Source organism: Homo sapiens, chromosome X (genome assembly GCF_000001405.40).
Source record: "Homo sapiens chromosome X, GRCh38.p14 Primary Assembly".
Classification (NCBI taxonomy): Eukaryota; Metazoa; Chordata; class Mammalia; order Primates; family Hominidae; genus Homo; species Homo sapiens.
In genome coordinates, this window is record NC_000023.11 from 15,622,243 (window position 1) to 15,908,337 (window position 286,095).

The following is a 286,095-nucleotide window of genomic DNA, read 5'->3' on the forward strand; positions in this document are numbered from 1 at the left end:
TATGGAAAAATTACATCTAGAGACACAATTGTCATTTTTTTATTGGCCAAACTCTCCCCTACTGGCCTGTACCACTATAAAGACTTGCACAAACTACTTGCATCCCCCTACTGCCCCTACTGTGTTATAATAATTTTTTAAAGATGAATGTCGTGTATTATAAATTGGCTCTTATTCTGTGCTCAGAATAAAAGTCCTTTTAGAACAATGTTATGAAAATAAAGAGCAGAATGACTCAGTAAATGACACCTAAAAATTATTCATTCATTCAAGCCAAAATTTTTTTTAAATAATGATATTCTTAGTAATTAACTTAATTTTATCATAATTAATGAATGGGTCCCTTATAGGACATTCTTTCTCTATATTATCTGAATCTAGCATGGTGTCTTCAATAAAGTAGTGGGACATTCAACACATTTTTAAGGAAGAGAAGAAGAAAGGAAAGAAAATGTGCATTTACTTATGTAACTAAACTTGAGAATATTTTATACAGGAAAATAAGATGTAAAATGGGAAACAAAATATTATGCTAAGGGGCCCCATGAATTGAAATAAGGACTGAGAATTTGGGCTCTGGGTTTCTTTTTGCTTTTTGGTTTTTAATCTGTGTCCTCTCCTATTCCCTATTTCTCATCCAGGAATGATGATAAATGTGCATAATCTGTGTAGTGATACTCGTATCTGGAGTCTGATCATTATCATTCTATATGCAATAACTTGCTTAATTCTTTTATATTATATTTTCTAATGGTTAGTTCTTGTGAAAAACATAGATGATGAAACTACACCAAAAAAAAAAGTTATCTGCATTTACATTTCTTCTGTGAAGCAAATCCAGATATCACCATCCCAGTGCATTTTCTTTCCGTAGTGAATTGATTTTCTGTCCTTCCAGTTTCATCAAGCAGTTTTTGCCAGGAACTTGGAAACTGGAATGACAGCTTTATTTCCACTTCCTTTACAACATTTTGTTTCCAGTACATATCACCTCACAATATGTTCCCTCATGGCACATTACTGGATCATTAAATTAAAAGTGAGAGGTGTGGTTGATGATTGACTGCTCTCTAATTACCCAGAGTGTTTGTCAAAGGCAGTAGGCAGGAGATATAAGCTCTATTTTGCTGTTACATTGATTGTCAAGGTTACAGAACATCTCTGCTAGCACAGAAAACTTTTCCAATAAGGATATTTAGTGGAACAGACCTTCCCCCAGTGGAATACATTCCCTCCGCAGCAGAATAAATAGTGAAGAAAATGGTCTCGTTATCAAAACAGGTTTGTCTCATGCCTTCAAAATAAGAAACATCTAGAATCAGTGTTTCTCAATCTTCTTTTCGTTATTGTGGCCTTTTAGACCTTTTTCTTAATAGTTATCCCATGAAATTTTAATATCTTAGATATAGTTTATCTGCTTACATACTGTGATCATTTGGAGGACTACTGATATCATCTGGACCTGTGTCCTCATCAAATCTCATATTGAATTGTAGTCTCCAATGTTGGAGGTGGAGCCTGGTGGGAGGTGGTTGGAACATCAGGGTGGATATCTCATGAATCATTTAGCACCATCCTCTTGGTCCTGTTCTCATGAGAGTGAGTGAGTTATCATGAGATCTGGTTGTTTAAAAGTGTGCAACACCTCCCCGCTTGGTTTCTCTTTCTCCTGCTCCTGCCATGTGAGACACCTGGCTCCCCCTTTCCCTTCCACCATGATTGGAAGCTTCCTGAGGCCTCCCCAAAAGCAGAAGTGGCTATGCTTCCTTTATAGCCTGCACAGCTGTGAGCCAATTAAGCCTCTTTTCTTTATAAATTACCCAGTCTCAGGTATTTCTTCACAGCAGTGAGAGAATGGACTAATACAACTACAAACCACTGTAATATCTCGAATTTTTTCTCCCCGCCAAGAACAATTTACACCCTGTTGAGAATGCGTATCTTGGATTATGCTTCCTAGCACACACTGATTGAATTCAGCTGATGTTTCACCAGTTAAAGACTTCTCTATGCAAAGTCAAACTACTCTCCTGAAGTACACCACTCGAAAGAGCGTAAGATAGAGAATAATTATTTAGTAAGTCACGTCTTGTCAACCAACAGGTCAAATCTCATTCCTTTTCTAAAAATAAGGAAGCCTACTAATATTAAATACCATATGGTTCCCAAGTCAAAATGGTGTTCAAGTCAAAAATCTTCTACCCACATATTCAAACTCTTCCACTTACAGAGAGAGGGGCAGGCTTTGCTCCCAGAAGGGATAAAACTATGAGCTTGCAACAGCTACCACTTCATGTGCTGGTTTATTAGCACACATTTATTGAGCTCTGACTACATAGACTTTCAGCTTCACGAGGGCATGGATTGTGTTTGGATTGTGTTTGGTTTTGCTCAACATTGTAGGATAAAGGAAAGAAAGAAGGGTCCAACAATGATAGACTGGATTAAGAAAATGTGGCACATATACACCATGGAATACTATGCAGCCATAAAAAATGATGAATTCATGTCCTTTGTAGGGACATGGATGAAGCTGGAAACCATCATTCTCAGCAAACTATCGCAAGGATAAAAAACCAAACACCGCATGTTCTCACTCATAGGTGGGAATTGAACAATTAGAGCACATGGACACAGGAAGGGGAATATCACACACCGGGGAATGTTGTGGGGTGGGGGAGGGGGGAGGGATAGCATTAGGAGATATACCTAACGCTAAATGACGAGTTAATGGGTGCAGCACACCAACATGGCACATGTATACATATGTAACAAACCTGCACGTTGTGCATATGTACCCTAAAACTTAAAGTATAATAATAATTTAAAAAAAAAGAAAGAAGGGAGAAAATAAGGAAACGGAGAGAAGGCACTCTACTAAGTGACTTGAACACTACCTCTAAGAGTATTATATTTAGTGTGAAGATACAAACATATAAACAAGTATAAAAAATGAAGCGTTACAATCATTATAAATAAAAATGTGTAGACATAATCAAATTACAAAGCAATAGTTAATTCTAACTAGTTGGAGGTCAAGGGCAAAGTGAAGTGCGTTACAAAAATGTTATGAAGACAAGACTGCATTAGGACTTTTGTGGGCCCTAAAACACTCTTGCCTTTGTGGTCCCCTTCCTCTATAGAAAATATATTGAAAAATAATAATTACAGTACAATGAGATGAGTATAATTATCTGGCTGTTCTAGCAGCCCATATCCCGGATGTCTGGCAAAGACTTCCTGAGATCAAAATGTTTATGTGAGAAAGACCCTAAGAACAAGGTACAAGAGTGGCTGAGAGGTAGGGTAGAGAAAACAGCCTGTTCAAAAGCTGGGAAGTGAGAGATCTATGTATGACTGGATGGAAAAGAGAGAGAACTTGTGAGAGATGAAGATAGGGAGGGAGGTGGAGATGGAGGGGGTGTCAAACTTTAGCAGGCCCTGTGTTAAGGGGTCTGGCTTTAGCCTAAGGATAATGATAAGCCATTTAAAAGTGTCTGTGTTAGGAACTAACAGGACCAGGTTTACATTTGGGGCATTCATTCAGGCTGTATCACAGACAATGGACCAGTAGATATTCTAAGGGGACTTCTGGGCTCCCTCTTCTAGGCCAATACACCCATCCCTAGCAGCTAAGAATATTGGCTATTGAAGGCTCACAGCTGAGTCCTTCAATGGGAATTGCATCCAGCCACAGTGAACTGCCTTTTTCAAGGATAGACCCTCTCCCAGAAGGCACCCACAGGCATGCCTGGCCAATGTGGAAATACAAAGGCCCTGCTCCCTTAACTCAATCAGGAATAGCCCCAGCTCCTGAGCTTCCTGAAAGATTGGCTGAGGCTTCTGTTGTAACCGTGTTTCTGGTTGTTTCTCCCTCTGCCTAATCCTACTCTATTTGTTACCTGTTGCTGCCACAAACTTAAAAGCTTAAAAAAATACACATTTATCATCTCACAGTGTCCATGGTCAAGAGTCTGGGCACAGCCTAACTGGTTCTTCTGCTCAGGCTGCAAAGTGTAGGTCAGACTGCATTCTCATCTGGAGATTTGAATGGGGAAAAATCTGCTTCCAAGCTTCCTCCAGTTGTTGTCAGAATTCATTTCCTTGTAAGACTGAGGATCCCAGCTTCTTGATAGCTGTTGGTTGGAGGCTGTCCTTGGTACCTAGAGGTCACCAGCAATTCCTAGAGCAAGCTTGTCTAACCTGTGGCCTGTGGGCCGCTTGCAGCCCAGGGCAGCTTTGAATGTGGCCCAACACAGATTCGTAAACATTTTTGGCGAATTTTGTTTAGCTCATCAGGTATTGTTAGTGTTACTGTATTTTGTGTGACCCAAGACAATTCTTCTTCAAATTTGGCCCAGAGAAGCCAAAAGATTGGACACCTCTGTCCTAGAAGCTGACCACAGTTTCTTTCACATGGGCTTTCCCAACATGGCCACTTACCGAATCAAGACAGCAAGAAGATCTCAAAAACAAATCTGCTAGCAAGACAGACTCAGATATAATATAAAGTAATTGCAGGAGTGTGACATCTCATCACCTTTATTGTATTCTATTCATTAGAAGCAAGCCACAGGTACCATACTCACTGAAGGGGAGGGGATTCTATGAAGGCATGAACACCAAGAGATGGGAATGATGCGGGCCACCTTAACAGCTGTCCGCCACACTTTGCCTTCCTCACTTCTTAAAGGTGTATCTCCTGAGCGCATGCCCCAATAAACCTGCTGTATGCAGCTACCTATCTTAGAGTTTGTATGCAAGGAGGCACACTGGAGGCAGGGAAGTGAGTTAGAGACTACTGCTGTAACTTTAACTATGAGTGATAGCAGTGGGAAATTGAGTAGCAAATTTTATTTTCATTAATAAATGTATAATCATTGTTCCTAGAATTTAGAATTATTCATGGCCTATCTGGAAATAGAATCAACCTAAAAACTACAAGGTGTCTTCAAACAAGGATACACACAACAAAAATAATTCATTTCTATGGTTGTAGAGCAGATTAAAGATAACTAATAAAAACAAGACTATGTTCCACAGTGTGAAAATAAATTCCAGACCACAATCAGTCACACAATCAAAAAGAGATGATTATTACTTTATTAAGTTAGCACAGATTGGACTTTTACAAATTGTAGAAATGGTCAACAAATAGAATTGTCCTATTAGGGGCTGATATTCAGAAAATATATAATCAACTGTTGGTGTGATAACAGGATAAAATTCCACCCTGTATATGAGTAATTCCATTTTTATCCATCCATTTACAATAATTACTTCTCACTTTTGTTTACTTAGTCATATACAGAGTGATATAAGTGATCGTCAAAAAGGATCCATTTTCAATGATTTCTACACCATATTATATGTATTCTCCACTGGAAAATTTATTTTTCCTTAGGTCTTTGAAGTGTGAAAATATATACATATGCCTGATCTTATTTCTAAAAATGCTTAAATCAATAACTACAAATACCACATGACCACATTTATACACTATACTGTCAGAAAAATATTTTAGAATATTTTGAGTCGTGAATAGCTTATGATTTCAGTGGTGTTGGTGGGTATAATTGATTGCTTTTCACTTTCAAGCACATTCAAAATTTATTACAAAAGAAGAATGGTGAAACAAAATATATGATCTGCTCTTGGTATTTCAGGATGCTCAGCAGTCACACAGAAACAAATGTTTAATTTCTTGAGGAAGCAGAACAACAGCCCTTCAGAGAGGGGTGAGCCTCTCATCCTCTGTCATGAAGGCATCATTAATATGCCCTCCCTTCATGTCCAGGGGATCAGAGGGGATGCCATTTTCAATTGTGATCATGTTTTCACACTTATCTTCAGCGTCATCCACTTCAGATGGTTCTTTGTTCTTTCTAAAAGCACATAAAAAAGAGTGATTGGCATCTAGAAGGACCATAACCATGGTTGCATATGGTCTTCTGAACGAACATGGAGAACAGGAAGGGGAATAGGAACCTTAGAACAATGAAATAATTTAATGATATTGTGTAATTTTCAAACGAATTTCAAAGACCATAAAGAGTTGGTGAGGTGAAAAGATACTATCAAGATGAGAAGTCTGTATAGATGACATATACATAGTGATCAACACAAGTGGTCTTATTCAGAATACTAAAATCAATATAGATGAATATGTATATGAATATGAGTGTATATGCACATATATACACATAGACACTCACACACACAAATTGCATGAAGTAATGTGAAGAAAATGCATAGTAAATTCGCAAGTTTAAAATCCATCTCTAGGAGAACTTAATAACAATTGAATTGCTAAAAGTAATAAATTCCTCTCATGGGATTTGACAAATTAATGGTCTGAAAATGTTGAGTGAAAATCAAATAGAAATGAGCTATCAGAAAGAAAATTAACATTACTTTGTAGAAAGTAAGTGCTATAAACTTCAAATATTGCTGCTTGGCTCTACTCATTACAAAATAATTGTGTTAATTTGCAAGTCACGATTTTGGAACTCAGAATACATTTTCCCTAATTACTTTACAACTTGTAGTTATAATTCCAGGTCACTCCAAAAATTCCATATGACAGGATAAATTCTTGAGTTTCTCATAGTTTCACCCTTTGTAGACCTTGCTGACCCCAACCGAAGTAATATGCAGATCTGTAATATTTCTTTGGAGTGTGGAAAACAGTAGACTCAAATTCAAAGGTTTTTCCTGTCTTTTGTGAAAGACTAAAACAATGAGACAATTATGCTTGATATCATGCAGTAAAAGAAAAAAGAGAGGTGGGTGCCTCTAGGCAACCAGAAGAAGGAGGGGTTTCCCTAAGGCTTATCACAGGTTGGATGTTGGAGCACCACTCCATGGTGACACCACGGAGGCATGATGTTAGGCATGAGGCTCCTGGACTTGCAAAGGATTCTCTTGTCCCACGAATTTGTGGAAATGCCAAATAGCAGAAAAGAATAGATCATCTGGCTGAGATGTTGGGCACTGCAGTGGTGACCAGGTAGAGTCCCACCACTATGAGAGTCCCTTAGAACCTTGGTGAGTCTCTGACAGGTGAGGAGATGGTGAAGGTGCCCCAATGATGACCGAGATGGAATTCCTATTAGTCCTGCGTGAGAATGTGCTTTAAAGGATATGGTGCACATGTACCCTAGAACTTAAAGTATAATAAAAAAAAATTTTTTTTAAATCATCTTTCCCACCCACATGATTTTCCTGACTCCATTCCTGTCCTCTGTATCATTTTCCCCTATCAGTTTTATTGAGGTATAATTGACAAATAAAAATTGTATATATTTCAAAAAAAGAATATGGTGGAAGAAAGTGAAGAAAAGAGAAAGCTCTTTTTTTATAGAAGAATGCCAACGAATATAGAAAGAGTAATAGGAACAGAAAATCACCATATAATAATAATTGATTCTGATGAGGATTATCAATGGATACTAAACCATTATGTGAGAGACGGTTGGAGAACAGGATATTCACATGGTTTCAAGATATCACCCCCATAAGCAAAATATTAATTATAAAAGGACACTTGTATTTTGCTAAAAGAGAAATCTAGTGAAAATTTCCAACAATGAAAGAAACTGACAAGTCTCTCCTGATGTGATACACTGAGTAGATCACATATATGTTTTTCCTGTGTTCCAGCCCCGCCCCCTCCAATTTGTTTTGACCTGAATCTCATAATAAGGAGCCTAATCAGAAAAATCCAAATTTAAAAATGTTTTGCAAAACAGCTGACCTGGACTCAGCACAGAGTAGGCATTCAACTGTATGGGTAGATGAATCAATGAATGTAGATTAATGGCTGACTGGCTGGATAATAAATACATGGATGGACAGAAGATGGGTGGGTGGCTGAACAAATGATGAAAGGTGGATGGACAGATGGATAAAATAATCAATGAATGTAGTTCAATTGCTGGTTGGCTAGATGATATATTAATGGCTGGCTGGCTGAATGGATGGATGGATGGATGGATAGATGGACAGAAGATAGATGGTAGATTGAACAATTAGATGTATGTATGTATGGACTAATGTTGTAGGTAAAGTTACTCAGGCAGTAGCCCTAGGTAGACCTTGAACGGGCTTTACCACAAGAAAGAAGGAAGGAAGGAAGGAAGGAAGGAAGGAAGGAAGGAAGGAAGGAAGGAAGGGAATTTTACACACAAGAAATTTCTTGTATCTCTTGTATTTTAGGCTTTGCTGATGGTTTATTAAATAATTTCAAATAGTTGTTCATTTAAAACAAAGGTAAAGTAGCATTCCAATTCTGTAGATCCCAATGTCATCATTTGAAAGTATTTTACCATTGCATATGCCACCATCAAATATCACAATTAAACACAATAGGCAATCACTGAATTGCAGATGCCACATTTTAAACATTTATTAATAAAACTTCTGGCCCAATGCTGGGTTGAAAGTCAGGAGTTGTGGTCCTAGAGACCTAGGGAAAGATAGGCTGCTATATTTTTCCATCCTTGGAGTGAAGACACCACACTGGTCATGGCAAGCATCAGCAATCAGCAATCAGCATGGGTTGGGGTGGACATAGATTTTAATGTGATGAGAGGATCCTTCCAGGTGAAATTACCCACCAGAGGATTAGAACACTTTGGTTCCTCTTCCTATAGATAGGTGTATTGTTCACTTTCCACGTCCTCCAGAAAGCAAAGGAAATCAACATTCTATAACCATCAATCACATCACTTCCATTCATAGTATCCAACATTCACTAACAGCTACATTTTGAGCGTCTACTATGTGTATGGAAGAGATACAGTCCTTGTCCTAAAATGAACTCAATGAAAGGGAAAAATGCCATATATACTCATCCTCCCTCTCCCCATTTTAATGCTTTATAAGAGAGAGGAATGTTTCTTCTAAAGATGAAGCTGTAAGTAGCAAATGTCTATTTATAAATCATCATTTAAAATGGCTATCTCATGTAAATTCCCCCAAAATCACTCCTCACTGGGCTTGGAGTGAATGATAATTTTCCACAACAATAAATAGATTGTGGACAGCCAAATTTTACCCTGATATTTGTATATGTTAAGTATGAAACCTGTATTACAAACATTTTAGTAAAGGAAGCATTCTGAAGTAGGTGGCAATGCAATAGCAGTCTTAGAAATAATAATTGCCAGGGCCTATTTTCCAGTTTCTTCAGTTAATAAAAAAAGTATTTATGGAGTTAGAAGAAAAATAACAAAGAGCTAGACGTATGTGATGATCATTACAAGGAATCTCGCTTCCCCCTTCCCAGCAACAAGGAAAAATGATTCATCAGGCATCACGAAAGAATGGGGAAAAACTAAAAAGGAAGATGTAAACAAATGAGGACAAGTTTTTCTTCTTTAGAATAAGAATAATATCTCAACCAAAAAGATTCCAAGGGGAATTGCTGTAGAAATTTATCAAACTGAGCTGTGTCAGTGGCAAATTAGGTGCATATTGTTCTTTTACAACCATAGATCCAGTTGCAGAGTCCTGGCATTGCTGGGCTTCACCAATTGCAGTGTCAGGAACTTGCTGCTTGGTGGACATGATAAGCAGCTCAAAGGCTATCTAACAGTAATATATCACTTTGTCACATTTCATAGTGTTTGCTGTAATAAATTGATTCACTACCTGTGCATTGCTTTTACTAAGAATAATAAAACTTAACTATCTTTCTGGATCATTCTGATTTGATGTTCTGCTAAAAACATGAGTTCTTTTTCCTGAAAACTAAAATCAAGTGTTAATTACTTCTGCTATTCCTGCAATGTCAGGGGGTTCAGGAAGAGGATGAAAAAACTGATTAAAATTCCTGGAACGAGCTCCTAGAAGCCTTGAGAGTGAATATCTCTCATATACCTCATAAATATAGAGAGAAGAGGGGCAAAAGAGGGGAGGAAAGAAGTATCAGGTGTGGCCCTCAGAGCTAGGGGATGTTGAGGAACGGGGTTTGCTCTGTTCTAAGATAAAGTAATGGTGCCAAAAGCAGGAAGAGCATTTCTGTCCCCCTTCAAACAAAATAGAGCTGACTGCCGGGCGTGGTGGCTCACGCCTGTAATCCCAGCACTTTGGAAGGCTGAGACGGGCGGATCACCTGAGGTCAGGAGTTCGAGGCCAGGCTGGCCAATATGGTGAAACCCCATCTCTACTAAAAATATAAAAATTAGCCGGGCGTGGTGGCGCATGCCTGTAGTCCCAGCTACTCGGGAGGCTGAGGCAACAGAATTGCTTGAACCCGGGAGGTGGAGGTTGCAGTGAGCAGAGTTCGCACCAATGCACTCCAGCCTTGGCAACGGAGTGAGACTCCGTCTCAAAATAAATAAATAAATAAATAGAGCTAAAGAGGCTGGGTGTGGTGGCTCGCGCCTGTAATCCCAGCACTTTGGGAGGCTGAGGTGGGCAGATCACAAGGTCAGGAGATCAAGACCACCCTGGCTGACATGATGAAACTATTAAAAATACAAAAAAATTAGCCGGGTGTGGTGGCGGGCGCCTGTAGTCCCAGCTACTCGGGAGGCCGAGGCAGGAGAATGGTGTGAACCCGGGAGGCGGAGCTTGCAGTGAGCCAAGATCTTGCCACTGCACTCCAGCCTGGGTGACAGAGCAAGACTCTGTCTCAAAAAAAAAAAAAAAAAAAAAAATAGAGCTAAAGAGCCAAGACCCAAGAATAGCCAGAAAGACAATAAAAGACAGACAAATATGATTTTCAAACAGTACAGAATCAATTATCGGGGAATTGAGACCATCCTCAGAATTGCTCTGGATGATTCTGGGGGTAAATAGGGTTACTGGAATGATTTGAGTGGGCACTGTAGCACAGTGAGATTGATGGACTTTGAAATCAAACCTACCTGGTTTTAAATCCTGTTACTATTACTTTCTAACCATGTGACTGTAGGCAAGTTGCTTTACATGTGCCATATAATAGCAATGATAATGCTAATGATAATATTAAGTATTTATTACATGGTAGAAATCAGACTAGATGTTTTGTATGCATCATCTCACTTAATTCTTACTGCAATATTATGCATATTTTATTATCACTGTTTTTCAAATCCATCGTTTTAACCACTCAGCCACGACTACGTGCCTCATCTCTGTTTTTCAGATGAAGGAATTGACACTCAAATACGTAGAGTAACTTGTCTTTCAGAATGAAACAAGACTGGTGAAAGGAGTTGACCTAGAACTCTATTTACTCTCCCCAGGCTTTACTCAACACACTTACATTAGATTTTTATCAGGTATGTATATTTAAGAACAGCAAAGAAAAACATTTGTTATATTCGCTATGACATTACTCATTTTATTTACACCTCTATTTTTAAGACTATTCATTTAATTAAGACTTTATAAGAATGTGGTTTCAGGATATAAAAGTGTTGACTGAGCCACATCCGCTTGTGTGAAAAACAAGATCTGTGGAAATCCAAATGCATTTTTATTTACTATTGACCTTATGGGAATATAAGTATAACTAGAAACAAACCAAGCAAATTTACTAATGACTCTACTCAGCTGGGAGCATTAGCTAGGGTTCTATGTCCTAAGTCTTTGACCTGGCTTTGTTACTATAAGATTACAATCTCCTTTTAGGCAAGGACCATCCATGTTATTTATGTTTGTCTCATCCACAATACATACTATAGCTCCTATCACAGAATGGATGGTCAATAAAACAATAAAATATTCTTACTTATCTGGGCTTTGGTTTCTGGAGGGTTGGATTTGGATCATTGTTAAGGTCCCTTCCTAAGACCCAGTTGTGATCTTAGATACAACTAAGGTCTAACATTATAACAGTCTATTTATATACTGGATTCAACATCAATTCTAGTATATACATGTAAATCTGAAATTGTGCTGTGTCCATGACTGTCCTTGTAAACTACAAAGTTCCAGGTTATATAAAATTAGCACTTTATAACTGCTTTTTATGGTCATGCTAGTAACTTAAATTGATATAGCACTTTCTAGCATGTAAACCACTAGATATATTCTCTGATTTTGTCTTCTCATCATTACACTATTTAAGAAAATATTATCATCATTTTCCTTATGTGACCTGCTCAAGGACACAGCTAACAAATGCCAGAGCCTGAGACTGGAACCCAAAACAAAGAGTCTTAGTTTAGGGCTCTTTCTATTAAAACACACATCACATTATCAACTTCATCACCATCACCATCACCATCATCACCATCACCATCACTATCACCATCATCATTATCACTACCATCATAAAATTGACCATACAACTAACACACCTACTTCTAGCCTGTGGCTAGACACTAAATCTAGTAGAGACATTATTGTGAAGTATATGCAGTTCATCCTGGTTGCCTTCCCACTTGTTCTGCTCCCTAATTGTTGCCCCAAATTTTCAAAATCATTCTCAGTAAACTATCGCAAGAACAAAAAATCAAACACCGCATATTCTCACTCATAGGTGGGAACTGAACAATGAGATCACATGGACACAGGAAGGGGAATATCACACTCTGGGGACTGTTGTGGGGTGGGGGGAGGGGGGAGGGATAGCATTGGGAGATATACCTAATGCTAGATGACGAGTTAGTGGGTGCAGCGCACCAGCATGGCACATGTATACATATGTAACTAACCTGCACAATGTGCACATGTACCCTAAAACTTAAATTATAATAATAATAAAAAATAAATAAATAAATAAATAAATAAAAGAAAAAAAATCGCTTTTCCAACTTCTTTCCTTCAACAAATCTCTCATTTTCACAAACTGCTATTCTCATCTAGAGGGCAATAGAGAAGCAACCTCTTCTAGGTATTTCACAAAGAGGTGGCAGCTGTAATGGTGTGCTAGATCTGGCTGGTACAGGTTTTCAAGGGCTGATTGCTAAATATTCAGAATTTTTCAGCCTTGATGGGAAATTGGCAAATGCTACAAATTAGGGTATTTATTCAGAATTTTTCAGCCTTGATGGGAAACTGGCAAATGCTACAAATCAGGGTATTTATTCAGAATTTTTCAGCCTTGATGGGAAACTGGCAAATGCTACAAATCAGGGTATTTTTTAGAGAGCTGGTTAACCAATTCACCACTATTGTGGTGACCAGTAGACCTCATAGAATTATTTGCATTTTTAAAAAGTGTTTATTCAGCATGGTAGTGGCATCAAAACAGACACATAGACAAATGGAACAGAATAGCAAGGACAGAAATAAATCCATGCACTTATGGTCAACAGATCTTCAACAAAGATGGCAAGAACACACAATGAGGAAAGAACAATCTCTTCAATAAAAGGTGTTAGGAAAACTGGATATCTCGATGCAAAAGAATGAAACTGGATTGTTGTCTCACACCAAATACAAAAATCAACTCAAAATAGATTAAAGACTTAAACCTAAGACCTGAAACTATAAAACTACTAGAAGAAAACATAGGAGAAAAGCTCCATGACATTGGTCTGGGCAATGACCCCAAAAGCACAAAAACAAATTCAAAAATAGACAAATGGGATTTACATCAAAATGAAACGTTTCTGCACAGCAAAGGAGTTAATATCCAAAAATATATAAGAAACTCAAACAACTCAATAACAAGAAAACAAATAACCCAATTTTAAAATGGGGAAAGGATGTCAATAGAAAATTTTCAAAAGAAGACATACAAATGCCCAACGGGTACATGAAAGAATGCTCAACTTCACTAATCATCAGGGAAATGCAAATCAAAACCACAATGAGATACCACCTCACGCCTATTAGAATACCTATTATCAAAAAGACGAAACATAGCAAGTGTTGGTGAGGATGTGGAGAAAAGGGAACCCTGGTACACTACTGCAGGAAATGTAAATTAGTACAGCCATTATGGAAAACAGTATGGAAGTTCCTCAAAAAATAAAAAATAAACTTCCATATGATCCAGCAATCCCACTCTGGGTATATACCCAAAAGAATTGAAACCATTATGTCAAAGAGATTTCTGCACTTTTATGTTCAACCCAGCACTACTCACAACAGCCAAGGTATGGAATCAACCTAAGTGTCCATCAATGAATGAATGGATAAAGAAAATGTGGTACAATGAAATACTATTCAGCCTTTAAAAAGAAGGAAATCCTGACATTTGTGACAATAAGGATCAACCTGAAGAACAGTATGCTAAATGAAATAAGCCAGGCACAGAAAGACAAATGCCACATAAATAAGTTGAATTTATATGTTAATTATTTGATTTAGCCATTTCATAATATATACATATATCAAAACATCACCTTATATGCCATAAATATATACAACTTTTATTTGTTAACAACACCTTAATAAAATAAAACAAGCATTTAATAAAATCCCAAGCAATGAGTTGGTGAATTGGAGAAGTTTCTACAGTATGATGGAAAATACCAAGATATTTTCCACAATATCTTGGTGGAAAAGAGATCCTTTCCCAGCACCTCTTAATCATAGCAATGGCTTAAGCCGATCTTGGATAATCATAATTACTGTTTATTTAGTGCACACTATATCCTAGGTACTTTATACACATTTATGTCAGTCAATCCTCATGAAAGCCCTGTGAAACATCATCTCCCTGTTGCAGATGGAGAAACTGAGATCCCTGGAAATCAGGTGACTCAACTAAGATTATACAGGTAAAGGGCACAGCTGGTATTTGAGTTTACCTAGTTTGGGCTCCATTGGTTGCATACTTGCCACTCACTGTCCCTGAATAATTAATATAATGGTGTTATTGGCAAAGATAACAGAATTGTTAAAGCTTTGCTGAGAAATTTCCTCAATAGTAAGTTTAAATATATATATGTGTGTTAGATGACTCTGGCACTCTTCTCCATAGAAGCAGAATGGTGACTTAGATAATCCCATGGTCCCTCCAGGTCTTCTAAGTTTAAGATTCTGTACCACAAAAACTATGTTCATTATTATCTAATGTATGGATTAGATTGTTGAACATTCCTTTGACTGTCTTCCTCGAAACTAAAGGTTTTGGGGGCAACTCCTATCTTTTCCATGATTAGAAAGGGCTTTCATTGCAATTTTCAGGGCTCTCCCCACTTCAAACTGCACCCTCTCCTCACATTTGACGCAACATTTTGTCCAGGAGAAACCCATCACAAATTGTGTCAAACTTAAAACACAACAAACAATTTATCTTCAGAAGGTTGTCATAATTTTCCTGACTATATTTGCTAATTATTGATGCTCTCCCGGTTTACACAAGAGATGTGTCCATCTGCTTTCCCAGTTTGAACATGAAATAAATTTGTAAAGGCAAGGTGGTGACAACAGCTTCACTTCTCCCAGGCAACAAATTATGATGCTACACACCCAATTATTATATTACTGCAGAATCTGCTCAGAAGGAAAGAGATAGCTGATCCCAATACAAACTAGCTGAAAGGCCAGCAAATGGCAAGATCATAAAATAATAGTAACAGCTAACACTTATTGAGCACTCACTGTGTGCCAGATACCACTCTAAGCACTCTATGTATTAACTCTTTTTATCCCACCAAGTTAATTATTTCCAGTACACCTCACTGTCACTCTAGAAAAGTTATCTATTCACAAACAGTAAAGATAAACTTAACCAGCTTGAGTCTAGCACCACAAATTATATTCTCCTAAGCTCAGTTTCCCTGACTCACTGTGCTTCCTGATATCCATACAGTTAATGGATTATATACAAGGGCAGAATCTAAGAGATAAATATGTTGAGTCTAAGCAATCTATCTCCAGAGTCCATTCTTCTAACTCCTACACTATACTGTACTAGTGAGGAAATTAGAAACCAAGTAGATGGAGTGAATTCACTAATGTTACAGTTGTTAGAACACAGAATCAAAGCATCTCAAGATTAATACAAAACAAAAGTATTAAACACAGGTATTCAAGCATTGCATGAGAATATTTCTCAATATTTTCAAAAGAAAAACCAAAATGCACATCTTGTACCAAGTCTCTTTGCATTACATGCCATGCCAAGATCATCAAAAAAATCAGGTAAGTGTAACTTGATCCTAAATCTTTGAATTTAATTTGAGGACTAGACATAAACCATATTTATTTCATAGCATTTTACTTATCATTTGTGAATAAAATTACAAAGCCCAAGATTTAAAATTATTACCTTCTGTTAGTTACTAGGGTGAAACATATGGAAAGTAGTAAACTTCAAGAGGAGCATTTAGTCAACACATACTTACTTAGCCAAACACATCCCACATGTCCCATGTAAGAACCAACACTTTTAAAAACCATGTCCCTGTTATTTTCAAATGCATGTCACTGTAATTACCACTTACCAGAATTATTCTTCCTTAGTATCAGAAAGGAAGGTTTACAAGCATTAAAGTCTAGTGAAAAGCTGAGGATTTTTCCATCTTCCCCCCTGCATTAGAGGTACTGGTTAACAAAATCATGCTGAGAAATCCTGTCTCCTCTTCTTCTCCACTACCTCAGTAACTTCCCCACAGGTCTTAAATTCCCTCTTGAAGCAGTATCAATAACTTAGACATCGAAGTTTGCAAATGCCTCCAGAATCTAGGTAAACGAACTCAAGAAGTGAAACTCTACCTATAAATTGTTAAATTGAAAGCTCTCAAACTCAATGAATAAGGATGACCTGAGTATTCATTAAAATGCATCCCTTCAGAGATTCTAATTTAGTGGGTCTGCAATAGGGCCAAAGAACCTACATGTTAAACAAGTGTTCCAGGTGATGTCTGATGCTGAGAGTTGATTTAAAGGCCACAAGCAACACAGCTCTATTCAATATCATAGGCACACAAGGGATGAGTGTCCATCAAAGGGAAGGAAGTATAAAACAGTACAAAGGCATCTGGGACAAGATGGTAGCCTGCATGCACTGGACTAAGAAGAGGTAAGCCAAAGTAGGGAGGCATGCAACTATGAACCTGCTGGCATTTGGATGTGGATGACTACCAAAGATTAACTCTGCCTACCCAAAAAGTCTGTTTAGCTCCTTACATCTAGCTTACAAAATCACAACACAGATATTAAAATCAAGCCTGGATATGAAACATTTATGTGGTACAGAATAGAGGGAAAGGTAGTCGTGGAAGGAGCCTAGTTAAGTAAGGGACGCTGGACTCTAAAATATATCTAAAGAAAAGAGCATAAGTGATATTTTTGAAAATCACCAATTTTTTCAAAGTTTCAAATTTAAGGCATTATCTTCAGCCAGAGGAAAATCCTCTCCTGATTTGTCCAAGTCATGAGGAAATAAGAAAATGCTCTTTCAATCACTCCTTTTAAATATCTTACCTTCTACGTTGCCAGATCCCTGATAAAATCAGTAGTGCAATTGCAACTATGATGATGCAAAATATCACACCAAATATAATAATCCAGATGGGCACAGATGGGTCCATGGGTGGTGCAAGTGTGGAAGGGATTTTTAAAAATTCCAGAGTTTGGTCATTTAGAAAGAAGGCATTGTTGATCCGGTTCTTGTTCATTCTAAAATGCAATGATAATTAAAAATAAACAAAATAAGACAGAAAAAAAACTATTAAGACAAAGTACAAACCTGTTTCTCCATGATTATAAATATCTCTATAAACAAAGCATCCTCCTGGCAGGAGACTTCAAGTTGACTAAAAAGTTTGCTGAGGGCAATCATGCCATAGTTTCTCTTAAGTTACAACACTAGCTGCCAGAGGGATACCCATGTATCCACTGCTGCCCCCATTGTTGTGAATGTCCAGAAGTCCTGAGCTTTGAGCTCTGTCCACCATGTTTTATTTCCTGAGAGGTAGTAAGGTAGACGGAGGGACTCGTCTCTGGAGGCAGGGCTCTAACCCTGGACCAAACTGAGGACTAACTAAAACAGAGCTAGGGGGTGGCGGGGAAGCAGCTTTCCATCAGACATGCCCACCAGTGTGCCATGTCAGTTTACCATTGCCATGGCAACACCTGGGAGTTACCACCCCTTTCCATAGCAATGATGTGATGACCCCAAAGTTATTACCCTTCCCTAGAAATTTCTGCATAAACTGCTCCTTAATCTACATGTAATTAAAAGTGGGTATAAATATGACTGCAAAACTGCCCTGAGCTGCTAGTCTCTGCCTACAGGGTAGTCCTGCTCTGCAGGAGCAGTCACAGAGCAGTAACATCACAGGAGCTATAATACTGCCTCTTCAGTAAAGTTGTTTTCTTCTACTTCTGGCTCTCTCTTGAATTTTTTTCCTGGGCAAAGCCCAGAATCCTCATGGGCTAAGCCTCAATTTGGGTTTCACCTGTCCTGTGTGAGTAGCATCTAGATTAGAATGACAAAGCTCTATTTAAGGTGGCTTACATAAATATCACAGCCCCCAAAAGTAAAATTACATGTAAAATATGGGTGATGAATAGGAGAAGTAAAGAAAACCAGAAGCAAAAATGAAAACATGAACCAGGAGTGGCTTCAAATTCACCAACTTGATCTTGATATTTTTTTCATTAATTCAACAAACATTTGCCAAAAACTTATTAAATATCAAATACTGTGCTAGATGCTGGAGATACAACGTGAAATTAAAGTACCAAGGAGCTTACGGTCTAGAAGGGTGACAGATCAGTAGATCCACAACCACAGTGTGGTACAAAATGTTCTGTGAAAGAGGCAAATATGGGCACAGTGTGAGCAGAGGGAAGGGCCAAGTACACCATTGTGAGAAGTCAGAGCTGCTTTGCTGTGGAGGCCATTTTTGAGCTCTGTTTTGAGGGACAAGTAGGAGTTTTTAGACCAAAGTATGTGGTGAGCACAGGAATGGAAACAAGGTAAAGTAAGACTTGTTCAGCAAATTGCAAGTAGTTCCATAGGACTAAAGACATTAATGATTTAGGAGTTCAAAAGCTTAGAAAAATGTTACTTTTCCTAGGAAATATCTGCATTTTTAGTGGTGGTGGCAGTTAAGGAGAGGTTGGTAGCAAAGACTTATTTAATTGAAACCAAATAAGTGAATTTCTAACTGTAAACTGGAGAGTCCTTGGAGATATTTTATGACCTTTACTGAATTCATATTATGCAAGCTGCCTTTGTCTACCTCTAGAGCAGCCCTGGAAAACAGAAATATAATGTGAGCTTCGTGTGACTTAAAATTTTCTAGTAGCTGCACTAAAATAAACAGATGAAACTAATTTTAATAATGTATTTTTTGTCCAATATATCCAAGAAAATGTAATTTCAACATGTAAACAGTATCAAGTTGACTTTGCATGTTTGTTTGTTTGTTTGTTTTTTGAGACAGGAACGATCATGGTTCATTGCAGCCTCAAACTCCTGGGCTCAAGCAATCCTCCTGCATCAACCTCCCAAGTAGCTAGGACCACAGGTGTGTGCCACCACACCTGGCTGTGTGTGTGTGTGTGTGTGTGTGTGTGTGTGTGTGTGTGTAAACAGGGTCTTGCTATATTGCCCAGGCTGGGGCTCCACATTTTATTTTGTACAATGTCTTTGAAATTTGGCTTATGTTTTACACTGTGAGCACACCTGACTTTGAACTAGCCACATTTCAGGTGCTTAATAACCACATTTGGCTGGTGGCTACGGTACCGGACAGTCCAAGTCTACAGCCTGATAGTATGGCTTGAGAATCTCTGCAGGCCAGCACCAGGCTATCAGGAAAGACCCCCTTTAGTAAATAAATAACTATGCTGTGGCATGATTATTCATGGATGTGAAAGTGAACTCTAGCCAGATAATCTACAACAAGGGATTTTTATCCAACAATGGAATATTTTATTTTGTCATAACCTAATATTGAACATCTGAGAGCACAAACTTTTCCACAAAATAATGAAACCCACTGCTAAGATATAACTCAGAGAAAAATGAGAAGTTGCTCTGCATTCTCATTCTATCTTCCTAGTTGGTTAACCCTTTGTTACTTGCTCACTCTAGGCTTGGAATGTATTCTATCATCTCACAGACTGACTGGAAGTTCTAGCTCAGGTACATATTAAATCTGCTCCACCACTGGAATCACCAATTGGCATCAAGCATCATGTATGTCTTTCAGCCAAGAGTGGTATTGAATTAGGCCACGCCCTCACAAAAGAACTAAAACAGACATCTTGGAATTAGTTGGTCACTCCTTTACCTCATACTATGTATACTCTGTATTGGTAAAAAGTCCAGTACTCTTTTTTGCCCATTTCAATTATTTTACTTGAAATGAGAATTTTGTAATTCTCATTCTGTTGGCTATCCCCACTTCCTAAATAGTTTATCCTGCTAGGACCTTTGAAATAGACATTTTGTGAACAAATTCACGTGCTTCCTGGACCTTCACCCTAAGCACTTTGTGTAAAGGAATGACCAACCAATTCTAAGATGTCTGTTTCAGTTCTTTGTGTACTCTGGTAAACAGGAAAAATCACTGGATATGGTGGCAGGATGCCTAGGTTCAAGTCCTCACTTTCTCTTTCTAGCATGGTGGCCTTAACAAATCAATTAATCTCCCTGAGCCTCAGTTTCTTCATTTATAAAGGAGAGATAATAGTAATTACTGAAAAATTATTGGTGTTGGCTGGGTGCAATGGCTCATGCCTGTAATCCCAGCACTTTGGGAGTCTGAGGCAGGAGGATCGCCTGAGGCCAGTTCAAGGGCAGCCTGGGCAACATAGTAAGACCCTGTCTCTACAAAAAAAAAAAAAAATTTAAATTAGCCAGGCATAGTGGCACATCCCTGTAGTCCCAGCTACTCAGGAGGCTGAGACAAGAGGATCACTTGAACCCCAGGAGTTCAAGGCTGCAATGAGCTATTATCATGCTACTGTACTATAGCCTGGGCAACAAAGCCAGACTCTGCCTCTTAAAAAGAAAACAAAAAAAAACTGTTGGTGTCATTATTAAATGCCACAGATGCATAAGAACATTCCTTGTGAACCAAAAAGTGGTATGCAAATATTAGGTGGAACTAGTATTATTTTGCCCAATCACTTAGATTCTTCAGCCTTGAAATTCCTATTATTTGCTCTCTAAACACCATCTCCTTTTTTTCACTCTATCCTTCCTTTGTTGTATAGTTTCCTTTATTTTCATCCAATCCTGATGTGCCCTACTAATTCCCTGACATAAATTCTCATTCTATTGGCTATCCCCACTTCCTAAATAGATTCTCCTGCTAGGACCCTTGAAAAAGACATTTTGTTGTGAACATATTCATGTATTAATACTTCCCAGACCTTCACCCTAAGCACTCACTCTTCCTCCTCCTATCAACTGAAGGACTGGTTTAACCCAGTGCCTTCATTTTCCCTGTAGCCCTCACAGATCACAAGACATGAATAAAATCTTTTTTCACATGAAATATGATATTTATAATTCTTACTCCCTAAGTGGTGAGAGTCTTAACAGTATTCTTAGTGGCCACAGTGAAGAAGCAATTTAGTTCAAACTTTCTTGTTAGGGCAGATTCAACCATTTCCAATCAGTATAAATCCTCAGTGCCTTTGCTTCAGCAAAAGAAATAGATGATGTTCACAAAAACCTTTGACATTTGATTATATACTCATTATCTTAAGTGTTAACATTTTACAGAGAGCTAATGAGTTATTCCAGTAGGTATTTATCCTTGGTAAAAAGAATAATATGTATTTCAGTAACTTGTAAATCTTGTGTGGGGAGAGCTACTTTGCTTTGTTCTAGTTTATTTCCTGAGCTCATTTTTTGAGTATATCTTTGCCCAACATCAATCACATGTGGTATTTGAAGTTTTGACACATACCAAAGGCACAGTAATTGAAAGAAATACAAGTTGCATCCTCCTAATTCTTGAAAGTCTCGAATTCGTTTCACTTTTGAGTTTCTTACGATCATAAGGAGGGGAGGAGTACAACTGTCGGGAAGTCGGGAAAAATTGTAAAATACTTGAAATGGGCAAAACAGAGTACTGGACTTTTTCCTGATTGTCCTGCTGAGAGCACCTTTCTAGGCAATTTCCATCTCTTACGGTCTTTGAGCTACTTTGCAAATCCCTAAGTTCTTGAAAACTAACATAATGTAAATGATTCTTGTCCATAGAAAATCAAATGAACTGTGTCTAGTGGAACATAATTGGTTACTGCCCGAAAAATAGACTGATGCATCCTTCTGTAAATGCATTTTGCCATTCCTCACTTTCTATATATGGGTGGTTCCTTGAAGTCTCCTTGAAAAAGAATTTAACATCTTACTAGTGCCCTCATTAACTAATGAGATAAAATTTTTGATAGTAATAATGATTAGTTTGCATGAGAGTCATGATTTTACCTTTTTTTAAAAAAAATTATCTTTTTAAAGTAAAGACTATATATTGACTGAAAAAGGTAAGCTATTGGGTCCCTAACTTCTGCTTACTCAATGCTGGTGGTACCACCACCCCCTCCAGCTGTGACAATAAAAATGTCTCCAGACATTGCGAAATGTCTCCAGATATTGCCAAATGTCTCCTTGAAGGTAAAATTGCCCCTGGATGAGAACTACTGATCTATACTCATCTCTAACAGAAACTAACAAAATGAAATCTTTGTCATTTTAATAAATAATTCATGTATGAAACAGATAAAACTCTTCAATATCTATTTTTAAAAACAGTTGAATTAATCAGCAAGTTGATTGACTAATAGAAGGCATATTTAAGGGTGATTACCTTATGGCTGATTGCACCTCAACAGCAGGAAGGGTGTGATTTTTTGAAGGGTCTGTAACCACAAACCAGAATGATACCCTCTGGGTTACATTGCAAAGTAGGACATGGGAAATTCTGCAGACAGTGGAAAGAAAAAATACATGAGAAGAATATCATACCAAATGGCATTAAACCGTTCACTCTGATGCTACTACTATCTTAAGAGACATCTTAGCTATGTTTAAAAAGTCATTTCTACCATTATGAAGAATGAGCTCAGTAAGAAGAAAATTATATAGGAAATTCCCATTGTTTCAAAATCATATACTTGGGGATCATTCCTTATAGGGAATAACAGGGAATCTGCCAAAAAATAATAATAGTCAGTGGAGAGCATTAGGGATCTCATTCTCCATCACCGGTTGGTGACAGCCCCCGTTTCCCCAATGCTTGGCCCTCTCTGAACCACAGAAACCTTTGGTATTTTCTCATTCAACTCTTTTTAGTGCCCTGCCCATTCAGTCTTCCACCTCTCAGATCCAGAGAGGATCTGCTGCCCCCTCATGATTCAATACTTGCTCTGTCTGCATCTACTGTCTCTCTTCCACCCCAGCATCAGGGCCAAGACAAAAGGCACCTTCTGTGTGTACTTTTGAAGAAAAAGTTCTCAAAAACAAGTTTCTTTTACATCGCCTTGAACAAACCTCCAACTTAAACACTATAATCAATTCACCAGCAGTCTTTGAACTCTTTGTTTTGCAGTTACAGACTTTTCAACTGCAAATTGGAAATGTGACTCACTCTCCTCTGTATTACAAGTGAAAGGGGAGAAATGAAAATAGTGTTCAGAGAGAGACAATCTATACATGGATGTACTCAGGATGGAAATTATAGGAAAGTCCACATAAAATCAACATTGCCAATGCTAAAACAAAACCTGATGGCTTTCCCAGTTTACTTAAGAGCAAAATTGCAAAAAGCAACATTAACATCCATCCTAGAAGAATCTGATATGAGTAAAGGATTTGTTTAGAGCATCCAAGTGTATTGTGATCATTTTCACACTGATCAAAGAGAGCACCCTTCTGTCAACAGGTATCTGCAGTTTTCAGGACCTGGCAGAAATTCTTCTATGTTCTGTTTTTAAAGGTCAGGTACAAAAGTAGAGGCAGCTGCCAGGCCCCTCTGCCCAGAGCTGAGTGTCTGGGACCATGAGTGGGAAGGACTGAGGCTTGAGCCTCCTTGGTCCGCCAGACAGCATGGGGCGCCACTTGCCCCTTCTGCAGCTGCGCGCCGCAAAGCTCTGGCCTGGCCGTGGCCTCCTGCCCCATGCAACACTTGGTGGCCAGACCGTACCCGGCACATGGCGCCTCGTGCACTTTCTGACATTTTGATACCAAAGGTCGCTGGTCACTGAGCCCGGACACTATCTCTGGCCCTGACCGCAGATTTCGGAAACTTCTGGCAGCCCAGTGTCTACTGGAAGGCCCAACCCACTGCCCTGCTCTCATGGGCAGCTACCTGAGCGGCTTCCTGGGCTGGCTCTGGGCCAGAAAACCGCGCACCCACCCCCCCGCCCGACCCCCGCGCCAGAAGCACTGGGCCCTACTGTCCAGGCCCTTCCTCAGCTCCCAGGTCCAGGAGAACTGCAAGGTCACCTACTTCCACGGGAAGCGCTGGGTCTGCATCCAGCCCCTCCCCACCGCTCCTCCCAGCTGGGACTACGCCCGCATCCGCATCCGGAGAGAGATGGTGCCCGCCCGCATCCGCGTCCTGAGAGAGATGGTTCCCGAGGCCTGGAGGTGCTTTCCCAACAGGCTGCCGCTGCTGAGCAACATCAGGCCTGATTTCTCTGAGGCTCGCCTGGCCTACATGAAGCGGTGGCTTTGGACCGCCGCCACCCCCCCACCAGCCTGTCCGCAGCCTGGTAACCATGAAAATCGCCCCGCCCGAGCGCAGAGGGAGCCCGATGCCCAGGCCATCTGCCTTCGGGTCTGTGATGAGAAACGGAGTGGCCCATTCCTTTCTGCCCGGGTCTAGGCCGCTGAGCAGAGCCCCTACTCCCGGGCAGCGTTGTCTCAATCCTTCCTGGCGGCCGCCTGCCCTGCTGAGGATATGTGGCCGCCAGGCGCCCGGTCGCCGCAGGAGCGCTAGGCCTGCGGGTAGCACTGCCCTGACGCCTCAGGCTTGCCTGCACCTGGAAGGAGCTTCGCCAGGTGGGCCATGAGCCTCTGAGCACACCCAGCCTGCTGCCCGGCTCCAAGAGTCAGGCCCCTGCCACCACCTCCTGAGCCTCCAGCCCTCAGCACCTTCACCCTACTGACCGCGGTTCTACCCCCACACCAGCCACCGGCCCCACCGGGGCACTTCCCACTGCTCCAGCCGACCACTCAGCGAGCCCCAGGCCCACCTCTCCTCTCCCTTAAAGCCCTTCCCTTGCCCTTGCCCATTCGCTCCTGCCTTCTCCCTGGGGACAGGAGGCATGCTTCTCCCCAGTTTCCGCAATAAAATATTTGTTGTTAATAATAATAGGTGTCTTTATTATCATAGAGATTGTCATATTCTTTCTTTCAAAGACGACACCATGGTTTCTCCAGCTTGGCACTACTACTTGGGCCAGATGGTTCTTTCTTGGTGGGGGGGGGAGGGGGGAGGGGAAGGGGGAGGGAGGAGCGGGAAGCTGTCTTGTGCATTGCAGGGCCTTAGCAACATCCCTGGCCTCTCACTTCTAGGTGCCAGCAGCACACTCACAGTCCTATCAAAAATGGCTCCAGGCGTTGCCAAATACTCCCTGGGAGGGTAGAGAGGTCAAAAGTCATACTGGTGGAGAACCACTGAGGAACAGTGACCTCTACTGGCAGAAACAGGCAAGCCTAGTCCCCCAAAATGTGCGGTTTTCTAATACATATCAAAGACGTAGGGACAAACCAAATGAAGTGGCGCATGCTGGACAGAAAACATTTTCACCAGTTTTCTAGAATGCTTGGGGTGTGAATGATTCCTGTGGTCTGGTCTTACTAGCAATCAGGAAATGCAAAATTGTTACAAATGAGCTACTATTTTAAACGTTTCAAATTGGCAACAATTTAAAAGTTAAATAATACCAAGGGCTGGTAAAGACGCATGGAATTGGAATCCCAGGTGACGCTGTGGAAGCAAGGAGTCCAGCCACTCTGGAATGGCATTTGGAAGTGATTCCCAGAACAGAAAACGCAGCTACCAGAAACCCTGTGGCACACATACACAGACACTGGTGAGGATGTTCTTTGCGGCACTCGTCACCATAGCAGAGAATTGGAACAACCCAAATGTCAATCAGTACGGGACTAAAGTAAATATAGTATATGCTGTCGAGGGAATACTGTTCCACAGATTAAAGGAAAGAAATAGCCCAGGGTTTCTCAACATCAGTACGATCAGGCCAGATAATTTTATGTTGTGAGGATACCATGTGCTTTCCAGGTTGTTTAGCAGCAAATCTGAGCTCTATCTACCAGGTATCAGGACTACCTCCAGTTGTGACAATCAAAAATGGCTACAGGTGTTCCCAAATATCCCCTGAAGGACAAAATCACCCCCCTGGTGGCAACCATTGAGCTAGAGCTATATAATTTTTTAAATAAAAGAATAAATCTTGGCCTGGCACGGTAGCTCACGCCTGTAATCCCAGCACTTTGGGAGGCTGAGGGGGGCAGATCACGAGGTCAGGAGTTTGAGACCAGTCTGGCCAGCATGGTGAAACCCCATCTCTACGAAAAATACAAAAATTAGCTAGGCATGGTGACGCACACGTGTAATCCCAGCTACTCAGGAGGCTGAGGCAGGAGAATCGCTTGAACCCGGGAGGTGGAGGTTGCAGTGAGCTGAGATCGCGCCACTGCACTGCAGCCTGGGCAACAAACAAGACTCCGTCTCAAAAAAAAAAAGAATAAATCTCAAAAATACACCATCAAGTGAAAAAGATAAGAGGTAAAATATTATGCGTAGTACATAACATTTATATAAATTAAACAAATACCAAATAGAATTTCAGGCATAAAAGGCCAGAAATCATGTAAAGAGTCATTTAGTTACTTTGCCTGTATTATTTTTTCCATATAAAGCCTCTTTAAATACTGTTCAAACATGAATTTCATGGTATTCCCCATTACAGAGCCATAGAATACAGCTGTAAACAAAGCAAAATCCTTTATCTCATGGAGCTTGCTAAGGAGGTGGAGACAAAAGATAAACAAGTAAATAAATGCATACACTGTGGAGGTGTGAAGTAAGTACTATAAAGAAAAAAAAATAAAAGGAAGGGCATACAACTCCATCAACACAACTATGGCCCCAAATACTTTCCTCTGTCCCCATCACTATGGAACTATACCATGAATTCAAGTTCTTTAAATTTATTCAAGTTTCCAATGGGTGGCAACTCATACTTTAACACATTACCTCAGCAAATAAAATGAAAATATTTTATCTACTTAGAAATAAAGATTTCCAAAAGATTAAAATTTTTGCTGAAAATAGTAAACCTTACATTTTCAATAGAGACAGTTATTGTTAGATAGAAAAAGTTCCTGGACTGAAACTCTAAAAACAAAGTTTTTATTTTGAAATTTACTACCTGCCAAATGGTGGTCTTGAGACAAGTCATTTCGCTGTCTATGAGTTACTAGGAAGGGCTTGAGCTCTTAGTGTGTCAATGGGGGTGTGCTGTTGGCATTTTGGGTGGGAATGTTATGGGTAACTGTCTTGAGCCATTCACCACACTGATTATCTCTCTTCCCCACCCTTTAAATGCCACAGCACTCTACAGTCATAGATATAACCCCCATACAGATCCCATTTCCTTATACTCCATGGGCAGGGGGCGGTCAGTACCAAGTAAGAAACACTTCTAAATCCCTTCAAAAGTTTCAAGGTCATGAAAACAAAGGAAGACAGAGAAAGTGTCATAGAGTGGATCAGACTAAGGAGAAATAGATTCTTAAACAGAAAAAGGACATTAGTAGAAAAAGTGAACCAACGTGAATTTCTTTGTTTGGATAAGTCTACCGTGGTTATTTAACATGATATCATAAGGGAATTGGGGTTAGAGCAGGGTTTCTCAATAGCACCATTAACATTTTAGCCTGGATAATTCTAGGTTGTCGGGGACTGTCTATGTTTTGTATGATATATAGCAGCATCCCTAGCCTCTACATACTAGATGCCAGTAGCACATCCAATTGTGAAAACCAAAATGTCTCCAGAAATTGCCAGATATCCTTGGGAGCAATTGCAGGGAACCCCCCCACCAAGTGTTGAGAACCACTGGTACGTAGGGACTCTCTATATTAACTTTGTAACTCTTTTGTAAATCTTTTTAATTAAATACACAGACATATACATACATATAAGAGCAAAGCAGTTATTTAAAAAGTTGCCTGGGCACAGTAAAAGTATCTACACGAAAAATAAAAACTAGGCAACGTTTTAATGCTTTTGACTAGCTTCATTGATAAGGAGATAACAGATTTAAAAAATTTGTTTGAAATTAAGAAAGCTGTATTCAAATGCAAGATACTGGTACCCACCAGCATAAGGATGGTATTAATAGTTACCTGAATTTTTTAAAAATTCTTTGTTATACATTCAGATGTAAAATTATTTATTATGATGACTTCCATCGTACTAGTTTCTTAAGCATCATTTCTCTAAGATTGATATAAAGAGAAGAGGTAAATAGTTTTGGCTGTTTGTGGTCTTCTTCAACAGGACAATGTTGTGTCCTTCCTACATGATGTTTCTGCCCAAATATGTAACTCGTCTCAAGATTCTAAGCAAACAAAAAGGTAACCTAATGTTCAACAAATGTCACCAACAGATATATAACTCTACAGACGTGTTTATATTTTGTTCACATACAGGCAGTTGAACTAAGAATTAATAAGCCCACTTCCCACAGTAGCAATGTTGTGGGAAGGGGGCCAGGGGAAAGCCTAGCCCTGCTCTGAAGGCAGCAAAGGCTGTATATGAAGATGGAGACACACTCTGGGCTGATACTTCCTACTTGCTTGGATGATGCTTTCAGAAACTAACTGATGTCTTGGCCTCCCCAAGAGTAAGAAACCGAGGTCCAACAAGAGCTAATACCCAGGCAACAGGGAACTGCTTCTACTCTGGCCATTGTGTGCCAAATCCACCATGGGAGCATCCTCCTGTGGGACTGAGGTGAAAAAGAGAAAGAAATTGGGGGGATGGGGGGACATGGTTTTCTTGTGTCCACTGCACCTCAATAGACAGGCCTCTGGTTTAAGAGCCAGGATGTTAAACATGCTTCATTCACTCACAACTATTTACTAAGAGCTAACCTTGATTAGCCAGTATGGTTAGGGATATGGTTAGGAAAAGAGTTCCTACTACAGCGGCCTTCAGATTCCGTGCCCCATCCCATGCAGGAATTTAGTGATGCTAAGACTCTTGAAAACCAAGACCAGAGTCTTGAGTCCACCAGAGCATTAAATACCAAAGTGGAAGCCAGTAACCCCCACGGTGGCAGAATTTGCACATAGTTCCATGCCCTATGTGAGAATAGACCCAGGACATGGGGAGGACAAAGATCTTCTAGATTTCACATGGCTTGTCTGCATTCTTTGTCAGGAGGGTCTCTAATCCCTGCCCTGATTTGAACTTCATGATCTCCAAGCAAAGAGCACCTGTTTTAATTTGATCAGTTGCAGGGTCACTAGGGAGATTATCAAATATTTTGTCCATTTGCAGCAGATTTCTCTTGTGCCCTGGGACATGAGGACATGAGTCCCAAGTCTGTCCTGTGCTGTAAGCCCCCATATTCCTGAAGCTTGGCCCACGTGGATTCAGCAAGTGATTGGGGGGAAAAATGGATGGATGAAAGAAGGTTAACATCTCAGTGCTTCTGACATTATTCCCAGAGAGACAAACTGAGGAAGTAAATTGGTCCAGGGCTGTAATAACAGAAAAGAGAGGCAGGGAGGGAAGGAGATTACTTTCCCGAAACTTTATCTACTCACCTACAAATACTCAGACAACAAAACAAAACACAGAACTCTCTGGCAAAAGAAGAATCCTGAATATACTGTAGATGAAAGTAGCCAAGAAGAACTGTAAATGTGAAGGCAGAAAGTTGGTGCTAAAAAGGAAGTAACATGAAGAATGACTGCACATAGTTCTGTAATTTATGTATTAAGGAACCAAAGGATACAAATTTCTTCCAGTTATAGATTATGTGCAACTAATGTGACTTCTCCATGGCCTTTCTTCCAAATGTGACTACATTGAATGTCCTCCAAGATTTGTACAGAATGAAAAATTGATCAACAAGCATTTCTTGAGCTAAACATGTCTTTTTAAAGCACGTTTTGATGTCATAAAGAAACTGAAATGCCATTAGCACAACTAAATAAAAATCCTACATTTTCAAGATTTTAAATATGAATGAGTCCAATGGAATTATTTTTTGTTGTTGTTAGAGCAACTCAGCGAAACAAAATTCTAATTTATTGTTCATCATATTGTTTCACACATATGTCAAAGAGGCCAAAAAAATAAACAGCAACTTTACAGACAAAAAAAAAAAAAAGGCAGGGAGGGGAGTGAGAAACCTTTTATCTTTGGCCTTTTTAACCATCTCATACAAACTTATAGTACCGCTAAGTTCATATACAAAAAAGACACTGGAACACTCGGAATAAGATTTTGTTGTTGTTGTTGTTGTTTTTGCTTTTCTTCAAGGTTTGTTTTTTCTTTGAACTGTATCATGAACATGGTCACACCACAAGTAAAGTCAGAAGTAAGACAGAGAAAGCTCTGAAGGCTGGTTTGATCATTTGAAATCATTAAAAATGGCTGACCCCTAACAATATGTACAAAAATATACAATGAAAATAAAAAATATTGCCAGGTACAGTGGCTCACGCCTGTAATCCCAGGACTCTCGAGGCTGAGGCGGGCAGATCACCTGAGGTCAGGAGTTCGAGACAGCCTGGCCAACATGGTGAAACCCCGTCTCTACTAAAAATACAAAAATTAGCCAGGCGTTGTGGCAGGCACCTGTAATCCTTGCTACTCGGGAAACTGAGGCAGGAGAATTGCGTTAACCGAGGAGATGGAAGTTGCAGTGAGCCAAGATGGCGCCACTGCACTCCACCCTGGGTGACAGAGCGAGACTCCATCTCAAAAAAAAACAAATAAATAAACAATGTAAATAAAAAATATGAACAAATTTTTTTCTTGAAGTACTTTTAAGGAAAAAAGCTGAGCTTTGGAAGTTTGGGGTTTTTTTTCCTCCCCTGTTGCAAATTCTTGTGGTTTGGGTTGGGTGTTGAAGAGTGCTTGCCCGGCAGGCCTCTCTACTTCAAGATGACTACACTTAGATTCTGAAACAGGGTGAAGAGTGAATGGATCACGGTGGCCTTTTCTCTTTTTTTCTTTTTTTTAATTTAACTTTTCCTTTTTTGCTGTCTAGTCAACCTCATCAGTCTTCTGCTTCTTGGTATCAACGTTGTCATCCTCAGCATCTTCAACTGCCCATTTGCCCATAGCATCCTCAGCTGCCACATCTTCATCTTCATCCTCTTCCTCACCATCACCTTCTTCCTCCTCTTTTTCCTCCCCATATTCTTCCTATTCTTCTTCTACCTCATTGTCAGCCTCCTGTTTCCCATTTTCCTCATTAGCGTTCCCATTACCAGGACCATCTCTTCCCTTCTCTGCCTCCTCCACAACTTCTTTCTTCTCCTTTAAGACTTTGGTGATGATCTTGGAGCTGGTGTCCACAGTTGCATCTGACATGGTGGGGCACACCAGTGACCAATGCAGTGGACTAAAAAGAAACCGAGAGTTTGGGGACTGGCAATAATGCAGAGTCCGAGAAGGGCAGGTGTAGCTGCAGCAAGCTGGAAGCCAAACCCAAAAACAATGCAAATATGGCTTTTCAGAGCAGCCAGTGGGCTGGTGGAATTATTTGAATTCACTTTAATAATCATTTTGACCAATTGTTTTTACCAAGAAATTATATTAATTCATACATAAGTAACTTCTTTCAGCAAATCATGAAAGAGAGGTAAAAATGTTTACTCCTTTTCCTCAAGTGTGGAAAGCCCTGGTCTGAAGGTTTCTCTAAGAATTGGATCCACTGCCATTTTTCATCAATGGCGCCAGACAGGGCCAACTGCCTCCAAAGAGTGGTAAGAATCTGGCTCTTGTTTCTGGAAATCAAAAGGACTAAATAGGCGCTGGGCTGCTGTTTTACAAGCACAAGACCGTTAATCCCCTTACCGTGGATACAACAGCACGTTGTTCCTTTTTAGATCACAAGACTTATCCTTGAATAATTAGGCAGAGGCAGAAATCCATTATATATTCTACACCATTTAACTCAGAAAGAGAAAGCCTTGCCTGAGTTAGACTTTATCTTTCTTGCTAAAAATGATAAATTATCTAAAAGTTGATGTTTGAGTAAACTAGGCATATTAAGTTTCCAGTTGACCTGGGAATTAGACTAAACTTTGGATTAGATTATAGCTTCCTTAGAAATTCCTTTCAACATTTTAAAATTCCTGTGAAACTGTTTTAGTAAATCTGGCCTAAATCATATTTTAAACAGTTGAAAACACTTGGTTGCCATCTTCAATCCAAGTTCCAGGAAAACCTCAAGTAACCTCAACTAATGAAACCAGAGCTTTCCCTTAACTTCATTTTTCCATCTATCTCCCATTCTGCTCCTAAAAAAATACAGCAATAGCAAAAAAAGCATTTAATATCAGAAATTGTGAATGATGATTTTGAAAGAGTTGTCTTGTTGCTGTCACATTTGATCTATCTTTCTACAATGTCTACCAGGGCTAGGTTCCTGGGTGTGGACCTGGTGCAGTGTGGGACCTGGTCTTAGTCCTCATTCGAATCTCAGTGCTCAGCACGTAGCAGGCTTTCAGTAGAGGTCACTTAATCCTGTGGCTCCAGCCACAGCAGTGTAGTTCCACGGGCTGGCCTCATGGACAGCAGTGAAGGAAGAGGTTGATGTTGCTCACACTGTTCCCTTTGGGCACTCTGTCAGCTCCTTCTTCCTCGCCTCTTGACAGCATCTGGGGCAGATGGTGTGGCTTTCCTGTCACTTCCGGCTGCTAAGGCATCCAGGCCAGTCTAACCAAAACTGCCTTCCTGCCTCTCACCTACAGCTGCTCTCCTTCCAGCAGTTCTGGCCAGAGCAGGGACCTGAGTGGTGGGCTCCAGCCATTTCCTCCGGGCTCCACTCCCTACTCCCTCCCTGCCTGTGCTCCCCTCCACCATGCTTCATTCTCCTCGCTTAGGGACAGGAAAGCAAGATGATGGGGGCGTGAGATAGATAAGGAAAGGCCAAATTATTCTTCCTGGACCTGGGTCCTTGTGGTTCCCCCGCTTTGAGAGGTCTTCTGTGGTAGTGGACGTCCAGATGCTCTCCACTCAGAATGCTCCTGTGGGGCCTTCAAGGGCCCCTCCAGGGACCTCTGCACTGCATCTTCCCCTGACATGGGTGACACGCTGACTGATTTCCTCCACCTCGCCTCGGCTCTGCCTCCGGGGTGTACACCTCCAGCCTCACTCTGCTGCCTTGCCTTGCTCTGTCTCACTTAGGGACATGGGCCCAATAGGCAGTAACTCTATCCTGTTCCCTTCCAAAGCCTCTGCTTGGCCCCAGGAATATATTCAAGTGCAGACTGCTCAAAAAACTGCTCTCTCTCTCCCCAGTCACAGGTACTCAAGCCAGCCTTCCACCATGAGACTTCTCTGGCTAAGAAGTAGCCACCAGTTTCTGTTCCAGATACACTCTCAGTGGCTAGGGACACCATCATATTCTCTAGAGCTCCAGCTACTGTTACTCTAGTGGCAACTTGACGGAGTCCTGAGAATGTCTGCAAGTTGGGGAGCATCCCTCCAGAAAATATTATGCCAGTCTCCTTTCTTAAAGACAACTGTATCCTCTATGAGCACTTCTCTACCTGACTTCAGGTAGGTAGGGATGCAAACAAGAATATCACTCCAACACATCATCACTCGTAAGGAATGGGGACCAACTCATCAGCATGAACTCAGTTGTCAACACCCTAGCTGGCCGCACTGGGGAATCTGCACAGGAACCCATTCCCAGCCCTGTTCAAGTCCTAGGGGAGTGGAAATGCCACAGCCCTCTCTGCAAGCCCACACCCTCAGCCTCTCTGATCCCCTTAGGGAATCCCTGGTTTCTCTTCCACTGCCTGCCTGCGGTGATGGTAACTGGACTAGATCAGCTCTCCAACAAGACATCACTTCCTTTTTCATAGCCATGCAAGCTTCTACTGTAAGTATATGCCAATTGTACGTTTCCAAATAGGAAGAGGCATGCTCAGGAGACAATGAGCTCTGTATCATTGGTGGTGACCAAACTTGATATAAGAGATGTTGTAGATATCACCCTGGGTAAAAGGTGGGATGAAAGTGAGACTATTCATTATTCTGTTAATTACTTGAATATCTTTATTTTTAATTCACGTGATTTGGTTTATTTTTGTGCTTTACAGTTTTCTGCAATATTAGTAGATAAACAATGGTGGGCGGGGGGGAGACAATAAACAGCCAGTCCCAAAACTTGGATCCTGAAGCTATCCTGGAAAGGAATATTTGCCACACTCCTTCAGTCTGCCCACATTGGCACCAAAAGATTTCTGGAAGGCGGCTACTGGTATCTTCCATCCACCTGCCACACTGGAGAGAAGCAGCCTCTCCGCAAAGCTATTTTCAATCCAATCTTGCATTATGTGGTGCCCTTTCCCATAGCTCTTCATGTAGGGGTGCAGCTTCCAATATGGCAGTGCATGTGGAATCCAGGCCAGCAGCTGAATTGCATCTTAAACACATCTCGCTCGCCAATTCATCCCCTTGATAGCAGTATTACCAGGACTCATACTGCCTGACTCTTTACAGAAAAATGTGTACTGACCCTCAGTCCAGTTTTGCAGTTTTGATTTTTACAACTGACACTGGCAACAAAAGCTTCTACTTTTCTTGAAGGTGCCATTACTTGCAATGGCAAAAACCACAATTACTATTTCACCAACCCGACATATATCCTGTGTACCCAATTTTTTTTTTTTTTTGAGACAGAGTCTCACTCTGTCACCCAGGCTGGAGTGCAGTGGCACCATCATAGTTCACTACAGCCTCAAACTCCCAGGCTCAAGTGATCTCAGCCTCCTGAGTAGCTGGGACTATTGGTGTGTGCCACCATGCCCAGCTAATTTTTGCATTTTTTGTAGAAACGAGGTTTTGCCATGTTGTCCATGTTGCCCAGGCTGGTCTCGAACTCCTGGGCTCAAGTGATCTGCCTGCCTCGGCCTCCCAAAGTTTTGGGATTGGAGGCGTGAGCCACTGCACCCAGCCCCAGTGCCCAACTGTAAGTCAAACAACCTTTCAAATAAACCGGATCAGATATTCATAGACTCCTACAATGCTCCAGATTCTGAAGGAAGATATTTTAAAGGTAAACTCCCAAAAATCAATCTGAAATGTTATATACTTAAATTAAAATTTCCTAAGAATGGAAACACTTAATTTAACTTAGTCATGTACTAGGTGAAATGTGATCATTTAAAGGAACTAATAGTGCCATGAACACAGCAATGTATAAAACTTGCTTACAAGAAGGGCTAGAAGAAAATACAAAGAGAATATTTAAGAGGTTACCATTGTGAGATAACCAGTGGCTTTTCTTCTTATTTTTTTTTTCCTGTTCAACTTTTTGTAATGTAATCACCTTATTTTTATTGAAAAAAGTTATTATAAATAGTTGTGAAAGAATGCTGCAGTTTAATGGCATGAAATACAATATATATAATTTTAAGATCTATAAAACAGGAGTAGAACTTAGGGCAAAGTTTTGTTTTATTATATACCTTCTTTTCATTTTTTGAATCACGTTAATATATTATTTTAAAACATATATTTAAAATATACATGTGTGTATACACAAATGTATATGTGTTCATTTTGCTCCCTCAAATTCCACTCTTCTGTTTCATTCTTTATATTCATATCCCATGCATCAGATATTGTGGATGTGAGGGAGACCAATTAATAGTAATCATCTATACTGGGCCTTGAATTATTATAGAATTAAGACAAAAAGATTGTACAGATGGGAGACCAAAATAAAAGGTTAGGTTGGAGGATATGACTTTAATCAGCAGGCAGAATTTCTCCCTAATTTAAAAAAAATCCTGAAATGAAATATATTCACCTCCATTGTCTCAAGTAGAGCATAAGTGAGGCAGGTATTGTCCTGTACTGGAGTAATACACAAGATATTTAACCCTTCATATAAAATGGCACCTACTAAATGCTCCTCAGCTGCAAACAGCAAGTACAACCTTAGGGTGTATGCACCTGTGCATGCAGGGCCTGGTTCTGTACTTAGCTAGAGAGTTGCATGAGAGACGTCTGCTATCATTTGGGGATGGCTACCTCACAAGGAGAAAGGAACCCATGCCCAGGTTCTCCTTCCAGCTCACCAATCACATAAGTCATTTTACCTCTCAAGGGAGGAGTGAAGAAGGGAATAGAGAAAGACCAGGAATGTTACCCTCATCACAAATAGAGAAAGAAAGAAACATCATAGAGAAGATTCCTCCAGAAGAACAGACAAAAAATATAAAACTATTAAAAGTCATATTAAGTGCTTTTAAGAAAATAAACAAGGTACTATGATAAATACCAAGAGTGGAAAGAACTTATACACACTTAGGTTATTTTCAAAATAAGAGTAAAATTCTTTGGTATCTATCTGCAAGAAAATTATATATATATATATATATATATACACACACACACACAATAGAAATGTAGAAAGCTTAGGATATATAGCTGCAATTTTGAGGGATATTTATCTTCATATTATCTATTAAACAAAGAGCATTGTTGGAACATGATATAAACTGTAAGATGAGTTAGATTATAAAAGTTATTTTTAAGTTTAATAAAAGTGTGAATCCCTTTGAAAAATTAGCTTAATAAATTATTTTCAAAATCAAGGTTTGAAATAATGCACTATCTCAAATAATACTGTAAATAATCAGTTAAGATTTCTCATTATTTGCTTACTCTGTTGCTTCTCTGTTGGGAACTTTTCTCATGGAGAAAGCTACCATCGCTTTGAAGAGGTATTCTTCATTGGTATCCCAGGCATACTGAAAAAGAAGGAAAACAAAGTGTATGGGGGAAAATATGGTCCATTGGTTCTACTTGTACCCACAGTGGCTCTCCCTCTCTCTCTCTCTCCACACACACACACACACACACGCACACACACACACGTTTCTCATATATTAGATACTGGAGACCACGATAAATTATATCCCCATGTTTGGGGTAGGGTTTCTTGGACATTCTAAGTTTGGTGTGTCTCCTGTTGCACTATCTTCCTAAGAACCTGCAGCATCAGTACCCAGCCAACAAATAGGGCATTTGGACATTTCATCCTGGCCATATATAGTCCATTTTCATTTCCTTCCTCCCTTTCTCTTTTCCCTCATAAACTCCCTCCCAGTTGCCTTTATTAACATCAGTACAATTTTTAAAAAATTTTCTTAGCCAGAAACTTTAGTGTGTGTGCGTGCATATTATGGGCTGAATTTTTGTCCTCACCAGAAAAATTTCATGTTGAAGTCCTAACTTGCAATACCTCAGAATTTAACTCTATTTGGAGACAGGGTCTTTGCAGTGATGATTAAGTCAAAATGAAGTTGTTGGAGTGGGCCCTAATCCACTATGATTGGTGTCCTTAGAAGAGGAAATCTGGACACAGAGGGAAGATGATATGAAGACACAGGGAGAAGACAGCCATCTACATACAGGCCAAAGAGAGAGGCCTGGAACAGATCCTTCCTTCACAGCCCTCAGAAGGAACCAACCCTATGACATCTTGACTTCCAGAACTGAGAGAAAATAAATTTCCGTTGTGTAAGGCACCCAGTCTGTGTTACTCTGTTATGGCAACCCTAGCAAATTAATATAGTATATTTGACTCACTCTGCTCCTTAATGCAGTAAATGCAAAAAGCCTGAGGCAAAAAGAAACTGAGCTGTTTAAGGACCACCAAGGAGGGTAGCAACTAAAGAGAAGCAGGAAGGGAGAAAGTAGCAAAAGCTGAGCGGAAGAAGTTGGTGAGGGTGGGGGGTTGGTATATCACAAGGACATTGTCAGGATTGGGGTTTCACTCTGGGATGGGGAAACATATTTTACCGTTACTGCCTTTCTCCTCTTTGGTGGCAGGGAGGATAGTAAGTAAAAATAAATGACTCCTAAATAACAACAACAAAAAATGTATTACTCAGTTACCTTCTCTGGGTAAGGTTTATGACTGTGCTGTACTTTTTCCTTTCTCCTAAATATTTTCATAGCATATTCTTTTTTTGGAAGGGAGGAGGGATGGGGTCTTGCTGTGCTGTCCAGGCTGGTCTCAAATGTGTGGCCTTAAGTGATCCTCCTGCCTTGGCCTCTGTAACATAGAACCTTAAACTTTCTTCAGTTGCTTCTTCCACTTCACCATTTTCTCCTTCAGTCCTACCTTATGTAACTCTGCTGTAAGATGTTACCATAAAGAACAGAAAAGGGGGACAGGAGTGGTGGCTCAAGCCTGTAACACTTTGGGAGGCCAAGATGGGTGGATCACTTGAGCCCAGGAGCTCAAGACTAGCCTGGGCAACATAGTGAAACCCCATCTCTACCAAAAAAAAAAAAAAAATCAGCCAGGCGTGGTGGCATGCACCTGTAGTCCCAGCTACCCAGGAGGCTAAGGCAGGAAGATTGCTTGAACCTGGGAAGTGGAGGTTGCCGTGAGCCAAGATCATGCCACTGCACTCCAGCCTGGATGACAGAGTGAGACCCTGTCTCCAACAACAACAACAACAACAACAACAACAACAACAACAAAAGAATGGAAATGGAAAAATCACTTTTCTCATATGCAAATGTTAAATACTGCATTTTAATGTCAACTTTAGATCTTATTTGAAGTGCTCCTTCAATGTTTTGATGTGAACTTTTCATTTGATATTATACTATGAAAGTTTAAAAGTAACTGATTGGTGGCATAGCTCTTTGTTTTTGATAATGCATTTTTTTCCAAAATTAATTTTATTCAGAATAAGAGTAGCTATGATCTAACCTAATAATAAATGAATAAAACATGAAGAAGAAATGGGTCTGATTAAAAATGGTGCAGAAACACTATTAAGACAGGGAAGGCTTATTAACAGAATGCAGACACAAGGAATAAGCCTGCTCAAGAACAAATGAGAATAATAAGCTCAGTGCAGAAAATGAAAATAAAGATGTTAGCCAGCTCTCCCTGGGACATGAATTTCAGTTGCTTTTCAGATCTTGGGGACAACTTGACCTGATCTCCTGTCCTTCCATTTGTTCATCTCAAAAACAAGAGCATAAGCTGGCTGGGTAGGAGTCCAATTTTGGTCACAGAACAAAGGTCCAAGCTACTTAGATCAGAACAGAACTGATGCAGTTCTAGATTGGGTTGGGTATCCTGCCAGTGGAACCAACTTATCTTGGGCAAGTGTGAAAAGGATTGAAAGCTTGTGCATTGGACGTAGTGTATTTCTCCCAGGGCATTCAAACACTTCAAAGAGAGAGCCTCCGCTTATAAAAGGAATTGAGCACATATATTAATGAGAAAATGTACAACTTAAGAGAGGATAAGGTAAGAGTTACTAAAGCTAAACATTTGTATACTTTATGATCCATTAATCTACTCCAGGGTAAATACCCCCAAAAAAGAAGGCATATGAAAAATACACATATAAGAATGTCCATAGCAGCTTAACTACCTGTTGTGCGTATACTTGACACATAATAGGTGCTCAATGTGAAATTGAACACATCTTTATATGCCACGTGTGGCTTCACAGACCAAATGGTACAAATTAATTGCATATATTTATCTATCAGTTTAGATTCCTTGGTTCCTCATTTCAATAACATGTGCCAGGACCTTAAATGCCCCAGCTCACCTTGCTTTTTGCACACATCTAAGAACACTCAAACCATGGCTAACCCCACATTTTAGGTAAGTAACTGGTATAACTAGAGACAATTACAGAACAGGGTTAGTTGGTTTAACTCTAAATTCATGATGACCTACCCCCAAATTGCCTGGGAATCCCTAAGGTTTCACCATCAGTTCTCTTTCTCATGGGTCACATAACTATTTCAAACCTCTCTCTAGAGAGAGAACTGATGGTCAATGCTTTTTTTTTTTAACCATTTTTCCCAATGGTTTCCCTCAAACCTCACTCTCACTAAATGGTTTTGCTTCATAATTTATAGATACATCTCATCAATTTCAACTCTCCCAACCTCCTGACATCAAGATACAACACTTCCTCCATAGACACGTCTTAGCCGCCTCCTCTCCTGAAGTGCCAGACAGAACTATGCCTATCAGAGGCCATTTCCGTCACTTATATTAGGAATGCTTCTCCTCTGCCCTTCTCAGATCTAAACAATATCAGTTCCCCTCCATTCTGTGTATTTAGCTCTGACCGGAGTCTGTTCATTGTCTTTTAACCAAGCTCAAGACTTTCTCATTAAAGCCATAGCAAAGAGCTGTTGTTTTGCAACAGCAAAAACAAATCATTTTACTCAGTCTTCCTTTCTTCTACCTACTGCTATCTCTTTCCTGCCCTTCACAGCCAAAATTCTCCCAGGAGTTGTCCACACATCTGTTTCAACATGTTCACCACTCATTTATTTTTTAACTCCCCACTATCTGTCTTCCAGCTCCTCCACCCCACGAAAAGAGCTCTTTCTAAAATCACCATTGACCTCCATATTGTCCAACACAATGAACATTTTTCAGTCGCCTTCTGGCTTGGCCTCTCAACGGCATTTGATGCTCTTGAACCCTCCCTACATCTCAAAATGAAACTCCCTAACACAGCCCACATATTCCTTGGCCTGCCTGCTCCTCTCTCTTTAAGCTCATCACCTGCCATGTTCCTCCTCACTGCCCCAATTCCAGATATTTCTGCCCTCTTTCTAATCTTTACTCTCACCAAGATCCTTCCTGTGATAAGCCTTTGCACATGCTGTTCCCTCTGCCTTTCCTTCTTTCATTTCCTGTAACACTTCAACTCATGCTTCAGACATCACAGTAAGTGCCAGGTATTGTGGGCCTTGACAAAGCCGAAGTGCCCTTGTACTTCTTCCCGTAATACTTGTCAAGATTGCACATTTGCATTTGGTTTACTGAATATTTAATAGATGACCAATTCTACTACTACTATAAGCTCCACAAGGGTAAGGACAAGCCTTAATCACCATTACATCCCAGCATTCAGCATCGTACCTGCTATTAGAGGATACTGGGATGGCCAACCCTGCACACTAGTAGAGACAGTGTATTCTGCACTCAGACTGCCTGGGCTCAAATCTTACTTCTGCCACTTGCTGACTTGAAATATTGAGCATGTTACTTAATTTCTTTGAACCTCAGTTTTCTCATCCATTCAGTGGGAATACTAATACCTGTACTACTATCTTCCTCAAAGCATTGTTGTGAGGGCTAAATGATTTGATAGGAGTAAGGTGCTTAGAAGAGCCCCAGCTAGAAAGTAAGATAAGTTCTCAATAAATGCTGGCTGTTATAACAATCATTACTCATTGAGTCAATAATAAAATACCAAATTGATGAACTGGCCTGCAAACAGAATACCTCTAAGTTTCTTTAGCACTCTTTTTTCTGTTTCTATGCCTAAGGCATCTTAACGTCACCTTCTATTGGGGAAAAAATTTTGCAGACCACACTAGGAAACTGAAACTAGAATTAGACAATACTGTCTTTTTAATTCAATGATCTTTACCATTCCTATAGCCACATGGGCCCTATGACTATTTTTTAAACTTCTATTTCATAAGCATATATTTCATATGTTACTTTGATAATTGAGAATAATTGAAGAAACTTCAGGTTCAAATTGGAAATTTTTTGTGCTATGAAAGACTTTATGTGGGTAGAACTATCCCTTATTTTCAATGGTAGAAAATCGAGGCTAACAAAATTCAAATGACCACAACGGTGAGGAGTAGACCCAGTCCAGACCTGAACGACTGACTCAGGCCACTTGGCTTCACTATCCCGAGTTGAGATGCTGGTTTTTTAAGTTGTTTTGTGTGGCACAAAACTTCACATGTTGCCTAGCATACACTACTGATTAAATACTTTAGGCAAACCTACTTTATTAAAAATTCATATTATTCTATAATCTATCTTTAAGAAATCAGATTTGAGGTCTTTAGAAATAATTTATTCAAGATTAAGGTAACTATGCAGACAGGCCCATTATTAGAGAAAGCACAGTGTTATTAGCAAACAAAATTTAAAAAGAACACTCAGGTGCTCCACTTACTGCTTTATCTCCCAGAGCTGTTCTGATACTAAGTCTCACTTTAAAAGCATTTTCTGCACCTGCCAGAAAAGAAAAAAGAAAGAGCAGTATATGATGATTAGGATCTGCCAAAACAGAGTCTGAAAAATCCTAATATGTAATGCAACTCAAACTAATGGAACAAAGAACTACAATTAAACAGCCCCAAATACTCCTGGAAGTTTAACCTAAATCATCTTAGATGGTTTAATATTTTCTTTCAAACTCATTAAACACTCACTGCCCCAACTTTCAAGCCACAACATGTCTGCAGATTTAGAAAAATAAAGAGTTCTTTCAGTCGATGACTTGTCAAACATGTAGAAAACTGTTCATCTATTTTTAAATTTCAAGGCTACATACCTGGTTGACAGAGTTCAGCATGAATGGCAGTCACCAGAAAAAAGAGCAGCCACAACATTCTTTCAGGGTGGAAAACACAAGGCAAAGTGAGAAAAAAAAAATCCACGCTGCACTTAAATCTGCCTTAGCCATTCTGTGACCCGGATTAGAATATCAGAGAAACAAGCGAGCCACCACCAAAAAGGTTTAATGATTAACACCCATCATTTGGGTTAATACTTCCATAAAAACAGCCCATCTCCTGTCAGTTATTTATGAAAACCTGTTTGGAAAACAGATTAGTTGTTTTCCCTACTCTGACTCTACCTCAAAAGAATGTCTTCTTTGCTGACTCAAAGTTGGAATCCTCCCCGACCCCTTCTGCGATTCTCTGGTTACGTGTATGATGGGAAGAATTGAGTCCTGTCTAGAGGTTTCCTTGACATGCACTTCCCACCTTTTCGAGGCTGAGATACCTGGTTCTTAGATAGGCTATCTTCATTCAGGAAACAAACGTGACTCCCTTCTCTCTGGTAAACAAAGGGTGCCCTCCGTGAAGGGCCTCACCTGACTCTCACCACAGCGGGTGAACATCCCAGGAGAGCTTCGGAGCTTCCTCTTACCTACTTAAGGTTAGAGGGTGGGAGGAGAGAGAGGATCGAAAAACTACCTATCGAATACTATGCTTATTATCTGGGTGACAAAATAATCTGTACACCAAACTCCAGTGACACACAATTTACCTATACAACAAAACTGCACAGGTGCCTGCACATTCACACATAGGGAATGATTGTGTTCAGCCCTGAGGTCTGGCACTTGAATTAAATCAAAGTTAATGATACAGAGCAGCACTGTCCAAGGGACATTCTGTGGCGATGGGAATGTTCTGTGTCTGTACTATCCAATATGGCAGCTACTACAGGTAGGAGGCCATTGAGCACTGGAAATGGAGCTAGTGTAGCTGAGAAATGGAATTTTTGTTTAATTTAATTTAAGTAGGCACATGTGGCTACTGACTACATTGGTCAGTACAGCAATACAACAGTAATTAAAAGTTACCCACTCTGAAGTACCTTCACTGGGTTATTTCTCTGATCCTCAGACACTTCACAATTGTTATCATCATCTCATACGGGAGGGAACTGAGGCTCCAGCGTTGAAGTCATTGGCAGCAATGGGATGAGTGGGATGGGTGTCACTTTACCAGCTAGGTTGACTTACACTTGAACCCTGTCTCCACCACACCCAACTGCTCTGTGTCTCTGGTCACCATTGGTCAAAATTGGAATTGATCAAATACCACAGTCTCACTGATAAGTGGGAGCTAAACATTGAGTACACATGGACACAAAGAAGGGAACAACAGACACAGGTACCTACTTGAGGATAGTGGGTGGGAGGAGGGAGAGGATCGAAAAACTACCTATCGAATACTATGCTTATTATCTGGGTGACAAAATAATCTGTACACCAAACTCCAGTGACATACAATTTACTTATATAACAAACCTGCACATCCACCCCTAAACCTAAAATAAAAGTTTTAAAAAACCCTGAAGTTGCAACAAAGCCTCAGAGATGCTCTGAGAATTAAGATAATGCGTGTAAAAGAATCTTTCCCCGGTGGGCATTCCACAGATGCCAATCAACGCCCCGCCCAGAGGTTGATGTCAGGACTTTCCTCTCTACCATGCTGCCTCTTCATAAATTCAGTCCCCAAATTCCACCCCATTCCTCAAAAGTCATGAATGGCAGAATTAGATTGGGTGACTCTGGTGTTAAATAGAAACATTGGATTTTCAAAGCAACAACGAGGAAAATATCAACAATGAGACTTCTGCAGCACTTTGAGAAACACATCATTTCTCCCTCCTTGCGAGGGTGGTATTTTATTGTAAAGGACCCACATCCATCAGCTAAATCCAACTGAGAAAGCTTTTTCTCATCTCCTTCACCTTGGTTGCAAGGACACGGAGTCAGGAAAAGCTGTACTAAAAGGAGAGGGAGCCACAACTTAGTCCAGCCATCCTAGCAATGTCACTGTATTAGGTGCAGTGGAAATTTCCAGAAGGAAGAGCTCACCTAGCTAACATCTGAAAAAAATAAAGCCAGACTAGATGAAGTCATCTTGGGAAATGTTAAACTAGATAAAGTCATCATGGGAAGGAAAAGTCAATACACATAGAGATTGTAACAAAGCATTTTACTTACATCAAGGAAGAAAGCTATGCTAAGAACATAGAAATCTGCTTCAGCGGCTGGGCACAGTGCCTCACACCTGTAATCCCAGCACTTTCGGAGGCCGAGGCAGGTGGATCATGAGGTCAGGAGTTCAAGACCAGCCTGGCCAAGATGGTGAAACCCCATCTCTACTAAAAGTACAAATAATTAGCCGGGCGTGGTGGCAGGTGCCTGTAGTCCCAGCTACTCGGGAGGCTGAGGCAGGAGAATTGCTTGAACCCGGGAGGCGGAGCTTGCAGTGAGCCGAGATCGTGCCACTGCACTCCAGCCGGGGCAACAGAGCGAGACTCCATCTCAAAAATAAATAAATAAATAAATAAATAAATAAATAAGAAATCTGCTTCAGCTTTCCTTTAGCCTTACACTTCATAAAAGTATCAAGTGGCTTTCTTTGGCTTTTACTTAGTCATTGATGTAACTCGGGTTGAAGACAATAGAACACTGAGTCTTAGTGTAAGTCATTCATTTGAGAAGACAATCTCTTTTGAATGATGGTTTCTCAATGTTTGTTGTATCATCTTTTCAAAAAGAGCAATAGAAATTCTTTTTAGAAAATACAAAGCAGCACAAGGAGAAAAGTAAAAATCACCTGTAATTCCATCAGCGTCAACGAATGACCAATTGTCAATGTTTTCTAAATATTTGGAACATATCTTTCTGCCTTGTGCTTTCTTTTTTGTGTAAATACATGTACATTTCTTCTTAAAAACAAAACTGGGGTCATGCTATTATGCAGCTTTGTCATCTTTGTTGAACTTAACTGTGTTTTGTTGTTGTTTGTTGTTTTTTTTTAATAGAGACAGGATCTTGCTCTGATGCCCAGGCTGGAGTGCAGTGGCACCATCTTAGCTCAGTGCAGCCTCAACCTCCTGGGCTCAAGCAACCCTCCTGCCTCAGCTCCCAGAGTAGAAACACAGAATTCTTCTTCAGGTTCCTTTAGTCTTGCATTTCTTAAAAGTGACAAATTTCTTCATAAGCTTTTAGTCATCTATGTAACTAGAATTGAAGACAGTAAAATATTGAGTTTCAGTCAGTGTAAGCCATTCATCTGAAAAGGGAAGACAATCTCTTATTTCATTATGATTTCTCAATATTTGTGTTCTCATTTTTAAAATGATTGAAAAAAGCAATAGAAATTCTGTATAGACAATATAGAGAAGCAAAAAAAAGTAGAAAACATCCATAATACTACCAGAATGGATGACCAATGCTAATATATTTTCATAGTTAGAATGCGCCTTCCTTAGCCTTGGATCTCTTTATATGTTCTTGTAGGATGTTGTTTTTTCTCACTGCAGTGGCACTATCAGAACAGAGTAATACAATGATGGGAATAAGACGCACCCTTGTCTTCTTCTTTACTCTAATAGGAATGCCACTACTGCACGGAATCTGGCAAGTGGCTTTAAAAATGATGTGTCATGTGATACGAGCATTATATTTGTAATTACAAAAAATTATTTTCCTCAGTAATTGGTGTTGCATTTTATCAACTGCTTTTCACTATTAAAATTTTTACCATTTGGTGTATTACATTAATACATTTTTCACATTGATTCAATTCTTAGATAAAACATTTTTTTAATTTATTTTTAGTATGCTGCTGGAATCAATTCCTGGTTTTTCCCCTATGATTTTTAAACCTATTTTCTTAAAAGAATATCAGGTAGGTTCCTTTTCAAGTGCTGATTCTTGAAGCGTTTTTTTTCCTAGCCTTTACCATCTTGAAAATGATACAGAAAGATTTCTAACATTGTCTATGTTTAGAAATACATATAATGTACCAGAAATAAAGAGTTCACAGATGAAGAATCTGGACCATGTGCATTTTAGAGGAAGAGTTCTTCAAAATTTTTCATTCCTTACATTATCATTTATTTCAGGTTTTATACCTCTTTCTGAATCCATTTTGGCTGTTTACAATTTCCAAGAAAATATTCTGTTAAGATTTTCTAGTATCCTCATGGACTTTATAGAGTATTTCCCATAAAATATCTACTTTTGTTGTTATGTTCTCTTTATATTTTCTAATACGTGTATTAATTTTCTCATTTTGATTATATTATCTTTGTTGTTTAATCAAAGAAGAAGATCTTGGACATAATTTGCAATTCTTTCTGTTTTTTGATTCATAAATCTTATTTATATTGGTTACATACTGTAACAAATTCATTGTTAAATAGTTTGATGGAGATCTCAGTAAAATAAATGGAAAACAGAACTAGATACTAGGGTTCTTGCCTCTCAGCATATTATATTTTCCTATACTTTTCAAAGTCTTGCACAAATTTAGTGCTTGTCTTGATGTACAAGTTTTAAGTAGTAAGTTTCCAGAGCCTTCATATCTGTATAAATTGCTTCATAAAATGCTCATTTCAGCAATTTCACATATGGGAGCTTCATAACTTATTAGTAACCATGGTAATGATGACAAATAAAGCAGTTCAATCATTCTGAATATGTTACTATTTACTTCCAAACGTTCAGAGTTTAGAGCATGTAGATTTAAAAGTTCAGATTACTGTTGCCATGAGCCACACAAAAGGGCACTGAGTCTCCTGAGATGGGAAAACGAAATTGATTTCTCCGTGTTTTTTATACTCCACAACACTCTTGAAAAGCACTTTCTGGGCACATAACTATGGATCTACTGCTCTGGGGTAAACAGAATATGAGATCACATGAAAAGAAAACACATGTGTCGTTCTTTTGATTCATGCAAGATCCCTTAAGTTCACTAGATTCGTATAAATACGTGGGCGTATGTAGGCTCCATTCACCTCCAATAAAGCAAGAGGTGGAGATGACCAATGTTTCTTTTAAAATTGACCCTGGTTATTTTGTTTCATTATCAAAAACAGAAATTTAGTAAATATATAGCTCCTAAAATTAGTAAACTGTAAAACCATCTCAAATGTGACATTATTCTGTATATTTTTATTGGATTTTCAGAAATGTTATCTGGCTGTGACACATTAAAAGAAATCAATTAAAACTTTTAATAATTGAACATAGAAACTTTGTATAAGATTTTAAAACTTCACACTTTTTGCTGCTGGGCATGGTGGCTCATGCCTGTAATCCCAGCACTTTGGGAGGGCGAGGCAAGCAGATTGCTTGAGTCCAAGAGTTCAAGACAGGCCTGGACAACATGGCGAAACCCCCTCTCTACAAAAAGTACAAAAATTAGCCAGGCTTGGTGGCATGCACCTGTGGTCCCAGCAACTTGGAAGGCTGAGGCAGGAGGATCACCTGAGCCCAGGGAGGTTGAGGCTGCAGTGAGCCATGATTGTGCCACCACACTCCAGTCTGTGTGACAGAGCGAGACTCTGTCTCAAAAAATAAAAAAAACAAAAACCAAAAACAAAACACACACACACACACACACACACACACACACACACACACACAAACCCCTTTGGAAGTTTTAATATCTTAATTAAATGGCTCTACTCAATGATTTCCTAAATGTTGTAGAATTTTAATAAATGACATCCTTCCTTGTTTAAATTGTAATGAAATGGATATACTATATATAATAAACAATATCAAGATGTTTGTATTATTAATAATTTATACAATGTTTTCAGTATAATTAGGCAACAAAAATAATTTTATTCTCTTTAAATTGTCAGTGTTAAGATACATGGAGAGACAAAGTATTTTTGTCTATTGTGTGTAAGTTCTATTTTAACTCAGTGGTTTTCAATTGGGGGTGATTTTGTGCTCCAGAGACACTTGGCAACGTCTGGTGACATTTTTAGTCATCATGAATGGCAGATGAGAGGATTCTACTGGCATCTAGTGGGTAGAGGCCAGGGATGCTGCAAAACACCCCCACAAACTTTAAAAATGTCATTTAGGTAACTCTTTTCTTCTTGTAGTTGAGTTAATGGAAATAACCCACACAAGGAAGAACAGAAGAAAAAAGGGAGACAAGTGTGTGTGTGTGTGTGTGTGTGTGTGTGTGTGTGTGTGTGTGTGTGTGTGTGTGTGTGGTTTCTCTAAGGCTAAGAATGTAAAAATATATACATTGCAATGCATTTCATGGTACTTAATTTCCAGTCACAAGCTTATTAGAACTTCAGTTTATGATTCAAATTAGTCAACTCAGTTTTCTTAAACTATCATATTCATGGGCTACGAGAAATGCAAAAATGAACCAAATATAGTCTCTGCCCTTCAGGAACTTACAATTTTGTAGGACACAAAAGTAAATCACGATGGCAATAGATGCACATACAATTGTGAACAAAATGCTATAGGAACACTGGAGAAAAAGAGGATAAAAAGTTACTGGATTTGACAAGTCAATTATAAAACTGTTAACAAAAGAAAAATAGAAGAAAGGTTTCTCAATGATAATCAAGATAGACCTGGAACAATGGCAAGATGTTTAAAGATAAAACATGAAAGCCCACAGGATACAAGTTAAGGAAATCTGAAAACAAACACAAAGGACAGATACAGGATATGGCCAACAGCAGGGACTTGCTGGTAGAGTGGTTCAGAGGAAGATGGGGGAGAGAGCATCAGTGTAGATGCATCTGAAAAGCCAAGTTGGGTTCTGATCTTAGAGGTCAGAGAGTCTGGATTCTCCAACAATGGTCCTGAGAGGCTAATGAAGATTTCAATGTGGGAATGGGTTCATTGTAAATGACACAGAGAAGGACAATGGGAGATGGGAAGGACATTCCCTGACAGTGAGTTTCCAATGTGCCCTTTATTTACTAATCACAGGCTGTTGGACTGGCAGCCCACTACGTGCCCATGACTACAAAAAACAGGAAATTATTTTTCATTGGCCATCTTAATAAAAAGATAAATGAGCTTATTTTAATAATAATTTTAGAATATAGAACAGATGATGTTACAATCTTTTGGTATGCTTAATTTTATGCGCGCACACACACACACACACACACACACACACACACACACACAATTTCCAGTATCCTTGGTAAGCAAGAAACTCTATAATGTGGAATATTTTTGTCTCCATCACATATATCCCCTTTTTAAGATGAGAAATCATATTAAGCAAGGATATTTGAAAAGCTCATCAAATTTTGTAGGTTAATCAGTAGCCATAATCATTATGAACTTTGTCTTATTCTTCACAAGTTAACATTTTTCTACTTCAGAGAAAGTTAATCACTACCGTTTGGAAATAAAAATTAATTCAGATCAACTGAGTGAGTGTAATTCTGCCAACTTTATGCTCCTAAAGTAGCAATTTAAAGGACAGTTTCTTAAATGGGAAAAAAAAAGTATGTGTGTCTGTGTGTTTCATCTTGTGCATGGAGACCAATGCTTTATAATGGGTCTCATGTAGTTAAAGCAAGACATTTCTTTTACAGGTTTAGCTGGTTCCACTGTTGCTCAGGTGTAAGAGTTTTCTCATGATTTGGCAAGTCAATTTTCTCTTTTTACTAGGCTAACAGTATTGCAGCCATGGTCTATGAAATAGTATTTTCCATCCTTAATCATCAATTTGCCCACCAGTTGGAGGTCACCTAGTCACATTTAGCCCTGACAACAGGTACTTCTTTTGCCAACCTCTATAAAGGGTGTGGGGGCGGGGGCGGGATCAGACCACATAACTTTTAGGTTATATGCTCTCATTAATATTAAAGACATATGAATTAATCAATATCTCAGAATTTCTGATCCTACGTTTCGGCCAGTGATGACCCTGAACCCTCTACTGTCTGAAATTCATCAAAAGTCTTATGAGAAATGTTTTTGTGGACTGCCTAAAAGATGTGCACAAGAGATCCCTATTACTACAAATCAGAGATGACAGGTTGTTTGCAGCCATTTGCTCATCCCACACCCATGACAAACATTTTTTATCTATTTCAGAACTTTTTCCTTCTGTGCATGGACTCAGCCACCCCAACTGAGCTATTCAGTCCACTAATATGAATAAATGGGAGTTGACATGTGAGTTGAAACTTATGTGCCATTATGGGGAAAGATTATCTAAATGCTACCCTGAATTAAACCAGACCATTGTGGGGCTGTGTACTCAGTCGAACAGGAAATTTTGGATGGTTCATGAAATTGATTCAGTGCCCTGTGCTTTGTGATTATGCCAACAGTTTCCATTGAGGGAATGTGGGTGTAACAACTTATGACACTTATTTCCCACGTAGCTCACAGCGTCATCATGATGAGGAACTGGGATTTGCCTTGGGGCTAAAAATTATTTTTAAAAAAACAAACAGTGCTTCTCAAAAGCAAACAAAATCCTGATTGATTGGTTTTTATGAACACCGTAAAACTTTAAAATACTTGTTATCTCCTGTTTTCTATGGAAGCTTAGAGTGAGATCTCTTGCCCACCTTCAAAAACTGTTCTGGATCTGAAAGTGTGCATACTTGAGTGTTAATCTTACCATTGGCTACATTATTTATTCTCCCTCCATGAATTTCCCCTCTGGTTCCTTAAACTATAATACTTACTTTATACAGTGTTGCCTATATTTTGGTACGCGGCCTCAAATCATCTGGGAGAAAATAATGCTATAAAAATCAATGCAGTAATTTACACAGGCTGCACTTGATCCCATTTCCGGTGTGTTTAATTTTTCATGCAAAAAATGATTAGCATTGGCAACATTTTATATAAATGAGATAGAGTTCTCAGAGCCAGGGTGAGCTTAATAAAAAATGTTTTGTTGAAAATTGTCTTTTACTCTGTGCTCCTTGTAGCTCAATATTGTGAAAGTTCCCACTGTCTTCAAAGCAGAAATGGATGGAAGGTGGGAAGAGAAAGGAACTTTTACACTTTATATGTGATCATAAAATCTTGATTACTGGCATATGTAGAAGTGTATATAGTAAATCTCACTGCCATGGAGGGAAAAATTGTAATCCTCTATACAAGTGAAAAGGGAATACTTTAAATGAAGATTGAGAATTTATTGTGAAGGGAGCTGTACTAACTGCTATGTAAGTGGCTTCCTATGTTTGCTGCCCCAAAATACTCCTGCTAATTAGAACAACAAACCAGCACTTATCAAGTCCTTTTCCACCTATCAACTCCTTTATTACACCATCTTTAATTTTCTCAATTCTTGTGCCATCTAAACTTGAGTTGGGGAAGCTCAGTCTGTGATCTCTTTGACTCTTGTCTTATTTCTTACTGGAACATAGTACTTGATAAATCTGTCTTGAATGAATGAATGAATGAATGGCTAATGGAAAGTGTCCATCCTCTAAGAATGTCCGTTCAGAAATTTCTGGACAGAAAAGCTGGTAATAACCTCCTCACTTTTTTCCTGTGAACCCAGAATTGCGAATGGAGGGAGTAAAAAAGCGTAATCTTGGAGCAGGGGGCTGCAAACAGAGGTCTGAATGTGGTGGTGTCTAGACAGGACCTAGAGAGCATTAGGGCACCAAGTGCCTAGGAAAAGTCATCAGGAGGACACATCAGGAAGTAGAGGAGTGTGCTTACTCCATGTATCTCCCTAGCATTTAAAGTCCGCTGACTTTAAATGGGCTGGAAGGAACACGGTTCCAGTTTATCTCCATATCGGGTTAAAGGACATGAAACCTAGCTAGAAGGAACATTGCTCCACCACTGGCCCATCAGTTCTGTTTCCTACTCGGTTTTTGCTTAACGAGTTGTGGTGTTTAGAGTTGGGAGATACATGGAGAAAGTCACTTTTTAGGAGAGGATCAGAGATCCGCAGGCTCATTTCACTCTATAAATGCCGCGGACATCTGGTTCCAGGACCTGGACAGTCCTCTCTGGAGACTGGTGGGCCCCTCCAACACCTCCGTGGCTTCCCGGGATCAAGTATCGCACCTAAAAGGAGCGCAGAGAGCGTGCAACTGGCGGGAGAGGCGTGACCAGAGTGGAACCAAAAGTGGGTGGCCTGGGAACCTAACGCGTGACCAGAAGTGAAGGTAGGTAAGTGCGCATGCGCAGGATGCGAGTGGCCAATGAGGACCACAAGGTTGTAGCGTGTGGCCTGAGAGGACGGCCAGGACTGGCCAGAAAAGAGAGGTGTGGAATGCAGTAAGAAAAGTGACGCGGACCAGAGGGGTCTTGCCTGTTCCGAGAGAATGGAAGGGGTTAGCCACGGTGGGAACGGCCACGGCGGGAACGGCCCCGCCAGTGAGGAGCGCAGGCAGCAAGGCTTAGCGGAAGAGGCGTGACCCAGGCGTACCGCAGGGGCGTGGCCCGAACGAGCTGACTTTAGCCCTTACGTGAAAGGCGTGGCGTAGTCGCAAGGGTGTAAAAAAGAAATTCGAATTCGCGGGACGGTCGGCCTCAGGCGGAGTAGGGACGTGAGCCCAAGGGAGGGAGGTGGGGTAGGCAGACTAGTTGTGACTGGATGATCACTGGGCGAAGGGTGGAAAAGTGGCCACAGATGGAAAGGCGGGCTGCGGAGTAGTGACCGGCAAGGGAGGTGGCGCGAAAAGGGAAGTAGGGACATGACGTAGTTGGAACGCAGAGACGTGCCTCGAACGTGGGGGGCGCGGTCCTTACGTGTGGGCGTGCCTTGTTGCTCTGAGGGGCGTAACAAAGATGGTGGAGCAGGCGGAGGGCAGAGGCGTCGGCAAGTTAGCGTGCAGGCGCGTGGCAGCGACAGGAGATGTGTAGCCAGAGCGCAGAGCAGGTGTGGACTCCGGCGCTGGGGAAGCGTGGCCAGGGCGAGATTTCAGCCTGGGTCGGGGACAGAATGGGGACTGATAGGGGCGTAACCTGGAATGACGAAATGACGTTTGCTGCGTAGGGACGTGGCTAAACGTGAGGGGGCGTGGCCAAGATGGCCGCGTGCGGGATCCTCGGGTACCGGGAGCGAACGAGGAGGTTCTGGCTCAGGTAAGTCGTTCGGGTAAGGGCGGGCGGCAGTAAGGAGCGTGGGCAGCAGCAGGGCGTGGTCTGCTTGAGAGGGCAGGAACTGTGCCACTTGCCGCAAACATGACCGCGTGCCGCTATCGGCCCTGGAGCCAGAGAAGCTTTTGGTGCGGCGAGGTTGGCCGGGGCCCTGGCGGGGCTTCTCTGAGGAATGGGAGTGGGAGGCTGGCGGCGGGGAAATAGCCACTTCCCCACTCTAGCCCTCTTTCTCCGCTATGGGGATCACCAGACATCCTTTTAGGATTCTGTCTATTAAAAAGTAGAACAGCTTTCCCAGAGACATTGCGGGATGAGAGGAGTGTCCAGAAACCAAGGAGCAGCAAGCTGGGACTCCCTCGGGTCTGCATTGTTGATATTCCCACCTGACTATGCTAGGGGCTATGGACAGACACAGCCACCCCAGAGTAGATCAAAAGCACAGTTGTGTCCCTTGGACAAATCTGAGTTTTTCTGTTGTGCCTTGCCCCAGAGCCGGAGGAGAGGAACCTCCAAAATGCAGACATTCTTGGTGGCTGGGATTCTGTGTGATATTCAGCGTTAAATGCTGCTGCTCTGAGGCTGCTGGAAACGCGTTAGTATTAATATCTGTGTACTTCTCTCACATTTACTTTTGCTGGAAAAGCTTGGGAAATGACTTAACGAAGATGCGTAAACCTTAATTTGTTTATATGCTCCTTATTAGCCACTGAATACCACATTGCTTTCTGCTTCCCCTTCTTCTTTACTGATAATCTGACCATTTCCACTATGCACTTTGAAAGTCTTGCTGGAGTATGGAGAATAGTCAGAAATCTCTGGTAAGATGCTGCCCCGCGCATCTCTCAGAGGAGTCACTATTCATAGCCTGCATCAGAGTTCACAATGAACCAAAGTTCACCCCACCTCCCCTGTCTTCAGGGACTTAGTGAAAAGCTGCACTGTTCTTGAATATTTTGGAAATGAAAAACTTTCTGGGCTATTTTAAATCAGTACCTGGGCTGGAATTAACCGAAAGGCGAAACAGCAAGGGCACCATTCTCTGTGCCTATACGTAGCTGCCCTGTGCTTGGAACCAAGCAAAAAGGCTGCCACTGCTCACAGTTGCAATGGAATAAAGGTTGAGTGCCTTGTGATTGCATATGAATATTAAGGAAATCTGATGGAAAGAGGGAAATTCATCATGTCACTGGCCACACTGGGGCAGTTAGTTGCAACACACAAATCAGGTATAATATATTTTGAAACCTTTGGCAACCTCAGATTGGGATCACACTCTCAAGGAAGAAGTGAGTGAGAGGAGGAAGCTAAGCTTTCTTAAGACATAGCAGCGTAATCTCTAATTTAAGTTTCAGGAAATTGCAAAAGGCAGGCTTCCTTTTGAAATCAGGAGTTGAGAAAATGAAGAGTCAATCTGATGCCAATCAAGGAATTTTTCAATATAATTGTAACCTTTTGTTAGTACTTTTCCTGTCTCTTTCGCATAAGTTGCTTAATCAGGCAGAGTTCAAGCTATGAGGCATTTAATAAATACATTACTTATGAATGACATTTAAAGACTTTTAGAATCTTTTCTTTTTTCACACATTTCTAAGGCTGCAAAACAACAGAAAAAGAACATGTTAGTAATATCCAAGGCATACATGAATAATCAGTGACAGCAAAGGATGTGTAGCACAGAAGGCTTAGCTCTCCTAGGCGGTATCCAGCCACACACTGGTAATTGTTGAAATGGAGTATTGGATATATAGATGATTTATTCTCACCATTTTTTTGTACAAGTTTGAAGTTTGCCCTAATAAGGGGAAAACAGATTCTAAATTCAGTTGACCCATGGACTATTGCTGTTTAAACCTGCTAAGTGAATTCAGATAGTGAAGTTATTTAAAAACCAGATGCTCTTACCTGGCTGCAGGAACTATCAAGATAAGATATTGAAAGCTTATTGGCAGTCTGTCTTTTAAATCCTGAGCCAGACTTTTTTACATGGCTTCAACAAGGTGATTTTTCATCTCCTTAGACATTTTGACATACACACTCCCACTAAAAACTGTATTTACACAAACACAGATAAAACTAAACAAAAGTGATTTTAACTTTGGTTTGAGAATTGTCAGCACCTTTTAGGCAACGCAGACATACTTTAGGTGTCACTGGCTGTTACGAGTTCAATTGCACCCTCCCATCTCAAACTCATATACGTTTAAGTCTTAAGCCCCAGTACCTCAGAATGTGACCTCATATGGAGATTGGGTCTGTATAAAGGTAATTATGGTCATTAGGGTGACCACTAGTCCAATATAACTGGTGTCCTTAATTAAAAGGGAAATTTGGACACAGACAAGATGAGAATGGCTTACGAAAATTGGATTTAATGCTGACACAAGCCAAGGAATTACCAGAAGCAAGGTTTATTAGGTGTTCTCCAGAGAAACAAAACCAATTGTGTGTGTGTATGTGTATATATGTGTGTGTGTATGTATGTATGTGTGGGTGTGCCTGTGTGTGTGCTTGTGCGTGTGTGTGTGTGTGTGTGTTTAGAGAGAGATTTATTTTTAAAAATTGGCTCGTGAATGTAGGCTCGTGAAATTTGCAGTGCAGGCCAGCAGACTGGAGACCAGGGAAGAATTGATATTACAGCCTGTCTTACTCAGTTTTGTGCTGTAACAGAATACCTGACACTGGATAATTTATAATGAACAGAAATTTATGTGGCTCATGATTCTGGAGGCTGGGAAGTCCAAGGGCATGGTGCCAGCATCTGCTCAGCATCTAGTGAGGGCTCTCTCTTGCATCATCCCATAGCACAAGGCAGAAGGGCAAGAACATGTGCATGTGAGGGGTGGGAGTGGTTGGGGGTGAAGAAGGAGGGAGGGAGGGAAGGGAAAGAAGCCAAATTTATCCTTATATCAGGAACCCACTACCTCAGAAACTAACCAGCTCCCCCTAATAATGGCATTAATCCATTCATGAGGGGAGGGCCCTCATGATTTAATCACCTCCCAACACTTTTGCGTTGCAGATTAAGTTTCCAAAACGTGAACTTTGGGGACACATTCAGACTGGATTGTGAGCACAAACTGGTGCCATGGCACAGCTCCAGTCCAAAGGCAGTCTGGAGGTAGAATTTCCTCTTCCTCAGGGGACCTGTCTTTTTCAACTTAAGGCTTTCGACGGATTGGGTAGGGCCCACCCACATGAAGGGTAATAATCTTTATTCCAAGTCTACTGATTTAAATGTTAATCTTATCTAAAAAATACATTCACAGTGACATTTAAACTGGTATTTGACCAAACATCTGGGTACCATGACCTACCCAAGTTGGCACATAAAATTAACCATCCAAGTAGAAAGGCCTGGAACAGAGCGCTCATTGCCCTCAGAAGGAACCAACCCTGCAGAGAACTTGGACCTCAGATTTCTAACCTCCAGAACCATGAGACAACAAAAATTTTTAAGCCAACCAGTCTATGGTACTTTCTTACGAGCTAATACATTGGCCTAAAGACCTCCGGTAGGGAGTCAAGCCTAGAGGTAAGGAACCTCCACAGGATTCACTAACTTCCTACCAGTCCCCTTTAATGTAATGGCTGCACATCTCTGGCTCCCTGAGTTCAGCGCACATTAGCAAAGTGATGCATATGCAAAGCAAAGCGCATGGCACTGTGCCAAAAGACTGGCTTCTCATCCTGCTGTGCTTTATTTCACAATGCACATAGAGATGATTCTCGCTCCTTTCACGTAGGTGTAGTCTTCTCTCTAGCTTAGATGGAGCAGGATCAAGGACAGCAGTACAGAGGAGAAGAGCTAGTTCACAGCCAATTACTAGCATGAATGTGCACAAAGAGAGGGGAGGATGAAAGCACGTTTGCCTCCTTTCTCAGCATCACTGAGGACCATGATGTGGGTTTTATATCTTACATTCTTCTTGGAAAGATGGTGTAAAGAAATAAAGTTCAGATTTGTAAGGGAAATGTGTCTTTAGTGCCCCTCAACTTCTACATTTGTGCCTTTTGCCACCCATTCCCACCTACCCCAACCCCCACCACTACCCCACCATGGCCATACTGCTGAGAGCCCCTCTTTTGGCAAGAGAAGGCAGAATCTGAGGTGGCAAAAAACACCCTGCTGCAAACTGGTTTGCTCTGTGTTTCTCTTACCCATACTATGTGCATTTCAGGAGGCTCCTAAGGGAGAAATTACATACCTGGAAGGTACAGTTCAAGTCTTGGTCATCTTTGCATCATAGCACCCACCACTGTGCTTGGAGCAAAAGAAATGACAATACATTTTGAAATGAAAGTGCTAACTGGCAGAATCCCAGCCCTGTGAGACTAGATGAGGTTCATACTCAGGGAGGGTCCTCTTTTTAGATCAGGCAGGATTTGGGGGGTCCTTTGGATCTTTTAGATAGGGGTATGAGACCCTCCTCTCAAAGGAGAAATATTTAAAAGTGTTTTAAAAGTATAGACATCCCTACAAATGGGTGATGACGTTTGAGAAAAGGAAAGACCCCTAGTACTGTCTCAGAGCATGCTGGCAGTCATGGCACAGTTCTTAGTTCTTGAAATGCGGACCAACATCTTTGTCACCAAGGGAGCCTACTCGGGTCAGTTGGCTAGTACTCCCAGCACCCATTTTGAATGAGGCACTGTGTCCCTAAGAGATGCAGCTCTGACCAAGGCAGACACGGTCCCTACCACCATGGGGCTTAGATACTGGAGAGGATGCAGTCATAAAGTACATTCCTGGTGAGGTATTAATTCGACTGTGATAAGCACTGTGACCACAAAGCAGTTCTGGGCTGACCTGGTGAGCTTGTGGTCGGGGGAGCTTAGAGGAAGTGACGCTGGTGTCAGTCACCTGAAGTGGGGGTAGGGATTCACCAGTCACAGATGGAGGGAGAGTCCAGGAAAGGAAGGGCATCTGCACAGGCCAGAGGGAAAGGCAGGAGTTGGAAGAACTAAAGTCCATGTGGCTGGTGGGCGGGCAGAAGCGCAAAGTGAATGTGAGTGAAAGCAAGTGGGTCTGTCATCTTGGGGTGACCAATGAGTTTGAGGAACAAGAGTGGATAATTGACTCCCATTTGCCCTCCCCTTCACCTCAGGGTGCGTATTACGAGTCTGAATATTGTCCTACTTAGAGGTTTTCTCATGATCTTAAGTCTCTATTGTTTACAGCTTTCACTTCTCTGCCCTCTTCCCTCTAGGTTATTGGGTTCCTGCAAGTTATCTGGGAACTGATCAAAGTTTCAGGGTAAGATGGTGGTGATGAACACCCTGAGGGTCACTCGTCCTGTGTCCCCATGCAAATTGCTGTGGAGAAGCTTCCAGATTCCAAGGCCCAGGCCATTCTGCAGCCTCTGTACTTGTACTTACAAAATCCAGAAATAAGCCTGAGAGTACACCATTTCATTAAAGAGAGGAGAAAAGGCTTGTTGGTTTTATAAAAATCACGCGTGTTAAGCGTTTGTAGCTGTGATGTCATGGGCATTCCAGTGTGAGATTATATGCCTTATGGACTGTGAGAATAACTGTTTCTCTATTTGTCCAGTAAAATAAATGTGGAACATTCTTTCTTGACAAATGTTAAAATGTTAAAATGATGTCATGCAGAAACTGGAGAAGGTTTCAGATATTCTGGAACCTGTTCTTTATTATTTCTGGTTAGCAGTTGTCTTTTTACTAAGGTTGATCCACAAACTGCAGATTATTTCTGTGAATCTTAAATTGCTGGAAGCTGCACATGAATGTTTGCAAGCAGTTCAGTGGCTTCATGCTTCAGAATATTCTGTCCAGAGTTAAGAATTGCAGAATTAATTCTAGCTGACTGATTTGCAAGTGTGTACTCTGCTGTAAACACAGAAGATCATGTGACACAGCAAATGTTCTTCCTCAAGCCTTTCTCATCTCGTTCCCCTCCTGGAAATACAAGGTACTATCTGCAGCTGGATGTTGCAGGGATTCTCCACTGTGGCACGATGGACATTGGGGATGGATCATTCTGTGGCGTGGGGGCTGCCCTTTGCTCACTGGATGTTGAGTGGCATCTCTGATCTCTTGCCAGTAGCACTCCCCAAATGATCACATTCAGATACGTTTCAAGACATTGCTAAATGTCCTCTGGGAGGGAGGGCAAAATAACCCTGGGAGAGAACCGCTGAGATGATAGGAGAGATGTCTGTGATGGTGGAGAGTTGTGTTTAATGAATTGGCTAAATATATCTTTTGGGTTTTTTTAATATATTTTCCACTATTCACAATGAATTTACATAGTTTTCAAATACTGGCTTGTTTCAGGATTTGAGGTTTCTCAGATTGTGCTCTTCGGGTTTACCCTTTTTGAACCTCCACGCACATAAGAAAAGGAATTCCGTTAATAATGTTGATTTAGCTGGATCCATTGCCTTGAAAGTGCTTCAGAAGAATTTTTTATTACAAGTTTATTTTGTTTTATCCCAACATTGACTATGTTCTCATTGAAATGAGTTGGTCGGGGTCATAACAAATTTATGATTGCTGGGTGTGCCCATATCCTACCCAGACTGGCTTATTCCGAACCCTGGGACTGCATTCTAAGGCTTAACGTGGAAAAAATTTAGTCATATTTATCTAGTTACTAACGTTTTGTGTGAGTGTGGGGTTTTTGCCTTGATATTTAGTTTGTCTTTATTTGCAGAAAGTTGAAAGTTAAATGCCTAAAGTCCAATCAGTCTATGCCATTAGGATAACTTGCTGCTTTTAGTGCCAACAGAAACCAAATAGTGGTCCCCCGAGGAGATGGGGTTCACTTGACTAATAGCTATATTATATGATGTGTTCTTGTTTCTAAGTTACTAGAAAAACACAGGTGGAAGTCAACATTTGATTTTGTTTGTGGTATGTTTCACTGTTCCAACCTGTTTTCCCCAAGGAGAATATTGTGGTCTTTCTTGCCCTGGGCCTTTGAGCAGGTCCTATTCCTATATTCTGGACCCTCATCTGCTCAATTGTAAACACAGTTCTCATTGTTTCTGACAGCTCAGTACCCCAGCAGAAGGCTAGTGTACGCTTGTAACCAAGAATAACCCCAGATTCTTGAGGGTTAGAAGCTCAGTTATGAGGCCGGGCACGGTGGCTCATCCCAGCACTTTTGGGAGACCGAGGAAGGCGGATCACCTGAGGTCAGGAGTTCAAGACCAGCCTGACCAACATAGTGAAACCTCGTCTCTACTAAAAATACAAAAATTAGCCAGGCGTCGTGGTGCATGCCTGTAGTCTCAGCTACTCAGGAGGCTGAGGCAGGAGAATCACTTGAACCTGGGAGGCGGAGGTTGCAGTGAACCAGGATCTGTACTCTGTCTCAAACAAAAAAAAAAAAAAAGAAAGTTGTGGCAGCTACTTCTAGTACTTTGTTATCATCATCGTAGGCTCAGTGCCTGCCTCAGATGTTTAAGTCTGAACATTTTAAGAGGAGGCAAAGCAGAATAAGGAGTGAATGAAAGTAGGAGGTTGTGGCAAATTCGGTAAGCAGCATTTCAGGTCAGCCCAGTGCTCTGTGCTCATCATATCTTTGCTCCCAAGGCTCTCCACAGATAATCTTTAGCTGTCAACTCAGATTGCTGTTTGCTGTTATCTCAAGTAGCAGACAGTAACTGTTGATAGTCCTAACTTTAGGGACTTGTAATATAACAAGATAAAAATAAAAGCCTACACCTGTTATCCAAGATGAAAATAAAATCAGTTTCACTTAGCGTATCATCTAGTGAAATTTAGCGTGATGATCGCATAAAAAGATTTAGGTGGCCGGGCATGATGGCTCACGCCTGTAACCCCAGCCCTTTGGGAGGCCATGAGGGGCGGATCACGAGGTCAGGAGAACGAGACCATCCTGGCCAACATGGTGAAACCCCGTCTCTACTAAAATACAAAAAATTAGCCAGGCATGGTGGCACACACCTGTGGTCCCAGTTACACGGGAGGCTGTGAGGCAGGGGAATCGCTTGAACCCGGGAGTCGGAGGTTGCAGTGACCCGAGATCGTGCCACTGCTCTCCAACCTGGGTGACAGAGCAGGACTCTGTCTCCAAAAAAAAAAAAGATTTAGGCATGAGATCTTAGGCCATAGGAAAATTAATTTAATAATGTTAATTCTTAATGAAATATAAAGAGTATCAGCTATAATGTAAATAGTACAAATTTAATATTATTCCAGTGATTCTTAATGTTCATGATCTCCCTGCTTTTAGAAAGAAAAGAAACATTTCCTTTTAGGATAACTTGGACTAGAATGGCGCTGTCTAAAATGTAGCCACAATTAAATGTAGCCACTGTGGGTATTTACCTGTAAATTTAAGCACATTAACATTTTATAGCCTCATGTGCCTACAACTTACCATACTGGACATTTTCATCTTTAGAGAAAGTTGTATTTGACAGCACTGATTTATATTATAACTCAACTGTGTTATAAAGTTCTATTATTTTTCCAATTAATTTTGAAGAACCAAAGCCTGGAGAACAATACTTGTTTTTTGGTTTTTGTTTTTTTTTTAACTTTTATTTTAAGTTCAGGGGTATGTGTGCAGGTTTGTTGTATAGGTAAACTTGTCATGGGGGTTTTGTACAGATGAGGACAAGAGTTTTAACAGGCTTGTTTTGCAATGTCTTCCTAAAGACCTCTGATATAGGCTGGGATGCCTCAGACTGTACTGTCTCCATTAACTTTCAAATAATCTTGAGAAACAGTGGGAGGATTAGGAGTCCCATGGAATTGCACTAATGGCTTCAGGGTTGTCTTCAGCTACCTGGGACTGACGATTAGCCCTGGAACTGACCGCCAAGAAATGTGGGCTTTTAGTCTCCTGTGCTGATAACTGCATGTGTATTCTATGGCTAATGGACTCAGCATCCAAGTGCCTTTTAGAGCCCTGATGCTCTAACAAGGCAATTTGTGATCCTGCGATTATCCTCAGCCAAGTCATACAGAGGGTCCCTGTGTATACACCCATCACTGCACTAAGGCCAAGGCCTACACAGATGGTCTTCAGTAACATGAGGAAACAGCACATCCCTCGTAAAAAGGGTGGTACATAGCAAGGGACCAGATAAAAAGCACATGAGGGTATAGGGCAACATTGTCCTATAGACATATAATTGAGCCACATATGTAATTCTCAGTTTTCTAATAGTCACATTAGAAAAGGGGAAAAGAAAACAGGTGAAATTAATTTTAGTAACATTTTATTTAACCCAGTATATCCAGGATATTATCACTTTAACATGTGATCCATATAACAGTTATTACCGAGTTTACATTGTTTACCTTGCACCAAGTCTTCAAAGCCTGTTGGGTGTTTTACATTTACAGCACCACTCATTTAGGATTGACCACGGGGGCAGCATGGAAACACCAGCGTTTGGAAAGAATGAGGAGAATGGTTAGATAAGTGAGGAGGGTTCTACTAGAAAAACACAGGCACTTGGACACAGAAGTTTCCACTTGATGTACTGTCTTTAGCACAGGAGCACCCTGACAAAGCCGGTAATTTGGGAAAACTGAGTGGCTGAACTCAGGGGGTAAAGGGAAGTGAGAAAAGAGGACAAATGACCAAGAGGCTTTGTGTGAAGTCCATGGCGTAGAGTTCAGAACTAGGCTAGTGGTCTGGGCAAGGCGAGGAAGAGCTAAACCTGAACGATTGTTAAAGAAAAATAATGTGATCAGTGGGGGTAATGGGAAATAAAGCAAAAAGAAGCAAACTTCTTCGGTGATATACTTCATCTGATTCATTTGATCCACCGTAGTTGTTGAAAGCCAGCTTGCTTGCAGAGCAGTGGGGGAGGCCGATAACTAAGTGCGTGTGCATATAATTATAACTATACCCATGTAATAATGTTGTGAAGGACAAAACCAGAATGCTGTGATTAAAAATTCAAGGGGATCATGTTATAGGAGGGTAGTCAAAGAGGAGAGGAGGTGACAATTAAGGCAATAACAGGAGCCAGTGCCAAGTGGAATGAGGGGAATGATTCCAGCAGAGGAGAAGAATCAGGAACCGAGGGGCTTGAGGCAGAAATGAGCTTTCTACATTTGAAGAGCCCAGGGACATACAAGGAGGCTAGAGAAATAGGTGGTGCAAGCATAAAATAAATCAAACGCAGGACTAGGCATATAAATAAGAATTAAGACCAAGTGCATCCTCACCATGAAATCTAAAGGAGTTTTCTTGCTCATCAGTGACAGATTATTGACACCTTTTTAATGACAGTGTGCCCTTCACTCATTTAAACTGTGATTGAAATAGTCACAATCTCTTCACTTTCTACATATAAGAAAAACCTGAAAATGAAGCCTCTCAGAATGCTTCGTGGTCACCTTCCTGTTTTGAGGGAAAGTATGAGAACTGCCAAGAAATCATTTCTATCTGTATTTTGTTAAAATGGTAGAAGGGGAGGGAAGAGGAAAAGAAAAGTGTGAATTTATCATTAGCAAAACAAGCCCTTGGCAAAAAGTTGGCTTCAATAGGGGGATAATGACCAAGGACCACCTCTCCCCACAGTGGGTTGGATGGTCTAGCCTAGATGGTCTTTGTTTAAAAAGGAGGAGGTGGGTAGGAGGAAAGAAACCTTCTGGAAGCTGAACTTGTAAACTCAAGGGCATAAACTGATCGTGTCATTATGGTCATTAAAGAGCAATTGAAGGAACAGGCTCAGTTTTCTTGGGCTGGTATTTGCATGAGTCTGAGTGTTGATACTTCCCATTTCATGAATGAGATGGGGAACAATTAAGGATGACCAAGGCATCGTCTTAGGGAGCTGATCGTCACTCCAGTTCTTCCCTAGTCTTCATGGTAGACCCTGATTGAATGGCTTTGAAGAATGTGAATTCTCACATTATCAACCACAGTCTGAGTGTCTGAGGGGAAGGTGCGTAGTCTCTTTGTGTCAGGAATCTTTTAAAATATAATCAGGGCCTTTCAAGGGCTTTCTAGAAGGAATCTGCATTCCAATCAGATTTATAGTATTGAAATATTGTGCCAGTTCAAATGCATTTTTAATTTTTGGCTCCTAAATTTAACAGAAAATTATTGTTCTTTTTCTGTTGTATTTTTTCTGTTTTCTGTTGTAAATCTATTATAAGGAATTCTTTCATACTAAGAAAAATGAAAACATTGGGTTCAACCTGTTGGGTATTATGCTCACTGGCTGGGGTGATAGGACTGTTGGGACCCCAAGCCTCAGTGTCACTCCATATACCAAACCTGCATGTGTACCCTTTATAGTTAAAGTTGAAATTAATTTTTTAAATTAGGTTTAAATCTCTTTAGAGATAAGAGAATACTATGTTATAGGAAGAAATAGGAAAAAAAAAGAAGAATATTCTGAGTTTCTGCAGACTGAGATTCTCACCTGGGCCACTATTGACATTTGGGGCTGGATAACGCTTTGCACTGGTGGCTTCCTCCTGTGCTTCGTAGAATATTTAGCAGCATCCCTGGCATCTATCCACTAGATGGCAGTAGCACCCTCTTCCAGTTGTGACAATGAAAAATGTCTCTAGATATTACCAAATGTCCTCTGGGGCCGTAGTCACTCTCCTTGTTGAGACCACTGGTCTGGATGCTCCCAAGAGAGCTCAGTGTCTATACTGCCAGGACACTTTTGCCTACCACCACACAAAAATAAAGCCAAGGCTAAGATTTTAAACTTCCATCTTTGGGCTGCTACTGAAGCAGGAGAACTGTCGCCCCTGTAAGAGTAAACCAGAAGCAAGTTTCTGGTTTTTATGGAAACAAGAGGATGTCCCTGCCATATTCGGGGGATTTGACTGGGTGGGAGCTGCCTAGTTATTTCTCAAATCCTTCGACCCATTCTTAGTGGTGGGGCAAGATGCAGAGGGTCATTGGTAATGATTTCTCTCAATTCATGTTTCTCCTAGTTTTCCTATTGTCCTTGATTCTACCCATCCATGGTACTTCTAAAGGACAGGGAAATGGACCACCCCAAACTGATATACATTGGTTCTGCTCATCACACATGGGGATCTCAACAGGCCAATCTGTGTTACCAGCAAGTCTACTGATACTTACCAGGGACTTGCTACAGAGACCTGGTGCTTGACTCTGGAAGAAAATCAGCATCAGCAATGTCTTCAGTGCCTATGGAGGATGAATTGTATGTGTACACCTTAATAGATAATCTCCACATCCCTGTGACACACTGCAACCTCCAGGGACCTTAGCAATGCCGATGTTCTACCCAGGTTTTGCAGGATGGCTGCCTGGTCCTCAGAGTTTGCTTACATAGGAGGTGAACTCAACTCAGCACGCACAGTTATGTGGGGCGAGCATCTTATGGGATGCAGGCTACACAAGTCTTTTTTTCTACCAGCCAACCAGTTAAACACTGACAATACTTGATTGAACATTTCCTTTCTCAAAGTTCTTCCATTTCTTTCTTTTTTTTTTAAATGAGTCTGTTATTGAAAATCGAATTAGTTTGTCTTTGTATTTAGAGCTAGTTTGGGGGCTTGGGGCTTGGGAAATTCTCAAAGAAGAAAAGAAACTCATTTATGAATACCTATTTCCACATGGCGCTAATCTCCATGCATTTTACTGTTATCACAGGACTGATTGCACTTGGTTTAGGTGAGCTTAGTAGGCAGACTGAGACGAGTTGGGTTTTCAAGATGGCAGAATGCTGTTTTTCTGCACAGTGCTTTCTGACTTGTCTTTAGCCTTTGCTTTAGTCAGCTGCTTAAGGCCCTGAATGGCTAATTGCTAAAGCTCTTAGTTCCCATTAGCCTTGACAGGGTCTCCAGAAGTGGAATTGCCTCATGTGTGATGCTAGATAGTAGACAGTCTTGATAATAGCCTGACCTGCTTTCTCCTAGTGCATCCACTCTGGGAGAGCGTGGACCTGGTTCCTGGGGGCGATCGCCAGTCACCCATCAACATTCGGTGGAGGGACAGTGTTTATGATCCCGGCTTAAAACCACTGACCATCTCTTATGACCCAGCCACCTGCCTCCACGTCTGGAATAATGGGTACTCTTTCCTCGTGGAATTTGAAGATTCTACAGATAAATCAGGTGAGGGCAAGATCTGGTGGTCTTGTAAGGAGTTAAAGAAACAGTGTCATGTTAACAGAGGACACATCAAACTCTCTCCATGATAGTATTGACCTCTTTGTGAGCAATGGCATGGAACTCATTGGAATTTAAAAAAAAATTGTGGTGAAATACACATAATATGAAATTTATCATCTTAACCATTTTTAAGAATACAGTCAAGTAGTATTATATTAAGTACATTTCCATTAGTGTACAATCATCACCACCATCTATCTCCAGAAATCCTTTCATCTTGCAAAACTGAAACTTTACCCATTAAACAGTAGCACCCCATTCACCCTCCCTCCAGCTTCTCGCAGTCAGTATTTGGCTTGCTTGCTTGCTTGCTTTTCTTTTCTTTTTTTTGGAAACAGATTCTTGCTCTGTCACCCAGGCTGGAGTACAGTGGGGCAGTCTTGGCTCACTGCAACCTCTGCCTCCCAGGTTCAAGCAATTCTCCTGCCTCAGCCTCCCGAGTACCTGGGATTACAGGTGCCCGTCACCACGCCCAGCTAACTTTTGTATTTTTAGTAGAGAGGGGGTTTTACCATGTTGGCCAGGCTGGTCTCGAACTCCTGACCTCAAGTGATCTGCCCGCCTTGGTCTCCCAAAGTGCTGGGATTACAGGCATGAGCCACCATACCCAGCCAGTATTCTGCTTTCTGTCTCTGTGAATCGGACTACTCTAGGCACCTCATATGAGTGGAATCATACAGTATTTGTCTTTTTGTGACTGGCTTATTTCAGTTGGTATAATGTCCTCAGAGTTCATCGATGTTGTAGTATGTGTCAGAATTTCCTTCCCTTTTAAGGCTTAATGATACTCCATTATATGGATAGACCACATTTGTTTATCTATTCCTTACCTTTTGGCTTTTGTGAGTAATGCTGCTATGAACATGGGTGTACAAATATCTCTTTTTGACTCAGTTTTCCGTTCTTTTGGGTATATGCCCTGAATGGGCTTTCTGGATGATCACTGGACTCACTTTTCAGTGTATGGAAAAATTCCCTTCTCTTTTATATGGATGTTTCCTTCTACTAGTATAGGTAATATTTTCTATTAACAAATACATATATCTGTATGTACAGATTTTGTAATTGATATAGAAGAAAGGGCATGAAATGAAATGAAAGATTTGCCAGAAATCTATTTTCTGTGTGTGTATGTGTTGAATATGTACTAGTTTTCCTTGGCTGGCTTACTTTGCAGATAACTTCTATATTAAATAGTAATTATGTTTAATTACATTTTAAAATGTAAGATTGCAATACAGAGCAGAAGGATAATTAGGCAAGAAAAACACATTTTATATTTGGGGTCACCTGATAACGTGTATGTATTTTATCATTTATATATTTATGTTTGTAACATTTTCTGAGTGGCAACTATGTGCAAGGCACTGCACAAAGTACCAGGAGTACTAATTCTCAACCACCCAAAGGGCAAAGTCTAGTGAGGGAAGAATACTCGAAATTAAAATTATAAAGCAAGTGTGATTTGAAAAATGTTTCTGAAAGTGCTATGGGACCACAGAGGAAGGCATGTGATACAGACCACTCAGAGGAGTCTATGATGATTTCACTAAGGAGGAGCCATTTATATTAGGTATTAAAGGATGTATGGAAGTTTGCCAAGAGGATTAGAAGGGCATTCTAGACTGAGGGAAAATCGTGCAAAGGCAGATTTGATAGAATGTTCAGGAAATGACCAAAAAACAAAATGATGTGACCAGAATGTTGAATGTGTGTTGTGGGGAGAGGCAGTGAGAGTGGTGATCATCAAAGCATAATAGGGTAGATGGAGGGCAGGCTCATCAGAAACTAGTTATTTGTAAACAAGAGAGTGGCATAGCTTGATTTCGTTTAATTAGCAGTTTATGTTTTTAGATTAACCCAGGCAACAATGCAGGGCCACAAGTTGCGATTAATCCAAGTGATAGATGGTGAGAGATTAAATGAAGGCAATAGAAATATAGAAAATGAGCAACTTTTAAAAAGCATTTCTGAAATAAAAGCAACAGGACTAGGAGGTGAGATCCTCTTCCAGAGAACAGAAAGCAAAGTTAACCAAGACCTTGAGGTGTCTCACTTAGGAGACTTGGGGGAATGGTGATGCCAGAAAATAAGTTCATGAGTGGTGGACAAGGAATGATTTGTAGAGAAGTTATCTTAATCCATTTGTGTTGCTGCAAAGGAATATCTGAAACTGTGTAATTTATAAAGAAAAGAGGTTTACTTGGCTCATGGTGCTACAGGCTGTACAAGAAACATGGTGCTCACATCTGCATCTGGTGAGGGCCTCAAACTGTTTCCCCTCATGTTGGAAGGCCAAGGGGAGCCAACGTGCAGAGATCACATGGTAAGAGGGAGAGGAGGAGGTACCAGGCTCTTTTCAACAATCAGTTCTGTGGCTGAATGTGATGGCTCACACCTGTAATCCCAGCACTTTGGGAGGCCAATGCGGGAGGATGGCTTGAGGTCAGGAATTGGAGACCAGCCTGGGCAATATAGTGAGACCTTGTCTATACAAAAAAAAATTTTAATTAAAAAAAAAAACAATTGGCCAGGTATGGTGGCCCATGCCTGTAGTCCCAGCTACTTGGGAGGCTGAGGTGGGAGTGTCACTTGAGCCTAGCAGGTCAAGGCTGCAGTGAGTCACAGTTGTGCCACCGTACTCCAGCCTGCGTGACAGAGTGAGACCCTGTCTCAAAAAAAAAAAAACCCAAATCAGTTCTCTTGGGAACTAAGAGTAAGAACTCACTTCCACCCGAATGGCACCAAGCTATTTATAAGGGATCTGCCCGCGTGATCCAAACACCTCCCATGAAGCCCCACCTCCAACATTGGGGAGCAGGTGTCAACATGAGACCTGGCAGGACCAAACAGACCATATCCAAACCATAGCAAAAGTATAGGGAAATCATAAGGAAATATAATTGCTTCTTACAGCTTTTTTGTAATTTAGGTTTTGTTTGTTTGGTTTATTGGTTTTGTTTTTTTTTTTAATAGGCTCTCACTGTGTCACCCACGCTGGTGTGCAGTGGTGCAGTCATAGCTCACTGCAGCCTTGAACTTCTGAGCCCAAGTGATCCTTCCGCCTCAGCTTCCCAAGTAGCAGGGACTACACGATTATGTACCACCACGCCAAACTCATTTTTAAATTTTTTGTAGAGATGAGATCTCACTGTGTTGCCGAGGCTGGGCTTGAACTCCTGGCTTCAGGTGATGCTCTTGCCCCAGCCTCCCAAAGTGCTGATGTGAGCCATCGCACCTGGCAGCAATTTAGTTTTAAATGTTGTATCAACAATAAAAAGAACATTTTAAATGGTCATCTCTCAAAGAAGAAATGTGTCTTCAACTCTTTTTTTTCTTTTTTTTTTTTCTTTGAGACGGAGTCTTTCTCTGTCACCTAAGTGGCGTACGGTGGCGCGATCTTGGCTCACTTCAACCTCCGCCTCCCGGGTTCAAGCGATCCTTCCACCTCAGCCTCCTGAGAAGCTGGGGTTACAGGCATCCACCACCACACCTGCTAATTTTTGTATTTTTTTTTAGTAGAGACGGGGTTTCACCATGTTGGCCGGGCTGATCTCAATCTCTTGACCTCAAATGATCCACCCACCTTGGCCTCCCAAAGTCTTGGCATTACAGATGTGAGCCACCACACCCGGCCAGTCTTCAACTCTTGTCTAATTCCTATAAGGAGAACTTACTTTTCTCAATATAAACATTTTCTCTCCTTTAAATGTAAATGGATTTTGGATGTTAGTATTTCATGCAAAGCAGAATGGGAACGAGCAAATGTTGATCCCTTACTGAAATGCGACTCAGTTTGCTATATGTATTTTATTTTATTTTTCTCCCCGAGTCCTTTTATTCCAAAGAAATATTAATTGCTGTCCTTGCCTAAATTTCTTCCTGATCTTTGTTTCTATCTCATTTTGGATTGTCATATGGTTTTCTTGGTGGCTTTACTTTGGGTGAGGAAACATGTTTAAATGTCATAGGTTGACTGAGGCTGTGGGTTTATTCTGGAGAGATTCTGTATAGTCACGTGTTAACCCTCTTTTCATGGTGTTTCAGCTGCACTTAGTGCATTGGAACGCAGTCAAATTTGAAAACTTTGAGGATGCAGCACTGGAAGAAAATGGTTTGGCTGTGATAGGAGTATTTTTAAAGGTAAAAAATCTCACCAACTTTAAATGACGTGTTGTATTCTAGGATGAAAAGATAGAACAGTATAATATTGTTATTTACTTTAAGAATATTGGGATCCCTACACTGGTAAGATAAATAGTGATTGTTAAGGATATATTTTAAATGGCATGAAACCGTGCCATCCAATAGAGTGGTCACAAGCCACACGTGACAGTTGGGCACTTGAAATGTGGCTGGTGTAACTTAGGAAATGAAGATTTAATTTACTTCTAATTCACTTAAATTTCAATTAAAAAACTGATATTCAATTCAGTTATTGAAAAACTTTTGGGTTGGGCGTGGTGGCTCACGCCTGTAATCCCAGCCCTTTGGGAGGCCGAGGCAGGCAGATCACTTAAGGCCAGGAGTTCGAAGCCAGCCTGGCCAACATGGCGAAACCCTGTCTCTACTAAAAATACAAAAATTGGCCGGGCGTGAAGGCAGGCGCCTGTAATCCCAGCTTCTTGGGAAGCTGAGGCACAAGAATTGCTTGAGCCCACGAGGCAGAGGTTGTAGTAAGCCAGGATCGTGCCACTGCACTCCAGCCTGGGCGACAGAACGAGACTGTCTCAAAAAAAAAAAAAAAAAAAAAAGAAAAACTTTTAAGAATGTTTGGAACCATTTGGATATGTATATATATGTTTTCAAGTATAAATTTTTTGAAATCTAAATATAGATCAAGTATTTTTGATGAAAAAGGTAGCATCCAAATTGAGATGTGCTGAAGTGTAAAATACACAACAGATTTTTAAAACTTAGTATGGAAAAAATATAAACCATCTCATTAATAACTTTTCGTATTGATTACATTTTGAAGTGATAATATATTGAATATATTTGGTAAAATAAAATATTAAAAAGGATTTCATCTATTTTTACTTTTTAAATGTGGTCACTAGAAAATTAATTACCTCTGTGGCTTGTATCATACTTCTGTTTTTAAGCATTGGTATAAAAGGATAAAGGCGAATAAATAAATAATAGTTAAAATGTAAGATTAATGTATTTTAGGCCAGGTGCGATGGCTCACACCTGTTGTCCCAGCACTTTGGGGAGGCCGAGGCGGGCGGATTACTTGAGTCCACGAGTTCGAGACCAGCCTGGCCAACATGGTGAAACCCCGTCTCTACTGAAAATATAAAAATTAGCTGGGTGTGGTGGCGGGCACCTGTAGCCCCAGCTACTCGGGAGGCTGAGGCAAGAGGATCACTTGAACCCGGGAGGCAGGAGCTGCAGTGAGCTGAGATCGCGCCACTGCACTCCAGCCTGGGTGACAGAGTGAGACTCTGTCTCAAAAAATTTAAAAAAAAAGAATACATTTTAAACGGAAGAATGTATTTTAAGCAGAATAGAAAGATAAAGGCAAATAACTAGGAAATCTTGAAGGGAACTAATATTCATGAGTGCTAAGTGACTCCATATTTGCCAAGTGCTTAGTTTATCTTTCTAAGAATTCGGCAATATTATTGTCTCCATTTTTCAGATGAAGAAAGTGAAGCTCAGCGAGGTTAAGTGCTTTCTTGCTAGGTCACACAGCTAGCTAACGGAGGACTGGGGTTAAAAATCCATAGGCCACACTCTCATGGGGCCCCTGAGCTCTTGCAGGTTCAGCAGCTACAGGCTTCCTGCATGCTTCCAACTTTAGTCTGCACTAGAGGCTGAGCGTTTTAAGGGTACCTGGGATTTGTTTTAGTCGGGTACAGTAAGACATGCAGACATGGGAATGACTGTCATGAAGGAAGAAGTTGATCCTGTTTCCAGATCCCTAGAAGCTGGAGGCATGGCACACTGTGCAGAGCCACATGAGGAAGCACCAGGGTTGGTCAAGAGGCAGAGAATGTGAGGGGAAAATGCGGGCAAGAGCTTTTATTGTGGTTTCAGTGGGAAGGAACAGGCGAGGCAGGGTAAGCAGGCTTGGGATTGGCTAGTTTGAATAATTTCAGAGTGTTCTGGGGCCTAGGGGGCTGTCCCCACTTGGCTGATACCTGACCGTGGAGTGATTGGTGCAGGAGAACAGTGGCCCCAGTCTAAGAGCCTGATAAAGGAGATGGTGGGGCTGTAAGCTCTGGATTGCATATGAAAGGTGCTCTTGCAGTTGTCTGTTCTCTCTGGGAATTAGCCAGCCTTGGGAGGGACAGTGCTTGTGGTGTCAACAAGTCCCCAGATATCAAAGCATTAAATACAAAAGCTATTAATAGAAAACGTGCTTTATGTACTGAGTCTCCTGGAACATGCCCTTGAGGACTTAGGGGCCTGCGCCGAAAGCCTGGCCTTCATGTGCTGTAACCTGTTTGAAGAGCTTCAGCCTCCAGGGTCCCTGTGGGCCAAGGCTTAGGAAGGCCCGGGGAGGTGAGTGGAGCAGGAGCACCTTTCCCTGTGGACTGCAGGCACAACGTCAGACAGCCTGCTCATGTGTTCTGTGTCCAGTTTAGTTCGGTGATGTTTATAACATTCTAAATTGCCAGTTTAAGTGGTTTCAGACTGTGATTTGCTTTTAGGTAATCACCAGATGGTCATTTTTAATTCATATTTCATTCCAATTCTACAGTGAGATGTCCGTTGTTTTTAATGTTTTCTCATTTGTTGTTCTTTAGCTAGGCAAACATCATAAAGAGCTATAGAAATTGGTGGATTCCATGCCATCAACTAAGTGTGGGGTAGTATTTTTCCTAAATTGCCTGAAATATATTTTGTGTTTCAATCTCAAGAGTGGAGACATTACCAAGGCACTTTGAATTGGGAAGTTTAAGTAGGTGAACTGTATTCCAGTTCTCTTTCAACACTGCCTTAGAAGGAGACCTGTAATTTATGAATGACCCTGGCCCTGGGTCACATTGCAGGGGACAGAAGTGATCATGTGGGTGGGCCAGTGAGCTTTCTGGTTTTGCTGCAGTGCCGCTGAGGACTTGGGGACTCAGGAACATATTGCTGTCCCCTCCTCTGTTCCTGACACCGGCTCCTTCTAAGTCCTTGTGAACACACCCAGAGCAGCCTTCTGTTCTGTAGCTGCCATCCCACAGGCAGGGAGCAGAGCGCAGTTCTACAGAAACTTGCCTTGTCCAGCTGGAAAGAACAATGACCCACATCCTTCAGGTTGGATGCCTTTGTCCAGCCCCCCAAGATTATTTCTTCTATATTCAGAATCTCAAAGGGCTGTGCTCTGGAGGCCCATATATTGTCTCCTTCTCCCTTTCATCCCCCACTGTATCCTTCTGGTCCCCACCTCTTTCCCCCTGCTTTCCTCTCCATTTCCCTCTTTTTTCCTCTCTCCCCTTTTAGTCCAGGTTTCTGGCTCCTCCTGATCTGCATTTCATTTTTTGTTTGTTTCTATCAACTTTTATTTTAGATACAGGGGGTACCATGTGCAAGTTTGTTACATAAGTATGTTGCATGATGGTGAGGTTTGGGGTACAGATTCCATCACTCAGGTAATGAGCACAGTACCAAATGGGTAGTTTTTTAACCCTCTCCCCCCTCCAGTAACCCCCAGTGTCTATTGTTCCCATCTTTATATCTGTGTGCTCAATGTTTAGTTCTCTCAAGAACATGCAGCATTTGGTTTTCTGTTCCTGCATTAATTCGCTTAGGATGATGGCTTCCAGCTGCATCCATGTTGCTGCAAAGGACATTATTTCATTTTTTATGGCTGTGTAGTATTCCATAGTGTATATATTACATTTTCTTTATCCAGTCCGCCGCTGATGGGCACCTAGGTTGATTCTGTGTCTTTGCTATTGTGAATAGTGTGACAGTGAACATATGAGTGCATGTGTCTTTTTGGCAAAATGATTTATTTTCCTTTGGGTTTATATCCAGTAATGGTATTGCTGCATTAAATGGTAGCTCTGTTTTTAGTTATTTGAGAAATCTACAAACTACTTTCCATAGTGGCTGAACTAATTTACATTCCCACCAACAGTGTATATGCATTCCCTTTTTGCCACAGCCTCACCAACATCTGTTGTTTTTTGACTTTTTAATAATAGCCATTCTGACTGTTTTAAGATGGTATCTCGTTGCGGTTTTGATTTGTACTTTTCTGATGATTACTGATGATGAGCATTTTTCATGTTTGTTGGCTACTTGTATGTCCTGAGAAATGTCTGTTCATGTCCTTTGTCCCTTTTTTAATGGGGTTGTTTTTCTGCATTGCATTTTAAAAGGAAAATTCTCAGTCTCCCTTGAAGAAGTGAAGCCTCCTTCTTTATGCACTGGCCACTGTCTAATACCTCCCAGCAATACTCAGAGGAGACTACCTGCTGGAACCTCACTAGAATTGAGAGATCAAATGGTTTTGGCTGTTTTCCCACTGGAGAATATAAAAAATACACAGTTAATTTTAGAAACAAAGGCTGGGCATGATTCCATCCTAAGCAGCAATTCTTCAGGTAGCTGCCCAGAAGGGCCTGGAGCTCCTCTGGACCACTGCTGATCTCCAGATACTCCCTGAGAACCGTCACCTCGGCGTCCAATTCCTGAGTGGTTTTCACTACTAAATAATGACTCAGTGACCCAGTCTCTTGGCCAGGACGCTGTTATGGAATTTGGGTCGTTTGGCACTTCCTGCCTGGTGCCCACCTGTCTAGATTACTGGACCCAAGTAGGTCCAGTATCTCCCTGGTCCAGCCCTGTCTTGAGTCCATCACCTTTATCATTAAGAAGCAGCCAGTAGAGGTTGATGATGATCAGGTACGTTCTCTCCACAATTTTCATCTAAGGAAATCCTCGTCTCCCCTTTTAAAACAAGGCTGGGCTCAGACTGTGGCATCAGTTTTAACATCTTGTAATGCTTATACATTTTTATTGAAGTGTACCAACGTCTTATCTCAGTTTGGACATGAATTTAGAGATATTTCAAATTAGCTAGAGAGAAGAGTTAAAACATAGAAGAACATAAGCTTTTTACATCTATATTTGACAGTGACATATGTTTTTATTATACATGCATTGTGTAGATTCTCTATGAAAATTAAGACCCTTTTAAATAAAAAAACGAAGGCTGGAAATGGGTGTATTCAAAACCCTTTAAAATCCTTAAGGGAGTTTTGCTATAGAATCTCAGGATAAAGACAGACTCCGACAATATTCATCCAGAAATTTTCATGTAAGTCAGTTGTTTGAAACTTGGGATTTATTTTTCTCTTAGAAACTAAGTCTAAGTGGTGGTTACTACATCAGCACACAAAATCCTGTTTAATTCATAAACTAAACTGTAATAATAACTGCGTTTACTTGTTCATATTGGATTTTTATTGACTAAAAGCTTCCAGCCTCTTTTTCATGCAGCCAGGATAACAGTGATACCAAAACCTATCAAAGATTAGACCATCCTACCCCCAAAATATAACAATAGGCCAATATCTCTAAAAAATATGTAACAACAGAAAAAAAAGCTAAATAAAATAGTAGAAATAGAATCTAGCAGTGCATTAGAAGAAATATATACTTTGTCCAGGTAGGGTTTATTCCAGTAATCCACAGATGGTTCAGTACTAAGAATGATATACTTACAATTAATGGATTTCATCCCATCAACAAATCTATATGATCATTTCCATGGATTTCCTAAAATACGTTAGACAAAACCCACCATCCCTTTAAAAATTTTTTTAATAAAACAGAAATGAAGAATTCCCTAACTGGATGAAGTAGATTTATCTCAGCTCAAAAATAAATAGTATGTTTAATGTGGAAAGGATATCATTAACTCCATGGTTATTAGCATACTAAATATTAAATTTAATTGAATTAACCTCTGGCAGGAGCCAATAAAGTTAGGCCAAAAAACATAAAGAACATTAGAGAAACACTAAAAACTCCTACAAAGATAATTCAGCAATTAGTGGAGTACCATGTCAATTTATAGAAATCAATTCCGTTGGCATATATAACTCACAGTTAGTTAAAAGACATAACAGAAGAAGGAAACCTACTTATAATAGAAACTAAAATAATGTTAATAAACAACATAAAATGTTAAGAAAGCTATAAAACATTTCTGAGGGACACAGAAGACTTGACTTTATAAAATTCATACCCTGTTTTTACATAGGAAGATATTATAAAGACACCTTTGATGTCAGTTCTCCTTAAGTTGATTCCATAAATTTAATATGGTTTTAATAAAAATACCAACAGAATTTTAAAACTAGATATAGTACTTCTAGAGTTCATGTGGAAAAGCAGATAAGCATGAATAGCTGGAAAAATTCTAAAGGAGGAAAATAAGGAATGATTAGACCCATAAGGCTTTAAAGCCACAATAATTAAATAGTATGATACTAGCACATGAATAGGAAGATAAATCAAGGAAGAAAATAGTTCAGAAATATGTCCAAATACATGAGAATTTACTTTATGGTAAAGATAGGATCTCAGCTCAATGCAGGAAAAGATAAATCCAGTAAATGGCATTGGGGGACAACTGAGCAGGCATTTAGGAGAAAAAGTTGGACCCATCGTTCAATCCTGACAAAAATATATTCTGGATGGAACAAAACTTTAAAGGTAAAAAAATGCCATAGAAGTACGAGGATAAGCATAGGAAAATTCTTTCATACATCCAAGTGGAGGAAGCTTTTCTAACTATAAATCAAAACCCAGAAGTAATCAAGAAAACAACTAGCAATTAGACTACATACAAAAATTTTAAAATCCTTTCTGATGAAAATCACCGTAAACAAAAGATAAATGACAAACAGGGAAAACATTTGCAACTCTGTTCCCTCATTCAGCTACTATTTATTCAATGCCTACTATATGCCAGCTACTCTTCTAGGTGTTTGAGACATCATAGTGAACAAAACAGAGAGTTAATTGCCCTAATATACAAAGAGTTTCTAGAAATCAGTTTTTAGATAATCAACAGCAAATGGTATAAACAGACAGCTTACAGTTAAGGAAACAAGAAACCCAATACCATGTGAAAAAATTTTCAGCCTTGCTTATAAAAAGTGACGAAACAAGATGAAACTACACTGAAATACAAATTTTCACATATCAGATTAGCAGAAACCCCAAAATTGTATTGCTCACAGTGCTGGTACAAGTGTGGAGCATGGGCAGCCTCATGTGTTACTGGTAGGTGGTAATGACACATGAATAAAGATATAATAGGCTAAAAAGTATGTTGTTTTACTAATAGTTAATTACAATATCAAAGGAAGATACAATGCTAAGTTGGTACTATTGTAGTAGCTATCAGAGTGCAGTTTACCAAACAGCAATTTATCCTACACATAAACTGCAGACCTAAACAATAATACATATACATAGTTATTCTTTGCACCATTGTTTGCAAACAACCTAAATACCAGTCACCTCTATGGCATTCCTCCTCCAAAATTTGTATTCCCTCATCTAAATCATGAGAAAAGACAAAACCAAACTGAAAAAGGACTTCTACAAAATACATCACCAGCCGTCTTCAAAAGCATCAAGGTCATGAAAAACAAGGCAGAAAAACTCCAGAGTGGAGGAGACCAAGGAGGAGTAGGTTCTGGAGAAGACAAAGGACACTTGGGCAATCTAAAGTCTGGAGTTCACTTAACAGTATCAACCCAATGTTAATTTCTTAGTTTGATGAATGCATCGTGATTATATAACATTAGAGGAAGCTGGATGAAAGGTCTCAACCTCAGCACCACTGACATTGAGGGCAGATCATTCTTGGTTGTGGAGACTGTCCTGTGCATTGCAGGATGTTTAATTGCATCCCTGGCCTCGACTCACTGAGTGCCTATAGTACCACCTCCCCAGGTCATGACAACCAAAAATGTCTCCAGACATTCTCCACTGTCAATTGCAAACTCACCCCTTGTTGAACACCACTGATAGACACTAATCCCTAATATCAACTAACCAATGAAATGCTGTACCTCTTGTTGTATGAGAAGAAGAAACAGACATCTTCTCAAGTCTATGAGAATGGCTTTTAACTAATCAACACCTTGATTAACCAGTAGAAGGCATATTTAGTGATGATTCGCTTATGACTGCCTGTACCTCACCGGGACAAAATTGTGGTTTGTTAGAGAGTCTTTAGCCACAAACAGAATAACAACCACTGGCTTATATTGCAAAAAGGATATGGGAAATTCTATAGATATTGGAAAGAAAAATATATTATAAGAAGTCTAGGCCGGGTGCGGTGGCTCATTCCTGTAACCGCAGCACTTTGGGAGGCTGAGGCAGGCGGATCACCTGATGTCAGGAGTTCAAGACCAGCCTGGCCAACATGGTGAAACCCCGTCTCTACTAAAAATACAAAAAATTAGCTGGGCGTGGTGGTGGGCGCCTGTAATCCCAGCTACTTGGGAGGCTGAGGCAGGAGAATTGCTTGAACCCGGGAGGCGGAGGTTGCAGTGGGCCAAGATCACGCCATTGCACTACAGCCTGGGCAACAAGAGCGAAACTCCATCTCAAAAAAAAAAAAAAAAAAAAAGTCTATACCTACTCTGATGCCATTATCTTGAGATGTCTTAGATATGAATAAAAAGTCATTCCACTCATTATGAGAACTGTCTTTAGAAGAAAATTATACTGAATTATACCATAGGAATATCTCTAGGTTTTGAAAATCATATACCCAGAGATGATTCCATAAATAAGGAATCAGGCAAAAAACCAAAGGAATTCATTGGTGAGAGGAGAGTGTTAGGGATCTCATTCCCCTGCAACTACTGGCTGACCCCAACCCTGCATTGCAAAACACTTGGCCCCCTCTGACCTCAAAAAGCATTTGGTGCTTCCTCATTAAGCTCTATTTATTGTCTTTACTATTCACCCATCTGCCTCAGTCTGGGCCAAATCTATTGCCCAATCTTCAATTGGTTGCGACTTTTTTGTCTCTTCCCGATTCTGGCATTCCAGAGGGTCAATAGGTTCCTTCTCCACGTGCTTTTGAGGGAAATGCCCCCCCCCCAAAAAACTTTTCACACCACCTTGAACAGACTCTAAACTTAGGCACTACAGTTACTAAGCAGCCTTTGGATTCTTTGTTTTTGAAGTTAGATCTTTTCAGCTATTAGTGGAAAATGTGCCTCACTCTACTCCAGGATTACCAATAGAAATGAAAGGACAGAAATGGCATTAGTGTTTAGAGAAGATTATGTATATATGGCTGTATGAACACTGAAAATTATGAGGGTCAACATAAAATCAGCATTACAGGTACTAAAACATAAATCCTGATGGCTTTCACCGTTTTCTTAAGAGCAAAATTGCAAAAAGTGATATTAACAGTCATCCTAGACGAATATGAGCAAATGATTTGTTTTTCCTTAAAAGAGCCTCCAAGTGTATTGTGATCATTTTCACACTGATCAAAGAGAGCACCCTTCTGTCAACAGGTATCTGCAGTTTTCAGGACCTGGCAGAAATTCTTCTATGTTCTGCCTTTAAAGGTCAGGTACAAAAGCAGAGACAGCTGCCAGGCCCCTCTGCCCAGAGCTAAGTGTCTGGGACCATGAGTGGGAAGGACTGAGGCTTGAGCCTCCTTGGTCCTCCAGACAGCATGGGGCGCCACTTGCCCCTTCTGCAGCTGCGCGCGGCAAAGCTGTGGCCTGGCCGTGGCCTCCTGCCCCATGCAACAGTTGGTGGACAGACCGTACCTGGCACACGGCGCCTTGTGCACTTTCCAACATTTTGATGCTAACCGTCGCTAGTCACTGAGCCCTGACATTTGATCTCTGGCCTTGACCGCAGATTTCGGAAACTTCTGGCAGCCCAGTGTCTACTGGAAGGCCCAAGCCGCTTGCCAGAAAGCTGCGCCCCGCCCAAAAGCACTGGGTTCTGCAGTCCAGGCCCTTCCTCAGCTCCCAGGTCCAGGAGAACTGCAAGGTCACCTACTTCCACAGGAAGCACTGGGTCCGCATCCGGCCCCTCCGCACCACTCCTCCCAGCTGGGACTACACCCGCATCTGCATCCAGAGAGAGATGGTCCCCGCCCGCATCCGCGTCCTGAGAGAGATGGTCCCCGAGGCCTGGAGGTGCTTTCCCAACAGGCTGCCGCTGCTGAGCAACATCAGGCCTGATTTCTCCAAGGCTCCCCTGGCCTACGTGAAGCGGTGGCTTTGGACCGCCCGCCACCCCCACAGCCTGTCCGCAGCCTGGTGACCGTGAAAATCGCCCCGCCAGAGAGCAGAGGAAGCCCGACGCCCAGGCCATCTGCCTTCAGGTCTGTGATGAGAAACGGAGTGGCCTGTTCCGTTGTGCCCAGGTCTAGGCCGCTGAGCAGAGCCCTCACTCCCAGGCAGAGTTGTCTGAATCCTTCCTGGCGGCCGCCTGCTGCCCTGACGCCTCAGGCTTGCCTGCACCTGGAAGGAGCTTCGCCAGGTGGGCCATGAGCCTCTGAGCACACCCAGCCTGCTGCCCGGCTCCAAGAGTCAGGCCCCTGCCACCACCTCCTGAGCCTCCAGCCCTCAGCACCTTCACCCTACTGACCGCGGTTCTACCCCCACACCAGCCACCGGCCCCACCGGGGCACTTCCCACTGCTCCAGCCGACCACTCAGCGAGCCCCAGGCCCACCTCTCCTCTCCCTTAAAGCCCTTCCCTTGCCCTTGCCCATTCGCTCCTGCCTTCTCCCTGGGGACAGGAGGCATGCTTCTCCCCAGTTTCCACAATAAAATATTTGTTGTTAATAATAATAGGTGTCTTTATTATCATAGAGATTGTCATATTCTTTCTTTCAAAGACGACACCATGGTTTCTCCAGCTTGGCACTACTACTTGGGCCAGATGGTTCTTTCTTGGTGGGGGGGGGGAGGGGGGAGGGGAAGGGGGAGGGAGGAGCGGGAAGCTGTCTTGTGCATTGCAGGGCCTTAGCAACATCCCTGGCCTCTCACTTCTAGGTGCCAGCAGCACACTCACAGTCCTATCAAAAATGGCTCCAGGCGTTGCCAAATACTCCCTGGGAGGGTAGAGAGGTCAAAAGTCATACTGGTGGAGAACCACTGAGGAACAGTGACCTCTACTGGCAGAAACAGGCAAGCCTAGTCCCCCAAAATGTGCGGTTTTCTAATACATATCAAAGACGTAGGGACAAACCAAATGAAGTGGCGCATGCTGGACAGAAAACATTTTCACCAGTTTTCTAGAATGCTTGGGGTGTGAATGATTCCTGTGGTCTGGTCTTACTAGCAATCAGGAAATGCAAAATTGTTACAAATGAGCTACTATTTTAAACGTTTCAAATTGGCAACAATTTAAAAGTTAAATAATACCAAGGGCTGGTAAAGACGCATGGAATTGGAATCCCAGGTGACGCTGTGGAAGCAAGGAGTCCAGCCACTCTGGAATGGCATTTGGAAGTGATTCCCAGAACAGAAAACGCAGCTACCAGAAACCCTGTGGCACACATACACAGACACTGGTGAGGATGTTCTTTGCGGCACTCGTCACCATAGCAGAGAATTGGAACAACCCAAATGTTTATCAGTACGGGACTAAAGTAAATATAGTATATGCTGTCGAGGGAATACTGTTCCACAGATTAAAGGAAAGAAGCCAGGAGCAGTGGCTCACGACTGTAATCCCAGCCCTTTGGGAAGCTGAGGCAGGCAGGTCACTTTGAGTTTAGAAGTTTGAGACCAGCTTGGACAACATGGCGAAATCCTGTCTCCACAAAAAATACAAAAATTAGCCGGGTCTTGGTGTTGCGCGCCTGTAGTCCCAGCTTCTCAGGAGGCTGAGATAGGAGAATTGCTTGAGTCTCGGCGGCAGAGGTTGCAGTGAGCTGAGATCACGCCACTGTACTCCAGCCTGGGTGGCAGAACAAGACTCAAATAAAAAAAAATATAAAATAAAAAAAAAACAGGAAAGAAATAGCGCAGGGTTTCTCAACATCAGTAGAACCAGGCTAGATAACTCTGTGTGAGAATACTCTGTGTATTGTAGGATGTTTAAGAGCAAACCTGGCATCTGTCTACCAGATACCCTTAGGACTACCAGCAGTTGTGACAATCAAAAATGGCTCCAGGCCTATAATCCCCGCAATTTGTGAGGCCAAGGCAGGTGGATCACTTGAGGCCAGGACTTGGAGACCAGCCTGGGTAACATGGTGAAACCCTGTCTCTACTAAAAATACAAAAATTAGCCGGGTGTGGTGGCACATGCCTGTAATCCCAGCTACTCAAGAGGCTGAGGCACGAAAATCACTTGAACCCGGGAGGCGGAGGTTGCAGTCAGCTGAAATTGTGCCACTGCACTCCAGCCTGGGTGACAGAGTGAGACTCCGTCTCAAGAAAAAAAACAACAACCAAACAAACAAAAACGGCTCCAGGAGTTGCCAAATATCCCCTGAAGGACAAAGTCACCCGCTGATGGCAACCACTGAGCTAAGAGCTACTTTTTTTTTAAAAAAAGGATAAATCTCAAAAGTACTTTCAAATGAAAAAGATTGGAAGTATTTTGTGTAGCACAATGCCATTTATTCAAATAATATATTTTATTACATAATATAGTGCTTATAATTTAATTCATATTTATATTTTATTTATATACTTATATAGCAATTGTTCATTATATATGAATTAAAATATTCATAAAATTGAGGTATTTTGAAATCTTAATATGTAATATATTCTATATTAAGTTTAATATAAAGATTTCATCATATAAATTATATAAAAAATATAAGATTATTTCTGGCATGATAGAGGAGGCCAGAAACCAGGTAGGAGGTAATTTGGATACCTTACCCATATTGTTATTTTTATCTAAAGCCTCTTTAAATACTGTTCAAACATGAATCACATGGTATTCCCCTTTAGAGAGTCATAGAATATAGCCATAAACTAAAGCAAATTCCCTTCTCATGGAGCTTGCTGTCTAAGGGGTTGGAGACAGACGATAAACAAGTAAGTAAATGCATACACTGCATGCTGGTGGAGGGCAGGAAGGCAAGTGCTATAAAGAAAAATAGGGAGGGTTGCATTAAACTCTCAACCCAACTGGGGCCCCACATACTCTCCTTGTCCCAATTACCATGGAATGACACTCTTACTATGTATGCAAGTTCATCAAATATTTCAGTGTTTTCTTTGGTGGCAACTCATACTTTAATAGAGTACCACACAAATAAAATGAAGATACTTTATCTACTTAGAAATAAAGATTCCCATAAGATTTAAATTGTTGCTGAAAATATTAAACCTTACATTTTCAATGGAGACAGTTTTGGTTACACACAAAAAGTCCTGGACTGAAGCTCTAAAAATCTAGCTTTTAGTCTGAAATTTTCCACTCCCCCATCTCTGTGATTGACAAGGCATTGCAATGTGAATGAGGTACAAGAAGGGGCTTGGGTTCTGTGTGCATCAATGGTGACACTTTTGGCATTTTGGGTGGGGTACTCCTTGTTATGTAGGACTGTCCTGAGCCTTAGACAACATTAATTATTTGTCTAAGGCTCAGGACAGTCCCACATAATTAATCCCCACCCTCTAAATACCATAGCACTCTCCAGTCATGGATATAGCTCCAAAACAACCCCTCAACATTTCTGGATGCTGAGGCAAGAAAGACTTCTAAATCTTTGACATTTATTTTCACACTCCACTTGCCTGCTTCTTGCCAAAAATTTTCTAACAACCATCTATAGTTATTCAGCAAGGGCTGGTAATTATTCATTCATTTATTTGGGCTTCATATTACTTTCTTATTTTTTTCATATTACTTTCTTCTTGTGAATTATTTCACTTTTAGAAATTTTATTCTTTGTATAGTTTTAGAGTTTACACAATAATTAGTTCTTTGAAATGCTGTCTTGCTCATTTGACGTAGCTTTTTGTGGGCGTTAACCCCAAAGCTGCTTTCCACAAGACACATCTGAGCTGTCAGTTGTATTAAAATATAATAGTGAGTGTGTGATAACACAAGTCCATAAATTGCTTGACACTCCTCCCTCCAGAAGTGAAGCTTAGGTCTCCTCCCCTAAGTATAAGGGTTTAGAGATTCCCTTCTGACAGTTACAGTTTGGAAAGGGAAACTTGACAGGCACCACGTGATCCAAGGGATCAAGGTGAACTTAACAGTGATGTCATGTGCATATCAGGGACCCTGACACCATATGCTGAGAAGGGCACTTCACCTCATTTTCTTCTCCAATAATCACTGTGTTCTGGCTAAATTATGAGAAAACAGCAGATAATATCCCGTTGAGAACTTTTACAAAATACCCAGTCAACCCTCTTCAGAAGCACCAAGGTCATGAAAAACAAGGAAAGACTGAGAAACACAGAGTTGGGAAGACTAAGGAGAAGGAGATCTAATCGCCTATTGTAATGGATGCATCCTGGTTAGGTATAATAATAGCATTAGGGGAACTGGGTGAAGGGGCCAGAGCAGGCTTTCACAACCTCAACATTTGGGGCCACCTCATTGCTGAGGGAACCATCCTATGCTTTGTAGGAAGTTTACCAGCATCCCTGGCCTGCACATGCCAGCAGTACATCCCTTTCACCATAGCCCCCTACCTGGCCAAATAGTGAACCCAACAGTAAGTACCTCTGTATAGTTCCAAATGTTCTGGGGTGGGGAAAGGGCACAAATTGCCCCAGGTTCAGAACCGTTGTTACACAGGAACTCTATCTCTGCAACTATTTTTTGAATCTAAAGTTATTTTAAATTATGACATATATATGTATATGTATTGATATGGTTTGGCTTTGTGTCCCCACCCAAATCTCATCTCAAATTGTAATCCCCATGTGTCAGGGGAGAGACCTGGGGGGAGGTGATTGGATCAGGGGACAGTTTCCCCCATGCTGTTCTCATAATAGTGAGTTCTCATGAGATCTGATGGTTTTTTGTTTGTTTGTTTGTTTTTGGTTATTGGTTTATTTGGCTGGAGTGCCTTGGTGTGATCTTGGCTCACTGCAACTTCCGTCTCCCAGTTTCAAGCAATTCTTCTGCCACAGCCTCCCAAGTATCTGGGACTACAGGTGCATGCCACCATGTGTGGCTAATTTTTTTATTTTTAGTAGAGACAGGGTTTCACCATGTTGGTCAGGCTTGTCTCGAACTCCTGACCTCAGGTGTTCCACCCTCCTCGGCCTCCCAAAGTGCTAGGGTTACAGGTGTAAGCCAAAATGCCCAGCCAGACCCTATGGTTTTAAAAGGGGCTCTTCCCCCTTCCCTCGCCTGCCACCATGTAAAAACGTGGCTTTGCCTCTCTCTCGCCTTCCACCACAATTGTAAGTTTCCTGAGGCTTCCCCAGCCACGTGGAACTGTGAGTCAATTAAACCTCCTTCCTTTGTAAAATACCCAGTTTCAGGTGGCTCTTTATAGCAGTGTGAGAACGGACTAATGCATGTGTATATCTATAAATTGATATATAGATGTATTTTAGCAAGAGCTAAGCAGTTATTGAAAAAGTTGCCTAGGCACTATAAATTAAACTACAGATAATGACATAAACCACTGGATAAATTACAAGTTCTGATTGGCATCATTGATAATGACATAACAGCTAGAAATATACTTTGAAAATAGTGAGATATATTCAAATGCAAGATATTGGCACCTGCCAGGTGCAGTGGCTCATGCCTGTAATCCCAACACTTTGGGAGGCTGAGGCAGGAGGATTGCTTGAGCCCAGCAGCTTGAGACGAGCCTGGGCAACACAGTGAGACCCTATCTCTACAAAAAAAAATTTTTTTAAACTAGCTGGATGTGATGGCATGCACCCATAGTCCCAGCTACTCGGGAGGCTGAGGCAGGAGGATTGCTCAAATCCAGGAGGTTGAGGCTATAGTGAGCCATGATTGCACCACTGCACTCCAGCCTGGGTGACAGAATAAGACCCTGTCTCAAAAAAAAATGTTTTAAAGACGTTGGCACCCATATGTTGTAAGAATAGTCTTAGTAATTATTCAAAATTTTAAAAACTTGGCTTTTTTCTAGATGTCCAATGCACTGTCCATTGCATGACAGAGCCAAAACTTAGCTTTTTTCTACATTCACATGTTTCATATGTTTGTTATTATGCCATCCACTATACTAATGCCTTAAGTAGCACCATTTCTGTCATTTCTTACAGGATTGGCATTAGGAAAAAAGGTGAATAGTTTTACTTGCTTAGGGTCTTTAATGGAAGAATACTAAACATCCCTCCTACATTATGGTGCTGCCAAGAGTAGTAAAATCTCAGATTTTAAGAAAACAAAAAAGTTACTTTGGGCTCAATAAATAGCAGTCATAAAAATATACCTTTAGAGATGTGTTTATATTTTGTTCACATACATGCAGTTGAACTAGGAATTAATAAGCCCACTTCCCACAGTAGGAATGTTGTGGGAAGGGGGCCAGGGGAAAGCCTAGCCCTGCTCTGAAAGCAGCAAAGGCTGTATATGAAGATGGAGACACACTCTGGGCTGGTGCTTCCTACTTGCTTGGATGATGCTTTCAGAAACTAACTGACGTCTTGGCCTCCCCAAGAGTAAGAAACCGAGGTCCAACAAGAGCTAACACCCAGGCAACAGGGAACTGCTTCTACTCTGGCCATTGTGTGCCAAATCCACCATGGGAGCATCCTCCTATGGGACTGAGGCGAAAAAGAGAAAGAAATTGTGGGCGGGGGTGGGGGTGGGTGGGACACTGTTTTCTTGCATCCACTGCACCTCAATAGACAGGCCTCTGGTTTAAGAGTCAGGATGTTAAACATGCTTCATTCACTCACAACTATTTACTAAGAGCTAACCTTGATTAGCCAGTATGGTTAGGAAAAGAGTTCCTACTACAGCGGCCTTTAGATTCCATGCCCCATCCCATGCAGGAATTTAGTGATGCTAAGACTCTTGAAAACCAAGACCAGAGTCTTGAGCCCACCAGAGCATTAAATACCAAAGTGGAAGCCAGTAACCCCCACGGTGGCAGAATTTGCACATAGTTCCATGCCCTATGTGAGAATAGACCCAGGACATGGGGAGGACAAAGAGCTTCTAGATTTCACATGGCTTGTCTGCATTCTTTGTCAGGAGGGTCTCTAATCCCTGCCCTGATTTGAACTTCATGGCCTCCAAGCAAAGAGCACCTATTTTAATTTGATCAGTTGCAGGGTCACTAGGGAGACTATCAAATACTTTGTCCATCAGCAACAAATAGATTTCTTTGTTCCCTGGGACATGAGAACATGAGACCCAAGTCTTTCCTGTGCAGTGAGCCCCTGTATTCCTGAAGCTTGGCCCATGTGGGTCACTCAGTAAGTGACTGTGAAATGAGTGGATGGATGACAAAAGGTTAACATCTCGCTGTTTCTGGAATTTTTCCCCAAGAGACCCTGTCAAACATTTAGTTGGGTAGGAGCTGCATTAATAAGAGAGGGAAGAAGGAAGAGAGATTACTTCCTTAAAACTTCCCCTACCCGGATACAAATATTCAGAGACACATCATAACAAAAACTATAGTGAAAGGAGAATCCTGAATATACTGTAGATTGAGGTAGCCAAAAGGAATTGTAAACATAAAGCGAGAAAATTTGTGCTAAAAGAGAAGTCACATGAAGAACACAGCTCAGTAGTTAACTTCTTTAGCTATCAAAGGATAGACATTTCTTCTCATTATAAATTTTGTACAACTAGTGACTTCATGGTCTTTCTTCCAAATGTCACTACATTGAATGTCCTCCAAGATTTTCAGAGAATGAAAAATTAACCAACAAGCACTTGTTCAGCTGGACATGTCTTTAATAAACAAACCAAAGTACCATTAGTGTAACTAAATAGAAATCCTGCATTTTCAAGGTGTTAAATATAGATGAGTCTGATGAATTCACTTCAGTAATCATTTTGACCAGTGTTTTTACCAAGAAATTATATTAACTCAGACACAAATGTCTTCTTTAAGCAAGTCGCGAAAAAGAGGTAAAAGTGTTTACTCTCCTTCCTCAAGTGTGGGAAGCCCTGGTCTGAAGGTTTCTCTAAGAATTGGCTCCACTGCCATTTTTCATCAATGGCGCTAGACAGGGCCAACTGCCTCCAAAGAGTAGTAAGAATTGGGCTCTTGTTTTTGGAAATCAAAAGAACTAAATAGGCACTGGGCTGCTGTTTTACAAGCACAAGACTGTTAATCCCCTTACCTTGGATACAGCAGCACATTGTTCCTTTTTAGATCACAAGATTCATCCTTGAATAATTAGGTAGAGGCAGAAATCCATTATATATCCTACACCATTTAGCTCAGAAAAAGAAAGCCATGCCTGAGCTAGACCTCTACCTCTCTTGCTAAAAATGATAAATTATCTAAAAGCCGACATTTGAGTAAACTAAGCAGATGAATTTCCCAGTTGACCTGAGAAATAGTCAGGGGCTGTAGATAAATAAGAGAAGGAAGGAGAGAGAAAATTTCCCAGTTGACCTGGGAAATAGTCAGGGGCTGTAGATAAATAAGGAAGGAGAGAGAAAATTTCCCAGTTGACCTGGGAAATGGAGTAAACGTTATAGCTTCCTTAGAAATTACTTTCAACATTGTAAAATCCTTGTGACATCATTTTAGTAGATCTGGCCTAAATCTTATAATTAGTTGAAACACCCAGTTTTTCAACCAATAACTGCAGAGTTGACATTTCCTATGTAAGTCCCAAGAAAACCTCAAATAGAATAACCTATAGATATTAGAGCATTCTTCTATCAACTAAGTTTTTTCATCTACCATTCTACTTTTTTTTTTTTTTTTTTTTTTTTTTTTTTTTTTTTTTTTGAGATGGAGTCTCACTCTTGTCACCCAGGCTGGAGTGCAGAGGTGTGATCTTGGCTCGCTGGGACCTCAGCCTCCCAGGTTCAGGCGATTCTCCTGCCTCAGCCTCCTGAGTAGCTGGGATTACAGGCACGTGCCACCACGCCCAGCCAATTTATATATTTTTAGTAGAGATGAGGTTTCACTGTGTTGGCCAGGCTGGTCTCAAACTCCTGACCTCAGGTGATCCGCCTGCCTTGGCCTCCCAAAGTGCTGGGATTACAGACAGGAGCCACTGCGCCCGGCCTATCTTCCATTCTGCTTTTAAGGAAAACCAGCAAATAACAAGAAAACCATTTAATGTAAAGATTTGTAAATAATCACTTCAAAAGAAGTGCCTTGTTGCTGTCACATTTAGTCCATCTTCATATAATTCTTATCTGGGCCAGTTTCTTGGGCATGGGACATGTGCAGTTACACAAGCCTGTGCTCTTAAGAGGGTCTTACCCATAGTTTAATGTTCTGCTGTTGTAGTCTTGAAATTCTTAATGATTTAACAAGGGGTCCTCCATTTTCATTTTGCACTGGGCCCTGCAAATTACATAGCCCATCCTGATTTCTACAACTATAGAATAGCACAATGGGAATTCCATATGGATTAATAATATGTGACACTTACGGCTTTTTCTATACGCTTCCAAGTACTTCATATAAATTACTTCATTTCATTCAATGGTAGAATTGGTAGATGCTTAACTTTTAATGAAAGACAAAGTCAGATTCACTCTAAGGATTAAAAAATATATGTAACATTACATTTTAAAGATTTTCAAAAACAATTTGTTGTGGAAATGAATTATTGTCATGAGATATTCCCCACTAGACGGACTTCCTGTAGGGTCAGGGGTCCTGGTCTTCTGTAGGGATGAGCAAGCTTTTCTGAAGGGCCAGGTGCTAAGTGTCTCAGGCTTTGTCTGTTAGGACTACCCAACTCTGCTGTTGTAGCAAGAACACAGCCTGTTAGCAGCAGATACTCAAATGACCAAGCCTCTATTCCAATGACACTTGGTGTGTGGACACTGAAATTGGAATTGCAGATAATTGTTAGGCATCACAAATCTTTTTCATTTTCCAACTGTTTAAAAATGTAAAAATCATTGTTAGCTTGTGAGCTGTATAAAAACAGGTAACAGGCTGGATTTGGCCCACAGGCCATGGTTTGCTGACTGCTGATCTTAGCCCTCATTTGACTCTCAGTGCCCAGCACATAGCAGGCTTTCAGTAGAGGTCACTTAATCCTGTGGCTCCAGCCACAGCAGTGTAGTTCCACGGGCTGGCCTCATGGACAGCAGTGAAGGAAGAGGTTGATGTTGTTCACACTGTTCCCTTTGGGCACTCTGTCAGCTCCTTCTTCCTCGCCTCTTGACAGCATCTGGGGCAGATGGTGTGGCTTTCCTGTCACTTCTGGCTACTAAGGCATCCAGGCCAGCCTAACCAAAACTGCCTTCCTGCCTCTCACCTACAGCTGCTCTCCTTCCAGCAGTTCTGGCCAGAGCAGGGACCTGAGTGGTGGGCTCCAGCCATTTCCTCCGGGCTCCACTCCCTACTCCCTCCCTGCCTGTGCTCCCCTCCACCATGCTTCATTCTCCTCACTTAGGGACAGGAAAGCAAAATGATGGGGGTGTGAGATAGACAAGGAAAGACCAAATTCTTCTTCCTGGACCAGGGCCCTTGTGGTTCTCCCGGCTGTGAGGGGTCCTCTGTGGTGGTGGTCCAGATGCTCTCCACTCAGAATGCTCCTGTGGAGCCTTCAAGGGCCCCTCCAGGGACCTCTGCACTGCATCTTCCCCTGACATGGGTGACATGCTCTCACTGACTTCCTCCACCCCACCTCAGCTCTGCGCCCAGGGGTGTACACCTCCAGCCTCACTCGCTGCCTTGTCCTTGCCCTGTCTCACTTGAGGACATGGGCCTAACAGGCAATGACTCCATCCTGTTCCCTTCCAAAGCCTCTGCTTGGCCCCAGGAATATATCAAGTGCAGACTACTCAGAAAACTGCCCTCTCTCCCCCCAGTCACAGGCGCTCAAGCCAACCTTCCACCATGAAACTTCTCCAGCTACGAGGCAGCCACTAGCTTCAGAGTATCTTCAAGTTTTCTGAAATATTCATGGAATAAGGAATAAGAAAAAAATAAACAGCCAATGTCCAAGACCCCTGAATCCATCTTTGGAAAGGATAATTCTACTGTGTTAGTTTCCTATGGCTGCCATAACAAATACCACAGACTAGATGGCTTAAACAACAGAAGTTAATTTTCTCATAGTCTAGAAGCTGGAAGTCCAAGGGCAAGGTATCAGCAGAGTTGGTTTCTCCTGAAGCCTCTCTTTTTGCCCTGTAATAGCTGTTCTCTCCCTGTCTTCATGTAATGTTTTTGTGTGCACATCTGTGTCCTAACCTCCTCTTCTTTTAAAGACAAAAGTCAGATTGGATTAAGGCTCACCCTCATGACCTCATTTTCCCTTAATTACCTTTTTGAAGATCCTATCTCCAAATACAGTCACATTTTAAGGTACTGGGGTTTGGAACTTCAACATATGAATTTGGGAGGGTAGAGGACAAGATTCAGCTTATAACAGCTACCCTCCAGAATTTTTAATTCACTCAGTCTCACTTTGGAACCAAAAGACCTCTGGAAGGTAGATTTAAAAGCTAACCCATTTGCCAAGCTACTGGTGTTTTCCATCCACCCACCACACTAGAGAGAGGTAGTCTCTTTGCAAAGTTATTTTCAATGCCATCTTGCATTATGTGGTGCCCTTTCCCATAGGAAAAGGCTGTTCATGTAGGAGTGCAGCTTCCTTTATGTCAGTGCATATGGAATCCACCCCAGCACCTGAATTGCATGTTAAACACATCCTGCTTCATTAAGCTGCCCTCATCACTCATCGCCTTGACAGCCAGTATTGCTATAACTCATACTGCCTGGCAGCAAGATCAGCATGTCCCTCCATGCAGGGCACCTGGCCAAGAACCAACTCTTCCTGCCTGGAACATTTTTCCCCTGGCAGGCTCCTTTTTGTTAATCCAGTCCCAGCTTAAATGACACTTCCTCACAAAGGCCTCCTCCTGACCACCCAAGATAAAGAAGTCCCTGCCATCCCACCCCACCATATCATATCATTATCAAGGTAGTTAGTAGTTCTTTTCGTTTGTAACGTGTTTACCATCAATTTCTCCATTGGTCTACAGATGCCATGAAGAGCATTTCCTAAGGACACTCAAGTTGTCACTTGTGTGTTCCAATTTTGGCTTGGGAAATTTTGTGCACCGTGGGCCTAACAGCCATCTTTTATGTCACTGTGACCTATGCAGTTGGCTGCTACTTTTTCATGCAACTACACACAAGTAAAGGTGCAAGTATGTAGACAGTGGTGGCCCCAGGGGATGGTTTGGGGAGAATTTAGCCCATGACAAGTTCCATCAGTACTTCTCTCATAGGCACTCCATATAAATGTGAGATCTCAGTGAAAGGGGAGCTTGCTGCCAAAATGTAGTTTCAACACAAGTCCCGTATAATCTCTCCACCCATCAACAAAGAAAATTTGAAGCCACCACTGTCTGTGAGGGTAGGCTTTCTCATTGACTACTGAAAACTAGAAGGAATGTTTCATATATCATTAATGGCTATTTTGCTCATAGGATGGAATTTTTTTTTTTTTTTTGAGACAGGGTTTTTCTATGTCACCCAGGCTGGAGTGCAGTGATATGATCATAGGTCACTGCTGCCTTGAACTCCTGGACTCAAGTGATTCTTCCTACTCAGCCTCCCAAGTAGGTGGGACAACAGGTACACACCACCGTGCCCAATTAATTTTTTAAAAATGTTTTGTAGAGACGGGGTCTCACTTTGTACTCAGACTGGTATTGAATTCTTGGTTTCAAGTTATCCTTCCACCTCAGCCTCCCAAAGTGTTAGGATTACAGGTGTGAGCCACTGTGCCCAGCCAGGATGGATTTCAAACTAATTTACATTGCAGTGAAACAACTCCCTTGGGCATGAAGGAAGAACTGGCTTTAGATGTTCCCTTGTACTATCTGTAATATAACTTCAGATAGGAAAAGAATAACTTGCTGAAATACAAATAAAATCCAAATCCTCATTTCGGTGAAGAATTTTAGGATTCTCTTTCCTCAAAGTTATTTTCATAAATATAAGGAAAAATAAATTTGAGTTTCACTATCCCCTTGGTGCCTTTCCCTGCTTAAGTAGCAGAAGCACACAAAGACCTCTAATCTACAAACTTGAAAATCAAGAAAGACTATTGTTGATTAAGAGTTGGTACATGCTGTAAAGATAGGGAAGGCTTATTAACACAATGTAGAGATGATGAATGAGCCTGTTCAAGTGTAGATAACAATGATAAGCTCAGAGCAGCAGATAAAAATGAAGATCCTACCTCCCAGGATGGCATCTGGAAGTGGATAGTATTCTGCCAGCTTTGGAAACTGGATGAAAAGCAAATCTGGCAGAGGTACCCATTTCATTCCCAGCTTGCTCAGTAGCTGGTGATTGGAAGAAACTCTGCAACAGTGTTCAATCCCTGGACAGGAAACCCTCCTTCCATGATTCTTCTTTAACATGGGTCTGAGAAAAAGAGAAATACAGTATTTTTTAAAATGAAGATGCTAGCCAACTCTCACCAGAACACATACTTAAATTGTTTTTCAGATCTTGAGGATGATTTAACCTGATCTGTCCTTTCATTGATTCCTCTTAAAACCAAGAGCTTGAGCTGGCTGGGTAGGGGTCCAGTTTTGGTCACAAAAGAAAGCCCCAAGCTATTTAGATCAGAACAGGATTGATGTAGTTCTAGATTGGGTTGGGTATCCTGCCAGTGGAACCAACTTATCCTGGGCAAGTGTGAACAGATTGAAAGCTTGTTCATTGAAATACATAGCATACTTCTCCTAGGGCATTCAAAACATTTCAAAGAAAGAGCCTCCATGCATAAGTGAAATTGAGCATATATACTAATGAGAAGGTGTACAACTCACAAGAGGATAAGGAAAGAGATAATAGCTCTCAACATATGTATACTCTGTGACCCAAATTTCTATTCCTAAGTAAATACCCAAGAAAAAGCATACAGAAAAAACACGTACAAGAAGGTCCATAGCAGTTTAGCCACCTGTTGTGCATGTATCTGACACATAATAGGTGCTCAATAAATGTATATAATTGAACATATCTTTATATCCCACATATGGTTTCACAGGCCAAGTGACACATACTAGTTGTGTCATCAGTTCATACTTCTAGCATGTACTATAAATACTTTAATAAAAACCATTTTATTAACAATTTCCATTTTAGTCTATTATTGCTTTAATAAAACATTGGAATGAGGTCTTTAGGAATGATTTACTCAAGCTTAAGATAACTATGCAGAAGGGCCCAGCAATAAAGAAAGTGTTATTAGAAAGCAATTTTTTCAAAATGAACACTCAGGTACTTCACTTACCGTTTTAGTTGCCAGAGCTGCTCTGTCTCACTCTAAAAGCATTTTCTTGCAAAGGGGTTGGTTTTGATCAACCCAAAAATCTGGCAGCTGTGAAAATCAAAGTTAATGCTATAGAACAGCGTTGTCCAATGGGACATTCTGTGATGATGGGAATGTTCTGTGTCTGTATATGGCAGCCACTACACATAGATGGCTATTGAGCACTCGAAAGAGTGGTAATAATGACAAAATGTGTCAAACAGAGCCCAGTGATTCCTAATATTTTATGCAACTGGAATGAACAAAAAACAGATCTACAACTGAATGGCTCCAAATTATTTACTGAAAGTTTACCCTCTGTCATTTTAGGTGGTTTAATATTTTCTGTTGAAACTCATAAAACAGTCACAGGCTCAAATTTCAAGCCTCAACACATCTGCAAATTTAGAGAAATAACAAGTCCTTTAAATCAAAGATGCACTCAACAGAAAACTGGTTTGTTTTTGTTTATTTTTTTTATTTTTGCTTGGAACAGAGCTGGATGCAAAATTAGGTTGTTTATTGCTGTTTTTTAATATTATTTTTATTGCTGTTTTGACAGTGGTTATTGTCCAGCCTTTTCTCTTACTGGCCCATGTTAATGTATTTTTAAGTTTCAAGGCTAACTACCTGGTTGACAGAGTTCCACCTGAATAGCAATTTCTGGCCAGGCACGGTGACTCATGCCTGTAATCCCAACACTTTGGGAGGTGGATCACTTGAGGTCAGGAGTTCGAGACCAGCCTGCCCAACATGGTGAAACCCTGTCTCCACTAAAAACACAAAAATTAGCCGGGCGTGGTGGCGGGCGCCTGTAATCCCAGCTACTTGGGAGTTTGAGGCTGGAGAATTGCTTGAACACGATCTCATCACTGCACTCCAGCCTGGGCCACAGAGTGAAACTTCATCTCGAAAGAAAGAGAGAGAGAGAGAGAGGGAGGGAGGGAGGGAGGGAGGGAGGGAAGAATAGCAGTTACCAGGAAAAGAGGTCACAACATCCTTTTGGAATAGAAAACAAAAGGCAAACAAAAAAGGAAGAAAAACCCACTCTGCACTTAAAGCTGCCTGAGCCATTCTGTGACCCAGATTAAAATATCAGAAAAAGAACAAAGCCACCACCTAAAAGGTTTAATGATTAACACCCATCATTTGGGTTAATATTTTCATAGAAGTCACCTGTCTCCTGTCAGTTATTTATGGAAATCTACAGATTCGTTGTTTTTTTCCAGACTCTACCTCAAAAGAATGTTTCCTCTGCTGACTCAAAGTTGGAATCCTTCCCTCACCCCTTCTGCGAGTCTCTGGTTACGTGTATGATGGGAAGAATTGAGTCCTATCTAGAGGTTTTTTGGCATGCACCTTCCACCTTTTCGGGGCTAGGATACCTGGTTCATAGACAGACTATCTTCATTCAGGAAACAAACGTGACTCCTTTCTCTCTGGTAAACAAAGGGTGCCCTTCCATGAAGGGCCTCACCTGACTCACCACAGCGGGTGAACATCCCAGGAGAGCTTCAGAGCTTCCTCTTACCTACTTGAGGGTAGAGGGTGGGAGGAGGGAGAGGATCGAAAAACTACCTATCGAATACTGTACTTATTGTCTGGGTGACAAAATAATCTGTACACCAGACTCCCGTGACACACAATTTACCTATATAACACACTTGCACATGTACCCCTGAACCTAAAATAAAAGTTAAAAAAGAACGCTGAAGTTGCAACAAAACCTCAGAGATGCTCTGAGAATTAAGATAATGAGTGTAAAAGAATCTTTCCCCGTGGGCATTCCACAGATGCCAATCGACGCCCCGCCCAGAGGTTGATGTCAGGGCTTTCCTCTCTACCATGCTGCCTCTTCATAAATTCAGTCCCCAAATTCTACCCCATTCCTCGAAAATCATGAATGGCAGAATTAGATTGGGTGACCTTGGTGTTAAATAGAAATATTGGATTTTCAAAGCAACAACGAGGAAAATATCAACAATGAGACTTCTGCAGCACTTTGAGAAACACATCATTTCTTCCTCCTTGCAAGGGTGGTATTTTATTGTAAAGGACCCATGTCCATCAGCTAAATCCAACTGAGGAAGCTTTTTCTCTCTCCTTCATCTTGGTCGCAAGGACACGGAGTCAGGAAAAGCTGTACTAAAAGAAGAGGGAGCCACAACTTAGTCCAGCCATCCTAGCAATGTCACTATATTAAGTGCAATGGAAATTTCCAGAAGGAAGAGCTCACCTAGCTAACCCCTGGAAAAAAAAAAAAAAAAGCCAGACTAGATGAAGTCATCTTGGGAAATGTTAAACTAAGTAAAGTCATGATGGTAAGGAAAAATCAATATACATAGAGATAGAGATTATAACAAAGCATTTTATTTGCATCAAGGAAGAAAGCTATGCTAAGGACATAGAAACCTGCTTCAGCTTTCCTTTAGCCTTACACTTCATAAAAGTATCAAGTGGCTTTCTTTGGCTTTTGCTTAGTCATCTATATAGCTAGGGTTGAAGACAGTAAAACACTGAGTCTTAGTGTAAGTCATTCGTTTGAGAAGACAATCTCTTTTGAATGATGATTTCTCGATGTTTGTTGTATCATCTTTTTAAAAAGAGCAATATAAATTCTTCTTAGAAAATACAAAGAAGCACAAGGAGAAAAGTAAAAATCACCTGTAATTCCACCAGCGTCAAAGAATGACCAATGTTAATGTTTTCTAAATATTTGGAACATACCATTCTAAGCCTTGTGTTTTCTTTTGTGTGTATATACATAAATTCTTAAAAACAAAACGAATCATGCTATTATACAGCTTTGTCATCTTCTTTGCTGAACTTAACTGTGTTCTGTTTTTGTTTTTTTTTGTTTTTTTTTTTTTGTTGTTGTTGTTGTTTTTATAGAGATAGGATCTTACTCTGTTGCCCAGGCTGGAGTGCAGTGGCACCATCATAGCTCAGTGCAGCCTCGACCTCCTGGGTTCAAGCAACCCTCCTGCCTCAGCCGCCCTCCGCCCCCACAATAGCTGGGAGTACAGGCACATGCCACCATACCCAGCTAATTTTAAACTTTTTTTGAATGGATGGGGTCTTGCTTATATTGCCCAGGCTGGTCTCGAATTCCTGAGCTCAAGCAATCTTCCTGTCTCAGCCTTCTTGATTGCTAGAATTACAGACCTGAGCACTGCATCCGATCCACAGTGTTACTTTGAGTGTATTCCCACATCTTTTAATAACTGTCTAATATTTCATTCATTTTATAGATCTGTTGTATGCTTTTAAATTTATTTTTTATTTTTTTAAATTACAGCAAGCAATGCTATAATAAATATTCTGGAAACTGACAAATTTTTATTCACTTCTATTAATATCTTTGGTGTAAATTTAAATTTTGGAGTCAAAAGGTATAGAAACATGTAGGGTTTTAGTATGTGTTAATTTCCTTTCAAAAGGATTATGTCAGTGTACAGATTATTTGCTGTATATGAGTGTCCATTTTCCAGGATCCCGCGCCATATATTATTGGCTCTCAAAACTCTTTTGGCAAAACAAGTGGTATAGCAGTATGTAAATACTGCTTCCATTTGCAATCATTTGTTTCATAGTACAACTGAACATTTTTATATGTTGAATGGTCATTTGTATTTCTTTTTCTGCTTATTTGATCCTTTGCACTTTTTCTGCCAAAATTTTCATTATTCTCAATTTTTTTTTGCATGAATTTGTGTGTGCACAGGCATTCCTTTTTTTTTTTTTTCTTTTTGAGACAGAGTCTTGCTCTGTCAGGCTGGAGTGCAGTGGCTCAATCTCGGCTCACTGCAACCTCCACCTCCCAGGTTCAAGCGATTCTCCTGCCTCAGCCACCTGAGTAGCTGGGATTACAGGCACACCACCATGCCTGCCTAATCTTTGTATTTTTAGTAGAGCTGGGGTTTCACCGTGTTGGCCAGGCTGGTCTCGAACTCCTGACCTCAGGTGATCCACCCACCCCAGCCTCCCAAACTGCTGGGATGACAGGCATGAGCCTCCACACCCTGCTGTACAGACATTCTTTGCCAGTTGTTAGTTCCCCTTTCAATTTGATATATGATTTTTTTGCATTTTCCCAGAAAGCAATCCTATTATTTCATGTCATCTGCATATACTTTAAAGTTTCTCTCCTGCTTTTCAATAGTAATACCTAGTTGTTGATGTTGTTGTTTTGTCTCATTGTAGTGGCACTATCACAACAGAGTGACATAATGGTGGGATAACATGGACACTTGTCTTCTTCCTTACTGTAATGGGACTATTTCTACTCCACATAATCTGGTGAGTCACTGTTAAATATGATTTGTTTTCTGATAAAAGTATCCTTTTATTTCCAGTTTACTAAAAATTATTTTAATCAGTAATCAATTTTGAAATGTAACTATCTTTTCAGTATGTATTATTATGATCATTGGGTTTTTTAATCATTTAGTACTTTTATACTGATAAATTTCTTTACATTGATCTAACCCTTATATAAGTTAATTTTTATTTCAATTTTTCATTATTTGATTTTGACTATTTTAGTTATTTTCAGCAAGCTACTAGACATATTTTGCTAGGTTTTTCCTAAGATTTTTAGCTCTGTTTTCATGAAGAATAGCATATAGGTTTCTTTTCAGGAGCTAATTCTTGAAGATTTTTCCTTTTTATTGCCACCTTGAATATGGTATAGAAATATTTCTAGCATTTTCTGTGTTTTGAAATACTTTAAAAAGCATATGAAATAAACACTTTATGGATAAATAATCTGAATCATGCATATTTGTGGTGAGAAGTTCTCTGAAAACTTCTCATTTCTTCCACGGTCATTTGTATCAGATTTCATGAATCTTTCTAAATCCATTTAGACTCTACAATTTCCAAGACAATCCTTTAATTCATTCAGATTTTTCAGTATTCTCATGAGCATTATAGGATATTTTCTATAAAATATCTGTTTTTGTTGCTATGTTCTCTTTATATTTGCTAGTGAATACATTACTTTTTTCTCAGTTTCCCATTGGACATGCCAGAAGTTTTGCTAGTTTTTTGTTGTTATTTTTTCAAAGAACGTGCTCTTGGATTAATTTTCACTTTTATTCTTTCTGTTTCCTGATTCATTCATCTTAGTTCATTGATTAAGTTATAGTTGTTTTGCTGTTTTGTTTATAACTCTTGAGTTGACTAATAAGCTTGTTTACTTTTGGTCTTAGTTAATAATGAAAACATCTGTGGCTATGGATTTTCCTCCGAGTACTACTCTGGCTATATGACATAAGAAATATAGATGTATAGTAATCTCATTATCATTAATTTTCAGAATAGTCTATAATAACAGTTTTCATTTTTTCCTATAACCCAGTTATTACATTTAAAAGTATTTTCTAAATTTCTAAGTTCTTTTCAGATTTAACTCTAAATATATATGTATCATATTTTAAATATTGTTCTTATTAATCTCAAGCACATGAATACATATTTAATCTTAGAGTTTATGGGAGGAAATCTGTACAGTTTACTTTTAATATCCAAATATATTTTGTAAATAACTTCAAATAAGCATCTGACAATATTCATTTATTATTGTTATTTGCTCTGGCATTCTCCTTTTTTTTTTTTCTTTTTTTAAATTTCAACTTTTATCTTAGATTTTCGGGGGCACATGTACAGGCTTGTTTGTTACAAGGGTATATTGTGTGATCCTGAGGTTTGGGGTATGATTGAACTCATCACCCAGTGAGCATAGTACTCAGTAGGTGATTTTTCAACCCTTGTCCCCCACCCTCCTCCTCTTGTCATCCCAGTGTCTATTGTTGACAATATTCTTTTTAAAGGAATTGTAAGTGAATATTGCACTGTTACATTTCTGTTTTTAAAATAAAAGCATTGTCTTGACTTTCACATTATTTTAAAGCAGATATATCATATTAATATGATTAATACTATTAAAGGGCATGAAGTGGAAACTTTCTTAAGGTAGTAAGATTTTTATATCAGGATAAAGCTAATTCTTGCCCATGGGCTGATGTACTCATATGTTTAGATTTGTTTGACCACAGCAAAAAAAAATTGCTAAATGTGCGGCCCAAAGTGGCAAGATTTCAGTTAATGACTTGTATGGGTCCTATGAGATAAATAAAAAGACAAAAGCTCAAATGACAAATTTGCGACACTGCCAATAACTTGATTTCAAATATGAAGACACCACAGGTGACATGTCACATAGAAGGTACAAAAAACAAATTCATTGTTAAATAGCTTGATGGAGATCTCAGTAAAATAAATAGAAAATGGAACTAGATACTAGGATTCTTGCCTCTCAAGATATTATCTGTATTTTTTTAAACTTTTCAAAATCTTGCACAAATTTAGTGATTGTCTTGATGTGCAAGCTTTTTTTGTTTGTTTGTTTGTTTTTGAGACAGAGTCTTGCTTCGTCACCCAGGCTGGAGTGTAGTGGCACAATCGTGACTCACTGCAGCCTCCGCCTCCTGGGTTCAAGCAATTCTTGTGCTTCAGACTCCCAAGTAGCTGGGACTACAGGTGCACACCACCACGCCCAGCTAATTTTTGTATTTTTTGTAGAGACAGGGTTTCACCATGTTGGCTAGGCTGATCTCGACCTCCTGACCTCAAGTGATCTGCCTGCCTCAGCCTCCCAAAGTGCTAGGATTACAGGCATGAGCCACCATGTACAAGTTTTAAGTAGTAAGTTTTCAGAATCTTTATATCTGTGTAACTTGCTTCATAAACTGCTCATTTCAGCAACTTCACATAAGGGAGCTTAATAACTTATTAGTAACTGTGGTAATGATGACAAATAAAGCAGTTTGAATCATTCTGAATATGTTACTATTTACTTCCAAATGTTCAGAGTTTAGAGCATGTAGATTTAAAAGTTCAGATGACTGTTGCCATGAGCCACACAAAAGGGCACCAAGTCTCCTGAGATGGGAAAAAGAAATTGATTTCTCTGTGTTTTTTATACTCCACAACACTCTTGAAAAGCACTTTCTGGGCACATAACTATTGATCTACTGCTCTGGGGTAAATATGAGATCACATGAAAATGAAACGTGTCATTCTTTTGATTCATGCAAGATGCCTTTTAAAGTTCATCAGAGTCATAAAAGCATGTGGGCATATGTAGGCTCCATTCACCTGCAATAAAACGAGAATTAGGGAGGGCTGATGTTCCTTTTAAATTTGACTCTGAGTATTCTGTTTCATTATCACAGAAATGTAGTAAACATATAATGCCTAAAACTAGTATTATAAATTGTGAAACCATTTCAAATGTGATATTACTCTGTAAATTTTTATTGGGTTTTGGGAAATTTATCTGGCTGTGACACATTAAAAGAAATCAAATAAAACCTTTAATGGCTGAATATGGAAACGTTTTATAAGATTTTAAAATCATGCATTTTTAAAACCAGCATCTAAATTATTTAGCACCATTCAGAAATTTTCTAGAAGTTGTAGATTTTTAATCACATGTGATCCTTCATAGTTTAATGCAATGAAATTGATATGTCTACATAATAAAGCAATTTCAAGAGGTTTATAATAATTAGCCCAATATTTGCTGAATAATTAAGAGGTAACAAAATGGTTCTATTCTCTTTAAGCTATCATTAGGTTAAGATACATATGGAGATTAAAGATTTTTGCCTCATGTGCAAAGCCTATTCTATTTTAACCCAGGGGTTCTCAATCAGGGGCAATTTTGCCCCCCAGAGAACATTTGGCAATGTCTGGAGAGACATTTTTGGTTGTCACAATTGCAGTGGGCAGGGATGGGGGTGCTACTGACATCTAGTGGGTAGAGACCAGGGACACTGCTGAACATCCCGCATTATGTAGGGTAGCTCCACCACAAAGAATTATCTGGGTCCCCAAAGACAATAGTGCTGAGGTGGAGAAACCTTGTTTCAACCTAATGTTGCTACTTTCATTGTATAAATGATTTTGGGGCCAGGTGCGGTGGCTTATGTCTGTAATCCCAGCACTTTGGGATACCAAGGAGGGGAGGATCACTTGAGGTCAGGAGTTCGAGACCAGCCTGACCAACATGGTGAAACCCTTTCTCTATTTTAAAAATACAAAAATTAGCCAGGCATGGTGGCACGTGCCTGTAATCCAAGGTACTTGGGAGGCTGAGGCAGGAGAGTTGCTTGAGCCCAGGAGGCGGAGGTTGCAGTGAGCGGAGATCACACCACTGCACTCCAGCCTGGGCAACAGAGTGAGACTGTCTCAAAAAAAAAAAAAAAAAAAGATGATTTTGGATAATAGATCATGTATGCCTTCCTAGTTTCCCAATATTAGAAATAGTAACTTAGGGTCTAGTGTTTTAGAGACAATTTTGGTGCTGACACCTTAATTGGCATCATTACTTTTATTGTTGACATGTATAAATAAATAAGTCCTATACTGAGGAAACCTCCTAGATGTAGGTGTAGTGAATTTTCTCTATACCTGCTTAGGTAACAATGATTGAGTTCAATCTTGAACTCAGTCTTGACTGCTGCCTAGCAACTTCTTGTCTCAGTACTGCACAGTTTACCTTGAAGAGTTCTGAACTTGGACTTGTTCATCTTAAACTGAGAAGAATGCAAAGAGTTTGCTTATAAACTTTTGCACTGCTTGTACAAAATGAAGTTTTAATTTAACTTCAGTCTTTTCTCTTTTTTTTTTTTTTTTTTTTTGCTGGGATTACAGGCGTGAGCCACTGTGCCCACCCTCTTTTCTCTTTTAAAACTCTGTTTTTCTCTACGGTGAGCACAGCATTTTGATATGTTATTCTTATGAAGGTTCCCCCTATATTATCACTATCAGCCTAACTTATCAATTTGCAAATTTCCTCTGTTTGTCCTTTTATTAACTACCATTTTAAAATTTGAGGTTATTTCCATTAACCCAACTAGTAAGAAGAAAGAAATTAGCAGTTAAAGGCCTAAATAATGTTTCTCTAAAGATTATCATTTAATAAACTTATGGGATACTGCTTAAAATGAAAGATCAGTCAAATATATATACAATATGTGTTATAAGCTTATAATTTATCATTTATTCCATATTCTTTTTTTAAATTTATTACTTTTTTATTTTTTATTATGGGTACATAATAGTTGTATATATAGCATACATGTGATGTTTTGATACAGGCATACAATTTATAATGATCAAATCAGGGTAATTGGGGCACCCATCACCTCAAGAATTTATCATTTCTTTGTGTTAGGAACAGTCCAATTCCCCTCTTTTATATTAAAATATACAATAAATTAGGCCAGGTGCGGTGGCTCATGCCTGTAATCACAGCACTTTGGGAAGCTGAGGCAGGCAGATGACTTGAGGCCAGGAGTTCAACACCAGCCCGGCCAACATGGCGAAACCCTGTCTCTACTAAAAACACAAAAATTTGCCAGGCATGGTGGCATGCACCTGTAACTCCAGCTTCTTGAGAGGCCAAGGCACGAAAATTGCTTGAACCCAGAAGCTGGAGGTTACAGTGAACTGAGATCATGCCACTGCACTCCAGCCTAAGCGACAAAGCAAGACTCTGTCCCCCTGCCTCAAAAAAAAAAAAAAAATATATATATATATATGTGTGTGTGTGTGTGTGTATATATATGTATGCACACACAATAAATTATTGTTAACTATAGTCACCCTATTGTTATGTGTACTTTTATTTTAGGAAATACTGGTAAATAGCTTATTGAAATGTTGTAGCAATATATACTTTCATGAGAATGCATGACTTTGCTAATATCCTCACATTCACCAACACTGGATATTATTACTCTTAATCTTAGCCATCTTATAAGTAAAATTAATTTCTTTTTGTTTAAATTTGAATTATTAGTGAGGTTGGGAATAGTTGTGTATTCTTTTGTTTTAACTTTCAGGTTCAGGGGTACATGTGCAGGTTTGCTATATAGGTACATTGCATGTCCTGGGGGTTTGGTGAACAGATTATTTTGTCACCCAGATAATAAGCATTGTACCTGATAGGTAGTTTTCTGATCCACACCCTCCTCCCACCCTCCACCCTCAAGTAGGCCCCAGTGTCTGTTGTTCCCTTCTTTGTGTCCATATGTACTCAAGGTTTAGCTTCTACTTGTAAGTGAGAACATGCAGTATTTGGTTTTCTGTTCCTGTGTTAGTTTGCTTAGGATAATGGCCTCCAGCTTCATCCATGTTGCTGCAAAGGACATGATCTCATTCTTTTTTATAGCTGCATAGTATTTCATTGTATATATGTACCACATTTTTTAAATCCAGTCTACTGTTGATGGTCGTTTAGGTTGATTCCATGTCTTTGCCATTGTGAATAGTGCTGTGATGAACATACATGTACATCTGTCTTTATGGCAGAATGATTTATATTCCTTTGGGCATATACCCAGTAATGGGATTGCTGGGTCGAATCCAGTCCTAGCTGCCAGCATCGCTATACTATTAACTGATTGTAACCTCAATACTACTTTCTTTGACCCTGCCAGTGGAGGTGACTCTATCTTATATCAACATTTATTCTGATTTTTTGGTCACCCCAAAGTCTATATCCTTATCCTACCAGGTTTCGGAATAATCTCCCATATTGTAACATATTATTCCGGGAGAACTCCAAACTGCTTTCCACATTGACTGAACTAATTTCCCACCAGCAGCATATAAGTGTTCCCTTTTCTCCACACCCCCACCAGAATGTTATTTTTTGACTTTTTAATAATAGCAGTGCTGATAGATGTGAGATGTTCTCTCATTGTGGTTTTGATTTGCATTTCTCTAATGATTAGTGATGTCGAGGTTTTTTTCATATGCCTGTTTGACCATGTGTATGTCTTCTTTTGAAAAGTGTTAGCTCATGTCCTTTGCCCACTTTTTAATGGGGGATTGTTTAGTTTTTGCTTGTAAATTTGTTTAAGTTCCTCACAGGTTCTGGATATTAGACCTTTGTCAGATACATAGTTTGCAAATATCTTTTCCCATTCTGTAGGTTGTCTGTTTACTCCGTTGATAGTTTCTTTTGTGTACAGAAGCTGTTTAGTTTAATTAGGTCCCATTTGTCAATGTTTGGTTTTGTTGCAGTTTCTTTTGGAGACTTCATCATGAAATCTCTGTGAGGTCCTATGTCCAGAATGATATTTCCTAGGTTATCTTCCAGATTTTTATAGTTTTAGCTTTACATTTGGGCCTTTAATCCATCTTGAGTTGATTTTTGTATGTGGTGTAAGGAAGGGGTCCAGTTTCAGTCTTCTGCATATGGCTAGCCAGTTATCCCATCACCTTTTATTGAATAGGGAATACTTTTGCTCTTCTTTTTTTTTTTTTTTTTTTTTTTGTCGATTTTGTTGAAGATCAGATGGTTTTAAGTGTGCCTTATTTCTGGGCTCTCTATTCTGTTCCATTGGTCTATGTGTCTGTTTTTGTACCAATACCATGCTGTTTTGGTTACTGTAGCCCTGTAGTATAGTTTGAAATCAGATTATATGATACCTCCAGCGATGTTCTTTTTGCTTAGAATTGCCTTGGCTATTTAGCCCGTTTTTTGGTTCCATGTGAATTTTAAAATAGTTTTTTCTAGTTCTGTGAAGAGTGTCATTGATAGTTTGATAGGAATAGCATTGAATCTGTAAATAGCTTTGGGCAGTATGGCCATTTTAATGATATTTTAGGTTCAGAGGTATATGAGCAGGTTTATTATATAGTTACATTGTGTGTCGTGGGGGTTTGGTATACAGATTATTTTGTCACCCAGGTAATAAGCAAGTCTCTGCGAGTCAGAGTCACCGTGTCCCACTTCTGTCCTTTATGTTTGTTTTCAGGAGATTGCCTTAACTTGAATCCTGTGGGCTTTCGTTTTTTACCTTTAAACTTCCTGCCATTTTTCCAGGTCTATCCTGATTATCACCTCCTTTGAGAAACCTTTCTTTGCTTTTGCTTTAGTTATAGCTTTATAAGTGACTTGTCACATCTAGTAACTTCATCCTTTCCTTGTCCTGTGCTCCCATAGCATTTTGTTCACATTTGTACATGCATCTATTGCTGACATGATTTACTTTTGTGTCCTGCAAATTGTAAGTTCCTGGAGGACAGGGACTATATTTGGTTCATTTTTGCATTTTTCATAGCCCATGATTATTTGATTGTCGAATATAACTGAATTGACTAGTCTTCATCATAAACTGAAGTTCTAAGAAGCCCAAAACTGTTGGAAATGAAGTGTCTTGAGGTATATTTGATTTTTTTTTCTCATTCCTAGCTTAGGATTAAAAGCGACAACAACAAAGAAAACCAAACAAAAACCCAACTTCCAGAATCGATCATAAACAAAGAATCCTGGAATGTTTTTGTCTTCATCCTGATATTTTATGTCTTTTTTTTTTTTTTTTTTTTGAGACAAGGTCCCACTCTATCACCCAGACTGAGTGCAGCGGCGCCATCTTGGGTCACTGAAACCTCTGCCTCCTGGGCTCAAGCGAGCCTCCCACCTCAGCCTCTTGAGTAGCGGGGACTACAGACATGCGCCACCATGCCTGGCCAATTTTTTTATTATTTGTAGAGATGAGGTTTTGCCACATTGCTCAGGTTGGAATGCCCTATTTTAAGATGAGAAAATCTTATGAAACTAGCATATTCAAAAGGCTCACCAAATTTTGTAGGTTAATTAACAGCCATAACTGTTATGAACTTTGACTTATTTTTCACAGGCTAATTTTTTTTACTTCAGAGAATATTAATTACTACTGTTTGGAAATAAAAATTAACTCAGAGAAACTGAGTGAGTGTCATTTTGCCAACATATTTATAAAGTGGAAATTTAAAGGACAGTTTCTTAAATGGAATGCATGAGCATCTGTCTTTTTGTGTCTCATTCTGTGAATGATTCCCAATAAGGAATAATGAGTCCCATGTAGTCAAAGCAAGACTGTATTGACTCTTCTGATATTTTCTCCTAGATACTCAATTATTTACACTGCTTCTTGGTGTTATATTGAAAGTTTTCCATGGTCTTGGCACATAATGCTTATTTTTCTGGGCTAAAAACTCATGCAGCCATGCATGGAGTTAGGATTTTCAGTCTTTAATCACTTATTTGGCTGCCTGGTTGGAGTTTACCCTAAAGTGTTCAGCCTTGTCCATCCATACTTTACAAAGAGATAGAGGTAGAGGAGGCTGGGTGCGGTGGCTCACATCTGTAATCCCAGCACTTTGGGAGACTGAGGCGGGCAGATTACCTGAGGTCAGGAGTTGGAGACCAGCCTGGCCAACATGGTGAAACCCCATCTCTACTAAAAATACAAAAAATTAGCTGGGCGTGGTGACACACGCCTGAAATCCCAGCTACTTGGAAGGCTGAAGCAGAATTGCTTGAACCCGGGAGGTGGAGGTTGCAGTGAGCTGAGATCGTGCCATTGCACTCCAGCCTGAGTGACAGAGCAAGACTGTCTCAAAAAAACAAAAAAAGAAAGAAAGAACGAGGTAGAGGGGGCATTAGATCACGTGCCACTTTGTTTAGATGCTCTCATTTTCATAACAGAACCTTAAACTAAGTTCCTCCTGGTTGGTATACAAAGCGTATAAATTAATCAACACCTCAACATTTCTGCCCTTAGGTTTTGGCCCGTGAAAATGACCTTGAATTCTCTACCAAGTGATAGTTATCAAGTGTGCTGTAATGAGAAATGTTGTTTTGGTAGGACTGTAAAAGACCTGCATGCAAGGTCTCCATTCCTACAAATCAAATATGTCACATAGGTTGTTGTAGGTAGCCACTCACGCATCTTGTACCCACGATAAACATTGTTAATCAGTCACAGAACATTTTCCTTCTGAGCATGGACTCAGCCACAGAACTTCACAACACAGTTTATTTAGGCAGCTAATATGAATGGATCAGAGTTGACATGCAAATTGAAACCTACTTGCCATGCTGGGGAATAATAACCTAAATGCTACCATGGATTAATCCAGACCATTCCCTGTTGGGGTGATTGGACCCAACACCAGGTCTTGGGGGAGATGAAGTCCGTCGGACTCAAAGGAATGAGAAAAGACAGTTTGAGAGAGAAAGTGGGACCAGGGGGCCATCACTAAGTATGGAGGCTGTGAAGGCCCCGAGCTCTGGAAGCCCAGACTATTTATTGGTGATCAAACAAAGAAACAGGTGGTGAGAATGTGGGGTTGAAAAGGAGCGTTGCATTAAGCACATGATTTACAGCTGTGATGGTTTAGCATATGCTCTGCTACTTGAGATAACGGAGAGCAGGTTCTTTTAACTCAAGATACAATCGCTCCTAGGAGAGCAAGGAGCCAGCAAGTCTAGACACATTCCAGGGCCATGAGGGGTTTTATGCCCTGAGCCCTGGATTCTATCTAAGCAGGAGGGGTTTTATGCCCTAGGCTTAGATTATGGTGCAGCAGGGTAGCCTTCCACCCTTTAGCACAGAGCTTGGTGTTCCAGAGGCCACAAGGGGTTTTAGACCATGGACCCCGGACATGGTCCAAGACTCTTTTACATTATGTCAGACATGCAAGCCCTGCATCAGCTTCTCCCAACACTCAGCTTTTCTCCCAACAATTCCCAACGTGTGTACAGTCTATGGAGTTGAACAGGAAGGTTTGTATAGTCATAGAATTGACTTAATGGACTGTGCTTTGTGATTGTAACAATAGCTTACATTGAAGGAAACTGTGTAATTCTTTAGGACACTTATTTCCCACTTAGCTCACAACCTTATCTTTCTGAGGATTCAGGGTTTCTTTTGGCATTGAAAATCAAGAAAAACTGTAGTTCTCAAAATCAATCAAACAAGCAAACAAAACTCTGGCTTTTAGTTTATGAACACTGGGCTGGGTGCAGTGGCTCACACCTTATAATCCTAGCACTTTGGGAGGCTGAGGTGGATGGATTACCTGAGGTCAGGAGTTCAAGAACTAGCCTGGCCAGCATGGTAAAACCCCATCTCTACTAAAAGAAAAAAAAATTAGCCAGGCATGGTGGCGTGTGCCTGTAGTCCCAGCTACTCAGGTGGCTGAGGCTCGACAATCTCTCGAACCCAGGAGGAGGAGGTTGCAGTGAGCCAAGATGATGCCACTGCACTCCAGCCTGGGCGACAGAGCGAGACTCTGTCTCAATTATATATATTATTAACACTGGAAAACCTTAAAATGATGGTGATTCTCTCTTGCTATGGGCATTCAGAAGCTTAGAGCCAAATCTCTGGCCCACCTTTAGCAAGGACATTTTCCTCTGTGCTAAGAAGGAAAAAGTTCAGGCTTGGTGACTTGTTTATTTTATCATTGGCTGCATTATTCTCTTTCCTTTAAACTTCCCTTTCCGTGGTTCCTTCAGCTATTTCTTTTATCCAATATTGTCTTTAATTTTGAAACTGCCTCAAATCATTTGTGGAAGAAGATGAGCTGTTGCTAACTACATAAAAATGAACACAGTAACTTAATACAAACCATATTTGGTCCCAATTTTTGTTTCTGTTTTCAGGCAAGAAATGTCTTACATTTGAAACATTTTCTATACATGAGGCAGAATTCTCAGGGTCAGGGTGAACTTAATAAAAATGTTTTGTTGAAAAATTGTTCTTTTCTCTGTGCTCCTTCTAGCTCAACTTTGTGAATGTTCCCACTGTCTTCAAGGCAGAAATAGAACAGAAGGTGGGAAAAGAAGGGAACTAATATGTGATTCTAAAATCTTTACTGTTTAAAAAAATAAAAGTGAAATATTTATTGCTGGTAGATGAAGAATTATGTGTAGCAAATCTTGCTGCTATGAGAGGGAAAAAGTGTAGCTCTATACACAAGTAAAAAGGGCATACAAACAGTGAAGATTTATTGTGTAAAAGACTGTAGTAAGTACTATAAATGTGGCTTCCTGTGTTTGCTGCCCAGAAATATCCTACTAATCAGATCAAGAAAGCCTGGCTATGAAAAAATATGGCATCCTGGCCAGGTGCGGTGGCTCATGTCTGTAATTCCAGCACTTTGGGAGGCCCAGGTGGGTGGATCACCTGAGGTCAGCTGTTCAAGACCAGCCTGACCAACATGGTGAAACCCCGTCTCTACTAAAAATACAAAAAATTAGCTGGGCATGGTGTTGCATGCCTGTAATCCCAGCTACTCAGGAGGCTGAGGCAGGAGAATCACTTGAACCTGGGAGGTGGAGGTTGCAGTGAGCCGAGATCAGCCATTGCATACCAGCCTGGGCAACAAGAGTGAAACTCTGTCTCAAAAAAAAAAAAAAAAAGAAAAAAGAAAAAATATGACATCCTAAATAACCACTGTGTTTAATGACATATCAGATTTTACATTCTAGTTCAAGCTTATCTCAGCTTGAACCAGAGTACCTAGCAGTTCATAGGCTAGCACTTGAGTAGCACTGCCTTCTATCATTTATAGTTTAGTTCCTGGCATATAACTAAGCAGTCACTGAACAGATAAAGGAATTAATGAATCATAAAATTATTCATTTAGCAATATTTAAAGGGTATTTGCTGATGCCCCAGGTACTGTGTTAACTGCCAGGAGTACAAAGTTGGGCAAATTGGTCAGAGTCCCTGCTCTTAGGGAATTTACATTATAGTAAACAACCAACCAACAAATAATCAAATAATTTCAAATACTGAGAAACACTATGAAGAAAATAAAATAGGTAATAGAGATGGAGAGGTGAAGCTGTTACTCAAAGTGTCTTTTTGTTTTGTTTTGTTTTGTTTTGTTTTGAGACGAAGTCTCGCTCTCACCCAGGCTGGAGTGCAATGGCGTGATCTCGGCTCACTGCAACCTCCGCCTCCTGGGTTCAAGTGATTCTCCTGCCTCATCTTCCTGAGTAGCTGAGATTACAGGTGCCCACCACCGCGCCTAGCTAATTTTTGTATTTTTAGTAGAGACAGTGTTTCGCCATGTTGGCCAGGCCAGTCTCGAACTCCTGACCTCAGGTGATCTGCCTGCCTCGGTCTCCCAAAGTGCTGGGATTATAGGCATGAGCCACCGTGCCAGCCTCAGAGTGTCTTATAGAACCTCAGGATTGCATCTCCTGGCAGCATGCTTGAAATCTAGAATCTCAAGTCACATCGCGGAACCACTGCATCAGAGTCTGCATTGTAACATGATCTTCGGGTGATCTCTGGGCACAGTGCAGATTGAGAGGCTCTGGATACAACTTCAGATATGGTTGTCAGGAAAAACATATCTAAAGAGGTGACATTTTAGCTAAGTACTGAATAATGAGAAAACTCCAGCCATGTAAAGATCCGAGTAAAGAGTGGTCCAAACAATGGGAACAACAAAAGAAAATGTTCAGAGACAGGAATGAACATGGGAAGACCAGTATAGGTGGATCAGAGTGAGAAAGGGACCTGGAACTCTCTACACTCTGGTATTTATCAAAAACCCTGTGGTGAGAAATTATTTATTTATTTATTTATTTTTGAGACGGAGTTTCGCTGTTGTTGCCCAGCCGGGAGTGCAATGGTGCAATCTCGGCTCACTGCAACCTCTGCCTCCCAGGTTCAAGCAATTCTCCTGCCTCAGCCTCCCTAGTAGCTGGGATTACAGGCATGTGCCACCATGCCTGGATAATCTTCTATTTTTCGTAGAGATGGGGTTTCTCCAGGTTGGTCAGGCTGGTCTCAAACTCCTGACCTCAGGTGATCTGCCCGCCTCAGCCTCCCAAAGTGCTGGGATTACAGGCATGAGCTGCTGCGCCTGGCCACGAGAATTGTTGATTTTGAGTGACTGCACAAAGTTCTGCATGCAAGACCTCTATTTCTACAAAGCAGAGGTACCAGGTAGGTTATTGCATGCAGCCACTTACCTATCCTGCACCCACAGCATTGTTAACTGAGTACAGAACTTTTTCTTTCTGAGCCTGGACAAAGCCCCCAAACTTCTCAACATAGTTATTCAGGCAGCTACTACAAATAGTTCAGAGTTAACATGTGAGTTGAAACCTATTTGCCATCCTGGGGAAAGATGATCTAAATGCTACCCTGGATTAAGCCAGACCATTGAGGGCTTGTGTATTCAAGTGAACAGAAATATGTTGATGGTTCATGGAATTTTTTTTTTTTTTGATACAGGGTCTCAGTCTGTTGCCCAGGCTGTAATGCCGTGGTGTGATCACGGCTCACTGCAGCCTCAGCCTCCCTAGGCTCAGATGATCCTCTCACTTCAGCCTCCCAAGTAGCTGGGACTACAAGCATACATCACCACACTCAGCTAATTTTGTAGAGATGGGGCTTCACCATGTTGTCCAGGCCGGTCTCTAACTCGTGGGCTCATGCAATCCTCCTGCCTCAGCCTCCCAAACTACTGGGATTACAGGCCTGAGCCACTATGCCTGGCCAATTCATAGAATTGATTTAATGCACTGTGCTTTGTGATTGTGCCAACAGTTTCCATTGAGGGGATTTGGGTGTCACTCCTTATGACACATAGTTCCCACTAGGCTCACTACATCATCTTTATGAGGAAACTGTATTTCTCTCAGGACTAAAATTCAAGAAAAACTGCTTCTATAAAAACAAAACAGCCGGGCACGGTGGCTCCCGCCTGTAATCCCAGCACTTTGGGAGGCTGAGGCAAGTGGATCACCTGAGGCCAGGAGTTCGAGACCAGCCTGGCCAGCATGGTGAAACCCCGTCTCTACTAAAAATACAAAAATTAGCTGGGCATGGTGGCGGGCGCCTGTAATCCCAGCTATTTGGGAGGCTGAGGCAGGAGAATCACTTGAACCCGGGAGGCAGAGGTTGCAGTGAGCCGAGATCATGCCATTGCACTCCAGCCTGGGCAACAAGAGTGAAATTCCATTAAAAAAAAAAAAAAAAAAAAAAAGGCCGGGTGCAGTGGCTCACACCTGTAATCCCAGCACTTTGGGAGGCCGAGGCGGGTGGATCACCTGAGGTCGGGAGTTCAAGACCAGCCTGACCAACATGGAGAAACCCCATCTCTACTAAAAATACAAAATTAGCCGGGCATGATGGTGCATGCCTGTAATTCCAGCTACTCAGGAGGCTGAGGCAGGAGAATCGCTTGAACCTGAGGGCCGAAGGTTGCAGTGAGCTGAGATCGCGCCATTGCACTCCAGCCTGGGCAACAAGTGCAAAACTCTGTCTCAAAAAAAAAAAAAAAAAAAAGGGAAAAGAAAAAAAGCCAGTTTTTATCTTATGAACAGTAAAAACCTAAAAATGATTGCTATTTCCTCTTTTCTATGGCTATTCAACAGCTTAGTTAGGGTCAAATTTCTGGCCTACTTCTGACAACTGTTCTGGATCTGATGGAGTGCAAACTTAAATGTTAATCTTATCATTGGCCACATCATTCTCCTTCCATTAAGCTCTCCTTTCACTGGTTCCTTCCCCTATTTTTAAATCTACTAATGTCTATATTTTAGGACGCTGCCTCAAATCATTTGTGGAAGAAGGTGAAGTAGAACTACTTGTATAAAAATAAACTCAGTAATTTATATAGACTGTATTTGGACCAATTTCTGTGAATTCATTTTTCAGGCAAAAAATGACTGACAGTTGAAACATTTTATAAATGAGGCAGAGTTCTCAGGGTCAGGGCGAGCATAATGAAAGTGTTCTGTTGAAAGTTGTTCTTTTCTCTGTGTTCCTTCTAGCCCAACATTTTGAATATTCTCACTGTCTTCAAGCCAGAAATGCAAGGGAGGAGAAGAAAAAAGAACTGTGTGATAGTAAAATCTTTATTGTTGGCATATGAAGCAATATAAGTAGCAAATTTTACTTCTACAAAGGGGGGAAATTATATATTTCTATACATGTGGAAGAGTAGATATTCAGTGAAGATTTTTTGATAATTTATTGTGTAAAGAAATGTACTAAATACTATAAAAGTGGCTTCCTATGTTTACTACCCCCAAATATTCCTACTAATGACCTGAGATTACCAACTCCTTTTCCACCTATTAACCTTTTGCCACATCTTCCCCAATTTTCTCATCCAAACCCAAGTTGGGGCAACTTCAGACTGTAAGCTTCTTGAGGCTTGTCTTGTTTGTCAGGGGAGCATGTACTCAATAAATGAAATTTGCATGAATGAGTCAGAGATTTATGTACACAGGGGAAGAAAGCTGGTTATAGCTTCTTCATATTTTTCACGTGGACCCAGAGTTGTAAATTGAGGGAAGAAGGATAGCAGAGTAATCTCAAAGCACAAAGTGGGGGTGATGTCTTCACACGCCCTCAGCAGCAACGGGGCACTGGGTGCTTAGGAAAGCCCATCTGAAGGAGACATCAGGAAGTAGAGGAATTCTGTTTTTTCCACTCATCTGCCTAGTATTTAAGGTCGGCTAAGAGGCTAGAAGGAACACATCCACAGTTCTGCTTTAGAGGATATGAAAATTGGGCTGGAAGGAACACGGGTCCACAGTTCGAGTTCAGAGGACATAAAAACTGGCTCAAAGAAACTCGGGTAAATTGGACATGAAAACTAGCGGGAAAGGACACGTTCAGTGTTTGTTTCCCTACTGAGTCACCTGTTCCCAGCACATAAAGTCGTGGTGTTTGGAGATGGGAGGAACCGAGGGAAAGTCACTTTTTAGATAAGGCTCTGAAGCCCCAGGTCTAGTTTCAATCCACTAATGCGGCCAGCGGCGAGCAGGAGGAGGGAGGATTGGTCCGGCGGGGGCGGGGCCAGAGCAGGGCTCAGAGGCGTGGCCCAGGCTAGAGGGAAGAGCCCAGGGGGAGCGCAGAGGCGGGGCTAGGAGGGAGCAGGGGTGAATGGGGGCGTGGCCCGGGCGAGAGGGGCGTGGCTGTAGCTAAAGGGGTGTGGCCAGGGTGGAGGGCAGAGACTGGCACAGTTTGGTTGGGCGTGACCGGGGCAATAAGTACGGACGTAGTGGGGCGTGGATCTGCCAGGTGGGGGCGTGGCCTCCATTGAGGGGCGTGGCCCTGGTATGTGGGGCGTAACAGGGCACGAGGGGGCGTAGCTTCGATGGCCGGACGTGCAGGCTGCGGATCCCCGTAGGCGAGCGAGCGGCTAGGTTCGTGATCTGGAGAGACGCTCAGGTAAGGACGGGTGGCCGAGAGGAGTGGGGGGCGACCAGGGACAGGCCGATCCAGACAGGGCCGTGATTCTTCCCACGACTCTCCGCTCTGGCGCACCGGGTTCCGGAGCTAGGAGAGCTGTTGATCCTGCGAGTATTGTCTGGGTCCCGGCAGGGCGCCCGGGAGTACTGAGTGGGGCCTAATGGGGTGTCGAACTCCCCCACCCCAGCCCTCTTCCTCCACTATGGGAGTTACCAAACGGCTGTCATCCTTTAAGGTTCTTTGCACAGGACGCGATAACAGCTGTTCCAGAGAAAAGGGGGTGGGGGCGCGGGAGAGCAGTTCCTTGGTAGGTAGGGTTGCCAAGGTTGGTTGAATCCAAATAACTCCAGAAAGTCCAGCCTTCTGTGAAATAGCTAGAGACGGGGGTAAGGGCGACAAATCTGAGGTTGCGGTTCCAGAAACCGAGGCTCAGTAAACTGGAACTCCCTCAGATCTGCATTGTATCCGCACCACCCACTATGCTAGGGGCTGTGGAGAGACTCACAGCCACTCACCCCCAAGACAGGGTATCAGCATCACAACTGTGCCATGCGGGCAAATCTGAGCTTTCTTCACCCTGCAGTTCTTTCTTCTGGCCTTTTTGTTTTGTGCTCAGCCCTAAAGCTGAAGGAGAGGAACCTCCAAATACAAACCTTGTTGGTTTTCGTGATTCTTGTGGCATTCAATGTTAAATGCTTCTGCCCCGAGGCTTGTGGCAATTGGTTAATATTGATGTCAGTGCCCTTCCCTCCTGTGTATTTTCGCTGGGAAAGTTTGAGAGATAAGGGGAGTTGATGTGTACAACTTAGTTTGAAAAGAACTTGTTCTCTCCTAGCCACTGAAAACCGCGTTGCTTTCTGCTTCCCATTCTTCCTTTACTGATAATCTGGCCATCACTCTGCTGTTTAAAAGTCTTGCTAGAGTATGGAGACAAGTAGTGCTATTTCTGTGGTGAGAGAAGCTGCCCCAGAGCATACCCTTGAATTGTCCCTGCACATCTCTCAGGAGTGGCCACTCTTCTTGGGTATGTTGGAAGTGGAAAACCGTAAAGCTTTCTAGGAATATTTTTTACTGAGGTTTTTTTTTTTTTTTAACCTCAGCATCAGGGTTGGAATTCACTGAAATGCCAAAAGCAGCAAGGGCACCGTTCTCTGTGCCTGTACACACCTGCCCTCTTCTCCCTGGAGCCAGGCAAAAAGCTGCAACCACTCACAATTGGAACGCAGTAAAGGTTGAGTGAATTGTGAGTGAATGAATGAATATGAATATTTGGGAAATTTGACGGAAAGGGGAAAATGCATTTCATCTGATTGGTGGCACTGGGCAATTAATTGCAGCACAAAGAGCAGTTATTAGAAACATATTCTGAAACCTTTGGCTACCACACATTGGGATCATGCTCCCAGGGAAGAAGTGGGTGAGAGGGGGAAGCTGAGCTTTCTCAGTCAAGATATCGCAGCATAATCTCTAATTTAGATTTCAGGGAATTGCAAAAAGGCTTGTTGCCTTTTGAAATCAGGTGGTGATCAAAGGAAGGGTCCATCTGTTGAAAATGAAGGAATTTTTTTCCAATGTAATTGTAACCTTTAGTCAGAGTACATTCTTTTTTTTCTGTCTGTTTTGCCTACATATGAATGGCTTAATCAGGCAGAGTTCAAGCTGCTTGTCATTTAATAAATACAAGATTTATGAATGACTCATTGAGGGCTTTCAAAATCTTTGTTTCCACGCATTTCTAAGTCTGGAAAACAGCTAAGGGGCAGGTTAGCAAAATCCAAGGATATACATAAATCATCAGTGATGGCAAAGAGTATATAACACAGAAAGCTCCCCTGTAGTCCATCGAGCCCAGGGACCCATCTTTATGGACAAACTTATGTACGGACAGATTCTCCCTGAAATACAGTAATGTATGGTATTAGTTGATATGTGCTGTGTTTGCTGGTTAAACATTATTTTTGGTTTCACAAACTTGGGTTTTATGAATGCAGTGAGTAAGTTTAAATAACCAACTCTTAAAAAACTATAACTTCTAATTTAACAGAGAGGATAGACCTTAGGCCTGAACAAAAATAACCTCATGTATTGTTATAGGTATTGCAATCAAGCATTAGCTAAATTGAATTTCTGTTTACTTGGATTTTCCTGGAACCTCCTCACCTGGATCTTCCAAGCTCTGCGCCTTCCTTGATTGCCTTTGACCGTTCTCAGTCTCAGCATCCTTCATGGCTCCTTTTTGTGAGTCTCCCTTGATATACCTGTAACTGCTGGGAGGAGGGGATTCTCTTTCTATCTGTAGCTTCCTGACTGCTCCTGAGCACCAGAGCTGTGTTGCCAACTCTCTCCTAGACCTTTCCTCTCAGCTATCCCATTGACACCTTAAATCCAATATGATTAGAGGGCTGGGCGCCATGGCTCACGCCTGTACGCCTGTAATCCCAGCACTTTGGGAGGCTGAGGCGGGTGGATCGTTTGAGGCCAGGAGTTCGAGACCAGCCTGGACAACATGGCGAAACCCCGTCTCTACCAAAAATACAAAAATTAGCTGGACGTGGTGGTACGCCTGTGGTCCCAGCTACTTGGGAGGCTGAGGTGGGATAATCACTTGAGCGTGGGAGGCGGAGGGTACAGTGAGCCAAGATCGTGCCACTGCACTCCAGCGTGGGTGACAGAGACCCCATCTCGTTCTGTTTTTCTTTTTCTTTTTTTTTTGAGACGGAGTCTCGCCCTGTCACCTAGGCTGGAGTGCAGCGGCACAATCTCGGCTCACTGCAACCTCCGCCTCCTGGGTTCAAGTGATTCTCCTGCCTCAGCCTCCCGAGTAGCTGGGCTTATAGGCTTGCACCACCATGCACGGCTAATTTTTGTACTTTTAGTGGAGATGGGGTTTTGCTATGTTGGCCAGGCTGGTCTGGGACTCCTGCCATCAAGTGATCCACCCTCCTCGGCCTCCTAAAGTGCTGGGATTACAGGCGTGAGCCTCTGCACCTGACCCGGAGACCCTGTCTCAAAAAAAAAAAAAAAAAAAAATCCCATTTGATTAGAGGTATGACCTGCCATCATCTTTCCCTTCCCTGTTTCTCATGACAGGTTTGTGGGGGATTTTGTTTGTTTGTTTTTTTTTGAGACAGTGTCTTGCTGTGTCGCCCAGGCTGGAGTGCAGTGGCACGATCTCAGCTCACTGCAACCTCTGCCTCCTGGGTTCAAGCAATTCTCTGCCTCAGCCTCCCGAGTACAGGCGCCCGCCACCACGCCTGGCTCATTTTTGTATTTTTAGACAAAAATCTCTAGACGAGGTTTCACCATCTTGGCCAGGCTGGTCTGGAACTCCTGACCTCTTGATCCACCCGCCTCGGCCTCCCAAAGTGCTGGGATTACAGATGTGAGCCACTGTGCCCGGCCTAACAAATTCTATTTTTCTGTACAGGGATTCATCCTCGTCTTACTGCTAGCATCACTCCAGCCATTAAATGAGATCTTCCTCCACTTCTTCCTTTTATTCTCCTTTAACTGAGTGACAGACCCTACATTTTAAAAATCACAATGGCTATCTTTGAATACCAAGTACCCTGTCCAACTATACTGTCACTGCCCAGTTCAGTGCTTCATATTCTCTTACTCAGATTATTGGAGTTTCACTTCAAACTCCACATGCTTAAACCTGAGCTACTTATTTCCCACCCAAAACCTGTTTCTCCCACTGTCTCCCCTATCTCAGTTTGTGGTAACTTTATCTTTCCAGTTGTGTAGACCAAGAATCTTCCAGTAATCCTTAACTCCTTTCTTTCACATCTTATGGGCTGTATATTCAAGATATATCAAAATTCAACCACTTCTTACCACCTCCACTGTGACATCTCTGGATTAGTTCAAGCCTTGGATTATCCCTAAAGGGTTTTCCTACTTCTTTCCTACTTCCTGCTTCTTTCCTGTTCCTCCCTGTTTCTACTCCCCAAGGCAATTTTCAACAGGACATGCTGTGATGTTTTTCTGTTTTTTTGGGTTTTTTTTGAGACGGAGTCTCGCTCTGTCACTCTGATGCCAGGCTGGAGTGCGGTGGCGCAATCTCAGCTCACTACAACCTCCACCTCCTGGGTTCAAGCAATTCTCCTGCCTCAGCCTCCCGAGTAGCTGGGATTACAGACGTGCATCACCATACCTGGCTAATTTTTGTATTTTTAGTAGAGTCGTGGTTTCACCATGTTGGCCAGACTGGTCACGAACTCCTGACCTCCAGTGATCCTCTCCTCCCGCCTCGGCCTCCCGAAGTGCTGGAATTACACGCATGAGGCAACACGCCCAGCCTGAGTGATCTTTTAAAAATGTAAATTACTGTATGTAAATGTAAAATGTTACTGCTCTGCTCGGAAACCTCCACTGTCTCCCCTTTTTACTTAGAGCAGTGATTTTCAACCTGTGGTAACCCTATTCCCCTCCCGCAGGGGACATCTGGCAATATCTGTAGATATTTTTTGTTGTAACAACTCTGGTATAGGGTGGAACTGGCATCTATTGGATGCTAGCCAGTACCGATGCTCCTAAACACCCTACAATGCACACAGCATTCCCCCACAACCAAGAGTCATCTGATCAAAAATGTCAACAGTGCCAAGACTGAGAAACCCTAACTTAGAGAAAGAACCCTTGCAGTAGCCCAGAAGTCTTGATCTGTCATCCATTACCTGTGAACCTCATCTCCTACTGCCTTCCTCCTGGTTCACTCTACTCCTGCCATATTGGCCTCCTTACTATCCCTTGAATATGCCAGACATACGCCCACTTCAGGATCTTTGCCCAGGCAGTTCCCCACGCCTGAAATGTCCTTCCTTTAGATAGCCATGTAACTAATTCCCTACCTCCTCCAATCCTTTGCTCAAATTTTATCTTCTCAGCGAGGCCTCCTGTGAACAATATATTTAAAAATATAATACCCTCTCTCAAGTGGCACTCCAAATTCATCTTACCCTGCTCCACTTTTTACTAGACATATTCAAATTGTCTCTACAACTGACTTGTTTATTACATTTGTTGTTTATTACCTGTATCCCCTACTAAAATGTGAGCTCCATAAGGGTAAGGGCTTTGTTCTGTTCCCCAATGAACCTAGAACCATGTTTCATACTTAATAGATGTTCAATTGATATCTTAATGACAAAAAGAATAAAAGAGTGATAGACTGAATGAAGGTTGGTTAAAGGAATCACCTCCTCACTGACTTTCCTGGCTCCACTCACTCCCATCCATCCCGTACTCCATTGTCAGAGTCATCAGAAACCATCACTGCTTTCTCCTGTACCCATGGAATAATATCCAAAAGGCTTCCAGTCTCTTGGAAGTTCATATTCCCCAAATTAATCTCAAATCCTCATCTAGCCCCACCTCCTGCTGCATCCCCTGGGCATCTGCTTGGCCAGTGCATTGACAAATATTAATAGCAGACTTGGAATGATGGGAAGTTCAGAAATACTCTTGGCTTTCTTTCAGAAAAACAGGTTTGAGGTTTGTGGGGTTTTGTTTTTGTTTTGTCTAAAGGAGAAAAAGAAAATCTTCAGAGTCAGGGTCCCCTACAGTGAGATCAGCACCATTCTGGGGCACAGATAGAGGTCCAGACTTTTGGACCACTACAAGCAATCTACCACTGAGTGTGGAGGAGAATGACTGAGAGGGTGAAGGTGAGGATGAAGTCAGGCCCTCTGGAGCCCTCCTGCCCCCTAGCCCTAGAGAGTCAGTCTGGATGTACAGGAGAAACTTCCTCTAGGCCAGGCGTCATTGGCCTCCAGCCTTGGTGTCATGCAGACAGTGTGATTGCAGAATGGAGGGCAGTCCTCAAGGCATGACCATGGCCCTGGCCGTCAGCCCCAGCCTGCCATGCCTCAGTGCTTTCCGGATGGCTCTCTGTGGAGCAGAGTCAAGGGTCATTTCCCAGATGTCTCTGAATGCCATGCTAACAGGCCTCAGACCCACCCCCGACCAACAGCCTCTTGTGCAGGGCCCTGTGCCTTGGCCTCATGTGTGTTCACTCATCTGTTTGTACAGCTCTCCTGGCTGGCGGCCATGCCCTTGGCCTTGTCTTATCACAAGCTTCCCTTTGAAGGCAGAGCCCACACATCCTTTCTGTTGACTTTGCATTGTACTTGCCATCATCTTCCCAAAAATTACTATGTCTCATTCTAACTCGATTGTGAGCAAGAAAGGAGGCCTTTTCCACTTGTTTGCCCACATCCCCCTGATACTGGAATTGTTTATTGAGTAAACCTAAAGTTCTTCCCATTTTGACTCCAATTGTTCTCTTCAGCATTGGGGCCTCATCATCCCCTGCCACCTCCTCATCATCGCGGAAGGTTCCCCTGTCCATCCCTCTGCCTTTGCCTCCCTGTTAAATTGTCTCTCTCCTACAATACATTTTTCAGATGCCACCCTTTCCTGAAACTTAGAGCCCCTGCGCCACATATTCCCATTGCACTAAATCAAGGCCGTCATTGTGTCCAGCTTTGATTAAGAAATTTCTGTTTATGGCCAGGCACGGTGGCTCATGCCTGTAATCCCAGCACTTTAGGGGCCAAGGTGGGCAGATCACCTGAGGTCAGGAGTTCGAGACCAGCCTGGCCAACATGGTGAAACCCCGTCTCTACTAAAAATACAGAAATTAGCCGGGCATGGTGGTGGGTGCCTGTATTCCCAGCTACTCTGGAGGCTGAGGCAGGAGAATTGCTTGAAGCTGGGAGGCGGAGGTTGCAGTGAGCCGAGATCGCACCACTGCACTCCAGCCTGGGTGACAGAGCGTGACTCTGTCTCAAAAAAAAAAAAAAAAAAAGAAAAGAAAAGAAAAGAAAAGAAAAATCTGTTTAATTATACTAAGTAAAATAAGCCAGTCACAGAAGGACAAATACCGTACGATCCCACTTACGTGGGGTATCTAGAATAGGCAAATAAATACACAGAGACAAAGTAAAAGCGAGATTGCCAGGGGCTAAGGGATAGAGGAGGAGTTATTGTTTAGTGAGTACATAGTTTATGTTGGGGATGATGAAATAGTTTTGGGTGCAGATGGTGGTGATGGTTGCACAACATTATGAATGTATTTAATGCCACTGAATTTGTACATTTACAGCTGGTTAAAATGATAACTATTATATATGTTTTATCACAATTTTTAAAAGGTAACAAAAAAAGAAGTATTTGTTTAAATAGTTTTTCTTTGTAGATTGCAAGCTTGTGGGAGTGGGGAAAGAGCATGATCTTTTCATCTTTACACAGCACAGTGCTCGACATGAGATAATCACTCACTGTTCCTTCAGTTCAGGACTGGAAATCAATGGAAAGGAAGAACAGTTAAGGCAAGCTTTCCCCATATCTTTTAGAAGGTTTTGAAATTTCATTTTAATGTCAAATCAGTTTTATCAGAGGGAATCCTGATTAGTTGCAGTTGTTTGTTTGGGGATATTTATTGACTTTAAAAGAAAACAAAAAAATGATACTAAAAGTCGTCCAAAATGACTATTTTCATAGCTTTTTGCATTTATATGATGGGTAGCATTTTAACAAAATCAATTTGAGTAATAATAACTTGTATTTATATAACACTTAGCAGCTTTTTCAAAGAGCTTTCATAGCTTGCACCATTTGAAGCCACAGAAAGCGTCAACTTCTTTTTTTTTTTTTTTTTTTTTTTTTGAGACGGAGTCTCGCTCTGTCACTCTGTCACTCAGGCTGGAGTGCAGTGGTGCAGTGGCATGATCTCGGCTCACTGCAACCTACACCTCCCGGGTTCAAGCGATTCTCTTGCCTCAGCCTCCTGAGTAGCTGGGACTACAGGTGCACGCCACCACGCCCGGCTAATTTTTTGTATTTTTAGTAGAGATGGGGTTTCGCCATGTTGGCCAGGATGGTCTCGATCTCCTGACCTCATGATCCACCAGCCTCAGCTTCCCAAAGTGCTGGGGTTACAGGCGTGAGCCACTGCACCTGGCCAAACTTCTTGTATAGTGTAACTGAGCAACTATTTTTCCTGCTCCTTGGGTTCTAGATTCTTGCATAAATTTAAGGGTGTACTTTAAGCATTAATCTTAACCATTTCAGTTCATATTATTGTAACCACTCAAGGGATTCTTCCTGCCTGCTGCACAAAGAAAGACCACGGGGCATTGTAACCGCCCAGTGGGTTCACATTGCCCGCTGCCTGGACAGAATCGATTTACCAAGACAGGGGAATTGCAATGGAGAAAGAGTAATTCACATAGAGCCAACTGTGTGGGAGACCAGAGTTTTATTATTAAATCAGTCTCCCCGAGCATCCAGGGATCAGTTTTTAAAGATAATTTCGCGGGTAAGGGCTTGAGAAGTGGGGAGTGCTGATTGCTCAGGTTGGAGATGGAATCATAGGGGGTTGAAGTGAGGTTTTCTTGCTGTCTTTTGTTCCTGGGTAGGATGGCAGAACTGGTTGAGCCAGATTACGGGTCTGGGTGGTGTCAGCTGATCCATCAAGTGCAGGGTCTGCAAAATATCTCAAGCGCTGATCTTAGGTTTTACAATAGTGATGTTATCCCAAGGAGCAATTTGGGGAGGTTCAGACTCTGAGCCAGAGGCTGCACAACCCCTAAACTATAATTTCTAACCACTAGCTAAGTTGTTAGTCCTGCAGAGGCAGACTCGTCCCCAGGCAAGAAGGGGGTCTTTTTGGGAAAGGGCTGCTATCAATTTTGTTTCAGAGTCACACCATGAACTGAATTCTTTCCCAAAGTTAGTTCAGCCTATGTCCAGGAATGAACAAAGACAGCCTAAAGGTTAGAAGCAAGATGGAGTTGATTAGGTCTGATTTTATTCACTGTCATAATTTCCTCAGTTATAATTTTGCAAAGGCGGTTTCAGCATTGTAGTAAAGAAAGAGTTTAAGTAGACACGAGGCTGGCCACACCATGTGGGAGATGGAATTAGTACTGAAATAATCTCCTCCAAAGCTCATAGGTTACGGGTTTTTCAAAGGCAGTTTAGGGGAATGGGTGGAGGTGGCTAGGCTTGCTGCTGATTGTTTGAGGAGGAGATGAGATCAAAGTGTCCTTTGATTTCAAAAATACAATGAGGGATAAGTTGATAGGATGTCTGGGAATTTGCTTCAAAATAAGCTGGGGAGGAAAAATGGCAGGAGGGGGGGTAGAAGATGTATAAATAAAACTTGATTGGCCATGAACAGACAATTGTTGAAATGGAATATTGGGTACATGGGTGGTTTTATTATAGTGTTCTCACTATACTTGTATAAAATTTAAGTTTTCCATAATAAAGTTTTTCTTTGTTAAGAAAAACAAAGCAGAGTGAGATTCTAAATTGAAGTTGCCAATGGCCTATTGTTCTTTAAGTCTGCTCAGTTAATTCAGTTAAGGAAGTTATTTGAAAACAGGGTGCTAATGACGCGGCTTTGTTTTCTGGGGTAAATACCCTGGGTTCGGTGTCTCACACGGAGAAGATTAACGACAGGGACACACACGTGGAGTTCAGGAGAGGAAAGTTTAATAGGCAGAAGAAAGGAGAGAGGAGAGCAGCTCTTTCTCTTGCGAGAGGAGAGCAGCTCTCTCTCTTGCAAGAGAGGCGTCCAAAAATGGGACAAGTGGCGGACTGCAGCAGATTTTATAGGCAGGCTTGAGGAGGCGGTGTCTGATTTACATAGGGGCCACAGATTGGTTCGACCAGGTGTGACATTTACATAGCACGCAGGAAGGCTGGTCGCCCCACCCTAATCTTATTTTGCAAAGGGGCTTTCTACTTGGCCAGTGCCATCTTGTCTGCTCCTTACTGTACACTTAGCTGGCAAAGGGAAGATGAAGCCGCCATTTGGAACATGCCTAGTCCTATGTAGTATTTTTCTATTGGCACAACTGCCAGCATTCACCTGTGCAAGCTTCCAGCTTGCTTGTCTATGTCTGCAGCTCAATTTTACAGGCTGCTCTTTGTTAGGAAAGAAAATGATTTGGGGGCTGCTTTTTATTAAAAGGAAAACCTTACTGAGGACTCCCATATCCTCACTATCTGCCTAAGTAATTTCTTCTTAACTCCTATATCACTATTATTTAGCTCAAGGCACCATCAAGATAATCCCTTGAAAGTTGATTACCAGTCCATGTTTGATATCCTGAGTCAAACATTTGCATCTCTTAAATAAGGTGCATTTTGACATACATGCTCCGTTCAAAAATGTATATACACAAACACACACATAAAACTATAAGCAGGCCAGATGCAGTGGCTCACACCTGTTATCCCAGCACTTTGCGAGGCCATTAAGCAGGAGGATTGCTTGAGTCCAGGAGTTTGAGACCAGCCCAGGTAATATAGTGAGAACCCCCCCCCCCGCCCCCGCCAACCCCCATCTCTAAAAAAAATAAAGTTAGCCAGGGATGGTCGGGCACAGTGGCTCACACCTGTAATCCCAGCACTTTGGGAGGCTTGAGGTGGGAGGATCACTTGAGATCAGGGATTCAAGAACAGCCTGGCCAACATGGTAAAACCCTATCTCTATGAAAAATACAAAAAAGAGCCTCTGCACAGGTCGGAGGGAAAGAAAGGAGTTGGAAGATCTGAAGCCCACGTAGCTGGTGGGCAGGCAGGAGTGCAAATGGATGTGAGGCCGAGATCTTAGCAGGCCCAGAGCACATGGCCTTGCAGCCACACCACAGTCATGGTTGCACAAAGGATGTCCTGAACATCTGTTTGAATGTGTCTCAAGTACTCAGACTAAACACTTCTAAATCTGTAGTGGAATGAATGTGTAACCAAGAAGAATTGATTTTTTTTTTTTCAAAATTTCAGAATGGAATAGGGATAGTTTTCAGGGAAAATGGATGAAGCAGTATTGTGGTGGGGAAAGTGTTCAAAGTTAATATTACCATAACTTCAGAACACCATAGTGAATACCTTGGAAAGCATCATCTTCATCTTCTGAGACTTTGACTGTGACCATGTGAAAGGTAGAGAGAGAATTCAGGATTAACTTTGTCTGTTTTCCCATGTTCAAGGGCCATTGTGTTACACCTAAAATTGGCAAAGAGTCATAGATTATATTTAAGCTCAGATTTCAAAACTGTCCATGACTATTTTGGCAGGATGTATCTTGGGTTTTTTGTTTTGTTTTTGTTTTTGTTTTTTTGTTGTTGTTGTTTTGTATGCAATCTAGATGCAGATGTTTGTTTTTAGTCAGCCTGGAGGGAGCTTTAATGTTGGGGTTCTTCGTACATGTAAATACCATGCTGGATAATTAATTGGGATTTCCTGGAGCAATTTTTTTTTTTTTAAGAAACTGTACTGTAAACAGTTTTTCATTCTTGTGGATAAAGAGAAGCTTTTCTCTGGATTTCTAATATTCGCCAACCCTGAGGGAAAGGCAAAGCATGTGAGTCAGTCCTCAGGACCCTCCCTGCCCTCCACTGAGGGGACCAATGAGTTTGAGGAACAAGAGTGGATAAACCGTTGACTCTCATCTGCCCTCCCTCCCTCCACCTCAGGGTGTGTACTGCTAGTCTGAATATTGTCCTGCTTAGAGGTTTCTCCATCATCTTAAGTTTCTGTTGTTTACAGCTTTCCCTCCTCTGCCCTCATCCCTCTAGATTATTAAGTTCCTGCAACTTAACTGGGAACTGATCAAGATTTCAAGCTAAAGATGGTGGTGATGAACAGCCTGAGGGTCATTCTTCAAGCCTCTCCAGGCAAATTGCTGTGGAGAAAGTTCCAGATTCCGAGATTCATGCCAGCGAGGCCCTGCAGCCTCTATACTTGTACTTACAAAACCCGGAACCGAGCCTGTGAGTACACCACTTCCTTAAAGAGAACAAAAAGGGCTCCAGCCTGAGTGACAGAGTGAAATCTCATCTCTTAGAAAAAAAGAGAAAAGAAAAGAGGGAGCAAGTGTGCAAGAGCAAAAATACTCATCTTTATAATAATCACACATGTTAAACATTTGTAGCTATGCTGTCTTTGGCTTTCCAGTGTAGGATTATATGCCTTATGAACTGTGAGAATAACTGTTTCTCTGTTGATTCATGAAAGTAAATGTAGAATGTTCTTTCTTGACTAATTTTAGCATGTTAAAATGATGTCATGCAGAAACTGGACAAGAGACAGATCCCGGTTTTTAATATTTTGGAACCTGTTGTTTATTATTTCTTGGTAGCAATTGTCTTTTTTTTTTTCTTTTAAACAAAGGTTGATCCACAAACCACAAATTATTTCTGGGAACCTTAAGTTTCTGGAAGTTGCATGTAAATGTTTGTAAACAGTTTACTAGCTTCAACGTTCTGGAATATTCTGTCCTGAGTTAGGAATTACTGAATTAATTCTAGCTGATCAGTTTGCAAGTGTGTGCTCTGCTGTAAGGATGGAAGATTGAGTGAGGCAGGAAATGGTCTTCCTCACACCTCTCTCATCTCGTTCCCCTCCTGGAAATACAAGGCATTGCCCATGTCCGGATGTGGCAGGGATTCTCCACTGCGGCATGATGGACATTGAGGATGGATCATTGTGTGTTGTAGGGGGTTGTCCTGTGCCCTGGAGGGTCTTTAGCAGCATTCCTGGCCTCTGCCTACTAGTTGCTAGTAGCACCCTCATGAAGCTATAACAACCAAAACTGTCTGCAGACATTGCCAAACATGCTCTGCGTGACTGCCCTAGAGAGGGCAGTTGAGAGAATGGGAAAGGATAATGTGTGTATTTGTGAACAGATAACTTTGAGTTAATGAAGAGATGAAATGGCTAAGTATTATCATTAAGGAGGAATTTTTCATGTTTTCCATTATTTAAAAAACATTGGCACAGAGTTTTCAAATGTTGGACTGCACTGAGGTCTAGGTTTCTCCCCTTTAGTGTTTATTTTCTTTGACCCCATATGCACATAATAAAAAGACTGAGTAAGAATGGAATGCTTGTAAATTAGTAATGCTAATCTAGCTACATCCAAGGGCTTGAAACTGCTCTACAAATATATTTTCACTGTAAGTTTATTTTGTTTCCTTCAACATTGACTGTGTTCTTTTTCAAATAAACGGACCAGAGGCATAATAAATTTCTGGTTGCTAGGTGTGGTTTCCTACAAACATGCCACATCCTACTGAGACTGGCTTATTCTGAACACTGGCACTTTGTGGTCTATGGTTTATATTGGAAAGTATTAATAGTTTTGCTTTTTTTTTTTTTGACAGTTGAAATTAAACATCCAAATCCGGTATACGTATGTAGTTAGGATAGTTTGCTGCTTTTAGTGCTGACAAAAAAAAACAAACAGTAGTGGCTTCGGGAGGGGCAGTTTTACTTAGTGAATTTCCCACAACAGATGACATGTTCTTGTTTCTAAGTTACTAGGAAAAACAGGGGACAGTCACCATTTGATTTTGTTTGTAGCATATTATACTGTTCCAACCTGTTTGCCCCAAGAATAATATTGTGGTCTTTGCTGCTCTGGGCCTTCGAGCCGGTCCTGTTTCTATGTTCTGGACCCTCGTCTGCTCAATTGTAAAGACAATTCTCATTGTTTCTGACAGCTCAATACCCCAACAGAAGGCCAATGTACACTTGTGACCAAGAATGACCCCAGATTCTTGAGGGTTTGAAAAGATAACGTGTTAATGAAAAAAGCCAAATTCTAAAATATTTGAAGAGGTTCATTCTGAGCCAAATATGAGTGACTGTGGCCCATGATACAGCCTCAAGAGGTCCTGAGAACACATGCCCAAGGTGGTTGGGTTACAGCATGGTTTAGGGAGACAGAAGTTACACGCAAGACATAAATCAATACATGTAAGGTATACATTGTGAGGACGAAACTCTGATTTTTTTTTTATCTTGCCCAAATTCCTATCTAAGGGGTCTGGGGAGTCATGCCCCACAAATCATAAATTCTCACCAGATGGGTTTTATTCAACCCTATATATCGTGATTTACTTTCCAAGCTGACTTTGGCATAACATTACAAGACAAAGAAGAAAATCAAAATATTTTACCCCAAAACATGTTTCTTTGCCATGTTTTGAAATAGCCCTGCAAAGCTGTTCTGCATGGGGGAAAATTTGTATCTGTAAAGAATCTCTGGGCCAGGCGCGATGGCTTACGCCTGTAATCTCAGCACTTTGCGAGGCCGAGGCGGGCGGATCACAAGGTCAGGAGATCAAGACTATCCTGGCTAACACGGTGAAACCCCGTCTCTACTAAAAATACAGAAAATTAGCCAGGCGTGGTGGTGGGCGCCTGCAGTCCCAGCTACTAAGGATGCTGAGGCATGAGAATGGCGTGAACCCGGGAGGCGGAGCTTGCAGTGAGCCGAGATCGCGCCACTGCACTCCAGCCTGGGCGACAGAGCGAGACTCTGTCTCAAAAAAAAAAAAAATCTCTGTTAACATAGCTAGATCTTTTTTTTCCAGACCCTCCCAATCCTAAAGAGATTAACTAAGATCTGAATAGGAAATATTTCTCATCTATTGTCTCTAAGGGCAGCTACTATAAGACTTCAAAGGAACTTTGATCTCCACAATCTTTATCTTAACCTGAACATTCCCTTTCTACCAATCCCAGGTCTTTAGACAAACTCAACCAATTGTCAACCAGAAAATGTTTAAATTTACCTATAGCGTAGAAGCCCCCCCAACCCCCACCCCAGCTTTGAGCTGTCCCGCCTTTCTGGACCAAACCAATGCATTTCTTAAATGTATTTGATTGATGTCTCGTGCCTCTCTAAAATGTATAAAAACAAGCTGTACCCTGAGCACCATGAGCACATGTTCTCAGGTCCTCCTGTGGGCTGTGTCACAGGCCACAGTCACCCATATTTGGCTCAGAATAAATCTCTTCAAATATTTTACAGAGTTCGACTCTTTTCGACAACACTTGGTTTGGCCTAGAAAGGTAGGACATCTCTAAGCAGGGGCTTACAGGTCATAAGTAAGTGGATTCAAAGATTTTCTGTTTGGCAGTTGGTTGAAAAAGTTAAGCTTTGCCTAAAGAGTTGAAGTCAACTGAAAGAAATGCTTGAGTTAAGATAAGGGGGATTGTAGAAGCCAAGGTTCTTGTTATGTAGATGAAGCCTCCCAGTAGCAGGCTTCAGAGAGATTAGATGGTAAACCTCTCTTATGGGACCTTAAAAGGTGTCAGATCTCTCCTGGATCAGGAAAAGACCTGGAAAGGGACAGGGGCTCTCTACAGAATGGACATTTCTCCCACAAGGGATGGCTTTGCAGGGCCATTTCAAAATATGTCAAAGAAATATATTTTGGGGTAAGGCTGGGTACAGTGACTCATGCCTGTAATCCCAGCACTTTGGGAGGCCAAGGCAGGTGGATCACCTGAGGTCAGGAGTTCGAGATCAGCCTGGCCAACATGGTGAAACCCCATCTCTACTAAAAATACAAAAATTAGCCAGGTGTGGTGGTATGCACCTGTAATCCCAGCTACTCAGGAGGCTGAGGCAAAAGAATCACTTGAACCCAGGAGGCAGAGGTTCCAGGTGAGCTGAGATCGTGCCATTGCACTCCAGCCTGGGCGACAAGAGCGAAATTCTCTCCCAAAAAATAAATAAATGAATTTCGGGGTAAAATACTTTGATTTCTTTCAGAGCCTGCTGTCTGTCATGTGATGCTCTACCAGGGTCAGGTTGGAGGTAGGTATTGTATTGCTACAAAGATTCTGTTATGTCAGTCTTATGATCTCTATTTGAGTGTTAAAGCTGGTCAGTTGTGCCTAAACTCTAAAGGGAGGGTATATAATGAGGCATGCCCAACCTCTCTTCCCCTCATGGCCTGAACTAGTTCTTCAGGTTTCTTTGGGATCCCCCTGGCCAGGGTAGGGGGGATCCATTCAGTCCGTTGGGTAGCTTACAATTTCATTTCTGGTTCACATGTGCAAAGTCCTTAGCTAGTGATGTCACGCAGTGAGGACTCAGTGTTGGCAGCTACTTCTAGTACTACAGTTGTTATCATCATCATAGGCTCAGTGCCTGCCTCAGATGTTTAAATCTGACCATTTTAAGAGGAGGCAAAGCAAAATAAGGAGTGAATGAAAGTAGGAGGTTGTGGCAAATTCGGAAAGCAGCATTTCAGGTCAGCCCTGTGCTCTGTGCTCATCATATCTTTGAATCTTTGGCTGTCAACTCAGATTGCTGTTTGGTGTTATCTCAGGTAGCAGACAGTAACTGTTGATAGTCCTAACTTTGGAGACTTGTAATATAATAAGATAAAGATAAAAGCCTATACCTATTATCCAATGTGGAAATAAAATCAGTTTCCCTTAGGTATCATCTGGTGAAATTTAGTCTAATGGTCACATAAGAAGATTTAGGCATGAGATCTTAGACCATAGGAAAGTGCATTTAATAATTCTTAATTGAATGAAATATAAAGAATATCAGGTAAAATGGAAATGATACTGATTTGTTATTCCAATGATTCTTAATGTTGATGATCTCCGTACTTGTAGAAGAAAGATAAACATGTTAGGATAATAGGGACTAAAGAAGCCAGCAGTGTATAAAATGCAGCCACTAACCCCATGTGGGTATTTACATGTAAATTTAAATTCATTAAATTTTTATAGCTACATATGCCTAGATCTTAATATACTGGACATTTCTATCATCAGAGAGGGTTCTATTTGACAGCAGTAATCTATATCATAACTGTACTGTGTTTGAAAGCTTTTCTATTATTTCTCCAATTAATTTTGAAGAATAAAAATAAAGCCTGGAGAGTAAGAAAAAGCTTGTTTTGCAGTGTTTTCACAAAGAATTCTGAAATATAGACTCAGGATGCCCCTAGATTGTCTTTTATTAACATGCAAGTAACCTTGAGAAAAAATGAGCTGATTAAGAGCCACTTAGAATTGCATTAATGGCCTCAGGGTTATCTTCAGCTGCCTGGGACTGACAAATAGCCCTGGAACTGACCATCAGGAAATGTGGGCTGTAGTCTCCTGTGCTGATAACTGCACAGGTATCCTGTGGCTAATGGACTCAGCATCCAAGTTCCTTTTATAGCCCTGATGATGCTCTAACAAGGCAATTTGTGATTCTGCGATCATCCTCAACCAAGTCATATGGAGGGTCCCTGTGTATACACCCATCACTGCATTAAGGCCAAGGCCTACACGGATATCTTCAGTAACATGAGGAAGTAGCACATCCCTCATAAAAAGGGCAGTGCATAGCAAGGGACCAGATAAAAAGCACATGAGGGTATAAGGCAATGCTTTCCGGTAGATAAATAACGTAAGCCACAAATATGAGCCGTATGGGTCATTCTGTATTTTCTAATAGGCCAGGTACAGTGGCTCATGCCTGTAAGCCCAGGACTTTGGGAGGCCAAGGTGGGACGATCGCTTGAGGCCAGGAGTTTGAGACCTGCCTGGGCAGCATAGCAACACCCCATCTCTACAATAAAATAAAATAAAAATATGAGTAATTCTATATTTTGTAATAACCGCATCTTAAAAAGTGCAAGTTAAACAGGTCAAAGTAGTTTGACTAATATACTTTATTTAACCAAATATATCTAAAATATTATCACTTTAACATGAAATGAATATAAGAATTATAAATGAAATTTTAATATTATTTATTTTGTACTGAGCCTTTGAAGTTCCTGGTATTGTACATTTATATAGTACATCTCAATTTAGACTAGCACACAGGGACAGTGCTACCATATTGGGGAGCTCAGGAACAGAGAGAATAGGTGTTGAGGAGTAAGAACAGTTGAAAGATGCTTTATTTAAGGTGGGAGTGTCAGAGAAGGGGCTTGAACTGACCTTGAAAGCCTAGTAGAATTTTAAGGAACAAACGAATAACAGATAGATACGATTAGGTGAACCTAAGAAGTGTTCAGGGTAAACCAGCTTGCCTGGTAGAGAGATGGTGGCTGTGAGGTAATGGGTAGAGAGCCTTGGTATCAATTTGTTTGGTTTTCTGTATCAGTAAAATAAGCATTTAGTACCTCTTCTGTGCCTTGTACCAAGTAAAGCCCTGGAGACTATAGAAAAAGTGGAGGACACAGACCTCATGGGCTTGGAGTTGACACAGGCCCTTTGGGCAGATAAAGCAAACACAGATTACCTGAGGAATGGTTGGATGCTAAATGGTATGAAAGCAAATTCAGTGTGTGTTCAGAAAAAGCAAAGCTCAGGATGGTTGGAGAATATGTCATCAGGGAGATAAGACTTGAACTGGAAAAGATTTCTATAAGTGTTAAGGAAAAGGAAGGGCTTCTAAGCACAAGCCAAAGTGGGGCTAAAGGCCAGGTGTGGGGGCTCATGCCTGTAATCCTAGCACTTTGGAAGGCCAAGACAGGAAGATAGCTTGAGCCCAGGAGTTCAAGACCAGCCTGGGCAACATAGTGAGACCCTATCTCTACAAAAAATTTTATTTAAAAAGTTTTTAGCCAGGCGCAGTGGCTCATGCCTGTAATCCCAGCACTTTGGGAGGCCAAGGCGGGTGGATCACAAGGTCAGGAGATCGAGACCATCCTGGCTAACACCGTGAAACCCCGTCTCTACTAAAAATACAAAAATTTAGCCGGGTGTGGTGGCGGGCACCTGTAAGTCCCAGCTACTCGGGAGGCTGAGGCAGTTGAATGGCAGGAACCGGGGAGGCAGAGCTTGCAGTGAGCCGAGATCGCGCCACTGCTCTCCAGCCTGGGCAACAGAGTGAGACTCCGTCTCAAAAAAAAAAAAAAAAAGTTTTTAAAAACCAAAGTAGATGGCCGGGTGCAGTGGCTCACACCTGTAATCCCAGCACTTTGGGAGGCCAAGGCGGGTGGATCACGAGGTCAGGAGTTCAAGACCAGCCTGGCCAAGATGGTGAAACCCCATCTCTACTAAAAATACCAAAAATTAGGCCAGGTGCGGTGGCTCACGCCTGTAATCCCAGCACTTTGGGAGGCCAAGGCGGGCAGATCACAAGGTCAAGAGATCGAGACCATCCTGGCTACTGAAGACATGGTGAAATCCCGTCTCTACTAAAAAATAGAAAAATTAGCTGGGCATTATGGTGGGTGCCTGTAGTCCCAGCTACGTGGGAGGCTGAGGCAGGAGAATCGCTTGAACCTGGGAGTCAGAGGTTGCAGTGAGCTGAGATCACGCCACTGCACTCCAGCCTAGCGACAGAGCGAGACTCTGTCTCAAAAACAAACAAGCAACAACAACAACAACAAAAACCCACAAAAATTAGCCGGGCATGGTGACAGGCACCTATAATCCCAGCTACTCGGGAGGCTGACGCAGGAAAATTGCTTGAACGCAGGAGGTGGAGGTTGCAGTGAGCCAAGATCGTGCCACTGCACTCTAGCCTGGGTGACAGAGCGAGACTCCATCTCAAAAAAAAAAAAAAAACCCCAAAGTAGACATAAACTTGTGTAGGCAGGCAGTTGTAAGAAGAGTAGCATGCTAAGGGGAACAGCATGACAAGAAAAGTACATAGGAACACCAGAGTTTGGGAAGAATGAGGAAAATGAGATTAGATAAGTGAGATGGGTTCTAATAGGAAAACCTGGGCATTGAACATAGAAGTTACAACTTGATATACTGTTTTTAGCGTAGGAGCAATGTGACAAAGGTGGTTATTTAGGAAAATTGCTGAGTGGCAGAACTCAGGAGTAGAGGAGAGTTAGAAAAGAGGAAAAGCAACCAAGAGGCTTTGTATGAAGTCTGGGGGTTAGGGTTCTGAACTAGGCCGCTGTTCTGGGAAAGGTGAAGAAGAGATAAACCTGAATGATTCTTAAAGAAAAATAATGAAATAAAGCAAAAAGGAGAAGCAAACTGTCTTATTCTGTTTGGGCTGCTATAACAAAGTACCTCAGACTAGATAATTTATACACAACAGAAATTTGTTGCTCACAGTTCTGGAGGCCAGGAAGTCCAAAAAACCAAGGTGCCAGTAGATTCAGTGTCTGATGAGGGTTCTCTTTGCTTCAAAGAATTTGCCTTCTTGCTGCATCCTCACGTGGTGGAAGGAGCTCAGAAGCTTTCTCAAGCCTCTTTTATAAGGGTATTAATCCCGTTCATGAGAGCTCTGCCTTCGTGACTATGTCACCTCCCAGTGGCCTCAGCTCTTAATACCATCACCTTGGGGAAAAGGATTTCAGCGTGTACATTTTTGGGTTTTATTTTTTTATTTTTATTTTTTTATTTTTTGAGACAGGGTCTTGCTCTCTTGCCCAGACTGGAGTGCAGTGGCACAATTTCAGCTCACTGCAACCTCCGCCTCCCGGGTTCAAGAGATTCTCCTGCCTCAGCCTCTCAAGTAGCTGGGACTACAGGTATGAGCCACCACACCCAGCTAATGTTTTGTATTTTTACAAGAAATGGTGTCTCCCCATGTTGGCCAGGCTGGTCTCAAACTACTGACCTCAATTGATCTGCCCACCTTGGCCTGCCAAAGTGTTGGGATTACAGGTGCAAGCCACTGCTGCCTGGCTAAATTTTGAGGAGACGTATACATTCACACCATAGCACAAATCTTCCCAGTGATGCTCCTCATCTTATTCCATCCACAAGTATTAACCGAAAGCCAGCTGGCTTACAGAGCAGTGAGGAAGGCAGATAATTAGACACATACGCATATAATTATAACTGCACCTATGTAATAAATGTCATGAAAGAAAAATCGGAGTGCTATGATTTAAAAATTATAATATGAAGTGATCATATTATAAGAGAGTAGCCAGAGGTCACTTTGTCAAGGAGGTAACAATTAAGCCCAAGACCTAAAGATAATGGGAGCCAGCCCTGAGCCAAATGAGGGGTAGTTGATTTCTGTGGAGGAGGAGCACGAAGAAAGGGACTAAGGCAGGAATGAGCTTTCCGTGTTTCAAGGGCTGAAAGAAGGACAGTGCCAAAGCTGGGGAAATAGGTGGTTGCAGCAAACTGAATGTTCATGACCCCCTAACATTTGTGTGTTGAAATCCTAACCACCAAGGTGATGGTATTAAGAGGTGGGGCTTTGGGGAGGTGATTAGATCGTGAGGGCAGAGTTCTCATGAATAGGATTAGTTCCCAATATAAAAGAGACCCCAGAGAGCTCCCTCGTACCTTGTACCATGTGAAGACAGCAAGGAGGCTGTCTATGAACCAGAAGACAGGACCTTGCCGGACACCCAGTCTGCTGGTGCCTCGATCTTGGACTTCCCAGACTCCAGAACTGTGAGAAATAAATTTCTCTTATTTATAAGCCACCTAGTCTATGACATTCTGTCATAGCAGGCTGAATGGACTAAGACAGTGCTAAAGCACAAAATAAACCAAACCTAGGACTACTCATATAAACAACTAAAATCAAGCACTTCCTCAACATGGAATCCTTTGCAGGGCTTTTGTTGCCCATCAGCTAGAAATTACTGACACCTTTTTTTTTTTTTTTTTTTTTTTTTTTTTTTTGAGTCGGAGTCTTGACCTGTCGCCCTGGCTGGAGTGCAATGACACAATCTATCTCAGCTCACTGCAGCCTCCACCTCCTGGTTTCAAGCAATTCTCCTGCCTCAGCCTCCCGAGTAGCTGGGATTATAGGTGCGCACCACCACGCCCAGCTAATTTTTTGTATCTTTAGTAGAGATGGGGTTTCACCATGTTGGCCAGGCTGGTCTTGAACTCCTGACCTCAGGTGATCTGCCTGCCTCGGCCTCCCAAAGTGCTGAGATTACAGGCATGAGCCACCGCACCCGGCCAACACTTTCTTAATGACAGTATGCCTTTGTTAGCATAAACCACAGTTGATAAAATCATTATCTGTTTATTTCATTTTCCCTATACAAGAAGAACCTGAAAATGAAGCTTCTGTTAGACCACTTAATCATCTTATTTTTGAGGTAAAATATGAGCAACAACCAGGAAATTGTTTCGATCTGATTTTTGCTTAAATAGAGGAAAAGGAAGGGAGTAGGAGAGAACAAAAGTGTCAGTTTATCTTTAGCAAAACAAACCCTTGGCAAAAAATTGGCTTCAGTAAGGGGGCAGTGACCAAGGACCCCCTCCCCACACAGTGAGTTGGATGGTCTAACCTAGATGGTCTAGTTTAGTAAAGGAGGAGGGAGGTGGGTAGGAGGAAAGAAACCTTCTGGAAGCTGAACTTGTAAACTCAAGGGCATAAACTGATCTTGTCATTATGGTCATTAAAGAGCAATTGAAGGAACAGGCTCAGTTTTCTTGGGCTGGTATTTGCATGAGTGTGAGTGTTGATACTTCCCATTTCATGCATGAGATGGGGAAAAATTAAGGATGACCAAGGCGTCGTCTTAGGGACCTAATCACTCCAGTTCTTCCCTAGTTGTCACAGGAGACCCTCATTGAATGGCTTTGAAGAGTGTGTACTCTCAAATTATCAGCCACAGTCTGAGTGTCTCAGAGGGGAAGGTGCATAGTCTCTTTGTGTCAGGAATCTTTACAAACAGAATCAGGGCCTTTCAAGGGCTTTCTAGAAGTTAAAAAATTAACACAATTTGAATCATTTTTCAGATCATTTGAATCCTTTCAAGTCATTTGAATTTGAGCTTTTCCCCCCCAACAATGGCAGTTGGATATGTTACAGGGCATATGTTTATTTTATTTTTTATTTTTGCCTTTAAAAGAGATGTTTATTCATGATGAATATGAATCCAAGTGTTTGGGTGGATATAACAGAACCAAATGTAACAGAAATTTAAGATCATCTTTCCCTCTAAGATGAAAAATACGGTATATTATATGTTATTGGATAAAATTACTAAACATTTTTAGACCCTGAGGTTGTATATTTTATGATGTTGGCTGCTGCGTAGTTGCCATGATTGCTTTTTCAAATTGTTAATTTCTTTCTTTTTTAAAATTTCTATTTTTATTTTACATTCAGGGTTTACATATGCAGATTTGTTACATGGGTATATTGCATGGTGATGAGGTTTGGGCTTCTATTGATCCTGTCATCCAGATAGTGAACATAGTACCTAATAGGATGTTTTCCAGAAGGGCATATGTTTAATAAGATACCACAGGGCAACAAAAAAGGAGGAAGATGTGGCTCCTGCCCACAAGGAATTTGCATTCTAATTAGATTATGACAGTATGGCCCAGATTCCATTTCAGATGTGCCAGTTCATGTGCATTTTCCATTTTAGTTTTCTGAAACAGAAACTTCTTGTTCTTTAAAGTTCTTGTTCTTCACAAGTTGTTTTATACTGAGGAAAGAAAAAAACCCAGAACATTGGGTTCAGACCTCTCCAGAGATGACAGTACTGCATTATATGAAGAAATAGAAAGAAAAGAGTATTATGAGTTTGCATGCACCTTTTATCTTTAGACCAGGGTTTATCAACTTTGGCACTATTGGCTTTTGGGTCAGGATGCTTCTTTGTCTTGTCGGGGGGAGCCCATCCAGGGCATTATAGGATCTTTAGCAGCATCCCTGGCCTCTAACCACTAGATGTCACTAGCACCCTCTCCCAGTTTTGCCATCTGAAAATGTCTCCAGACATTGCCAAATGTTTTTGGGGGACTGAATTGCTTTCTCTGTTGAAAACCACTGATTTAGGCACTCTCAGGAGAGCTCTTTGTCTGTATTGCTGGAGCATTTTTATAAATAAAACAAAACAAAACAAAACACTGAGGTTAAGATACTGACTTACGGTCAGGCGCAGTGGTTTGCGCCTGTAATCCCAGCACTTTGGGAGGCTGAGGTGGGTGGATAACTTGAGGCCAGGAGTTCAAGCCCATCCGGGCCAACACAGCGAAACCCCATCTCTACTAAAAATACACAAAAGTTAGCCGGGTGTGGTGGCATGCGCCTGTAATCCCAGTTACTCAGGAGGCTGAGGCAGGAGAATTGCTTGAACCCAGGAGGCGGAGGTTGCAGTGAGCCAAGATCATGCCACTGCACTCCAGCCTGGGAGACAGAGCAAGACTCCATCTAAAAAAAAAAAAAGGTATTGACTTCCGGCTTTCAGCAATTACCGAAGGAAGAGGATTATCTGCTCTGTCAGAGTAAACCAGAGGCAGGTTTCTGCTTTTCATGGAAATAGGAGATGATGCTGCCATACGTGAGGGATTTGACAGAGTAACAAAACAACTACCTTAGTCTCATCCTTATTCTTTTTTTTTTTGAGACAGAGTCTTACTCTGTCACCCAGGCTGGAGTGCAGTGGCGCAATCTCGGCTCACTACAATCGCCATCTCCCGGGTTCAAGCGATTTTCCTGCCTCAGCCTCCCAAGTAGCTGGGACTACAGGCGTGTGCCACCACACCCGGCTAATTTTTAATAGAGACAGGGTTTCACTGTGTCTCGATCTCCTGACCTCGTGATCCGCCAAAGTGCTGGGATTACAGGCATGAGCCACCATGCCCAGCCAGTGTCATCCTTATTCTTAGTGGTGGGGCGAGATGCAGAGGGTCGTTGGTAATTATTTCCTTCATGTTTCTCCTAGTTTTCCTGTTGTTCTTGATTCTACCCATCCATGGTACTTCTAAAGGACAGGGAAATGGACCACCCCAAACTGATGTACATTGGTTCTGCTCATCACACTTGGGGGTCTCAACAGGCTGATCTGTGTTATCAGCAAGTCTGCTGATACTTATCAGGGACTTGCTACAGAGACCTGGTGCTTGACTCTGGAAGAAAATCAGCATCAGCAATGTCTTCAGTGCCTGTGGAGGATAAATTATATGTGTACACCTTAATAGATAATCTCCACATCCCTGTGACACACTGCAACCTCCAGGGACCTTAGCAATGCCGATGTTCTACCCAGGTTTTGCAGGATGGCTGCCTGGTCCTCAGAGTTTGCTTACATAGGAGGTGAACTCAACTCAGCACGCACAGTTATGTGGGGCGAGCATCTTACAGGATGCAGGCTACGCAAGCCTTTTTTTCTACCAGCCAACCAATTAAACGCTGACAATACTGATTCAATGTTTCCTTTCCCAAAGTTCTCCCATTTCCTTTTTTGAAAATAAATCTGTTATTGAAAATTGAATTAATTTGTCTTTGTATTTAAAGCCACTTTGGGGAGTTGGGGGTTGGGAAATTCTCGATGAAGAAAAGAAACTCATTTATGAATACCCTATTTCCACATGGCACCAAACTCCATGCATTATATTGTGATCACAGCACTGATTGCACTTGGTTTAGGTGAGCTTAGTAAGCAGACTGAGATGTGTTGGTTTTGCAAGATGCCAAAATGCTATTCCTCTGCCAGGTGCTCTCTGACCTATCTTTATCCTCTACTTTTGTGTATCCATTAAACCCCTAAGTGGCTGTATTGGTCAGGGTTCTCCAGAAGCAGAACCAATAAGGTATATAGAGAGATGGATGAGAGGGAATTTATTAGTGGAAATTGCTCACATGATTATAGAGGCTGGGAAGTCCCATGACAGGCCATCTGCAAGCCAGAGACCCTGAGATACTGGTAGTATGGGACAGTCCAAGACACAGGCCTTAGAACCAGGGAAACTGATGGTATAACTCTCAGTCTGAGGCCAAATGCCTGAGAACCCAGAGAGGTGCTGGTGTAAGTTCTGGCGTCCAAAGGCTGGGAAGCCTGTAGCTGTTACCCAAGGACAGGAGCAGAAGAGTGTATCCAAGATTCAGCAGATAGATGGACACATTCAGTTTTTCCATGTTTTTGTTCTCTCTGGCCCCCCAGCAGTTTAGATGATACCTGCCCACATTAAGGGCAGATCTTTCCCACCTAGTCCACTCAGAATTACATGCTAGTCTCCTCTGTAAACACCCCCAGAGAAACACCCCAAAATAATGCTTTACCAGGTTTCTAGGTATCCTTTAATCCAGTCAAGTCAGCAGCTAAAAGTAACCATCATAGTGGCTAATTCCTAAGGCTTTTAGTTTCCATTAGCCCTGACAGGTTCTCTAGAAGTACAGTAGACAGGCTTTTTTTTTTTTCTTTTGAGACATGGTTTGGGTCTGTTGCCCAGGCTGGAGTGCAGTGGTGCTATCATGGCTCACAACAGCCTCGACCTCCCGGGCTCAATCCTCCCACTTTAGCTTCCCCGGTAGCTAGGACTACAGGTGTGTACCACCACGCCTGGATAATTTTTTGCATATTTTGTAGAGACAGGGTTTCGCCGTGTTTCCTAGGCTGGTCTCAAACTTCTGGCCTCAAGTGATCCACCCGCCTTGGCCTCCCCAAGTGCTGGGATTATAGGAGTGAGCCACTGCACTCGGTCCAACAGTCTTGATAATAGGCTGACCTGCTTTCTCCTAGTGCATCCACTCTGGGAGAGCGTGGACCTGGTTCCTGGGGGCGATCGCCAGTCACCCATCAACATTCGGTGGAGGGACAGTGTTTATGATCCCGGCTTAAAACCACTGACCATCTCTTATGACCCAGCCACCTGCCTCCACGTCTGGAATAATGGGTACTCTTTCCTCGTGGAATTTGAAGATTCTACAGATAAATCAGGTGAGGGCAAGATCTGGTGGTCTTGTAAGGAGTTAAAGAAACAGTGTCATGTTAACAGAGGACACATCAAACTCTCTCCATGATAGTATTGACCTCTTTGTGAGCAATGGCATGGAACTCATTGATCTTAACTTTTTGAATGTGTGAAAAAAAATTCCTTCTAGTTTTTATGCATATTTTCTTCAACTAGTATAGGTAGTATTTTTAATTAATAAATATATCTCTATCTCTCTATGTATAGATTTATAATTGGTATAGAGCATAGGTGTGCAATGGAAGTTTTACCAGAAATTTATTTTGTATGTGTATATTGAATATGTACTAATTTTTTTCCTTTGCTTGTTGACTTTATGAGAACTTTTACATTAAATAGTAACATTGTTTAATCAGAGTTAACTTAGCAGATTACAATACACTTGAAATGGGGCCAAAAGGATATTCATGTGTGCATTAGGTTGCAAAGACTAGTCATGTATTAGAGAAATGGAAACTTATGATCTGGTAATTTTGTTAAATAAACAGTGTTACCTACCTAGTTTAAAAGAAACACAATTTAAAAGAGTTTTTAAAATTCAAATATTATATTGATTTTGAATCTTTTTTTTCACCTTCCTGGATGTAAACTAATGTGAATGATTTCAAAGTTTACCTGAAACTTATAGTGTCTATGGAAGACAGAAGGTGGTTAATTTTGTGAAGGTTTATTTTCCCTTTTTTTTTGTTTGCTTGTTTGTTTTACTGCATTTGATGATGTCAAATAGTCCAAATTAGTCTCAAAATAATTATTATTTGGAATAGTTTAAAGTGGTTATCAACCAGTGGTAATTCTGCCAACTTTCCCCCATACCCCTCCATATCCCTCACTCCCCGCTGTAGGATCCGAAGGCGTTTTTCATTGTCACAACTTGGGAAATGAAATTGGCATCTAGTGTGTCAAAGTCAGGGATGCCACTAAAGATCCTGCAGTGCGCCGGATATCCTTAACGAAGAGTTGTCTAGCCTGCAGTATCAATAGAGCTGAAGCGGAGAAATCTTGATCTCAAGGAAACTTGTTTTCTCTCATGAATGTTAGGAAATGAGTCCATAAAAATGATAATGAGGCCAGGAGCGGTGGCTTATGCCTGTAATCTCAGCATTTTGGGAGGCCGAGGTGGGTGGATTGCCTGAGCTTAGGAGTTCGAGATCACCCTGGGCAACATGGTGAAACCCCATCTTTACTAAAATACAAAGCATTAGCCGGGTGTGGTGGCGCATGCCTGTAATCCCAGCTACTCGGGAGGCTGAGGCAGGAGAATTACTTGAACCTGGGAGGCAGAGGTTGCAGTGAGCCGAGATCGCGCCACTGCACTCCAGCCTGGCATCAGAGTGAGACTCTGTCTCAAAAAAAAAAAAAAAAAAAAAAAGTAAATATTCACTCCTGCATTTATCCTGGCTCTGAGTCTCAACTGTGTCTTTGTTTTCTTTGTATTTTCCTAGTGATGCTCTGATACTTAGACATGGCACTCTGGCCTAACTACAAACAGACTGCTCCTCCAGTGGGCTTAATCTCTGTCTGGTTTTCTCCCTTCTGATATGTGTCTCTGCCATGATTCAGAAGGTATTTGAGTCTGTCTAAGAATTTAGGTGTTTCCATGTCCCCAACTTTCCTTTCTCCTCCATGGTATGACGCAGCCCCAAAACCATGAACATCTTACTTTCATATCTCAAAGTAGGAAGTTCTTTTTCCCCCAGATTCATGGGCATCTTTCTTTTCCCCCCTTTTTTTGCGTTGTTATTTATTTAAATTTTATATTTGTGAATTCACAGGTTGATGTGTTTCATTATATTGTTTCTAATTCTCTTAAAGTAACTTACTATACAAGTAAAAGCTTCTTGTACCACATAAAACCATCTCATGTGCCATCCTTTGGGAAACATTGTTTAAGGCCATCTGGGTCTGTTGGTGGAATAGCTAGAGAAGGGAGGAATAAAAAAGATAAGAAAGAAAAATGATACTGATATATGTTCTTTTAAAATATATTTAGTGGGTATAAGTTTAGTTTTGTTTTGTTACATGGATATATTGTGTAGCGGTGAAGTCTGGGCTTTTATTATACCCCTCATCATGCATCTTTCTTAATTTCCCCAAAACTCTAGAGTGTGCCCCCTTCTCAACTGGAAGTCCATAATATTACCTTGTTTATACGGATTCCAGAAATCTTCAAAACAACAAGCTAAATTCCTGTGTTCTGGATGACTGTCTGGCACTCTGGTGAGCTCTACTTGTCCCCCATGGGGCTCTACCATTATCCTTGCCAGACGTAAACTAATGGGCAGACCCAGTCTATAGGATACCAACCCTCATCCATTTACTCTGCATGCATAGTAATCCTTTTGAATTCTCAACCCCATCTAGGGCCCTAGCAGCCTGCTTTCTTCTGGGGATCCTTGGTATTGGTCAGCTTTCTAAAGCCCTTGACAGTATAGGGACTGTCTGTTGCCAATATATCATTGCTTCATTGAGTTGGAAGTCTTAGAAAGTTGCTTAATGAGTTTCTTAACTAAGTGACTTGAGCCCAAGAACTTTCAGGGTAAATAGCTGTTTTATCTTTTAGTCCTCTCTTTTTCTTTTGAACAATAGATTCTAGAATTTTTTTTTTTTTTTGAGACAGAGTCTCGCTCTGTTGTCCAGGCTGGAGTGCAGTGGCATGATTGCAGCTCACTGCAGCCTCAACCTCCTGGACTCAAGCAATCCTCCCACCTCAGCCTCCCGAGTAGCTGGGACCACAGGCATGTGCCACCACGCTCGGCTAATTTTTTTGTTTGTTTGTTTGTTTTTGTTTTTGTTTTTAAGACGGAGTTTTGCTCTTGTTGCCCAGGCTGGAGTGCAATGGCGTGATCTCGGCTCACTGCAACCTCTGCCTCCCGGGCTCAAGTGATTCTCCCACCTCAGCCTCCTGAGTAGCTGGGATTACAGGTGCCTGCCACTACACCCTGCTAATTTTCGGTATTTGTAGTAGAGACAGGGTTTCACCATGTTGGCCAGGCTGGTCTCGAACTCCTGACCTCAGGACCTCAGGTGATCCACCTGCCTCGGCCTCCCAAATTGCTGGGATTACAGGTGTGAGCCACTGCACCTGGCCTTTTTTTTTTTTTTTTTTTGAGATGGTGTCTCACTCTGTCGCCCAGGCTGGAGTGCAGTGGCGTGATCTTGGCTCACTGCAACCTTCACCTCCTGGCTTCAGGCAATTATCCCGCCTCAGCCTCCTGAGTAGCTGGGATTACAGGCACATGCCATCACACCTGGCTAATTTTTGTATTTTAGTAGAGACGGGTTTCACCATGTTGGCCAGGCTGGTCTCAAACTCCTGACCTCAAGTGATCTGCCCACCTTGGCCTCCCAAAGTGCTGAGATTATAGGTGTGAGCCACTGCTCCCAGCTCCGGCAAATTTTTGTATTTTTTGTAGAGATGGGGTTCCTGAGATCAAGTGATCCTCCCACCTCGGCCTCCCAAAGTGCTTGGATTATAGGTATGAGCCACCGAGCCAGGCCTCAAGAATTCTTATCTACCCATTTGCATGAGTAATCTTAGATGGAAAACAAGTCATCAACGTTTTTGTCATAATAGCTTCTTTTTAGATACCTACAAACCCAACTGACTAAATCACCCCTTGAACCTGTCTTCCCTGGGAGTGTCAGTCACACACTTACAAAATATGCAAGAAAACTTGTAGAGAGTTTGCTAATTTTTTTGTTTGGTTAGAAAGAACTAAAACTGATAGCCCTTTTAAATTATGCTTTAATAATTATTTTCTTTAAGATAGCATCAATTTTTAGTAATTACCTAATTTTCTCTCTCTCTCTCTCTCTCTTTTTCCACCTTTCAGTGACTGCCTCTTATTTCCTGTTTATTCTTTGCTGCTATTTCTCCATGTTGTTGCAAAACAATCAATAGCATGCAAAGAGGAAAAAAAGAGTGAATGAACATAAAAAATAAAAAGTGAAAGAAAGCAAGACATTTTAGAAACAAAGGCAAGAAACAATTCTAGAAAAGTAAAAACCTAATAAATATCGATGTCTATAAATTTCAAAGACAAAACCCTAAGAAATGCTGCCACAGTGTGCTTTGTGAGGATTGGAATAAAGTGCAAGGAAAAGGAGCTGGGGAAGGTATGTGACAAAAACATCATACCAGTCCTTTTGGGATGCAGCTAAAGCAGTGCTTAGAGGGAAATGTATAGATGAAAATGCCTACAATAGAGAAGAACTTTCTCAAGTCAGTATCTCAGCTTTCCGCCTTAAGAAACTAGAAAAAGAAGAACAAACTAAACCCAAAAGCAAGTAGAGAGAAGGGCATAATAAAGAACGAGCAGAAATCAATGAAATCAAAAGTTGGTTCTTTGGGAAGATCAACAAAGTTCACAAACTTTTAATTGGGGGAGACCAAGAAAAAAATAAAAGAAGACTCAAATTACTAAACTCTGGAATGAAAGAGAGGACAACATGACCTACCTACCTTGATAGGATTATAAGAGAAGGTATGTGAACATCTCATACCGCAGTCCTCTCCTGGGTGTTGTTTGGTATTTGGTTCCCCTGAGTAGGACACCGTTACTGATTTGAATGAGTGCATATAAGAGAGTCGAAATACTGTGGGGAAGGGCACTAAATTGTCCCTGGATGATCCCTGTCAATTATCATCTCCTCTGGAATTCCTCTTATTGGCACTGTCAACAGGCATTAAGGAGATGGAGAGGTGAGTGCCTTTGTTCTCCTCCTCAGGGTGCTTCCTGCTCCATCCTGCTTCCCTGACTTTACACTTCTTTGCGGCAGTGCCAGTGAACCTAGTAAGAATGCTTTCACAAACATTTAAGTTCTCCTTCCCTGTTTTAGGTCCTACATTTACTTTAAAACACACATACACAGTTTAAAACACACACACACACAGTTTAATGATTTTTAAAGGAAATTTACAGAGTTGTGCAACCATCACTATAGTCTAATTTTAAAACATTTCCATCACCCCAGAAGCATTCCTTGTGTCCATTTCCTGCATTTGCTTTTATTTATGTGGGTTCTGTGTATTTCCTTTCTCTTCACCATCCCTTTCTCTGTCAGCTCCTTCTCTTTCACATTGAAAAACAAAAGGAGGGAGTGAATATTACAGATTGCTTACTACCAGCCAGACTCTCTGCTGAATGTTTTATATTTGTTATGTAATTTTTTTAGAAGTTTAATCCTTTCTCATCTTAGAGCATGGAAAGAATAAAATATCAGGCCAAGCATGATGGCTCATGTCTGTAATCCCAGTGCTTTGGGAGGCCGATGTGGGTGGATCACTTGAGGTCAGGAGTTCGAGACCAGCCTGGCCAACATGGTGAAACTCCTTCTCTACCAAAATACAAAAATTATTTGGGCATGGTGGCACACGCCTGTAATTCCAGCTTCTTGGGGAGGCTGAGACAGGAGAATCACTTGAACCTGGGAGTTGGAGGTTGCAGTGAGGCGAGATCGTGCCACTGCATTCCAGCCTGGGCAACAGAGTGAGACTCTGTCTCAAAAAAAAATTAAAAAATAAAAGAATAAAATATCAACAACCTCAAATACATAAGTATATATTTATTTGATATGTGTTATGACTGCTTTGCTTTCCAATTCACTATCTTCTGTCTACCTGCCCCATTTCTTTGTTTCTTTCCTTTTTTTCTGTAGAGACTGGGTCTCACTATGTTTTTCAGGCTGGTCTCAAACTCCTGGCCTCAAGTGATCCTCCCACCTTGGCCTCCCGGAGTGCTAGGATTACAGGTGTGAGCCACTGCTGGGCCTGCCCCATTTCTTGATGACTATATTTCCTTCTTTCCTGCATTCATCTGCCCCACCCAACCCCACCTTTTTCCTTTAATCTTGCTGAGGTTACCAGTGACATCCCAATTAACTAGCCTGACAGCTGCTTGACAGTCTATTTCTCTCTCTCTCTCTTTCTTTCTTTCCTTTCCTTTTCTTTTCTATGTTTTATTTATTTTTATTTTTTAGAAAGAGTCTTTCTCTGTTGCCCAGGCTGGAGTGCAGTGGCGTGATCTTGGCTCACTGCAAGCTCCATCTCCCAGGTTCACACCATTCTCCTGCGTCAGCCTCCCGAGGAGCTGGGACTACAGGCACCCGCCACCATGCCCAGCTAATTTTTTTTTATTTTTAGCAGAGACGGGGTTTCACCATGTTAGCCAGGATGGTCTTGATCTCCTGACCTCATGATCCGCCCGCCTCAGCCTCCCAAAGTGCTAGGATTACAGGCATGAGCCACCGTGCCCGGCCAAAAACATCTTATCTGGGCCAGCCGCAGTGGCTCAACTGCCTGTAATCCCAGCACTTTGGGAGGCTGAGATGGGTGGATCTCTTGAGCTCAGGAGTTCAAGACAAGCCTGAGCAACATGACAAAACCTCATCTCTACAAAAAAAAAAAAAAAAAAAAGCCTGGCATGGTGATGCACGTCTGTAGTCCCAACTACTCAGGAGACTGAGGTAGGAGGATGGCTTGAGCCCAGGAGGCAGAGGTTGCAGTGAGCCGACATTGTGCCACTGCACTCCAGCTTGGGCGACAGACTAAGACCCTGTTTCAAAAAAAAAAAAACACTTGTCAATATTTTGCCTATAATATATTGGTAATAATTTGTGTGTGTGTGTGTGTGTTTGCGACAGAGTCTCGGTCTGTCACTCAGGCTGGAGTGCAGTGGCACGATCTCAGCTCACCGCAACCTCCGCCTCCTGGGTTCAAGTGATTCTTGTGCCTCAGCCACCTGAGTAGCTGGGACTACAGGCATGGGCCACCACGCCCAGCTAATTTTTTTTTTTTTTTTTAATTTTTAGTAGACATGGGGTTTCACCATGTTGGCCAGGCTGATCTCAAATTCCTGACCTCAGATGAGCCACCCGCTTCAGCCTCCCAAAGTGTTGGGATTACAGGTGTGAGCCACCAGGCCCGGCCAGTGTGTTTTTTCAATTGACATATTTGTATACATTTACCAGGTACAATGTAATCTTTTGATATATGTATGCATTGTGGAATGATTATATCAAGCAATGAAAATATCCATCACCTCACATGCTTACCATTTTTTTTTTTGTAGCGAGAAAATCTACTGTTACTCTTTTAGTAATTTTGAAATGTGCAATAGATTATTATCAACTATGGTCACCATGCTGTGCAATAAATCTTGAAAACATATTCTTCCTAACTGAAACTTTGTACCTTTTGACCAACATCTCCCAGGTGATCATTTTTGACTTGCAAATGTCCTATTCCATTTCAATGAAAGGGAAAGCAACACTAGTATCTTCAAAACTTGAAAAGCAAAGTGTCTGTGCATAAAAAAAGAAAGATCCTTTTATCCCCATATTTCAGTATTATAAAGTCATGTTGGATAAATGTGCTGAGAGAAATTTGCATTTTATTGCACACAAAAGAAAACTGGACACAATAATATAGGATATAAAATTAAGTCAAGAGTTGGCCTTTAACAATTGTTTGTAGCTTGTTATGTAGTTAAATCTTGATGTTATTTGGTCTTGTCCTTATACGTGCATTGACTTCATGAAAATCAAATTTATAATCACTTGTATATAATTCAGTGTAATCCATTTAAGACAGTTCACATGGAGGGTCCATTGGAGATTTGGCCTTTCACCCACATTCCTCCACTGCACAAATAACTCTTCCCTGAATTGTTGGATGTGCCATTTTAGTGATCAAGGGAGGACCCCTGGAACACAACTACCGATTGAAGCAGTTCCATTTTCACTGGGGGGCCATCGATGCCTGGGGTTCTGAGCACACCGTGGACAGCAAATGCTTCCCAGCAGAGGTATGTTGAGAAGGTCAGGAACAGTGACAACTGTAGAGAAGTGGGGATAATTCTGAACTTTTAGTTGTAAGACATTATTAGAATCAGGTGATTCCTATAAATGCTAAATAGCTTTCTCAGGCAGTTTTGATCATTCTCAGCTAAGACATGTAAAAATGTTAACTTCTCTCATCTCAAATAATATAGTTGAAATGAACCTTAAGATCCTGAAACTGAATTCTTCTGGAATTCGAAAGTGGACTCAAATAGTAGCCCAAAGTAATAACCCAGGGAACATTGTGGAGCCACAGGTTGAATTAATGCAAGTTTGCGGTGGTGGGAGCCTAAATGAAGGCTGTGGCAATAGAAATAGAGAAAAAGGGCAAGATTTATCAAGCATTTCTGAAATTAAAGCAACAGGACTTGAAGGTAGGGTTCTCTTCAGGATAGGAGAAGGCAAGGTTAACCACGACTTTGTGGTGTCTCACTTGGGAGGCTGGGTGATAATGCACTCATAACTGATGAATGAGGAATGATTTGTAGGGAAATAAAGGGAGATTTTAAGGAAATAGAATTTCTTCTTACAACTTTTTTCCTAATTCAATTGTAAATGTTATGTAAAAAAAGCCCATTTAAAAATTTATTTTATATTTTTTATATTTGTTTCATTTTATTTTGCTTTGTGAGACAGGGTCTCACTCTGTCACCCAGGCTGGAGTGCAGTGGCACAATCACGGTTCACTGCAGCCTCGACCTTAAGCAATCCTCCCACCTCAAGACAACAGGCGCACATCACCATGCCCTGCTAATTTTTTTTTTTTTTTTTTTTTTTTTGGGACAGAGTTTTGCTCTGTCGCCCAGGCTGGAGTGCAGTGGCGTGATCTTGGCTCACTGCAAGCTCTGCCTCCCGGGTTCACACCATTCTCCTGTCTCAGCCCCCCAAGTAGCTGGGACTACAAGCGCCCACCACTGCGCCCAGCTAATTTTTTGTATTTTTAGTAGAGATGGAGTTTCACCGTGTTAGCCAGGATGGTCTCGATCTCCTGACCTTGTGATCCACCCACCTCGGCCTCCCAAAGTGCTGGGATTACAGGCGTGAGCCACCGCGCCCGGCCTGCCCTGCTAATTTTTAAATTTTTTTGTAGAGACAAGGTTTCACTATGTCGTCCAGGCTGGTCTCATACTGCTGGATTCAAGTGATTCTCCCACCTTGACCTCCCAAAATGCTGAGATTACAGGTGTGAGCCACCACACCCAGCCTAAAAGCACATTTTAAATGGTTATTCCTTGAAGAAGAAATTTGTCTTTAACTCCTGCATAATTTCCATATGGAGGATCTATTTCTCTCAATATAAACATCTTCTCTCCTGTAGATGCAAGTGGATTTCGAATATTGGTATTTCATTCAAATCAAGATGGGACTGGACAAATGTTGATTGCTCACTGAAGTGTCACTTTGTTATATGAATTTTCTATTTTTCTCCCCAAATAAATCCCTTTATTCTAAAATAATATTAATTGCTGCTCTTGCCTAAATTTCTTCCTGATCTTTGTTTCTATCTCATTTTGGATTGTCATATGGTTTTCTTGGTGGCTTTACTTTGGGTGAGGAAACATGTTTAAATGTCATAGGTTGACTGAGGCTGTGGGTTTATTCTGGAGAGATTCTGTATAGTCACGTGTTAACCCTCTTTTCATGGTGTTTCAGCTGCACTTAGTGCATTGGAACGCAGTCAGATTTGAAAACTTTGAGGATGCAGCACTGGAAGAAAATGGTTTGGCTGTGATAGGAGTATTTTTAAAGGTAAAATATCTCACCAACTTTAAATGACGTGTTGTATTCTAGGATGAAAAGATAGAACAGTATAATATTGTTATTTACTTTAAGAATGTTGGGATCCATACATTGGTAAGATAAATAGTGCTTGAAGTACAGGATTGTTAAGAATATATTTTAGGGCCAGGCATGGTGGCTCACGCCTGTAATCCCAGCACTTTGGGAGGCCGAGGCAGGCAGATCACTTGAGGTCAGGAGTTCGAGACCAGCCTGGCTTCCATGGGGAAACCCTGTTTCTACTAAAAATACAAAAATTAGCCAGGCATAGTGGTGCGCACCTGTAATCCTAGCTACTCGGGAGGCTGAGGCAGGAGGATCGCTTGCTTGAGCCTGGGAGGTGGAGGCTGCAGTAAGCCAAGATTGTGCCACTGCACTCCAGCCTGGGCAACAGAGCGAGACTCCATCCCCCCCACCACCAAAAAAATATATATATTTTAAATGATATAAAAATGCACAGCCCAATAGAGTGGTCACAAGCCACATGTGGCAATTGAGCACTTGAAATGTGTCTACTGCAGTTCTGGAACCATTTTTCATTTTATTTAATTTTAATTTCAATTTAAGAACTTAAATGAAGCAGGGGGCACCTTTCACTGCAGGCATGCTGACCTTGTCAGCAAACAGCCTGCTGATTTGTTCTCTAATTTAATTCAGTAATGTTTATAAAATTATAAATTACAAGTTTAAGTGTAATTTCAGTCATGCAGTTTGTTTTTATGTAATCACCAGGTAGTTAATTTTAATTCACATTCTGTTACAGTTTCTACAGTGAGATGTCCATTGTTTGTAATATTTTCTTACTTGTTGTTCTTTAGCTAGGCAAACATCATAAGGAGCTACAGAAATTAGTGGATACTTTGCCGTCAATTAAGCATAAGGTACTATTTGTTTTCCTTAATTACTTGAAATATACTTTTATGTTTCAATCTCAGAGCGGAGACATTACCAAGGCACTTTGAATTGGGAAGTTTAATTAGGTGAACTGTATTCAGCCTTAGAAGAAAACTTGCCATTTATGATTCCAGGGGACAGAAGTCATCATTCTGTGGGTAGGCAGTGAGCTTTCTGGTTTTGCTGCAGTGCCGCTGAGGACTTGGGGACTCAGGAACATATTGCTGTCCCCTCCTCTGTTCCTGACACCGGCTCCTTCTAAGTCCTTGTGAACACACCCAGAGCAGCCTTCTGTTCTGTAGCTGCCATCCCACAGGCAGGGAGCAGAGCGCAGTTCTACAGAAACTTGCCTTGTCCAGCTAGAAAGAACAGTAATCCACATCCTTCAGGTCGGATGCCTTTGTCCAGTCCCCCAATATTAATTCTTCAATATTCAGAATCTCAAAGGGCTGCTCTCTGGAGGCCCATATATTCTCTTCTTCTCCCTCTCATCCCCCACTGTATCCCTCTGGTCCCCACCTCTTTCCCTCTCCTTTCCTCTCTGGAAGCCCGTATATTATCTCCCCCCATCCCCCACTCTGACCTTCTGGTCCCTACCTCTTTCCCTCTCCTCTCATCTCCATTTTCCTGTTTTTCCCTCTCTTTCCTTTTAGTTCAGGTTTCTGGCTCCTCCTGAGCTGCATTTCTTCTTAAAAGGACAATTCTCAGTTAGCCTCTCGAAAATGCAAAGCCTCCAACCGGGCGCAGTGGCTCACGCCTGTAATCACAGCACTTTGGGAGGCCGAGGCTGGCGGATCACGAGGTCAGGAGATCGAGACTGTCCTGGCTAACACAGTGAAACCCCATCTCTCCTAAAAAATACAAAAAATTCGCCGGGCATGGTGGCGGGCGCCTGTAGTCCCAGCTACTTGGGAGGCTGAGGCAGGAGAATGGCGTGAACCCGGGAGGCGGAGCTTGCAGTGAGCCGAGATTGCACCACTGCACTCTAGCCTGGGCGACAGAGCGAGACTCTGTCTCAAAAAAAAAAAAAAAAAAAGAAAAAAGAAAAGAAAATGCAAAGCCTCTTTCTTTATGCACTGGCCGCTGTCTAAAACCTCTCAACAAAACTCAGAGGAGACTACCTGCTGGAACCTCACTAGAATTGAGAGATCAAGTGGTTTTGGCCGTTTTCCCACAGGGGAATATAAAAAATGCACAGTTAATTCCAGAAACAAAGCCAGGCATGATACCATCCTAAGCAGCGATTCTTCAGGTAGCTGCCCAGAAAGGCCTGGAGCTGCTCTGGACCACTGCTGATCTCCAGATACTCCCTGAGAACCGTCACCTCGGCGTCCAATTCCTGAGTGGTTTTCACTACTAAATAATGACTCGGTTATCTCTTCTCTTGGCCAGGACGCCCTTGTGGAATTTGGGTCATTTGACCCTTCCTGCCTGATGCCTACCTGCCCAGATTACTGGACCTACTCAGGGTCTCTGACTACCCCACCCCTCTCCGAGTCTGTCACCTGGATCATTAAGAAGCAACCAGTAGAGGTTGATCATGATCAGGTATGTTCTCTCCATAATTTCAATCTAAGGAAATCCTTGTCTGCCCATGTAAAACAAGGCTGGGCTCAGACTGTGGCATCAGTTTTAACATCTTGTAATGCTTATACATTTTTATTGAAGTGTACCAACGTCTTGTCTCAGTTTGGACATGAATTTGGGGATGTTTCAAATTAACTAGAGAGAAGAGTTAAAACACAGAAGAACATAAGTTTTTTACATTTATATTTGACAATTACATATGTCTTCTTATGCCTTGTGTATTTTATATATAAATATTAAACTCTATACAAAATCAAGACCCTTTTAAAGGGAAGAGTGAAGGCTGGAAATGAATGTGTTCAAAACTGTTTAAAATCCTTAAGGGAATTCTGCTATGGAATCTCAGGATAAATACAGAATTCAACAATGTTTGTCCAGAAACTTTAATGTAAGTCCATTTTTTGAATTTGGGATCTATTTTTCCCTTAGAAACTAAGTCTAAGTAGTATTTACTATGCAAACACTCAAAATCCTGTATAATGTATAATATAAACTACAATAATATTTACTCATACTTGTTTTATGGGATTTTTATTGATTATAAAGCATTTTCATAAGAAAAAAAGCTTCCAAATTCTTTTTATGAAGCCAGCATAACTGATACCAACACTCACCAAAGATTGGACCCCCCTCTGAAGAATATAAAAGAAAAAAAAGCTAAAAAGAAAATATTAGAAACAGAATCCAGCAGTACATCAGAAGAAATATACACTTTGTCCAAGTAGCTTTTACTCCAGTAATACAAGTATGGTTCATGTTAAGAATGATATTAATGTAATTCATTCTATCAGTGGATCTAAATAGAAAAATCATATTATCATTTCCAGGGAAGTTAAAAAGACATTTGTAAAAATCACCATTCAGTTTTTGAAAATTTTTAATAAAACAGAGCTGAATAGAGACTTCCCTATCTTGATAAAAGAGATTGATCTCAGTTCAAAAGCAAATAGTAGGTTTTGAATGGAAAGGATTGTTACCGTATTAAGTTTTATATTAAATTACATTCTGGAAGTAGCCAGTACAGTTAGACTGGAAAATAAAAAATAAATTAGAGAAACAATAAAAAACGACTACAAAAATCAGAGATAATTTGGTAATCAGTGGAATACAATATCAATTTCTAGAAATCAATACATTTGACATATATAAATCACAATCAGCTAAAAGATATGATATAAAGATATAATGTAAGAAAGGCTCCTATTTATAATGGAAACAAAAATATAAAATACTTCGGAATAATTTTAACAAGGAAAGCTAATAAGAAAACTTAAAATGTTCCTGGAGGATACAAAAGAAGGCTTGAATTAATAAAGTTAACACATTATAGGATCAAAAGACATAAAAACACCTTTTTTTGTCATAAATGACAACCTAAGTTGTCATTCTCCATGAATTATTTATTCACCATAAATTTATGTATTCCCAATAAATATGCCAATAGGATTTTTAAATTGATATGCTATTTCTAAACTCATGAATAAAGACAAACACATAAATAGCCAGGGAAAATTCTAGAAAAATACGGGATAATTAGACTCACAAAGTTATAAAGCCTCAATAATTAAATAGCGTGTTCCTGGCACATGGATAAAGAGATCAATCAAGGGAAGTATATTAGCGTTCTCCAGAGAAACAGAACCAATAGGATATATATTGTATTAGTCCATTTTCACACTCCTATAAAGAACTACCTGAAACTGGGTAATTTATGAAGAAAGGAGGTTTAATTGACTCATAGTTCCACAGGCTTAACAGGAAGCATGACTGGGAGGCCTCAGGAAACTTAAAATCATGGCAGAAGGCAAAAGGGAAGCAAGGACCTTCTTCACATGGTGGCAGAAGAGAGAGAGAGAGATGGGGGAAGTGCCACACACTTTTAAACCGTCAGATCTCATGAGAACTCTTTCACTATCACGAGAACAGTAAGGAGGAAATCCACCCTCATGATCCCCTCCCCTGACACAGGGGGATTACAATTCGACGTGAGATTTGGGTAGGGACACAGGGCCAAACCACACCAGATATAGATAAAGATAAAAAAAATTAAGAAAGACAAAGTTAGATAAATAACCCTATAAAGGTTAAATAACCTTAACTCTATAACCCTATAAAGATAAATAAAGAAAAAGATAGATAAAGTTGTATCATAAGGTATTGGCTATGTGATTATGGAGACTAAGAAGTCTTACAATCTGCCATCTGCAAGCTGGAGACCCAGGAAAGACAGTGGTGTAGTTCAAAGGCCTGAGAGCTGGAGAGCTGATAATGTAGATTTCTATCTTGGTCTGAAAGCCTGAGAACCAGGAGCTCCGAAGAAAGGAGACGATTGATGTTCCAGCTCAAGCAATCAGAGCAAATTCAGCCTTCCTCTGCCTTTTTGTTCTATTCAGACCCTCAGTTTATTGGATGACTCCCATCTACTTTAGGGAGGGCCATTCACTTTACTCAGTCTACCAATTTAAATCCTAATCTCCTCCAGAAACACCTTCATAGACATACATAGACACAGTATTTAACCTGTCTGTGCATCCCATGACCCAATCAAGTTGACACATAAAATTAACCATCACAGGAAGAAAATAATAATTTCAGAAATATATCCAAATACATATGAGAATTTATTTTATGATAAATATAGCATCTCAACTCAGTAGGCAGGAAAGATAGAGTATTCAGTATTTGGTAAATGCTGTTGAGGAATAATTGAGCAGGCATTTGGGGGAAAAAAATTGGATCCATCATTCAGACCTTACACAGGAATACATTCCAGATATATTACATGTAAAAACTACCACCATGAAAGTACTAGGATAAGCATAGGAAAATCCTTTTATGCCTGCAAATGTATAGGCTTTGTGGCCTATACATTTAGTCTGTTTCTATTCTTTGGATTAAAAAATTGACACATTTCCTTGACTTATATTCCTTCTAGAAAAACAAATGGACATAACATTGAAAAACAAATAAAGCAAATACATCAGAGGGTCAGTGGCCCATGTGAGGACTTTGTAAATACGATTTCAACAAAATTTTAAAATTTATTTTTCAATTATATAATTTAAAATTTTATTTTCTGGTCTAACTGTACTGGCTACTTCTAGAATGTAATTTAATATAAAACTTACGGTAACACTGAAAATTTAGTAAGGAAAACAGTGCTACCTGTCATCTATAATATTATCCTAGTTGCCTATAATTTTACCACTATCATTGTTTGGGGAAATCCTTCTGGTCTCTTGTCTGTCCAGATGCACATAAGTCCTTATGGTCTTTTATCTATATAAATATACACAATTTTTGTATGAAAATGGAATCATTCTGTACATACCATTTTGCTGCTCTTTTCACTCAGTGATGCCTGGAACATTTTTTTTTTTTTTTAAGACGGTCTCTAGCTGTTGCCTGGGCTGGAGTGCAGTGGCACGATCTCGGCTCACTGCAACCTCTGCCTTGCACGTTCAAGCAATTCTCCTGTCTCAGCCTCCCAAGTAGCTGGGATTACAGGCGCCCGCCACCACGCCTGGCTAATTTTTTGTATTTTTAGTAGAAATGGGGTTTCACTGTGTTGGCCAGGCTGGTCTCGAACTCCTGACCTCGTGATCCACCCGCCTCGGCCTCCCAAAGTGCTGGGATTACAGGTGTGAGCCACCCCACCCAGCTGCATGGAACATTTTATAGATAATGAACATCTTCAGTATTATTTTTAAGGACTATATACTAGTTCATTTCATAGATCAGATGTCATTTATCTTTGATACTTAGACTATTTCTAATCTTCTGCAATTAGCTGAATAAAAAGAAACATTAGCTACTTGTACAGCTTTCTAATTAGTGAGGGCTTTTGTGTAATTTGCATGTGCAGCCGCTGTGTGATATGTTCATTGCTTGCTTTCAGTCGTAGTTCTGCCTCTTCAGCTCTATTTGCCCTGAAGTCTTTGTTGCAAATGACTCTTCGCTTGCTTGTCTACTGTGCCCCAGGCTGTCTTCTCAGTTGTTACAATGAGGCAGATTGAATGAGGGGAAATGTGAATGGATTTTCCTGCTGGCCTGAAGTAAAGTATTTTGTTTTCTTTTTTTTTTTTTTGACATGGAGTTTCACTCTCGTTGCCCAGGTGAGAGTCCAGTGGCGCGTGCCCAGGTGAGAGTCCAGTGGCGCGATCTCGGCTCACTGCAACCTCCACCTCCTGGGCTCAGTAGCTGGGATTACAGGCATGAGCCACCACGCCCAGCTAATTTTGTAATTTTAGTAGAGACAGGGTTTCACCATGTTAGTCAGGCTGGTCTCGAACTTCTGACCTCAGGTGAGCCACCCGCCTCGGCCTCCCAAAGTGCTGGGATTACAAATGTAGGCCACCACGCCCGGCCTAAGTAAAGTATTTCATAACACAATTGGGTCTGAAACCAAGGGGCTACTGGTTGATACTGCAGCCACATCAGAGAACAAGCCGTTGATATTCTGGGTTGCTCCTTTTGCATTGAGTTGTATTGTCTAATATTGTAACCACTGGACACATGTAACCATTTACATTTAAATATAAATACATTAAAAATAAAATTCAGTTCCTCAGTTACACTGGCCACATTTCAAGTGCCCAGTAGCCACATGTGGCTTGTGACTACCGTAATGGACCGTGCAGAGGACATTTCCGTCATTGCAGAAAGTTCTATTGGACAGCACCAGCATAGAGCATCCTGTCTCCAGTTAAGACACCTACATGCAGCCTGGTGTGGTAGCTCACACCTGTAATCCCAGCACTTTGGGAGACCTAGCTGGGAGGATCACTTGAGGCCAGGAGTTCAAGACCAGCCTGGGCTGAACATAGCAAGACCCTGTCTCTACAAAAAATTAAAAAATTAGCTGGGTGTGGCAGCATGTGCCTATAATCCCAGCTACTTGGGAGGCTGAGGTGGGAGATCACCTGAGTCCCAGAGGTTGAGCCTGCAGTGAATCATGATCACACCACTGCATTCTAACCTGGGTGGGTGACAGAGTAAGACTTTGTCTTTAAAAAAAACAAAAAAAAAAAGAAAGAAAGAAAAGGAAAAAAAAAAGACGTTTATATTCATTGCTTTGCCCACAATACCCAGGTGCAGTGAGCAATCAATAATACTTATTTTATGTTCATGATTCAGTTAAATTGTTTTATAAACCCACTTTTTTTGGTGTTGTTAGTATATGCATCAGGGCTTTCCTTTCTCATTCTGTAAGCTGGCTGTTTTGCTCATTTAAAGAGGAAGTTCTTGAGAATGAAAGAGATGAATTAACTCATCCTTGGTAAATGGATAATATGTGGGGACAGGGCCTTTGCCCCAAGTCTTTGGATCCCAAGTGCCCTCCTGGTTTCACCACCTCTTGCTGCTCTCCTCCCCACAGGACCACCATCAGGATCACCACCACCACTGGGCATTTTATTCCCTGTCAAGTGGTGAAGGCGTTCTTACCCAGAAATAACTTCTCCTTCTGTATCTAATTTGCAACGAATGCTCAGAATTGTAAAAATGAAAGTAATTTATTCACGAGGTAAAGCGAGTTTTCTGTTGAAATTATTTATGCTTTCTGTTTCTATTTCTAGCTTGAGCAATTTCGGACCCTGCTTTTCACTTCCGAAGGGGAGAAAGAGAAAAGAATGGTGGACAACTTCCGCCCCCTTCAGCCACTGATGAATCGCACTGTTCGTTCATCCTTCCGGCATGATTATGTGCTGAATGTACAAGCGAAACCCAAGCCGGCCACCAGCCAAGCAACCCCCTAAAACATTCATATCTAGGCAGTATTTTGCTTTTGCTTTAATATATACTAGCTTACTATAAATTGTTAACTAGACTATTCTAAGTGCCTGCATTTGATAATATTTACAGATGTGCATTTCTTAGCATGAGAGTGCTTCATCAGTCTTTGAGGAAGGCTATTCGGTACCAGCAAGAGACACAAGTTTCTCTTACAGATACCTGTTGGTAATTGTAATGCCTTTTTTTTTTCTTTAAGAGACTAGGTCTTGCTCTGCTGCCCAGGCTAGAGTGCAGTGGCCAAATGATAGCTCACTGCAGCCTTGAACTCCTAGGCTCAAGCAGTCCTCCTGCCTTAGCCTCTAGAGTAGCTGGGGCTACAGGTGCTGGCCGCCTGGCCCAGCTTGTAATATCTTTTTATGTCTGACATTTTTGAGCTATCTTTTTATGTTTATCCATTAGTGGTTCTATAGCACTATACATAGGGATTATAATCAAAATTTTTAACATGTGGTAAGGCACAGACACTGACCAGAACTCAGGCCTTGCAGAAACAGCCTATGGGCCCAGACTGGTACTTCCTGGCTGAATATTGGCCATGGTTTTAGATGTATTTTATTTTATAACATGAATGTGTATTCTTTCATAAGGGCTTATCAGTCAGTATATTTGCCCCAGTGTTTAGTTGTTACAAGGACATGATATGCTTACTTACTATCAGTTTATGATGTAGAAAATATATTTTGTAATTATAAGAAAACAAGACTTTTCCTATACCCAGAAATCCCTTTGCATTTCCGAAGATCAGATATTTTGCTTAAAGGTCTGATCATATAGGAAATATATGCAGAACATTTTAAAGAAAATGCCTGGCTGGGCACAGTGGCTCACACCTGTAATCCCAGCACTTTGGGAGGCTGAGGCGGGTAGCTCACTTGAGGTCAGGAGTTTGAGACCAGCCTGGCCAACATGATGAAACCCTGTCACTACTACAAATAAAAAATTAGCCAGGCATGGTGGTGAGCACCTGTAATGCCAGCTACTCGGGAAGCTGAGGCTGGAGAATCGCTTGAACCCAGGAGGTGGTGGTTGTAGTGAACCAAGATCACACCACTGCACTCCAGCCTGGGCAACAGAGTGAGACTCTGTGTCTAATAAAAAAAAAAAAAGAAAAGAAAAGAAAAAATGCTTAAAGTGCCTAGAACTTAGAATTCTTTCATTGCACATTTCCAGAAATATTTTTCTTTTCTTTTTTTTTTTTTTTTTTGAGATGGAGTCTCGCTCTGTCCCCCAGGCTGGAGTGCAGTGGCACTATCTTGGCTCACTGCAACCTCCACCTCCCGGGTTTAAGCGATTCTCCTGCCTCAGCCTCCTGAGTAACTGGGACTACAGGCACATGCCACCACGCCCAGCTAATTTTTGTATTTTTAGTAGAGATGGGGTTTCACTATGTTGGCCAGGCTGGTCTTGAACTCCTGACCTCAGGTGATCCACCCGCCTTGGCCTCCCAAAGTGCTGGGATTACAGGCGTGAGCCACCGTGCCCGGCCTTCCAGAAATATTTTTCAAAGGACTAGTAATCTAATAGCCTATAGTTTATATTATTATTTTGTATTATTTGCACGCTGTTACATAGTATATAATGATAATGTTTTCTACAGTGAAAGAGCTATCCCGTCTTCCCTTTACAACTGTCTGAACTTTATTTACTCATTAGTCAAGGTTCTTTGCAAGGCAGGTGATTAACTTAAATATCTCAGTTTATACAGTGGTTTAAAAGACTTTTGTTATGGTAATAGGGAGAGAAACTTGTCAGATAGGCTAAAATCTAGATAATTCTACATATTCTGAGGAATTCATGCTCCTGTGGCTCTTGCTTATAAATATCTTGGAATGTTTCTGAATGCCTCTAAGCCTATGTTCAGACTCTGTTGCGTCAATGACTGGTAGTATTTCTTTCATTAATATGTTTGTCATCTGGTCTGCAAGATAGGGTTGGATGAATATACTTAACACTACTGAACTGTACACTTAAAGATCGTTAGGAAGGAAACGGGACTACATCAAACTTAAAAATGTCTGTGTGTCAAAGGAAGCAATCAACAAAGTGAAAACGCAAGCTCTAGAATGAGAGAAAATAATTGCAAATCGTCTATCTTATAAGGAGCCCAAATCCAGAATATATGAGGAACTTCTACAACTCAACAACAAAAAACCAAATAACTCAATTTTTAAAAATGGGCAAAGGACTTGCACAGACATTTCTCCAAAGAAGTTATACAATTGGCCAATAAGAACATGAAAATATGCTCAACATTGCCAATTATTAGGGAAATGCAAATCAAAACCACAATGAGATATCGTCTCACGCCCATCATGATGGCCACTATCAGAAGAACAAAAAAATAACAAGTATTGGGGAGGATGCAGAGAAGTTGAAACCCTTGTGCACTGTTGGTGGTAATGTAAAACGGTGCAGTCATTACGGAAAACAGTACACAGGTTTCCCAAATAACTGAAAACAGAATTACCATAAGAATTACCACCAAAGCGGGATCTCAAAGAGATATTTGTACACCCATGTTCATAGCAGCATTATTCACAATAGCCAAGAGGTTCTGGAAGCATCCCAAATGTCCATCAACAGATGAATAGATAAAGGAAATGTGGTATATACAGTCAATGGAATATTATTCAGCCTTTAAAAAGAAGGAAATCCTGTCAAATGTACAATGTGGATGAACCTTGAAGGCATTATGCCAAGTGAAATAAGCCAGCCAACAAAAGAACAAATGCTATATGATTCCTCCATGTGAAGTATGCAAAGTAGTCAAAATCATACAATAGAAAGTAGAAAGGTGGTTGCCAAGCAACGGTTGGGGGAAGGGGAGAGGGTGAATTTGTATTTAGTGGGTACAGAGCTTGTGTTGCAAGAATTCTAGAGATCTGTTGCAAAACAAGTGTGATTGTACTTAACACTACTGAACTGTATACGTATAAGTTTGAGAAATATCTCTTTTAAAAAGGGGGAAATGTGAAGGCTTTTGCATGTATGCCCTAGGAAATGCATAGAATTCTTAGAAAGGTAAACATGGTAAAAAAAGAAGTCTTTGTTAACTTTCTGCAGTTCACCTGTTTCAAAGTATAGTTACCTTTAAAAGGGTAAACACACAAGATATGCATTTTCCAAAGCATACAGGCTTTCCTCCTAGCTGTCTTGTTTTTTATTTTTTTTTATTTTTTTTATTTTTTTGAGACAGAGTCGCGCTGTCACCCGGGCTGGAGTGCAGTGGCGCGATCTCGGCTCACTGCAAGCTCCGCCTCCCGGGTTCACGCCATTCTCCTGCCTCAGCCTCCTGAGTAGCTGGGACTACAGGCGCCCGCCACCACACCCGGCTATTTTTTGTATTTTAAGTAGAGACAGGGTTTCACCGTGTTAACCAGGATGGTCTCGATCTGACCTCGTGATCCACCCGTCTTGGCCTCCCAAAGTGCTGGGATTACAGGTGTGAGCCACTGTGCCTGGCCTTCCTAGCTGTCTTGTGAAACGATAAGTCAAAACCCTACTGCAGTGAGTTTTCCAAACTGAAGGGAGAAGCAATGTACAGAATGCCTGACTTGCCCTTACATCTTATACCTGGTGTTCTGGCATGATTATTAACCACACTCTTTTTCACTTTGAACCATGTCCTGGTTTGCATGGCCAGCTTCCCTGCAGAGGTGATAGAAACTGACTTGAGGCAGTTTCTTTCTCCATGCCTTAGTTAGATGACCCTCAAAGGGGCACAGCAGATTTCCCTGGCTACTGATACACCTTAACAAGAAGCTTGTGTTTTTTATGCCCTCAAAAGTGTTTTACTTATACTTTCCTAGACATAAAGGTGGAAAATGGGCCTAAGGTCTGTCAAAGGTCTTGGAAAAGAAGATTGTATTAAAATTGCTGTCCGTCTTCATTAAATAATACTAGATCGATACAATGCTTTCTTTACAGTATTAGTGGTTGGTGAAAGACTTCCTTCCTATTGTTACAGTATATGTATATATCTGTAAAATTAATGAGATATCCTTTAACTTGTAGATTAGAAAGCGACTAAAAACTCATAGGGGATTTACTAAAGAAGCAACAATGGGAAGAAGCAGCCGATCCTCCTCAGTGCACCTTTTTCTGTTGCACAGTACAGTGCACAGTGTGCTGGCATCACCATATAGGGCAAGCTGTGACCGCCTTTCTCCTTTCCCAGGGCTACATGGTGCCAAGCAGGTTCAGTGTACACTGGTTACCAACCTGTCTGATTCCATTGTGACAGAACACACTCACACCCAATACATTACATGAAGCAGATTTATTACTTACAGACAGGAAGCAAGGGACAAAAGAGGCCCTGGCTCCATTGTGAGCCAGTCCCCCAGGGCTCAAGAAAGCTGCCCAGGGCGGGGCTGATGGAGTCTTGATTGTACGTGCCCCACTTGCACCACAGCCTGCCTTGGGTTATATACCATAGGAGCCACATAACTCATTGGGCAAAGCTTTAAAGTACATCCTCCTTCCAGGGGAAAGAGGAACACAACCTCGCTGTCTCAAACAGTTCCCTAAATCAAGATGTTACATTCCCTAGGAGGGACAACAACAAGGCCAACCTGTTTCAGGCAGTTCCTCCATATCAGGATATTGCATTCCCAGTGCATTCTACAGTTATTCTTAAGAACTACAAGCAAGGAAGAAGGGAGAACTGGGTCAGTCCAAGGCCACCTGGAGAACTGTCTTGTACATGGGTTAGGGTAAAGTTGGCTATTCTAAAACTAAGCATCCGCCCAAAAGAAGTCTTGGAAGATGTCTTTCCCTGTTAAATTCAGATGATGGTAATTATAGTTTGGAAGTGGAATTGGCTTTTAGAGTTACTTCCTGTAATGAAATTAACAAGCAATTCAGGCCTATTTCTGAAAATGAATTCAGTGGTTAATTGTTAAAAATAAATGTCTAACTCCTATAAAAGGAAATTTACATTCATTTCTAACTCACTAAAAAATCTATGGCCGGGTGCGGTGGCTCATGCCTGTAATCCCAGCATTTTGGGAGGCCGAGGCGGGCAGATTACCGGAGGTCAAGAGTTCGAGAACAGCCTGGCCAATATGGTGAAACCCCGTCTCTACTAAAAAATACAAAAATTAGCCAGGTGGTTGTGGCATGCACCTGTAATCCCAGCTACGCAGGAGGCTGAGGCAGAAGAATCGCTTGAGCCCAGGAGGCGGAGGTTGCAGTGAGCCGAGATTTCTTAGAAGGAATTGTTACTTATTGTTCTGAAGTGAAAGTCTGGTCTGATTCAGAAGAAATGTTACAACAACTTAAACACTGATGCTTTCAGAACGGGCAGCAATTCTCAGCGTAAATTCTGATCACAGGGACCAGCAAAATTGGTGAGTTGCATAGCTACAACATTCTGTGCCATCCAGGGCACTCTAGTTTGGGGATACAACTGCCAAACCTCCAACTAGAGAGTTTAGTTTAAGATTTAGTCAAGAAGCAGAAAGGTAAAGGTGACAATGTGTAGTAAACCATGATAGATGTTATAAAAGGTGGAATACTTGTACTGGAAATGCATACAGCGCCTCATCCCCTCTTGAGGGGTCAGGAAGTTTTCACACTAATGATGATGGTGATGAGATGATGTAACAGCTAAAGTTTTGGAGGCATTCACTATTGCTAGGCACTGTATCAGCATATAACATGGCTTATCTTACTCAGTTTTCACAATAAAAGGGTTATGAGATGGGAACTATTATTACTATCTTGATTTTTACAAATGAGAAAACAGGAGTAGACATTAAGGAATTTACTCAAGATCACAGCCAACCAATGCACTGAGCTGGACAAGGTCAACTTGGGGGTGAAGGGCATATGTGTTGCTCCAAGTGTGTCAGTATAAGAGAGATTAGGGTGAGGTTTTATGCAGAGTTTGGGCTTCAGCTGAGTAATTCTAAGGAGGGATTAGGGGAAGGAAGGCAGTTTAGTAATTGAGTATCTCAGAAACTTTAATTTGGAGGAGAACGGAACAAAGGTAGGCCAAGGAAGCTATTCAATCACTCAAAAGATAGAGGTTATTAGTCATTTTACAGCTGTAATGCATCCTTGTGAGGAACATTTTTTGCTTGGCCTTGTCCCTGGCCTTGTATGTGTACATTACAGTCTGATTATTAGTTGGGATGATTTTTAGTTTCTCAATCCCTACTCTCATTGCCCCAGTTTAATTCCTCAACACCTCTCACCTAGATTATTGTGATACTCTAGTTTTATCTTTTAAATCCTTTATATTGCAAAGCAGAGTGATTTACCTAAAACACAAACACAACCACAATAAGCCTCTATTTAAAAAGCTTTCAACGGTTCACTGTTGTCTCTACAGAATGTAAACAGAGCGTCTTAACATGGCACACCAGGCCCTCCTTAACCTAGCCCTCCCAGCCCATCACAACAACTATATTCCTTGATATTCTCGAATTGCACTTTATTTTGTTTTGTTTTTTTGAGACGGAGCCTTGCTCTGTTGCCCAGGCTGGAGGGCAGTGGTGCCATCTCGGCTCACTGCGGCCGCCACCTCCTGGGTTCAAGCAGTTCTCCTGTTTCAGCCTCCAGAGTAGCTGGGACTACAGGCATGTGCCACCACACCCGGCTAATTTTGTATTTTTAGTAGAGACGGGGTTTCACCATGTTGGCCAGGCTGACGAACTCCTGACCTCAGGTGATCCACCCGCCTAGGCCTCCCAAAGTGCTGGGATTACAGGCGTGAGCCGCTGCACCCAGCCTCGAACTGCACTTTAAATTGGATAGCTGGGCGGGCGTGGTGGCTCGCGCCTGTATTCCCAGCTACTCGGGAGGCTGAGGTGGAAGGATTGCTTGACCCCAGGAGGTCGAAGCTGCAGCGAGTCGTGATTGCGCCACTGCACTCCAACCTGGGTGAAAGACAAGACCCTGTCTCTAATATATAAGAAATGAATAAATAAATAAATTCGATTGCCAAAATTCTTGCTGTTCCCAGCATATTCCACTTTCACCTTTCAGCGCCTTTGCTTATGCTGATCTGACTGTAACTGCATTCCCACCCTTCTCCTTCTGGGTAAAGGGCATCTTCTTTCCAAACTCAACTCTTAGCATCAGAAAGCTGTCCCTGATACTGCAGTTGAGTCGCATGTGATACTGAAAAAAAAAGAAAAAAGGAAAAAAAAGAGAGCTCTCCCTGAATCCCTTGGTGGACTATGTTAGGTAAACTTCATCTTTGCCTGCATCATATTATGTATTGGTTCTTCTCTGCCCCCTCGATTGTAAACTCCTCAGGGGCAGAGGTAACAGCTTTGCAGCCCTGGGAGTTAGGTTTGCTTAAGGGACCAGAACAGGTGTGACTGGCAGGGAGCGAAGTCTGGAGCTTTGTCTGAGGCGCTGATAGGTGGATCGGCGGAAGGACGCGGAACCTGGACAGGTCGGAAATAAAGCCGGGCGAGCAGCTCTGTGCGCGATGTGACTTCATGAGTGGATGCTGAGAAAAGCGGCAGAGTACGACTTTAACCGCCTAGCCACAACACGTCCTGCTAGGGCGAGGAGGGAGACAGTGATACAGCACTGGGCAAGTGCTGAAGCGACAATTACTTCTAGGGCGGGGTAAAAGCCCCAGAGTATTTTTGCTGGAAGGAGGTATTTATTTGAGCAGGGTTCTGGAAGACGAGCCGCCGAAGGGTACCTCCGGCTTTCCGTTTCAAGTCCCACGCTGGTGGAGGTTGCTCGGTACCCGCGCCTGCGCGTGCCCGTCTCGACTCTTAGGCCCGCCCTTTCCTGCCAGACCTGGAGGGGCGGGGCGGTGCCGGCAAGATGGCTGCGCCCGAGAAGATGACGTTTCCCGAGAAACCAAGGTAAGCGCCGTACGGGGAGATGAGCAGGCGAGCGGGCCGATCGTGGGCATGGAGGATGTGGTGGCAGGAAGAAAAGAGAAGCTGGGCCAAGCTAAGTGAGCCACCGCGGCAGCTCCATTCCTTCCTGGTGCGCGCTCTGGTGCCCTCCCCGGACTTGCACGGGCGGCTGTGGCTCAGGCAAGCGAGGAGAGGATCAGGTTGGCGGATGGAGAAGAACTGTCTGGGAGTGGGAGGATGAGGCGATGATAGATGGCTGTTCTGTAATTAAAATACAGGAAGCAAGGTTTCTCTCCTCAGCACCCGAACTATTTCCTTTCATTGGGCACAGAGGAGCGGGGAGCTCGGGCAGCGCTGCATTGTAGCCGCTGATCGTCGTGTATATGTCTTAATCTTCCAGCCACAAAAAGTACAGGGCCGCCCTGAAGAAGGAGAAACGAAAGAAACGTCGGCAGGAACTTGCTCGACTGAGAGACTCAGGTGATGGACTCTTTATTCTGTTTTCTGTGTTGTGAAATTGCTCTGTCCACTCCAGCCCTAACTTGAAGCCCCAGTGTCAGAAGGAAGTCAAATATTGTGTCGGAGGAAAAATAGCTGTGACTTCTGCCCCCAAGTAGTTATTTAGAAACACATGTCAGAAACAATGTTAACATACTAAAGGCAGGAAGAGGAAGTCTTGGTGAATGATCGCCCACTGATTCTGTGTAACTTATAAAGTATCTAATATTACAGTTGCAAGCTTCATGAATTACAGCAGCTAGCACAGTCCTTGCACACGTAGTAAGTATTCGGTGAATGTTTTTCTTCGTAAAACCAGCAGGAGTTGAAGGTATTAATTAGACGTTTTGCAAGTTTTTCTCAAACTTGACTAATATGAGACCCTTGGTTTACCCAAATTATTATGTTATTCAAATATATATCAACATAATACTAGTTATGAAGCTCATTTATTTATTTTTGAGACAGGGTCTTGTTCTGTTGCCCAGGAGGGATGTGCACAACCACGGCTCACAGCAGCCTCCACCTCCCAGGCTCAAGCAGTCCTCCCACCTCAGCCTCCCTAGTAGCTGGGACTACAGGCATTCACCACCACACCTGGCTAATTTTTTCTTTTCTTTTCTTTTTTTTTTTTTTTTTTTTTGAGACGGAGTCTCGCTCTGTTGCCCAGGCTGGAGTGCAGTGGCACGATCTTGGCTCACTGCAGCCTCCGCCCCCTGGGTTCAAGCAGTTCTCCTGCTGCAGCCTCCCGAGTAGCTGGGATTACAGGCGTGCGCAACCACACCCGGCTAATTTTTGTATTTTTAGTAGAGATGGGGTGAAACCCCATCATGTTGGCCAGGCTGGTTTCGAACTTCTGACCTCAGGTGATCCACCCACCTCAGCCTCCCAAAGTGCTGGGATTAAAGGCGTGAGCTACCGCCCCTGGCCCACCTGGCTAATTTTTAAAATTTTCGTAGAGACGGGATTTCACTGTGTTGCCTGGGCTGGTCTCGAACTCCTGGCCTCAAGCAATCCTTCCACCTCGGCCTCCCAAAGTGCTGGGATTATAGGCATGAGCCACCACACCTGACCTGAAGCCATTGTTTGACTATAAAACAATATATGGGCTGGGCGCGTGGTGGCTCATGCCTGAAATCCCAGCACTTTGGAAAGCCGAGGCAGATGGATCACCTGAGGTCAGGGGTTCGAGACCTGCCTGGCCAACATGATGAAACCCTGCCTCTACTAAAAATACAAGATTAGCTGGGCTTGGTGGCAGGTGCCTGTAATCCCAGCTACTCAGGAGGCTGAGGCAAGAGGATCAGTTGAACCTGGGAGGCAGAGGTTGCAGTGAGCCGAGATCCTGCCACTGCACTTCAGTTTGGGCAACAGAGTGAGATTCTGTCTCAAAAAACAAACAAACAAATAAAAATACATTTATAAATTATAAAACTAAATGAAATTACACATTCGGTAAAATTTAAATCTACATCAGGTAATGCTAGGGATGATGTGAAACTAATGCTCCTCACAATATGTATATGGCACTGATGGGAGTTTGGAATGCCTCTACTAATGTTGCCTTATAGTTATTTACCACTTTTTCTATGAAATTACTGTAGAACCTTTATTTGTACAGATGGTCATTTGACCTTCACATGGCAAAACCTAACATTTATGTATTAAATCTACCTGCTTAATGCAATAAAATTAGGACTTAGTTATAAAATTATGTAGTAGTTATAAATCCAGATGGGAGCACTGAAATCACACAGTAGTACTGGCTTATAATGATTGTCATCCGCATTATCCAGAATATGCTCATGAAATTATCCTAGACAATTCTTAAAATCCAGAGACCATGGCCTCAAGTAACTAGGATTCTTGGACCTTGAGAAACATAGCCATAGAGGTTTTATTTACCATTGGTGTTCCTGAGTAATTATTTTAGTGTCAGTACTGGGATATTTAGAATGGAAGGAGCAGTGTGTTTAACTGCAACCTGTGTTAGCATTTCTGTCTTATTAGTTGAAAACTCATCCACTAGAGGCAGAACAAAGCATCAGGGATAAAAGGAAAAGTAGAATAGGTTGGAGTTATTGAGGCCCTTATTGTACTTCGTCTCTCCCCCCTTGAAATTTTCAGCTACTTTACTTTGTTCATTTAATCTGTTTTATTCTAAATATTATATATTCTAAATTTGTTTTAACTTCTTTCTCTTTTTCTTTTCCTGCACTAAATCCTATAACAGCTGGTATTTGTATTGTTTTGATTTTTTTTTTCCTTTTTACTTAGCAAAATGTGTTCAGAATGAGCCTCTGTGGAGAGTCAGGCGAGTCATGTCCCATGGTAGTTTAGCCCATTTTAATGGACTAAATCCAGGTCACTGGTCTGTCAAGATTATGTAACTAATGGCATATCCAAGACTAAGCACCTGTCTCTGCACTTCTGCTCCTACTTTTGCCCACTCCAACTCACAATTCTTTGCCTAGTGGTACTTCATGAATACTGTAGACTATGGAACACTCCTGGTTTTTTTTTTTGAGACAGAGTCTCACTCTCTCGCCCAGGCTGGAGTGCAATGGCACGATCTAGGCTCACTGTAACCTCTGCCTCCCAGGTTCAAGTGATTCTTCTGCCTCAGCCTCCTGAGTAGCTGGGATTACAGGTACCCACTATCATGCCCGGCTAATTCTTGTACTTTTGTAGAGATGGGGTTTCACCATGTTGGCCAGGCTGGTCTCAAACTCCTGATCTCAGGTGATCTGCCCACCTTGGCCTCCCAAAGTGCTGGGATTACAGGCGTGAGCCACTGCGCCCGGCCAGGAACACTGCTGTTTATTGTAGCACACGTTAGATGGGTAAACATTACCCAGAAGGCTAGAATGTTGAGTGTAACTATGAGAGTGCCTTGGCAAATGATTGGAGTGCCTTGGCAAATGATTTCTGGAATAGTGAGCTCTTAATTACAGATAGCTTCTTTGGCATCCATTCTACTTCAGATAACTGGAAACAAGCTACCTCGTCAGAAATTAAGATATTAAAAGCAAGTTGCAAAACTATAGCATGATTCTGTGTGTACAGTTACATGTACAGGTTGAGTATCCCTTATCTGAAATGCTTGCGTTGTATTTACCAGTTCAGCATCCCAAATCCAAAGATCCAAAATTCGAAATGCTCCAATGAGCATTTCCTTTGAGCATTGTTGTCACTCAAAATATTTCTCATTTTTGGATTTGGGGTGCTCAACCTGTATAATACCATTGGATATACATTTGATCCTTGAACAATGTGGGAGTTAGGGGACTCTGACCGCCCCCCGCCCCTCCCCACAGTGGAAAATTTGCATATAACTTTTCACTCCCCCAAAACTTACTATTAAGTGCCTGCTGTTGACTCTAAGCCTTACCAATAACATAAACAGTTGATTAACACATACTTTGTATGTTATATGTATTATATACCATATTCTTATAATAAAGTAAGCTAGAGAAAAGAATGTTACTAAGAAAATCCCGAGGAGGAGAAAATATATTTGCCCTTCATTAAATGGAAGTGGTTCATCATAAAGGTCTTCATTCTCCTTGTCTTAATGTTGAGTAGGCCGAGGAGGAAGAGGATGATTTGGTCTTGCTCTCTTGGGTGGCAGAGGTGGAAGAGGTGGAGGAGGTAGAAGGGAAGGCAAGAGGGTAGACGGCACTTGGTGTAACTTTGCAGAAATACATTATAATTTCTGTCTGACATTTTTGCTTTTTCATTTCTCTAAAAATGTTTCTATACAGTACCAATTCTTCCACCACTTGCTTTAGTTTAAATGCATTAGTTTTCAGTATAGAAGGGTCCATAAAAGAAGTCAAAAGCAGTCTTGAATAATTGGCCCTTCTGCCAGATTGTCTAGTGTCAATTTGTTTTCTGGCACTGCTTCACCTCAGTTTTCTTCCTCATCACCTTGCACTGGTTTGGAAGGACTCATCCCCATCAAATTGGCTTTTGTTAACTACTCTGGTGTGTCTGTTAGCTCTTGAATTTCTTCAAGATATCTTGAGACCCTTCACCCCGACCCCCCTGCACTTTTCCCCCCCCCCCATATTTACAATCTCTTTCACGATTTCCTTGATTGGCTCTGTCTTAAGTCCAATGATGCCATGCACAATATCTGGACACATTTTTTTCTCCAGCAGGACTTTGTTTTGGGCTTGATGATTTTCATGGCTTTTTCTATAACAACAATAGCATCTTCAATGGTATAATCTTTACACACTTTCTTGATACTCTCTGTATTAGGGTTCTCTCCCATAGCATTGACAATCCTTTCCGTAGAGTACCACGTGTAATGAGCTTTAGAGGTTCTTACGACCCCCTGGTCTAGAGGCTGAATTAGAAACATTGTGTTTGGGGGCAAGTAGACCACTTTGACACCTTCAGTGTTGAACTCATGGGGTTCTGGGTGGCCAGGGGCATTGTCCAATATTAAAATAATTTTAAAATCCAGTTCCTTATTGGCAAGGTACTTCCTGACTTCAGGGACAAAGCATCAGTGGAACCAATTCAGAAAAAAGGATTTCCATTGTCCAGGCCTTCTAGTTGTACAACCAAAAGACAGGCAGCTGGTGCTGATCTTTTCCCTTCAAGGATTGGGGGTGGGGGTTAGCAGCTTTATAGATAAGGGCAGTTCTGATCATAAACCCCACTACGTTTTCATGAAACAGTAGAGTTAGCCTGTCTCTTTTTGTTTTCAATCCTGCTGCTTGCTTCTCTTCCTACTAAATGTCCTTTGTGGTGTTTTTCTAGAATAGGATACTTTCATCTGCATTAAAAACCTGTTCAGGCCAGGCGCAGTGGCTCACGCCTGGAGTCCTAGCACTTTGGGAGGCCAAGGCGGGTGGATCACGAGGTCGGGACTTCGAGGGCAGCCTGGCCAACATGGTGAAACCCTGTCTCTGCTAAAAATACAAAAAGTAGCTGGGCGTCCTATTCACGCAGATATCCTTTCTCCTCAGTGATTTTCTTTTTTGTTTTTTGTTTTTTTTTTTGAGATGGAGTCTTGCTCTGTCGCCCAGGCTGGAGTGCAGTGGCATGAACTCGGCTCACTGCAACCTCCGCCTCCCGGGTTGAAGCAATTCTCCTGCCTCAGCCTCCAGAGTAGTTGGGATTACAGACACGCACCACCGCGCCCGGCCATCATGACTTTTCTCTGCTTCTTGAGAGCACTTCCAGCATCGCTAGTCGCACTTTGTGTGAGTCTCATGATGTTATTCAAGGTTTACCATTTTGTAGTAAACACAGTGAAAAATACGCCAGAGATCACTTCTTACTGCCATACACAATTTACTGAAGAGATGAACTGCTCATGCAGAGATGAGTAGTGTCACAAGGTGTTTTAAGTGAATACTCATAGTATTTGAGCTCACTGCAATAGCAGCAGGAGGTGGCTATGAAATTATTGCAGTAGTGCAGTGTGTACTACAGTTAATTTTTTTCTTCCTTCTGTACCTCATTGGATGCGTTTTTTTCCTTGTTTTGTACTACAGTTAATTTCATGCAGTTATGATTTAATACTGCATATTTATGTTTGTTTACATTTTTCTCAACTGTGAATGTGCCATATATGGTCTATAAATATAAGTTTTGATAAATTTTAACTTTAAAAAAAGTTGTCAATGATTATGTTGTAGCACAACTTTTATAGTAATATTCAAGGAAAAATGTTTGAGACCGAACTTCTCTGTCTTAGAATGGAATGAAGTCAGAGATCATTTTGTTTCAAATCGTTTTTTTTTTTTTTTTTTTTTTTTTTTGAGACAGAGTCTCGCTCTGTCGCCCAGGCTAGGGTGCAGTGGTGCAATTTCGGCTCACTGCAACCTCTGCTTCCCAGTTTCAAGCAATTCTCCTGCCTCAGCTTCCTGAGTAGCTGGGATTACAGGCGTGCACCACCACACCTGGCTAATTTTTTTATTTTTAGTAGAGATGGGGTTTCGCCATGTTGGCCAGGCTGGTCTCGATCTCCTGACCTCAAGTAATCCGTCCACCTCGGCCTCCGAAAGTGCTAGGATTACAGGCATGAGCCACCGCTCCCTGGCCTGTTTCAAATGCTTTAAGCAAGGAAACAATAAAACACTTAACTTATATTGTAACAGTATCTGTATATGTGCTGCTCAAGCCAGCACAATATTGCTTAACAGTATCTGCATTAACTTTTTTTTTTTTTTTTTTTGAGACGGTGTTTTGCTCTTGTTTCCCAGGCTGGAGTGCAGTGGCGCGATCTTGACTCACTGCAACCTCCACCTCCCGGGTTCAAGCAATTCTCCTCCCTCAGCCTCCCGAGTAGCTGGGATTACGGGGGGCTGCCACCACGCCCGGCTAATTTTTGTATTTTTAGTAGAGATGGGGTTCACCATGTTGGCCAGGCTGGTCTCGAACTCCTGACCTCAGGTGATCCGCCCGCCTTGGCCTCCCAAAGTGCTGGGATTCCAGGCATGAGCCACCACGCCCAGCTCTGCATTAACGTTTTATAATAGATTTATATTTATGGTAGCAAATGATAAAATAGACTAGTATGTACATATATTTTATGCATTCATGACATACCTTTTTCTTAATTTTTTTCAGTGTTTCTAGGCCATGCCACTTACCTATTTTTTTTTTCAAATTGTTGCAAATATCCCCTAAATGTTCCAGTGTGTTTACTGAAAAAAAATCTGTATTTAAATAGACCAAGGTGGTTCAAACCTGTGTTGTTCAAGGGTCAGCTGTATTGTATGTATATGTATTGCATATGTCCGATTGTACACGTGGGGAAAATGCTGTACCCAGAACTGTTAGCAATCACTTCTGTGGAGTATATGAGCTTGGTTTCGAGGTGATGGGGAGTTGAGTGAGTCAGTCAACAGGTGTTTGTGAGTGTCAGCTGTGTCTATGCCCTGTCTAATCTATGGCATACCTCTGCAAGTAGTCAGGCCATATCCTCTGTGCCAGGTTCTCTGGCGCTTTAAGTACATTAGATCATTTAATTATCTGAACAATTAGATACTATTTTATATGATTGAGAACTTATTCTACATTTGTTGCCCATTTTAATTCCAGCTGCTGAAATAATAAAGTTTACTTACTTAAGAAAAGTAAATTATTGTAATTATCTAAGACTGGATGAGCCTTCAGTTAGAACTGTACTCAACACATGTGACAAACAGACTCTTTTTTCTTTAAGCCTGACATCTGTAACATTTCTTTAAGATTATTTCAGTCTTCCATTTCTCTTCCACTTTCACTGATTTTTTTCCCAAATTTTGAATGGGAGAGGATGTAAATGTCTATTCTATTAAAAGTTGTTTTTTCATGTTTTTATTTGGGAAATGTTCTAATCTACAGAAAGTTGAAAAAAAGAGCACAATAAATATCCATGAACCCTTCAGCAAGATTTGCCAGTTGTTAAAGTTTGGCCTTTCTTTCTTTTTCTCTATTTAAAGAGATACATACATAGAACATTTTTTCTGAACCTTTTGGATGGCAGTTGCAGATAGCAGCACCTCACCCCTAAATTCTTCAGCTTGCAACTCCTAAGAATAAGGACATTCTCCCGCAGAACCACAATACCAAACTTGCACCTGAGTACATGAGCAAGTAATTCAATGGTATCATATACAGGCCATATTTAAACTTCCCCAAACCAGGATTGATTGTTTTGAAAAACTCAAGCCAGTTATCTTGTGGAATGCCCTGTATTCTGGATTGTTCTGTCTTCTCATGATTAACTTCAGGTAACAACACTCTTTAGAACAAAGGATTACAGAGCAGATGTTGTAAACTTCTTATTGCATACATCATGAGACCTTTCACATCAGGTTGTTGCACTCCCGGTGATGCTAACTGTGGTTAAGGTGTTACCCACCCAGGGCCGGACATGCTGGCTCATGCCTGTAATCCCAGCACTTTGGGAGGCCGAGGCAGGCGGATCACGAGGTCAGGAGATTGAGACCATCCTGGCCAATGTGGTGAAACCCCGTCTCCACTAAAAATACAAAAATTAGCTGGGCATGGTGGCGCGCGCCTGTAGTCCCAGCTACTTGGGAAGCTGAGGCAGGAGAATCGCTTGAACCCAGGAGGCGGAGGTTGCAGTGAGCCAAGATCGCGCCATTGCACTCCAGCCTGGCGACAGAGCAAGACTCCCGTCTCAAAAAAAAAAAAAAAAAGTGTCCAGATCGCTCCATTGGAAAGCATTGCATTTTTTCTTTTCTAATTAGTCCTCATGTCTGGGGTGATATGTTGAGATAGTGTGAATATACTCTTCCTAGCAAGCTTTCATTCGATGTTTTTAATGTCTTTGTCTAAATTTTTACAGTGGGGGTTGCAAAAGTGATGATTTTTCTACTTAAGTTTTTCTCCATTTTTTAGTTACCATTCTTCTGTGAAGATGGATGTTCCCTTCCACACCCCCACCACCTTTTTTTTTTTTTTTTTTGAGATGGAGTTTCACTCTTGTCGCCCAGGCTGTAGTGCAATGGCACGATCTTGGCTCACTGAAACCTCCACCTCCTGGGTTCAAGTGATTCTCCTGCCTCAGCTTCCCGAGTAGCTGGGATTACAGGTGCCTGCCACCATGCCAAGCTAATTTCCTTTTTAAGTATAATTGTGGAACCATTGATTAATTTTTAAATGTAATGTGCTATCTGCCACCCCTATTGTCCTTTTTGATGCTTGTGTTGTACCAAAGAAGGTTGATCAGAGACCTTTTTGTTAGAAAGTTTAAGAAAAAGATTTTTACCATAATTTTATACATTAAAGATTACATGTATTTTTTTCCTGAATTTTTGACCAAGGATTTGCAGCACTCAGTTTAATAAAACATTTAAATTCCCTAGGACTCTCACAGAAGGAGGAAGAGGAGGACACTTTTATTGAAGAACAACAACTAGAAGAAGAGAAGCTATTGGAAAGAGAGAGGTCAGTGCTAATTGAAACACTTAAAGTGAATGAAGTTATTTTATTGGAATATTATCAACCTTTACTAACCAGTACCAGTCTTCTGTATAAAATCTTGTACCAAATAGGTCTTATAAAATATCCTGTATAAAGTATTTAAATCTGTAGTTGATGGGCTAAAACTAGATGTTATTTTTTTTAAAAATGGAAGTACTTTTCTTCTGTTTTTGCTAATTTATAATTTTTTTTCTTTCTTTTTTTTTTTTTTTTTTTTAGACGGAGTCTCGCTCTGTTGCCAGGCTGGAGTGCAGTGGCATGATCTCAGCTCACTGCAATCTCCGCCTCCCGGGTTCAAGCGATTCTCCTGCCTCAGCCTTCCGAGTAGCTGGGACAACAGGTGTGCACCACCACACCCAGCTAATTTTTGTATTTTTAGTAGAGACAGGGTTTCACCATGTCGGCCAGGGTGGTCTTGATCTCTTGTGATCAAGTGATCCGCCTGCCTCAGCCTCCCAAAGTGCTGGGATTATAGGCATGAGCCACTGCGCCTGACCTGTAATTGTTTTTGAAAACAGAAAAAAAACAAAAAAAATTAACAAATGTAAAAAGGGAAAAGACTTTAATAATTGCAACACACCCAAAGATAGCCACTGTTAAGAAAGAGAAAAAGAAAGTGTAAATGTACTTTACGTGTGTCTTTCTATAATGGCATGATATTTATACATATTTTTCTATAAATTGCTTTCTTGCTAAATATATAGTGCATTTATTTCAGTACTGATGCAGGGATCTAATTCAGCCATTTCAGTGGCAATACAGTACCCACTGTACAGATGTAGCATAATTTATTTGCTATTCATAGTTTATTCATTTATAATTTATAGTTCTCTACTGATGGACTTTCAGGTTATATTGGTTTTTCACTCATATGTAAAAAGTTGCAGTAAGCATCCATGCTTATATATCCTTGGTAATTGTCCAGTTATTTCCTTAAGAACATGACTAAAAATGAGATTGTTGGAATCAAATCATAAGTCCATGTAAAATGTAGATGGCCAGGTAGAAAGGGCTTCCTGGTTTGCAGTTTGCAGCCCTTCTGGCAGTGAATGTAGGGGCCCATCTCCCCATACCTTCACTCATACTAGGCATTATCAGTTTATAAAACTATAATGAAACTGTTTCAAATGCACATTTCTGAATTAGGTAGAGTATCTTTTTATATGTTTTATTACCTATTTGTAGATTGCTCAAGTCTCACACCTTTCTCTTTTGGGATACATGTTTTTTTAAAATTTGTTTTTGTTTTGTTTTGTTTGAGACGGACTCTCGTTCTGTCACCAGGCTGGAGTGCAGTGGTGTGATCTCCGCTCACCGCAACCTCCACCTCCCAGGTTCACACGATTCTCCTGCCTCAGCCTCCCGAGTAGCCGGGATTACAGGCACGCACCGCCACACCCAGTTAATTTTTTTTTGTACTTTTAGTAGAGATGGGGTTTCACCATGTTGGCCAGGATGGTCTCGATCTCTTGACCTCATGATCTGCCCGCCTCGGCCTCACAAAGTGCTGAGATTACAGGTGTGAGCCACCGCGCTCAGCCGAAATTTCTTAATGTCTCTAAGCTTCTATTTCCTTGTCTGTAATATGGAGATAAAGTCAATCACAGTATCCACCTCACAGAATTGTGAAGATTAAAGGAGGTGATGGATGTATAGTGTTTAACACAGTGTCAGCAGATGAGAGGTGCTGTGATAGCTCTAGTTCTTATTATTATAGATTTCTGTTATGATGAAGACAATAGATACGGTATGAAATAAGAGAGTAATTTTTTTCCTGTTTATTTGAAATGCTTCTTTTAAATCACATACATGTATCTTTGTGCTCCTTAGATCTTTATTTCTTTATGAGTTGCATACTATTATTGAAAAGCAAGAAAATTATGTAAAAATACTGTATGACTTTATGTCCTATTTCAAAGCAGATGTATATTCAAGTTATTAAATTTTAAAATTTTTAACATTTTACTTTCTTGTGGTCTTAATTTATATATCATTTGGTTCATTTATATACAATTATATGTTTTTCAAAAGATTTGTAAATCAGAGTTGTGCCCACTGAAACATCTATATGGTACCCTCACACATGGCATAGGAACACTGATAGATGCAATGTGCCAGCCTCTGCCATGGCTAAAAGATGTGTTCCTGGAATCTGTATTTGGAAATGTAATATATTTTATTTAAAATTGTGGTTAGGTCCCCAGACTAGACATAAAACTTTACTGAACTCCTAATACTGCTGAAGTAATATAGAACAGTTTCTCATATTTAATTTCCCTTTTATAAATTCAGTGGAAGAATGAATTTGAGGTTCTACACACCTAATTGGCAGGTAGACTTTGGCAATCTAACCCCCTCTTTATATTAGAAATTTGTGATATTGGATGTCTGAGACACTTGCCACTTTAAGGTAATACCACTCATTATAATTGGTCATATAAAAAATAGACTAGACACTCACTAATTTATTTTTATTTTTTCATTTTTTGAGACGAAGTCTCGCTCTGTCACCCAGGCTGGAGTGCAGTGGCATGATCTCGGCTCATTGCAAACTCCGCCTCCCAGATTCAAGCGATTCTCCTGCCTCAGCCTCCCAAGTAGCTGGGATTATAGGCGGCTGCCACCACGCCTGGCTAATTTTTGTATTTTTAGTAGAGATGGGGTTCACCATGTTGGCCAGCCTGGTCTCAAATTCCTGACCTCAGGTGATCCGCCCGCCTCAGCCTCCCAAAGTGCTGGATTACAGGTGCGAGCCATTGCGCCCGGCCCTCACTAATTTATTTTTATAACTCCATTTCTTAAAACCTGTAGCTTTATTTTAAAAACATGATTACAATGTACTTTTATTTTCCTTCTTTTGGCTGTTTAGGTGTTTGGAGGCAAACCACAGGAGTCTCTTAACTGTGTGTAGTAGTAGTCCAAAGGTTTATGGCAAAGGATACTGGGTTTTCAGCGTGCTGCCATCATGGAATTGCTACTTTTAAGAATAGGGGCTGGGTGCAGTGGCTCACACATGTAATCCCAGCACTTTGGGAGGCCGAGGCAGGTGGATCACTTGAGGTCAGGAGTTCGAGACCAGCCTGGCCAACATGATGAAACGCTGTCTGTACTAAAAATACAAAAATTAGCCTTGCGTGGTGGTGGGCACCTGTAATCCCAGCTACTCGGGAGGCTGAGGCAGGAGAATCACTTGAACCCGGGAGGCAGAGGTTGCAGTGAGCCAAGATCATGCCACTGCACTCCAGCCTGGGCAACAGAGTAATACTCTGTCTCAAAATAAATAAATAAATAAAAATAAATGCATAGAATAGGAAGGGAAATGCTTTCTGAATATGAAAAGGTAGATGCTGCTTTGAAACTTGCTACCCATTTTATTGTCACCTAAACATCACTGTGATCAGTCTAGAGGGAAAGTCATAGTGTCCTTTTTTCTGTAAAGTATGTCACAGCCATATATACCTATGAAATGTAAGAGAGATTTTAAGTTATTACCCATTAGGAAGATAGTTGCTGACACGTGGTGCTTTTCCAAAAGCTCTGCTCTTCTCGTTCTCTTACACCCACTTGACTGCTTTAATAGAAAATAGCTTTCGTGATATTTGAATCAGTCCCAAAATGTGTCATTTTGCTCTCGTGTGTGTGTGTATTTGTGGATTAATGCCCATTTCTTTTATCTGATTACATCATTATACTGATAGGCAAAGATTACATGAGGAGTGGTTGCTAAGAGAGCAGAAGGCACAAGAAGAATTCAGAATAAAGAAGGAAAAGGAAGAGGCGGCTAAAAAACGGCAAGAAGAACAAGAGGTATGGTAGGAATCACGTAACTAGTGAACAAACTGATTACTTCACCATAATAACTCTCATGAAGAGTTGCCTATCTTGGGAGGTTGGAGTGAGCTGAGATCACGCCATTGCACTCCAGCCTGGGCAGCAAGAGCGGAACTCCATCTCAAAAAGAAAAAAAAAAAAGAGTTGCCTATCTTGAACTTAAAAAAAAAAAACAAAAAACTGATCTTATTCAGTTTGCCAGTGTTTTAAGTTTTTCATCTATGTGCGCTGTATGTGAAATGTTTTTAAAAAGTGACTGAAACAAAGTTACTTTTTCTTCCCCTTTAAAGAGAAAGTTAAAGGAACAATGGGAAGAACAGCAGAGGAAAGAGAGAGAAGAGGAGGAGCAGAAACGACAGGAGAAGAAAGAAAAAGAGGTGATTCCTGTCATGGGATGTGCTGTGTGATGAGTTTGAAGAATAATCAGTAGGCATGTCAGAGTTTGGGTTTTTTTTTTCTCTTTTTCTTGTCATTTCATTGTTTGTTTGGAAAGAATCATATTTCAGTTTAGACATAACACCAGAGTTCCCTTCTGATGCTCTTCTTCGGGTCCGTGCAGTGGCAGATTCCTTAAAGTTTTCTTCAGCTTTACCCTATTTACCCTTTATACTGGGCATTGGCAAATGTTGTAAAGGGCCAGATGGTAAATATTTTAGGCTTTATGGTTTGGTCTCTGTGGCAAACATCCAACTCTGCCAGTGTACCCTGAAAGCAGCCATCGATAATATGTAGATGAATGGGTATGGCTGTGTTCCAGGAAAGCTTTATTTACAAAACAGGCAGCTAGCCCTTGCTTTATAGCAAGTTATGTTCTTCTGAGGTTCTGCTGTATATGAGTTGACTTCTTTAGAGAATAATACTTTGTTTTGTTTCCACATTTATTTAGGTCATAAGAGAACTGCTTATGACATGTCAGCAAGAATTAGAGGATTTAAAGAAATCAGGAACTCAAATATTGAGGAACTAGGAAACAGTTTTTGTTATTTGTATTAAATCTTGACTTCCTCTTCCACTTAGGCTATGAAGATAATTGTAGCTAACACACAGTTGCTTATTTAAAAAAAAAAAAAAATCTGTGAGGCATATGTGTGTATGTATCTTCTCTATCTTCCAGGATTCTTTTTTAAGGATTGATTTGGTATGTTTTGCTGCTATTCCTTGACAGTATATTTATTTCAGAGGTATCACAGCTCATCTTCCCTTGACTGATTCATCAGGATTTGTCTTTTTTGTAATACAGCTAAATTTAAATAGCATAAAATTGGATAATCACCTTATAATTGGGAAAAATGCATGTGTCTTCATTGTAGTCAATATGGGGCAGAAGCAGCCTCCACGATCTTTGTTTTTTGTATCTTAGGCCATCAGTTAATTTCAGTGCAGATTTTAAACACCTTTATTTGAGCACTTCTTTCCAGATGAGGCAAGTTCATGCTAGGTTTTTAGGGGGCAGAAAAATTGTTTGGAACTTGTCATTTTTTTATAGAGAGGAATTAATTCCCATTTTAACAGTAGAGTGTTCCTCAACTGAGGTCTTTCAGGAATTCAGTAACAGCTAAGGCCTCTTTTGAATGCTTTTGTTTCAGAGGAAATCTGTGAGACTTCAAGGAGAAATGAGGGAAATGAAATAGATTCTAAGCTTATAAAAAAGAATCAGCAGTATGTGTTCCTGCTGTATGCTAGACACTTCGCTAGCGGACAGAGACAGAGCAGTGAAAGACACAGTCTTTGCTCTCATTGAGCTAGTTTTTTATATGGGAGTGTGAGATGATAAGCAAAACAGATCATTCAAAATGTGATCATATTAAGTGCTATAAAGAAATAAAGCAGGCCAGGCGTGGTGGCTCACGCCTGTAATCCCAGCACTTTGGGAGGCTGAGGCGAGAGGATCACGAGGTCAGGAGTTCGAGGCCAGCCTGGTCAACATGGTGAAACCCCGTCTGTACTAAAAATACAAAAAATTAGCCAGGCGTGGTGATGGGCGCCTGTAGTCCCAGCTACTCAGGAGTCTGAGGCAGAAGAATCACTTGAACCGGGAGGCAGAGGTTTCAGTGAGCCAAGCTTGAGCCACTGCACTCCAACCTGGGCAATAGAACTAGACTTCGTCTCAAAAAAAAAAAAAAAAAAAGAAAGAAATAAAGCAGAGTGATGTGATAGAGTAATGAGAATAGAGTTGTGCTTCTATAGATTGCCTGCTCAAGGAAATTTCTGAGGAGGTGATGTTTGAGCTGACACCTGAGTGGAGAGATCTCAGCAAGAAGAAGCCTGAAGCTTGAAGGCTGAAAAAAGGCCAGGGAACCTGAAATCTAGAGTCCAAAGGAGAGAAGGGCAGTGGAGGAGGTTGCTGAGGGAGAGGGGGCAGTGGAGGAGGTTGCTGAGGGAGAGGGGGCAGTGGAGGAGGTTGCTGAGGGAGAGGGGGCAGTGGAGGAGGTTGCTGAGGGAGAAGGGGCAGTGGAGGGTAAGCAGAGTCAGATCATGTAGGGCTTCCTGGATTTGAAGGAGGAGTTTGGATTTTATGTTTCCTATAATGGGAAGCCATTGAAGGGGTTTAAGCAGGGAATGACTCTGTCTCATTTATATCTGTACCTTTTAACAGATCATTCATTTAAAAAAAAAATTTTTTTGAGATGGAGTCTCATGCTGTCGCCCAGGCTGGAGTGCAGTGGCGTGATCTCTGCTTACTGCAACCTCTGCCTCCTGGGTTCAAGCAATTCATATGCCTCAGCCCCCCGAGTAGCTGGGATTACAGGTGCCTGCTACCACGCCCAGCTAATTTTTGTATTTTTAGTAGAGACAGGGTTTCACCATGTTGGCCAGGCTGGTCTCGAGCTCCTGACCTCCAGGGATCCACCCGCCTCGGCCTCCCAAAGTGCTCGTGTGAACCACTGCACCAGACTTTTTTAACAGATCATTTTTACTTTACTGAAACCTCTGCCTCCCGGGTTCAAGCGATTCTTCTGCCTCAGCCTCCTGAGTAGCTGGGACTACAGGCGCCCATCACCACACCCGGCTAATTTTTTGTGTTTTTAGTACAGACAGGGTTTCACCATGTTGACCAGAGGACAAGGAGAGAGAGAGGAATTCAAGTCATATTTTTAGGTTTTTAGTTTGAATAGACAGATAGACTGGCAACACTATTCACTGAGGGAGCATTCAGGTGGATGTGGGCCAGGGAGTGTAGAGGACAAGAGTTCTGTTTTGAGCACCACAAATAAGCAACTAGACATACGAGTCTTATGTAATGCTTTAAGGGGCTAGGGAAGATAAGACTGTCTGTTAAACATAGGTACAACTTGTTCAAATGCCAATTAGGTAGAAATTTACTGGCATATTGCAGAACCTCCTTTGCCTTATTAAAAAGTTAGAATTTTCTCCTAAATGCTAATTACCACTGGTCATGTCATATTTTAGCTTCTGCTAAATGTTTATGATTTCATCTAGCATTGTTTTTTGGGTTTTTTCGTTTGTTTGTTTGTTCGTTTTTTTTTAGACAGAGTCTTGCTCTGTCGCCTAGGCTGGAGTGCAGTGGCGTCATCTCGGCTCACTGCAACCTCTGCCTCCTGGGTTCAAGCGATTCTCCTGTCTCAGCCTCCCAAGTAGCTGGGATTACAGGCACGTGCCACCACACCTGGCTAATTTTTGTATTTTTAGTAGTGACGGGGTTTCACCGTCTTGGCCAGGCTGGTCTAGAACTCCTGACCTCAAGTGATCCACCCGCCTCAGCCTCCCAAAGTGCTAGGATTATAGGTGTGAGCCACCATGCCCGGCCTAGCATTGTGTTTTATATTCACTAATACCCCCTTTTACGAACTAGGACATGGTATATATACTCAAATATACTAAGTATTACTATTATTGAAACTATTATAAGACTATTTTAAATATTTTGCAATGTGATCTGGTAAATTTTCTATTTGAATAGAACGTCTCAGCTATGGGCCGGGCACGGTAGCTCATGCCTGTAATCCCAGCACTTTGGGAGGCTGAGGCGGGTGGATTGCTTGAGCTCAGGAGTTCGAGACTAGCCTGGGCAACATGGTGAAACTCCGTCTCTACAGAAAATACAAAAGTTATCCAGGCGTGGTGGTGTGCGCCTGTAGTCCTAGCTACTCGGAAGGCTGAGGTGGGAGGATCACTTGAGCCTGGGAGGCGGAGGTTGCAGTGAGCTGAGGTCACGCCACTGCACTCCAGCCTGGGTGACAGAGTGAGACCCTGTCTCAAAAAAAAAAGAGAAAAGTCTCAGCTATATATCCTTTGAAAGCTTTTCAAAAGATCTGTGATTCAAAAGAAAACTAGAACTTGTGTGCGTGTGTGTGTTTTAATTGTTCCACTTGAGATTCTTAACCAGAGAAACCAGATGTGACTTACCTGACTTCTGGGTTTTTATTAGTCCTGTGTTTGCACCATTTTAGGAAGCTTTGCAGAAGATGCTGGATCAGGCTGAAAATGAGGTATTTTTAAAACCTTACATTGATAATTTGAGACCAATTAATGTTTCCTTAGAAATAATAGTTCCAGTAATGTTAGTTTCGTGGTAGGTTAGTTAGATCATGTTTGGATATCTGGACTCATGTTTATGATGCTTTGATTTATACAACAACAACAAACTTTATTGATGAACAAATACAAATGGTATTCATGACCCCTGTGGACTGGACCTGTTTAGAGTCCTTACAGTATGTTTAAGCAACATCACATACCGTTAGCCTCCAGTGGACGGTTTACCTTGAATCAGAGTAACTTCTATTTCTGTCTGTGGTGGTTCCCTAATAAGTTCTTGGACCCTTTTTTTTCTCTTTTTTTCTTTTTTTTTTTTTTGAGACGGAGTTTTGCTCTTGTTGCCCAGGCTGGAGTACAGTGGTATGATCTCGGCTCACTGCAACCTCCGCCTCCCGGGTTCAAGCAACTCTCCTGCCCCAGCCTCCCAAGTAGCTGGGATTATAGGTGTGCACCACCACGCCCAGCTAATTTTATATTTTTAGTAGAGATGGGGTTTCTCCATGTTGGTCAGGCTGGTCTTGAACTCCTGATCTCAGGTGATCCACCCACCTCGGCCTCCCAAAGTGCTGGGATTACAGGCGTGAGCCACTGCACCCGGCCTTCTTGGACCCTTTTTAGAATGGATGGAAACCTTGGCGACTGCCCCTGGTGGCAGTAGTGATACCAGATAAAGGAAAGTGACCAGGAGCCAAGAGAGACATGGAGCTCATGTCTCAGTACCGTTGTTTGTAAAGTCTTGATTGCCTGTTCCAACTTAAATGTTTGCATTATTAAATGAAACAATGTTTATCTTTGAGGAAAATATTTTAATATACTTTGAAACATTTCGTCTTTCATGGGTTTTTACTCCACCAGTAAAGTCATGGTTATTTTCAACAGTTGGAAAATGGTACCACATGGCAAAACCCAGAACCACCCGTGGATTTCAGAGTAATGGAGAAGGATCGAGCTAATTGTCCCTTCTACAGTAAAACAGGAGCTTGCAGATTTGGAGATAGGTAACTAATTTTGTTTTATCATGTCAGAATGAAGTGATTCAAAATGCTGACGTTTTTGAGTTCCCCTTTTGGGAGAGGCGCATGTTTCCATTTCAAATGTCCGTCATCAGACATCTGCTGCCTTCTTGCTGCTGCTCTCGTTTTCCCAGCTGATCATCCTCTGCTTTGACCATCCCTGTTCCCTCTATCCTTGTTCCCTGGGTGGGCTTAGCCTAGTTCTCTGAGGGTGCTTCCTTTGCATTCTGCATCTTTAGGAAGCCACTTTGCTTGTTGGTTTCTTCCTGAGCTTGCATTAGTCCATGGTGGACAACTGGGTTGGGGAAATAATATATTTGAAGAGCTTAGAGCAGCTTGGCTTTATTTTTTGAAGGGCACACACTGTCCCCAAAACAGGCTTTTAAAACTTGGCATGTGCCAGGAGTTCCAGGCTGCAGTAAGCTATGACCACACCACTGCACTCCAGCCTGGGTGACAAAACAAGACCCTGTCTCAAAAAAGAAAAAAAAAAACAAAACTTGGCATGTGTAAAGGGATATCTGTGAAAGACAGGATCCAAATGAGGAGAGGAAAAGTGTTTTAATTTCTGTTGTCAGTGAGTGTGCCCAGACTCAGGTACAGACCGTTGGGTTCAAAACGGGCTTCAGTGGCTGCCAGTTTGGGAAAGTTGCTTAAGCTCTGTGTGCCTTCGTTCTCTCATCTATGAAATGGGATTAAACATAGTCTCATCTTTCTGAGGGGGCTGTGAGGCCGAAATGAGCACACACACCCGTAGAACAGGGCCCCAGGAGTGCTTGCTGGCATTTTCATTATTGTGACTCTTGATGTTATTCTGTGAGACACTCTTCTTGTTCCCTGCCCCTTTTGGGTCAATGTTTTTGAAAGAAGACGTTCATGTGGAAACCTAGTGTTGATCTCTTCAGTCATTTAGCAAGTCTTCGAACACCTATTATATGCCAGGTAATGGTGATTTTTATAATTTGGCCTGTTTATTAATGAACAACTTAAAGTAGGTAAATAATTCCTAATGGTGAATGAGTCCATCTGAGGCAAAATCTGATAATTATCACCATATATTCTGCAGAAGAGAAGATCTAATCATAACCTTAACATCCTATTAATCCTGAAAAGGGATATGAATAGTAAAATTCAGATGTATTTAATCAGAAACCATATGTCATCTGTCAGCTTTACTTTATTCATAAAAGTATCCATGCTGTGAGGTTTTTTTCCTTCTTCTTCTTCTTTGAAAATATATCCTTCTCTATGGTTCTCTCCTTTTTCTTTTTGAATTTAAGCGTTCACACCATTTTTCATTTTTTAAGAACAGTGGTTCCCAACCCTGGATGCACATTAGAGTCATCTAGAAAGCTTTAAAAAATTATGTCCTACCTCAAGTTGAGTAAATCAGAATATCAGGGCCAGGCGCGGTGGCTCACACCTATAATCCCAGCACTTTGGGAGGCCAAGGCAGGCAGATCACTTGAGCTCAGGAGTTTGAGACCAGCCTGGGCAACATGGTAAAACCTGGTATCTATAAAAAAAAAAAAGTAAAATAAATAAATAATATATTTATATATATTTATATAAAAATATTATATAAATAAATAATAAGAATACCAGGGACTTGGGTGGCCTTAGTTTCAAAATGTCCTCAGGTGTCTCTAGTGTGCCCTAGGATTGAGAGCCACTAATGTCAAGTGTGTATGTCCTTTTGTATTTTAGAGGTGGGATTGCAGATGTCTGGAATGTCTGTGAAAAGAGTCATGGGATCTGCTAACTAGTAGAAAGCCTCCTCTTGAAAAACTGGGAACTAAGAAAAGGAAAGAGACTTTATTCCCTTTGATACCTTTAGAACCATTTCTCAGATATCCACTTTATCTAAACAAGAAATGGTAATGATTGGTGTAAAAAACTTCCCACCAAAGAAAAATGCACTGTGAATTACCTTTCAGAGACAACTGAGACTCCATGTAAGTTCACATTTGCATGGGTACTTGAACCAAATTGCATTTAAGGTTTTCCAGCTGCAGGATCCCTCATGTAGGATCTATCTCTAACATTTCCTCCAAATTTAAGACCCGTGGTAGCCTGATTCTTGATTCTCACCCCCCCCCCTTTTTTTTTTGAGACGGAGTCTCGCCCTGTCACCAGGCTGGAGTGCAGTGGCATGATCACAGCTCACCGCAAGCTCTGCCTCCCAGGTTCAAGCGATTCTCCTGCCTTAGCCTCTCGAGTAGTTGGGACTACAGGCGCATGCCACCACACCTGGCTAATTTTTTTTGTATTTTTAGTATAGACGAGGTTTCGCCATGTTGGCCAGGATGGTCTCGATCTCTTGACATTGTGATCCACGTGCCTCGGCCTCCCAAAGTGCTGGGATTACAGGCATGAGCCACTGCTCCCGGCCTAATTCTCCTTTTGTTGGGCATAAGTGAGAGGAGGGGAGATGTCTTAAACGATTTCGAGAACTTGGTTGACAGGCCCTACCTTGTGGGAAGAGGGAATGGCCCGTCATGCTCTCAGATCCCATCTCTCCTCAAGTCATTTCAAGGAAATATGGACAGTGGTCAAATTAGTTTGCGAGCATTTCTTTTTTTTATTTTATTTTATTTTATTATTATTCTTTTTTGAGACGGAGTCTCGCTCTGTCGCCCAGGCTGGAGTGCAGTGGCACGATCTCCGCTCACTGCAAACTCCGCCTCCTGGGTTCGCGCCATTCTCCTGCCTCAGCCTCCCGAGTAGCTGGGACCACAGGGGCCCGCCACCACGCCTGGCTAATTTTTTGTGTTTTTAATATAGATGGGGTTTCACCATGTTAGCCAGGATGGTCTCGATCTCCTGACCTTGTGATCCGCCCGCCTCGGCCTCCCAAAGTGCTAGGATTACAGGCGTGAGCCACCGCGCCTGGCTGCGAACATTTCTTACAATTTTCATAGGCATATGAAATTTTACCATCACAACTATCAAAGTATAACAGCAGTGTGGAGATTTTCATCATTCAAGTGATAAGTTGTGACATGAAATTCTGCGAAATTTGCAGTTACAAAATCCAGCACCATCCCTTTAGACAAGTAGACTGCTCTGTTCCCTTTTTATGGAGAGCCTTGGTGACTTGCTCCAGATCGTACAGCTGTTCTGTTCTGTCGTTAAGTTTTGTCAGAGCATCAGAGGAACACTTCCATAACCTCAGCATTTCTTTGGCTGGTTGTTTTTGTAATTAGTACAGAGTTCAATTCTAGAGCCATGCTGGAATTGGTATTTTTTGGAGTCACAGCTTTGAGGGGAATCTATTTGTTTTTCTCCTAAAAGGTAATAATTACTAATGGAAGGTAAAACTTAGTGGTCTATTTATACCTCACTTACTTCCAAAAGTGATTTAAAGAAGGTTCGTGATCTAGCACATTAAGTTAGAGAAAGTAAAGGAAATTGAAAGCAAGGAAAGGAAGAGAAAGTGAGTTATTTTCTCCAGGTTTTTATTTCTCCATATTTGAATTCATCTCAAGCAGATAGTAAGCTGTCATTCTTACCAAAAAGGAAGAATGAGTGGTATCTCTAGAAAGACAGAAATTTTCCTGGCACCAGATTCTAAAGGTTTCTCCCTTGGAATATTTTACAAAGACATTAAATAGGAAGGTGGACAATAACTTTAATAGATGCTTTATAACAGTTGCATATGTAATTTTCATGAGGATGTTTCTTACAGTGACCTTCGATAAATGATTGCAGCTTCACTTTAACATGCAATGCGGGGATTCTATGTAGGACAAAGGTAATGCGTACCAGGAGCACTTCCCTGAGAAGAAGAAAAAGAGGAGTAGTCAGTTAGCTATACCCGAGGGGGCATTTGGATACCCACACCATTTATTGGCCATCCTTGGCCTAAGGTAATATCCAACAACTGTGGGTTTTTGCAGCAAACTGACTTAAGTATCAGAATAATGGGTAAATATTATGCCCTAAACCAGTGGTTCCCAAATATGGCTGATCTTCAGGACCAGGTAGGGAGCTACTTTGAAAATATGGGTCCCCCACCCCTTGAGGTCTGATCAGATGGTCTAGGGTAGGAAGTAAGAAATCTCAGTTCTTTCCAGGTAATTCTGAGAACCACACAGGCTTGGAACCACAGCTTTAGACTGCCTTCGTAAATGTCACTTCTCTTAGCTGAGTTTTCAATAAAAGCTATAGGGCTGGCCTTTTGTATACACTTAGATTATAAGGACTGTCTTTAGGCCAGATGGGATTTTTCCCCAGACAGGGACTTTGGTTCTATTCCAAAACTGACAAATGCTTATTTGACATCCTGGGAACTAGGGCCAAGTTCATTCAGATCTAGGAATCCCTTGAGCAGAATTTTAACCTCATTAAATTAGTTCCTTGTTTAATTCTCTGCATGCTTCATACTTATAACATTTTGATTCACTGTTAGTGTTGCCAGTCAGGTTGAGTCTTTGCTCTTTGTTCTATCAGTAGTTGGGAAGAGGGATCTAATTACAAGGTCTCTAATTGAATAATCCAGGAGGTCATTTGGAAAATAGAAAATTTCACGTTAATGAACGTTGATGAAGCATTTCTGAGCTGAGCATGGTGTATGCTGGGCATTCTGTAAGCATTATCTCAGTAGGTGCTTAGATAGACATTACAGACATGGAAAGTGAGTATTATTAAACATTTAGTCATTTCAGGGCCATTGTTGTTTTTTCCCAACACGTCCTATTCTTCAACTTTCTTTCTTCCTAAATTCTGTGGACTCCCCTCGCCAAAAAAAAAAAAAAAAAAGTTTTTGTCTTACCAATTTTTAACTAGCAACCTAACCAGGAAAATTTTGTTTATTTGGAACCTTGAACTACATTTTTCCTCCACATTGTATGTTAGGAGAAGGAAGGAAGTAAGAAAGTAAACTCATATGAAGGATTTTTGAAATATTACTCAGGTACAGCCTGGTCAGCTTAGCCTTGGTCCAGTTTAAACTATGAAAATAAAATTGTTCTTCATAATGGTTGGCCACCTTCATTAAATAAGAATTAAATGATGCAGGTATGGTAGCTCACACCTGTAATCCCAGAGCTTTGGGAGGCTGAGGCAGGAGGATCACTTGAAGCCAGGAGTGCGAGACCAGCCTGGGCAACATAGCGAGACCCCGTCCCTACAAAAATAAAATTATCCGGGTGTGGTGGCATACGCCTATGGCATGCGCCAGCTACTCAAGATGCTGAGGCAGAAGGATCACTTGAGCCCGGGGAATTCAAGGTTGCAGTGAAGTATGATCATACCATTGCACTCCAGCCTATGTAACAGAACAAGACCCTGTCTCAAAAACAAATTGTATTTATTACACCCCATCGTGAACAGGCACCAGATTGTAGATTAATGCAGATGTCTTGGATCCCTCTCTTCCAAGCCATATGACTGACTTGGGCAAGTGTGCTTTTCTAGGTCTCAGCTTCCGTCTTTGCAAAGTGGTGAAAATACTAGCCCCCACTGTCCTAAAGGGATAAAAGGACCAGAGGGGAAAAATGTAAAAATGCCATGAAAGCTACAAGATGCTGTACACAGATCAGATTGAATTGCTTCATTAACTGGAAATTCTTGGATTACTATATTGTCTAAACATTGAGTCCACTGACGATTGTACAGAACCAGGATTGCATTGTTAGTTCCCACCTTCCTCTCAGCAGTCCCGCATGTGACATCTTCATGCCTGTCACCACATCCTGTCACACCAATCAGCGGGCCTTCTTTTCCCCTATGGTTCAACATGTATAGGCTTCCTGAACTTCATTCAAAGGCAGCTGAATGGTATATGAACTTTGAAATGTTTCCAACTTGACATTAAAACAGCAAGTGCCAAGTTTCAACACTTAAAAAAATCCTCTTAAGCGCTGAAACTTGGCATCTGAGTGGGGTTTATTATCTTTCAGTTAAGTCAAAACAACTAAATTACATGAGTTTCTATCTCAAAATTTAAAGCAAGTGTTTTTTTGTTTGTTTTTTGTTTGAGACGGAGTTTCGCTCTTGTTGCCCAAGCTGGAGTGCAATGGCACAATCTCAGCTCACTGTAACCTCCGCCACCCGGGTTCAAGTGATTCTCCTACCTCAGCCTCCTGAGTAGCTGGGATTATAGGCACTACAGGCGCACGCCAACACGCCCGGCTAATTTTTTGTATTTTTAGTAGAATTGGGGTTTCACCATGTTAGCCAGGCTGGTCTCGAACTCTGGACCTCAGGTGATTCACCCGCCTCGGCCTCCCAAAGTGTTGGGATTACAGGCGTGAGCCACCATGCCTGGTCTAAAGCAGTTGTTTTGTGAGTAATTTTCAACTATTGGCCTAGTGAATTTAAGCTTTTCTTTCATACGCAGATGTTCACGTAAACATAATTTCCCAACATCCAGTCCTACCCTTCTTATTAAGAGCATGTTTACGACGTTTGGAATGGAGCAGTGCAGGAGGGATGACTATGACCCTGACGCAAGCCTGGAGTACAGCGAGGAAGAAACCTACCAACAGTTCCTAGACTTCTATGAGGATGTGTTGCCCGAGTTCAAGAACGTGGGGAAAGTGATTCAGTTCAAGGTGGGCATGCGTGTGGAGGAGGGGACTGGTTTGCTTCACCCTGCAGTACTTAATGGCACAAGAGAGCTGGGACACAGGCTCAGCTGGGGTCAGGCACGCTAGCACTCTATAAATGTGACTTCCCTCTTTCTCTCTTTCCACCCCCTACCTTGTTGCCAATGTCACGTCAATACCACATGAAATCATAAACATATATTAGCATGGTATTTCCTGAATGCTAGGGGTCTAGATTGGAAAGGATCTTTCATTTATTTAGTAGCTTTGTGCTCCAGTTCTTTTCCAGCACATGAATTCTCTGTATCAGGTCCCCTGCATATAGCCATCCAGTCCTTCACTTAGAAGCTGCATGTGACAAACGGTGCATTCCCTTCCTTCCTCTGTAGGTGGCTTCCGTGTGCAGTGTGACACAACTTCACTCACTAAGTTTGTTGGTGCATTGTGTTGACAGTGCCGACTTAGCTTCCACCCAAGGTGTATGTTCTTTCTTCTGGAGCCACACAGGAACATAAATCTAGATTCCACCACCTAACCCCCTTCTTTTTTTTACACTGTTTTTATTCATTGGATTCTTTCAATACTGAATATAGTATTATACAAACCATGGTCTGTGATGCAGCATACTTGGTGAAAAAGGCATTCAGATGACACATAATTATTTTAAAATATTCCTTAATGCAAGGGTAAGGCCAGATGTAATCTCTGCTGCCCCCAGGACCCATTAGTTGAATTCTAATAGGGTGAAGCTTCCTGCCTTGTCTGTGATTTCATCAGATCTGAGCTGGAATGCCTTTGTTATGTTAAGGCAGGGAAATTGTCCCATAATTTGGGAAAAGACAGGAATAGAACCGTGATTTTTTTTCCTGCAAGTTGCAAATGATGATGAAAAGTTGGAACACCCCCCCAAAAATGAAGATATTCCTGACATTTAAGGCTATACTTCTATCAACCGACTTCAAGATTTTTAAAAATTCTTTTTATTTTTTTTTTCCTCCTTAACCTTTTGTTTCTGGGGCATATGCCTTCCTGTCTTCACATTACTTGTCAGCACAAGCAATAACTGCTAAAGTGGAACTGCCTGGTCACAGCCACACAATACCATGTTAGAAGCACTGGCCGAGGAGGCCATGTGGTTTGACTAGCCTTGTCACTTCTTCCTGCCTTTTCCTTATCCTGAAAGTGAGGGGACTGGATTACGTCAGTGGTTTTCCTCGTAGGGTTTCTTGATTATACTGCTTCTGTGAAGTGGTAATGGGAGGGCTGCTTTCAGAACTGCAGAGTAGTTAATGGAAATTGCACCCTTACTTGCAACAGGCTGCACCCACAAACCACAACCACCACAACGTATTTTTTCTTTTGTTTAGAGTTCTCTCATCCTGGCTTGCACAGCTGACATGGATTCCCGAGGCCTTTTATTCTTCCTTCTAAGGGTGGTGTTACAAACTGTCACTGAGTATGGATCCTGCTCGTTTTGGGATACCCTAAGAAAAATACTCTGGAACAAATTTGTAAAATTATAGATTCATTTTGAACATAAACGCTAAACACTAGTATGAATATTTGAGGACCTTTTTACATACTATTATATAAAAACAAATCAGATTTGTCATTGTTGAAGGCAAATGATCAAATATTTAACCTAACTAGTAATAGGAACAGTACATATGAAAATGGGATGATATTCACACCTATCAGGCAAAAAAATTATAAATTCTATTAATACCAAGAGTAGATGAGGATGTGTACATTAGTAAAACCACTTCAGAGAGCAGTTTGTCAATACCTAGTGAAGGTACGTGTAACCTATAAATTGGCACACTCCTGGCTATGCACAGTAGAGAGCTCTTTATACCCACAGAGACCTGTTTAAGAATGCTGACTGCGGTACTGTTTGTGGATGAAAAATTGGAAGCATCTTGAAAAACCATCATTCTAGAGTAGATAAGTTTTATTATTTGGTATATCCAGTATACAGTAGTTAAGTTTATGTGACTACATCTTGAAAAAAGAATATGGAATAAATACTATTGATATAAAATTTTAAAACATACAAAGCAACACTATATGTTGTTTATCAATACGTATTACCTGTTTCTTTGCATATGTATATATATGTGTATACCCATTATAAATAATGGACATTTATATGTATGATACATATGTGTGGGTTTTGGCATGCATATGATGTATGTATATATGCCTGTATCTGTGTATTTGTATTTGTGTCTGTGTAGGTCTATGTATGTATATGTGTGTTTGTGTTTGGAATGTGAAGGCTACACTCCTAGCCTGTGGAGAGTGTTCACCTATGTGATGGAGGAGGGAGAAGAATGGGATAGAAGGGCTTCAACTGAGTCTTTAATGTTTTACATATGTAAATATTCTCATTCAGAAGTGGAAAACGTTAGTGTTAAATCTGGGTAGTGCATATATAGGCTGATTGATATCTTCTGTATTTTTATGGATGTGTGAAACATTTCATATTTGTGGGAGAAAACAGACCTGGACCAACAGGGATCAGGCACGCTGCCATGTGCCAAGTACGCCTTAAATAGATGCAAGAGTCAGCTAGTATCTCTATTTTGCAATCTTTGATTGGTAACTACTTTGGGGAATGTTAGCCTGGACAAACAACATTTGATGAATGGCTGGTTTCTTTTCCTGAATTTTTTATGATAGCATTCTTCATTGCTCCCTAGGTCAGCTGCAATTTGGAACCTCACCTGAGGGGCAATGTATATGTTCAGTACCAGTCGTAAGTATTCTGCTTGTGGATGTCTTCCTGATTTGTCACAGTTTGTTGTTCTGTTTCTGTTGATGTCTGGGATTTTTCCACTGGATATATAACTTTCATGTATTTTATTTCTTATGTTTTTATTTTTATTTTGTTTTTTTCTTTTGAGACGGAGTTTCGCTCTTGTTGCCCAGGCTAGAGTGCAATGGCGTGTTCTCAGCTCACTGCCACCTCCACCTCCCAGGTTCAAGTGATTGTCCTGCCTCAGCCTCCTGAGTAGCTGGGATTACAGGTGCCTGCCACCATGCCCAGCTAATTTTTTGTATTTTTAGTAGAGATGGGGTTTTACTATGATGACCAGGCTGGTCTCGAACTCCTGACCTCAGGTGATCCACCCACCTCGGCCTCCCAAAGTACTGGGATTACAGGCGTGAGCCACTGTGTTTGGCCCAGCTTTCATATATTTTAAAATATTTAAATAAAATTAAAGTTTAAATAAATCTAAATATTTAAAACTTAAATATTAAGAGTTGAAACAGAAATATAGAATGGATGTGAAAATAATATAAGCCGGGCATGGTGGCTCACACCTGTCATCCCAACACTTTTGGAGGCTGAAGTGGGAGGATTGCTTGAGGCCAGGAGTTCAAGACCAGCCTGGTCAACATGGCAAAACCCCATCTCTACTAAAAATACAAAAAATTAGCCAGGCGTGGTGGCAGGCACCTGTAATCCCAGCTACTTGGGAGGCTGAGACAGGAGAATCGCTTCAAGAGAGACCTCATCTCTACAAAAAAATTTAAAAATTGGCCGAATGTGGTGGCATGTGCTGGTAGTCCCAGCTATTTGTGAGGCTGAGGCAGGAGGATCACTTGAGCCCAGGAGGTCGAGGCTGCAGTGAGGTATGACTGTACCACGACACTCTAGCCTGGGGGACAGAGTGAGAGTAAGACTCCATCTCAAAAAGAAAAAAATAATAAATTTATATTTCATTCTTTATATATTTACATAGTTTTGAATGTTTTACAATATGGTTATATTATTACTCATAATTTTAATAATTAAAATACAAACTAATAAGGGATAACTAGAATAGAGAACATAAAAGCATTTATAGTGAAAGAGCCGGAGATTGAAGCCCAAAATCATCTTAGTGTGCATTTGACCAGCTAAGAGAGCAATTAATGTATCATTTCTTCTTATCTTGCTGTTTGCCTAGGCCATACCATGGCTAATGGGTTAAATTAACCAGTGTAATAAGAAGAACAGCAATCCTATCTGAGAAAGAATAGGCCCTAATAATGGAAAACACTTCTGCATTTTTAATGGTCCAATCTTTTGGATTAAGACGGTTTCATTCAAGCCAATTTCCATGCATTGAAACCTCTCCGAGGGTTAGTAAAAAGGGTTCCTGAATAAATTGGGAGCTTTGGGAGCTTGACCATTTTAATGACTCTTCCCTAGGTACAAAATCAGTGAACTTGGTGGTCCTACAATAAATTAATAACGGGGTTAATTAATAGTAGAGCTAATCTACATATTAGGAAGTTACTGTAAAGCATATCATTTGATTTTTGGTTTAAAGGGAAGAAGAATGCCAAGCAGCCCTTTCTCTGTTTAACGGACGATGGTATGCAGGACGACAGCTGCAGTGTGAATTCTGCCCCGTGACCCGGTGGAAAATGGCGATTTGTGGTAAAAGACAAAGTGATGATTTTTTTCCTCAATTGTTCCACTGCTATATAAAGGGATATTCTTTGGGGGAAACCCAGTATTTTCAAGTGGTGAGGCATAGCTTTTTGCCTCACACAGTAGATGAGCAGAGAACTTTATATAAAGAACACCACAGTTTAGATCTGTAACCGACCTCAATGAGTCACTTGATAGATGAAGTGACTGAGGTCACAACGTATTGGTGACAGAGGTGGGGCTAGAATTCCAGTCTTCCAATCTTCAGTCCTGGGCTCTGTGTCTGACAAATCAGGAAGCCTGAGGAGTTTACGTCTGTGGAAGCCCCATTTCCCTTGTTGCAGTTTCAGAGGTATTTTATATTCATTGGCTCACTTCACTTGAGCTGTTTGTTTGTTTCTTTCTTTCCATCTTTATCCCTAATGAATCTTCTGTCATGACCACCTACGTTACCTTGCCCATAGCATTTCCTGCCTTACTTGGAATAATACATCCTTCTGTGCACTAGAGACTAATTGTAGGCTTGGGATCAGTTAAACATGAATGCAGTCAGACTGACATCGGACAGTGGCAACCCAATCAGGAAATGATCCAGTCTTGTGCAGAATAGCCAGCAGTTTTGAAGGCCTAGTTATGTTCTGATTTCTCTCAGTGGACTGTTCCCTAGGTGAAAAGAGATGAGCTCTAAATGCCTCTGGGGAGCACTTATCTTACCGTTTACTTGTGTTTCTTTGCTGTATACATGCCTGCCTAACGCAAAGTCAGAATCTTTGGCAAGCTTGTCTTCCTTGGATTCTGTCATTCTGAAACCATTTATGAAGGGAAAAGAAAGATTTTAGGATTCCTGGCTAAGGGAAACCAGAAGAACCATTACACTTTAAAGGCTCGGGGGATGGAAGAGGTGGAATTGTTCGCTCCATAAAGGCAGTTACTTTTGTCAGTTCCTGGGAATCCAGTGTGAGTTCAGTGAGGAGCTTCTGAGTGTGACCTTGACTCCTCCAAAGCAGGGGACTATTTCATTAAAAAAAAAAAAACACTTTATTTTCCTTATTGACTAAAGACACTGAGCATCTTTTCATTATTGGCCATTTGTATGTCTTCTTTGGAGAGATGTCTGTTTGGATCCTTTGCCTATTTTCTAACTAGGCTCTTTGTCTTTTTATTATTGAGTTGTAAGAGTTCTTGGTATATTCTCCATACAAGTACCTGGTCACAAATATGATTTGCAGATATTTTCTCCCATTTTGTAGGTTCTTTTCACTTCATGTTCTTTTGAAATACAAGTTGTAAATTTTGATGAAATCCAACTTAACTATTTTTTTGTTTGTTTTGGTGTCACATCTAGGATGACATTGCTTAGCCCAGGGTCACAAAGATTTACTTGTATGTTTTCTTCAAGGTCATAGTTTCATTTCTTAACATTTAGGTCTTGGATACAGTTTAATTTTTGTATATAGTATGTGGTACGGAGGTATTTCACTTCTAACTGTTGTGCATATCTGGGGAATTTACTGCTTTTAAAAAACGTTTGAGAACCCCAAAGATCTCAAAATTGTTCGAATAGATTTTATCTGTGATAAGAATCTTCTGTATTAAAAGCACTTAGTGAATTTGAAGCATTAGTGTAATGTTTATAATCTTAAAGTTTAAAGAAAATATAGACTCCTCTATGTTTAATAGGCCTTCTCTTTTTTTTTTGAGAGTGAGTCTCACTCTGTCGCCCAGGCTGGAGTGCAGTGGCATAATTTTGGCTCACTGCAACCTCCACCTCCTGGGTTTAAGTGATTCTCATGCCTCCGCCTCCTGAGTAGCTGGGATTACAAGCGCCTGCCACCACGCCCAGCTAATTTTTGTATTTTTAGTAGAGATGGGGTTTCGCCATGTTGGCCAGGCTGGTCTCAAACTCCTGACCTCAGGTCTGTGCCCGCCTCAGCCTCCCAAAGTGTTAGGATTACAGGTGTGAGCCACCGCACCTGGCCACGCCTTCTCTTTTGACCAGTGGTTCTGGCCTGTTTCCTCCATGCCATCAAACCGTGCTACCACAGGGACCCAAAGAGCTGGCTATTTGATGTTAATCAGGGATCAAAATCGTCAATCAGTGGGAAGGTGAAACCTGGAGAAGATAACGTGGTCACCATTTGCTCAGTTGCAGTCTGCACCATAATCCAACAGGGGCACAGGCTATTCTGCTTAATGAAAACTTCTGATTTGTTACCTTTCAGAGTGTCATTTATTAGAGCACGTTTGAAATCGTGGGAACCAAATTATGACATCAATTTATGTAAGCCCCTTTTACATAATACACAGTAGAAAATAGTTCTAGCATATCCAAATATCAGAAATGTACCTTCGGAAAAGGATAAAGTAGCATCTTCAGAATATGCAGTGATAAGTGCTGTTTCATCACTGTGCCATTGCAGGTTTATTTGAAATACAACAATGTCCAAGAGGAAAGCACTGCAACTTTCTTCATGTGTTCAGAAATCCCAACAATGAATTCTGGGAAGCTAATAGAGACATCTACTTGTCTCCAGATCGGACTGGCTCCTCCTTTGGGAAGAACTCCGAAAGGAGGGAGAGGATGGGCCACCACGACGACTACTACAGCAGGCTGCGGGGAAGGAGAAACCCTAGTCCAGACCACTCCTACAAAAGAAATGGGGAATCCGAGAGGAAAAGTAGTCGTCACAGGGGGAAGAAATCTCACAAACGCACATCAAAGAGTCGGGAGAGGCACAATTCACGAAGCAGAGGAAGAAATAGGGACCGCAGCAGGGACCGCAGCCGGGGCCGGGGCAGCCGGAGCCGGAGCCGGAGCCGGAGCCGCAGGAGCCGCCGCAGCCGGAGCCAAAGTTCCTCTAGGTCCCGAAGTCGTGGCAGGAGGAGGTCGGGTAATAGAGACAGAACTGTTCAGAGTCCCAAATCCAAATAAACTAGTTTTGTTCTTAAATGATTGTATATCTTATTTATTATGGTTGCTACATACTCGGATAGAAGGCTATGAACGCAGATGGGTTCGCAAGTCTGGCTGAACCCTGTGTAGCCTGGAATTCTATTTAAAAATATTTTTATTCTCTTATAATCATGAAGTATGGTTAGTATAGAAAACATAAAATACATAAATAACAACATGAAAATTACTTGTAATCCTAACCCTGAGAGAGAACTAAACATTGGAGCATTGTTTTAGTGTGTACACTTTTTTCTTTTTTTTTAGAGATAGGTTCTCACGAGCAGTGGCGTGATCATAGCTCACTGCAGCCTCAAACTCTTGGGCTCAGGTGATCTTCCCATCTCAGCCACCCAAGTAGCTGAGACTACAAGGTACACACCACCACACCTGGCTAATTTTTAAACATTGTTTTGTGGAGACAGCGTTTTGCCATGTTGCCCAAGCTGGTTTTGAACTCCTGGGCTCAAGTGATCCTCCCACCTTGTCTTCCCAAAGCGCTGGGATTATAGGTGTGATCCACCACACCCAGCCCTATGTACACATTTTTTAATACAAAGAACACATATGAATGCAGTTGAATATGCTTTTATTCACAAGAAGCAGTCATACTTCATCAAGCCCTATTCTTCGTTTTACTCACTGCACAATATGGATCAGTTTTTTCAACCATATCCTCATTGTTAGATTTTTAATTTTGTACTATTCAAGAATCCTGTGCTGAAATCAATCCTGTGATGGATTTTCTTAAATACTTCCACATATTTTTGATCATTTCCTTAGGATAAATTGTATCAAGGACATGAATACTAAAATATTTCCAAGTTGCCTGCCAGAAGACTATAAAAAATTTATTATGTCAATAAACTTTGCTGCTCCCACAACGCCAAGTAATTTTAATCCTTACCAATTTGATAAATTTTATGTGTTCATATATTTAATGTTTTTTTATTCTTGTTGGCCCCCTACCCCTTTTTTTAGAGACAGGGTCTTGCTATGTTGCCCAGACTGGAGGGCAGTGGCTGTTCACATGATCATTGTGCACTGTAGCCTCAAACTCCTGGGCTCAAGCGATCTTCTTGGCTCAGCCTCCTGAATATCTGAAACTACAGGTGAGCCCTGCTTGTTTGCCTTTTATTAATAATCTATTGGATTTTTCTATATGTAATAGCTGAACAGCTTTTTTGCTTTAAAGTTCATTTTCTCAGTTTTAAAGTACTGATGGGCAAAGTCCATTTTTTTTCCTCCTACTCTTCAGCTGGGGGCTGTCGTGTACTTTTTTAAATAGTGTGTTGGAAAGTTCTTTATATAGGAGTAAAGTTTATTTTTGTCATTTCCAGGAATATTAGGGTCATTGGTACTAAATATGCCTAGTGTTAAAGCAATCCTGGTATAAAAATCTCAACAGAATGGTCAGAGAATAGAACCTAATGCAGAAAAAGCTTCAGGCAAAATATTATACCTAGATTTCTGATCATAAATAAGATGCTCTCCAGCTTTATCAATTTTTTGTCGCTTTCTTTCCATTGACATATTTGGGATCTAGAATTTTGGAGTATGTGACATTTTTCAATTTGAGATTTGGGAATAAGGACTTAAAACATACGTAAAATACTGAAACGTTAACGAAATTTAAGTAGGAAGAAAGTTTCCTCAAAATTGGAATTTCTGCATGATATCTGTTAAGGATGAGAGTTCTTTCATGTGTAGTCAATAAAAGAAATCATGCATGTGGCCCAGGATAATTTCACTTTAAAAAGTTGGATTTGTTCCAGACTCTAAATGCCTGCTTCACCCTGAAAATGATTGACCTAGAACTATCTACTGATTTCAGTAACGCCGAGTAATTATCATTAAATTCAGTATTTTTTAATACTTTTCTAAATACAGTCAAGATATATGCAATTAAATGTGGTCTGCAAAGCTGAAATCTTAATAAATCATGGAGGCTAAGAAAGAAAACCACCATCTTGAGCTCAGGACAACTGAGATATTGATGACTTTCCCCTCAAATGTTAATAGGCAGGGTAGAAGGGCAGGAAGTTTTTAAACCACTGACTGGTTCATTATCCTGATAAATGTCCATCTTGAACTTAAATTTATTAGTTTTTTTTAATATATATTGCCTGATTACTATTTATGTTTCAAAAATTCCAACTATACATTGCTAGCAGAAACCCACAGGCCTGTTTTCAGTGAATAGCTAGCTGCATGTTGGAGGCTTTTTAAACCTATAAACGTCTTTTTTTCCAGTAGACTAGCAACTTAATTTGATGGTAGTTCCTGCCTCCTTCTTAAATAGCCCAGTTTTAGAATGTAACATTTCCTATCTGTAGTAATAGGAGGTCCCTTAACTATCATGATTACCATAGATTTGATTTGTTGCATAGGTTAGGTAGTACAGTCTGCAAGTATTAGTCCCTTTCTGTTGCATGTGCTAGCACCTTCAGTTCACAAGGGGGTAAGAGGAATCCAGTTGATTTGAAATACCTTTTGAGTAACAGTCTAAGTTGTTCATTCAGAAAGAGTAGAAAAGTCAACTGCATCAAGGTTTTAAAAGCAGCATTTATTGATTGAAAATAAATGTGTAGATAGGCTCTCAGTATGGAATCCATGTTATTTTTTAATGAAGTACATGAAGACTCCTTAGATCTTCCACCATGTATCTTGTGTGTGCTTATAACAACCACCATATTCAAATGGAGGGGAATTTTCAACATTTTACTGAAAAAAAAATGAGAAATTCTTCCTTCAGCAGCTCTGCATAGTTTGACAAACTTTTGGAAAGAGATAAAAACACACTCCAGTGTTTGTACGTTGAACGTTTATTACAACTAATTGGCGATGTGATAAGACAGTGCTCACGTGGCCTGAATGTTGGTCACAATCACAACAAAGCTTAATCCAGCCCAGCATATATAAGTGAAAATATAAACCATGAAGACATGTTTAGATATGTATAAGTACTTAGAAAAGTGACGCTGAACAATTACATAGCTTTAAAAAATATAGAGCCATCTAATGCCATTTTACCTCATTCAACTCTTTTTTGTAAGAAATGTGTCTTTTTAAATTTTTATAAGACTTCTGTTAACTAGGCAGTGCCATGGAAAGAAAGGAAGCTGCTGTAAAGTGTGCAGCACTTCTAAGTGGAGGGAAGCAAAATAAATTTAGCTTTAACAAGTACCCCAGAGGGAACATTCGTGCTTTAAACAATGACTTTACACATAATACTGTGAAGAGAGCAACACGTTTTTTGTAAGATACTGTTATGAAGAATTCCTGGCAAATTACCATTCTCACTTTATTTTGGGGCATCAAAAACAACTAAGTATTTGATTATGACCACAAAAAATTCATCTCAGGAGTCAAATGTGCCTTGGCCTTAAAAATTATGTGCTTACTATTGTGAAACAATCCTGTTTCTCATCCCAGATTCAGAATGCCTAAGAAATAATTTTTAGTGTAAGAAGTATCACTCCAATTTAGTCATTAAAAATAATCTGTAGTCCTTTAAAAAAAAAAAAAAAAGGTATGTAATTTCCAATACAAGTCTTTGGAGTAAATTTGCTTTTTAAAGTTTCAACAAAGTTTCCATTCATTTGATATGTGACATGTCAATTCCCTTTTTTTTTTTTTTTACATATGCTGAAATGCTGCACTAGTCTTTGGTTTCATAAAACCAGGTTTCACATTATAATTTAAGAGTTTCCTTTGTCAAATACAGTAATTAATAAATGTATACTGCCTGATTTTACATGTATATGATGTGCCATTTTCATATGTGCACATAATCAGATTAAGAGAAACTGACCTTTAAACTTTAAAATATCCAGAAAAGGTATCTCTTTCTGCACCATTCTAATTCATATTTAAGTCCCTTATCACTTAATTAACTAAAGTTCCCTTTTAAAAAAAAATTGTGTAGGCATGAATGAAGCGGCTTAGCAAAACAGTAATACTGACAAGACATCATCTTACACCATGAGCTAACATGGACATGAAGGGAGTGACCATCTACAGTGTGTGAAATGCCACAAGAAGTCATCAACAAGGGAGGAGAGTTATGTCAGTCCAATTTCTTCAAGAACACTACGTGGGGTTTCAGCTTCCTGTGGAGGGAAAATGTGAGACTCTGGTAAGCAGATCCAGGGAGTCTTGAGAATGTGAAACATTGACATGGAAGAACATGCTTGTTTTAGAGAATCAAGAAAGCAATTTCGTGTCACAGTAGCATTCTAGTTGACAGCCATTGGTTATTTAGGGTTTTGTGCCCTCAAAATTGGAGACCACAAAAGGACGTTTTCAGCATTCATTAAGTACCTGCTAATTACCTACCAATGTGCTAGATGCCGTTGCTGTCATGCAAAAAGCAGTCAAGCCCAGTGCAAACCTGCTGGCAATTTATGAAATCACTGCTACTCAATTATATATATGAAAGATAAGTTATCTTAGTGGTAAAATTCAAAACCTCTTCCCTCCGAGTTCCCACAGTTCTTCGCCTACTGTTGTGTTCCATGCTTTTTGTCACATGCATTTATAGAAATGTCTTCCTCTTGGAGTTTTTAGTTAACTGTGTCCACAGCGGCAAGTCTTCAGAAACAGCTATCTTCCCAGACCTCCCCAGTGCAACCAATGGCATCACTAGAGGCCACATATGCAAAGAATGCCATGGGCCAAAGGCATTTTTATTCTATGTAGCAACCAGCACTGGTTTTTAAGTGTCAAAGGAGGTCAAAACAAAGTAAGCATATCCAGGAAAAAATTATTTAATAATTTTCCAAAGTGGCTGATTTTGCAAATCACAAAATAAAGGACCAAGGAGGCCAACTTTCAGGTATTACTAGCAACGAATTTTGTAATTAAAAGGCAACACTATATTTTAATGATGGAAAATAATATAAATTTTTGGCATCCAGTAATAAACTTACTTTCGCATCCTAATCATGGTACAGCACAAAGCAAGGAGAAGAGAAATTATATTAAACCATAAATCTTTAGAATATTAATTGCATGTAAAGCACTTCATGGTGTAATCTTAAGTAAATTACTTAAACTCTATGGTCTGTTTCCTTATTTGGAAAACATGGATAATAGTACTTACCTTCATATGTTGAGATTAAGTGAATTAAGGCTCTGCCTAATTTATAGAAAGTGCTTCAAAAATGTTAGGTGATATAGTTACACAATTGAAATCGAAATGATTTAGCATTTATTATTAAACGCAAGTACTATACACCAATTCTACTTATAAAGCTCATATGATGACCTTTTAGTATGTCTGCATAGTAATAAAAATGGGTAAAAATCAGCTTTAGCGAAAAAAGGTATTTTTTTAAAAAGAGTCTAACCTATGAAGTATTCTTGCCCCCTCAAATTGAACCTCAATCTAGTCAGGTTACAGATCTAAATAGAAATGAGGGATATAAGAACAGCTAAACATTGCCATATGAGTATGATGGCCAAATCCATAAGGTAGGACATCCTGCAGCATAAATGACCTCGTTTTAAAAAAAAAAAATGGCAAGGCGGGAAAAAGCAGACGATTTGTTAAAGATTAAAAGAGACTTAAAACGCACATCAATCAGATACAATGTGAGAGTCTTGGTTGGAATCTGATTCTAACAAACCAAATATAAAAAGGCATTTTTCAGACAATTAGGAAAAATTGAGCCAGGCATAAGATAGTAATTATTAATTCCTGTTAATTTTGTGGGGCATGGTACTTTATCTGTTAGGGACACATACTGAAGTATTAAAGACAAACTGACAAGATGTCTAGGGCTTGCTCTAAGATACTGAGGCAAAAATGCGGGGAGTGGTTGGGGAAACAGTATTAAGTTGATGGTTCTTGAAGCTCAGTGATGTGTACACGAGGGTTCTTTATACTATTTCCTATACTCGTGAGTCTTGAAGTTTTCATGATAAAGTTTTTTAAGAAAGTCCAGTGGAAATGATGTAACACCCAAGAGTGATGTAAGCCAATCCCTTTCATTTATATTTAGCCTTAAGCATTAAATACACTGAGAATGACATCTAAATCTCATAAATATTCAAGAAAAATTTAAAATAATTATTTCCATGTAATGTTAAGTAGTTTAAAGGTTCATGTAGCCTTGAATGTATCAATTAAATAATGCCTCCATTGAATTCTACAGTTTACATTCTCAGCTTCTCCATGTAAAAATGCCCCACAGCTACTCCGTGGAGCTGGTCAGACTTTTCCCCATGTGCTCACTGCCTGCAATCTTATATAGCATTTCCTGTAGAGAATCATACTGCTTATCAAATATGCATTATTGAAAATATGTGTCCTTTCTAAAAGGCCTAGTTTCAAAGAATTATTTACACATTTTATTCTTGTGAGACTTGCACAGGTAGAGTTTTAAAATAAATTGTGGTGATAATATAAAATGGAACTTACACATGTTCACACTGAAATTGTAGCTCAAAACTACCCAGAAAAACTATTATCTATCTAAAGTAGTAAAATTTATAGAAACAGAAAGTCGAATGGTGGTTGCCAGGGGCTGGGGGACAGGGAGAAATGGGGAATTGTTGATTAATGGGTATAGAGTTTCAGTTCTGCCAGATGAAAAAGTCCTGCAGATCTGCTGCACAACAATGTGAATAAACTTAACTAACACAACTGAACTGTACACTTAAAACTGCGTAAGATGGTGAATTCTGTGTTATGTGTTTTTAACCACAATTTAAAAAATTTGCCTAGAAAAATGAAAATATAAAACGTTATTTTATGAGGGATGGAAAAGAAAAAGTCATTCACATGAGACGAAGTACATGCAATACTTTTATTTTAGACATGCAAGGAAAGCTATTTCAGAATCTACTAATTTAAAGCAAGCAGCTGTATACAGACAGCAAAAGAAGCAACATTTTGTTACAGCTTAGCACAAGGCATCCAACACAAACAGGCATGAGACAATGCATATTTATGTAGCATTAAAACCAGATGAATAATATATTGTGGGGCAGGAGGAGGAAAGGAGGGGAAAAAAAAATAGAAATGAAAGACCAATGTTTCTCAATGCTTCCAATATATAATGCTAAATTTCCCACCTGATTGATAGCACATCCAGGTGCTTCAAATGTCGTGCATTACAGTGAGAATGTTAAGAATGGAAAATCTTATCTGTGTACCTGCCTAATACTAAGTTTGGTCAAAACACATTTTCATAGATCTTCTTTCAGTGATAAATCGATTTGAACATCTTGTGAAGTTATTGTTTAATAACTTACTTAACTTAGGCTTTATGCTCTCTAGATATAAACAATGAATTCTTTTCCTTTTATAAAAAAATATGCTGCATGTTTTATTAAAAGAATATGCAATAGTTACCAATATTAAAGGTTTTAAAATTCAGAAATATAATGCCACAGTTAACAAAGTATCAAGTATTTAAATGAGGACTTAATATATTAGAATGCCATCACTAGTAAAATATAAGTATTTAGGTATTAAAACTGAATGAATATTAGAATTTTTGAACTATATAAACTCAGCATTAATGCTTTGAAAGAGTTATTATTCAGCAACAGATATTGCAGAACAGACTTCAGACATAGCTCTCTAATAAGTTCTTAAAGGGATTGTTTGATATTATTATATAGCACAAATGTGATTCAATAAATGTGGCACTACAAAATTTCTTAATACTGAATGTTTTAACCTTAAATATTATATAATGGTACAAATTAATTTTAGTTTCTTGTAATATTTTCACATATACTTTTATGTGATACATTAGAACACATTAGCTCATACAGATTGTAAGATAATCACACAAAATAGTTTCTTTTTTTAACCTCCATATTTGAAGACCAAACTACACTATATATTATGGCACTGCTTATTTTGACCTAGCACTTCAGCTATATTTTCTTTGGTAAACATTTTAATGATTGTCATGTTTTCCTCTTATAAGATAAATCACAGATGGTTCATTAATAATATGTATGTGTTTAAGATTTAATATTACTCAAAACACTTCTAGGTCATATTTTGTCAAGATGAGATTAAATCAGTTGCAGAAAGGAATGAGCTGTATCAAGATCACATATAGAATGAAAATAAAACAGAAAAGTTTGGAATGTGAACAGGAAAAAAATACAATCATAAAAGTACTAGTTCTAAAATGTTCTACTATTATTATACAAGACAATAAATCACCATGCTGAGGATATTTTCTTTCATATGTATATCAGCATTCTATTTCCTCTGTGAAATTCTGCATACTCGATGAGTAGTCATTTAGTACACAGGGACATTAAAATATTCATGACGTGGCTACAAAAGAAATGCATATATTCTTACACACAGTATACAAACTGACACAGACACAATCAGATTTCTAGAACATTTAGCTCACAGTAAAGATAACTAAAACTTAAGTTTCTGTTTGCTTTCATTCTTTGGTTTAAGGCTGAATATTTAACTTCTAAACAATGCCCAAGACTTTAGATTCATTTTTTTCTAACTTTACTACATACAGTGTTCAAAATGATGACAGACATCCTCCAGAAATTTTACAAAATCCTAAAACACTATATTTACTACTAATATTATGAAAAGATTTTCAGTGTAAGTCATCTGGTCAATACTGAGTTGACCAAAAATTCAATTAGAATATTCCCCTTCCACCAGTATTTAAATTCATTAGTTCATTTGTATTACATAAACTAAAGAACCTAGAGAAAAATCTTTCCCAATAAAAACTGGAAAAGTAGTCACTCATCTGGTATTTTAAGTAGCAATGAAGGTTTTTAACCGTTTACTTATACCTACAAAAGCAAAAAATCCAAAGAATTTGACTGAGACTGAGGATATTACTTTTTTAAAAATCCTCAAGACAGATTTTAACGAACTCTCCAGATTTGAGTGTCTACAGAAGGACTTCTAGGGGCTCTGAGAGTTCCCTGAAATTAGAAACAAAATGATGTGCAAATTTTCCTGGGGTGACAGCCCATCATCCTTCAGACTCTCAAAGGGATTATATCCCCACCAGAAAGCAAGTTTAAAATTGCTTATTTGAGTGTCTTTAAAGTATCCTCATTTTAATATTTATTCAAGTTGAAACTTTGAAATGTTGAACTACAAAATCATGTAAACTGTTCCAAGAAAAATATCTAACAAATCCCTAAACTTACACAACCATTAATTACAAACGTATCTGAGGACAAAAGCCAGTTACATTTTAATCCTCAAAGAATTCCTAAATATTTTAAAGAGATAGCTGCCCTTTTCCCCCAACTCAGAATATAGTGGAATGAAGCAGCAAGTTAAAATCATATTAATAAGAAATTAAACTCCCAACTACTTCATTTTCTCACAGAAGCTCTCATTTTCATAGGGAAATTCTTCTGTATCAATGGCATTAGTGATTCACAGTATTTAATGAATGCTTTATTGTCAATGAACCTCTGAAGCTATTTCCATATTCTGTGTAAAAAATAAATTATAAGCCCCAATAATGGATCATTATCCAAGCAAAATTCCCTATGAAAATACCAGTTTAATGAAGTAATTGGGACTATCCCTTGGGATTTAATGTAATTAGACTTTTCAGGTAATGCTAAAATATAAATAACAAACTTGACAAAATTGTCATTACAAACTGAATTTATATATCCTACTACATTTTGATGCATGTCAGTACTCCAGCACGTATTCTAGTACGCTTTCTTAAACCCAATGAAACTCTTGCTGTGATACATAGTCTCTGTTTTCTGGAGAGAGAACAAGAAAAGTTTAAGTCTGTCAAATAACCTTTTGCCTAAATAATACCAATCTGTCAAATAACCTTTTGCCTAAATAATACCAGTTCTTTGAGCCTTTATATTATAGTTTATCATCTTTTTCTTTTCTCTCTTAATTTTCTATCATACCATGTAAAAACCAACCATCGAGAGCTTACGCTCATTAAAAGAGAAGAGGTGGTTTCCCAAACAGGGCGGAGTATGCAACCATTCCTCCCCAGGAGACTTACTATGAACTACACCAGCAATTCTACAGGAACAATTCTCAATGTGACCACCCAGGCATTTCCACCACTTATACCCTGACACACCTTTTACTGCTTTTAGGAAAGAAAAGGGTTGATGATAAGCCAAACTATTCTTTATAGCCATTGATCCATATTACTGTACTTAAGTAAGAAATTACCATCTATTAAATGTGAGAATACTCTTCATAGGGAGAAACCCCTCTTCACTGGAAAAACATCCTTCAAGAAGAAAAGAAACTCTAAAATGCACAAAAATAAATGTATTATTTTTACCATTTTAAATTGCTTTAATAACGTTTTAAATAATTTCCCAGTTTAGACTTCTAGGGTCTGAAAAAGTTCTGTTATAAATGCCTTAAGGACCACTTAACATTTAAGGTAATTTTTTAGCTAAATTATATGCCCATAATTAACCAAAATATTTTTCTTTCAGATACAAAGAAAGTAGATTCAATTATAAATTCCAGTTTATACCTCTTACCACCAGTACCTCTTGTGAGTCACATAAAAATTATATCAATTAGGAATTAGGGAGGGTGAGAGTAAAGTCTGTCATAGCACACAAGGGACCCTGTGCAGGCCTAGGCCTACTATCTTGTTCTTCCCCTGGGCACCCGTAGGAAATAGTCACATATAATACTCAGCAAACTATCCGTTTCTTAAAACACTAAAACCCCAGTGATTTCAATTAAGTGGGAATAAAGGTCAGAATGAAAACAGTGAGAAAAAATTTTTTAATCCAGTTGTATTGTACAACTATAAACCATGTATTGTCCTTAGTACAGGTTCTCTGGAGACCTATTCTTTGAATAAGGATGACAATGTATTATTTCAACCTGAAACGGGCTTTCAATCCCAGGAAATCTTTTTTGCTCCTCACTAATTTGCTCCCCACCAAGTCTACTGCCAACTCCTCACACTGTCCTCAAGCTATACACCCCTCCCCTTCTCCCCAGTCCCAACGATTCTCCTTTAGATGATGTCATTTCTCAAGGCCAAGAAAATGACACTTCCTCAATTTTGCTCATCTTACTCATGAATTAAAGAAAAAAAAAGTCTACAGCTTTACCCCATTATCACCACATAACCAATGAGAAAGACTCTTCTCATCCGAGACCAATGTTTTTGATTCCACTCCCATTCTCCCTTCCAAAATATATATATATATATATATATATATATATATATATATATAATTTTTTTTTTTTGAGACAGAGTCTTGCTCTGTCGCCCAGGCTAGAAGGCAGTGGCTTGATCTCAGCTCACTGCAATCTCCACCTCACGGGTTCAAGCGATTCTCCTGCCTCAGCTTCCTGAGTAGCTGGGATTACAGGCACCCACCACTGTGCCCGGCTAATTTTTGTATTTTTTTTTTTTTTTTAGTAGAGATGGGGTTTCACCATCTTGGCCAGGCTGGTCTCGAACTCCTGACCTCATGATCCACCCGCCTCAGCCTCCCAAAGTGCTGGGATTACATAGTGAACCACTATGCCCAGCCCCAATATACTTTTTCTTTTATTCTATTCCTATTTGTCCTTCTTAGAAAACATGCACTTCCACTTTCCCCTGCATGAAGAAAAATGTTGTTCTCAACACCCTACAAAAAGGACCAGATGTAGTGGGAAGTGTAGGATGACAAACAGCAGAGAGAAGTCAAGTTACACCTGTTCTCAAAACCTAAGACAAGCCCTGTTACCGTGAAATTTCCTAGATATTCACCATACTAGGCTTATGACTCACAAGTAAAACCAACAGGGAAGCTATAACGAACACTGATAAAATAGGAATTATCTGCAGGCTTAAGTCTTGTTGACATGAGAAGTGCTTAAGTAAATCAATGGTATCGAATATCTATGACTGAATGCCTAAACTCCTGATTCTCTTTCTAGTAGTACAATGTGGTAAAAGAAAATAATTTACATTTAATGAAAAGTAAATATAAATAAGTGTAATTTCAAGTTATTGCTCTACTGCAGTTTTTCTTATAAAAGGACTTCTTCACTTATTCCTTGCACTATAAAGTGGTATGCTTAGTCCTTCACATTCTAGAACACAATGGTCCTTTTTATGGCCCCTAATCAAATTCTATGGCAAAGGATGCAAAGTCCTTACTCTCAACTCTGGAACCCTCTTCCTTGTGCCAAAGACCAAGAAGGCCAGAGACTATCTTATCTCACTACGATCTATTTTGAGCAATGAATGAAAAAACAGAAGAATTGAAAGCACTCTATAAAGTGCCTTTTAGATGACAGGGCTCCTGGTGTCAGTCTTACAAGCATTTGTGAAGTGCTAAGAAAGTCAAGCGATTTTTTTTTTTTACATTAAGTTAGCTATGAGTGGCAAGAGTTACATGGTTGCTCCAGATGGTTAGTGTCTAAAATGGCCAAGAGCAGAGAAGTGCTTTACTTTACGTGCTGAAACTTTATTTTAGTAAATTCTACTCTAGTTTTACCATCTGGAGCAACACGATGTATACTCTTTCATTCACACAGCAGCATTTTTTCATTTTTTAAAAATGTGTAATACTAAATACATGCTTGTTTTTACACTTCTGGAAAAAAGAGCAGGGGGAGCTTCAAAGATTTTCAGAAGTAACACGAGTTAGCTAATATCCTGCTCCTAAGCCTGGGCAACATGGTGAGACCCTGTCCCTACAAAAAATAAAATAATAATAATAATAATATCCTGTTCCTAGATCTTTTCTCACTTGATATACTTTGAGTATCCTTCCATATCATTACAAAAAAAAATCGATCTCATTTCTTTTACAGCTACATCAGTTTCATGTATGGTTGTACTATAATTTTCTTAACCTATTTCTCATTGATGAATATTTGGGTAAGCTTCAATGGCTTATTATACTAAGCAATGTGTCTCAGTACATTTTTGTTGGATAAAATTCTTTGAAGTGTAACTAATGGGTCAAAATGTATGTACACATTTAGTCATTAGTAGACATAACCAAACTAATCCTCCAAAACAAAATACAGCTTTTAAGTGCTCCTCTTTGCCAATCCAAGAAGAAACAAACAAAAAAGGGTCTAGTTGATTTTTAACTTTGCATTCCCTTAATAAAAGGACCATTTGTTTTGCTTTCATCTGTGAATTACATATTCATGTTTTCTGCCATCTTTTTCTATTGTGCTGTTGATCTATTTCTATTACACTTGTCTTATAAATTTGTCTTAAAAATAATGATGAGGATAATTTACTACATCTTATAAATAACACTCTAAAACCCATTAGTTATCAAATACTAAAGACAAATCACTTTATCTACCAGTTAGTTGTGCTTTTAAAATAAAAAAGCAGAGGCCAGGTGCAGTGGCTCACGCCTGTAATCCCAGCACTTTGGGAGGCCAAGGTGGGAGGACTGCATGAGCCTCGGAGTTCAAGACCAGCCCTGACAACATGGCGAGACCCCATTTCTACTGAAAATTTTTAAAAAATTAGCTGGGCATGGTGGTGTGCACCTGTAATCCCAGCTACTCGGGAGGCTGAGGTGGGAGGATCACTTGAGCCCAGGAGTTCAAGGCTGCAAGTGAGCCATGGTGGTGCCACTGCATTCCAGCCTTGGTGACAGAGTGAGACCCTGTCTCAAAACAAATATACAAACAAAAAAAAGCAGAATAATTAACTTAGCAAATATAATTTGTTTAAGAGTGAGGGGTCTCACTATGTTGCCCAGGCTGGTCTCAAACTTCTGAGCTCAAGGGATCCTTCCACTTCAGCCTTCCAAGTAGCCGGGATTATGGAAGTGTGCCACTGTGCCCAGCTAGCAAATATAATTTTAGACTGCAAAGAAATATTTTAAGCATGTTTTAGGACATGCTGTATTGTATTTGCCTTGGAATACCCTAAATTAGGGTTTTTCAAAGGTAAAAGATTTCTTGGAATCACAGAATTTCAAATACTCAAATGCTACTAAATATCTTCACTAAGTAAAACCTTTAAGGCTAACAGGATGCCAGAGAACAACAACAACAAAAAGTCTATATATGCAACAAAAGTCTATATATGTAAATTCTGGTCATTTGAACTATTCCTCCTTTAAGAAATTAACAAATCCCTAAAGTGGCTGGGGAGATTGGCAGAAAATTCAAAGGTGTTCTGTCTGCAGGGTATACTCAATTCAGTTTCCACATAAAAACTCAATTACCTTAATAGAAGTTAACAGATTTGGCTGTTGTTGAGGAAATTAAATTATAGAGTGACATCCTACAAGCCTTGCTGTAGGGTGGATTCTAAAGTCAACCATAGATTATCTCCCCAGTAACTGGTCATTATGTAGAGGTAATTTTGGTGAATCATAGAGATGACTTTTTTTTTTTTTTTTTTTTGAGACGGAGTCTTACTCTGTCGCCAGGCTAGAGTGCAGTGGCGTTATCTCGCTTCACTGCAACCTCCGACTCCCTGGTTCAAGCGATTCTCCTGCCTCAGCCTCCCAAGTAGCTGGGATTACAGGCACGCACCACCACGCCCAGCTAATTTTTGTATTTTTAGTAGAGACAGGGTTTCACCATGTTGTCCAGGTTGGTCTCGATCTCCTGACCTTGTGATCCACCCACCTCGGCCTCCCAAAGTGCTGGGATTACAGGCGTGAGCCACCGCGCCTGGCCTAGGAATGATTTTTATAGCTATTTGTATGTTCTTAAGCACATTTATCCTTTCTTGATTTTTTGCATTTTTGATTAATTTTTAGCCACTTATTTATACTGTGGTCTACATATAATATTGAAAAGATATAGCAGTCTATAAATGTAAATGGAATCTTTACTCCATAGTGTTAAATTAAACCAAGGCTTCTTAACCTGGGCACAACTGACATTTGAGGCCAGATAATTCCGCGTTCTAAGGGGGCTGTCCTGTGCACTGCAGAATTCTCAGCAGCATCCTTGGTCTTCACCTACTGGATGCCGGTAGCACTGCACCCCCAATTGTGACAACCAAAAATGTGTCCAAACATTACCCAATGTCCCCTAGAGGGGCACAACTGCACCACTCCCACTCCATGGGAACCACTGAGTTAATCTAATTGGCTCTAGTTGGTGGGTAAGATTATATTCTAGTGTGTTTGCCTGTATTTGCTAATTTTTCCAGAATGGGAATTTTTATTTTTAAAAAAAGGCCCTCAGAGGAAACAAAAGAAAATGTCAGTAGGTGAAAAAAGGACTCAAACGTGACATTTTTCAGAAAGTATTTTTTAATTAAAAAAAAAATCACCACCGACACCACAGACTATTCCCTTTGCAGGTCCCTGTGCAGGTTCCAACCCTAGGGCTCATGAAATCAAATTACTAGGTCAGGATCAGCATTTAAGAAAAGAATAGAATAGAAATAGCAAGCGGAAAATCCTCAAAATTTTGAAAAGTATGAAAAGAAAAAAGGCTCAAAAACACATAAAGCAAAATGACTACAACCTGAGAACCAGAGAGTAAGGACACTGGCCAAATTATTATTTTATTTATTTATTTATTTTTGAGACAGAGTCTCACTCTGTCGCCCAGGCTGGAGTGCAGTGGCCTGATTTCGGATCACTGCAGCCTCCGCTTCCTGGGTTCAAGCCATTCTTGTGCCTCAGCCCCCCAGGTATCTGGGACTACAGGTGTGCACCACCACGCCCAGCTAATTTTTGTATTTTTTGTAGAGATGGGGTTTTACCATGTTGGCCAGGTTGGTCTTGAACTCCTGGCCTCAAGTGATCCGCTTGCCTCAGCCTTCCAAAGTGCTGGGATTACAGGCGTGAGCCACCATGCCTGGCCAAATTGTTTCTTATTAAATGTAAAATGAAAGGCAACATTTGTCCTGCTTTCTGCCCTTCCTTTCAAGCACTTCCATTTCAAGCATTAATGTAATCAAACTTCATTTGTCCAGAATTTGTTATAATAAACCCTGATTAAGTTTACCTATAAAAAAACTAAAGTACGCTGGCAATAAAAGACTATAGTCTTGTTAACTTTAAAAGAGGCTTGAAGGTTTTAACATGAACAGTAGTAATTACAAAGGAGTTACACGAGTTTGTCTTATTTAAGCAAATCTAAGAGGATTTATATCAAAATGCTTTTTGCTGTTAAATGACATTCTTGTACATATTTGGAAGCATCTCTTTTTTTAAAACAATTTAAGATATTCTCAAGTTGGACTAGCATGCCCAAATATTCTTTCTTTTTTCTGTTTTCCCTCCCTCCCTCCCTCCTTCCTTCCTTCCTTTCGGCAAAGTTTCGTTCTGTGGCCACCCAGGCTGGTATATAGTAGCATGATCATGGCTCACTATAGCCTGGACCTCCAGGGCTCAATCAATCCTCTCACCTCAGCCTCCCAATTAGCTTGGACTACAGACACACACCACCATGCCCAGCTAGTCTTTTTTTTTTTCACTTTTTGTAAGGATGGGGTTTCACCACATTGCCCAGGCTGGTCTCGAACTTCTGGGCTCAAGCAATCCAACTGCCCCGGCCTCCCAAAGTGCTGGGATTACAAGCTTGGGCCACCGTGCTCAGCCCAAATATTCTTAATTATATCAAGAGCTGACCTTTAAAAAGTCCAAAACTTCATATTAAAAGATATGTTATTCAATACTTCAAAAAGTACTTATTAAAATAATTTTAAGTTACAAAAGCTTCATTTTTTAAAAGAAATCACTTTTCTCCTAAGATTCTTACCTTTCCATTTGTATGCAGTCCCACAGATTATTACTTTCACAAAAATATAGCATAGTACTAAGATATATCATGCAGCCCCCAGCACTAAAACAAATCAATTTTAGCAGCGCTAATCCTCCGTAGAGTACCACTTTCTAGATGAGGCAGATAAACAACTGCAAATCCAGTAAATCTATTCATAAAGTGGATCATCTCAAAGTAAAAGCAAATTCATGAGTATTATGCTTGCTTTTGGTACCTCACTTATTTTGCATTTCACAGATTACTTTAGTGAGAAAAAATACCAACAGCAAACAAAGCTCAAAAGAAAAACAACACCACAAATTTCAAAATGATGCTGTTAGTATAAAAAAGAAAGGTTGACACATCTCAAAGCACTAATCAACACCATCATGCATCAACCGCTAAGGGTTAAAGCCCAAATGCCCAGTATTTAACTATTTGATCTTCACGGATCAAGCAAGGACTTAGAAATCATCTCACGTGCAACAGTATTTGCATAGCACTCCATTTTATCCATGCCACAAAAATGGTAAATTTAGTAGTTACCAATAAATAAGTTGGGGATCAAAGGGACTAAAGCCTTAGACTGCTCTTTATCATAAGATATCCTCAGACAAACCTCCCCATTCTTCATTCTGGCTCTATAAAATTAAGGAGCAGAGAAAAACTGGTAAGTGCTTGACTTTACAGAAAAAAAGCCATACTATTATTTCCTTTGTCATTATATATGTGTGTGTTTAAATAAATCCAACTACATCACCACCCCCCACCATATCCCTCCAAAAATCTAGCTTAAAATAGGTGGTGGGGAAAAGTATTCCAAGTATTGCAAAGAATATCAATTTAGCAATTTCAGCATGTTGTACTTTAATAATTTAAGAATCATCTTTAGTACCAGTGGCATGTTAAGACAGCCAAACATTAAAAAATGGATAACGGGCCAATTTCTGGGCTTTACCCCCAAATCTAATTATGTATTCATACAACCAAACACCAAAAGGAATAAACATGAAGTTTGGTCTAGAAATGTCAAAACTAATCCTTTATTTACCAAGTAATGAAGTAAAATAAAAAAGATATCTTTATTATCTAATCACAATATCTGCTAATATTTTAGCAACTATTATTTGAATGTACATTTAATGTTACATTTTTATTACTAACTGTAATATGCTAACAGAAAATCTGTATCCACTGACCCTCTTCCCTATTTGGCTATAAAATGAAGGACTACCTTAAACTATGTGTTTATACAAATTGGGTAAGAGAAATTTTTTTTTAATTTTTCTGAAGAAAATAAGCATTCTTAAGGATAGAAATGTATATTTCACAAATTAAAAAAAAATCAAAATCATTGAGATGTGTATACACCTTTAAGCCAACAGATAAGTACATGATAAGTTCAAAGTCATCTTTGGTGCTTAGAAATAATCAATTCAAGTAAAAGACCTGACACTAAACAGAAAAATAATGACACATGAAAAAGTAGATTAAAATTGACCAATTAGGACTTCTACTACAAATGTAAGTCTGAATTTAGATCTTCACAGCTATATTTACAATTTTGGAAGCAAAATCATTTCATGAAATTGATTAAGTGAATGCTATACCCCAAACTATAAGACCAAAAAAGTTATTATAAATCCAGGCATTTTGATCAATCCAACAAGAAATAGGTTGAAAAATATTATTTATATCTACATATCCAATAAAAAATTCCAACTGCTGATAATCTGGACAATAAAAATTTGCAGTCTAAGAAGTCAAAGATGGCACTGTCTTAGGAAATCTACTCTTTTCCACACAGAAAAACCTCTGGGAGAATTATGAATTTCTCACTATATGACTGAGAAACAAAGAAGTTCATATCTAAAACAGAACGTTTAAAATATATATACCAAGACAATACATAACTGGGGTTAGGGGAAGTGCACAGTGGTTAAGATTTTACACAGCTGTGAAGCCTAGTAGATCTGGGTTTAGAATCCTGGTTTTGCCAGTTGCTAACCAGGTGGCCTCAGACCAGTCATGGAACCTCACTGAGATTCCACTTTCTCATTAGGCTACCTCTAACCTTTCACAGGGTGTCTTGAGGATTAGCACAGGATGCTTAAAGCAAACTGCTGAGCCCAGGGCCTCACATACAAGCACTCAAGCGTTAGTTACCATCATAATTATTTTTGTTGTCATGGTATCCAAAACAAAAAGTTTTCCAGCAGTTTGTGGAGTGCTTTTTCTCTTATTCCACTTGCTATTTTATGAACATAATATTCAAATACTCTCCCACAGATGTAAACTTGTATCATGCATCAAAAATATAAATGAATCTATTTTTAGGAAACATGCATCTTGCCATTCCTGCATTTCTTCTCAGAGTATGTTGATGAAGAGAACAGAATAACCTGAAGCCTTACTGCTCCACACAGACTTGAGCTTGGCTTCATAATGGCCTTAACCTACGATGTATTCTCACTCTAAATTCAGAATGGACCACCACCTACTGCTTCCCCAAGACCTACATGGCTAAGAAAAATGGTTCACTCAGACTGCTAAATAGACAATGTCTCAATGTGGTACTCAGTTTCGTTTGTGTACAAAGCAATGTAAAAGTAGTCATAGAAGAGAAACAGGACCACAGCTTTCTTCTAAAGACAAGGAACTGTAATTAACAGTACTCATTTCTTTATTTTAAACAAAGGTTACAAGGGGGTAAGGAAAATTTTACATGGGACCAACCATACTCATCCTATGCTTTTCTCTTTGCACTTACTTTCCCCAATTAAAGACATAAAAATAGGCTGGATGCGGTGGCTTACGCCTGTAATCCCAGCACTTTGGGAGGCCGAGGTGGGTGGATCACCTGTCAGGAGTTTGAGACCATCCTGGCCAACATGGTGAAAGCCTGTCTTTACTAAAAATACAAAAATTAGCTGGGCATGGTGGTGTGCACCTGTAGTCCCAGCTACTTGGGAGGCTGAGGCAGGAGGATTGCTTGAACACAGGAAGCGGAGGTTGCAGAGAGCCGAAATTGCACCACTGCACTCCAGCCTGGGTGATAAGCGAAACTCCATCTCAAAAAAAAAAAAAAAAAGACATAAAAATAGTACTTCAAACAGAAGGACAATATTAACTATTAAAATACTCCCATAGGGGAATATATATACATATGTACATATACACACACAAATAAATGTGGATCTGCAATAATGTTCTTATCCCCTAGTACATTAAATACTGAATATATGCTCTAAGGTAAACTTAACATTGCTGTCATATTCTAAGGCCCATAGCAATTTCCCAGTAGCATTTAAAAATCCAGGCACAGCTGGGTGCAGTGGCTTACACCTTTAATCCCAGCACTTTGGGAGGCCAAGGGGGACGGATCATTTGAGGTCAGGAGTTCGAGACCAGCCTGACCAACATGGTGAAACCCTGTCTCTACTAAAAGTACAAAACTAGCCAGGCATGGTAGTGCAAGCCTGTAATCCCAGCTACTCGGGAGGCTGAGGCAGGAGAATCGCTTGAGCCCGGGAGGCAGAGGTTGCAGTGAGCCAAGATCGTGTCATTGCACTCCAGCCTGGGCAACAAGAGCGAAACTCCATCTCAAACAAACAAACAAAAAATTACTCTCCAGGAAAAATATTAAAATTAAAAGTTGAACTTCAATAACTTTAAATACATTTTAAAGCCAATGTAATTAATCAGAAAATGATAGAAAAACTTGGAAGAAATGCCAGGTTCTGACAGAGCAGAATACAGATCTGTGACAAAATATGAAAGTGATCAAGGGAAGACCTATATGAAAAATTCCCAATTTCTAATCCTGGTTTTGACCTAATTTTTAAAAAAGTCTGATTAGTGAACAGCAAAATAAGGAGATACTAACTTTAAAAACCAATTTTACAACAGTAGAGTATATGCTTATAGTCAGCGCACCTGATATTAAAAACAAACCTCCAGAATAACATTTCCAATCAATTGGTAAACCACTGTGGCAAACTGTACACACAAGGCAAAAGGTCTGTGTTCATTTCACTACTGAAGAGTAGATGGCACCAGGGCTGCCAATCTAATACTTCACTTTTGCAGGCACCTTAACCACTCTTCTGATAACTACAAGATCATTAAGTGTACAATGCATTGTCTCACATTTAGTAGATGTCTATCCAGATGATGTCATCTCAACTTCAAGCAATCCCCACAACTGTCCCAGTCAGTGACTGATGCAGTGAGATTCTCAAACAGCTTTCCCTTCCTCACAGAGTCCAAGAGTTAAGAAGTTAAAATGGAGAAAGTAAGTTACTCTTCTCCCCTTATTTCACTCCCTTAAAACTGAATGCCTCCAAGGCTAAAAAATGGGACTGAAAGTCACCTTTGGTGACTAAAAAAAGACAAGAACAAACTGATAAACATGTATGTAACAAAGAAGGGACTAAAATAAACTGGAAATACAAAATCATATTTTCAATGCTTCTGGAAAATGAACCAGTGAGCCAAAAATATTCAAGACTTTTACATACATGCAAACACACACTTAACAACTACTTTAGTGAAAACACATTTCATTTTTCAATATTTACTAATCACTTCTCATGCTGTAAGCTTTCCATATGATAAAAATCACAATTAGCTCTAAAGCATAATTCAATTTGGTATCTGAATTAAGGTATCATTAAGTTTTTGGAAAAAGGTAGCCTTATCTATGAAATGTTAAGCTTCAGAAATAGAAGGTACATCAGCATCAACTGCACAATTAACCCAAGATGACTATGGTAATTAGAAAGAAAAGGGAGTTACACATCTGGGGATATGGAGGTAAGACAAGAATGCAGTTTGACAGAACATGGTTTGTTATTTAAGAAGAGCAAAGAGAAATGCAAATACTGTTTAGTTTTGCTAACAAAAAAAACCTGGAAGTTTCTACAAAAAGTATAATTAGAAAACACTATCATTTGCTTGGCTACTTTTGCATTTAATGGACATGAGGTAAAAATATGAGCCAATTTGGAATTAAAATGTCATAATCTCATAGTCAACTCCTGATTATCTACACTAATGAAAAAGGGGGTTATCTTAAACAATTTGAAGCAATAGATGGAGAGTTCTCAACTTACTGCTACTTTCAGCCAATCTTTTCCCTTCTTCAAATAGTCTGTCCTCTAAAGGTTTAGACTCCAGTGTTTTAGGGTCCAAAAAGGGCCATTGGGAAGAGGCCTGACCGATAGACCATCTCCAAACTGAACCATCCATCCATAGATAACTGAGTTGACGTGACTGACACATATTCCAGTCAATAAACTGCACATGGATGGACACTACATGACAAGCATGCTTCAGAGTACTTTCTGAAACTGTAAGAATGATGAATGAGACTTCCCCAGCAAGAGCAAAACATGCTAGTGCCTAGTGAAGAGAATAAGTAGCTTACCTCCTGCAGTAGATCAGCCTGCTCAATTGCTTTAAGGACATTTTTCTTGGATGTTTCCTGAACTTCCCCTCCCAAAAGAAACTCATCCAAAATAAAATAAGCCTTCTCAAAATTAAAGATGATATCTAGTTCACAGACCTGAAAAGGAAAAAAAAAAGAAAAAAGAAAAGAAAAAATTGTTAAAACTTGCAGAAGCAGAAGATGCTTATTCACTATCAGGTAGTGAATAAAATCGAACTAGAGTGAATCAATCTTAACTCTTTCTAAAAATGACTAAGTATCACTGGTTTAAGTAAGCTTAATTTCCAAATCTCAAGTACTTGAAAACATATTCCTACAAGCTAAATAAGACTGGGCTCTGCATGTTCCCAATATGGACAACTTAATAATTTCTACTAATAAATAGTCATTCCCACCCTCTCCCGCGGTTAGAATCCCCAAGACAACCAAAAAATAAACTTGTTAGAGAAAAGGTTCCAAAATATACTATGGCATTCAATTTCCTAAAATAAAATACTACTCACACTGCCGAAATACTTGTCAAGTAATTCCACATAACGATGAATTATTTCCAGGGTAATTAGTTCATTGTCCTGATCCTCAATAGCACAGCAAAAATACAGACTAGCATATCTGTAACAAAGTACAAATGTGAAAAAAACTGTTATCCTATAATGATGTTTTCTAAATATATTTTCATATCCTATTATGAAAAGCCCCAAGTTTATACAGTTTATTTCTTCTTTCACGACAGTACAGATTTTTCTCATAGACTACAAAAGTAATAAACGCATAACAGAAATTTTGAAAAGCATAGGCAAGTATAAAGAAAAAATCAAAATAATCATACCACTTAGAATAAGTGATTTTGCCCTTCTTCCTTTCAGGTTCTTTTCTATAAGCATTTTAAAACATAGCAGACCCAGGTTTTTCCTAAGTTTACTTAATTAAAACAAAATATATAGCAGATTAATTCAAACTGTAAGTACAGAGAAGAAAACAAACCTTCCAACTGAAGGAGGACTTGTTGAGGATAATGCCAAGGTGAGGTCAATATTTTGGGATATTTTATTGGAATATGTATAATATATACACAGAGAAGACCTTAAGTCCTACAAGCTCAATAAATTTTCAAAGTGAACTCAACTATATATCAGCACCCACATCAAGAAGCTGAACACTACTGAACCCTGAAACTCCTCTGCTACCCTCTCCCAGTCACAACCTCCCACCCCCAAGGGTAACTATGCTCTTGACTTCTAACAGAATAGAATTGTTTTTAAAAAGGTTTCTAGGATTGCAGAATAAACCATACGAAAAGAACAACAGCTCCACGTTATTACAGAAGTTAGAGAAAGAGAACAGAAAGTTCCTATCACTTAAGGGAAACAGAGGCCTGTTCTCAAATTTACCAAGTTCTACACTGTTGAACTGAAGTGTAGTTTATTTACCCTAGAAGAGGGAATAAGGTTGGGAAACTTATATTCTCCTTCAAATTAGGATTCTAGCATATGGAATCATGTTATGCTTGACCCAAGGAAGCAAAACTTCAACCCTGAGGCATAGCAAGTCCTTTGAGGAGGATTAAAAGGGCATTTTAAAATGGTTTACATGTACTTAAGGCTTTTGAAAAGAAAGAAAATAAAAACCTAAGATAGGCTAAACACAGAACATTTCAGTGGAGATTATAATTTTCACTGAAGATCACTTAAATGATTTTTAGAAAACACAATGGGCAGTTACTGCTCGTAGCATTAATGTAAAATAATACTGTATACAGAATAACACAACCTGTTTTGAGACTCAATGAATTCTTGCTCCTTAGTATGAAAATAACTAGTATTCACACAACAGCATTAATTTCATTATTAAAACCATTTCATCTTATTTGATGTTTTCAACAGCAAGTACTATCTTTCATCCTTGATCACAGATTAAAAAAAGACAAAAAAAAAATGAGGCTTAAGAGTACAGCGCCTACAAGTGCTAGTACTGGGATAAGAAACCTGATCTTTTGACCTTAACTCCAGGCCTTTTTCCACTGTATCATACAAACTCACTTGGCATATATATCATGAGTTTGTGCATGTCTACTCTACCTGACTTCCACACTCAGTAAGTTATTTAAAATGGTGGAGCTACTGCAGTCTTATTGAGAGGAGGTATTCACATGTGTTCATTTATCATCATTGTGAAGGGAATAAGTCATGGAAGACAAAACAGGGCATCAATGCCAACTTTAACAAAGTGCTCCCTCTCTTTCCCATCGTTACTGTTTTTGTTTGTCTATTTAAAAGAGAATAGAGTATTCCAACTCTCCATCCTCCCTAACCCATGCTCATTAAATAGAACTTTGAATTTGAGGAAACTGATAAATGACACATAAGATTCCCTGATTTAAGAAAACTAAACATTAAAGGGACTGACATAAAAATGGTAGATTAAAAACCAGATATGACTAGCTGATAGGAACAGAATGCTAAATAATTTATTATACAAAGTTTACTAACAGTTTCAAGTAAAATTCCTTTTATTTAAGATTTCCTCATGCTACTATTAAACAAGCTAATGCTCGTACCATCCTCGCTCCTTATCCACAGTACTGCCTCTTTACTTACAAATAAAAAGCACTTAAACACTAGTCAAAGGTCCTAAACTGCATGAATCACTTGGAAGCATTAATTTAAAAATCATCAGAAACAATGTGTCTAAGCCCCAGCCAGTAATGTTTACTTTCACTCGGAATGGAAAAAGAATAATCAAATTAATGAATTCTTTGGTGTAGGTGAACAGATAGCTATCAGGATAATAATGTACCTCTTTCCAGAAAGCTTAGGGCAGGAAAAAAACAGAAACATAATAATTAAGTACCATTCACTGAATCCTCGCCCTACATGAGACATTAAATGTTAGCTAAGGCTTTTGCATATTTTACCACTCTAATCCTCACAACAACCGTATCCATGAGATACCATTATTATTTGCATTGATAAGAGACCCAGGTTTGAGTAACCTGCCTAGGAACAGCAATTTGACTCTAGAGCCCAAGTTTTACATTAAAAACTATAGCCAGCAATTGCATTAACGTAATCCCATACCTGGCAAAAATTAAAATGTGCTCGAAACAATATTTTAAGAGCTTTGAAGAGAAGTAAAATATGCCATACTGATTTAGTAAAAGATTACCAAGAGAACCTGAAGTGTACTTCCTATATTTAGGACCAAATGGTTTTAAAAAAATCAATAATGAGCTCATTTTGTTCTCTTAGTGCCTATTTGTAAGTCTAAATCTGAAGTAAAATTAATAATAGACTAGTAAGAAGAAAGGTATGTTTGGTTATTTTTAGCACAGTGGATTAAGGCTTACTCTAATTACTGGCACTCAGAGAACATCTGAAAGTGCCTATTCTTATATTCAAAACACATGACTTCTCCGCAGTCAGCTAAATATCAGCTAAATATCAGCTGACTGTGGGTGAATGTAGCTGAAGTGTTCTCAATACCCACTGGTATGTCATTAAAAATTCTTTTGTTAGTAAAGAAAATCAGTAAGTATTCTTTAACAAATTATCAAGCTAGTAATTTGGAGATATATATGTTTTTAAATTAATTTTAAAAGACCTTAATCCAGTGACTCTTCCACAAAATGCTACACAAAACAGGAATCAAAAAAGCACAGTATTCTGTCTTGAAGGGATCTTCAAGAGCATTTAGAGATAAGGAAACAAAGTGACTTGTTTAAAGTCATAAAACTAGCTAACGTTACAAAGGGAACAGAACTTAAGTCCCCAGATTTTCAGTCTGTCTTTTCAGCTAATATTATTCTTATCCATCATTCCCCTCTCAAAAGGGGGAATTTGTATGCCAAATACTCAGGATGAAGAATGTAGATGAGATAATTTAACAAAAACAACAAAAATCACTTGCTGATATGAACAGCAGAAGTCCCAGTCCAGAATTTCTCAGGCGCTAAGCAGTAATTCTCCTGCTTAAAAAGCTCTTCGCTTCCAGCAGTAGGGAAAACAAACCACCTGTTTATACCAACAAAAAATATGTCCGTAAGTGGTAGAGTAGATGAGGTTTTCAGTATGAAATGGAAGGGGGAACGTATAGAGAAAGAACTGATAAATTCCACCTTTTGTATATGACTGATATCTCAATAAAGCTGTTTTTTTTAAAGTCCACCTTTTATTTAAAGGTGCTTGATATAAGTATCAGAGTTGGATTAGATACCCTTTGTAGCTTTCAAAAGAAAAAGTAGTGGCTCAACACGGACAGACTGAGTGACATGTGCATGAACACCAAGCAGTGCTTTCCTTTCTTCCCATAACAGCCCATTCCTGGGATTGAATCCCTTGCTGGTATTTTCCTCCTCCACACGGGGGACTCCTTCCCCTATCTAGAAATAAGCTTAAGCCTCTCACACCTTCTTTTTTAAAAACCTTGTCCCCCACTCCTATGTCTATGAGTGGTTACCACCTCGTCTCCTGTCCTTCACAGCAAAGTTCCCCAAAATAGTCTACACATGCTATTTAAATTTCTCCACCTCTTCACACTTCGCCCCATTACATCGAGAGTTCTATCTCCACTATTCCACTGAAAATGTTCTGGCAAAGGGCATTATATGAAATGCTCACTGTAAAATCTACCAGATTCCTTCCTCACTTTCATTGAACTTTATGCAACATCTGGCATTGGTGAAATTTCTCATTCCACTCTGAAGGTCCCTTCTTCATCTCCTTTGCCTGCCACTTGAATGCTGGTGATCTAATACTTTGTCTTATTTTCCCCAGACTTCCATACTTACACCAACCACATCCCACCAGAAAATCAGGCTTCTCTTAATGAAAGTCACATAGACATCCCCAAATCAACTCACCCCAAAATAAGCCGAGTTATCTAGCTCACCTTGTACCCCATCAGCAAACCAGAAATGTGGAGATCACCCCACTCCTCCCTTTCCTTCGCTGCTCTCTCCGCTTTGTTGTTGTCGTTGAGGGTCTCACTCTGTCACCTAGGCTGGAGTGCAGTGGCCCAATCAGGGCTCAGTGCAGGCTTGAACTCCCAGGCACAATCAATCCTCCCACCTCAGCCTCCAGAGCAGCTAGGAATACAGGTGCATGCCACCACGCCCAGCTAATTTTTTTTTTTTTTTTTAATTGTAGAGACGGCGGGGTCTCACTAAGTTGCCAGGGCTGGACTTGAACTCCTGGGCTCAAGCGATTCTCCTGCCTCGACCTCCCATATTCTTCCCACTTCTAGAGGTGACCAAGTCTTATCAAACCTACCTATTTGATAATGGCTATTTAGTGACAGCCCTCCTTTCTAGCGCCTGGGTTCAGGATCTCACATAGTCTCCTACTGATCCTGCAGGTGCCAGTCTCAGCCCCTCCTGCCCTCATCCATTGTCTCAGTTCAATCTTTTAAGATATGTAAACCTGATCTTTTTCCAGCCCTGTTTAAAATCTTTGCCTCTAAGCTTAAGATCTGAGTTGCAGCCCCATGTCAATCACTAACTGGCATATGGCCCTAGACAAGTCACTTCTCCCAAATTTGCATTCTTTATAAAATTGAAGTTTGATCAACAACGGCAGTTTTCAAACTCAAGAACTGTCTCCTGTGCAGAGGGGTAAAGGCCAAGTGAGCCAGGATACAGGATCCTCATTCCTGATTTCACAAGGAGCAGCCTCACTTCCACTCATTTTATTTAAGGTTCTACCCATGGGGCAAAAAGCTTAAAACAAAACAAAACAAAACAAAATCACCTGACTAGATCACTGTAAAACATCTCTCACCTCTCAAATGATATGACTTTTCTATAATCTTTAATAAGACCAAACGAAACACTGGATACAAAATCACCCAAAGATACAAAATCACCAAAGATCATTCAATAATAAAGAGGAGTCCTCAGTATTTAAGAAACTTATGTCTTGTAATCTCCATTTCTTCCCAGCCATCTCCCTGACAAAATATCCAACCCATATTTGGAGTGCAATAAAGGGAAGCTGAGAAGAAAACCAGACTTCTCTCCCACCCTCATTGTATCCCATACTGTTACTTCCATGTATACTCCCCACACAAGAGAACTTTTTATATGCAGAAATGCTCTTATCTTAAATTCAGCAAATTATTCAAAAAGAAACAAATGGGGAATGAAGTAAATGTCCCCTCAAAAAATGTTCTGTAAAAGAAGAAAGTTTATTTCTTTTAACCTACTTAGAACAATCTTGAGAAATTTATTTTAGGGTATTCAGGGTTTCAGATATTTATAAAATAAAGACGTATAGCATTAAAAAAATTTTAGTGTTAAAAGCCAATCTATGAGTCATTTTGTAACATCAAATTTTTAAAAAATCTGTCCTTGGAAAAATTATCTGTCATATTTAATTGCACCCCCACCATAGCAACAAGGGTACTTAAAAGTTAATAAACACTACTTACAAACACATCTCATGTATACACAAAGTTTTTAAAACATCTATGTGATTGAAATAGTCTACATAGTCAAGGTATTTACACGTGAGTAAGATTCTAAAAATCAGATAAAAGGCATGTCAAATATTAGTCATTACTTTATAGATTTTCGGGGAAAAAGAATTAGACTCTATCTGTACTTGTCTCAATTCAGAGAATTACTCACACAATTTAAAATACTGACCCTACTTTCCCCTGCAATGAAATGAATTCATTAAACTCTTCTATAAAGATGATTAAGCATGAATAATCATTTATGCCTTTAATTATATAACTAGTTTTCAAAGGATTTCCCTGCCTTTATCATTTCAGCCTCAGTAATTATCAATCAAAACACTAGTTATTTTAAAAACACAAAGCTTTACCTTAAACCTATTTCATCTAAATCTTTATTAATCGTTATTTATAAATGTCATCACTGAAGTCTGCAATTTCCTAAATGACCTAACATTTGATTCTATTTCACCTTTCTGACAAACAAAAATTATACCTTTTGTAAACAATCTTCAGATCTCGCCACTCAAGGAAGCTGCACATTTTAGGTTTCCGTGCTAAAACGGTCTGAACAAGTTCTCTTGTGATCTTTTTCTTCTCTTTGTCTGATAGTGGGACATACCATTTTTGCAGTCGAAGCTTTCCCTGACGACTAAAAAGCAACATAAACTGCATCTGTTAAGATAAATAAAATCAAGATTACATGTAATACTTTGAATCAATAAAGTTAAGATTATGTGTTTCACAGAGAAGTTTTGGGGGATGGGGCATTTACATGACAAATGATTAGTAGCCATCAATATTTCTATGCCAATTAAAATAGCAAGAAATTCTTTTGGACAGATCTTCCTCTAGATGCAAACCTTCCAATCCCACCTTGTTCCACATTAAGTTTGAAGGGGAGTGTGCAGGAGAAAAAAGAAAAATGGGTAATAAGCTGAAGTGAAATTTTTGAAGAAAAATAAAGATCACTCTTTCAATTTAAGAAACTATTTTCTACCTGTGCTATACATTGCGCACTCTCTATATGCATCAAAAGAGAATGGTAGACATCATCTGGTTTGGGTACTTTTGAAAGAAACAGAAGACCTGCTATTTTTCATCCTGAGGCCGTTCTAGTTCCAGGGTGAATTACTTGCAGACAGTAGCTTATGTCTTGGAATGTTCTCCTCAGTTTATGATGGCATATTTTAAGCAAAACAGAATGATCCAAAATATTAACTGAAAAATCCCATAAATACAAATTTTCATTAATAAAAAAGTATGTTTTCATCTGACTTTTAAAGCATTCCAACTTAAATATGTACAAAATCTAGAACTGAGTTAATGTATTATGAAAAAGAAAACAAACGTTTAAAAGGCCACAATAAGATTTACACTTATTAAATAAGATTCAGCATTGAAACATTACATGAAATACTTCATTTAAAATAAAAAATAGTATCTACAGATGGAATGGATGCTGAATTCTAGTGTGTTTTATACTTAAACTAATTTGTATGTATTTATTTGTGATCTGCAAATGTGTTGATTAGTCTGCATGTTTCATTTTTAACGCCAAGCTTTTTGTAATCCAATTGGTCATCTCAACTGCAAACAGAAGTATTGTTTCTACAAAGGTAATTTAAAGGCAGAATTCACATAGGTATCCTTTTTTCTTTTAATCACTGTTAAGTTCCTTTAACAGCGTTACTGCAAATAAGATTCAAGCATGATTCTCAAGATTCACCACACCATCTTGAATTTGAACACGGGGAGGGGAAATTTACAGAACCAATGTAGAATAAAAATGGGCCCTAAATTTCGGTAAGAAATTATCGTCGCTTTTTGTAACCACCCAAAAAGGTATCAACAAGATATCTAGAAATGTATGACGTGGCAATTCAACTTTAGTAAAGTTAAAATGGTCTTATTACCTCACTTAAAATGCGTCAGGGGAACAAAATATAAGGACATTATTAGGTGATACCAAAGTGCCTCCCGTGCAAGTCCTGAAGATAGCGGCATTCGAAGGGGGCAGGAAGTGAAGCATCAACTGGGCATTTACTGCAAACCCGTTACCAGAACTTGGAAAAGAATGGACCTCGTATTCCTAGATCTTGGTGACCAGAAAGGGTGAGGGTTTGCCTGCGAAGAGTATGGGCTCAAGGCTGTCTGGAGCAGGGTCCTGTATCCGCCCTACCACTTTGCAGGACGAAAAAACAATGTATTCTCCTTAAAATAAATTATGTCCTAACATGGGACGAAACCCGGTTGCAAAGCACGAGTATTCCTTCCCTCGTGTTAAAAACCAACGCTTTGATTTTGCCGCAAATCACAGGGCACCACAATTCCTCGAGACTGGCATTAAAAACAATGGGCTCAGCCGCGGCGCGGGCTCGGGGCCAGCGTTCCTCGGGTCCGGCCGTCGCCGGTGCCTCCCCCCCACTCCCGTGGCCACACTCCATCACTGACCAAGCCCGGGAGAGGTGACAGGCAAGGAGCGGAGCAGACAATGGCATCCGCCGCCGCGCAGGGGGCGCCAAGAGTCCTCGGCCGCCACCGCCCCCGGCCCCTCCCGAAAGCGCCCCGCAAAACTTGAGGCGATTCCCGAACCACAGGTGCCGCGAGGCTGTCGCGGAGCCCGGGACTGGCCCCCACATCCCCGGGCGCGGCGCGGAGTGGTGCGGAGGGCGCGGACACGGAGAGAAGTGAGTTGCGGGCGCGGCGACCCAGTGGCGGGCCGGGCAGGCTCGGGGTGGGGTCGTCGGGGCGCGCGCGGGGTGGCGGGGGGCGCGCCCAGTCCTCCCTCCCCCTCTCCCCCATCCCCGGCGCCCCCTTTCGCCCCCAGGGACTTACGGCGGCCGCGGGCCGCGGGCGCGGCGGAGCTTGGCCGGCGGCGGCGGCGGCGGCGAAGGGGAAGCCCCTGTCGCCGTGCTGAGGAAGAGAAGCCGTGGTGCTGTGGGGAGGACACCCGGCTGGCATAGGGCAGGCTTAGGCGGAGAGGGGAGGGCAAGCTGACAGACCCCGCCCCGGGGGCCGGACGAGGGAGGAGCCGGGGCTGCGGCGAGCTGAGGGGCGGGCTAGGCGACGCGCGGGAAGCGGCTCAGCGGTCGCCAGCGGCACCGGAGGCAGCGCGGGTAACCGCTGAGTCCAAGGCAGCCGATTGGAGGTTTCTTCGCTGAGGGGAGGTGCGAACCGGAAGCCGGGCCACGTGACCCGGAAGCGGCGTTTGCCGGGCCCGAGCGCCCGCGCGCCCGCGCGCTCTTGCAGGTGCCTCCGGGACGCGCGCGGGCGGCTGTCCTGCTTGTTTAATGATAGGAGGACGGGATTCTGCAGCGTCCTTAGCCTAGCGGGTGGTGCGGGGCAGGGAAGTTCCGGACAGCGAAGAGCCACGTTCGAGCTCTAATGATTCTCTGTGTCCCCAGAGAGGAAGTGTGAAGTGTGACGGCTGACGAGGAGGGTGGGAGGAGACGAGGGAGTGCTGCAACTCTGGAAAAACAAGTCAGCTCTTCTGTGGAGCTCGTCACGCATTCACGGGCCTTTTGCTATCATTCTGCCTCAAAATTGTCCGGAATCCGCCCTCTCCTTCCCATTGCACTGCTCCAGCCCTAGCCCAGACACCTTCCGCCCCGAGCTTCGCGGGAGTCTGTTCCCTGGGCTCGCCTCGCCCATCCTCGGTGCTGCGGACTGGATGAGTTACCGTCCGTTCGGCTGAAAAGCCCGGACAGCACCTCACCTTCGAGATCCCGCTTCCTTCACACTGGGTCGCCCCACCAGCCGCCTGGGTTCCAGTTTAGCACTGCCGACGACTTGCTGTGCCTGGCATGTCCTTGCTCCCAAATGTCACATCTATGAAGCCTCACCCTAAAACCCTGTAAGAGCGATTCCCTCTTTCACCCACATGCCCGTTAGCCTTTATTTAGCACACCTTAAATTGTATTCATTTTGCATCTCAATCTAGTTCACAGCCTGGTATATAACAACTAATAAATGTGAGTTGACTGATAAAGACTATAAAATGATAAATTTGTTAAGAGCTGTAATGCTGAGCGTAATGCCTGGGCATAATGGATGTTCATAATTTTCTGAATGATAGAATGGATGAATCATCTAGTCATTTACAGATAAGGAAAGGGGAGTCCCACGGGATTAGGTGACCTTCCTTGAAGAGCCACGGGTTTCCCATATCGAAATGCTATTCATTACCCGAGTCACCTAGGTTCTTACAAAGGAAGCGAGAAAATTGCTTTTGTTGGGCCATGCCCCTTTTGCAGAGGTTCCTAAGTATAGTCGCCAGAATTTTTTTAATGGCCTAAAGTAAAAAAAGAAATGCTAAAATTTTCACGAAGCTAAATGTAATCAATGTAAAGGAATCCTTTATTAGGGATTATATTCTTTTTGTGTACATTATAGTATCTATGAAACTAAGACAGTAGTTTTGGGGGCTTTTAAAAAATGCTTTTGTATGACAAAACAAAAAGAAATGTGTAATACTTCCCCTTTTCAAGCACTACTGTGCTGCTTGGAAAGTTTCCTACTAACATGTATGATTAATGTATACTGGAATATTAAAGAAAGGGGACGACACACGGCACAGAGCTGGCTTTCTGTAGTTCTTTAGGTCCCCCTCGCCCCCACCAGATTTCTCCCTACCTAGTCATGCCCCAAAGGTGCTTTCGAATGTCCCATTTCTCTCTTACTACAAGAAACAGATGCCATTAACCAGTTAAAAGATAGCTCTAATGCTACACAATGAAAACTCGCCCTCTGAATCCAAATGCTGCTTTTCTCTTTTTCTGTACAAAACACTTATATCCTGAAGGTTCCTGAGATAGCCACTTCCAAGTTTAAACTCTGATTATGCTCCTAATGTTGCTCTGAAAATGAGGACGGGAGACTTGCTGATGACATACTGGCAGTCTCCTTTCCTGCTCCTAGCCAAAAAAAGGTGGGGGTAGGGGTAGGGAGGGGAAGGAATTGTGGGAAAAATAATTAGCAGCTGAAAGCAGCTATTACATAATCTTGGCTGCTTATTAATTTAGCAGAAGGAATGGCTTATTAAATTCTAATAGCAACAGCACAACTGCAAACAACCTAGCAATTAACAGTGCAGGGCCCATTATTTTGTTAATATGTTCTCTTCTTTTGGCAAGTGTATGAGAACAAAATTTATAGAAGCAGATGGTCTTTTTCAATAGATTATAGATGGTTTATTCCCTAGTCTTAGTATTAAGTGCTAATTATGCATTCACTGTGAAAGACAAAAGAAACATGGTTGCCATCTTTGTTAGTAATTAACTGCTTGACTTTGATTCCCACAATTTCCCAATTGTAGGCTTTGTTATATACATGTTTCTTCTCACCTAGTGTCTTCTTCATCCGTCATGTCAATTGGTTATCTTTTTTAATCCTGTTTTTGTTTTCTAGATGGTCCTGATTTATTGGTGTTAATATTGATACAAGAATTATATACAAAATTCGTTTCATGAAAAACTAAAAATCAGATTTTATACTTGTTTCTTAAATTTGAAAAAAATGCTTCACTGTCATTTATGCTAAATGTAAGAGGTGAGGGGAAAATAGAAATCTTTACCTTCTAACGATAAAATTTTGAGACTTTTTATGTAATCTTTCCAAAGTTTTCAAAAATAATTTTAGTTTCCTATTAAATGTGTGATGGCCATATACTTTTATCCTCTCACTGTCTCAAAATACCATTAATTTTTTTTAAAGGGACTATTTAAAACACATACCCACGTGGAAAATAAGAGAGGGAACATTTACATGAGGATGTCGATAAGGATGTCAGGATACACTGTCAGCTCATCATTTAAACACTGATGATTTAAAGAAAAATTGTCATATATTGATATTATGGAGGAGCAGAAGTGAGGGAAGGTTGAAATAATGCTAAATCCTCATGTGCTAAAGGGAAGAAAATAGATAACATCTAAAATAAATCACGAACTAGAATTATTAGCATATTCTTTCGATACCAGGAAGTAAATCCCAGAAGCAATGGTGAATTTCTTTCCATGGACAGAATCTTGCAGTAGGATGTAATAAAGGGTATTATTACATTTTACTTAGGTTTTTTCTTAAATAATTTTTTAAAATATTGTAAGGAGGTAGATAAAAACCATTCCATTAGTTGCTAGCTCTGTATTATGGACTTATACAGAGTTCCTTTAGCCAGTCTATAGATTATTTAGAAATTATTAAATAAAAATGCCCAATAATGGAATTCAGTGCTGAAGCCTTGTAGATCACAGAAAGTGTAAAAAAGATGTTTAGAGTTTGTGAATTTGCATCTCCAAAGATAAAGTTGTTCCAGGGAGAAAAATGGCCTAAAATAATGAGGATTTGTGAACCAAATCATTTCAAAATAGATAGAGCTGTCACTGCCAAAGTCCTCAACAATGAGCTAAAGAGAAATGTGGAACATATGCTCTTTCTCGAAGCCTGTTTCCATAGCTTTGAATAAAATGCAGGAAAATTACTACTGCCCTATGAACATTAGGATAGAGCAGTGATTCTCAGCCTGGGCACTTTTGCCTCCCAGGGGACACTTGTCAGTGTCTGGAGACATTTTGGTTGTCACAACTAGGAGTAGTAGGTGATGCTGCCAGCATCTAGTGGGCAGAGACCAGGGATGCTGCCCAGCATCCTGCAACATACAAGAGAGATCCCATAGCAAAGAATGATCCAGCCCCAAATGTCACTAGTGCCAAGGTTCAGGAAGAAATCCTGGGTTAGTCACTGAAAATATTAACATGCAGTAGCATATTTTTATAGACATTTCAAGAAATGGAACAAACATTATCTTCATATAAGTTTCTCTCTCTCTCTCCCTCTCTTTCTCTCTCTCTCCTCCCTCTCCCTCTCTCTCCCTCTCTTTCTTTCTCAGAGTTGGAGCCATTATTCTTAATATCTGCTAGATAAAATCCTTAACTGCTTAAAAGACTGGAGGCATACATAAAGCAGTCAGTATTCTTTAATAGCAACTAGAATAAACTATCCAAACTGATTTTCAAAAAATGACCCCAGAATATTAGTAAAAGTTACTTAAGCACTTGAATCCATGAGATGCCTATTCCATCCATACATACATTGTAAATGTTTGTTAGGTATCTACTTTATGCTGGGGCACTCTGGAAGGTAATGAAGATATAAAGACAAATAAGATATTGACTTGGTCCTAAAGCTCCATTTCTTCTGACACAGAATTTCTAGTCTTTTAGAGACAAACCCTGGATGGTCAAAGGATAGTCATCAACCAAACGTATGAACATTTTCTTTTAGGAGACCCCTAGAGATGCTTCATAGAACCTTAGATTTCTGTAACCAACACGTTTGAAAACTATGTGCTCTCATGACCTCCCAGGGCTCTTCGCAATATTTTCGTTCGATGAATTTCTATGTCACTCTTAATTCACAGCAATATAAGAGAGAGATTCTGTATGTTTTAAACAAACGATTTCAAATAATGTCTTGATTTGATCCTTGAAGTGAAATGCTTCAACAATGATCTAACTCAACTCCAAATCGCTAAACCAGTGGTTCTAGAATATTCTTTTAGAGGACTTGTGAAAATACAGGTTGCTGGGCCTCATTCCCATAGTTTCTGATTCAGGGGGTCTGAGATGAGGCCTGAGAATTGCATTACTAACAAGTTTCCAGGTGATGCTGATGCTGCTGGTCTGGGAACCACACTTTGAGAACCATTGCTCTATACCACAAAAAGCTATGATATCCAACTAGAAAGTTGTGATATAATTTTCATGGTCTAAAGGAAACTTGAGATCTGAATATTTTTTTAATCGCTGACCTCATTAAGCCCGAGAACATTAGAAGAGTAATATTCCCAGTTATATTCACCTGAAGCTAAATCTGTATGTACAACTGAGAATGACATATGGTCATTGTATGCCCTGCACAATCTAATGCACTATAATATTCTTTTTTTTTTACTTTTTTTAAAATTATACTTTAAGTTATAGTGTACATGTGCACAATGTGCAGGTTTGTTACATATGTATACATGTGCCATGTTGGTGTGCTGCACCCATTAACTCATCATTTACATTAGGTATATCTCCTAATGCTATCCCTCCCCCTCCCCCCACCCCATGACAGGCCCCGGTGTGTGATGTTCCCCTTCCTGTGTCCATGTGTTCTCATTGTTCAATTCCCACCTGTGAGTGAGAACATGCAGTGTTTGGTTTTTTGTCCTTGCAATAGTCTGCTGAGAATCATGGTTTCCAGCTTCATCCATGTCCCTACAAAGGACATGAACTCGTCCTTTTTTATGGCTGCATAGTATTCCATGGTGTATACGTGCCACATTTTCTTAATCCAGTCTATCACTGATGGACATTTGGGTTGGTTCCAAGTCTTTGCTATTGTGAATAGTGCCGCAATAAACATACGTGTGCATGTGTCTTTATAGCAGCATGATTTATAATCCTTTGGGTATATACCCAGTAATGGGATGGCTGGGTCAAATGGTATTTCTAGTTCTAGATCCTTGAGGAATTGCCACACTGTCTTCTACAATGGTTGAACTAGTTTACAGTCCCACCAACAGTGTAAAAGTGTTCCTATTTCTCCACATCCTCTCCAGCACCTGTTGTTTCCTGACTTTTTAATGATCGCCATTCTAACTGGTGTGAGATGGTATCTCATTGTGGTTTTGATTTGCATTTCTCTGATGGCCAGTGATGATGAGCATTTTTTCATGTGTCTGTTGGCTGCATAGATGTCTTCTTTTGAGAAGTGTCTGTTCATATCCTTTGCCCACTTTTTGATGGGGTTGTTTGTTTTTTTCTTGTAAATTTGTTTGAGTTCTTCCTAGATTCTGGATATTAGCCCTTTGTCAGATGAGTAAATTGCAAAAATTTTCTCCCATTCTGTAGGTTGCCTGTTCACTCTGATGGTAGTTTCTTTTGCTATGCAGAAGCTCTTTAGTTTAATTAGATCCCATTTGTCAATTTTGGCTTTTGTTGCCATTGCTTTTGGTGTTTTAGACATGAAGTCCTTGCCCATGCCTATGTCCTGAATGGTATTGCCTAGGTTTTCTTCTAAGGTTTTTATGGGTTTAGGTCTAACATTTAAGTCTTTAGTCCATCTTGAATTAATTTTTGTATAAGGTGTGAGGAAGGGATCCAGTTTCAGCTTTCTACATATGGCTAGCCAGTTTTCCCAGCTATAATATTCTAAGGCAGAAACTGAAGTGCTTAGGGAAACTCGAAGGTTGCATCATAAAAGTCAGATGCTTACTTGATGAAAATCACTACCTTAAAAATATTTCCCAACTACTCATGGCAAGTAGGAGTCACCTCTGAAATACTTTGTCAGCAATTAAAGACATGGGGTAGAAAGGAAGAAGTCCAGAGGGAACAGCTAGACAGAATCAATGTGTCCCAGGGGTAAGGCAGAGACCAGAGACCGCTAAGTAGTAATCAAAACCTGCCCGTTCTCTTCCTTAGCACACAGCTAGACCTCATTCCGCTGCTTCCTCTGTAGTTAGGTGTGCCCATGGAGCTGAGATCTGGCCAATGAAATAGGAATAAAAGTGACAGGTCTAGCCTATAAAAAGCTCCCACAGGAAAGTCTGTTTCCTTCTTCCCTCCTTCCCTCCCCAGACCTGCTTTTGCCACTTGGATGATGACACCCAGGTATCCTGCCAGCCTGAGTTCCTGAATGACTGCAAGGAAGAGACGTACACAAACCACTACCACCATCATCACTCCTATTGTACTTGAAATGAATGAGAAATAACTTTGTATTAAGCCACTGATTTTTTTTCCCAGGTTCATTTGTTACAGCTGCAAGCATTCCTGTTCATTCTTGAAAGCTTGTTGCATACTTAGTTACAAAGAGAAGGAGCCATGCATAGTGATGGGAAGAGCAAGTGAATTTTCAAGTGGATACTTGATTCTAATCCTGCTTTTTGTGCTCTTTTATATGTCTCCCTTCCATTGAAATTTGAGAAGAATTGTTAAACAGTCTGAGCACAGAATTTTAAACTACTTGTCTATCAAAGAGGGCAAAAAGAATGATTTAAGGCTCTTTTTTACATTCCTCTGACAAAGCCTAGCATTAATACTAGGCAATAGAAAAGGCAAAATTTAAAAAATCGTAAGGCTGAAAGGGCTGAGGAAGTGAAGTGGGGTGGTGGGCAAGCACATTTGGGTAAACTGTCCCTAATTGGCAAAAGTGAATACAGTATTATCATCAACCTCTTAGAATCAAAAAACCAAAGCTTGAGATTTATTTTTGACTCTATTATATCCTTGTCTTCTAAATACTATACAAAAAGCTAAGTTAAAATATTTATCCTAAAGCACTATTTAGAATACAGGAACATTTTAATTAGATAATTTGATGAAAAATTTTAGAAATACTGTACACATTTTAAATATAACACATATATAAGATAATAGAATTTTAAAGGTAATTTTATTCAAGAATTTTATTTTACAAGTGAAGAATGAAGTCCAGAGAAGTTAAGCAAATTGTTCAAGATCATACCAGTTAGTGGCAAGTGGAGAAGTAAGACTCCTATGTTCTGTCTCCAGGCAATGTTCTTGCCACCACAGGACACTGTCTATTGCCCAGAAACTACTAGCCCATTATCTTTAGGCAAAAACAAACAAATAAATAAATAAACTGAAAAACCTTACCCTTGAAATGTAAACTCTTCAATTCTACTTCCTTTTGCCTTTCTGTCCAGTATTAAAGTATTTATGTCTTTACTAGCTGACTGAAATCCTTGCAATCTCCAAAACTGGGATAATATCTTAATAACTGCTTTATGGCATAACCTAATGCAATGCTTTGCATAGAGTAAGTACTCTAAAATGTTAATTAAGTTGAATTGTGGTGCCAAAAGAAGGTTTAGGCTGAGGGCAATGGCTCACGCCTATAATCCCAGCACTTTGGGATGCCGAGGCAGGCGGATCACCTGAGGTCAGAAGTTCGAGACCAGCCTGGCCAACATGGTGAAACCCTGTCTCTACTATAAAAACACACACACAAAAAATTAGCTAGGCGTGATGCTGCATGCTTGTAATCTCAGCTACACAGGAGGCTGAGGCAGGGGAATCACTTGAACCCAGGAGTTGGAGGTTGCAGTGAGCCGAGACCGCACCACTGCACTCCAGCCTGTGCAACAAGAATGAAACTCCTTCCCCACCCCCCCCAAAAAAAAGGTTTAATTGGGCCCTGTCTCATTACTTCTTGAGTGTATCAGTTTTTCTGGAGTATTCTCCTTCTTTCCATCCCCATTAATATTGCACTAGGTCAGACTAACAAACTGGACTTTATATCTCAGCTCATTCTCTCCACCTGATTCCATTATGGTTCTTTCTGCACATGGCCACATGCTTTTCTAAAACATAAATCCAATAGAGATTAAACCTTCTGCTTAAAATGCTTCACCTTCTTTATTACTTCATTCAATTTGCACACCTGTGCCAGGTACTCACTGAGAACTGGGGGTAAAATAGAACACAACTTAGACATGGAACCTTTCACCAGGTTCTTAAGGTATAATGGGAACAAGATGGATGGCACAGTATATAATCAGCAATCCCAGTACAATGCAGTACAATGCTTCAAACTAGGAAGTTTCAAACGGTACAATGTTTCAAAGTAGGAAGGCCAGGGACCTGTGGGAACACACAGGACAGTGCCTAGCCCAGAGTTTTTGTGGTAGTGATGGGTGGTAGGGTCAGACAATGTTTCTTGGAGGACAAAGCCCTTAGGCCAAGATCGGAAAAGAATGGGGGAGACAGTCAAGAGAAGACAGGGCAAGAATGTTCCATATAGGGAGAATGACATTTGCCAAGACAAAGAGATGGGTTCATGTCTTAGGTACCTGAATGGAAGGTTAGTGTGGTCAGAGGGTTCCTGGGTAAAGATGAGTCTGCAGAGAATAGGAGGACCAGGTCATGCAGGATCTTTCAAACAAGATTAAAATATTTGGACTTTATATAAGGATATTGGAGGGCATTGAAAGATTTTAAGCAAGGGCAATGCCGTTATTGGATTTGAGTTCTAGAGTTTCAGAGAGCTCATTCTGGATGAAATGTGGTAAATCATAGGATATACTGTAGTCAGAGTTCAGTTGTAGGTAAAATAAACCGTACAAACAGAAGCAGTCTAAAAATGATTGGAATTGCTGGAGGAGCAAAATCTGGGCTGAGCTTCCAGGAAAACCTTCCAGAATAGCACTACAGAACTTGACTGCCAGAGAGCTGATGCCTCTGCTGTGATCAGTGAGCTGGAATATTAAGCCACTGTTTCCATGTAACTGCTGGCTCCAGGACTATCACTTCACTGCCACGATCTGGAAATCAGAAATCTGCTGCCAGCAAAGAGGATGCCTTTTTTCACTGCTGCTTTTCACTTGTGTAGCTAGGGACTGGACACTGGACTCCCTCTACAACTGTCACTGAAAGCCAAATGCTTTCATAACCCTGCTTGCCCCAGAAATAGCAGAAGCAGGCCGCCTGTTCATGATATATCACTTCCACCTTCCAAATCTTTCATGGGTGCACCTGATTGTTGGAATCTACATCGCAACCAGAAGCCTAGCTAAGAAATGTAGTTTTTAATTTTCCAAAAGGAACACAAGGAGGTTGGAATGGATATTGAACAAGCAGATCCAAATGTCCATTGCAGAAGTCAAGACTGGCAGCCAGGAGAGAAATTGGGAGGCTGTTGAATAATTCACATGAGAGGTGAAGGTAGCCTGAACAGGGAATAAGCAGAGTTATTCTTATTTTCTCCTTTTCTTTATTAATCAAGAAAAGGAGGTACACTAGAGAAAGTTTAGGAGGTTGGATTGATTGGTATAGGTTGTTTTGATGTGGTGGCAGGGTGAGTGAGCATACAGTCAGAGATGACACTGGGGGATGATTCCCTGGGAGAGAACCCATGAAGAAGGCAGGCTGGTGGTGAAATGATGAACTCATTTTTCAGCCTCTAAAATCAAATATCTGTGGGGCATCCAAGTAAACAGTGGGAGTTGTTGATACAGGTCTAAAGGCTCAGGAGTGAGGTTGGAGCTGAAGTTAGAGATTTGTGAGTCATCAGCATAGAGCTGGTAAATAAAGTTGAGTAGGAGGATGAGATCACTCCAGGAGAATATATAGAATAATAATAATTTTTTAAAAAAACTGTGGAAAGCAGAATTATAAGATGGTTACCATGACGTTCCCCACCTGGTGTTATTCCCACAATTAAGTTACCTGACAAAAGGGAATTTGCAGATGTAATTAAACTTGCTAATCAATTGACCTTAAGATAAAGAGATTATCCAAGCGTGCCTAACCTCATCATATGGGCCCTTTAAAAGAAGAGAATTGTATCCAGCTGGCAGAAAAAGAAGTCAGAGAGATTGGAGCATAAGAGAGGTTCAACAAGGAGCTTCTCCATTGCTTAGATGGAGGGGCCACATGGGAGGACCTCAGAGTAGTCTCTAGGAGGTGAAAATGAACCCAGTCAACAACAACTACAACAAAAACAGAGACCGCAGAACTGAATTCTGCCAACAATCTGAATGCATTTGTAAGGGGACCCTGAGCTCCAGATGAGAATGCAGAGCCAGCTGACACCTTGATTTCAGCCTTGGGAAAGCAGAGCAGAGGACCTAGCTAACCTGTGCCTGGACTCCTGACCCACAGAAACTGAGAGATAAGAAGTGGATGGTGTTTTAAATTGCTAAGTTTGTGGTAATTTGTTATCTGTTAATAGATCACTTATACAAATATTCAGGTCACAACTCAGGAATACTCACTTTTAGGGGGCAGACAGCAGAAGAGTCACAAAAGAAGATACAGGAGGAGATCCAGAAATATGTAGAGTCATGAAGCTAAAGGAAGAGATCCTGATAAGAAGGAGAAAGTTGTCAAATATGCCGAATATTGGTGAGAATTCAAGTAGGAACCAAAGGGGGTCATAGGAATTTTTTTAGCCATTTGAGTGAAGTTATGTGTAGAAATACTGATTGTAACATATGGAGGAAAAAGTGGAAAGGAAGAAGTGAAGACAGCTCTTTTAGGAGGTTTAGATTTATTTATTTATTTTGAGATGGAGTCTCGCTCTGTCACCCAGGTTGGAGTGCAGTGGCGATCTCGGCTCACTGTAGCCTCCACCTGCCAGGTTCAAGCGATTCTCCTGCCTCAGCCTCCGAGTAGCTGGGACTACAGGCGTGCGCCACCACGCCTGGCTAATTTTGTATGTTTAGTAGAGATGAGGTTTCACCATGTTGCCCAGGCTGGACTCCTGGGCTTCAGCGATCTGCCTGCCTCAGCCTCCCAAAGTGCTGGGATTATAGGCATGAGCCACCGTGCTCGGGCTGGAGGTTTACATTTAAAGAGGAGGAAAAAAATAGAGAGGTAGCTGGATAAGGGGACGTGGCCTCAAGCTAGAGGCACTGTTGTTGCCTAAGAAGGGAGAGACATGCTAATGGGAAGGAGTCAGTAGAGAGGGAAAAGCTGAAGATGGGTGGGGGAGTGAATAATACTACAAAGACACTGAGTAGTGAAGAGGTGATGCAAGCCACAGCACAGGAAGAGAAGCTTTAAATAAGCAAAGGGGATTTCTGCCATTTTGCTCAGAACAATGAATGGTAGGGGAGGAAGAAAGGATGTATGTAGGCATGTAGTTTACTTATAGCATAGCATGTCCCCCAAATGTATTCAAATGCTGACCCTTTATTCTTATGCTAGCAGTCCTGTCTCTAGGGTCTAGATGACAGCCTTGCCTGAGTAAGGGGAAATGTCAACTAAACTTGCTGTAAATGTATATACAGGTCGGGCATGGTGGCTCACTCCTGTAATCTCAGCATTTTGGGAGGCCGAGGCAAGAGGATGGCTTGAGCCTAGCCTGGGCAACATAACAAGACCCCATCTGTATTTAAAAAATACAGTAATTAGCCGTTGTTGTGGTATGCACCCGTAGTCCCAGCTACTTGGGAAGCTGAAGTGGGAGGATCACCTAAGAATCACCTGAGTTCGAGGCTGCAGTCACACCACTGTACTCCAGCAGAGTGAAACCCCATCTCAAAAAAAAATAAAAATAAAAAATATCCGCTGGGCATGAAGAGGGAGGTGGAAGTACAGATGGGTTGAGAAGTATGGAGCAGGTTTCTACTAGAAACCTTGGAGAACTGGAGAGAGGCTTCTGGAGCAATATGGAAGGATAACTGAGAGTACAGTTGAGATGAAATCTGTGACAGAGTCACTGTATAATTAGTCTCATTGATAGAGTTGAGATTTGCCAGATGACTGAGATGGAAGCATGAGAGACTGAAGTGACGAACCATGGAATTCAAGCCAGGCAAGGAAAGCAGTAAAAATGAAATTGAGGAGTTTCAGCGCAGGGAAGGAGGTTGTGGATGCTGATGGAGCAGAAAGAGAGAATGTAATGGAGTTGAGGAAGAGGAAGACTGTGCCTTCAAAGTCCAGATTATAGTTAGAGCAATTCAGTGAGACATCTGGAAGTATTGGAGGCTGTGTTCTGAGAGAGAGATGAGAATGCATTGTTTCTGTTGTAGAGAGAGTGAGGGAGTCAGGTGAGGCTTGCAACAAACAAGGGTGGAGTGGGTGGCCAAGTGGAAAGGAGGTGAAAGTCACTGGAGAAGCAAAGACCAAGGAAAGGACTCACTGGGGCATTGAGTGGTGGCTCATCCATATGGATGTCAAAGTCATTTAGGATAGTAATAGGACCTGATAGAAAAGGCAACAGTGATCCAGTTTCTAAAGATTCCAAAGAAGGAGAATATATGATGGTAACAGGAAGAGTAGAGTTTGATTTTTAAAAACAGCTTTATATTGAGGTGTAATTCACACACCACACAATTCACCCATTTATAGCATACAATTCAATGGCTTTTAGTATACGCAGTTGTGTATTCATCACCACAATTAATTTCAGAACATTTTCATCGCCGCAAAAATAAATTCCATACCCCTTAGCCATCACCCCGCAATCTCCCTATTCCCCCTAATCCCTGGCAACCACTAATCTGTTTCCCATCTATGGATTTGCCTGTTCCAGCCATTCCACACAAATGGAATCATGCAATATGTGGTCCGTTGTGCCTGGCTTCTTCCACTTCATATAAGGTTTTTAAGGTTTATCCATGTTGTTGTAGCATGTATCAGTATTTCATTTCAAAGCATGATTTTAAAGGATGGAAAGAACCTCAAAGGAGCTTAGGGGAAGATACAAGGCCAAACATTTCCCTTGGACACCAAGTCAGCTCTGGTCATTAATATTCAGTGCCGAAATTGTTTTAAGTACTCCTTTCTCTTGCGAGTATCTAAAATATGTCAATATTAAATGCTAATTCTTGCTTATTTCCTCCCTTCCCCCAACAAATATAACTGAAAGCCTTGCTTAATTACAAAAACGGAGTCAGTCATTGTTGCTTCATGTTAACTACTTGCCCAAGAAACACATTCATCTTGTGGAGGAGATAATGAGCAAGACTGGCAGTGCCCTAATAAGCTCTAAATTAAGCATACATAATGTTGAACAAAATATAAGAATCAGCAAAAAAAAAAAAAAATTCTACTTATTGATCATTAGTGTTAATGAGAACAGCAGCAAGTGGCTTTGTTCCTGTTCACTTAGAAAGTATAAAAACAAGGTAAGCAAGCAATCAGGAAGGCTAATGTGAGGATTCCATTTTCATCCTGATAATGGAATAATTTATTTCCTAGCCTATTGGCCTTGGAAGCCCACAATGGCTTCATCTTCTCTGGTCTCTGACTAATTTTCAACCACGCTGGTAACAGAAACCGTGGAAATGGGATCAGGGCCTACTAAAAGCAACAAAACTGAATGAATACATTTACCTCCAGGAAATGTCAATTACAAACTAGCATAAGGGCATGTTGTCTATATGGAGGAATTGAAGCCTTTAAATAATAATAGTGGAGTTTCTTAGTCAGTTTGAATGGCTGTAATAGAATACCACCGACTGGGTGGCTTAAATAACAAATATTTATTTCTCACAGTTTTGGAGTCTGTGGATTTCAACATCAAGGTGCTGGTAGAGTCAGTGTCTGATGACGACTCTGTTAGTGGTTTGTAGACGGCCATCTTCTCACTGTGTCTTCATAAGATGGAGAGATAAAAGGAGGACAAGCTGGCTCTCTTGAGCCTCCTCTTATAAGAGAACTTATTTCATCATGAGGGCTCCACCCTCAGGACCTAATGACATCTAAAAGCCCCCATCTCCAAATATCATCACATTGGGGATTAAGGTTTCAACATCTGAATTTGGCGGGTGGGGACATGAATATTAAGTCCGTAGCATCGAGGAAGTAATCCAAGAGACTAAATTTGCTGCTAAGAGGGCCTGAGGCTCTCTGAGGAGCTCAGATTATAAAAGATACATAAGAACCTGGGAGGAGGAAGATAGCAATCAAAGACTTCAAACCACGAGAACAGCATAGACCTGTAACGGTAATGCAAGAAAGACTAGATAGAGAGAACCGAGCCTTGCTGAAGGGCATCTGAATTTGAAGGTTCACTGCTGCAATGGAATCTGTTTTGTTTACCTATTTTCCCTCACTCCTTTTGAAAACAGTACCCACATTCTTTGGAGAAACTGTTCTCTCCCCCTACTACCATCACTCCGATTCCAACAAAGCAAACTAAAAAGATGTGAGTCTTCCAGTTTGGACAAATAATATCTGAGAATACAAAAGCAATTTGCAAAAGATGTCTGTAAAATATTTACAATCTATGGGAAATAGAAGCACTTCCTGAAGACAGGAGATGGATAAGTGTCTTGGTTTTCAAAAAGGGAAAGAAGGCTAGCCATAGTAGCTCACGTCTGGAATCCCAGCACTTTGGGAGGCCAAGGTGGGAGGTTGAATTCCTTGAGGCCAGGAGTTCAACACCAGCTTGGGCAACATAGGGAGATCCCCATCTCTACAAAAATAAAAAATTAGCTAGGCATGTTGACACACACCTGTGGCCGCAGCTACTTGGGAGGCTCAGGCAGGAGGGCCACTTGCGCCTGGGAGGTCGAGGCTGCAGTGAGCCGTGATCATGCCACTGTACTCCAGCCTGGGCAACAGAGTGAGACCCTTTCTCTTAAAAAAAAAAAAAAAAAGAAAGAAGTGAGGTGAGGAGAAGGTCAATGATACAGATGTTAACTGTGAATTTCAATGTTAATTCTCTCTTAAGAATATCAAATGGGTGGTGTCTGAACTTCCAGAGAGAAAAGAGGTGATGCTTAAAAAGCAACAACATGAATTTACTAAGAAAAAACAGCATGACAGACAGGTCTTGGTTTATTTCGTGATATGTTTATTAGACTAGTATATCAAAGGAATCCTATGGACATAGAGTTTCTGTATTTCTGCAAGACATTTTTCATTCTTTCATGGCATCCTTGTGAAAAAGGTGGGGAAACTGGATGGATGATAAGATAGCTTGGCAGCATAACCACTCCATGACGAGAATGCCGATTAATGGATCTATCTTTGTCAAATCTAGCAAATTTTGTCAAAGGTCTGTATTGAACAGGGCTGTTTTCCTAGCGTGGTCTTTTTCAACACCTCTTTAAGCAATCTAGATATGGACTGAACAGCCCTGGTTATCAGTGTATGGAGAACAAGAAGCTGGGAGGGAGTGTGAATAAATCAGATGACAGAGCAAGATCCAACCTGGCATTGGCCCAGGAATGATGTATCAGTCACCTAGTATCTTTTGAAATAAGGCAGGAGATAAATGCATAAATACATGCATAAATGGCCATGTCTATTAAAATGAAATTTAAATAGGACACGTTTTAGTGTTCTACCCTTGGAACTAAAGTTAAGGCTGTAGGGAGAACTTGCTAAATAGCAGCATGTGGATAAAAAGACAAAGATTTTAGTGCCCTGAATCCAGTAAGAGCCAAGGGCATGATGAGACTGCAAAACCAAGTGTGTGTGTAGCGGCAGGGGGACCAAAGGATTTCTGGGCTGTTTAAATAGAAATATAGGCTGGGCACAGTGGTGCACACCTGAAATCCTAGCACTTTGGGAGGCCAAGGCGGGTGGATCGCTTGAGCTCAGGAGTTTGAGACCAGCCTGGGCAACATGGTGAAACACTGTTTCTACAAAAAATACAAAAATTAGCTGGGCATGGTGGCACATGCCCGTAGTCTCAGCTGCTTGGGGAATTGAGCTGGAGGTTGAGGCTGCAGTGAGCTGTGATCATGCTACTGCACTCCAGCCTGGATGACACAGCGAGACCTGGTATCAAAGAAAAAAAAAAGAAGAAATATAGTATTCTGACTGTTCTATGCTTTGATAATCAATCTTTACTATACTTTTATTTATTATGTTCAATTCTGGGGAACGTATTTCATGAAAGACATAGACCAATTTCAACTCCCTCATAGGAGTCATATCATATAGTGCTATAAATCATGATATATGAACAACAGCCAACATGAATGAGAATAGTTAGCTCAGGAAATAAAATATTTAGGGGCAAAAAGATGACTCTCTTACAGCATTTAAAGAGATGAGATATAAGAGAGAATTCTGCTTCGTTCCAAGAGGAAAACAAAGATCAATGGATGAAAGTTACAGGGTGATAGATTTCAGATAAAATATAAATAAGTACTATGTAAAAATAGGAGTCTGGAATTGAAGTAGGTGATCTCCTAGTTGTTGGAGATGTCCAAGGAAGGGCTGGACAGTCAGAAACTTAAGGATCCTTTCAGTTTGGTGATCCCCAAAAGCCCAATTCGGACCTGCTATTGCTTTGGTGTGTGTGTGTGTGTGTGTGTGTGTGTGTGTGTGTGCGCGCACATGTGTGTGCTTCCACTCTTAACAGAAATGAAGTGTTTCATGAGTTATGTCAGAAGTCTAGGAACAGTCAGGTACGATGGGCGAGACCAATGTCTAGAATTTCCCTTGAATTGCCCCAAAGCACCTAACACACAAGCACTCAATGAAGGGGCTCTTTTCTTGAGGCTTTTCTGTGTTTCTCATGAAGATGCCTTCTTATTTTATTTATTTACTTATTTATGAGACAGGGTCTCGCTCTGTCACCGAGGCTTGGGTGCAGTGGCATGATCATGGCTCACTGCAGCCTCCACGATCCTCCTGCTTCAGCCTCCCGAGTAGCTGGGACTACAGGCGCATGCCACCATGCCCTGCTAATTTGTGTATTTTTTGTAGAGATGAGGTCTTGCCATGTTGCCCAAGCTGGTCTTGAACTACTGGGCTTGAGTGATCTGCCTGCCTCAGCCTCCCAAAGTGCTAGGATTACAGATGTGAGCCACCGTGCCTGGCCGCTTTGCTATTTTATACCTATTTTCTATTCATGATTTAACCTTGAATTGAGGCAGTTTTCTTCCTCTTAAATAAAAGTCTTTCCTTCCACTGCTTCTTTTGTGCTTGTGGGTATCTCCCAATGTAAGAGTGGAGAATCATGTCTTTTCACAACTCCTTTAGAAACTGTAACTCCTCACTGTGATTTCCATCACTGCAAATTCACAGTAAGTAAATATACTTTTCTAATTTAATTTTTCAATTGTTCTTTCTGCAACAGGGCTTTGTTTAGGAAGGTACTTGGTATTTGTCACAAAAGCCAGAAAGAGCTTTTCAGGGCACCACACAAAACAGTATGCCCTCCAAGTCAGGCAGACCCAGGCTTAAAATCTTGGCTTTTTCTCATACCTTAGCTTGCTTAATCTCTCAGAACCTCAGTTTCCTCATCTATTAAATTAGGTCAATATTATCTATATGTTTGAGAAAGTTATTTTGAAGATGAAATAAAGTATGCCAAGGACCCATCATGATGCTTAGTACGTAGTAGGTATGCAGTGACACAGTGGAATGTGAATATTAGTATTAACACACAGTAACTTCCCAACAATTCTCGGCTCTCCTTAAAGTAACAGAAATTTAATTTCTTTTTTTTCGAGACGGAGTTTTGCTCTGTCACTCAGGCTGGAGTGCAGTGGCACAATCTCGGCTCACTGCAACCACCACCTCCCAGGTTCAAGTGATTCTCCTGCCTCAGCCTCCCAAGTAGCTGGGATTACAGACACGTGCCACCATGCCCAGCTAATTTTGTATCAGAAATTTAATTTCTTAAGACTGTAATATTTATATTTAAAATATTTAGTGCTCGGCTGGGTGCAGTGACTCACGCCTGTAATCCCAGCACTTTGAGAGACCAAGGTGGGCAGATTATGTGAGGCCAGGAGTTTGAGACCAGCCTGGCCAACACAGTGAAACCTGTCTCTACCAAAAAATACAAGAAATTAGCCAGGCCTAGTGGTGTACTCCTGTAATCCCAGCTACTAGGGAGGCTGAGGCAGGAGAATCGCTTGAACCCGAAAGGGAGAGGTTGCAGTGAGCTGAGATCACGTCACTGCACTCCAGCCTGGGCGACAGAGTGAGAGACCTCGTCTCAAAAATAAAATAAAATATTTAGCGTCAATTTTTCATTTCTTTCTCTAACCTAACCATTTAACTACAGCTAAAATGTCTTAACTTCATATTTATTTATAGGCTTGTTTAAAAAGTTTGTCACAATGGTAACCAAGTCCAAGGGATGTGTTTGTCAGTAGCCTAGACTTTTTTCTACTACCTATCCTCAGTGTAGGTCTGAAGCTATAGATTTTTTAAAACATGTTAACCAGAAAAAAGCAATTGCAGGGTTCCTGCTTCTGTAGCCTGCCCTAACTGAGCCGAAGGCACTGACTATTTCTTTCTCATACTTTGCAGAAATTGGCTTCCTCTGTTTGATTTGAAGTCATGAATCTGGATCGCAGTGAGCGGTACACTCTGTTTAATGAATCATTAGTAGAACAGAGAAAAGAACAGACTCAATTACATGCTGGGGTGGTTAGCCAGCCTTTCCCTGAACATTGCTCTACTCCAACCTACGCTGAAACAGGGAGGCCTTTGTATGGCAACAACTCTCTCACCAGTAGTTCTGTCTGTTGAACTTAAGACCCATATTCTACATTCTTGATTGATTTTAATCTGACTTGGCAGCTTTCTTAAGTACTGTGGCCATCTGCAAGCAGAAATAATGAAGGCTTTGTACAAACGGCATAGCTGCTGAGCTCCCTGCCTTGTTTTCCCCCTTTTTGTCTTCTTGACCACATACTCCATCACCTGTGGGTATCAAATTCCAATTAGTGGCCCTTCAGGGTCAGGCTTTTTAAAATTTTTATTTTTTTGACACGGGGACTTGTTCTGTCACCCAGGCTAGAGTGCAGTAGTGATATCACGGCTCACTGCAGCCTTGATCTCCTGGGCTCAAGTGATCCCTTCACCTCAGCCTCCTGAGTAGCTGCGGCTACAAGTGTGCGCCACCATGTCCAGCTAATTTTTTTATTTTTTGTAGAGACAGGGTCTACCTATGTTGTCCAGGCTGGCCTTGAACTCCTGGACTCAAGGATCCTCTAGCCTCAGCCTCCTGAAGTGCTGGGATTACAGGGGTGAGCCACTGTGCTCAGCTGAGGGTCAGGCTCTTGGGGCTTGCTCAGAGCATGATAAGTCAGAGAGGTAAGGGGAAAGAGAGTGGGGGATAGATAAACAGATAAACAAATAATCAAGTGATGATAAGTGCCACCCTTCTGTGCTGTGCATCTGGGTCTCCGGCCTCAGAATATTGAAGTTCCCTGAACAAGCTATGTTTTCTTACACCTCAGTGACTGTGAATGCCTGTGGAGCCCTTCCTTGGCCTTCAGAAACATCTCAGTCCTTTTCAACCCTTCAGTGAGGCCTCCTTGATATTCCCCACATCATAGCCCCTCCTATGACAAATGGTTGTCCATCCACTCCTACTAATCTGGAGGCTCTTTACAAACAGGGACCATGTATTTTTATTCTCTGCATCTCAGAAACCTAATGCAGTTCCTGGAAAATAAAGATTGCTCAATAATTCTTAGCTGATTGACTGCATGGGTAAGGGGAAAGTTGAAGCCCAACCTTGATTTATCGCATAAATAATTACTGAGCACCTGTGACATGGCAGGGGTGCCAGACAAACCAACAATAAACCCATAAATGTGTCAGGTAGTGAAAAGTGCCAAGAGGTAAGATGAAGGGAGTAACCGCAGAAGTCACACAATAAGTAGATAAATAAATAGGTCAGGAGGTGATAAATAAATCTCAAGCGAGAGAGATGCCAGAGAGGGGCTGTGGGGGTTGCTATTTTGAATAGAGTGGTCAGGGAAGGCCTCTCTGGCAAAGTGATATTTTAGCACAGATCTGAAGAAAGTGAGGAAATGAACCAGGTAAAATGTGGGGGATAAGGTTTCCGGGCAGAGTGAACAGAGTGCTTAGCAGGAGGAAGCATGGCATATTTGATGTAAGGAATCGGAAGGAAACTAGTATGGCTAGAGTAGAGCAAGCAAAGAGGAGGGTGGTGGGAAGTGAGATCAGAAACAAAGAAGAAAGGCTGGGTGTGGCAGGCTGAGGCAGGAGGGTTATTTGAGCCCAGGAGTTCAAGACCAGCTTGGGCAACATAGTAAGACATCATCTCTACAAAAAATAAAAATAAAAAAGAAACAAAGGAGAAAAAAACACAGATGAAAGATGCAGCACCTGTTGGCTGTTAGTATGGGTTTGGGCCCCAGTGAATATGATAAACAATCAGAGAAAACTTACAAATGAGACCCTTAATGCCTATAGTTGGAAAGTAGGAGAAACACCAGAGAAATGGAGGAGATGAGTCGTGATTCTGAAAAAGGAGACAATATCAGACATAACAGTCTAGCATACTTGATGTTATTCCCAGGTAATGGATTACAATATTCAAAGAATGATTTGCAAGCACCCACACAGGAAAGTAGTGAGCTGTGGAAGGAGGACAGAGGGGTCTCAAAGAACATCATGTCTGATCATCAGATTTGCTTTTACTTCTACCTTCACTGATGATGTTAGGCTTGTTGATCAAAGTAATGTGGTACAAACAGTGTGCAGTTTTCTCCAACGCATTTGGCAAGGACTTGGTATCCTTGTGGACAGGATGGACAGGCATGCTCTGCATGATCCCTGTTAGATGGCTTTGTTCTTTTTTCCCATTCTTATTTTTTATTGTGGTAAAATATGCATAACATTAAATTAACCATTTAAATTTTTTTTAAGATATACAGTGCAGTGGCATTAAGTACATTCACATCATTGTACAACCATCACCACTATCTAGTTCCAGAATTTTTCATCACCCCAAAAGGAAACTCTATACCTATTAATAGTACCTCCCCATTCCCCGCTTTCTCCAGCCCCTGGAAACCACCCATCTGCTTTCTTTCTCTATGAATTTGCTTATTCTGGACAAATATAAATTCTCTTTATATTCTTTTTATATAAATAGAATCATACATTATCTGACCTTTTTTGTCTGGCTTCTTCCACTGAGCAAATTATTTTCAAAATTCATCCATGATGTAGCCTATAGCAGTACTTTCTTCTTTTTTATGGATGAATAATTTTCCATTTTATGGATAGACCATATTTTGTTATCCATTCACTTGTTGATGGACATTTAGGTTGTTTCCACCTTTTGGCTGTTGTGAATGAATAGTACTGCTATGAACATCTGTATACACATTTTTATTTGAACATCTGTTTTTATATATTTTGGGTATATACCTAGGAGTGGAATTGCTGGGTCATATGGTAATTCTATGTTTAGCCTTTTGAAGAAATGACAAACTGTTTTCCAAAGCAGTGACACCATTTTACATTCCCACTAGCAGTGTATGAGGGCTCCAATTTCTCTGCATCTTCAACAACACTTGTTATTTTCTGTTTTTTGTTTTTTCGGGTTTTTTTTTTTTATAGCTATCCTAGTTGATGTGAAATGGTATCTCATAATGGATTTGATTTGCCTTTCCCTAATAACTGATGATGTTGAACATCTTTTTATATGCTTGTTGGTCATTTCTTTATCTTCTTTGGAGAAATATCTGTTCAAGTTTTTTTGTAAATTTTTAATTGGGTTGTTGGTCTTTTTGTTTTTAGATTGTAAGAGTTATTTTTATATTTTTGATATTAGAACTTTATCAGATATACAATTTGAAAATATTTTTCCCATTCTGTAGGTTTTTTCACTTTCTTCATAATGTCCTTTAATTCACAAAAGTTTTTAATTTTGATGAAGTCCAGTATATCTATTTTTTTTCTTATATTGCTTATGCTTTTGGTGTCATGTCTAAGAATCCACTGCCAAATCCAGAGTTATGAAGATTTACCCCTAGGTATTTTTTCTAAGAGTTTTATAGTTTTAGCATTCTTACTAAGCTGCTACTGTACATATTCATGGAGAAGTTGGAAGGGGCAGGGAGCACTCTATCTATCATGTAACACTGGGAATTGTGAAGGCCTTGGGCAGTCAGTCAGAGGAAGAAGGGCCTCTTGGTTAGAGGAACATCTTGCTGTCGGAAGCCTGCCAGGAGAGTTGGCTTCCCAGCATCCATTCGGCCTGAAGAGCTGGCAGACCTTCTTCCAGGGGCATTAAGCACAAGCTTCCTTTCAGGGGCAGAAGTTAACTGGACCTTAAGTGGGGTTTCTACAGTGAAATCAGAGATTAGAAAAGACACTGTATGAATAGGTAGGCTACAAAAAGTAACGCAGAACCAACTGTGCAGCTCTGCAGAGCTCCCTTGATGCATGTATGAGTAAGGAGTCCTGAAACAAAATCCCAAGAGGCGATCAGGAGCCACTTGGCTGCTTTCCCAGGAGCCTTGTAGGAACTGCTTGACTTGGTCTGGGGTGATGACCAGACAGAACACGAGGTGTTAGCCTCTGCACACACTCTTCCCTTGGCTATGTCTATGTGGTTTTCCTACACATTCTAACTCTTTGTCCTCCTTTCACTTAAAAAAAATTTTTTTTTAGAGACAGGATCTCACTCTTGCTCTGTCACCCAGGCTGAAGCGCAGTGGTATGACCACAGCTCACTGCAGCCTCAAAGTCCTGGACTCAAGCAATCATCCTGCCTCAGCCTCCCAAGTAGCTGGGACTACAGGCATGCCACCATGCCTGGTTAACTTTAAAAAGAAAAGTTTTTAAAAGAAATGAGGTCTCCCTATGTTGCTCATGCTAGTCTTGAACTCCTGGGCTCAAGTGATTCTCCAGCCTCAGCCTCCCAAGTAGCTGGAACTGCAGGCATGCAACACCATGCCTGGCCCTCTTTCTTCTATTTTAAAGAACCCTTGTGATGACATCAGGCTCACCCAGTAATTGGGGACAATCTCCCTGTCTTCAAGTCAGCTGATTAGCAGCTTTAACTCCTCTTTGCTGTGTAAGGTAACTGTATTAGTCAATTTTCATGCTGTTAATAAAGACATAACCACGACTGGGTAATTTACAAAGGAAAGAGGTTTAATTGACTCACAGTTCAGCATGGCTGGTGAGGCCTCAGGAAACTTACAATCATGGCAGAAGAGGAAGCAAACACATCCTTCTTTACATGGTGATATGGTTTGGCTGTGTCCCCAACCAAATCTCATCTTGAATTGTAGCTCCCATAATTCCCATGTGTTGTGGGAGGGACCCAGTGGGAGATAAATGAATCATGAGGCAGTTTTCCCCATACTGTTCTTGTGGTAGTGAATGAGTCTCATGACATCTGATGATTTTATAAGGGGAAACCCCTTTCACTTGGTTCTCATTCTCTCTCTTGTCTGCTGTCATCTAAGATGTGCCTTTCGCCTTCCACCATGATTGTGAGGCCTCCCCAGCCACATGGAACTGTGCGTCCTTTAAACCTCTTTTCTTAATAAATTACCCAATCTCAGGTATGTCTTTATCAGCAGCATGAAAATGGACTAATAGACGTGGTGGCAGCAAGGAGAAGTGCAGAGCAAAGGTGGGGTAGCCCCTTATAAAACCATCAGATCTTGTAAGAACTCACTCACTGCCATGAGAATAGCAGCATGGGGGTAACTGCCCACAAGATTCAATTACCTCTCACCAGGTCCCTCCCATGACACGTGGGCATTATGGGAACTACAATTCAAGATGAGATTTGGGTGGGGACATAGCCAAACCATATCATTCTGCCCTTGGCCCCTCCCAAATCTCATGTACTCACATTTCAAAACACAATCATGCCTTTCCACAATCCTCCAAAGTCTTAACTCATTCCAGTATTAACCCAAAAGTCCAAGTTCAAAGTCTCATCTGAGACAAGGCAAGTCCATTCTGCCTATGATCCTGTAAAATCAAAACAAGTTAGTTATTTCCTCAATACAATGGGGGTACAGGCATTGGGTAAATAACTCGTTCCAAATGGGAGAAATTGGCCAACATAAAGGGGTACAGGCCCCATGCAAGTCTGAAATCCAGCAGGGGAATCAAATCTTGAAGCTTTGAAATGATCTCCTTTGACTCCATGTCTCACATCCAGGTCATGCTGATGCAAGAGGTGGGTTCCCATGGTCTTGGGCACCTCCACCCTTCTGGCTTTGCAGGGTACAGTCTCCCTCCTGGCTTCTTTCACAGGCTGGCCTTGAGTGTCTGTGGCTTTTCCAGGCGCACAATGCAAGCTGTTGGTGGATCTACCATTCTGAGGTCTGGAGGATGGTGGCCCTCTTTTCACAGCTCCACTAGGCAATGTTCCAGTGGGGACTCTGTGTGGGGTCTCTCACCCTACATTTCCCTTTTGCACTGGCCTAACAGAGGTTCTCCATGAAGGCCCTGCCCTTGCAGAAAACTTCTGCCTGGACATCCAGGCATTTCCATACATCCTCTGAAATCTAGGTGGAAGTTCCCAAACCTCAATTCTTGACTTCCATGCACCCACAGGCCCAATACCACATGGAAGCTGCCAAGGCTCGGGGCTTGCACCCTCTGAAGCCATGGCCCAAGCTGTACCGTGGCCCTTTTTAGCCACAGCTGCAGAGGCTGGGACACAGAGCACCAAGTCCATAGGCTGCACACAGCAAGAAGGTCCTGGACCTGGCCCAGGAAACCAATTTTCCCTCCTAGGTCTCCAGGGCTGTCATGGGAGGGGCTGCTGTGAAGGTCTCTGACCTTGAAATGTTTTCAATTTTTCCTAATTGTCTTGGTGATTAACATTTGGCTCCTCATTCCTTATGCAAATTTATGCAGTCAGCTTGAATTTCTCATCAGAAAACAGATTTTTCTTTTCCATCACATCTTCAAGCTGCAGATTTTCTGAACTTTTATGCTCTGCTTCCCTTTTAAACATAAGTTTCAATTCCAAACCATATCTTGGTAAATGAATAAAACTGAATGCTTTTAAGAGCACCCAAGTCATATCTTAAACACTTTGCTGCTTCAAAATTTTTTCCACCAGATACCCTAAATCATCTCTCTTAAGGTTCCACAGATCTCTAGGGCAGGGGCAAAATGCTGCCAGTCTCTTTGTTAAAGCATAGCAAGAATCACCTTTGGTCCACTTCCCAATAAGTTCATCATCTCCATGTGAGACCACCTTGCCCTGGACCTTATTGTTCATATCACTGTCAGCATTTTGGTCAAAACCATTCAACAAGTCTCTAGGAACTTCCAAACTTTCCCATATTTTCCTATCTTCTTCTGAGCCTTCCAAACTGTTCCAACTTCTGCCGGTTACCCAGTTCCAAAGTCACTTCCACATTTTCAGGTATCTTTATAGCAGCACCCCAATACCCAGTACCAATTTACTGTATTAGTCTGTTCTCATGCTGCTAATAAAGACATACCCAAGACTGGGTTCTGTTCTCATGCTGCTAATAAAGACATACCCAAGGCTGGGTAATTTATAAAGGAAAGAGGTTTAATTGACTCACAGTTTGCAGGGCTAGGGAGGCCTCAGGAAACTTACGAATGTGGCGGAAGGGAAAGCAATCATGTCCTTCTTCACATGGCAGCAGCAAGAAGCAGAACGAAGTTGGGGGAGGGGGAAGCCCCTTATAAAACCATCAGCTCTTTCGAGAACTCACTCACTATCATGAGAACAGCAGCATGGGGGTAAGTGCCCCCAAGATTCAATTACCTCCCTCTGGGTACCTCCATGACATGTGGGGATTATGGGAACTACAATTCAAGATGAAATTTAGGTGGGGACACAGCCACATCATATCAGTAACATATTCACAGGTTCTAGGGATTAGGACAGACATAGGCATCTTTGGTGGGGGGCATTAATCTGCTTACCACATCTTTGTCATCTTTAGGACTTGAAAGGCTCTCCAAACTTCTGAGGAGTTGCTCAGCATTCTTACCTGGAAAGGAATGAAATTATGGACATCTTTATTGTCTGACATTTTTCTTTCATTGCAAATAGCTTGCTCCAGGGCTTCTGCAGTCTTTGGGCATAAGCCTTGTGACCACCTAGTCACTGGTCATTCCAACTCAGCCAGGTGACTTGTCAACAACAACCCCAGGGAAGACATATCCCACCCCCAAGTGAACCCTTCTGTCTTTGGAAAACACAGAAACACCTATAGCATTAGGTCAAGTGGTATTTGCCCCACATTGAGTGCCAGCTATTACATCCTGGGGCAAGGACAAATACTATACACAGCACATAATGCAGGGGTAAAGCAGATTGGCTGAGGAAGCTTAGAGGTATAGTGTCAATGAAATATATGGCAGACAATGTCATACATACTTGTGCCACCCCTCCCCCTACCTAAACTCTTCTCTTTCTATACATAAGTGTTTTGAGGCTGGGTATGGTTGGAAGCACCAAGGCTTGGCTCCAGGAGAAGGACTCTGCACCCCAGTACTGATACAGAAGTTGGGAGAGGGTAAAGGACACCTGACTGGGAATGTGTCATTAGGTATTAGAAGGACATGGGTTAATGGGTAATGGAATGGCCTTGCCTAGGTGAGGATCATCCTAATGCTGTATGTGAGCCATCTGAAATTTGCATATAGCAACCACGACTCTTGGCTGAAAATCTTGCAGTCATTTCTAGGAGACAGCCTGTTGCTAGGCTCCCTGAGGAGAGGCACAGGGTGGTCCAGCAGACCGCCCATTTTTTTTGAGATGGCAAACTGATCAAATTTTCAGATGACACTAGAATGAAAGGAATACCAATTTGAGAATCAGGATTTGAAAGATTGCAGCAAGCCAGAAAGATGAATAAAACCTAACCAGATGACATTTATTTGTGATTTCTTTCTTTTTTCTTTTCTCTTTTCTTTTGCAAGTGTGTCTGAATACCTCAACAGCATTAAGTTCAGAGTATGTAAGATGGGTCACCTGTGGAAAAAACTCTGAGGTTTTCTAGGCCAGTTGAAATACTAATATACGCATGAATTGGAGATTAATTTTAAGGATTTGGTTCTTCCTTCAAAGAGTAACAAAGAACTAGAAAAAATAAGCATCTGCTTAAGAAAAATCAACATGAAAATTGCTACTAATGCTCTTAACAAGAGCTCAGAGGCTACCCCACTAGTAATAAAGCACGGAATGCAATAAAAGTGCTTGGATTTATTTCCAACATCCTTAACAGATGAATGCTAAAATTTGAGCAATATGTCTTCTTCTAAATCAGCAAACTCAAAAGCCACTGGTTACCAAACATTTTGCTTGATGTACTGATATCTCTCCTCCACTCGTAGGAGCAGATTTTGCTAAGAACTCTACCTGCCAACCTGTCCCCCGACCCCCATGCCGTATGTAATTCAATTAATGATTGTAAGAAAGAGTTCGGGGTGAATCCATAGAGTCAAGTGAAAGCAACTTTATTAAGAAAGTAAAGGAATAAAAGAATGGCTACTCCATAGTCAGAGCAGCAGTATGGGCTGCTCTACTGAGTATACTTACAATTATTTCTTGATTATATGCTAAACAAGGGGTGAATTATTCATGAGTTTTCCAGGAAAGGGGTGGAGATTTCCCAGAACTGAGGGTCCTGTGGAGTCCTAATTAAGGAGAGGGAGTTGGGCTGGCAGGACCAAGGGAAAGCAAAAAGAGAAAGCAGATAAGCTATAAGTCTGCATTTCTTCATGGTCCCAGACATGTAGCCCTCCTGTGCCCAACTTGTCACCAGACACCTGCAAGTTAGCTCACTGCAACCTTGGTGTTATCAGTAGTGCACAAAGCCCTCTTCAGTACACAGCACAGTACCATTCTGTAAAATCCCCAGCAAGCCTTAGTCTCTTTGTAGTCAGCTCCTCTCTTGCTGTCTTCCTGTTGCCACCTTGCAACGTATTTTCCTACTTTCTTTAACAAATCTGCCTTTCTTTACGTACAACTGTCTTGGTAAATTCTTCTTACCCCAGCACCACCAGCTCCAGGTAGTTGCTGCTCACTTGCAACAGATACCTCCCCTTTTTAGACCATAGAGGGTAATTTTGAATGTTGCCATGGCATTTGTAAACTGTCATGGTACCCGTGGGAGTGTCTTTTAGCATGCTAACGTATTACTATTGGCATACAATGAACAGTGAGGATGACTAGAGGTCACTTTCATCACCATTTTAGTTTTTGTGGGTTTTGGCCAGCTTCTTTACCACATCCTGTTTTATCAGCGGGGTCTTTATGACCTGTGTCTTGTGATACCAGTCCTGCCCACTTCCTACTTCATCCTGTGACTAAGAAGGTCTGACCTCCAGAGAATGCAGCCCAGTAGGTCACAGCCTTATTTTACCCAGCCCCTATTCAAGATGGAGTTGCTCTGGTTTGATTGCCTCTGACAGTATCATGAGTATTTTGAATTAAAGGTCCTTAAAGGTCAACAGACACTGGAAGACTTTCCCCTAAAACCAGACAGACTCTCCAAGGAGAACAATTGTTTTTTCTTCCCCTACCTGTTATCTCATTATCTATTGCAAAAAATAAGACTGAAGATTTAACTACACCTGAACTAACCCTTTCGCAAGATATCCGAAGAGAATCATTTACAAGTTAATCTCCGATCCCCATCCATTCATTCTTCCTAGTAATCATTTATTGCCCCTCAACAGAATTACCTATACTCCCCATCTCCCTCCTCCCCTCTGAAAAAAAAAAAAAAAACACAACTAAATAAGTATCAGGGCCCAATGGGGATATTTGGTGTAATCACTCTGTGATTCTCCCCTGTACCTGTTAATGCATTTGTATGCCTTCTCTCCTATTAAATAAATTTGTATGCCTTCTCTGCCTTTTGTGAGTAGATTTTTCAGTGAACCTTCAGAGGGCAAAGGGGAAGTTTTCCCTTTGCCCCTATAACTGTTCCAACCAAGTCAGAAACTACATTATTTTAGAGTCACAAATTTTTTAAAACTTCAAAATCTATCAAAATGCTAATATAATATTTTTCATCTTCAATATCATGAGAGCACCAAAGAACAAGCCAATTTCTTTTTAAAATATTTATGAAAAAGTAAATTATAGAATTCTATTCAATTTTTAACTATGTATAATATTTATGAGTCCACAAATTGCAAATGAAAAATATGAAAAAGGTAATAAAAGTGATTTGTTTCCAACAGGGAAACATGCATTCGAAAATTTGAATCTGCTCTTGCAAAGTCTTATTCATCACATTTCCCCTGGGTGCCTAAATTGTTAGCATCATATTGATAGATTTTCAGTTAAAGAATGCCTCCTAAGGATTGAATTTTCACAACTGAGTTTAATTTTGACAGTTTTAGCTGATATCCAAGAATCTAATTCTTAGCCAGACACAGAAAAAAATCTGCTTAAAATGACCCAGGAATATTTGTACAACCTGTCCAGTTCCAATATCCACCATTTATATCATTTGCATGACTTCAACTTAAATCTTTTGGCTTGTACTGTTCCTTCAACATGCAAACAGCAGGAGGAGAAAGGGAGCTGATAAATAATACATCCAAACATATTATAATTTCCAAGTGTTGAAAGGAAATTCATCTAAACGTTACAGCAGGTATAATTTAAAAGTAATATTTTGTGTTTGAAAACACAAACAAGTATTCTGTGTAATGTGGTAGTGTTTGAATGTAAGTTCTGAATATTTAAAACTTTTCAAAAACACAAATTCATATTTCAAAAACCTATTTCTATCCTAGCAAAGAGGAAAACAGGGTTCTTTCTAAAATCCAGGGTAAAATTATTTAAGTGCTATATCTGGAGAATATGACATTTTCATGAGCGACACACATAACATTTAAGTCAGTATGAGGCTATTGGATGATTCTAAAATAAGTAAGCTGAGTCTCAGACAGTACTCAGGTAGGAAACACCAAAGTTGCCTTCTCAATTAATCTCAGTCCTATTCATTTCAAACCTGTTTTTTCTCTTCAAGTTTCTTGCAGACTAGAATGTTGGTATTTTGTTTTGTTTTAATTTTTGTAGGGACAGAGTCTCCCTATGTTGCTCAGGCTGGTCTTGAACTCCTGGCTTCAAGTGATCCTCCCACCTTAGCCTCTGGAGTAGCTGAGATTACACCTTGCCAGGCCAGAATGTTGGTGTTTGATAAGTTACCAAAAGTAAGCATAGATGAGGGCAATACTCCTAATAAAAATAGATTTTTGGAGTGCTGAATAACAAATAATCACCTCTTTTAGTTATAAACCTGCCTCGAAAAAGATATGAATGTATTTGAAGTTTTGTCCCAAATATATATATATAATTACATGTAAATTTATTTATAGATACATTTACATTCTACCCTTTTGCAATCTATTTTTAAGCCTGCAGTAGTAATTCGTATCATGACCTGGAACACTACTACAGTTTTAACTAACATGAACATCCCCATAGCATTATTATTATCAGGAATGAAAAAATGGCAGATTATAGACCAAGCCCAACTCACTAATCTCCCCATCCCTACACAGGATGTCCTGGTATAAGTGGACTGATGGCTAAAACAGGAATTGTTAGTGTTTTCTAGAAATGAGGAATATATTGAGAACATCAAATATGCATTCACTGGCAAATCCATCCTCTTTTTGAGGGGGGAGTCCACTGATTTCCAGTGTCTTTTATTCTACATACTTGCTTTCTTCTCTCTCTCTGTTTTTTTAAAGAGATGGGGTCTTGCTATGTTGCGCAGGCTGAAGTGCAGTGGCTATTCACAGGCACAACCATAGTGCACTACAGCTTCGAACTCCTGGGCTCAAGCTGAGAGTACAGGCATGGGCCACTGTCCTTGACTCTGCTTCCTTCTCCTCAAATTTCTTCAAGTGGCCCCAAATTACCACCTCTTCAGTTTGCAGGCCCTTCTGTTAAGTGAGTCTAGAAGGGGTGGCCACAAGGAATGTTTCAGATGTTGCTTCTGTATCTGGCCTGTCTCCTCCCTCAGTCATGAATTAGGATCAGCACTATTTCCTGTTTTTCCCTCAGAAGCAATTTGTCCCTTTTCACTGTCACACCCTACCAGGAAACATCCAGCTTTGCACCCCACTTCGTCAGAGAAATGAAATTGTGTGGTTTAATTAAGGCCAGGGCCAATGGATTAAGAGAAAAAAATTCTGGAAGATCAAGGCTCATTATGCAGCCTTGATATACACACACACATATATATACACACACATATATATAATTATGTAGCTCATTATATATAGTTATATATACACACACATATATATACACACATATATATAATTATGTAGCTCATTATATATAGTTATAGTGCAGACATTTTATTTTCTTGAAAAGTAAATATAAAAGTAAAAAAATCTATATATTATTATATATGTTTATTATATATATTTATAGCTTTTCTCTTCTTTTCCTTTTTTTAAAAATTTTTATTTATTTATTTATTTATTTTTTTGAGACGGAGTCTCGCTCTGTCGCCCAGGCTGGAGTGCATTGGCACGATCTCAGCTCACTGCAACCTCTGCCTCCCAGGTTCAAGCGATTCTCCTGCCTCAGCCTCCTGAGTAGCTGGGGCTATAGGCACGTGCCACTACTGCCTGTCTAATTTTTGTATTTTTAGTAGAGACAAGGTTTCACCATGTTGGCCAGGCTGGTCTGGAACTCCTGACCTCAGGTGATCCACCCGCCTCAGCCTCCCAAAGTGCTGGGATTATAGGTGTGAGCCACTGCACCCGTCCAGCTTTTATTTTCCTGAAAGGTAAATACAAAAGTATAAGTACAATTAAATTAAATATAAAACTAAAAGAACCCTAACTACATGGTTAATATAGTACCCTCCTATGTAAACGTAAAACTTCTAATCTTATTTTTAAAGAGGTGCTTTTAAATTCCTTAAAATATGAGTAATAGAAATCCAACCAGCAGTAAAAGGTTTCAAACCGTAGAGAAAAAAGATTGCAATTGTACTAAGAAGGAGACCTACTTCCTGTGAAGGAACGTGCAAGGTGGCCAGCCCTGACTCTCAGATGGGACAATAATAGCTTCAATCAAATTCTTCTACTGCAGGATTATCCATTTCGTTAGGGATTTGGATTCCGAGAGAACCGTGCATTTTTGCTCATTCTTATTCTCAAAATAATAATATCCTTTCCTTGAGCCAGTCAATTTTATTTAAAGTTCCCTATAGCTAAGACTGCTATAAGCTATAATATCTAGCAGAGTCTTTTGTATGTTGCAAAGAAATGTCAAAGTATATTACTTTTTATGGTGCAACTCCCATAATCTCCCCCTTTCTATCTCACTTTTATTTAAATTGTAGCAGGACAGAAAAAAAATGTTGAATTTCTCTATTACCCCTAGCCTATGACCCATGTCAAATTATTTTTATCTCAGTGAAAAATGTTTCCACAACACATATTTTTAATATATAATTTTACATAATGAAGTACGAATGACTATTCACGGTAAAACTTGAAAAAAAAAAGCATTGATGTTGCATTAATTGCTTAAGCATCCTCCGTATAAACAATAGAATTATTTCTAATATTTGCTTGAATACACCATTTTTCTTGTGAAGAACCCACTAATGGAGTCAGCCAAGTACATGCATACAGGGAAAAATTAATCTATGCCTGTCTTTATTATGATAATGGTATGCTTTTCTCTCAAGAAATTAAAGCCCATTGCATCCATCCTGAAACCCCCTTGTAATGGTGTTAGAAGATGTTATCCTTCATTAGTTATCAAAATGATAGTGTTTGTGAAAGTAAGCGATAAAGTACTATTCATATTTAAATTGGTGTCTTTGTTAGCTTAATGCTTATTTATATCTGAAGTCAAAATGAGACACCTGGAGGTTGTCCTAGTTTGGTTCCCCTCAGTATCCTTAGATACTGAGACTAGGATTTGGATACAGGGAGTAACCAGGGGAGGTGATCTCAGGCAGCCTAGTGAGGGACTGGGGAGCATTACACAGGCGAGGGAAGAAGTCACCAAAAAAGGGTGAATTACTGAGTAACTGTAACTGTAGAGAAAGGCAGCTCAGGAGAACCAGCCTGCTAATTGTCTCACTGAGGACAACGAAGCTGAGGTATTTAGCCACTGACTTCGGTCCTTCATTTGGTTAAGGGCTGCCCCTGGCGTTGATAAATCCCTGGCACTTCCTGGACACCCAGAGCACAGGCTAAGCCAGCTCTGAAGGTGCTAGAGAAAGCTGTTGGGCAGAGATGCAGAGAGACAAGGTCGGCTGCTTGAGGTGAGGAGCATCTGCAGGGCTCCCACGGTAGCTGCAAGTGGAATCCAGGGTCAAGGGCATGTAGGGCAGGGCATTTGTGGTGGGTGCTAAGAAGTCAGCCACCATGTACAGCTCAGAAGCAAAGCCAAGAGCAGACTTCTGGGATCTGATTTGTGCAGTCTATCTCGGGCCCAGGTCTAACATAAGCAGTTTGCACGAGTGCAAACTGTTTGCCCAGGATGCTGGGTGAAATTACCTTGAGTTCCTCTAATACTGTGTGTTGGTGCCACAATTTGCTATTTTTAGATGTCAGGATTGAAGTGCTGTTCAGCCTCTGCTATGTTTTATGAAATTTATTGATACGGCTTGAGAGGCAGCACATCCTAGTATGATTTGTTCTAACCTTGGGTTTTCATTAGAATCATCCAAAAGTCTTTGAAGGAAAATTCTAATGCCTGGGTCACATTCATTTAAAGTAGGATCTCTAGGAGTGGGGCCAAAGTCTTGGTTGTGTGTGTTTTAACCCTTCAGATGGTTCTTATGTGCAGCCATTACTGAAATGGCTGCACATAAGAATGAAGATAACAAAGAAAGCATAGCTTTGGAACAACCTTGAAATCAGATGGCCTTGAGTGTAGATTTCCAACTTTCTATGAGTAGCATACGTTCTCTGGGGCTCAGTTTCCTTATTTGTAAAGCAGGGATACTATATCTAGGTCACAGACTTATTTGAGAATTAAATGAATGCCAAAAAAAGTTACTCTCGTGCCAGGCACACAGCTGGTGCCTAATAAATGTCAGCTCTCACCTTCCCAGCATCGGCCAACTTGCTCAGAAAAGTGCTACTGTGTCTCTGTATTTTGGAAAATGAAAATTAAGTTTTCACATGTAGATGGAAAGGATGGAGCTGTAAGAACAAATGGAGGAGGGCAGGATAGGATTGTTACTCTGGTAGGAGTTAATGAAAGAGAACAAGAGAAAAAACAACTAGTTGAAAATGAAAACAAGAAAACCACTAACTGGATGAAATACAATTGGGCAAAGGCTTCATCTGGAATGAATTTAGGTTGGCATGACAGTCAGTCACCGTCAGGGATTAGTGGATACTGTGAAGTCAGGCTTTACCCTCATGGAGTATCTATATGGAGTTTAGGTCCCAATGGAAATACCTTCAAGTGCAGGTAAAATATTTACAGGGAGCTTTTACAACACTCTGTGTTAGGCTAAGTACCCTCCTCTGGGTTTATTAGACTACCTTTCAATTAGCATTTAATATTATATTTAAAGTAACTATGTATTGACTAGTAGATCGTGAGTTTCTTTTGGGAAGAACTGTGTTTATTCATCAACAATATGTCTGGTACACAAGTAGAAGTTCATCAATTATCAACCTAAGCCAAAACAGAGGCTGGGTCATTGTGGTAGACCTTGAGGTTGCCTCTGCCAGCAAGTGGTGGCCTTAATCCCTTCCTCTTCATTTTATGAATGCTAAATTTGTCCAATTAGAGGAGATTTCAGGGGAAACAAAATTCTACACCCATTTTGCTTCCATAAAGAATGTGAGTCCTACTGTTAGGGTGGCTTTTGTCAAAAAGATAAGAGATAGCAAGTGTTGGTGAGGGTGTGGAGAAAAAGAGACCCTTGTACACTGTTGGTGGGAATGTAGATTGGTACAGCCACTGTGGAAAACAGTATGGAGATTCCTAAAGAAATTAAAACTATAACTACCATATGACCCAGTGAACTCTCTTCTGGGCATATGCTCAAAGGAAATGAAATCAGCACCTTGTAAAGATATCTGCACTCCCATGTTTATTCCAGCATTATTCCCAATAGCCAAGATATGGAAACAACCTCAGTGTCCATCAACAGATGACTGGATAAAGAAAATGTGGTATATATATACAATGGAGTATTATTCAGCCTTATAAAAGGAGATTCTGCCATTTTCCACAACACGGATGAACCCAGAGGACATTATGCTAAGTGCAGTAAGCTATGCTCAGAAAGAAAAATATCACACGATCTCACTTATATGTAGAATCTTTTTTTTTTTTTTAAAAAGAGGAATTCATAGAAACAGAGTAGAAGAGTGGTTACCACATGTGGGGGAAATGAGAAGATGTAGGTTAAAAAGTACACAGTTACAGTTATGTAGGATAAATAGGTCTAGAGATTTAATGTACAACATGAGGACTATAGTTAATAACCTTGTATTGTGTACTGGAAATTTGCCAAAAGGGTAGATTTTAGGTGCTCTTGCCATCAAAAAAGAAAAGAGAAAATGAAAGGAAGAAAAGTAACTATATGACAATTTACTTGACTGTAGTAATCACTTCACTATATATATCAAAACATCATGTTGTAACAGTTAGATGAAGAAATAAGATCTAGTGTTAGGCAGCACAGTAGGGTGCCTATAGTTAACAATAATGTATTGTATATTTCAAAATAACTAGAAGAATAGATTTGGAATGTTACCAACACAAAGAAATGATAAAGGCTTAAGGTGATGGATACCCCAATTACCCAGATTCGATCGTTACCCATTGTATGCTTGTATCAAAATGTCACGTGTACCCCATAAATATGTACAACTATTACGTATCTGAAAAAATTAAAAATAGAAAATCATGTTGTACAACTTAAACGTATAAAATAAAAAAATTTAAAGCATGCTAGTCTTTAGTAGACAGTATTACATGGGAAGGCAGAGAAAAGAGTCACAGATAAATGGAGGCAGGGCCCCTACTACTGGACTTTATCAGTTATGTGAGCCAATTTTGGTTAAGTTTTCTGTACCTCACAATCCAAAGTTCCCACGTGGATATGGTTATATATAGTCATATGTTACACAAAAGTATAGTGAATGCATTCACTTTAGATAAGCAGGATGATGATTAAATTTCTGAGCATCAATAGTTGCATTAGTTGGAATTTTCTGAAGCAGATGACAAAGCAAAGAAAAAGGACATTAAGTAAAAAGGGATTTATTGGAAGGATCTTGGGATAACTTATGTGTCTGTCTCAGCAGGACAGTGATGTGGAAAGATGCCCATAGACACAATTAAAGGAATATGTTTTCTGTGATAGCAAAAGATACAGAAATTTAACTGTACCCAACAGCCTCACAAAGCAGGAGATGATGCAGCTTGCATCCTGGATTATTCAGAGATCTCTTTAAGGAAGGTGAGCACAGATTGAGAATTTTGCTGCCTGGGATAAGCTCTCACCTTCCTCTTCTCTTGGGATCTTTCTACTCTCTTAGCTCCTTCAATGATACCAAAGAGCCTGGCTACCCGCTTGCCTACTCACCAGGTTTAAAAAATAGAAGCAAAACAATGCCTAGCACATTTTTCCTGTTTACCACAAGACTGATGACATCAAAGGTTAATTTAAGATCAGTACACTTGCTTTTGCCTGTAGTATCAGCTACTCGGGAGGCAGAGGTGGAAGGACTGTTTGAGCCCAGGACGTTGAGATTGCGGTGAACTATTGTATTAGTTTGTTCTTGCATTGCTATAAAGAAATACCTGAGACTGGGCCATTTGTAAAGAAAGGAGGTTTAATTGGCTCATGGTTCCGCAGGCTGTACAGGAAGCATGATTCTGGCATCTGTTTGGCTTCTGGGGAGGTCTCAGGAAACTTATAATCATGGCAGAAGGAGAAGGGGAGCTGACACTTCACATGGCTGGGAGCAGGAGGAAAAGAGAGATGGGGGAGGTGCCACACACTTGTAAACAACCAGATCTGACAAGAACTCACTATTGCCAAGACAGCACCAAGGGGGATGGTGTTAAACCATGAGAAACCACCCCCATGATCCAATCACCACCCACCAGGCCCCACCTCCAACACTGGGGATTACAATTCAACATGAGATTTGGATAGGGACAAACACACATCCAAACCATTTCAGCTATCATTGCACCACTGCACTACAGCCCAGGCAACAGAATGAGACCCCGTGTATTAGTCTGTTCTCGAATTGCTATAAAGAAATATTTGAGAATGGGTAATTTGTAAAGAAAAGAGGTTTAATTGGCTCATGGTTCTGTAGGCTGTGCAGGAAGCATAGCGGCTTCCACTTTTAGGGGGGCCTCAGGAAGCTTCCAATCATGGTGAAAGGCAAAGGGGGAGTGAGCCATCTTGCATGGTGGCAGCAGGAAGGAGAGCGAGAGGGGGAGGCGCCACACACTTTTAAACAAGCAGATTTCATCAGAACTCTACCACAAGACAGCACCAAGGGGATGGTACTAAACGATTCATGAAGGATTCACCCCCATGATCCAGTCACCTCCCACCAGGCCCCGCCTCCAACACTGGGGTTTACAATTTGACATGAAATTTGGGTTGGGACACAGATCCAAACCATATCACCCTGCCTCTTAAAAAAAAGGTTAATTTACCACCAGTTTCTGGGTCTGAGCCTTCAGGCCTGCCTGAAGTCCATTCCAGGCTCCCAGAATAAAGGATAGGCTCAACAAACTGAGTCTTGAGGAAGCAAGAAACAAGGCCACCTTGGGAACCTCAGGGACAAGATGGGGATCCTCCTGTCATCAAGAGTCTGCTTGTCTCCTGTCTCTGCTTCTCTTTGCAGGTTTCAACTAAAATGTTGAAACCTTGGTTGTTATGCAGCACCAAGGGCTCACATTCTCCCAGCATAAACACCTGAAAAGAAATGATTCTCTTAACATCCGGGGCAGGCCTCTGACAGAGCAGGCTTGGGTCATGCATTGTCTCTTATGAATTGGGTTAAAGTGGGGGTGGGAAGTGGAGGAGTGGTAATGAGGGTTGGGGAACGGGTATTATGATTAGCTGCCATTAAAACCACACAGTTGGAGCAGTGAGGACACGTCCTCCAAAAGAAAGAGTGAGTCCTTCTCAGAAAATGGGGTAGTAGCTATGTAAAATAAGTAGTACCACAACAGTAAGTAGTAAACCTTCAAAATCCAAATAACCTTCACCACTGACACCACTCACCCTGTTCAGGAAGAGATGTCATCCCTCAGCAACTCATTTATTTAAAAATGGTGGCTGACAGGGTTGTTTTTCTAATCATGTTCATGACAAATATTGCTCTGCTCCTGTCCCTTCAGGAAAACATTAAAGGTTGGGCATGGTGGCTTATTCCTGTAATGTCAGCATTTTGGGAGGCCAAGGAGGGCGGATCGCTTGAGCCCAGGAGTTTGAGACCAGCATGGGCAACATGGTGAAACCCCATCTCTACAAAAAAATACAAAAATTAGCTAGGTGTGGTGGTGTGCACCTGTAGTCCCAGCAACTCAGGAGGCTGAGGTGAGAGGATGGATTGAGCCCAGGAGGCTGAGGCTGCAGTGATCTGTGACTGTGCCACTGCACTCCAGCATGGGTGACAGAGTGAGACTGTGTCTCAAAAAATGAAAGAAAGATAGAAAGAAAGAAAGAAAGAAAGAGCGAGCAAGAGAAAGAAAGAGCAAGACAAAGAAAGAAAGAGCAAGAGAAAGAAAGAAAGAGCAAGAGAAAGAAAGAAGGAAAGAGCAAGAGAAAGAAAGAGAAACAAACGAACAGAAGGTGATTGTATGATTATATTCCTATGAAATGTCTAGAAAAGGCAAGTTCACAGAGACAGGAGGTAGATTCATGGTTGCCAGAAGTTGGGGATCTAGGAGACCAGGGGGCAGGGGTGTGATAGCTAAAGGATATGGTGTTTCTTTTTGAGGAGATGAAAATATTCTAAAATTGTGGTGATGCTTGCTTAGTCTGTTTGTGTTGCTATAACAGAATACCACAGACTGGCTAAGTTATAAATAACATAAATTAATTTTCTCACAGTTCTGGAGGTGGGGAAGTCCAAGATCAAGGTGCCAGCAGGTTCAGTTGTCTGGTGAGAGCTTCATCCTCCAGAGGAGAGGATCGCTGTGTCTTCATATGGGGGAAGGCAGAAGGGCAAGAGAGCCAAAGGCTCCATGAAGCCTGTTTTACAAGGGTCTTAATCCCATTCATGAAGGAGGACCCCTCAGGGCCTAATCACCACTTAGAGGTCCCACCAGGTAATCCTATCACATTGCCCATTAAGTTTCAACACCTGAATTTTGGAGGGGATACAATCAAACCATAGCAACTGTACAACTTAGTGGATATACTAAAAACCATTGAACTGTACACTTTACATGGATGAATTGCAGGATATGTGAATTATCTCTCAAAAAAGCTGTTAAAAAAAGGATAGCGGGCTGAATGGTTTCCTTGAAAAGAAGCTTAGAAACTGGAAAAAATAAGAAAGGCAGACAAATATCCGTTCAGCAAACCAGACATAAAACTGAAGACAGTGGGAACAGGGTCATTTTTTTTGACTCAGAGCTATTCCAAGTGTGAGCCCCTCATCAGCAGCTGTGTCTCCTGGGAGCCTGTTAGAAAAGCAAATTCTTGAGTCTTACCCCAAACTGCTAAATCAGGATCTCCGGGTATCAATAAAGTTTAGGAAGCACTAATTTAACTCATTGTTGTTTTTAATAAACAATAACTCCTTCCCTAACATTGTGCAAGGGATTGTTGGAAGTGCTCTTCAGCAGCTTAACCAGACTGCTTAACTTAATCAGTTAACTGGTTAACCACTTAACCAGTTAATCGGTTAACCAGTTAACCAGTTAATCAGTTAACCAGACTGATGTACCTTGAAGCTGCAAGTATTTCCTACATGACCTGCAGGAAAGATCCTGCTATCATTTTTCTCCAACGAAGATGCTGAAATTGGTGTGAATGCAATGAAAAGCTGAGATGCAGGTGGAAATTCATAGATAGTTTTGTCATCTTGAAAGCCAATTATTTGCTCCAATGCCACATTTCCAGATCCAAGGTTTGGGGACACATTTATCTCTAGTGATCATGTAAAGCATTGTAACTGTAGCACACATTTTAGAAATAAAAAGAAAGAACAAGAAAAACAATCTTAAGGTTGCTGTATTCAGAAATTATCTTCCTCGAGCCCTGTACACAGCTTGGTTGGTTAGTCGTCTTCACTGAAATTGCACTGTCACCATCAACTTAACCTTTTAGTTGGGAAAATAAATGTTGACCTTGGTAAGTGACTATTAGGAAGGAAACTTAATAAATCTGTGGCAACATCACTAGCAGCACAATCTATGCTGGCAGTGCTGGCCAAAACCATTATGCAGTTTTTCTAATTTCAATTGAAAGAGAATGTTTCGTTTGGTACGGAATTGCAAATGTGTGGTTCGGTGGATGAAAGAGCCACCCAGCAGTGACTCAAGCTGATATTCTTGTAGCTACAGTAAAATGGCATACTTTAAAAAATGATGATGATAACTGTTAATAAAATTGTAATATTTTACGATGAAGCTTTATGTACAGATGTTCATTCTAGGATGAATATTTGGTTCTGGCCTTGGCTTGGGCCATTGGGCATGTAGCTAAAATGTGCATTTTTTGCACTCCTGGTTTACAATGGACAAAACTTAAAATTAACATTGGATACGCAGGTTCTTAAAACAATTCTTTGGCCCCTTCTGCAACTCAGCAGCAGCTTCTTGTTTCCTTGTTCAGGTCTCTCTCTTTGCTGCTGCTTCTCTGGTTTGTCTCTCTCAGGAGCCAAACACAAATTCCTTCCCTTTTCTTAAGGAGCAATTTGTCCCTCTGTCACCTCAGCTAGGGCCTTTCCCCGACCCCGGCAACCGCCCCATAACTAAGGCCTATACTAAGTACTGAATCCTAGAGGAACACCTTCCTCAGACACTTTCAGAAACAAAAGTTTATATTGGCAAATGTGTATAGTATACGTAATATACATGCAAACAATATAAGATACTGATATTAAACTAAATAAAAATTTCCAATGGGCGGAAATGAGGGATGTATAGGAACTCTCCATACTATGTTTTACATATATAAATAAATATACTAGCATTTTTATTTTTTATTTTTTATTTTTTTTTTATTATACTTTAAGTTCTAGGGTACATGTGCACAACGTGCAGGTTTGTTACATATGTATACATGTGTCATGTTGGTGTGCTGCACCCATTAACTCGTCATTTACATTAGGTATATCTCCTAATGCTATCCCTCCTCACTTTCCCCACCCCACAACAGGCCCCCGTGTGTGATGTTCCCCTTCTTGTGTCCAAGTGTTCTCATTGTTCAATTCCCACCTATGAGTGAGAACATGCAGTGTTTGGTTTTTTGTTCTTGCGATAGTTTGCTGAGAATGATGGTTTTCAGCTTCATCCATGTCCCTACAAAGGACATGACCTCATCCTTTTTTATGGCTGCGTAGTATTCCATGGTGTATATGTACCACATTTTCTTAATCCAGTCTATCATTGATGGACATTTGGGTTTGGCTATTACTGTCATTATAATTTTTGATATTCAAGTTGTCCCATATTTTTGCCAGTGAGAACACTTCCAGATTGGCTTCTGTGTTTTTTTTTTAACCCATTTATGCTGGAGGCTGCACATTTTTTTTGTGAAAAATCAGACCTTGGCAATGACCTTGAGCAGTAGGATATACATAACTCCCACAGGTTTAGCGTTCCAACAATGGAACACTGGGAATAAATGGGTTAAACATTGTGGTAAAGCCGGGTGCGGTAGCTCACACCTGTAATCCTAGCACTTTGGGAGGCCAAGGTGGGAGGATTGCTTGAGCTGAGAAGTTTGAAACCAGCCTGGGCAACATAGTTAGACCTCGTCTCTACAAAAAATTAGTTGGGCTTGGTGGCACAGCTGCTTGGGAGGCTGAGGCAGGAGGATTTCTTAAGCCTGGGAGATCAAGGCTGCAGTGAGTTGTGATTGCACCATTGCACTCCAGCCTGGGCAACAGAGCAAGACCCTGTCTAAAAAAATTGTGGTAAAAAACACATAGCACTAAATTTACCATCTCTTACCATTTTTAAGTGTATGATTCGGTAGTATTAAGTATATTCACATAGTTGTGCAACAGATCTCTGGAACTTTTATTTTTTATTTTTTTTATTTTTGAGATGGAGTCTTGCTCTGTCACCAGGCTAGAGTGCAGCAGTGCAATCTCAGCTTGCTGCAACCTCCGCCTCCTGGGTTCAAGTGATTCTCCTGCCTCAGCCTCCCTAGTAGGTGGAACTACAGGCACGTGCCACTACACCCAGCTAAGTTTTGTATTTTTAGTGGAAATGGGGTTTCACCATGTTGGCCAGGATGGTCTCGATCTCCTGACCTTGTGATCTGCCCACCTCGGCCTCCCAAAGTACTGGGATTACAGGCGTGAGCCACCGTGCCCGGCCTAGAACTTTTCTATTTGGAAAAACTGAATCTATATCCCCGTTAAACACTATTTCCCCATCCCTGTCCCTGCTTCCTCAGCCCTTGGCAGCCGCCTTTCTGTTTTCTGTTCTATGATTTTGATGACTTTAGCTATTTCATATCAGTGGAATCATACAGTATTTGTCCTTTTGTTGCTGGCTTATTTTGCTTAGCATAATGTCCTTGAGGTTCATCCATGTTGTAACACGTGTCAATATTTCCTTTCTTTTTAAGGCTGCATAGTATTCCACTGCATGGATATACTACTTTTTTTTTTAATCCATTCTTCCATCAATCTGTTGCTTCCACCTCTTGGCTATTGTGAATAATGCTGTAATGAACATGGGTGTGCTAATATGTCTTGGAGATCCTGCTTTGAATTCTTTTTGATATATACTCAGAAATGGAATTACTAGATCATATGGTAATTCTGTTTTTTAATTTTCTTGAGAAACCTGCATAGTGTTTTCCATAGCGACTACACCATTCTCTCTATACTATCTTTACAATTTTATCACAAATCTAAAATTATTCCAAAATATTTTTTAAAGTTTATTTAAAAAATAGAAGAGGCTGGGCATGGTGGCTCATGCCTGTAATCCCAGTGCTTTGGGAGGCTGAGGTGGGAGGATTTCTTGAGCCCGGTAGTTCGAGGCTGCAGTGAGCTATAATCTCACCACTGTAGAGACTGCACTGCTGCAGAGAGGTATGATCCCACTCTGTGCCTAGGTGACAGAGTGAGACCCTGTCTTTAAAAAAAAAAAAACAAAAAAATTACAACACATTGTTATTAACTTCAGTCACCATGTTGTACAATAGATCTCTTGAACTTATTCCTCTTGTCTAGCTGAAACTTTGTACCCCTTGACAAACATCGCCCCAATATCCCTCTCCCTCTGCCCCTCATAACCACCATTCTACTCTCTGTTTCTATGAGTTCAACTTTTTTAGATTCTATATATAAGTGAAATCATGAAGTATTTGTCTTTCTGTGCCTGGCTTATTTCACTTAACATAATGTCCTCCAGTTGTAATGTCAGTATAATGTCACATTGTTGAAAATGACAGAATTTCATTTTTTTTTAAGGCTGAATATTATTCCATTTTGTATATATACCACGTTTTCTTTATCTATTCATCCTAAGTTGATGGATATTTTGTTGATTCCTTATCTTGCCTATTGTGAATAAAACTGCATTGAATAAAATCATTTTAATGTATCCTCACAATATCCAGTGTGGAAGACATGCAGCAAAGAGGACTCTGATATTCTGCTGGCAAGGATGTGAATTTCTAAACCCATTTGGAAAACAATTTGGCATCATCTAGAGAAGTGAAAATGCACGTAACCCATGGCCTTACTTCTACACTCTAAAGAAACTCTGATCTCTGTGCACTAGGAAACATAAAAAATGTCCACCATGGCATTATTCAAAATAGCAGTAAACTAGAGACAACCCAACAGTCCACTGACAGAATAAATGAATAAATAAATGGTGATATATTTACACAGTGGAATACTGTAAAAAAGTGATCATGATTGAATTAGAGTTTCACCCATCAACATGGATGAGTGTCACAAATATACTCTTGAATAAAGAGTCACAGAATGTATAATTTGAAAACATACACAATATATATACAACATTTAAATGCAAGCAAATTTTCAAGTATTCTTTATAGTCTTTTTAAAAAATTATATTTATTTGTTTGTTTATTTATTTTTCAGACAGAGTCTCTCACTCCGTTGCCCAGGCTGGAGTGCAGTGGCATCATCACAGCTCACTGCAGCCTCAACCTCCTGGGCTCAAGCAATCCTCCCACCTCAGCCTCCCGAGTAGCTGGGACTACAGGGGAGTGCCACCATGTCCAGCTAATTTTAGTATTTTTTTGTAGAGACAGGGTTTTGCCACATTGCCCAGGCTGGTCTTTAACTCCTGAGCTCAAGTGATCTGCCAGCTTTGGCCTCCCAAAATGTTGTGATTATAGGCATGAGTCAACACGCCCGGCCTAAATAAGTATTCTTTAGGAATACGTATATATGTTCTAAAGCTATTAAGAAAATGAATAGACTGGGCATGGTGGCTCATGCCTATAATCCCAGCACTTTGGGAGGCCAAGGCAGGAGAACCCCTTGAGCACAGGAGTTTGAGACCAGCTTGGGCAACATATGGAGATCCTATCTTGTAAAAAAAGAAAAAGGAAAAGAAAAGGAAATGAGTAATAAAAAGAGAATAACACAAAATTCAAGATTTTCAAGATAGTAGTTACTGCTGGAGTGGGATGCATGAGTACCCTAAAACCATTGGTAACATATTGTTTCTTGGATTGAGTGGTGGACACAGATATTTGTTTTATTAATTTGTATACCTTATGTATTAGTTTGTTCTCATGCTGCTGATGAAGACATACCTGAGACTGGGCAATTTATAAAAGAAAGAGGTTTAATGGACTTACGGTTCCATGTGGCTGGGGAGGCCTAGTAATCATGGTGGAAGGCAAGCAGGAGCAAGTCACGTCTTACATCAATGGTGGCAGGCAAAGGGAGAGCTTGTGCAGGAAATCTCCCCCTTATAAAACCATCAGATCTCGTGAGACTTATTCACTACCACAAGAACAGCATGGGAAAGACCTGCCCCCATGATTCAGTTACCTCCCACCAGTTCCATCCCACAACATGTAGGAATTCAGATTGAGATTTGGGTCAGGATACAGCCAAACCATATCATTCTGCCCCTGGCCTCTCCCAAATCTCATGTCCTCACATTTCAAAACCAATCATGCCTTCCCAACAGTACCCCAAACTCTTAACTCATTTCAGAATAAACTCAAAAGTCCACAGTCCAAAGTCTCATCTGAGACAAGGCAAATCCCTTCTGCCTACGAGCCTGTAAAATCAAAAGCAAGTTAGTTACTTCCTAGATACAATGGGGGTACAGGCATTGGATAAATACAGCCATTCCAAGTGGGAGAAATTGACCAAAATAAAGGGGCTACAGGCCCCATGCAAGTCTGAAATCCAGTGAGGCAGTCAAATCTTAAAGCTCCAAAATGATCTTCTTTGACTCCATGTCTCACATCTAGGTCACGCTGATGCTAGAGGTAGGTTCCCATGGTCTTGGGCAGCTCCACCTCTGTGGCTTTGCAGGGTACGCCCTCCCTCCTGGCTGATTTCATGGGCTGGCATTGAGTGTCTGTGGCTTTTCCAGGCACATGGTGCAAGCTGGCAGTGGATCTACCATCCTGGAGTCTGGAGGACAGTAGCCCTCATCTTACAGCTCCACTTGGCAGTGCCCCAGTAGGGACTCTGTGTGGGGGCTCTGGCCCCACATTTTCCTTCTGCACTGCCCTGGCAGAAGTTCTCCATGAGGGTCCTGCCCCTGCAGCAAACTTCTGCCTGGACATCCAGGCATTTCCATACATCCTCTAAAATCTAGGTGGAGGTTCCCAAACCCCAATTCTTGACTTCTGTGCACTCACAGGCTCAACACCATGTGGAAGCTGCCAAGGCTTGGGGCTTCCACCCTCTGAAGCCACAGCCCAAGCTCTACATTAGCTCCTTTCAGCCATGGCTGGACTGGCTGGGATGCAGGGCACCAAGTCTTTAGGCTACACACAGCAGGGAGTGCTGGGCTGGGCCCATGAAACCACTTTGCCTCATAGGCCTCCAGGCCTGTGATGGGAGGGGCTGTCATGAAGACCTCTGACATGCCCTGGAGACATTTTTCCATTGTCTTGGGGATTAACATTCAGCTCCTCGTTATTTATGCAAATTTCTGCAGCCAGCTTGAATCTCTCCTCAGAAAATGGGATTTTCTTTTCTATAGCATTGACAGGCTGCAAATTTTCTGAACTTTTATGCTTTGCTTCTCTTATAAAACTGAATGCCTTTAACAGCATCCAAGTCACCTCTTGAATGCTTTGCTGCTTGGAAATTTCTTCCACCAGATACCCTAAATCATCTCTCTCAAGTCCACAGTTCCACAAATCTCTAGGGCAGGAGCAAAATGCCAGCAGTCTCTTTGCTAAAACATAACAAGAGTCACCTTTGCTCCAGTTCCCAACACATTCCTCATTTTCATCTGAGACCACTTCAGCCTGGACTTTATTGTCCATATCACTGTTATCACTGTTAGCATTTTGGGCAAAGCCATTCAACAAGTCTCTAGGAAGTTCCAAAGTTTTCCACATTTTCCTGTCTTCTTCTGAGCCCTCCAAACTGTTCCAACCCCTGCCTGTTACCCAGTTCCAAAGTCATTTCCACATTTTCAGATATCTACAGCAGTGCCTTACTCTACTGCTACCAATTTACTATATTAGTCTGTTCTCATGCTGCTGATAAAGACATACCCGAGACTGGGCAATTTAAAAAAGAAAGAGGTTTAATGGACTTACAGTTCCACGTGGCTGGGGAGGCCTCACAGTCATGGCAGAAGGCAAGGAGGAGCAAATCACATCTTATATGGATGGCAGCAGGCAAAGAGAGAGCTTGTGCAGGGAATTTCCCCCTGATAAAACCATCAGATCTCATGAGACTTATTCACTACCATGAGAACAGCACAGGAAAGACCTGCCTCCATGGTTCAATTACCTCCCGCCAGGTCCCTCCCACAACACGTGAGAATTCAAGTTGAGATTTGGATGGGGACACAGCCAAACCATATCACCTTATATGTGTAATATAATCTTTTAATTGTATGAAGTAATTCGTGGTAGTTTGGGTTTTTGTTTCATTTATTCATTTGAGACAGGCTCTTGCTCTATCATTCAGGCTGGAGTGCAGTGGTGTGATCACTGCATACTGCAGCCTGGACCTCCTAGGCTCAAGCGATCCTCCCACCTCAGCCTCCCAAGTAGCTGGGACTACAAGTGCACACCATCATGCCCAGCTAATTTTTGTATTTTTTGTAGAGATGGGGTCTTGCCATGTTGCCCAGGTTGGTCTTGAACTCCCAGGCTCAAGCCATCTACCCGTCTCAGCCTCCCAAAGTACTGGGATTACAGGTGTGAGCCACTGCACATGGCTCATTTTGTTTTTATAATTATTATTATCATCATTATTATTATTTTTGAGATGGAGTCCTGCTCTGTCACCTCCGCTGGAGTGCAGTGGTGCAATCTCGGCTCACTGCAACCTCCACCTCCTGGGTTCAAGCAATTCTCTTGGCTCAGCCTCCCCAGTAACTGGGATTACAGGCACACACCACCATGCCCAGCTAATTTTTTTGTATTTTTAGTAGAGACGGGGTTTCGCCATGTTGGCCAGGCTGGTCTTGAACCCCTGACCTCAGGTGATCTACCTGCCTCAGCCTCCCAAAGTGCTGGGATTACAGGCGTGAGCCACTGTGCCCTGCCATAAATATTATCTTTAATTCAGTTTTGTTCACTATTTACTGGCTGTTGATGTACCCTTGTAAATTACTCTGATTTACTGCATAACAAAGTGAGCTTTTTTATTTAGTCATTCTAACATAAAATTTTTTATCATGCTGTGCTTTTTCACAAATATGTAATTGACAAATGCAAGTTGTATATATTCAAAGTGTGTTTTACTTTTCTTTAATGGATGGTAAAGACAGTAAAAGCTAAGAGAGAGATTAGCATTGGCAGGATTTCCATAGCAGAGCCCTTCAGGAGGAAGTGAGACTTTTGTTGGGTCTTCAAAGGGAGAAGTCACATAATCTTTGAAAGTGGAAATGGACGTTAGAGTTCATCTGCCCCACCTCTTCCTTTAGCAGATGAAGAAATAGAAATCTAGGGAAGTACCGTTTTCAAAAAAGGCTTTAATAAAGTTTCAACATTATCAGACCAACCGCAAGGTAATTGTAAGAGGAGAACCCCATGGCCCTACAATTGCAGGTTGTTTCTTTTTCTAGGTCTTTGCCTCTCTGCTCAGTGTATGCTCCCAGTACTATTCAAAGGGCCCTGAGTGGGTGGTTCAGATGCTGTTAGTCACTGACAGGGATGAGCGGACAGGAACCTCAGATCTCTCCTCTTCCCCTCTTGACCCCAGCAGGTGTTGCCTGTAGCCTATTAGATTACATCTGGGGCAGTGCGGTGCCAGCTGATGTACTGTCTGTTGTGGTTTATGCCTGGGGCTATGGTCCACCATATCCAAAGAGTACCAAGTGCTTAGAAATGGTACATACTATTCACTTCATCCTTAAAGAGCTGCTTCTCTTTATCATACAATTCGCATTTAGGAGGCAATTTGTTTGATAATAATAATAATACTAGTAAGTAACTCTCTTACTAGTCTTAACAGTGACTAGTAAGAGAATTATAATTCCCTCTCCCACCCCCAATCCCCACCATTTGTTAAAAAATAAAAGATGAAAGGGAGACTCAGATAAGTTAGCTTGCCCAAGGTCACGTCTTCCAAAATGGCAGAGTCAGGTTCTACCTCAGACACCTGGCTCCAAAATATGTGCTGTTTTCACTATAACTCACTAACTGTGAACTGTTATCTTTGTCATTTTGTTTAATCCTGTTTTCCTCTGTCATGAATTGGCAATTAATTTATAGTAATTTTTTTATGGTATTAGCAGTTCACTGAAAATAAGGTTGCCAGATTAAACACTAAGCAATATTTGGAACATTTTTTTTTGTTTGTTTGTTTGGCAGAGTCTCACTCTATCTCCCAGGCCAGAGTGCAGTGGAGCAATCGTAGGTCACTATAACTTCAAACTCCTGGGCTCAAGTGGTTCTCCCACTTCAGCCTCCTGAGTAGCTGGGACTACAGGTGTGCACCACCACACCTGCCTAATTTTCATTTTATTTTTTTGTTGAGACAGGGTCTTGCTATGTTACCCAGGCTGGTCTCAAACTCCTGGGCTCAAACGATCCTCCTGCCTTGGCCTCCCAAAGTGCTGGGATTACAGGCATGAGTCACAGTGCCCAGCCTGGAACATGTTTATACTAAAAAATTATTTGTTGTTTATCTGAAATTCAAATTTAACTGGGCAACCTCTATTTTTAATTTGCTAAACCTGGCAAACCAAACCAAAAATCTTTGAAAAAATATTATTTCTAGTGAGGTTATCCCCCTCATAAGGTAGAGAAACACATGGAATAGGTTGGTTACTGAGTGAAGACCTTAAATAAGTCTTCTCAAGTCTTAACGAGGGTTAAGGATTTGCCCCCTCCACCCACCAAGGGAATTTGGCAATGTGTGAAGATGTTTTTGGCATCCTGACTGGAGAGGGGTGGTGCTACTGGCATCTAATGGGTAGAGGCCAGGGATGCTGCCAAACATCCTACAATGCACAGGACAACTCCACAACAAAGAATGATCTGATCCAAAATGACAATCGTACCAAAGTTAAGTGACCTTGCCTTAAAATTTTCGCTGGTCAACCAGTAAAGAGAATTCTAACTTAAATTTTCCTTAAAAATCACTTAGTATAAAAAAAGTCACTTATTTATACTAACATAGTATACATCCAGAAGTACTATATATATAACATTAAATATATAATATTAAATATACATATACATATTTAATCCCTTTGAGGCTAGCAATACATTTCCATATAAAGATTTGTCTTTTTCTATTTCCCAGTAATATAATGCTAAAGCTGTTTATTTATCTGGACTAGTTAATTCACAATTATGGATGCTGGTAGCAGCAAAAGTTGACTCAATTTTTAAAAAATACCTTAGCATTTATGACCATAGACTATTGATTTCAGATTTGAGTCTTTACTTGTCTTTAATTATGTTCATTGAATAATGTTCTTGTACTAAGGGCAGGCTTAGAAATAGTGGTCTTGGGAAGCAACCTAGATATCAGGTTGAGCCATATGGTGGTCAAAACTGGTTGAATACTGGCAATTTAATGTGGTTTGACCTGATGTATGCTGTGCAGTTAGATGGCACAAAATGAAAATGAGCTTTAATCCAATCCATGCTTCGAATCACAGTTAGAGCCTTCGTTGGTCCCCAGAGCTGCTGTAGCTTTTGGTCCTGGGTTAGAACTTTTGCTGAGCAGTTGGAGAGGCCGTTTTAATTTTTTGTTTTAATTATTAATGGAATTTGGGAAACTGTCTTTCAGCTCTTTGCAGCGCCAGCCTTTTTCTCCTTTATCTGCATCCACGCATTTCACTGAAGTTGGTCATATAGAACTTGGGCCCCCAGGTGCACAAAATGTGCCCAAGCCTTTAATAGCAAGTAAGTCAACCAGTAAAGAGAATTTTAACTTCAATTTGTGGCCTTTAAAAAGTTGTATCCAGATTTATCTCAGGGTCCTGAAGTAAGAAAAGGAATAGTATATTATAAATGTATTTCTTTTAAGGAGCCCCTAGAGGTAGGGGACACAAGAGAAATGCCAACTGCCCCTTGTTCAACACTCTTGAAGATAAATATTTGCTACATTTTAGTGTAATAGATTTATAAAAAGAAACTTCTGTTTTTTTTAAAAAAAAGACTAAAGACAACATATACTAAAATGATTTGAATTTTACAGATGATACCCTGCTAATATTTTTAGTTCAGCACCATCTGTTTATCTGAAATTAAATTTCTAGCAAATGGTCATGCCAGGAGATGCTGTTTTTATTTTTATGTGCAGCTGAAACAGAGAATAATAAAAATCTGCTTGAGTTGAAGAAATATGTTCATAAAATGTTTCTTTTTTAATCTGAGTTGGCTGAGAAAATGACTTTTTAATCTAGTGGCAGCTGCTTTCATTTGGCTGGTTTTCAGTCTAAATAGTTTATGTTGGAGACAGATCATTTGTTTTATATTTGGATGTAGTATAATAAACAGTGTCTTTTGAGCTATGAGGAAGACCCAGATATCACAAATATCTTATTATCCCTATTAGCCTATCTTTCTAATTATTTCTTGTTTCTTTAACCAACACAAGTGGCATGCAATAGGTCTGTAAATTGAAAGTACAAGTGGCAAATTGCATATCACCCGATTGCTGTGTTATTTTTATTCAACTCTAAGAAAGTTACATCTTGCACATTAATTGGTGTTTGTTTACAGGAGGGAAAAACGATGCTTTTGAAAATATGACTCAGTGGAAACACTTCTCATCACACTGGCTTGCAAATAGAATCACTGCACTCCCTTTGGGTACTACGGGTGATTCCACTGGGCGTGCGGAATTCTTCCCAACAGAGTGTTAATTAAAGAGAGCCACCTCTTGGCACCTCTCTCACTCCAGCTACACTTCACAATCCTCCAGGCACCTCTTTAATCAACAACATGTGTTGAATATCTACATTTAGTGTGAGGCACTGCAGCTACCACCCTGATTTCAAAGGCAGTGGCAAGGACAGGTTTTATTGCATTACTTCAAAGTCAGGGCACCTAAACCTACATTAGAAATGCCATTAATACCTGTCATTGATGTGGAATAATGGAAACTTTCCAAGTAAAGCATGAATTTCATAGAAGAGGGAGATCTTGCCTTTGCACCCCAGCACTTTGCTCATAGGTCTCATTATGTTTATCTAATAAAACCACTTTTCTTACTGGACAGTATTAAGTTAATTTTGTGTCCCGACTTCTCTTAATACTGACAAAAACCAATGTGTTATTTTGAAATGCAGAGGCTGGTCTTTGGTGATAAACTTTACTCGAAAGTTTTTACTCAAAAAAGTGAAATACAGTTACTCAGGAGGCTGAGGCAGGAGGATTGCTGGAGCCCAGGGGTTTGAGGCTGCAGTGAGCAATGACCATGCCACTGCATTCCAGACTCTGTCTCTAAAAAGAATGAAAATGTTAAAAAATAAAATTAATTTAGAAAATAAAATACATTTTTAAAAAAATAGGTGCTACAGAGTGGGTGCCTTAAACAACAGAAATATTATTTCTCACAGTTCTGGAGGCTGGGATGTCCAAGATCAAGGCCCTTGCAGATTTGGTTGCTGGTGAGGGCTCCCTTCCTGGCTTACAGATGGCCAACTTCTCCCAGTGTCTTCACTTGGGTGGGGGTGGGGGTTGGAGGATAGGAATCTCATTCTCTTATTCTCTTCTTACAAGGTCACAATCTTATCTCATTAGGGCTCCACACTTATGACCTCATTTAACCTTAATTTCCTCTTTAAGTCCCTAACCCCAAATACAGTCACACTGGGGGGTTGAGGCTTCAGCATATAAATTTGGGGGGGACATGATTCTGTCCATGGCAATTGGACTGGCCTAAAAAAAAAGACTTTAATATTAAGATCCTTAAGTTATTATTTAAAAAAAAAACCCTGACTTAAAAAAATTGTTGTTAATAATTTAAAGTTTGAAAATACACTAATCTGTGGAGTGTTGAAAGTCAGGATAGTCATTCTCCTGGGGAATAGTGACTGAAAACACGCACAAAAGGGGCTTCCGGGATGCTGTAGTGCTCCATTTCCTGTTTGAGTGCTGATTGAAAGAATATAATTGGTTTGTGAGTATTCATTGAGCTGTTCATACATAATTTGCACACTTTCCTGTATGTGTGTTGTAGATCAATCAAAAGTTAAAGCATAGGCCAGGTGCGGTGGCTCACGCCTGTGATTCCAGCACTTTGGGAGGCCGAGACGGGAGGATCACTTGAGCCCATGAATTCCAGACCAGTCTGGGCAATGTAGTGAGACCTCATCTCTACAAAAAAATAAAAAGTTAGCCAAGTGTGGTGGCACGTGCCTGTAGTCCCAGCTACTCAGGAGGCTGAGGTGGGAGGATGGCTTGAGCCTGTGAGGCAGAGTTTGCAGTGAGCTGAGATCAAGTCACTGCACTCCAGCCTGGGTGACAAAG

At 40.8% G+C, this 286,095-nt stretch overlaps 4 protein-coding genes, 2 long non-coding RNA genes, 1 other non-coding gene and 2 pseudogenes across 24 annotated transcripts, besides 17 other annotated features; 5 read left to right on the forward strand and 4 right to left on the reverse strand.

Moving 5' to 3' along the window:
- On the reverse strand, positions 5,076–53,402 carry CLTRN (collectrin, amino acid transport regulator). Of its 4 annotated transcripts, none has more exons than XM_017029680.2 (6): positions 53,201–53,402; positions 42,095–42,153; positions 36,774–36,859; positions 22,674–22,787; positions 17,320–17,514; positions 5,076–5,885 (listed from the first exon to the last, which is right to left on the reverse strand). In XM_017029680.2, the coding sequence occupies exons 3-6, from the start codon at positions 36,818–36,820 to the stop codon at positions 5,729–5,731; spliced, it is 513 nt and encodes a 170-aa protein (XP_016885169.1). In that variant the 5' UTR covers positions 36,821–36,859; positions 42,095–42,153; positions 53,201–53,402; the 3' UTR covers positions 5,076–5,728. The 4 variants fall into 4 exon arrangements, with proteins under 4 accessions (XP_016885169.1, XP_024308179.1, NP_065716.1 ...); XM_024452411.2 differs by lacking the exon at positions 53,201–53,402 and adding an exon at positions 52,747–53,143; NM_020665.6 differs by lacking the exon at positions 53,201–53,402 and adding an exon at positions 42,476–42,563.
- Positions 30,865–31,613, reverse strand: PTMAP14 (prothymosin alpha pseudogene 14; annotated as a pseudogene).
- Positions 52,145–52,648: an enhancer, noted in NCBI's record as "nonconserved acetylation island sequence 104". NCBI's record gives its function as "activates a minimal heat-shock promoter by reporter assays in Jurkat T cells {active_cell/tissue: Jurkat}" and the evidence as "EXISTENCE:reporter gene assay evidence [ECO:0000049][PMID:17135569]".
- On the forward strand, positions 52,674–81,479 carry CA5BP1 (carbonic anhydrase 5B pseudogene 1; annotated as a pseudogene). 4 transcript variants are annotated; one of them, NR_026551.2, is made up of 5 exons: positions 52,674–52,714; positions 53,448–53,536; positions 66,419–66,616; positions 70,721–70,816; positions 80,540–81,479. The product of NR_026551.2 is annotated as a carbonic anhydrase 5B pseudogene 1, transcript variant 1 (transcript). The 4 variants fall into 4 exon arrangements; NR_160541.1 differs by lacking the exons at positions 53,448–53,536; positions 80,540–81,479 and adding an exon at positions 74,998–75,840; NR_160543.1 differs by lacking the exons at positions 52,674–52,714; positions 80,540–81,479 and adding an exon at positions 74,998–75,840 and having other exon boundaries at positions 53,216–53,536.
- Positions 52,881–53,499: an enhancer, noted in NCBI's record as "NANOG-H3K27ac-H3K4me1 hESC enhancer chrX:15693246-15693864 (GRCh37/hg19 assembly coordinates)". NCBI's record gives its function as "activates a minimal SCP1, AML or CMV promoter by ChIP-STARR-seq in naive H9 embryonic stem cells {active_cell/tissue: H9 hESC(naive)}" and the evidence as "EXISTENCE:reporter gene assay evidence [ECO:0000049][PMID:30033119]".
- Positions 53,172–53,291: an enhancer, noted in NCBI's record as "active region_29448". NCBI's record gives its function as "activates an Ori minimal core promoter by ATAC-STARR-seq in GM12878 lymphoblastoid cells {active_cell/tissue: GM12878}" and the evidence as "EXISTENCE:reporter gene assay evidence [ECO:0000049][PMID:35858748]".
- CA5BP1-CA5B (CA5BP1-CA5B readthrough) lies at positions 53,216–166,169 on the forward strand. Of its 2 annotated transcripts, NR_160544.1 has the most exons (12): positions 53,216–53,536; positions 66,419–66,616; positions 70,721–70,816; positions 99,255–99,350; positions 127,729–127,923; positions 142,336–142,533; positions 146,401–147,051; positions 150,254–150,372; positions 152,060–152,155; positions 153,004–153,066; positions 154,472–154,627; positions 160,243–166,169. It is a non-coding gene; the product is annotated as a CA5BP1-CA5B readthrough (long non-coding RNA). The 2 variants fall into 2 exon arrangements; NR_160545.1 differs by lacking the exons at positions 146,401–147,051; positions 150,254–150,372; positions 152,060–152,155; ... (1 more) ...; positions 154,472–154,627; positions 160,243–166,169 and having other exon boundaries at positions 142,336–143,936.
- Positions 72,704–73,246: an enhancer, noted in NCBI's record as "NANOG hESC enhancer chrX:15713069-15713611 (GRCh37/hg19 assembly coordinates)". NCBI's record gives its function as "activates a minimal SCP1, AML or CMV promoter by ChIP-STARR-seq in primed H9 embryonic stem cells {active_cell/tissue: H9 hESC(primed)}" and the evidence as "EXISTENCE:reporter gene assay evidence [ECO:0000049][PMID:30033119]".
- Positions 93,966–94,104, forward strand: LOC124905268 (small nucleolar RNA SNORA7). The gene has a single exon (XR_007068428.1). It is a non-coding gene; the product is annotated as a small nucleolar RNA SNORA7 (small nucleolar RNA).
- Positions 115,693–115,992: a silencer, noted in NCBI's record as "silent region_20673". NCBI's record gives its function as "represses an Ori minimal core promoter by ATAC-STARR-seq in GM12878 lymphoblastoid cells {active_cell/tissue: GM12878}" and the evidence as "EXISTENCE:reporter gene assay evidence [ECO:0000049][PMID:35858748]".
- Positions 116,028–166,169, forward strand: CA5B (carbonic anhydrase 5B). Its single transcript, NM_007220.4, has 8 exons — positions 116,028–116,110; positions 127,729–127,923; positions 142,336–142,533; positions 150,254–150,372; positions 152,060–152,155; positions 153,004–153,066; positions 154,472–154,627; positions 160,243–166,169. The coding sequence occupies exons 2-8, from the start codon at positions 127,782–127,784 to the stop codon at positions 160,420–160,422; spliced, it is 954 nt and encodes a 317-aa protein (NP_009151.1). The 5' UTR covers positions 116,028–116,110; positions 127,729–127,781; the 3' UTR covers positions 160,423–166,169.
- Positions 124,928–125,789: an enhancer, noted in NCBI's record as "NANOG hESC enhancer chrX:15765293-15766154 (GRCh37/hg19 assembly coordinates)". NCBI's record gives its function as "activates a minimal SCP1, AML or CMV promoter by ChIP-STARR-seq in naive H9 embryonic stem cells {active_cell/tissue: H9 hESC(naive)}" and the evidence as "EXISTENCE:reporter gene assay evidence [ECO:0000049][PMID:30033119]".
- Positions 130,622–131,407: an enhancer, noted in NCBI's record as "NANOG-H3K27ac-H3K4me1 hESC enhancer chrX:15770987-15771772 (GRCh37/hg19 assembly coordinates)". NCBI's record gives its function as "activates a minimal SCP1, AML or CMV promoter by ChIP-STARR-seq in naive H9 embryonic stem cells {active_cell/tissue: H9 hESC(naive)}" and the evidence as "EXISTENCE:reporter gene assay evidence [ECO:0000049][PMID:30033119]".
- Positions 146,946–147,789: an enhancer, noted in NCBI's record as "OCT4-NANOG-H3K27ac hESC enhancer chrX:15787311-15788154 (GRCh37/hg19 assembly coordinates)". NCBI's record gives its function as "activates a minimal SCP1, AML or CMV promoter by ChIP-STARR-seq in naive and primed H9 embryonic stem cells {active_cell/tissue: H9 hESC(naive and primed)}" and the evidence as "EXISTENCE:reporter gene assay evidence [ECO:0000049][PMID:30033119]".
- Positions 160,151–160,270: an enhancer, noted in NCBI's record as "active region_29449". NCBI's record gives its function as "activates an Ori minimal core promoter by ATAC-STARR-seq in GM12878 lymphoblastoid cells {active_cell/tissue: GM12878}" and the evidence as "EXISTENCE:reporter gene assay evidence [ECO:0000049][PMID:35858748]".
- Positions 160,291–160,610: an enhancer, noted in NCBI's record as "active region_29450". NCBI's record gives its function as "activates an Ori minimal core promoter by ATAC-STARR-seq in GM12878 lymphoblastoid cells {active_cell/tissue: GM12878}" and the evidence as "EXISTENCE:reporter gene assay evidence [ECO:0000049][PMID:35858748]".
- INE2 (inactivation escape 2) lies at positions 163,474–165,347 on the reverse strand. The gene has a single exon (NR_002725.2). It is a non-coding gene; the product is annotated as an inactivation escape 2 (long non-coding RNA).
- Positions 168,120–168,569: an enhancer, noted in NCBI's record as "active region_29451". NCBI's record gives its function as "activates an Ori minimal core promoter by ATAC-STARR-seq in GM12878 lymphoblastoid cells {active_cell/tissue: GM12878}" and the evidence as "EXISTENCE:reporter gene assay evidence [ECO:0000049][PMID:35858748]".
- Positions 168,242–201,018, forward strand: ZRSR2 (zinc finger CCCH-type, RNA binding motif and serine/arginine rich 2). Of its 2 annotated transcripts, NM_005089.4 has the most exons (11): positions 168,242–168,294; positions 168,692–168,771; positions 177,630–177,711; positions 181,446–181,554; positions 181,869–181,955; positions 185,991–186,029; positions 186,958–187,076; positions 193,435–193,648; positions 196,345–196,400; positions 197,965–198,074; positions 200,489–201,018. In NM_005089.4, exons 1-11 carry the CDS (start codon positions 168,254–168,256, stop codon positions 200,998–201,000), a joined length of 1,449 nt encoding a protein of 482 aa, NP_005080.1. In that variant the 5' UTR covers positions 168,242–168,253; the 3' UTR covers positions 201,001–201,018. The 2 variants fall into 2 exon arrangements, with proteins under 2 accessions (NP_005080.1, XP_011543891.3); XM_011545589.4 differs by lacking the exons at positions 168,242–168,294; positions 168,692–168,771 and adding an exon at positions 168,778–174,008 and having other exon boundaries at positions 177,641–177,711.
- Positions 169,228–169,729: an enhancer, noted in NCBI's record as "H3K4me1 hESC enhancer chrX:15809593-15810094 (GRCh37/hg19 assembly coordinates)". NCBI's record gives its function as "activates a minimal SCP1, AML or CMV promoter by ChIP-STARR-seq in primed H9 embryonic stem cells {active_cell/tissue: H9 hESC(primed)}" and the evidence as "EXISTENCE:reporter gene assay evidence [ECO:0000049][PMID:30033119]".
- On the reverse strand, positions 203,564–232,571 carry AP1S2 (adaptor related protein complex 1 subunit sigma 2). 9 transcript variants are annotated; one of them, NM_001272071.2, is made up of 6 exons: positions 232,446–232,571; positions 230,104–230,282; positions 223,661–223,769; positions 223,137–223,274; positions 205,950–205,958; positions 203,564–205,130 (listed from the first exon to the last, which is right to left on the reverse strand). In NM_001272071.2, the coding sequence occupies exons 2-6, from the start codon at positions 230,280–230,282 to the stop codon at positions 205,083–205,085; spliced, it is 483 nt and encodes a 160-aa protein (NP_001259000.1). In that variant the 5' UTR covers positions 232,446–232,571; the 3' UTR covers positions 203,564–205,082. The 9 variants fall into 9 exon arrangements, 7 of the variants coding, with proteins under 7 accessions (NP_001259000.1, NP_001427794.1, NP_003907.3 ...); NM_001440865.1 differs by lacking the exon at positions 205,950–205,958 and adding an exon at positions 218,255–218,349; NR_160933.1 differs by lacking the exons at positions 203,564–205,130; positions 205,950–205,958 and adding exons at positions 207,817–209,267; positions 211,202–211,282.
- Positions 231,998–232,287: a silencer, noted in NCBI's record as "silent region_20674". NCBI's record gives its function as "represses an Ori minimal core promoter by ATAC-STARR-seq in GM12878 lymphoblastoid cells {active_cell/tissue: GM12878}" and the evidence as "EXISTENCE:reporter gene assay evidence [ECO:0000049][PMID:35858748]".
- Positions 232,508–232,787: a silencer, noted in NCBI's record as "silent region_20675". NCBI's record gives its function as "represses an Ori minimal core promoter by ATAC-STARR-seq in GM12878 lymphoblastoid cells {active_cell/tissue: GM12878}" and the evidence as "EXISTENCE:reporter gene assay evidence [ECO:0000049][PMID:35858748]".
- Positions 232,508–233,209: a biological region, named in NCBI's record as "H3K27ac hESC enhancer GRCh37_chrX:15872970-15873574".
- Positions 232,605–233,209: an enhancer, noted in NCBI's record as "H3K27ac hESC enhancer chrX:15872970-15873574 (GRCh37/hg19 assembly coordinates)". NCBI's record gives its function as "activates a minimal SCP1, AML or CMV promoter by ChIP-STARR-seq in naive H9 embryonic stem cells {active_cell/tissue: H9 hESC(naive)}" and the evidence as "EXISTENCE:reporter gene assay evidence [ECO:0000049][PMID:30033119]".
- Positions 232,878–232,987: a silencer, noted in NCBI's record as "silent region_20676". NCBI's record gives its function as "represses an Ori minimal core promoter by ATAC-STARR-seq in GM12878 lymphoblastoid cells {active_cell/tissue: GM12878}" and the evidence as "EXISTENCE:reporter gene assay evidence [ECO:0000049][PMID:35858748]".

Coding starts and splice junctions, on each gene's coding strand:
- AP1S2 (NM_001272071.2), bottom strand. CDS start 230,282: ATGCAGTTTATGTTGCTTTTTAGTCGTCAGGGAAAGCTTCGACTGCAA. Junction 223,770..230,103: donor CTGAAGATTGTTTACAAAAG/GTATAATTTTTG, acceptor ACTTTGTTACAG/ATATGCTAGTCTGTATTTTT. Junction 223,275..223,660: donor TTGACAAGTATTTCGGCAGT/GTGAGTAGTATT, acceptor TTTCCTTTTCAG/GTCTGTGAACTAGATATCAT.
- CLTRN (NM_020665.6), bottom strand. CDS start 42,533: ATGTTGTGGCTGCTCTTTTTTCTGGTGACTGCCATTCATGCTGAACTC. Junction 22,788..36,773: donor CCCAACAGAGAAGCAACAGA/GTAAGCAAATAA, acceptor CACTGTCTGCAG/AATTTCCCATGTCCTACTTT. Junction 5,886..17,319: donor GGGATCTGGCAACGTAGAAG/GTAAGATATTTA, acceptor ATGTGCTTTTAG/AAAGAACAAAGAACCATCTG.
- ZRSR2 (XM_011545589.4), top strand. CDS start 173,808: ATGGAGTCTTGCTCTGTCGCCCAGGCTGGAGTGCAGTGGCATGAACTC. Junction 181,555..181,868: donor AACGGCAAGAAGAACAAGAG/GTATGGTAGGAA, acceptor TCCCCTTTAAAG/AGAAAGTTAAAGGAACAATG. Junction 196,401..197,964: donor GTATATGTTCAGTACCAGTC/GTAAGTATTCTG, acceptor TTTGGTTTAAAG/GGAAGAAGAATGCCAAGCAG.
- CA5B (NM_007220.4), top strand. CDS start 127,782: ATGGTGGTGATGAACAGCCTGAGGGTCATTCTTCAAGCCTCTCCAGGC. Junction 150,373..152,059: donor GCAAATGCTTCCCAGCAGAG/GTATGTTGAGAA, acceptor ATGGTGTTTCAG/CTGCACTTAGTGCATTGGAA. Junction 154,628..160,242: donor TAGAGGTTGATCATGATCAG/GTATGTTCTCTC, acceptor TTCTATTTCTAG/CTTGAGCAATTTCGGACCCT.